The sequence below is a fragment of the Polypterus senegalus genome, chromosome 13 (assembly GCF_016835505.1).
Source record: "Polypterus senegalus isolate Bchr_013 chromosome 13, ASM1683550v1, whole genome shotgun sequence".
NCBI classification, from domain to species: Eukaryota; Metazoa; Chordata; class Cladistia; order Polypteriformes; family Polypteridae; genus Polypterus; species Polypterus senegalus.
This window is the reverse complement of record NC_053166.1, coordinates 144,986,868-145,205,938: the sequence shown is the minus strand read 5'-3', so window position 1 is coordinate 145,205,938 and position 219,071 is coordinate 144,986,868. Positions and strand designations below refer to the sequence as shown.

At 39.6% G+C, this 219,071-nt stretch overlaps 2 protein-coding genes across 4 annotated transcripts; one reads left to right on the top strand and one right to left on the bottom strand.

The window, feature by feature from the left end:
* Positions 1 to 20,320: 20,320 nt before the first annotated feature.
* Positions 20,321 to 72,705, bottom strand: rgs11 (regulator of G protein signaling 11). Its single transcript, XM_039776053.1, has 16 exons — positions 72,609 to 72,705; positions 71,733 to 71,783; positions 69,958 to 70,064; positions 65,376 to 65,427; positions 64,084 to 64,142; positions 60,854 to 60,930; positions 57,901 to 57,982; positions 41,304 to 41,372; positions 37,903 to 37,926; positions 34,424 to 34,485; positions 33,249 to 33,362; positions 32,729 to 32,844; positions 29,001 to 29,088; positions 25,925 to 26,063; positions 20,903 to 20,985; positions 20,321 to 20,782 (listed from the first exon to the last, which is right to left on the bottom strand). Exons 1-16 carry the CDS (start codon positions 72,703 to 72,705, stop codon positions 20,638 to 20,640), a joined length of 1,365 nt encoding a protein of 454 aa, XP_039631987.1. The 3' UTR covers positions 20,321 to 20,637.
* A 29,518-nt stretch (positions 72,706 to 102,223) lies between these two features.
* arhgdig (Rho GDP dissociation inhibitor (GDI) gamma) lies at positions 102,224 to 195,873 on the top strand. Of its 3 annotated transcripts, none has more exons than XM_039774539.1 (6): positions 102,224 to 102,322; positions 176,947 to 177,114; positions 182,654 to 182,737; positions 187,932 to 188,008; positions 192,306 to 192,369; positions 195,065 to 195,873. In XM_039774539.1, exons 2-6 carry the CDS (start codon positions 176,952 to 176,954, stop codon positions 195,262 to 195,264), a joined length of 588 nt encoding a protein of 195 aa, XP_039630473.1. In that variant the 5' UTR covers positions 102,224 to 102,322; positions 176,947 to 176,951; the 3' UTR covers positions 195,265 to 195,873. The 3 variants fall into 3 exon arrangements, with proteins under 3 accessions (XP_039630473.1, XP_039630472.1, XP_039630471.1); XM_039774538.1 differs by lacking the exon at positions 102,224 to 102,322 and adding an exon at positions 102,376 to 102,527; XM_039774537.1 differs by lacking the exon at positions 102,224 to 102,322 and adding an exon at positions 145,054 to 145,450.
* The last annotated feature ends 23,198 nt before the right edge of the window (positions 195,874 to 219,071 follow it).

The following is a 219,071-nucleotide window of genomic DNA, read 5'->3' as shown; positions in this document are numbered from 1 at the left end:
ATTTCAATCAAAGCATTATGGGTCACTCTGAACAACCACAGACATCTTCCCAAATGCAGTCACTGTGGTCAGTCACCACGTTTGACTCACTGCTAATTCCCCAGATCTCCAGGCACGTTCACTCAGCCCGAGCTATGTTAAAGATGTGCTGTATGTTGTATGGTGTGTGTGCGCCATTCTGCATGGTGTTCTTTACAGCATGTCCAGAATTTCTAAGATACATTATGTCAGCTTATGTTTTAACCAAATCCCTTTTGGATAAGGAGGAGTTCAGAGGCCTCAAGATGGAGTCCATGTCTGACTTGTGATGCTCACTGATCATGGGGAGGTGTTGTATGTTAATTAGTCATCAAGTAGAAAATTCACTGTTCTCTGTACGCGTGACAATAGACAAACCTGCAGCGTTGTTTGCTGCTCCTGAATACAATGGTGTGAAGGTGTCTCCTTTTTCATATGACACTGTTAATTGTAACCCCAAGATAAATTCGTAGCAACTGTTACGTTTGAGGTTGAAGATGCTTTTATTTTGTGTACATGTACAGTATAAGACCACCCTGGTTTGTCATCATTAAAATTAAATATCTTACAACAGTGACTTTTGAAGATGTCATAATAAATGAGGTTAACCAAATATCCGGCTCCATGTAGAAAACACATACATTACATATTTATAAAAGTAAGTCTGCAATGGCTCAACGGCTCTTTCTTTCCAAGGTAAATGAATTATTCATGGATTGAAATGCTGGGTATTTCTCATTTCTTCCAGCCCTTCGTATTGACAGAACTAAACCTTAATGCTGCCCCTCTGCACACAGTCCCATCCACCGCTTCCTTGGGTTAGACTTGGCTGTTGCTGTATTAATGTCCTGTCATCCTCCTCGTCTGCCTTCTTCTACCCACAAACCTGCACAGGAGGCCGGCTAACCTGCTAAGATCTCCTTTTTTTTCCCCGTCTCCTCCTAATTCCTATAATACTTATTTTGTGAGATGTGTCTGCTAATCATAGGATAGGAAATTTGTGTGTGTGTGTTTGTGGTGGTGATTATTGGGCAAACTGGGAATGGCAGGGCTTTTCAAAAGCTGCAAGGTGGATTATCTTCATGTATTTTTATACATGGAAGAATAGGTCACTTAAATGGCATTTAACACTAGACTGTGCTTCAGCCAAAATACAGATCAGAGTAACTGGAAAAATGAAAGCCTTTAAAACTAATTGAAAAACAAATCTCTGTGGTACCAAAATGTTTGCTGTAAATAACAACAGCACAGAAGCTGCCAATGCGTCATATTTCAGAAAGACAACAGTATCAAGGTGGCTAGCACTTCTAGGAAACAACCAATGTAAGCAGATTAATAATAAATAACACGGAGAAGCATTTGTACACCCTAATGTAAAGAAATGCTATATGCAGTCAGCCTTCTTCCTCTGAAAGCCAGTTGACGTAGTCAGGGGTTCGTCTCTGTGCCTGCAAGTCCCCCGGGGATCCCGGACTAGTCCCGTCTTGTCTGGTTCAGGTGTACGCTGTGTCTGTCTCATTTTGTGTGCCTTCTTCGGGGTCCTTCAGGTAAATCTGATACTCCAGGGTGACCCTAGGCTTGTTAAGGCTGAAGGAAAGCATTTTAATAGGATTAATAACAGGGCAATCACAAGGGTGTGTGAGTAAATGCTGCTCAGCAAGGTCAGTCCAGAGGAAATGAAAAGAGAAGAGCAGAGGAGAGAATAAGCAGAAGTGACATTCAGCAGCCAGTGAAGGCGTCCTCTTTAAGGTGGAAAGAAGCCAGTTAGAGTCGGAGAGGTCCAAAGGAGGGATTTATTGAAAACAAAAAACGAAAGGCTGCGCAACCAAATAATTATTATCAATATGATTAGTTCTAATAACAGATATTACAGTTAATATTATTACTTTATTAGCTATCATATTCTACATCTTGTTATTATTGTTAGTAGTAGTAGTAGTAGTAGTATTAACTGTAATGTTGCCACTATTATTAGTAGTTGATATAGAGGTGGTAAAGGGGGAGAACTGCTCCCTTGCAACAAGGAAACCAGGGTTCAAGTCCTGGGTCTTCCCTGCATGGAGGTTGCATGTTCTCCCTGTGTCCACGTGGCTTTCCTGCCACAGTCCAAAGACATGCAGGTTAGGTGGATTGGTGTTGTTAAACTGGCCCTATTGTGTGTGTTCATCTTGTGATGGGCTGGTGCCCTGTCTGGGGCTTGTTGCTGCTTTGTATGCTATACCAGCTGGGATACGACACAACTTATTTTTTGTATAGCGTTCTTCACTGAAAGATGGGGAAAAAGAGCTCTGTGAACCAGTTCTCATGTAAAGTGCAAGTATACAGTAAATTAAACTAATTACTACATACAGAATTAGTACATATTAACATACAGATTTGTTAAAACAAAATAGAAACTGATTAACATTAATGAAAGACAATGATATCTGTCAATTAATTCATTGATGAACTATGGCCAGTTGACAGAGGAGGAGATTCAAATTATAAAAGAGAAATCAGACACAATCACAGTCCTAGATAAGCTCCAGCTTCCCTGTGATCCTGCGATCCTGCTCAGGATAAGCGGGTTTGGAAGGTGGATGGATAAAAGGATAGTAGGGATAATGTTATTATGATTATTATATTTACCATCTCTAATACTGTTGCATATATAATTAAGTACTAGCAATGATAATTACAAACTGCACTTGAAATAAAATTTCCATTATTGTAGCTTGCAATAATAATAATAGTCATAAAATATTATTATTATTATTAATAATACAATTAATAATTAGAAGCCATAGTCATACTAGCGGAAGTGATAGTGATATAAGTGACCATCAATACTGATACTACGAGAATATACACCATTACTTCTACTACAACTATTACTAATGTTACTCACTATTACTAATAACAAGTGAGTAAGAATAAATACTAAATACATAACTAATATAGTAGTAATGGTAGCTGCAAAATATTACTACTACTCTATATTTTCTACTACTACTACTACTACTTATTATTATAATAATAATAATTATTATAATAATAATAATAATACTAACAATAATAATAATTAGTATAAATAAATACTAGTTAAAGAAGTAATAGTAGCCGGAAAAATACCATTACATTTTCTATTAATACTACTACTACAACTACTACTAGTAATAATAATAAGAACAAATAGTAGTTATAGAATTAAAAGCTGGAAACATATTACTACTATTACATTTTGTATTACCAAATCTATTACTAATAATAATAATTATGAGTAATAATAAATACTACTTATAGTTGTAAAAGCTTTACAAATATTGCTACTACATCTGCTATTACTACTATCATTACAAGTACTTTTACGACTACTGGTACTACTAGTAATAAAAAGTAAGAGGAAACACTATCAAAGTAGTATAAGTTTGAAAAAATACTGTGACTACTATATTTCCTACTACTAGCACTACTACTACTACTACTACTACTACTACTACTACTAATGAGTAAGAATAAAGACTAGTTATTGAAATAATAGTTGGAAAAATATTACTACTACTACTACATTTCCTATTACTAGCACTACTACTACTACTACCAGTACTACTAATGTGAAAGTACAAATATTACTTATAAAAGTAATAAGTGGAAAAATACTACTACTACTACTACTACTACTAATAATAATAATAATAATGATGGGTAAGAATAAATACTAGTTATATAAGTAACAGTAGTTTGAAAAATATTACTACTACTACCACACTTTCTATTACAACTCTAGTACTATTACTAAGGCAACTACTGCTAAAAATAAGGAATATGAATAAATGCTACTTAGAGAAATGTTTAATAATTTGGAAAATATTACTACTACCACTACTACATTTTCTTTTGCTAGTACTTCTACTACTACTACTGCTAATAATTAGAATAAATACTAGTTATAAAGTAATAGTTAAAAATAGTACTACTACTATATTTTCTATCATTTCTACTACTACTACTACTACTACTACTACTACTAATAATAATAATAATAGTATTATTATTATTATGAGTATAAATAAATACTCATTATAGAAGAATTAGTACTTGTAAAAATATTACTACTATTTTCTCTTACTGCTTACTACTACTACTGCTACTGCTATTACCACTGATAATGATACTAACAGAAAAAAAAGTACTAGTAATATCCTATAAATGCCACATGAGTTGGATGGGCATCCCGACTAGAGAAGGGAATGGTTCCTTACCTGAGAATGCAGATGGGATGGACAGACAGATGGACTGCCGGAGGGGAATGGACGGACAGCCCATCAGAAATGAAGGGCATTACAGGGAACATCCTATTCCCCTAGGACAATAAATGGCAGCAGCCCTCCATATCGGTGCCCAGCAGGGAATGCTGGGAGATGTAGTCCAGCAACACAGCCCTACTGGGGACCATGGGTGCTGCAAAGGGGCACTGCAGGGAGATGTGCTCCCTAATTAGTGAAACTGCTGTATGACCCAGAAGTGTTTCCATCGCCCAGTGGCCCTGGCACCAGAAGTACTCGCGGGTCTTTACAAAAAAAGAACTACACTCCATTGTCCAGGCAAGTCGGAGCTGGGAGGACGTGAAGCAACACTTGACTGGATGAGGGCAGTGCGGTAATGTGAGGAAAGAGTATTGTGGAGAGAAAGGAACTGGAAAGAAGACTTGTGCTTGTGCTATTTTTGGAGGTACTTGGTTAAAATTATTTGAACCCAGGACTCTTTGTGTGTTTGTATTTTGGGGTTTGGGGCTAGCTGACAGCCAGGTTCCATTACAATCCGTAACAGCAGAAATTACTGTTTCAATGTATGCAATGTAGTTTAATTCATGTGAAATATTATTCTGTTTATAATTCATAATAATGATGTTAGAATTGATAGAACTTATGTGACTGACATGAATTAGGAAGACATATGCCATGCATATTTCACGCTGAGAGCCCCAGTGTCACTGCAGTCTGTTATAATTTGTTCGTCATTATAGACCATTATTATTCCTTTACTGTAATGGACATAAATGAGCTATCGGAAGAAAACAAGATCAATATCTCACCACTATGATGGAGCTATTAGTCTGATATTGGAAAGTGTCATATAAAAGTAATCTGTAAAATAGCCTCAGACGCATCACAAAGCGATTGCTATACATATCCAAATGCATATTGAAGTGAAATGCTACTAACTCAGCCCTACTCGGCCTTAATGGGAACTCCCATTTTCTAAGTACACATTTTCCAATATTCACTTAGTTGAGTAGAAATTCAATAATTCACATCTGTTAATGGAAGGTTAAAATATAATAACAGCCATATATAGAAGAGACTAAACTGTTGGCTTTATAGTATACTGTACTACTATTGCATTTCTTTTTGGACTTCTGGGGTTCAAATCATAGCCGTTATGCATGCAGAGTCAGTGTATGGTGTCTTCCCATGACAGGCAGCCCGTATCAATCTGAGCAAGTGTGCCCTGTGATGGACTGGCACCCCACCACACTCTGGCACTTATAAGCCCTGCAACTGCTGGACCCTGGACATGCGGGAGCACAAAATGGTTAGTTTCCATTAGGCTAAGAGACATGCAAAGTCTACATTTTTTGGTTCAGAAAAATACAAAACATTCATAATATTATGATCAGCTGCTCTTTGGCTTTAAATTTCAGTTTAAGATAGAATTTTAAGCCCTAAAGAACTCATATTTATATTTCATTTTGAGTTATTTTTAATATTGTTAAACTGCCTTCCTCAGTTCAATTCGCACATATTAGGGAGAGCTGAGTTTACCTGCGTTTTCTATACTTTGATTTATTGGAGTTCTGGATTTTCTGAACCTTATTGCACTATTTTAACCTCATTTTTGGATCTCTATTAAGACATTTTGTGCATATGACTGTCTTAGTGTTTTAGGGTAATTGCTTTGCTACTTGTGCTCAACAGAGCTTCATTGTATTGAAGAACATTTTTGTTAGCCTCTTTGCGGTTCGGCCGCTCACATATGGAGAAGTGGATGGACAATTTAAACAGATTGTTATTTTCATGGGAATTATTACATATGCATCAACGCAACGTATAACTGCCTGTGATTGAATTTCTTTTCTTTCTCTCTATTAAATCAAACGACTTTTTCGAATGTTTGGCTCTGAGATTTGTTAATTGTCTTTGTTAACATTTTAATACGAATGGCATATCAAGATCTCCTTTGTTGTCTAATGTTATCTTTGGAAGATGTACTACATTACCTTTCTTGGATACATCCTTCTTTCTACAGTAATTCGTGCGGTGGAAGACTGGATGGTGCTAATGGCTGAAGATATTCTTCGTGACATTTTAAGTTGTTGTTTTCATCTTTCACATGATCATCACTAACAGTTTCAGCACAGTCTATTGATACGCATTTAACCAATTTGCCGTGTAACTATTTGACATTTTTGGATGCATTTACCCAATTTGATGTGTAACAGATCGACATTTTTGCTGTTAATTCGTTTGACTTCCTCGTTTCTCTGTGGTAGGATTGCATGTGTACTCATTTTTTATGTTGATAACTCTTTGTGATGAAATTCTTCATTAAGATTTGGACATAATACGTCTCCTTTAATTGGGAACTTAAAGTGAGGAAAAGGTTAAAATGTATAAGAGCTGAGAGCGCAGGAAGTGTGTCTGACAAAAGCATTCACATGAATGAGAGTTGAGGTTGTTGGAGAGGAGGGCGTGACTTGAAAAAAATCTCATGGCAAAAGTCTCGTCTTGCGGGACTTGAAAAAAATCTCTCTTCCAAAAAGTGTTGTCTCCTAAAAGTCTCGTCGCATCGAGGGATTTTTTTTTAAAACATAGAGAGATTTTTCAAGGCCCTTTGTATATCTAGCTGGGAATCTTTGCAAGGACTATGGATATTAACGGAAGTGCTTTTCGGAAATTTGGGACTTACTTGCTTTGGAACTTCACGACACAGCGACCTTGTGTTTCTCCAAATAGGCTGACTGCAATCTGGCATGAATGCAATGAAGAAGGACGGTGAAACATCACAAGTCAGAGCTCCAAATAGTCTGAGACCACGTGAACACAACTTTACTATGCTATTGCTAAGTAGGGTCAACAGGAAGTGTGGGTCACAAGTATACAGGTCAGCAAGTTTCTGGTTTTTCAAGACTGTGAAAACCCTAAATGTTTATCTCATATTTTCTTTGTTGTTTGGCTTTCAAGTTTTAGGCTTTTATTTGGGATCTTCTTGACTACAAATTAGAGTTGTGTTTTCTCTTTGATGCTTTGGCAGACTTTTCTGGTTATGACTTTTGTCTGTTTTTCATATTAGAACATTAGAACATCAGAACACTCTAGACGAGAACAGGCCATTCAGCCCAACAAAGCTCGCCAGTCCTATCCACTTATTTCTTCCAAGAAAACATCAAGTCGGGTTTTGAAAGTCCCTAACGTCTTACTGTCTACCACACTACTTGGTCTCTTATTCCAAGTGTCTATCATTCTTTGTGTAAAGAAAAACTTCCTTATGTTTCTGCGAAATTTACCCTTAACAAGTTTCCAACTGTGTCCCCGTGTTCTTGATGAACTCATTTTGAAATAACAGTCTTGATCCACTGTACTAAGTCCCTTCATAATTTTAAACGCTTCAGTCATGTCACCACTTAAACTTCTTTTGCTTAAACTCTAAAGGCTCAGCTCTTTTAATCTTTCCTCATAATTCAACCCCTGTAGTCCTGGAATCAGCCTCGTTGCTCTTCTCTGGACCTTTTCTAGCGCTGTTATGTCCTTTTTGTAGCCTGGAGACCAAAATTGCACCCAGTACTCCAGATGAGGCCTCACCAGTGCGTTATAAAGCCTAAGCAGAACCTCCTTGGGCTTGTACTCCACACATCAAGGCGCTATATAACCTGACATTCTATTAGCCTTCTTAATGGCTTCTGAACACTGTCGGGAAGTCTATAGCTTAGAGTCCACTATGACTCCTAAATCCTTCACATAAGGTGTGCTCTCGATTTTCCGACCTCCCATTGTGTGTTCAAACCTAACATTTTTACTTCCTAACTTTACATTTACTGACATTAAATTTCATCTGCCACAAATCTGCCCAAGCCTGTATGCTATCCAAGTCCTTCTGTAACGATATAACAGATTCCAAATTATCTGCTAATCCACCTATCTTGGTATCATCTGCAATCTTAACCAGGTTGATAGTTATATTCCTATCTAAATCATTTATGTATATTAAAAATAGCAGTGACCCCTGCTGGTCACCACTCTTCACATCGGCCAGTTCTGATGAGGTTCCTCACACCATCATCCTCTGCTTCCTGTGTCTGAGCCAATTCTGCACCCATCTGAAAACTTCACCCTGAACTCCCACTTTTTTTAGTTCGATGCTCAACCTCTCATGTGGCACCTTATCAAATGCTTTCTGAAAGCCCAGATAAATAACATCATAAGCTCCACTTTGTTCGTATGCTTTTATTGTCAACCTCATAGAATTCCAGCATGTTAGTAAAACACGACCTCCCTCTTCTGAACCCATGCTGACTGTTCCTAATAACTCCTGTCCTTGCCATGTGTTTCTCAATCTTATCCTTAATAATTCCTTCCATTAATTTTCCTGTGATGCATATTAAGCTTACTGGCCAATAGTTGCTTGGATCTGCCCTGTCACCCTTTTTATATAGTAGGAACATATCCAGTGATGGGCTGATGTTTCTCCTGGGATTCCTTCCTACCCATCATTAGAGGTTCCAGAATAGGTACCTGATCCCAACTCTGAAATTAGAATAAACGGATTAGAAACATGAATAACTGAAAGAATATGGACAGTAAAACTCCCATTTGATGAATATGTCAGGGACAAGTGCTTCTTTCCTAGCACAGGCGGCACTGACTCTCAGAGACCATTCCTGTGCTTATCCAGCCATTTGGGAACCTCAAACGCACACAAGAAACATGTATGGCTTTGTAATTCAGCCCAGCTGAAATCACTATGCCTAATGTCACTATGCCAATGAGACAGAGTGTCCATCCATCAATCCATCACATCTATTTTCTGAACCTATTAGAACTTGTCATATATTTATTTTGCTGGTGATTTGTCTCAACAGATCAGTTGTGTGAAGAGTTAGGAGGCTGAGAGAAGGTGGGTAACAGTTTACATTTAACACAAGTCACCCATTTTCTTTGACTGTTACGCCTCTTCACGGATTCACAAGTAACCCTGTAGTGATTAAAACTGAGGACCGGCACTCACAACATGAGCTTACTTGCCTTCGATTGCTTGTATGAGAATGAGTCAGCCTCTTCCCTCACGGGGCCACTTATGAACTGCTCCTCAAGACTCTTATTTCCTCGGCACAGTGTCAGTTTCAGGATGTGTGGTCAGTGACGTTATTTCTGTGTAGCTTCACAAAATGTAAGATTACTGTCCTGTTCCGTAATGCAGCCCGAGACTCTTGTCATAATAACCACATTGCTATTCCTCCAACAAGCCGCAGTGACATTTAGCCTTATTCCCAGTCCATCCAGGTGCCATTTAAATCAGGCTTCACTGTATAGAAAACTGAGATGGTAACACCACAAACATGCATGCTGTGTTCTTTTCCCATCAGATTAGAACGCTTCAGAGGAGCTGATTTAATTGACTAGAGTGAATGCATTTGATTTTGCAAATGAAAAAATAATTTTTAAAATTGCATGATTGAGAGTGGGAGTTTTAGTTTAAAAATATATGTGTTATAATCCTTGTAGAGCTTTAGGAGACAGGTGGATTTGGTAATTTATGGAGAGCACACCTCAAGCTTTATTTTTAATGATGATTAAAAAGATTCTCAACTGCAAACTCCAAAAAGCATTATACTGTGTGTAACACTTTATATATATTGACAGTATGTGCTCTCATATCCGCAGAAACACACACACAAGACAAATACATATACACATCCACAGGCAGCAATATATGCACACATGCAACCCCACATGCACAAACACATATACTGTATACTGTATACCTACAGCGCAAGTAAACATATATACATGTCACTTACAAATCCATATCCACTGATATGCATTATTCACCTACAGCACAAAGAAACATATCTATGTCTCACATACATATACATATCCAGTATTATGCATATACACCAATTTGCATATACAGCACATATACACTAATATACATATACACCACAAAAAAAACATATACAGTACACAGTTTCACATGCATATCCACTTATTTTCATAAATAGTACTACAGCAAAGATAAACATATACACACCTCACATGCATATACACATACAGTAATATGCAAACACACACCAACTGCACAAATAAACATATACTCACTTCACATGCATATACACATCCATTAATACTCATATACACGCTTACAGCACAAAGAAACATATACGCTCTTCATATGCATATACACATCCACTACTATGCATATGCACACGTACAGCACAGATAAACATATACACACCTCACATGCATATATACATTCACCAATATGCATTTACACATCTACAGCATGAAGAAACATATACACACTTCACATACATACATATGCACATCCAGCAATAACAATATGGACACCAACTGCACAAATAAACATATACACACTTCACATGTGAATACATATCCACCAATATGCATATACACACACCTAAAGCACAGATAAACACATACACACTTCACATGCATGTCCACTAATTTTCATACAGTATATACAGCAACAGCAAAGATAAGCATACACACACCTAACATGCGTATACATTTCCAGCATTATGCGCACACATTCCAACTGCACAAATAAACAAATACACTCTTCACATGCATATACACAACTCACATGCTATAATAAAGGAATAAAAACAATCAAAATTTTGTAACTACGGACAATGTACAAAAGATTTGTTAAAAACCTTCTGTAATCTTCTTCAATTACAAGTTTTTGTCCAAATGGACTGCAATGAATTTTAAAGGGCTTTTGAAGACAAGTTACCTAACAATATATCTACATTCATTCTTTCTTGTGACTGATCGTTCACGACAGTAATGCGTTTGTCCCACTTTACTTTCTGGTTTATTTAACTACATCTTTACATTACAATTTTTTTCTTGTTATCACAGTAATTTATGGTACTCTTAGTTTGTAATGATAAATTACTGTAATGATTAAATTAAAAAATTGTTATTTGTTATTTTTTTTTGCACTTTCCTGAGGAATTTTTTTGGGCTATTATGAGGTTTCACTTACGTCCAAATCAACAGCCACTTATGAGGTTTCACAACGTCCATTTTGAATATTGCTGGGTGGCACCATCTTGGCGATTTTTGTGTAGACTGTTCCCGAGGCAACCTCGCAGAGCGTGCTTGTGTGACATCATCAGCATGACCCTCCAAAGGATCATATTATGTGCTGTTTCAAAATCCATGTTTGGATAAAACTGAAAACTTGACTTGCTAATTCTTTTATTTTCATTCTGACCGTTTTGACTTGCTTTCTAGCTTACGATTCTGACTTTTGTTTCTTGTATTTCTGGCTTGGCAAAACATCAGTTTGTCTCACTGATTTTAACAGAGAGAGAGAGGAAGAAGTCATGCAGTCTTGTAGCTAAATTGAAGTTAAATTCAGAGAGGTGGCAGGTTCAAATGGCAGTGTTGGTTTATTACTTAACACTAATAGGTACGGCTTTTGCATAATTCATCTTTTCAAACACCACCCTTTCCTGGCAGACGTCATCTGAAAACAACTTTTACGCCAATATTACAAAGGTATTCCCAGTTGCTGAAGTGCTTTGCTCGGGGACATAAAGTAAAGTAGATGTAGATCCACAACTTGTGCCATTGTGCTTTGCAGTCTCCATTCAAAACTATTTGGCTGTGACCCCTTGGAGTTGTAGGTTTAATATCAAAGACTTCATCATGATCTCATTTTGCTCTATGAGAATAACATCCTTAAGACCATCTACTTCGGCACTGTGTACTACATTAGGGTGCAGATGATGATACACTATATATTTCACATTTGTGGCTTTATTTAGCTCACTCCATTTTCTAATGCACACGTTTAGCTTTTATGTTTGAAGTGGCACCCAAAAATTCACAGAATCGGTAACTAGCATGGGAGCAGATTGTAGAGCTTGAATATGCAACTAGATATCATTTGGCATCTTTGACGTCTTGTTAATCAGTCCGCCAAGTGGCATCATGCTGAGGTCATTGAGTGTGAATCTCTTGCATTTATTCTATAATTGTGTATGTGAATTTTGTGATTGGATTTTTATTTTTACTCCAAGACACCATGACAGATTTTCAAGAGACCATAATGATTGCGTTTTTTGACATTGATAGACTTGTTCATGAAGAGTTTGTTCCCCATGGACAAACTATTAATTATCAACATTACACTAAAGTGCTGAGGTGTCTATAGTAAAGCATCTGGAAACGTCCGGCAGAAGTTGTGCACCTAAAACTGGATTTTACACCATGATAATATACAGTACCTGCACACACCGTGTTGATCAAGAGCAATGTTGTTCTTGTTTTACACCCCCTATATTTGCCATATCTTGCTCCCTATGACTACCTTTTGTTCTTGAAATTAAAATTGAGACTAAAGGGAAAAAGATTTGCTACTATGGAAGACATCTGGAGAAAATATGTGGCAGACTTTAGACATCTGCGGTGGGCTGGTGTCCTGCCCTGGGTTTGTTCCTGCCTTGTGCCCTGTGCTGGCTGGGATTGGCTCCATCAGACCCCCGTGACCCTGTGTTTGGATATAGCAGGTTGGAAAATGACTGACTGACTTTAGACATGATAAAAAAAAGATAGGTACAGGAAACTTTAACAGGAATGTTGGGACAAGTGTATTGCATCTCAAGGTGACTTGGTCATCACAAGGTATTATGAAGGTAACTAAAAGGGAATTGCAGTAAGTTTAATAATCAAGATTTTTTTGAACAGTTCCTTGAATTTTTAGTCCCCACCCCCTTGTAAGTTTGAAAGAAGCACCATGTAGATAAAGCACAGTATTGCTGCATTGTATTTACCTCGGAAGTCGGATATCGGAGCTGGGAATGACGTCACACCAAAGTTGATCGCATTCCAGTAAAACATTCGGAAAACCAATATGGATGTGCCCAGGAAAATCATTGTTATGCTTGCTCCATCAGAATAAATAACAGTTGATAGTTGATAGCACATTACACGAGTGGTTCTCAACCTGTGGGGCGGGCCCCCCTAGGGGGCCGCGAAGTAACAAAAAGAGGGGCACGATGATGTGAAAAAAAAGAAAACAAGAATCAAAAATATGAAAAAAAATATCTGCGGAAACCAAAACAAATTAAATTAAACTACATTCTGATACTAGAACAATAGAGTTAGATAAATGTCGATAAAAGTTAAGTAGGTATAATAAAATATGCATCTACATTTCAAAAAAATTTTAGGGGGGTGCGATTAAAACTGTTATGAAAACTCGGGTCGCAAATACTTAAAGGTTGAGAAACGCTGCATTACACAGTATTTTGCGTATCTAAACACTGTAGCAACATGGCCGAAGTTGGACAGTACTGTATGTATGGCTGATTTAGTGAGACACAAATTAACAGAAGTGCTAATAAACAGTATAATATTACAGCTCTCACTGACGTGTGTGATGAATGTCGCCATTTTGGATTGACGTCATGATCAGACAAATTCTAACTTTAAAGGCCGGCCCTGAGACTTAAGGGGTGGTTCCAATTCAAAATCCGACTGGGAACACGGAAATTCTGATTTCTCACTTCAGTTTGGAATGCAGCATGGCCTAGTCCTGATTGACAATAGTAAATGTGACATTTTTGCTTCTTATTAAGGAGTCATTAAGGTGAAAATGAAAACCTCAAGAAATTCAGAGTAATCACTTAGGTAAGATGGATGTACCACACAGGTATCAAAGAAGATGCACACACAAAGAGAAAACGGCCACAAAGGAGGTGGGAAAAGGCAACTGAAGAACAGACAGAACCTCTTAGAGTCAGCCAGGTTGGGAGAAGGGTGGGTGGAAGTGGGGAGGTCTCCGGAGCACAAAGGCACAGCCCCTGACACGGCCTGGTTCTGCATCTGGATAGGCCGGGCAGCAAGGGTTGGACTGGATAGCACAGCCAACGGGTGGGAAAAGCGACACAGCTGTAGGGATAAAAGAAAAAACAGAGCAGGGAGAAGTCAGTGCAGATCATTTATGAACATTCCTTTCATTAGTTCACAGAATCGATAACACAGGAAATGTTACGGATGGGCTTCGTTTCAGCAGCAAGCACCCTAGTGGTTCACCTGACCAAGAACTTCCAGGCATTATGCTCTGGTCATATCCTGCCATACTGCAGAGACCAGAAATACCTGCTAGACTTATCTGAAGAGGTCCATACAGTTGGGATGTCGTTTGCTCATCAGGGGAAAAATGTGTTATGGAAGCCATTAGCTGCTGGGCATAAAACAGCAACTTAGTCATTTGGAATTGTGTTACTGGTCATCAGGTGTCCTCAAGGTCAATGGCCTTTCTTGCGACAAACACATCATAAAGTAATAAACTGAGTGTCACAGGCTAAGAATAATGAAAAAGAAGTACTAATGGCTTTACACAGACCATGTAACAGTTCTAAAGTCCAAAGATAACCACAATATCTCTATTAATCATAACAAGCACAAAAAACGAGGAGAAAATGTCAAACTCATTTTATTTTCAAGGTTTTATTAAAAGGCATTTATTGAGACAACAGAGTGTTTTCAGAGCAGAGTGGCCTTTATGACTAAAAAGAAGAAAACATTACATCAGGTTTTTGTTTCTAAAAATGGCATATCGTAAGAGGTGGACATGATTTTATAAGAGGATTTCCCCCACATATTCCAGAAAATGAGGATTACCCTGCATAGAGGTGATCAAAAGGAATGGCTTTTACAATAATTTAGGGAGCTTGTTCTGCTTTCCAGTTAATTGCATTACATTGTGTGGTCAGGCAAACATCTGACACTTGGATTCGCTCTGTTTGAGGCTCAAAGGTGCAAATCCGGCTTTCTAGACATAGTGCAAAATGACATCACCATGAATTGATATTGTGCAGCATGGTGGAGCGGTAAGGAGTGCTGCTGCCTCACAGCTTCAAGGTCCTGCCGGTAACCATGTGGAGTTTGTACGTTCTCCCTGCATTAGATTTTCTTCACTTCCTTCAATTTTCCTCTTACATCCTTAAAGATGTGTGTGTTCAGTTAACTGGTGACCCTATATTGGACCCTGTCAACGTGTCTTGTGATGGACTGGAGGCCAATCCAGGGTCACGTCTCTGGCCCTCACAAGTCCAAAGAGCTGGATGGATGGATGAAGTTATTTAATTTCATTATAAGCAACCTTAAGAACAAAAATCTGTGATGGACTGGCACCCTGCAGAGGTGTTGTTTCGGCCTTGTGCCAGATGATTAATGGGAACATGCCCTGGATAAGCTGGTTAGAAAGATGGATGGATGGATGCATGGAAGAACCAAAATAAAATGTACATCTACATGTTGTATATCATACATATATATCGTGTACATCATATTACTTTTAACTGCTTGGTGTTTTGTTGTATATTTGATTATATTAGTGCAATAATACAGAACATTTAGAATGAATGTAAACATGAATTAATAAAATAACTATTGTACTGGAGGGGTATGGATGGGCATTCCCTTACCCAACCTGGAAGCCAATATAATAGGTGTACTTTGGAGACATGGCCTTCTGGGACCATGTGTTCTCTCCCTCTACTGAAGACTGGGACACCCTCAGGCTGCTTGGGAGTGGTAGCTCCAAAGGGCAACCCTGTTGGGATCCTTGTGTGTCACTAGTGGGACCTGCCAGGAGGAGGTTCCTCCATTTTGTGCAGCCAGAAGTGATTCCTGGGTGCAATACTACTATACTGGAAGTACAAGGAGTTCCTCCATCTTAGCCAGGTGAGGTGACATTGAGAGCGTAGGAGGGCATCATTTGCCCAGAGAGGAGAAGGAGTAGGAGGGAGTAGGGGAAAGCTTAATGTTTGTACCAGGTTTAGTGTGTGATGTGAAACCTGAGAAAAGGTAGTATGCCTAATAAAAGACTCTTTCTGGATCAGATCTTGCAAGTCAGGCAGTTGCGTTCTAGGTTTGGGGTGTGGGATGTCCCCTAAGTGTCATACTTTATATGACAGGATACGGCACAGCCTTGGTTACACCTTCTGTATAATGCTTACTTGCCAGAGTCCCCAACCTACCCTATTGATGCAGGCATGCTTAAGACTGCACCATTTCCCATTTTGTGCTTCTCTCATAACTATTTAATTCACTCTTTTAATGTGAATGTGCATCAAAGATGTCAATTCTGGCAATATGAACATTTGTGGAATGTCAGTAGTGATACCAAGAATTACCAGGCCATATAAAAGTGCTACATCACCATTTTACATAACGCGGTTACTAAGTGTTGGCACATTGTAAAATGACACATCTTAACTCTGTCTTAAATGTGACAGGGTCACAGCCTTACGAATCAAATGCTTTCATGTGGCTACAGTATACAGAATATGACAATAGTCTAGAGAAGACAGCATTTACTCATTTAGTAATGAAAGATAATAATTGTTTGTTTACATTTATGTAGCGCTTTTCTCACTACTCAAAGCGCTCAGCAATTGCAGGTTAAGGGCCTTGCTTAAGGGCCCAACAGAGCAGAGTCCCTTTTGGCATTTACGAGATTCGAACCTTCTGATTGCCAGCACAGACCCACCACTCTGCCCCAATTTACTAAAGATTTACTAATAGATGACAATTTTATGGACAAACTATAATTCAGCTCTAAATTTACCTAGCTTTGAAAATGCATCATAACTAACAAAACATATTTGTTGAAACACACAAAGCTGAGGGTTTAATTTATTTATTATAACTAAAATTTTTATAAAATCTATCCATCTATCTTTTAGAAGGCTGTTCTAACTGAAGGGCCAAATGGTGTTTACAGTGGGATCACTGAGACGATGCATTGTGAGAAGCAGACAATCGTCATCTTTTATAGTTATTTGAATTTTTTGTGCATTTATTTTAATAGTTTTGAACAATCTTTTTTTTTTGTTTGTTTTTTGAGTCAAAGAATCCATTTATAACATTTATTTTCCTTTTACCGTTTACTTTCCAGATCCAATTTTTTGGATCATTTTTGATGCCATTTTATATTTTACTGTCACTGGGACAGGAGATTTGCGGAGGAGCAAGAGGACCACGCTGGCAGTAGGAGTAGTCCAGCCTACTTTAGTGTCAGATGCCAGTAGCCACTAGGGGGCACTATGAAGAGAGAGCTTCTGTAAGACCATAGAGCCTAAACAATTTAAATATTTAATCATATTTTTAAGTTAATTTTGTGCATATGTGGAATAAACAAAAGCAAGTAAATGTCATGGTGTGGCTAGGGTTTTGTCTGGCTCATGTACAGTTTCCTTAAATTCAAAATTTTTGTTGTTTATTGTATATTATGTTGTTATCTTTTGTTATTGGATATATGTTTAGTCTTTTGGTGTGTTATATTTTGCATTTTCATTTGTTTATTAATTATTTATTAAGTATATAATGTTTGTGGTAATGCATTTATCTTTAGTTAAGTGCCCTGTCTCCTCAAGACAGAGTGTGTCAGGAGGCAGGGCCACCATGATGATCAGCTGGAGGACCACCCCCTGCTTATTTATTTGATGCAGAGACCCAGACCTTCCAGAATTGAATAATGAGTTGTAGAGTTCATACCATTTGCGATTATTGTTTGATTTTCTGTTTTCTGATTTGTCATAGGTCATTTATGGTAGGTAGAATGCCTAGAGGAGGCTGGGCGGTCACGTGGCCTGGGACCCCTGCAGATTTTATTTTTTTTCTCCAGCCGTCTAGAGTTTTTTTTTTGTTTGTTTTTTCTGTCCTCCCTGGCCATCGGACCTTGCTTTTACACTATGTTAATTAGTGTTCCCTAATTTTAATTATTTATTCTGTCATTTTTCCCTTTCTTCATCATGTAAAGCACTTGAGCTACAATGTTTGTATGAAAATGTGTTATAGAAATAAATGTTGTTGTGCTATGTTTTTCGTGACTTCGGAATTGGATTACAGACTGGATTTGTTTGTTTTGGGGTGCCTTTGTAGACACACCATTTTTAATTATTTGGTCCTACTTTGTAACAGTTTGATACATTTTTGAAAAATAAAGACGGCGAGTATAATTTTTGCCCAGACTGGGGATTCATGGTCATCCCGTCCTCCAAAAGGCACTTTTACATTTTTTACGTTTATAAGCTGTCAGGGATGCCAGGGGCAACGACCCAGCCGGGACGCTTTGAGGGACCGGAGGAGGGTCTATGCGCCCTGGATCACGTGGGGGCTGCCATCCTGGTCACTTTGGGGGAAGCTCCACCCTGTAGGGGCCCGTGGTCGCTGCCAGGGGGTGTTCCCGTGCCTTGGGAGCCCTGGACCTCAGCACTTCTGCCACACCAGGAAGTACTGGGGAAAGAAGAGCAGGGACACCCGGAGTGCTTCCGGGGATGCAGCCGGCACTTCCGCCACACAGGGGCGCGTCGGCGGGTGATTGCCGGAACCCACCTGGAGCACATCCGGGTGATAATAAAAGGGGCCGCCTCCCTTCATTCAAGGCGAGAGTCGGGAGTGGAGAGGACTGAGCTTGCTGGAGGAGGCAAGGAGGCAGCCTGAAGTGGAAGAAAGGCATTGTTGTGGCCAGGACTTTGGGGACCTTTGGAGGTTTTGTGGTGCACTTGTGAACTTATATTTGTAAATAAACGTGATTGTGGGTGAGATGAACGTGTCCGCCTGTCTGTGTCTGTGCCAGTCTCCACAAAGCCTAGACCGATATTGGGGGTTGCATGCTGAAGCCTACTTTTTAAATTCTGGGCTAGGCTAACTGGAGTGAGGCTTATTTTTATATATCAGGTGAGCGCTTGGATATTTAGAGATGTTCACTCGTTTCGCTGTGGTTTGTGTGAAATTTCATGACAGTAGTGTAAGAGCTAAAAAGAAGGTTTTTCTGAAAATGAATGAGTTACAGTGCCCTACATTTAATATCTTGGATATAAATTTTGCTACATGTGATTATCAGAAAACATAACGGCTAGGAAACACTTCTATCTCAAGCAAGCAGAACCTCTCATGTAGCAGGCAGGGAGTATAAACATGTCTTTATGGATAGTCTACATGCAGAGTGTCAGACAGGAAAACCTAACAGAATTTATTGAGAAATATTTGTATGCTGATATAATGCTATTGGATAAGGTGCTCTTAATTAAAAAAATTCAGTTAACAGAATTAAAATAAGTCAACAAAAGTAAAAATGAATGACATATATGAAACCCAGGTTAATATAATATACAGAGGCACAGAGGGCAATATCTGGTAATATGGCTACAGACAGCGAAAGTAAAGTAGTTCCCGCAACCAAGGTGCTCATATTGTAAGAAGTCTGTTGATTAATCGCTGCTGTCCTGCTGACCTTGAACTTCAGCACCACAGAGCTGCTTATGCAGCAGTTTGCCTTGAGGATGGTCAGTCAGTCTCTTTATTCTTTAAACTGACTTCAATGGTGTGCACTTTGTATAATGCATGGCTGAGGAGAGTTTGTGACAATCATAAGGCTGCCGGCGTCCATTTGGGAATCTCAGAAAATCTGCTGATCTGCATTTTGAATAATTTATCATCCTCTTATGTGCCAAGGGGGCAGTGCCGCATCTGGCTGCTTGATATTTCTCTAATGCTGTACAGATGTTAAATAATTTTCCTTCCTCAGTATACACTGTTAATCATGGCTTTTTATAAACTGACAAGTTAAAACTGCCATCTTTTGCAGTCACTTAGAAACAATACTTCACTAAATACCATTTTGTGGCAGCTTGGTCACGGGAATACTGGCTAATGAAAGGTGGCAGAGCAGGCAGGCAACTCCAAGAAGTCTTATAGGTGACCCTTCATAAACACCTCTTTGGTGATACAATTTCAATGCAAGTGGAGCTTCTACACGTTTAAACAAAATGGACTGCCTTTGAGTTGAGAATCTCCTGGGTAGAAGGTTCCTACAATTTCTCATAGATATGACAAGCGGTCTTCCCACTAAAAGGGAAGCTCCCCGCCACTCTTCTGTATGTCGGAGGATCCCAAAAAACAGCTAATCTATTACAAAGCAGCACCTAATTTACTGAGTAGTGGCAAGCTGCAATGAAAACTAGCAGTTATAGTGGGTTACAAGAACCAGGATTTGGAAAAAAACTTGAGATGTGTGCCCCCCCAGGATATAAAAAAAATTGTAAACTAAAAATAATCTTAATGTTAATGACTCCAAAAATTAAGGTCCTTAATCATAAGCACCCCCATTTATTATTTATGGGACTGATGCAAAAATGTTTCCAGGGTCTATGAATAAAGGAACAGCTTATTCGGGGTCACCTACAGCTTATGGACCAGGGGGTGGAGAAGCCTGCTGTATAGAGTTTAGGCTCAGGGCAACAAATAAATACAAAGCAATAGTTTAAAAAAAAAAAAAAAAAGAGTAGAATTCTGCCACGTCACAAGCCAGGGTTTATTCTTCGACCTGAGTGATGGTGGCCGCTACGGCACCCCCTGGCGATCCAGCTGATTTATTCTTCCCATCATCCTCTCCAGAATGTGCCGTCAAAGCAGGACTCGGACTAGAGTGCCGTTGTCTCCTCATAAAGGGAAACACACTGGGTGAGAGGAAGAGAAAAGGGGGAACAGAGAAGCAGGGATGGTGTGTGAGCAATAGACTGTCACTTGGCTCAGATACTCGGCTAGCTCTTCTCACCAGACATATTTGAATTGAGTACCTTTTTTTCGTTTCCTGTGGTACAATTGCTTTGGCGAGCATATTCTTATACAGATCAGATTTGAGGTACCTTGGATAAGAATCCTAAAAAACAAAAAAGCTGTATCACTGACTGCAGGCCAAGAACTGAACATGGCCTAGACGGAGATTTCTAATCCTTTGCAGCTCTAGTTATTTCACCATATGATTTGCAGGCATTCTAGGAAATGTTACACTCACAAGTATGATACATCAGGTAATAAAATGGAGCAAGGTTTAACAGTCAAATCTGACAAACCCATTTAATAAAGCAGACTTGTTCTTGTCAGGTCACTGGTTCAAGTTTCCAAGGATTAAAAACAAACTGTTTAAACACTCCAGATGTCATATCATATTATGTTCATTACATTTTGTATATTTGTACAAAGGTATATTTCATGGCAATGGTGTTGTTTGCCATGTTTTTAATGTGATGTCTTGGTCTTTCAAATGAAAAGAAAATGAATGGCAAACTAAATCTCCCTGTTGGAACAAAAAACTGGAAATGCATTTGAGGTTTAGAGGGCCGTTCCGAGAATCTGTTAACGGATAGGTTCGGCATTTAAGTTGAAATTATTTCTTCACAAACATAGTATATATGTATTTGCTGCACAACATTGTGTTCTAAAATTAAGCATTTCCTATAAATTTGTAAAATCAAGCAAAATGACACATTTTATTGGCTAACTTAAAAGATTACAATATGCAAAGCTTTCGAGGCAACTCAGGCCCCTTCTTCAATCAAGATGTAGTACAGAAACTCTAGTTCCCTTTGTTTATATATACACTAGGTTAAGAAACAACATTAATAAATCTTTAAGTGAGAAATCTTAAGTGTAAAAAAATAATAGATTCCTTCAGGCTAGGGTTCATTTAACAAGAGAGAAAAAAATGTATGGTCAAGATCTTTGGATAAGATAACTGTCGACAAAATTTTTTGAAGTTTCTAATGAGTTTTTCAAAACAATGTGGATTTGTAGACAGGTTGTCTGTGTCAGTTCGAGAGATACAAACAATCCTCATATCTGGCCATAAGACTCATGTCTCTACTTACACCATGTTGTAATGTGTTCAGTTTTAGCATGAGTTTAACTTCCCATTCTTTTCTCTCTTGCTGTATTTTGAAGTTGCCTTTATGTGATGTTCTAGTCAGCAGTGTGGTATAACTATACGGTCTTTTACATCTTTTCTGTAGGCAGGGAGATGTGCCATTTTCTGTTGGTTCACTTAGGGAGCTTCGGACAATTAGTTGCTGAAGGTTTGGTGGTTGTCTGTGTGCCAGGAGGTGAGGTTCAGGAAATATTTTTTTCAGTATTTGGTCATTGCTTAGCATTGGCTGAAGTTGTTTATAATTTTTCGAAGTGCTTCAAGATGTGGGTTGTAGGTGACAACAAGGAGGATGTGGTTCTTGTTATCTTTGTTTTTATATTCCAGAAGGTTGTCTCTGGGTATGGCAGTAGCTCTTCTTATTTGAGTGTCTGTTGTTTTGGGGGTATAACCTTGTCTGATGAAATCTTGTCTGAGTTCCTGCAGTTGTTTATCCTGGTCTGTCAGGTCTGAGCAAATACGGTTGTACCATATTGCTTGGCTGAAAATAATGGAGCGCCTTATATGCTTGGGGTGGAAGCTGTCACTTCTTAGGTAGGTCCATCTGTCTGTTGGTTTGTGAAAAACAGAAATTACAAGGGTGTTGTCTATTAGTTGAACGGTGGTGTCAAGGAAGCGGACTTCTGTTTTTGAGTAATTCAGCTTCAGCTTTATGTTGGGGTGAAAAGAATTATAGTCATTATGAAAATGGAGGAGGTCCTTCTCACTGGCAGTCCAGATTATGAAGATGTCATTTATGTAATGGAGATACAACATTGGTTTTAAGATGCACATTGACATGAACTCTTCCTCCAATTTTGCCATAAATAGGCTTGCATAGTGAGGTGCAAACCGTCAGCCCATTGCAGTCCACATTTGTTGCAAGTAGAAATCTTGTCCAAAAGAGAATAAATTATGTGTCAGAGTGAATTTTATTATATATATTACTGACTTTGTGGATAAATCATGTTGTCTGAGGTACGTTTCACATGCCAATATGCCATCATCATGGGAGACGTTTGTGTAAAGTGCCTCAACATGCATTGTGGCCAGTAAGGTTCCCTCAGGTAAGGGGCCTATAGCAGTTTTTTTAAGAAGTCAGTGGTGTCCTGGATGTAGCTGGTTGTATTGCGGGCGAGGGGTTTAAGGATGTGCTCCTTCAACAACTAATTGTCCGAAGCTCCCTAAGTGAACCAACAGAAAATGGCACATCTCCCCGCTTAAAAGATGTAGAACATGTGCCCACATTTATTATACACTAGCAAAATACCCGCGCTTTGCAGCGGAGAAGTAGTGTGTTAAAAAAGTTATGAAAAAGAAAAGGAAACATTTTAAAAATAATGTAACATGATTGACAATGTAATTGTTTTGTGACTGTTATGAGTGTTGCTGTCATCAAGGATTTGATTATCATTATTTCTTTCAATCAGGTTCGTATTTGGAGGATGTGTTGTGTTCAAGTTCTATTCCGTGTTTGTCAACTGTTGTAAAGATAACAGGTTTCATTCATCGAAGTGTTCACTACCCAAATCTGTAGTCGTGAATCTAAGATGTTTAACAGGCATTCCCGGTATAAAGTTGTGGATTTGCCTGCGAATATTTAGTGGCAGCGTGTCTATGAACTTAATTTAAACTTAAGCTTTACACTTTGCTTTCCTATTGATATGTCTACAAAGGCTTGTTCAGCTTCTATTCTATTGGATTGCTGCTGACAGACGGCCTTATATGGGGAGGCACTCAATTACGTGGGAGGCGTGGGTATGCGGGACGCAATATAGGCAGGCAGCCAACTATGTGGTAGGCGTGGTGATGGGGGACGCAACTCCGCCTCACACGGCAACCGAGCTGCAGGCTATGGCCGTATATATGTACGTAAGTAGGATTCAGTTATGACCGTTACACGTAGAATTTCGAAATGAAACCTGCTTAACTTTTGTAAGTAAGGAATGAGCCTGCCAAATTTCAGCCTTCTACCTACACGGGAAGTTGGAGAATTAGTGATGAGTGAGTCAGTGAGTGAGTGAGTGAGTGAGGGCTTTGCCTTTTATTAGTATAGAAGACCGTATAGTTTTACCACACTGCTGACTAGAACATCACATAAAGGGATCATTTTCCTGCAGATCATCTAATGTGGTCTACCTAATTCTCTGCATGAAATGTCCTGACACTGCACTCTATGTGAGAGAAACTGGACACACACTCCACCAGAGAATGAATTTACACAAGTTCCACATTAAACGTGGCAACACAGACGCTCCTGTAGCGACCTACTTCAACAGCCATGGACACTGTGAGAGAGACTTTAAAGTCACAGTGCTTATGGGCAACTTCAGAACACAGCAAGAGAGAAAAGAATGGGAAGTTAAACTCATGTTAAAATTTAATACATTACAACATGGCTTGAATAGAGACAAGGGTTTTGTGGCCAGAGATTAGGATTGTTTTCATCTCTTGGATTGACACAGACAACCAGTCTACAGATCCACATTGTTTTGAAAAACTCAATAGAAACTTCAAAAGACTTTGTCGGACAGTTGTCTTATCCAAAGATGTTGACCATACATTGTTCTTCTCTCTTGTTAAATGAACCCTAGCCTGAAGGAATCTATTAATTTTTTACATTTAAGATTTCTCACTTAAAGATTTACCAATGTTGTTTCTTGACCTAGTGTGTATATAAACAAAGGGAACTCCAGTTTCTGTATTACATCTCGTCTGAAGAAGGGGCCTGCATTGCCTCAAAAGCTTTGCATATTGTAATCTTTTTAGTTAGCCAATAAAAGGTGTCATACTGCTTGACTTTTCACTACATTCATAATGGCTAACACGGTACAACACCCATGTACAATAAATTAAAAAAAATATTTTGCCTGTATTAGTGCTTTACAATGGAGAATACAGGGCAGTGGGGGGAAAAGCTTAAAAAATTACCAAATATGTCCATTTTCCATGCCAAGACAGTTGTTAAGTATTAATCCGCAATTTTCGGTCATATGACAATTGTAAATTAGTTTATATGTGTTATTTTTCACCAATGAAATCGAACATTATTATGAGATTCGGCCAGCTCTGCACACCACCTTAGCCTTTGTCTTCTTTCTCAATAATCTTTCACCCCAGCCAAAGCCTGGTTTCCTCACGAAAGTTTTCGAGCCACGTGGTTGGTTTTGTTTTGATCCACTTCTGTATTTTTATGAGAACATACACAATTCAATAGAAAATGTATCCTTACAATAAGAAAAAGAGGACCAGGAACATGCAGCAAAATGATTATTTCCAGATCTCCTTTTTTACACAAACATGCATCAGAAATGCAGAAGGCATATTTTCAATTAGCAAAACGTTTGCTCTTTCATCAGTAAGATTTTAAGCATTTGTTTTATATTTCTGTGCCCCATAGCCTCCATTGTAAAATGCCAGTTCAAGCAGAGTATTTTTTAAAATATACAGAAAACACTTAACTTCAGAACACAATTCTGCATGACAAATGCATATATACCATGTTTGTGAAGAAATAACTTCTACTTAAAAATACCAAACTTATCCTTTATGTAATATAATATAAACTAATCAGATATCCTTTTACTGGCAGCACCATCAATGAAGTGTCTCTTATTACAGTGTATTTATACCCTAATTACCCATTTATTTACCTGCCTAACTACACTGCAGGTAAACATTATTATAGTGGGCTCACTTTGGTGATTAAGCATGGAAAATGGATACATAACATATTATTATTCTTATTAGGTTAAATACACAGTTAAATATGGGGGGAAGAATGAGCAATGGGTTTTTAAGTGTAGAAGTTAAAAGGTAAATGCACATTAATATTGGACAGTTGCACAAGGGTTCCACCTACAATTCCAACCATAAAAGATGCAATATTAAAAGTAAAAATTTTTCTTTCTCTCCTTACTTTTTTCATCAGAAAATAAATATGCATTTGAGCATCGTCCATTACATAGCGATGTGGAGCTTTGATTCCTTGCAGAGTACGATCCATGGTTTTACTGTCAATATTCACCCACTTACTTGCTCCTGGGACAAGAAACTGCCTGGAGAAGAAAATTAAATGACACATTTTAGGAGAAATAAGAGGAACAAAGATGGAGGACTGTTGTTGGCTAAACAATCTGGAACTATTGCCAACTTGATATCGCTAAAACAAAGGAATGTCTATTACATGAAAAAAGGAACTTGTTCAGAATGTTTGGCTCAGTTGTTTAATCATGATGTAAATCATGAACCAATCCATATGGGGGAGCAATTGCAGCAAGGGAAAATGAAAATGAAACATCCATCTTAACAAAAGGGCAAGTGTCTGTGTATTTGTCAGTGTATCTGTGTGTCCATCGGTTTGCTATGCCTCATATGCCTGTATGCTATGTTATGTGCAATTCGGTATGAGATTTGTAAAAGCACTGTGAATGTTTGTGATGTGCCATCTACTGGAATGAAAAATGCAATACATTTTATTACCACCTTCATTAAAAAGTACATTCCAATAGAAGGTTTACATCAAACATTAATGCAGAATATGCTGAGGTCCACATTGACTTACTCATCATAGACTGGTAGCACAGCTACTGTATAACTATATCTATAAAAATTGATAAATATAATAATGGATCACATACCACATACACACAGATACATATTTATATATTTATATCATTAACTTAAGGAAATATTCAGAACCTTTCCATTTTTTCATATTTTGTTATTTCGCAGCCTTGTGCAAAAAGTATTTTACTCCTCATCGAGACAACTTTTGCAAATTTATTAAAAACAAAAAACTGAAATCTCACATTAATACAAGTTTTCAAATCCTTTACTTAGCACTTCCTTGAAGCCCCTTTGGCAGCAATTACAGCCTTCACACACCTGGATTTGGGGATTTTCTGCCATTCTTCTTTGCAGATCCTCTCAAGCTCTGTCAGGTTGCATGGGAACTGTTGATGAACAGTTGTTTTCAGGTCTCTCCAGAGATATTCAGTTGTGTTTGAGCTCTGGCTGGGCCAGTCAAAGACATTCACAGAGCTGTCCCTAAGCCACTCCTGTGTTGTCTTTGCTTTGTGCTTAGGGTCACTGTCCTGTTGGAAGGTGATTCTTCAGGCAGTCTGAGATTCACGGTGCCTGGAGCAGGTTTTCAATTGGGATATGGTATTTCTGTACATATATATATATATATATATATATATATATATATATAGTTTTACTGTCAAATAATGCAGAGTACGCGACACGTGTTTCGCCCTGATTCTGGGCTCATCAGGCATACACACTCACTGCACCCCCTTTCGGGACTCGAACCTCGGATGTCAGAGTCACAAGCGTTACCTGGTAGGTAACCACCCATACAATCAGATTGTGATTCAGACTACGAATGCCATGAATGTAATTACCCCGATCTACATACTGTCAAATAAACGAACCACATGCCGTGGTGCAACATAAGAGGCGTCGCCGATGACATCCGAGGTTCGATTCCCGAAAGGGGGTGCAGTGAGTGTGTACGCCTGATGAGCTTGGATAAAATGACCCTCTAGTGGGCTGTATTGCCCAGTTTAGTCTCCGTCCCTATCAAGTAATCTTGAATAAGCCATTTCCATTGCCAGGGCTGTCATACTGAATATAGATGAGAACAATTTTCAGTACACATGTCTCTTTGGGGGCGGCACGGTGGCACAGTGGTAGCACTGCTTCTCACAGTTATGAGATCCGGGTTCACTTCCCGGGTCCTCCCTGCGTGGAGTTTGCATGTTCTCCCCATGTCTGTGTGGGTTTCCTCTGGGTACTCCTGTTTTCTCCCACAGTCCAAAGACATGCAGGTTAGGTGATTCTAAATTGTCCCTGGTCTGTGATTGGTGTGTGGGTGTGTATGTCCTGTGGTGGGTTGGTGGCCTGCCTGGGATTGGTTCCTGCCTGGCACCCTGTGTTGGCTGGGATTGGCTCCAACAGCCCCCCCGTGACCCTGTGTTCGGATTCAACGGGTTGGAAAATGGATGGATGTCTCTTTTGACAAAACATGAACTTTTTAAATAAATGTGATTTATCTGCAAAATGTCTTTTCAACATAAGTAGCTGTTGGGGATGGTTGATGAATCTATAAGTGATGGCAAAGGTGAAACTGGTGGTAAAGCAAAACATGGCAAGTCAAAGATAAAGGGAAAACCGACACTGCCACTTGAACTTTACTTTCAGAAGTCAGTATGGAGAAAAGGCTGCCACCAGCAAGCAGCTAATTTTGGAGTTGCACTGGCTAACCCAGATGTGATTTACGCATGAACACCCATGTTTGAACCATCTTACTATTAATGTGATATTTGTTAAGATGTGAAGTAGGACAATCCTCTTACTTTTCCCCTACCTGACTGCTTCCTGAAAAACAAAACTCTATGCAGCTACAAAAGGTTCAGGGGTGTAAGAAGAACAGGAACCATTGGGCAGAGTGCTAGTGTAGTGTTCATGATGCCAAAGAAAGGCCACCTTAAATATCGGGCTTGCCTGGAAGTGGTCTTGGGATAGTATGAAGCTGCTTCACAGCAGATATCTATTAAGTCTAGATCTGGAAGAAAGAGGGCGACAAAGACTCCTAGGCAGGAGGAAGAAAGGCCAGAGTGGACAGAGTGAGGCAGGAGGTATGTTTTGATTTGGTATGTTTGGTTGTGTGATGGGCGAGTGGACAGTCCACCCCACTTGGAGACAGGTGCTGAAGGCCTAGGGTAGCTGTGTTCAGAGTGACGGCTAAAGCTTTGTGTCATTTTGGAGTTACTGTTGCGTTTATCCCTACCTGCCTGTGCTCAGTTTTTAAATTAACCTGTGCCTCGCGGTCATTCATAGTGTCTATTCAAGTATGAGGTGACATTACTAGAGAGCTCTCCTGTTAAACTGTTTGAAACTAACCAATGGAAGGATCAGCAAGCAACCAAATGTTGTTTAAATGAAAAAAACAACCCTTTGTGAATGATGATCATGTGATCAATACTTACTGGTAGATATTCTCCAGTTTCTCTGGGATTTTTGAATATTCTCCATAGCGGACATCTTCACATGCTTCCCAAAAGCTTAGGTTCTCAGCTAATGAAACAAGAGAAAGATTCATTTCTGCTCATTTTCAAGGTTGATTAACAAACAATGAAATAAAGGTTCAGATTGGAATATCCTATTATATTTTGATACAGTGGGATGCAAACGTTTGGGCAACCTTGTTAATAGTCATTATTTTCCTGTATAAATCGTTGGTTGTTACGATAAAAAATGTCAGTTAAATATATCATATAGGAGACACACACAGTGATATTTGAGAAGTGAAATGAAGTTTATTGGATTTACAGAAAGTGTGCAATAATTGTTCAAACAAAATCAGGCAGGTGCATAAATTTGGGCACCGTTGTCATTTTATTGATTCCAAAACTTTTAGAACTAATTATTGGAACTCAAATTGGCTTGGTAAGCTCAGTGACCCCTGACCTACATACACAGGTGAATCCTATAATGAGAAAGAGTATTTAAGGGGGTCAATTGTAAGTTTCCCTCCTCCTTTAATTTTCTCTGAAGAGTAGCAACATGGGGGTCACAAAACAACTCTCAAATGACCTGAAGACAAAGATTGTTCACCATCATGGTTTAGGGGAAGGATACAGAAAGCTGTCCCTGAGATTTAAACTGTCTGTTTCCACAGTTAGGAACATATTGAGGAAATGGAAGACCACAGGCTCAGTTCAAGTTAAGGCTCGAAGTGGCAGACCAAGAAAGATTTCAGATAGACAGAAGCGACGAATGGTGAGAACAGTCAGAGTCAACCCACAGACCAGCACCAAAGACCTACAACATCATCTTGCAGCAGATGGAGTCACTGTGCATCGTTCAACCATTCGCGCACTTTACACAAGGAGATGCTGTATGCGAGAGTGATGCAGAGGAAGCCTTTTCTCCGCCCACAGCACAAACAGAGCCACTTGAGGTCTGCTCAAGCACATTTGGACAAGCCAGCTTCATTTTGGAATAAGGTGCTGTGGACTGATGAAACTAAAATTGAGTTATTTGGGCATAACAAGGGGCGTTATGCATGGAGGAAAAAGAACACAGCATTCCAAGAAAAACACCTGCTACCTACAGTAAAATATGGTGGTGGTTCCATCATGCTGTGGGGCTGTGTGGCCAGTGCAGGGACTGGGAATCTTGTCAAAGTTGAGGGACGCATGGATTCCACTCAGTATCAGCAGATTCTGGAGACCAATGTCCAGGAATCAGTGACAAAGCTGAAGCTGCGCCGGGGCTGGATCTTTCAACAAGACAACGACCAAACACTGCTCAAAATCCACTAAGGCATTCATGCAGAGGAACAAGTACAACGTTCTGGAATGGCCATCTCAGTCCCCAGACCTGAATAGAATTGAAAATCTGTGGTGTGAGTTAAAGAGAGCTGTCCATGCTCAGAAGCCATCAAACCTGAATGAACTAGAGATGTTTTGTAAAGAGGAATGGTCCAAAATACCTTCAACCACAATCCAGACTCTCATTGGAACCTACAGGAAGCGTTTAGAGGCTGTAATTTCTGCAAAAGGTGGATCTACTAAATATTGATTTCATTTCTTTTTTGTGGTGGCCAAATTTATGCACCTGCCTGATTTTGTTTGAACAATTATTGCACGCTTTCTGTAAATCCAATAAACTTCATTTCACTTCTCAAATATCACTGTGTGTGTCTCCTATCTATATATATAATTCACTAAGGCAAGACAACCATGGAAAGCACGCCTGAAGGGGCGTGGATTCACTAAGCCACTGACAAGTGAGACGCCTATGGCGCTCGCAGGAAGCAGCCATGCCCACCAACTCTAAGACCATTGGATACGACGACAACTTGCAGAACCACGCCCACCAACTCGGACACGACGACACAGGAAAAACGGTGTCATTTATGTTCATCTGTCGTAGAGTCCACATGTAGCTCTGAGCCATGTTGACTGTTCACAGAGGCACGTTTCTCGCGGAAGTGGATCGCTACATGCAGCGTGTAAAACAGTTTGCGACGGGTATCCCATGGGATCCTTAAAACAATCCTTTAAAACTGAGGTTAAAACACAATGAAGGAAGCAGTCTTTAAAAACCAATAAGCCATGTGCCTCTGTTTCATTACCGTTGCACAGAGCAATGAAAAGTCTACGTGAGTCACAGCTGCATCTGGACTGTACAAAGACGACAACGACTCGAGTGACGAGTTGGAGGTGGGCACATGAGCAGGCATTGTATACTGGACGAAAAATCAGCAGACTAGCATGACGGAGGGAGCGAGTGGATGTCCTTCTCCTCTCTTCCCGTTCCACCCTCCGTGCCTGAGCGCCGCACCGGCGATTGTGTGTTGGTTTGTTCCGTACATTGTTACAATGTTGCATTTCCGATTTTTCAAATGTTAATTTTCTCTCTGTGCTTAAAAATCATTAAAAACCGTTTGATTATGCGCGATAGTACGCTGCGGGTTGGCTAGTATGATATATTTAACTGACATTTTTTATCGTAACAAACAACGATTTATACAGGAAAATAATGACTATTAACAAGGTTGCCCAAACTTTTCCATCCCACTGTAGATGTCCTTAGAAATTAAGCAAACCCTTAAGAATATTGTAATTCCCATTTGTTGGATCCAACATTCTGTAGTCGCTCTCCTTTTTTCTAAGCTTGTTTTTTTCATTATGTGGTTGTTGAGGAACACTACGGGCACAAGGGAGGAAAAACTGTAGATGGGACACTGGTGAATCTAAGGGCCTTATCACATTGTATGATTTCCAGTCACAAACTTCATTTATATACTCATAGCAAATTGGTGCAATCCTTTGACCCCCAATTCTATAATTTGACATCCCCGGCTACTCGGTCCAATCAGCCTGCAACTCATCCTGACAAAACTGATTTTTGGCTTAAAAGTGAGATAAGAGATGTTTGTGGCGTTAGGCGGTTTCAATTAAGGAAATCGTTTGGAGTGTGCAGGTTCCATGCAGTCGCAGGTGCACGTGGGAATGTACACACTCTGCTCTGAGGTTTATTGAGGTGCTTGGCTGATTGCACATTCACATGCAAACACAAGCGGATCCATCAAGTCCTTCATTCACACCTTGGAACAGATGGGCGCCAGCATGGGGAATCGGATGAGAAACAAGACAAGATACCGAAAGTATCAGTACTGGTACAGTACTACTTAATTATTACTTTTTGGTTTAGGATTAATTTAGTAAATAGCAGAATAAAGCACTGCGGTGGGCTGATGCCATGCCCGGGGTTTGTCCCTGCCTTGCGCCCTGTGTTGGCTGGGATTGGCTCCAGCAGACCTCCGTGACCCTGTGTTAGGATATAGCAGGTTGGATAATGACTGACTGACTGACTGACAGAATTAAGCAATCCATCCATCCCACCACAGGGCACACTCACACACACACCAAGCACACACTAGAATCACCAGTGCACCCAATCTGCATGTCTTTGGACTGTGGGAGGAAACCCACGCAGACACGGGGAGAACATGCAAACTCCACGCAGGGAGGACCCAGGAAGCGAACCCAGGTCTCCTAACTGTGAGACAGCAGCGCAACTCACTGCGCCACCGTGCCACCCTAAAGCAATTATAAGACTTAACTAATTCCAGGGTAGATTCTCATTTTCAATGTAGTACTAGATATAACAATACAAATAATACTTAAATGTCACAACTACTTACCACTGAATTCTTTTTCCAAGAAATGTACAAACTCTTTGTGTCCAAGCGGGTCCCGAATGAGTTCCATGAAACTGAAGGCCCAGCGCTCTACTCGCTTTTTAGTTGGCGTTGCCACCCTTATCAGATTAAACAGAGAATAAAGTATCGATTCATTTTTAATTTTCAGATGGACAAAAAAAAAATCAATTACATTATCCACCCTTTCGTTTTTTTTTTTAACTTGCTTTTTCAATTACGGCATTCTGGGGAGCCCTTCCCAAGAATACTGAATGTAATATCAGGACTCGCCTTGAATGCAGTGCCAGTTTGTCAACGGGCATGCTCTCACATCTCCACATTTGCTTTTACTGGCTATTAATTATAATATGTCTTGAGGGAGAAAGCCCTCCTGGATATTGGAAGATACGAACTGGACCACAATTTGAACATGGCTCCCTAGAGTTGAGAGTCAAAATACTAATAACAGATGACTTATATATATTAAGAAAGTATAAAATGTGATCAATAAATGATGACTTACAAGTCAGCGTTCATTGTCCAGTACATTGTGTCGTCAGTTATCCAAGGGTTACTGGGCAGGCATCCTGACATGATGGGATCATGCACCTGGTACTGCTCACAATGTTTAAAAAAGCTGCCAGAAAACGCAAAGGTCTCATTGTTAAAAATGTATGAAACTGAGAGCCCCCTCTAAAGCCACCATCTTCTAGCATCCCTCACTGGTGCCATATGCATGGAGTCTGGGTCTTGGTTCAAGATCTATGTTTTTAATTTAAGGCAGTGAATTAAAGGCAGTAAAATGTGCTAGGGGCTTGTCAAGAGTGTAGATGCTTCACGCAGGATGAGGTAATGACAGGGCTAAAGGGGATACTAATCAATTTGTCTCAGTTTTAAAACACTAGTTACTTCCGTCATTACTTAGTAACAGGGCACCAAGTCACAAGCAGAGGGACTTTATAAATCTAAGTTCATTCCTAATGTACTGTAGAGAAGCTACTCTGCTGCTAAGTGGCACAATGCCTACCAATGCATTTTAAGCTGACAAAGACAAAATCAACATGGAAGGCTGTTAAATAAAAAAAATCCACCATTTCTCCTCTGCCAATAAAGAAAGGCAATAAAGGAAACGAGAAATGCTTTTATGCACCAAAGCCTCTTCTGTTGGCTTGGACAGCCTGTGCCAGCCAGTCCATTGGCAAAAAGGCTGAGAATAACAAAGACTATCACAATTTCAATGTAACAGAAGTTCTTTTTTTTTACTGTTATAAAAAAATATGTGGGCTGAAGAGAAAAATTCTTTCAAGCGTAAACTGTTGCATTTGGGAGGAGGCTGTTATTAACAGTATATGTGGAAAGGCTGCTGGGGGGCAGATAAGGGCGAACAGCATGGAAAAGATTAATAAAGCACTCTCTGCCTTAAAGCTAGCTCCTCCAGCATACATTTAAGATGCTTCTTGGAATTCTTAAAGCAGAAGCACTTATCTATAGATGAAGAGCATGTCTAAAAGGAGACCAGTGGTTATAAAAATAAAAAAGACTGTACCCAAACAAAATGACCATTATTAATACTCAAAGAAGTCAAAGAATCTCATCTCTTCCTTATAGGCAGGACCCCTTTGTGTCTCATTATATAAGACCGCTTTGAAAATAATATAAATGATAACATTAGCATTAATGGATGAAATGCTGACTTACCCTTCCAGGCATATCGAAGACTTCACGCGTGATCGCAGCAAGGCTTTCTTCGTTTGTTCAATCTAGTTTACAGACACAAAGAGATGCCTGTTGTATGTATTGTATGACTTTTACAGAGTGAACATATGAATGCATGCGGGCGGCACGGTGGCATAGTGGTATCGCTGCCGCCTCGCAGTAAGGAGACTTGCATTTGCTTCCCAGGTTCTCCCTGTGTGGAGTGCGCATGTCCTCCTCGTGTCTGCATGGGTTTCCTCCCACAGTCCAAAGACATGCAGGTTAGGTGCATTGGTGATCCTAAATTGTCCCTAGTGTGTGCCCTGTGGTGGGCTGGTGCCCTGCCTGGGATTTGTTCCTACCTTGCACCCTGTGCTGGCTGCGATTGACTCCAGCAGGCCCCCGTGACCCTGTGTTAGGATATAGTGGGCTGGATAATGACTGACTGACATATGCATTGTGGCTGGCGGCCAGGACGCCCCTTCTACTTATGTTCCGGGGGAGCAGCCATGGGCTCCTCAGTACCTCCCTCGGAACGCTTGGTGGCAGCCTCCCTGGTTGATGATGGTGCCTCAGTTTCTCGCAGGGTTCCATGGGAGATGAAGTTCTCCCCAACCCTGTGGGGATCTGGGGTGGCCGCCAGGGGGTGCTGCATGGATCCCGGAGCCAACCTGGACACCTCTATAGCACCGCCCGGAAGTGCAATTAGCAACAGCTGATCAAGCACCTGACGCACTTCCGGGTGGGTTATAATTAGGGCCAGCATCCATCACTCAGAAGCCAGAATCGGGAGGAAGAGGACGAGGTTGTCTGGGAGGAGTGGTGGTGCCAAGGTGGAGAGTTGTGTGTTGTCCAAATTAAGTGCTTTTGGGAATGTGTTGTGGCTGGAAGGATTACGGGGAAGATGTGCCCTCCAGCTGAAGAAAAATAAAGTCTGTTTGGATTTTACACGTGCCACTGGGTCAGTCTGTGCCGGGTCAGGCGCAATATAACGCCTATATCACAACATGCAAGCGATAAAGTAATAAATGAGAGGAATGAGTCTCATGACAGTCTTGCTTACTTTCCTCTATTCATGAAACCAGATACAAATACACATCTAGTCATTCTGTCTACCTTTATATTACAATGTAGGTTTGTTGAATGTTGGCTGCCATTGGTGCATGAGTGGTAGTGAAGAAGACGCACTCACTCAAACACCCACACAGGAACATCTCATTGACAGCAACCACCTTGATGTGTTCATCTTTAGGATAAAGCTGGAGTGCCTAGAAAAACCACGCTGAGACAAGGAGAACGTGAAAACTCCACTTCAATTGTCTTCTATTAAAAAATACCAGAATGAATTTGAATTGAAGATCAGGAGATGAAACGTAAAAACAGAAATACAACACGTTCTTAACCAGGTAATCAGACCGATCTTTCGTCAAGTCAAAACAAAATCCTAAATCAGAGCCAAAGAACTGAATGCCAGAATGACTAAAGCTGAAAAACAGAGCAGTAAATGTCAAAGCAAACGAGGAGGAAGTGCGCAGCATGACCTTTATGTTGTCATGCAGTGGACGTCACGAGTCGCTGTCTCTGATCCGATTACCATAGCGGCGCTGTAATTCTGGTAGAAAAATACACGTATGAGTTCTAATCAGGTGAAAAGAAAGTGAAACGGAAAACTAACATCAGAATTGGATTCAGCATCCTAAAAACTATAACGTTTAAATAATCGGTAAGAAATATGCTTCCAAATAAGAGTAAAAAAACTATAAGCTGAACACAATCATAACAACTCAACTCAACTCAACTTTATTTATATAGCACATTTAAAACAACATCGGAATGCTGTGGCTAAAGTGTTTTACAATAATAGAATTTAAGAAAAACATACAATTAACATGAATAACATAATAGAAATAAAATAAATAATAAATAGAAGTAATGTTACATAATCAAAATGAGGAAACCATCAGTATTACTAAAGGTGACAGAATGCAAGTGAATAGAAATGAGTCTTTAATCTCGTTTTGAATTGTAGACGTCTCCTTTATGTGACGAGGTAAAGAGTTTCACAGGCGAGGAGTGGCGGCTGCCAAAGTCCTGTCTGTCCCCCTTAGTTTGACACTCGGTACGAGGGACAACAAGGGACAACTGACCAGAAGATCTAAGCACTCTAGATGGCTGGTGTAAAACACACAATTCAGATAAATAGACGGGAGCAAGGCCATGTAAAGATTTAAAAACTAGCAACAAGATTTTAAAGTCAATTTAAAAACTGACAAGCATAGCGATCAGGTCTAGGATTTGAATCCAGAACCTTGGAGCTGTTAGGCAGCAGTGTCAACCTCTGTGCATTACTAACACAGCATTCTCCAACCCACTTCATCAAGTTCATTATCTTGGGGGCTGAAGCCAATCGTGCCAAACTGATGCAATGAAGGAACCCGTCCCCCAATTGATCACATAACCACCTCATGTAGGGTCAATTAACATAACCTGCCCTTCTTTAGGTATGTAGGTGGAAAATGTATATAGACATGAGGAGAACATGCAAACTCCACAGAGACATCCACCACTGACAGAGTCTCATCAAGGACGCTTGAAATGTGATGCACTGTGCCATCATGTTGCCTGCTCTACATACTGAATTAATCAAACGCAATACTCTTTTACAGTCTGAACATGATATACATGTACTCCACAGAAGAAGCAGCTGGGCCAGGATCCTGGAGCTAACTGACTGTTTTGTTTTTTGGCACAATTGTATCAGAAAGAAGACTTTTTATTGTTTCAAAATACAAATGGGATGAGTAAAGGAAGAACACAGAATGTCAAAATAAACAGAAAGGTAAAACCCCACTGAGCTTTCCTTCTCAAAGCTTTTTTTATCCAGTAAACTTATCTACATTCAAAGATGGCGATTGGTATTTCACTTTTTCTCTCACTATGTGTCTTCAATCCATTGTGTTTTCTGACTCTCTGTCAATAAACCTGTGATTCACCCACTTTTGGGGATTACTCAGCAACTAGTGATGAATGGCCTTAAGAAAACCCAGCAGAGGATACCTACAATACCTGGATACCTTACAAAATCCCAGGATCGCCAGGCTACAGTACCCTCTGTTTAGCCTCTATGTTCATGAACCCTTTTGTTTGAATAAGGGGCAGGTGCCAATAACAATCCCAATCCCAGTAGTCTCCTGTGAGGTTTTACAAGCTGCCATCTTGGAGGGATAATGCTGGCTTCCCTGATGATTCTAAAGATTTCCCTTCTGGAACACCACCTGGCCCCCTCATATTTCCCAGTTTGTGCAGAACCTCTTCAACTGCCAGTGAGAGCTTCTTCTCTATACAGTAAACTCTCAATGGCCTTTCCCACCCCAACAGTGTATTGTATTGTGTCCCCTACTTAACTCGAGTCTGTTTTACTATGTGGTTTTATAAAGGAGTTCCAACTCCAGAAGACATATTTATAAGAATGCAGTGCTTACCTCTTTTTTGTAGTATTCACTGTTCTTTTCTGAGAAAGGAAAAATAAGCATTGTTAAAACTGTTAAAAATCATTTATTGTATTTCTGTTACTATACTTTTGCATACATACTGTAATAGAAAGGTAAAGCAGTACTTACTTGTAGATTAAATGAAGCAAGAAGTAAAAATGCAGAAAGTTAGTAAAAGCTGACAAGAAACATGAAGCACCAAATGTCTTTTATTCTGTTTTAATTTCTTTTTTCTATGCATTTTTCATACAATAACATCTGTTGATTTTTGCATATTTACTACTAGGCTATCACCTTTGTGTCTGTAGTACTAGGTTGTTGTACCGTGTTAGCCATTATGAATGTAGAGAAAAGCCAAGCAAAATGACACCTTTTATTGGCTAACTAAAAAGATTACAATATGCAAGCTTTCGAGGCAACTCAGGCCCCTTCGTCAGGCAAGATGTAATGGGTTAGGGTTAGGGTTGATTACATCTGGCTTGAAGAAGGGGCCTGAGTTGCCTCGAAAGCTTGCATATTGTAATCTTTTTAGTTAGCCAATAAAAGGTGTCATTTTGCTTGGCTTTTCTCTACCTTTGTGTCTTAATGTGTAAATATATTGGATGGCATGGACTATATAAATAAATATATTCAGACTGCTTTGAATACAATTGTGTTATTCAATGCAATAAAGATCTTACAGAGTGAGGAAGGCTCCATTACCAGGGGCCAATTCTGACTATGTCACTAAATGTCACTTATACTCAGGGGCCATTTTGTTATGTCCCCCCATCTAATTAATGCAAATAGCTTGGTCCTTCAAACAGAAAGTCATGTGACCTCTGGACACAGTCAAGAGGTTTAGTTGTTGATTGACCAAATTTTGGAACATGCAAGATGAGTGATTTTAAGTCACTGTTGTATCTTTGTTGGTTCTAGCTTCCCCTCTTTTATTTTCACATGCTGCTATCTCTGTGAAGATTGGTGACATAAATAAAAAGACATCTAGTGAGTTGCGATTCTGGGCAGTAAAACACATTGTTAATGAAGGAGGTGTGAGGAGAATGACCAGATAGAGACAGTCAAGATGACAGAAGGGCCACAAACAGTCAAACAACAGGTCTTTACACCAGTGGCGTACCGAGGGGCATCCCTAAACAAAGGGCATTTGACCGCAAAAATGGGACAACTTAGGACTGGAAGTCTTGCCTGATGAGTCTCAGTTTGTACTACAGCATGCACATGAATTTAAGCATATGCATCATGAATCCATCAATCAACAGATTTATGACAGAGTGACCAGAAAGAGGCCTCTCCTCAGTAAAAGACACATGAATGCCCACTTGGAGTTTGCAAAAAGACACCTAAAGGATTCAGAAAGTGAGAAAGAAAATCCTCTGGTCTGATGAAACCAAGATTAATGTCACTTCAGGTGGTAACCAAGCACTGCTTATTATCTGAGCAATACCATTTCAATTGTGACCACATCATGTTGTAAGGATGTTTAACAGGATCATCTCCAGACAGAGGAGCAGCTTCAGCGACAGACTGCTGTCACCGTCCTGCTCCACTGACAGACTGAGGAGATCGTTCCTCCTCCACACTATGCGACTCTTCAATTCCACCCGGGGGGGGGGGTAAACGTTTACATTATACAAAGTTACTGTCTGTTATACCAGCATTTTTATCACTATTTAATTTAATATTGTTTTTTATCAGTATGGTGCTGCTGGAGTTTGTGAATTTCCCCTTGGGATTAATAAAGTATCTATCTGTCTATCTATCTGTCTATCTATCTATTGGCAGGGACTGGGAGACTAGACAGGGTTGAGGGTAAGCTGAACAGAGCAAAGGATGGAGATATCCTCAATGAAAACCTTCTCCAAAGCAATCTGGACATCGGACTGGGCAGAAGGTTCACCTTCCAACAGGATAGTGACCCTAAGCACCAAGCAAAGACAACACAGGAGTGGCTTAGGGACAACTTTGTGAATGTCCTTGAGTGCCCCAGCCACAGCCCAAACTTAAATGCAGTCAAACATCTCCTCTGGAGTGACCAGAAAACAACTGTTCCCTGTTGGTCTCAATCCAGCTTCATAGAGAACAATGTGAGAAAATCCCCAAATCCAGGTGAGAGAAGCTTGCCGTGTCAGAACCAAGAAGACTCCTGGGAGTGATGTCTGCCAAAAGAGCCACAACTAAGCACCCAGTAAGGGGTTCTCTCATCAAGTGTAATGTCTATACAAAAAATGGTGTATTTATGATAACAAAATACAAATGAGGTATAATCAAAAGGAGATCTTCAAGTAAAAACTAAGCACTTGAGCCTTTTGAGCAAGGCCCTTAACCTGAAAATTGATCCAGAGGTGCTGAACAATGGCCAACCCTGTGTTCTGACCACTAAAGGTCATGTGAAAAGACAATTTCCCCTCAGGGATTAATAAAATACATCAAATCAAAAATCAACATCAAAGATAAAAAGTCCCTGATTTTGGACCCTTCCTACACAAATATTGAATTCACGTCTACCAGGAGGGATTGGTTGTCTGCATGCCATCAACAAGCCCTTTCTTTACCTCCCTGAAATCTCTTCTCACCCTTAGCCTCTTCCTCCTGCTCCTAAGCTGTCACCTCTGCTCACTTTTGGACTCTAGACTTGAAGGAAACTATGAGATGACATACAGGCCAGGCCTCCAAAATAATTCCCCATCTCTAGGGGAGCTCTTTGAACCCTGGTTAGCTATAAAAGGGACACAGCGTGGAAGAAGCTTACCATAGGGGCAAAACACCCGAGCTCCTTCCATGAAGTGGATAGCAATGACTGCATCCTGACATTCCTGATAGACCTGCATATGGACGGTGGTGTCCGGTTTCTTCTGACTTGCCATTATGTACTGCCCACTTTTGATCAGTACATGTTCCACCTGTTATACCAAGTCGCGTGAGGCTGTAATATTGGAACACTTAATTGCTCTCTCCTTGTCGGTCAGTGAGTGTCAAAGCCCATTTGGAGGCCTAGGTGGGGCAGATGGATGTCGCACATTGTTGTCCAATGTAGTGGTTAGTCAGACTTTGATAACCTGTTGGGGACGGTCCCCCTTGGTGTCTGGAGTGAACACCTTTTTGTGTATATAACAAGGACTTTAAGGAACATGTGACCCTTGATGTAGAGACTGTGCTCTGCCATATTAGTGGTGCCCATGCTTCTGGCATCCTCTTGCTAGATGTGTACATCGCCCCATTTAATGTCACTTAATGACCCTCATAGCACCATACTTTAATGTATGGTTTTACAGATTTACATATGCCATTGTAAATTTCTTCACAAGAGGTAGACTGCAGTGCACAAACATTTCAAGTGATCAGTCTAACAACTTTTAAAAATGTAAATCTAATAAGAAGAAAAATCTAACCATCTGCACTCTGGAGTTGAGGCAGTTTCCTCGTTCTGGACCTCGTTCCAAAACATCAAAGGCTCCTGGCTGTAATAAAGAAGAAATAAAGCCATTTTAAATGGAAAAAATAGGCATTGCATTAAACAAAGCTGGACCAGTGGTCCTCAACCGGCACACCCAACAAGGCATCTCCTGCGGACTCCAGCAGAAATACCTTTAATTTTTATTTGTTACTTCCATGTACATGCAAGTTTGGTGATGGGGTCACACATTCGCTACCGATTTCAATTCATCCTTTGATTCTACCATGTTCAAAACATTGAATAAAGCTGACTTTAGCATAATCTCTCTATGTGTGTCTTTGTGTGTGTGTTGTGTGTGTTTGTATGGTCTGTCTATGAAAAATCAAAATTGATTTTCACATCTTAAAATTACAATTTATGTCAGAAAATTATTTGCTTTTTTTGCATTGTGTTGAGCTATTGGATGACTACGTCCTAGCAAAGATGCTAACATTTAGCACAAACCATTTCTGAGATATTTGGCCTGAAGCCTGTGTACATTGATAACTTCCAAAAACTTTAGCCTATCTTCTTCAAAAAAGTCATTGTGTTTGTCTTCTTACACGCTCAAGGTCTATGGTTTTTAGCCCAATTTGTCCAGTAGTTAGCTCCATATGCTTAAAAAACCAGTCTGACCTTTGTCCAATAACAACAATGACATTTATTTCTAATGCATGCTGTAAGGGCCATGGAGGATGGACGGTTATCCTGGCCGAAATGGAGACTGATTTCTTGTCTGGCCAGGAGGCAATAATGGAATAACTATAGGAATGGAGACACAACCTGGCCAGAACACCCTGTAATCTTCATCCCGACTAGGATGGAGTAAGGTATATATAATGATTGAACAGGGTGGACGTGGATACCAGGATAGTTCACACACCCACAGGGTGTTCTCAATCAGGATACCCACAGGGCTTCATGAGAATTGGAGAGAAGAAATGCAGCCCTGCCTGGGAAGGACAACACTGACCAGGAAATGCTCCCAACATACAGGGTAGTGACAATGAAAGCATTCCCAGGTCTTACTTGAAAATGAGCCCACCTCCTCACATCAGGGAGTCAAAGTCAGGAGGAAATGGTTGACATTGAACTGGAGGTGTAGAAGAACAGGAAGATGTTTATTAACTTAAACTGTGGTATTTGTGGCTGTGTGCACTGTAAAAGGAGGTAATGAAAATAAAAATGCATTATTTTAAATGCAGAGTTGTGTTGGGTAATATTTTGTCTGAGGTTTAGGGGTCATTGGTGGCTTCTGGGGTTTTGCTACCACAGGAACACTGCCCTCTAGCATATTGGGGGACATAGTACCTAGTTGCTGGTGTCTTTTCTGGTTCTCCAATCCAGACAGAGAGCTTGTCCTACTTTCTTTTCTTACGGCACCCCATTTGGGCAAGAAATTACCTTATGGGATGCCCATCCATCTCCTGCAGCACGCACAATATATATATTTGTTGTCCCCGTTTACTTCTAAGTCCAAACAAAACAACACTTAATGGTGAAAAAGGAAAAAAACTATTGCCATGAAGATAATGCTGCTGGTATTAATCAGGCTTTCTTGTGTTCTGTCTGAAAGTCACAGAGCTCGTAGGCTCTGGTCGCTTGGGATAGAAGTAAAGCCTCCTTCTGGCCAGTCCAATTTGTACAGCCCAAAGACCAGAAGGAGCGGAGTCAGTTGCCCTCACTAGGCGGTTTCTCTGTAATGTGGAGGAAGAAAAGGACAAGACAGTTAGTGGCAGCACCTTTTCTCTGCCAAGGGTGGTATCACATACCTGGGAAAAACTTAATGGGTGATCACTGATGCACATGCGTGACAAGTGCATATTGGACAGCTAAAGGGAATTCTATGGCTGGCACTGTGTCTTAATGCCTCTCTTTTTTCTCCCTCTACAGACCAATTGATTGACATCTAGAATCTAGACTTCTTGTGCTGCGGTGGGCTGGCGCCCTGGCTGGGGTTTGTTTCCTGCCTTGCACCCTTGGTTGGCTGGGATTGGCTCCAGCAGACCCCCTTGACCCTGTAGTTAGGATATAGCAGGTTGGATAATGGATGGATGGATCACTTCTTGTGTTCGTCCAACTGGACCTGCCTCTTCCTCTCAGAAGGGCACAAAACTTGAAACTCCACCATCTTGGGACAGTTCTGTCATGAACTCATGTCTGTGGAGACGACTCTGTGATATTTGCTTGTTTTTTTTTAATCTTGCTGTCTCCAAATATATGGGGAGGCCATCTTGGCACCCCAATTCTTTATCATTGTCCTCTCTTTTTGTTACTATATATATATATATATATATATATATATATATATATATATATATATATATATATATATATATCTATATATATATATATATAGTGGAAGCCGGCCTGGACACAGACAAGCGGACACGTTGACGTCACCCACAACACGTTTATTATACATATTTCTATTATTTACAAGTCAATAAGTGCACCACAACAACCCCAAATACTCCCCCAAAGTCCTGGCCAACATGAATGCCTTTCTATTCTCTTCAGGCCGCCTCTTTCCCTCTCAACCCGAGCTCTGTCCTTCTCCTCACCCGACTCCAGCTCTGAATGAAGGGAGGCGGCCCCTTTTATAATCACAGGGATGTGCTCCAGGTATTTCCCAGCAATCTTCCACCGACACGCCCCAGTGTGGCGGAAGTGCCAGCTGCATCCCCGGAAGCACTCCGGGTGTCCCTGCTCTTCTTCCCCCCAGCACTTCCGGGAAGTGCTGAGGTCCAGGGTCCCCAAGGCATTGGGGCGCCCCCTGGCGGTGACCACGGGCCCCTACAGGGTTCAGCTTCAAAGCCCTGCACATGTGGCTACCAAAGCAACCAGGGCGGCCGCCCCTCATGGTCTGCGGGAGGCGTAAGCCCTCCTCCGGTCTTCTGAGGCATCCTGGCTGGGTCCCCCGAGCCATCTGCGACAAATATATATATATATATATATATATATATATGTTGCAAGACAGTGTTTTGTGCTTATGTTGTGCTTGATTTTTCCAATTATGTTTGTAGTTTTTGGATATTACACTGAAATCATAAGTGAAGTACACTTAATATGGAAATCCACTGCTTACAGTGGTCTGTGCCTAAAGCACTTTATGTCAGCAGCTCTGCTGATTTTAAAAAGTTTTCATTGCTCTAAACATGGAGTTGATGCATGTGGGGCTTGACTAATCATATTATGAGAGTGCATATTCACCCTCTACAAAGCAATTTGCAAGATATTAAATGGCAGATTTGTCCACGGCAGGCTTAAAATATGCTCTCTTGATCTGGCATTATTGTTAATGTTTTCCTGGGATCAATAAGCGCTTAAGCTTTCAGCCTACAAGCAGCTTACTTGTTGTTTCATCCCAGGAGGCCCCCCACCACCACCACCCCCCCACGCCCTTTCCACAGCAATTTCTCCCCAAAGAATTTTTTTTCCACCTTTGGTACAGTAACTTCCTTGTCTGCCTTTGTGCTAATGGGCTCTCTGACTTTTCTAGCATAAAAGCCTACTGTTATGTAATTTTGGCAAAAGAACTAGATTTGTTTTGGCAGAAGTCCAGGAGGGAACTCAAAGAATTATGGCTGTGTATTGATGAGCATCTAAGCAGACGACAACATGTCTGGTTACTTTGATGCCTGTTACAGATTCATTAGGTCCATGACAATGGGGTAACATGACCTGAAGACAACGTGCCTGAGCAATCTGAGTTACATTTATAGGATCAGGGTAGCTACAGGCAAAGATCACATGACCTAGTGAGAGCATATCTGCGCACTCAGAATTCCTGCTAACACCAGAAGGTTGGCTCCTCAGTTTGTGGGTTTTGGTGCTCCAATTATAATGACTTGTGGTTAGTCATCTGTCTAGGAACTGATGGCCCGGATTCAGAACAGCTTTCAGATTTTCACTCTTGGGACGCAACAGTTCTTGCAGCAGCTAAGGACATACTGCAGTATTGGATACCATAAGACTATAATGCCTTAAGAGGGAAAAGACAGTAATACTTTTTAAATAGAGGCTGATAGATGAAACATAAGTTACAAAATAAGCAACGCCCAAAACCATGAATCTTACTTATCTGCCATTATAGCCAAATCGTGATCTTCAGTTGCTTTTTTATTTTCAGTTATATATTTTTTACAGCATTTTCCTTGGTTTCTAAAAACAATGTAAGTACAATTTTAGGGTTTTTAGAGGTCAAGGAGATTAATGGGCTGCTGTGTTTTTTTGATTTAGGATGTTATCGACAACTTTAAGTTTGAAATACGTGTTCCCAAAGTGCCATTTTGTTGCGTCGCAATCTCTTGCTGTTTATAAGGCAGAGTTTCCAGTCTGTTACTAGGCAAGATGTCTGTGAGTGTGCGACGTTTGATGGGATTACAGTGATGGTATAAAGGTCAGCATTGTACACTTCATCTTTACTGTCTGAGTTTGTGACTACTTCAATACTTCAAACTCTAGCATCATTGTTTGAAAGATATATATGGCTATGGATTGTTGTCCATTGTTCAACTTTGATTTATGTTCTGCGTTTTGGCTTAGGTCATGCGAAATATTCTGGTTTTTGATTCTCTCGCTGTGTCTTTAAAAGAACGACTTTGACTCACATCCTGGGTTTTGTTTACAATTATCATATCTTTCCGACTTTCACCTTGGTTCATCTTTTCTGTCTTTTTCTGTCTTCTGATTTAGTCTTACTTAAAACTGCTGCCAACATAGGCAGGCATTTCAATCACTACACAAAGACGTAATCAAAATACCATTGCACAAATTCTGAATCTAAGATGACTGTAACTAATAAAGACACTCAAAGTTTTTAGGTTTCTATTGTTGGATAATCAAGAAGTTCATGCCCCTGACCTTAACAGGCCGTGACCGCTGTTTGCCCTGCCAAGCAACTGTACACAATCTAATGCTGCGTTCAAAAGTTATCGGACTATGTGGAGCACTAAGTTGTGATGTTTCACTTTCTCACTTCACTGTGTTCATGTGAATTTCTGTTCAGACTATTCAGAGAAACGTGAGGTCGATGTTGATTTACTGCTTGGTCTGCAAAAAAGGCAATTAAAGATAAATTGCATTTTTTCATGACCATAAAGAGCAAACTAAACAAATTAAATGTGTATCACTTCGCTCCAAATGCAATTCAATCATAAAAATGGCATTTCTGACTAACCAACTTTTTATTCTATTCATTTGACAAAGGCGAAAGGTCAGTGTTCCTTCACAAGTTGGAGAATTCGTGTAGCTTTGTTTTCTCTGAATTGTCTGACTTGTAGCTTTGAATTTGTAAAACATTCATATGCAATTTCTGACTAAGAAACTCATATTTACTGCCGGTCTGATAGCATATGAATGCAGGTTCAGTCCAAAATGGTAGCATCCCCAAGAACTAAAATGTTGTTGCAATAAGACATTAAATATTTTCATCAGTTTTAGCAATTGCATTTTGCTCAAATTAAAACCTAAATAAGACTGCCTTATATTCCAAAATCCTCAAAAAGACACAAAGACCATTAAATGAATGCTAAATAAATCCATAAACTATTAAAGACAAGACAAAAATAAAAAAAAAGACTATATTTTTCAATATGATGCTGGATATTTTCTATATACGTAGGTTAATAGGGTGCTTATTGTCACATTCACGTGTCCAGTGAAATTCACCACTCTCTGGGAGCATCATTAGCGAGTAGAACCACCTTATCTTGAAATGTCTGCACGCTTTATTTGAAAAATCACACGTTATTTAATCTCAAGATTGTTTTTCTTGTATTTACATTTAACAGTATGAGTCGTCAGTCAGTCAGTGATTTTCCAGCCCGCTATATCCTGTGGTATCTAAAGTGGGGACACCATTTGAACAGAGCATGGGCCAAGTCCATCTATATAAAAGCAGATGGCCTATATACTATGGCATAGAGTGCAATAAAATTTTACTTCTACTGGCAATCATACTATATTTCTGAAATCTTCTCAATGCATAGATTATTTATTTTCAGTTTATATTAACACTAGCAACCGGAAGCCCAATCGAATCGAGCTACAAACTCTACGTTTGTGAAATCCATACTTTTTCTGCAAAGAATTATTTGCTTTAAGTCCTTGAAATGATTTTGTTATCATGGCACTGATTTGTGCTTAAAATAGACCTTTTTGGCCGATGTAATGAAGAGCTTCCTGTTTAAATTGGGCTGTGAGACGTGAACTCAGCTCATTTGATTTTTTCCGGCAAACAAATTTTCAAAACAAACCGTATTTTACGACTCCAATCAGAGTTGGAGTAGTAATTATGTTGGAATAGTGGATCATGTCCTGCCAGTCCCCAACGGGTGCATGGATGATTAATGTCAACAACACTGTTGACGTTTGGTTCAACGACCGTTTCTATAGAATCACAATCCATATGCACGGATTATCAAAAGGTTCAGTGTCCTCGTCAGTCATGTGACTTCGTTTCCTACGCGTCCTTTCCGTGGCCACTGCTCTTCTGGCTGTGTTGCGATCATCACTCATTTTAGATCTGAGATCGGCTAAAATTTAAACAATGACTGTTGTTAATACCCAGCCGTCATTACTCAGTTTGCCAATAGATGTCAGAAGGATGGATGCCAAAACCGAACTGCCCAAATATAGATTTCAATATACCAAGCAAATGGCGATATGTTCTAAATTACGTACGGTTCCGGAGCTGTTGAAGGGTTTAAGTCATTCGACGATGTTAGTCCTAAAAAGTACGCCCCGCCAAACCAACGTTCCAAAAACCAACCGAACTTACTGTTATCTGCTTGGACCAACACCGACTTACTATACTCGGCCGTCCAGCAGCCTCACTGTAGCATTCGAACATTCTTAGCCAATCATGCAATACTGCGTCCGCGTTTGCCACGTTATGTTCTAACTACAGAGTCCCATTGCATGGTTCTAACTTGTATTGAGTCGAGGTATTGACGCGAACACCATGCATACAGGTATTGATGCGAACATCATACATACGGATAGTATCAAATTATATATAAGGATATTAAAACAGTCTTTAATATAATTTTACATAAATATTATACAGTACTTATAAGAATATTCTTTGTAATTGTAGACTTTGTTTTGTTCAATTGGAAATTGCCTATATGTGGGAATATTTGAGTTTTGGACTAATTTTCAAATTATCTTTCAAATCATCATGATCTAATCCAGGATCAATTGGAGCAGAGTCTATCCCCACTCTACTGGGTCCAAGGAACCAACTTTGGACAGCTTTCCAGTCCATTACAGATCCATTAATGTACACATGGGCAATGGGTCAATTTATAGTCACCACTCAACTTAACCTGCATGTCTTAGGGATGTTGAACGAAACCAGAGTACCTGGAGGAGGAGTCATGCTGGCACAAGGAGAACATGGTTTGAAACCCTTACGATGGAGCCTCAGTGTGTGTATTTTTGTTTATGTGTTAATCCTGTGATGGATTGGCTTCCTGTACAGAGATTGTTCCTGCCTTGCACCCTATGCTTATTGGGTTGAGTTCCAGTTTCCCCATGACCCTGCTCAGGATAAACCACATTTGGAAGATGGATAAGTGGATGGATTAACTTGGAATGAAGAACCATTCAGAAAATGAAAGCAATGCATGAATCAGTGCAATAAGAGAAAAAGCAGTAACTTGCCCAGAATTTCTTGAGAACAATGACCACCCTACAGTATTACAGTAAGCTGTACAGTAAGTCTTGCCTTATACAGATGCAAGAACATTTTGTTATACTGTATTTTGTAGTCAGTACACAATTTTTTATAACTTAATCACAACACTCTGTAATTTAGCCTATTTAAGAAAAAAGCAATAGAAGTGTGAAGAATTTCACAAGGCTTTGGTTGGTCAGCAGTTGCAAGTTGCAGCTAAAGTGAAAAAATGAACCGAATCAAAGAATAATGTTACTGCTTCCTCAAATATTGAATTGATGTTAATTTAATATGGCTTCTTACGAGAACTACAGCAAATTGCCACTTTTGCAATGACCCCCGTGACACTGTAGTTTGGATATAGCGGGTTGGATAATGGATGGATGGATGCAATGTAATGCAGCCAACCCCACCCCACCCCACTGTGTGAGGCCTGCTTTATTCATAAAGCATAACAGATAATAAATACATTTGGAGTAGTCTTTGCCTCGCTTTTCAAATTCCTTCTTATCAGTTTGTCTTGATATCAATTATTAACTACTTTCAGTCATGCAAGAAATACAAGAGGTTCCTTCAAGAATTTTTTAATAATTTATCACCTACAAAGAAGATTAAGGTGTTCCAAATACAGTAAATGTTCTCATTTTTGGGAAAGAAGTCTATTTTGGAGGAGTCTGGGCCACGACGGTGCGACGCCTAGATCATTTTATTAAAAAAAGGAGTAATGTGCAAGTGTCCTATGAATAATTTTCTTTTTCTTTGATGGTATGTATAATGCTTCATGTTAAACATGTATGAGTGGATGTATGTGCATCCTGTTTTACATTTGACATAAAATAAACAGACTTAAGGGATATAAGTCAGCCTTTAATTTTCCAACTCGACTTTTCCCATGGGGTTAAGCAACTCAGCTTTAGCCTGCAGATTCCGGCTGTAATGAGCTCAGGTAATTGACAAATAAACTCTCTTTTGAAAGTTCTGCTATTGTGGGCAAACACAGATAATCTTCAGTCTTGGGCACGCCTGGCACCCTTCCACCTACCATTACTTCTCCCACTTGAACCACTAGGGACTTACTTTGATGGTAAAGCCAAGTGGTCATGTACCATAACTCGCCATCACTTTTTGGATGCTAGTTTTCAAATTGGTAATTTTAAAAATAATAATGATTAATGATCCTGCCTCACACAATTCAAGGCCCATGTGAGATGTAACAATAGGGTCATCAGTAGTGTCCTGAAGTATAAAATCTGTAGTTTGTAAAACTGCAGACTGATTAAATTAAGTTTTAATTTTGCTCAAATGAACCAAGATGAACTGAATTTACAGAATTCTTAAGGCAGTTTAACTACACTGTCAATTTACATTGAAAGTATTGCACCAGTAATTTACAACTTTAATGTATCTGTTACAGTTAGTGTATAACTTAATGGCAGAGGGATCGAAAAAAACAGAGTGGATACCAAAGGACTGCAGCTGTTTCAGTCATTTTATAACTTGGGAATGAAAAACAGGCTCTTTAAGGATCCAGGAATTTAAGCAGAGTCATTCATTACAAGGCTAACCGGTCAAATGTGTGTAAGGTCATATATCCTGGAGGCCCCATGTGGAATTTCAGCATAAATAATGTCCCGTCTGAAGGACTGAAAGGAAGAAACGAAAGAGCAAACTGACATAGGAAGTGACATCAAAGCGAGCAAGACTAAACCATTTTGTTTAGATGTCAGGGAAAGTAAAATTATATATCATGCCAATTGATGAATTAAAAAGCTGCCCAGAACAACATTCACCCTTGACACTGCTGTTTCTCTATACGCATTTCTAAGACTCTAACCAGATTTTTACTATTTTATTTTCTATTATACAACATATTTTCCTCCACTGGTATTATTATCCTTTAATAAAATACTGTGTTACTTTAACATTTCAATACTTTGTCTTTGTATCTTAAGCAATTGAAGTAAATATTAATGCACCTGGCATGGGAAAAGTTCTGCTTTCTTGCCCACAGTGTTATCAAGGCTGGGAAGTCACATCTCAATAGAAGAACAAGTGTGACAGAAGTAAAACCCTGTTGGTTGGTAAGTGGCTTAAAATCACAAGGGTGTTGATCCTTTGTGTGTATCAGGGGCACCTGTATGTTTGTTAGTGCTGGTGGTAGTGAGTCCCTATGTGGGATGTTAAAGAGTGACTGGCAGTAGGCCATTACTCTTGTATAACTGTGTGAGTAGGATTTGTGTGTGTATGTGTGTAATTATGTGTGCGCTAATTGTAAAGTGTAGGAATAGACAAATCTAGTAATGAACTTAGTAAGTCTTACCCAATTAATGATAATACACTGGGATAGCACTCAGTTTCAACTTCGTATTGTGGTGTCCATCAGATCACCAGAAAACAGCTAACTGCCTTGGCTTTTACACCTAAACATTGTGGATATCCCAGTTTGTAGAACAAAAGGGGTCCAGACAGATTGCAAGTACTGTGATGTAGTAGCAATAATTGAACCTCATTTTCAAATACTCGACCACACCATGCAAATAAAGAAATCAGTAAATTAATCTTCATTATATATTTATGTTTAGATCCTTGCACTGTATTTTTGCTCTTAAAAATAACAGTTCTTTAATGGTTCTTAATGGTACTTTAATGGTATTGAGTTATGTGAATCCTCAGAGAATTATTGCTTGAAAAAGAACCTTTCCATTCTGGGAAGGGGTCTTTGCATAGCCATAGTAGGCAGTGTACTGAGAGATCAAGAAAACCAGAACTCAGCCTGTATTATTGTATGAAGCAAGAGTCTACTTAAAGTCAAGAACCCACCGGTATCTCACAAATCTGTTATCACCTATTCATGGTTTTATACGGAACCTGTTACGGACTTAGATAAGTAAAGGATTTTTTTGGAACCTTAGTGTGTACAGTGATTTTCGTAAATAAAAATGGATTTTCAATGGCATTGCTCTGAAGAGTCGCTTTGGCACTTTTATTTTTTAGAGTACTAGGGGGTTTTGCCCCTGCTCGCTTCGCTCGCCAACGCCACCTCCACCCGGCATGCGCCACTTTGCGCGTCTGCCGCTCGCGTTGTGTAGAGGGGGGCTGAACGCACTCCAAAGAGACTCTTAAAACTTATACGGTGATACAATGGGCAACAAATACAGTTTTTTTACCTCCTGCTTGCTCGATCAGATGCTGGCTTGCTGCTGCTGCTGCCATGCTGCGTGATCTTTATCTTGCGCGGCGCACTTCTGTCATATAACCTGTTTCCATATATTTGATCTCTTTTCGCTTTTACCTTTTCATCAATATCACATTGAATTTTGATTCTGTGTTTAGAATTATCTTGACAACGCAACGTATAACTGACGTGAGTGAATATCATTTCTTTCTCTCTACAAGAAATGTGTCTGACAATAGCATTCACACATGATTTCTCTTGTGGGATTTCACTTTCACCAAACAACTTGTGGATACGCCTCTTCATTCGCAACAAACACTACCTTTTTTCCCTGAATGGCAACACGAATTAGACGATCTACAAATCTCCAACTTAAAGTTTAAATCCAAACAATATATTTGATCTCTTTTCACTCTGTTATTTCACAGAGTAATAATTTCTGTTTGTTTACGCTAATGCGATCTTTACTATCCTTTTGTTGAGACTTTCGAATTTTCGTACTTTGATCATCTCTAACCTGCTCTGCATGTGTACTACGCCAATGTTTTAAAATTCTTTACGACGTTCTACTTTGTCATCTACTCTTTGTTTTATTTCCGGCCCCAGGCGTGGTTAAATCTCCTGGCATAAAGACTTGTCTCCTCGAACGTGAAAGTGTCTCTCTGAGAAAATCACGTCTTGTCTCCTTTCAACCATCCAAGATTGTTTTTTTTATAATAGAGAGATACAAAGGTATATATTGTGGTTAGTTTTACTTCCACAAGGATCTGGCTGCTTCTGTTCAAATACTGCTCCAGTTCATTGTCAGAGTGTTTACTGCATATTCCCCACACATCTATGTGTATTTTCTTCATATAAATATTAGTTTTCAAAGTACAGTGGAACCTCTAGATACGATCACCTCTGTATATGAGAAATTCAAGATTAGAGGAAAGTATGAGCGAAAAATTCGGATCAAAATACGAGCATTGGCTCGCGTAACGAGCCACGAGCCAGGCTGTGGTTATGTGTGACGCGTTTCCCGATCCACCTCGACTCAGGGATTCACCCAAGCTGACGCTGCCAGCCCGTCAGCTCACTCACTGTTCCTTGTTCTCCCGTAGCGTGAGGATCTACGCGTTTGTGCGCTTGTGATTTGATTGTTTCGCTGTATAAGAGTATCCAAAAATATCGCGGACATGCAGACGGAGAATAGGAGACGATTGTCCTCAAGAGGAGAGAGAGAGAGAGGCGCGTGTGTGAGCGAGACAGATAAGAAGAGAGAGAGGCGCGTGCGAGCAAGAGAGATAAGCAAAGAGAGAGAGAGAGAGAGAGAGAGACACGCGTGCGCGAGTGAGAGAGATAAGGAGAAAGAGATTCGCATGAGAGAGAAGAACCATCAGCTCAGTTATGCTCACATGACGCTCAGCAGACAAAGTGTATCCATACTACTTGTATTGCAAGACATCGCTCGTTTTATCAAGTCAAAATTAATTAAAAATTTTAGCTCATCTTGCAAAACACTCGTAAACCAAGTTACAGTACTTGCAAACCGAGGTTCCACTTGTATATATTATTTATCAGTGTTATTTGTTAGGAAAATTGATTTTTATGTTGATATTTTTGGGGGTGCGGAACGGATTAAGTGGATTTCCATTATTTTCAATGGGGAAGTTTGTTCTAAATACGAGAAATTCACTATACAAGCTCAGTGCTGGACCGAATTAAACTCGTATCTCGAGGTTCCACTGTATATAAATAGATATTTTAGAACATTAGAAAAACTTTGACGAGAACAGGCCATTCAGCCCAACAAAGCTCAATAGTCCTATTCACTTAATTGTTCTAGAATAACATCAAGGCGAGTTTTGAAGGTCCCTAAAGTCTTACTGTCTACCACACTATTTGATCATTCTGTGATGGTGTCTATTTGTCCCAATGTGAAGGAAAACTTCCTAATGTTTGTGCAAAATTTACCCTTAACAAGTTTATAGCTGTCTCTTTCTGTTCTTTCTGAACTCATTTTAAAGTGGATCCACTGCACCAGTTTCTTTCATAATTTTAAACACTTTAATCTTGTGAACGCTTAATCTCCTTTTGCTTTAAACAGAAAGCAAAACAAGATTAACAGGTGACATGATTGAAGTGTCATTATTTTATTATAGTGAATGAAAATATTCTAAATACAGTATATTTAACACAGAGTAGATATAAAAACTTTGCCCCGATTATGGTTGGTTCCTGCCTAGTGCCATACTCTGATGAATATCAAAAAGCCCCCCACAACCTGGAATTTCTGAGTTGATTTGAAAATGTTATCTTAGGTTAAACACAACTACCATGGAATCCTTCATAGTTTCTAGTTGGTACTTTCTTCACAGCAGTGTGATTTTTCTTATAGTGCTTTCCTAAAATATTCAAACCCCTTTAGTTTTTCACATTTTGTTATGTTGCGGCCTTTTTTTCCTTCACATCAAGCATCACTCAATACCTCAGAATGACAAAATTAAAATAGGATTTTAGGACCTTTTGCTGACTTTTTAAAATTATAAGACTGAAAAATCCAATTGAAACAAATATTCACACCCTTTGCTATGACACTTTAAATTTGTCTCAGGTGCATCCCACTCCATTGATCTTCATCGAGATTTTCTACATGTTATCTGGAGTCCACCAGTGATCAGTTTAATTGAATGGAAATGATTTCGAATGGCACACACCTTTCTATAGGAGGTCTCAAAGTTGAGCAAAAAACAAGCCATGATGTTGAAGGAATTGCTTAGCAGAGCTTGAAGACAAGATTGTGTCGAGGCAAAGGTCTGGCGAAGGCTACAAAAATGTTTTCTGCTTTGAAGGTTCCCAAGAGCCAAGTGGTCTCCATAATTGTTAAATCAAGTAAGTCTGGAACAACAATGAATTTTCCTAGAGCTGGTCCCATAGCCAAACTGAGCAATTGGGGGAAGAGTGACCAAGAACCTGACAGTCATTCTTGCTGAGCTATAGAGAACCTGTGTGGAGAGGGGGCAAACCTCCAGAAGGACAACCTTCACTGCAACTCACCCCTAAACTGTATTTTTTGGCACAGTGGCTAGACAACACATGAAAGCCCACTTTCCAGACACATTCAAAATAACAGAAGGGTGACAGACAGTCAAACAACAGACTTTCACATTCTTCTATCTCTACAAATAATGGTGACGTAAATAAAAAAAACACTAGTGAGCTGCAATTCTGGACGACAACTTCATTAATGAATGACTAGACACATTCAAGATAACAGAAGGGCCACAAACAGTCACACAACAGGTCTTTACACCACTGGTGTGCAGATGGGCTTCTTTGACCATTGACATTTGATTGCCAAAATTGGACAACTGAAGATTGGAAGTCTTGACGGATGAATCTCAGCTTCTACAACAACATGCATATGACAGTGTCAGAATTTAGCATAAGCATCATGAATCTTGGATTCATGTATACATGAGAGAGTGGCCAGACAGATGCCTCTCCTCAGTAAAAGACACATGAAGGCCCACTTGGAGTTTGCAAAAAGCCACCTAAAGGACTCTCAGACTATAAGAAGCAAGATTCTCTGGTCTGATGAAACCAAGACTGAACTGTCTGAACTCAATTCTAAGCTTCACATCTGGAGGAAACCAGGCACTGCTCCTCATCTGCACAATACCGTACCAACATTGAAGCACGGTGGTGGCAGCATTATGCTGTGGGCCTGTTTTTCATCAGAAGGGACTGGGAGACTATTCAGGGTTGAGAGAAAGCTGTATGGAGCAAAGTAAAGAGATGTCTTTGATAAAATCTGATCCCGAGTCCTCAGAAACTAGGCAGAAGGTTCACAGAGATGCTGTTGCCCAGAAGGGACTGGGCAGTCTAATGGTCTGGAATCCCTACAGATTTTATTTTTTTCTCCAGCTGTCTGGAGTTTTTTTTTTTGTTGTTTTCTGTCCACCCTGGCCATTGGACCTTACTCTTATTCGATGTTAATTAATGTTGATTTATTTTATTTTCTTATTGTGTCTTTTATTTTTCTATTCTTTATTATGTAAAGCACTTTGAGCTACTGTTTGTATGAAAATGTGCTATATAAATAAATGTTGTTGTTGTATCCTCATTGAAAACCTGATCCAGAGACTCTGAACCTCAGACTGCCAGAGAATTCACCTTCCAACAGGACAAGGACCCTAAGTGCAAAGCAAAGACAACACAGGAGTGGCTTAGGGCCAACTTTGTGAATGTCTTTAACTGGCCCAGCCAGAGCTCAGACTTGAACATCTCTGGATTCGAACATCTCTGGAGAGACCTGAAAATGTACCTATCACCAACATCAAACTTGACACAGCTTGAGAGATCTGCAGAGAAGAGTGGCAGAAAATCATCAAATCCAGGTGTGTGAAGCTTGTCATGTAAGACCGAAGAAGACTCCAGGCTGGAATCGCTACAAAAGGGGCTTCAACAAAGTACAGAGTAAATGGCCTGGGTATTTGTGTCAGTGCGAAATTTCAGATTTTTATTTTTATTTTTTACAAACTAGAGGGCTCTGTCCCCTGCTCGATTCACTCGCCAGCCTCCAGGGCAGGCGCCCGCTATCTCGTGACTTAGCTGCTTGAAGTGTATCGGGGTGCTCCCCTATAAGAGATGGTAAATAGAAGAGTATGCGAAGTGCAGGGGTAAGATAGTTTGGTCTTTAGTTATTACGGGTATAAAATCAATTACTTGAGTATTAACTGTACAATGAATAATAATCTGTAGTAAAAAGTAAAAAAATAAAAGTAAAAGTAGAAAAGTAAAACATAATAAATGTAATAAAAGTAAATATAAAATTAAATTACATTAATGTCTCCAAAAACAGTATTATTAATTACTTGCTCCTCTAATTTACATTCTATAAACATTGCTTATTTGCATTTCTGTGCGCATTTTGTTCAGGATATTTTCTCTTTTTCATTTATTTGACAATAAGCTCTTTTTTCTTTATTTTCTTTTTTTCGATGTTTATTCTCAGTTCTTGACGCTCCTTTTCTATTGCAATCTAAAATTCGATGTTCTTGAATAAATAATTTGCTTCTCTGCCTTGCTATTAGAATCGACTGCGTTGTAGGGCAAGTTAGCACTAAGAGTGTCATGGGTTGGTACAGACAGAGGATGTGTGCAGTAGGAGTAATGATTGCGCGAGCAGAGTGGAGTGGAGTGGTCAAGGTTGAGTAACGCGGACATGGCGGAAAACCTTTTTAACATAATAGAGAGATATTTCTAAAATCCCGTTTTCTCTTTGTCATTTGGGGCATTGAATGTTGCCTCATATGGGGAAAAATGAATTCAAATGATTTTTACAAAAGGGTGCGACATAAAGTGTGATAAATGTGAAGAGGTTTGAATACTTTTTGAAGGCATATAAGATCCCACACTTTCTTTAAAATACATGTCACCAATGGGCACCATGTCCATGTTCCTCGTGTCTGTTATCCTGTTGTTTGTGCACAACATACAAAACACATGCATTTTTTGATAAAATATTGATTAATGAATGCTGCTGGAAAAGTCAGCTTACATAAAAAGCAGAAAGGGGGACTAACTTTCTGAACTGAAGACAGGACTCTTGAGAGGATTGAGGGGCTTTGAAAACCAACATCCCATTCCCTGTTAAATGGCAAATCTCAGAGTAGCATTCAATCTCCTGCAGCATTGTGATTCACTTACTGGGGGTCTGTTAACAAGCCAGTATGCTTGCTCCTGGCAATCCAGCACAATTCGATCAGCTTTTCTCCTCTGCTTTGATGCCCTGTTTGAGATCAAATACAAGTAAATTAGTGTAACGCTTTGGTGCATCATACAGCACTGGGTTTGGGTTAGGGTTAGGGTTAATTCTGAACAGCACAATTGCTAACCTGGTTCTGAACAAACAAACTCAAAATACAAATAAAAGCATTCAAAAAAATCACTGGCTATTCATATTTCAATAAAAAAAATCATCCACAAGTTCATAACAATGGCGTTTATAAAGATTGGCCCGACTAATTAGAAGCTGAAGGATGAAAGCTCAATCAGAAGCACAACTCCTACAGGCCACATAATTCAGGCCTTTACTTGGCTTGTACCCTTCATTAGAATATTTTCTCTAGAGCAATTGCTCTAATGTATTTTAGTCCCATTCATGTATGACTAAGCAGGACATTTCTTCAGACAGAGATTCATGCATGAAGAAGTGTCTCTGGTGTTGTGCTTGACATACAAAAAAGCAAAAGATGGCAAATGTCAGAAGAGTAATCAGTCTTTAGTTTCTGCTTTCATGGTTATGGTGAACTCCGTGATAAAGCATTAACATGTTCAGCAAATCAAAGGATGACTGTCCAAGGGACTGATACAAACCCCAAATCCCACAGTGGAACAAATAACTCCAGAGATCATGATGGGAATTTTTGGGAAGTGAGTCGAATCTTTTGTGTTTTTGAATTATGTTCATATTGCCCTGTAATGGGACTCCAATGGCACTGCTTGGAACTACAAGAAAGTACTGGTCTAGATTTTAGGTAGCTGTTAAAGCAGAGGTGGTGAACTACAAGACGTTCTGAGGGGCATCAAGGCCAGCATTCTTCCATGGGCAACACTAGCCTAATGATGTTATAGGCTATGACACAGGTGACCAGAGTTTGAATGTTATAAAAGCTGCAGATCAGGCAATGTTGCCAGGTTCTTTGAAAGGTGAAGCCAGAGATGAAGGCTTATAAGCATTCAGAGATCAGCAGGATACAGCAGTCATGACTACCCAGTAGTTTTTTGTCGTGGTTCCTGAACTTGCATGAAACATGGAGAGTAGGCATTAATGGTCACCTGCTGCTAGGGTTCAAAGAAAGTGAAGTAGGAACTTACAGCAAGTATTCTCCTGGCTGGTAGATAAACAGGTAGATGTGAAAATGGTAACTGGCCATAGTTATGATACAAGTAAAAAGTATGCAAAATTACTATTGCAAGTAGTAAATAATAATTAACTAATTAATTACATTTATGAAGTGGTTTTCTAACTACTCAACATGCTTTACACAGACAGTGCGGCAACACTTCAGCACCTATCGATGTGAAGCTTCCATCTCGTTGATGTGATGGGAGCCATTCTTGTGCCAGTACACTCACCACACATCAGCTGTTATGTGGTAAAGGGTCAAGATAGTTAGCCAATGAGAGACAGGAAATGATTTGGGTGCCATAATGGACAACGCAACAGTGGGTAGCTTAGCTAGGACATTGGGATGCTTGCTACTCTTTACAAAAGATGCTCAGAGATTTTTTATGACCACTGAGATCTTGGACCTCAGTTTTAAGTCTCATCCAAAAGATGTCACTATTTTAACACCACAGTGAACCTGTCCTTTCACTGAGGTGTTGGGATCCAAACACAGACCACAGGGTAAGCACCCCATGCTGGCTTCGCCAACACCTCCTCCACCAGCAACCCAAGCTTTCCTGGTTGGTCTCCCATCCAGGTACTGGTTGGCCCCAAACATGCTTAGCTTCAGGTGGATGACCTGTTCTGAATCGCAGGAGCCATAGCCACTGGCTGAGTTGCTGTGAGAGTCAGAAACTTCAACTTATCACATCATTGAATCAGTGCTATTTTAAGACTGGTGGGATTCTTTGTTATATAAAAGGAATATGTGAATGAACACAATATAAAATAAAAGGTAATGTGCCACTTCTGGTTAGCGGAAATATCTCAAAAGTTGATAGAAATCTATGTTTTGTACCTAATACATGTATTCATAATTTTGTTGACCTAAGTGAAAGTGTACTCAAGTTATTCATGTTTACACACACAGACAGACAGACATAATTCCAAAAATGGCATTTTCGGACTTAGGGAGGTCTAAAATGTAGAGATTCATCAAAATCTTGAAACAGATTTTTTGGAGGATTCAAATACTCTCCCTGTAGTTCGTATACGAGAAAGTCAGGGAGGTCTAAAACATCGAGATTCATCAAAATCTTGACATTGAATCTTTGGATGATTACAATACTGTCCCTATACTTTGTATACGAGAAAGTAAAAATTTAAAACAGATATATAAAAAATATACAAAAATAACGTATACATCAGAGTCACATTCTGGACAGCAGCAGGCTTTCTCTCAGGGTAAATTTCTTCATAATAGTTATATTTGATTGTAGTCCACACAGAAGTGGATCTCCTTAATTGAGACAAGTGATAAGTCAAACAGGTAAGTTCATTTCACATGTGATATCATAATCTCAGAATAAAAAAATAAATGCTTTTTTGGGGGGATTTACAAAAGAATTTATAGGAATATTGACAATAGCTTGCACCTCTGTTGGATTTCCCACAAAAAGGGTCCTGATGAAAATAGAGGGAAGGCAGTGTCTTTGACAAATGCAGCATGGCTAGTAAGGTGTTACTATTAGCCAATTTCATGTACTGGAAATTGTTAATAGGGAAAAATCAGGAATGCATGGGGGAGAAGGGAATAAACTATCCGGAAAAAACGTAAGTGCTTAGGATCACCTCTAGATAGGAGTGAAATGCAAACCTTCAAATGTGTAGCCCCATTTCTTGCCCAATGATTTAAAACACAAATGTGACACTAGGTAGCCATGCCACATCACTGTCCCCTCACCACACAAACACCCAATGTCTGTTTACCTGAGCTGCTCTCGGGCTTGCATCACCACAAAGTCCCATGTGTGGTTTATTCGTTTATGAAGGAGGTTATATGCATCCTGTGAGGAAATAAAAAATATTGACATTTTCAAAACATTTTAAAACATTAGACACTTCAAAAATGTAGTCACTTGTTTGCACTGTATCATCAAATGCTCTGGCCTGTAGTGCAGTAGTGTACATACTTTCCCCTTTAGAAGCATTTTCAGGACTTTTGGATTTTGGTTGACTCCTGTGCCTTCATTTTCCCTGTGATTCACCTCTATTTTTGTGTCCAATGAATGCTCTGCAGCTAAACTGTAGTTTGGAATCTAACAGAAATATAATTATAGGGTGTATTGACATGAGGGATGAGACAGAGTATAGGAGTGACATGGAGAACTTTATTTTTTGGTGAATAAAGCACTGTCTGGGGCTTAACTTCAGCAAATCCAAGGAACTGCTTATTGATTTTCACTGCACCAAAGAGCCTTTGTGTCCAGTCACCATTCAGCGAGTGGAAGTAGAGGTGGTGCATCAATACAGTTACTTGGCGGTCCACATCAATGACCGGTTGGACTGGTCTTTAACACAGAGGAACTACAGAAGAAAGGGCAGAGCAGACGGATTTTTCTTAGGAAACTTTGATCCATCAATATGGGTTGTGACATCCTTCACATGTTCTATGACCTGATTTTCTTCACTGTGGTACACTGGGAGGGTAACATCCCTTTGAAGGGAGGTCCATGGAAGCAACTCACTCATGGGACTCACTTTGTGCCCACTGGAAGCACATAGTATAGGAGGAGAGATTGAAGACAAAACAAACAATGCTCCACATCCTCTCTTTGACATATTAACATTGAGGACTTTCAGCCAATGAATTATTCAGGTGAAGTGTGTCAAACAAATTACTGGAGCTCTCTCTTTCATACAACTGGGAATATAACTATATAATAACCTGTCGTGATGCAGGTTAGGGTTCCGTGGCTGTGTGCGAGTGCCCAAGCTCCATGGGTGTGCATGGTCATGTGCTCAAGTGGTGTTTAAAGGGGGCATTGAGATTGTGTTTGGACATGAATACGCAATTAGCTCCAGTTCCTGTGACTCTCTGTAGGTTGCAATTAGAATGCCACACCTACGGGAGTATGAAGTAGCTTTGCTTGGTTAGAAAATGATTCAAAAGAAAAGAACTAAAATAATCCAGGAAGTAATGGGAAGAAAATAAGTGAGAGCAGAAGTGGTTGGGGAACCAGGCCTGCCGCCAGAAATATTTGGGCCCCAGACAACTGGGTACGTGTGGGCCCCTCTGCCTTACCCCGGGTCCCCACATGCCAAAACCTTCAAATACGTATACAAAATGATCAAAATGTAGTTTATTCGACAGCAACAATGCTGCATTTATGAATACCATACTTGATGAGTTAAGCCTTCTCGCACATCAAAGTCTGACTGCGAGAAGGAAAGCCAGTGCTAAGGGAAGCTCGTAGCGGAATTGAAACAATACGTTAATGAGATAGGCCTATGTATTATCTAGCGTGTAATGGTACAATTATACCAATGCAATTAATAGGAGTAACATCTGAACATTTTAATATATACTAACGGTTAGGGTTATCTACATGGTGTACAACCAGTATGGTAACTTGCTGTATCGAACTTCAAAGTTTTCAAAAAATCCGGGTGATCCAGAATCTTTAGTGATACACACAAAACCAACGCACACTCGTCACTGCTTTAAAAGCAACAATAAACACCCAAGCGAATGAATTATCAAACTACGGAGACGCACTTCTGCTACACCATACACGTCAACATCCACGATAGTGCACAACAATATCGCTGTTGTCTGAGACAGAACAGCGCCTGTGTGTGTGAAACGGAAGTATTCAATTACAGCGGCGAAGTCAATCCATTATCCACGTACCGTGTACAACAAACATACTAGTCAACGTCAAGCTCAAGGACGTCAGCGTCAGCTCTTCTTTGTCTTTGAGAAGCATGCCGCTGCCGGTCCCCTTTGACAAGAGTGCTTCACACGACACGAGCACGATATCTACTTGCGTGGAGCGTGCGGCTATTAAAACACTCACTTGTATTGTTGTAAGCTAAATGATTTAACTTTTCTATTATATGTAACTTGAATAATTGTCCGAATATATATCTACGCGCACAACATCAGCATAAAAAAAATCAAGTGTGAAAGGGCCCCGGACCAGAGTCCCGTTTGTGCCCCCCGGCGGCTGGCCTGGGGGAACCACAGCTGACAGAGAGTGGCAAAGTACTCAGGAGAAACCCTGTGGTGGGACAGTATGAGGGGATGCACGCTGAGTAAGGCAGAAGTGATCAGGGCTCCTAGGGATCCCTCAGACACCAAGATGGGTGTAAGGAAGACAAAACCAGGCTCAGTGCACCATGGTGGATGCTGATGGATGGTGACCAGGATGGGAGTTGAGGAGGATGAAATTGGATGAAAGGGAAAATGGAGTCATGCGCAGTACATCCTGGTAGACGCTGAGGGATGGTGGTTTGAATGAGAGACGGGAAACAGCTTTCACCAGGGTCTCAGCTCTATTGAACAGACCTGGAAGAAGGCTGAGCAAGGTTTGATGAGAGTGACAAAGAGCACTGGATAAAGATTTTAAAGGCTCTTCTAACTTGTGATTTTACCCTTGGTTTTTAATGGATCATTTATTGATTTATTTATTGCATATTTTAACTTCCTTACTGGACACTGTTTTTTATTATGAATTATTTATGTGTTTATTTATTTCATGAAGAGAAGCACTACACTTCATTTATTTTGGACATTACCTTGTTTATTGTTAATAAAAGCATTAAGGTTTTTTGCATCATCCCTTGCTGTGTTGTGTCCTCATCACCCAGACCATCTCAGTTTCATGACTATTGATGACCTGGGTTTAAGGTTTTAATGCAGCTGTGGGAATCACAATGTCTCACTGGGATTTATTTCTAGTGGCCTCTGGGATGTGCTCCATACCTGTATCTATGTACTACAAAATATTAATTAGATTTAATGTCCTTTCCCTACCTTCCAATTTCTATGCTAACATAAAACAGGCCCATGTGCATTTACCACTTTGGAAAGGCTACAACTGTGCTAAAGGTGCACATTGGCAGGTAGTGATCATGTGGTTTGTTAAACAGAATAGGAGCCCCCCCACCCCACAAAACACACACACTTCAGGAAAATATTCATGAACATTACTCACCCTTTCATAGTCAATCAAGTCACCTTGCTTCCGAATGTTTTTCTTGGCCAGATAAATTGCTGAAAGTTACAAGAGATCCAATGCATTAAGTTCTGGATTTTTAGGACATCTAATGCTCCCAACCTAAAAGCAGCATGAAAACACTTTGGTTGTCAAAGAAACTGCAAAGGAAGGGCGTTTGCAGAAGGTTTGGTTCATTCTAAGTAAGGACTTGTGTTGTAGGCAGGGTAAAGTAGGGTAGGCTCATGGTGGACAACAACAGCAAAGACGTCATGTCACATGGTAAACCACCAGTCATCATAATGTTGTAATCATTATAAAATAGAAGGCTGACTTTAATTGCTTATGTGTGTATTTTGTTATTAAGGAGGTGATTAGTGTCCACTGTGGAAGCTAAAATATATAATACAATGCTACAATATATGTATTATTAATGTACTAATATTAATATAAGCAATTTACTAATATAAGTGTGTGTGTAAGCAAGAATATTTAATGCAGGGTGACAACAACTGTTAACAAAAGAATGTTTTGTAATTTCCTAAAAGCAGCCATTAGCAAAAGACTGTTCTATGTCTAGACTAAATTCCTTCCTAATGAAATAAATTCTAATGGAATATTGTAGATGGCAGGATATAAAGCTTTTAATTTCAGAGGTGTAGGCTTGGGCCCTACTTTTGGCACCACTGCAGTTTGATTTGTGAGAACCTGCCACATTTGAGAAACATTACGATAGCTAAAAACAGTAGAGCCTAACGGGTCTATGACATCACTGCACCAACTGCTTGAGTCCAATCTCACTGAGTGTAATGAGTAACAATAATGTGAAAGGGGCAGACTGAGTGGAAGACAAAGAAGATATTTTCTTGCTGTACCCACATAAGGCATATCAAAATGTGCAATTGTTCAGTTATGCCATAATGGTTGTACTATAGTTTACATAATTCATAAATAACTAACTGAACACATAATTATTTGGTTTCTGGGTGTTTGGACAGCTTCTGACATACAGTAATTTACTTTAACAGACGTCTCTGCAATAATTAAAGGGATACAGGTGGAAAGAAAAAGGTTATGATTTCTCAAGTGGCTTCTCCTAAGGAAAGCTAAACAATTCCTCTGTGCGCCCTAGTAATGGAAAATGCATACTTTTCATTCAAGTTATCACACTGGGATTAATGTTCCAGGGGAAGCAAGAGTGCATCAATTGATTGGCCTGAGTCACGTCTAAGAAAAGTCAACGCTATCAGTAGACGGAAATTGTTACTAAAAAGAAATGGGAGTTTCCTTACCATAGTCAAGTTCCACAGCTGGCCATTTATTTGTAGTCCAAAAGTATGGTGTCTGAAAAATACAGGGACAGAAGGAACCACATAAATGTTATAGCAAGGATGTCTGGTGCTGCCCAAGGTGGAGTACAAGTGTAGTCACTAAGGAAATGCCCCAACAGGATACATTTTGCTCCTAACTGTCTAAGTAAACCCAACTTTGCATACCTGTGCCAAGCCCCAAACATGACATTTATGGGCACTTCCCTAATAAAGTGCAGGTGTGGTGACTAAATAAAGTTCTCTGGAAGAAGAATTTCGGAATGAAACACAGATTGTTATCTTGCCCTGTACCAATGGTTAATCTGTGCAAACTTTGGCAGAGAAGGGTTCAAAGGTGTAAAATTGCATGTTGGACAAACACATAAACACACAAACACACCTTCAGCTTTATATCTCTTATATATATTTCTCTTCTGGTTCGTCCTGCTTCCACTTCAAAACTGGTCCCGCCCACACGCAGCCAACACAGCATTTCTTGATTCCTATTCGTCCTCTTCCAAACCCTTCCCCACGCTGCCTGCGGCTCCTCTTCAAAACCGGTCCTGCCCACACACAGCCGACACGGCATTTCTCGATTCCTATTCGTCCTCTTCCACAGATAACTCAAACTCCTGGCCACAGACCATACTGTTTTAAAATGCACGGGCAAATTTATCACCAAATCTCTCCACTATACACTAACACTTCTACCTCTCCAGGATATGGACAGTTATATGTTTTTGACACAGTATAAGCTACTGAAGTACACTTACAAAATAAAGCAAACTCTGCATGCAGCAAAAATTTACTTCTCCAGCTAGATTCCATGCTCAGAACCATCAACCCCTTCACTAAATCACAAAAACACAAACACATGCATGAAATCGTGCAGTCCAGTCCAACAACATCTGTTCAAATGGTTTTCAAGGAAAACCCTGGGCAGGATTTATGACGATACAATGCCCCGACATGTCACAGCGATGTTGCAGTGATTTTTGTCGGAGAAGATGGTGAACCCCGTGCCAAAAGGGACATTTGAATCTATCCCAGCGGCAACTCCTGTAAACAGATTTCCACGCTCCCATTACTCTGGTTTTCCAACCACATCCCCAAACACAGGTCGGTTAAGTTGACTGACAATTCTAAAATGGCCGTGCGTGAGTGTGGGATTGTGCAAAAATGGACTCTGAGGTGGACTGGCACTCGGTCCTGAGTTGGTTTGCACAGTGCTACCAAGATAAGCTCTGGCCTCCCCATGCCCCTAATACTGTATGGGATTAGAATGAAAAACAAAATGTTAAAGGAACCATCTTTAAGATGCTCTCTCAAAATTCTTAGCTGAAGATTTTACAGTTAAAAAATCTTGAACATAAGATAATTGAAGAAAATGGCTTTATTTTAGTCAATACAATATGTTAGGTAATTGCAGCATTGTGCATTTTCATTTCCCTGCCAATTTTTGTATCAGCTTGACTTAAAGGAAAGCTCCTCCCAAAATTTAAAATTTTATCTCTATATTTAATCTTCATTTGGATGTTGATCTTTGTTTGTCCGCGAATGAATTAGAAGAAGAAGCACTAGATGGCAGTAGAGAGACGGCTAAAACATAGGCATTGCATTAAGAATCTCCTCCAGGCTTAAACTACTGAAGACTGTAGTACGCCAGTCACACCTCAAAACACAGACATTCAAACTAAACAAATTGTTGTGCTTTCAATTAACTAAAGAGATCTTCATTTAGATCTTGATCTTTCTTTGTCCATGAATTCCATGCATGCGTAGACCACCTACCAGTTTAGTACGTTGTTGTTACTCACGGATGTCAACAATGTGCTGGAATAACGAAAGGGGTGGTGGACAGTGTTACGCTGGTTAGCTCCTGAGGCCTGGTTAGAAAATGAGATTGCCGAAGATAAAAGGTACGTGCCTACGTAACATTTGAATGAAAGAAAGACAGTGGGTAAAATGAATGACAACGTAACAGCACGTTCCGGAAATTATTATTGTTACATTGTAGCCGGCGAGTGCTGCGCGTCTCATAGTTGTATCGTGGCTTACTCACATCTCAGTGAAGTGATCCCTATTTATGCTTTAAAGAGCCTGGATACCTATGTGTCCCCCTTTTATAACCATTGCTCCGTGTATATTGCCTTACTCTTTGGATTGCCACAAAGCAACCTGCGAGATTGAAGAAAGGTTGAGAAGACATTGTGAGAGGAAATGATAGCGTAGTGAAAACGAGACAGACTGTGAACGGACAGAAGCAGAAATGCTCCTACACCACCACATAATTACTATTCGGACAGTGATTCCGAGTAGGCCGTTCCTATCGAATCAATGTCCAAGGTTTTCTTTTGTAATTTTGTTTCCCTTATAAAAAATCATAATGCTGTGCGACAAAGGGCCCAATTCACGACTGGCAGCCGCGTTTAAACAGGGAGCCCTTCACAGATAACTTTAACACGTGCAACGTAGTTGGGCGCACATGGCTAGTATGTTATATTTAGCTTGTAGTAACAAAAAATAAAGATTTTTAATCTCATATTCTCATGCAGAAAGGATATAAAACCGTTTCAGGAAGAATAGGTGTCTATGATGACCAAAGCTGCACAACAGCCAATAATTTCAAAAAGTCCATAAGAAAAATCTCATATTACTCGGATTGTATAATCTACATATCAAGTCACCCAGTTTTAAACTCACAACATCCCAAACAACCACTTTTGGAAAATTGTCTTTGAGCAAAAATGGAATGTGCCAGCCATCACAAAGAAAAGTTTCCTTGAGTGTATGAAAGGCGCTACATAAATAAAACTTATTATTATTATTATTAAGACAAATTGTGATCATACATGTGTCTTTGTGATGGCTGCCATTTCTTTCTAGATAACTCCTCATCATGCTAACTTTAAGCCTGGGACAGCACGAAACAATTCTTGTTCACCTAATATCTCTTAAAATTGTTTAAAGTTCCCCTTGGTACCACTTTCAAATACATTGACAGATAAGGTTGTTGTATGAACAGTCCTCTGAATGAAGAAATATTTACTAACAGTTCTGCAAAATGATCTCTTAGGTAGATCCCACCAGAACTTCCATATTCTCCTTAATTTGATGAAGACCACTTTTATTATAACATCTGGAATCAGCTCTCTAAACGCGGTGAGCAGTTAGCTCATCCAGAGCACTGATTTTAACTATGTGGACTGGAAAATAACACCATAAAAGTAGCAAGGCAAACATCAAAAACAAAAAAGATTAATGATTACCAAGAACACCAAAACCAAAATCGAAGTCATTGGATTCATGCAAAGCCTCAACTCCCTAGTAAGAATTTTCACTAACTAAACACACACAAGAACTTTCCACAACTAACTAAACACGCACAAGAACTTTACACGATATCCAGAAACTTTGACACGGAGAGTAACGCATCGCCAACTTCTATAGGCAGGGAGTGACGATGTAATAGCCACTAGACAAACAGTGCTAAAGCAACCATAAACAATACAATCAAAGCCATGCAATACTGAACGAAACAGTGGTGCCCAAGAGAATAACCCAATAATAAAGCATAAAAGAGTAATGATGATAATTAATGATTCAATACAAAATGAATGCGGAAATCTAAAAAGTTTAAAATCATATTATTTCTTTTCACCATAAGTTTTAAAGAGTTCTCAAAGTATTCACTTTGAAGATGCATTAATCCAAAGCAACTTACAAAGAGGTCACTTGAAACAATTGTTACCACAAAAGGTTATAAAACTGACCATCACAAGTGAAAAGCTCTAAATAAAACAGAACATACTGTAAGACTAGTCGCTCTTTTCTAATAACTTCACATCAGAACCAATATCAATTAGAAAGATATTCACTGAACAAGTGAATCTTCAACACCGGGATGGTGTCAGTAATTCAGATGAAGGTGGGCAGCTTGTTCCACCAGCTAGGAATAACACATGAAAAATGTTTGGATTGAGATCTGATGCCACATAGTGGTGATATCACAAGGTAATTTAGACTTACCGAATCTGAGAGAACCGCATGGAGATACCAAAAACATGCAAACTCCACACAAAGAGTGACCAACCCAACATTTGAAGCCAAGAGCTTTGTAGATAGATAGAGAGATAGATAGATAAATACTTTATTAATCCCAAGGGGAAATTCACATAATCCAGCAGCAGTATACTGATACAAAGAAACAATATTAAATTAAATAGTAATAAAAATGAAAAGAATTAAAATAAAATTAATGTTCGCATTTACTCTCCCGGGTGGTATTGAAGAGTCAATTGTAGAGGCAATGCTCATCACCACATCACATAGTGCTACTTACACTGACTATTTTATTATCTTGTTTTTTTTTTTACAGTGAATCCTCTGTAGATAATTGTGATTCAGGTAAAAAAAATTCACGATCGCACATACATTACATGTCACATGCAGCATCATGCACTTTTCTCTACAAACCTGGAAATGAACAGATAAGCAACATTTTGTTAATATAATTTTTTTTTATGCCTGATATCAAGCTAGAAATAGATGGAGACTACATTACCTGGAAACGGTATGGTGATTCGTCTGCCTTAAGAATAAGGGTCTTGGCATCTTTCAGTGGATAGATATAGCCATATTTAACAATGAGATTTCCCAAATGCAGGGCCTCTGGGAGATATGAAAGCAGAAAAATGAACAAAGTCTATTGCACAGCCATCAGTTTTTGCAAATTTGTGAAGTAGTTTCATCCACACAATCTGGCAAAGTGATTGAAACCCTTGCATTCTCAGAGGAGGCTGTATAAACAAGGAGCCAAATCTGGGTGGAGGGCTGAGACCACCAGTTAACTATAAAAAATTGTGGGTAGGTGATTGAAAACAAATTTTATAGACATGTTAAAGTGTTTTAAATCACTCAGTTCACATTACTGGGTTGGAGATATATTATTATAATAGAGTGCTGACAGTTCTTAATAGGCTATGTAGGAAGGCAACTATCCATGAGGATGTCACAGGCTGAGCCTGGCTGGATGCTTGAATGACAGTAGGCCTTCTAGTAGGGTCGGGAAGAGTGTCCTTTAATAAGCCTTGGAGGATCTTATAAAGAGGGTGATTGTCTATACTGGGCCTGTAGCAAGAAAACAGCATGAGCCTAGCACATTAAATTATATTAACAGGCTTTAGGTCTCTCCTCTGCTCAGTGACAAAGGGAAAATGAAGTAGTCAGTCTTTTTAGCACAGTGACAAGACGTTTTTAATGATAAAACCAGAAGATGCACGTAAAACTTAAAGTAGGTCAAAATCGGGAGATCAGAAATACAGGAACAAATAGGCCAAAGCATGAGAGAAATATTAAAAATTAAAAAAGATGAATCAAAGGTCAGGACTGAAAAAGACAAACCAAAGTAATTTTAACAAAAATTTAGTAAGATTTTGAATTTGCAGTTCGGATGAGCAAGTGAACTTTCAGCCGACCTTTTAACCTGCTGTGTTGAGTATCCATGGGTCGCAACCTGTGAGGACACGCCCCTGACAAGGTGGGACGCCGTCCTAACAATAGGCGAGTAATCAGATGTCATAGTTATGCCTGACATTATCGTGCCCAAGTCTTTGAAGATTGTAATGTGATTTGGATAACAAAAGTCTTTAATGATCGTTCACTGTGAAAGGCTATTTTAATTATGACCTCAGTAACAACTTATAATTGATTATTGATTTTCATTATGGCTTTGATCACTGGCTTGTTCTGCATTTTTGCCTCTGACGCCCAATATTTTTTTGACCATTTTTTTGCTTAACCCTTCGACTCGTTATTTCCCAGTCATGAATAAAACCAATTACATGGCAGAACGGCTAGTCACTGTGTGTCCCAGTCTTTCTGTATACTGTATATGCTCACTATAACATGCACAAGTATGAATAAAGAAAATAGTAATTATTATCATGTTTCCTTTCATTTTAGCCATCTTTGGTCTTGAAATGGTGAGCTTCTGTTTCCCATGTTCTTAACTAACTAGCGCTTCAGCGCCGGTACCAATTTGGCACACAGTTACCTTATTCCACATGGCAAAATAGCCTGCCATGTTTCAGCCAGTGTACTGAAACAAACTCCAAATTCAAATTCCTGTTTTATGCCTTTTGTGCTCATTTTTGATTTTTGCTTTGTGCTCTCCCTCACCATAACCTGTCATCTATGGGGTAGGAGTGAAAGCTTTAGATTCAACACAAATCAAAAATGCCTGTATATCAGCCCCCAATAGGAAAAATAAGCAATTATGACTTTCTGAAACTTATCAGGACACACCTATAGTAATAGGTGTCCTGCCTCTCCACGTACCTTCTTCAGTGATGGAAAACCTCTGAATGAGCCACTCCACTATGTCATTCCCTAGGACCAAAATGAATGAGAATTTCATCAACATAATCAAAGTAATTGTGGATCAATAAACAGGGAACAAGGAACAACTAAAGTAGGATCCACAAGACAACATGCTTTAAACATTTTTTCAGTTGTCCAGAAATGCAACTACTGTACATTATCATAGCCATATAAACCTGAAACTGCTCAGTAGCTCCCAGGAATCTCAATGCCAAGGGAACATGAGAGAGTATTACCTGACGCAGCTCTTTGGGTGGAACCTTGGTCAACAGATTGAATGGAAAAAAAGTTTGACTTTATTGGGGTTAGGAAGGTTTGGGGTAAAATCTCACCACTGACTTACTGTCATCTAACCAAATAAATTATAAAATAATGCAGTGGTCTGGGCAGGGTTTTCCATTATGGCATTATTCACTGTCTGCCCATCAAAATAATGCACAAAATGGTCTTCATTCACACCGTATTATTGAGTGTCTGGAGGCTGCCTGATGAATTTTTCTAGTCTTTCTGAGGCCCAACATCATAAATGTAATTTTTAAGTTAGACACTAATGGGGTTTATGATCTTGCCCACTTACTTGCCATGCAGCATTATCTTTCACACAACCATTGCAAGAAAGATGTCTACTTCATTTAAGGGAAATGAATAAGAATTGTGCCCCCATGTCTCTCAATTATACAATAAAAGATGTTGACTAAGCATGGCTTTGGGGACATAATCTAAGGACTTCCTAAAATGGCACTTTGATATTTACTATAAATTGGCTTCCCAGGTAATTGAGGTCTGTACAGTCATAAAAGTCACTGGGCTAATTAATGCTCAATATGTTCTTACCTGTCATTGCATGTGGGATTACTGTAATTAGGAGCCTCTGGTTTCTCATTTTTATCCCAACATTAGGGTCCTGCATGGCTAAAATAACCCGCTCCATCTAGAAAAAAAATACAATTGGCATTTGATATATCAAAAAATGTATATTCGCTATTACAGTATATGGGGTATACAGTATGTGTCTGTACCTCAAATTTAACCCTTTCGTCCCTGACATCCTATTGCTAGTACATAAATATGCAGCCATTTTTGTAAAGCACAGGTATGTTTGCAGCCCTTGGAACCGGGCATGCTACTATTAGGACAGACCGGAGAGACTGGCATACAGTCCGCGGAACACAGAAGTGAAACAAATAGTACTGAAGTATTTGGTAGCTATTGTATAATAATAGTGATCATTTTATTGTTTTTTTCATTTATGAGCTTTCTAGATTCCCTAAAGGGAGAATATCTCACAAAATAATTTTTCCCATAAAAACAGGAAATCCAGGGCCAAAAGGGTTAATGGATAACACTGGGCAAACCCTTATTAAAAATTTCAGTTTTTCATGATTTAAAGACTGCAATCAGGTTAAATGATGTCAGATTTTTTTCAGTTCTATTAAGATCGTTATCCAATATGTTTCAAGTGAAAACGAATTAATTATTAAAATAAATTATTATTATTTATATATTATTTTAAGACAAAATTAACACATTTCAGTATTGTGAAGGCATACATGTGCACCATGTTGAACTGCAGCATGTTTAGCTTTTGTTCCAGCAGTAACTCTCTCAGGATGTGTCTCATCTTAGCGCTCCTGCATTTTTTTAATTAGATTTTTGAATTTCATCCTTCTAGGTGGGAAGGGGTTCCCCTATGCACAGCACCCTCTTTGGGCGACTCCATAGATTTTCTATAGGACTGAGCTTTGGACTATGACAGAGTCATTTCAGGACATTATTCTTCTATAGTTACTCTATTTTTTGCCTGTGTTTTTCTGTTTGTCATATGAAAAGGTGACATTTTGTGTAGAGATCAGAAGGTGTCAGGATTCACATTGAAATATTTGGATGTTTGCAGCTATTTGTTTCCTCCTTCTCTGTCCTTCTCTTATTTCCGGCACCGCATCTGAGTGGCAGCCTTTCCAGCAGCTCCGTATACGACTTTATCTTTTTACCTTTTTATCTCTATTTTTCTCTATTTCACTGATCACTTCTACCACTTTCTTTTATGTGGAATTGCTCCCTGGACACTTTTTACTATTTTACTATTTGACATGGATTTTTACACTCCGAGAATCGCCTATTCAAGTAGTCAGCTTAAAGCACTGAGAAGAAATGCTTATGCCGGTGTGGTTCCTTATTTACCTGACGAGGTAAGAAGACGATATCGGGGCAGCCGAGCCGGCGCAAAGATAAAAAATAAGAATAAATCGAGACAACTTGAGAGAAAATGGCGTTATAAACCGTCGGTGCCTTCTGTGATCCTGGGAAATGTAAACTCACTACCAAATAAGATCGACGAACTGGCTGTGCTGGTGAAAAATGTCAGAACTTTTTTTTGTGAATTTCCCCTTGGGATTAATAAAGTATCTATCTATCTGACTGGGCCCTCTGTCTTTGCTGAAGAGAAGAAGCAGCCCCATGCCATGATGCTGACACTGCCATGCTACATGGTAACTACTGTATTCTTTTAGGTGATTTGCTATGTTGACTTTGCACCAAATGTATGCTGTGAAATTAAGCCCAAAAAGCTCTTCCCTATTTTCGTCAGAAACATAAGACTTTGTTCCACACGGTTTTGTGAGATTGAATGTTAGTTCTTCAAAAATTTATATGAGTATGGAGGTTCTTTGTGTGAAACGGCTTCCATTTGCTAGACCTGGTTTTAATATTCAGGGATTGGCCAATTACTGCCATAAATTCCTGCAGCTCCTCCAAAGTTGCAACTGGTAGATTCTCAAGTCAGCTTTTAGTTCTGGGAGAGCGTGTTACGATCCTATATTTCCTCTGTATCTTAGTCATATTTTATTCGTAGTAGCAGCAGATCTTTTTTGAAGTTAATCACAATCTCTTTAATTGATTTTAAGTTCGGTCCAATGATGTTTGGAATATGACTGCATGTGTCCAGCAGAGAATGATTAACTCCAGGAACGGACCAGGTTCACTATTGGGAAAGGCACAGTGGAAAGGGAAATCCACTTAAAGTGCTACATCAAAGCCACAGATACAAGATGGCAACAAGAAAAAACAATAAGGACATAAATAATGATTTTATACTTAGATTGTATAAAATTATTATTTATTTTACAATACACATTAGGCTCTGCCAAGAAACCCCATTGAATTTTAGCAGGAGGAAGGCAGCTGCAGCAGTTAGGATGTCCTTCTTGCCACTTCTTGTCGGTCTCTTTCTCTTTAGAGGAAGCACTCTCAGTGTTCAGGCCATGATCTTCTTTAGGTGCTGCCAGAGAATGGAAGGTTATGAAGGGACACAATTGAAATGTCCCAGGTGGAGCAGGTCAGCAGTCATGGCGCTACAGTGTGTCTGGGGTCCAAGGTGTGGGAATGCTTTTTATATCTTTAAGAAAATATGGTACATAAAAGCTTTCAGTTTTTGTCCCTTTTGCTAGACATCTCCAGAAACAAAGAATTTTCTTCTCCTGTCTAGGGACAGTTCTACCATCAGGGCATTCCAGGTCTGTCCAAGGGACTATGACTGCAAGAGGTCTTTTTTCTACTCCCTTGCTCGATGGAATGATGGAATATCCATGGGCCAGATTTATCATGGGGATCCCCATCAGCTTGATTAAATGATCAAGCATCCCAATACTGCCAAATTGACCAAAGCAGTCCCTGTACCTACTTGAAGAAATGATTGAACATCCATGTGCCACCAAAATGACCAAGGGGGATACCCAACCGAACCCTCAAACCCCCAAGCTTGATGAGGCAATCAAGTCTTGTGCTGTTCTGATAAAAGTATATTCAACTCTTAAGGAGCTAAGTCACCCAGGGGCTTGCGGGGGTCTTAATCGTGTCTTGCTCCTGTCAGATGTTAAGAAATACTTTTCTTAAAGAATGATACAAATAATAGTGAAAGAAAAAAACAGTAAATTAGATTAGATTATACTTCATTTATTCCCAAGGAGAAATTTGAACTTTACAGACACTCCCAAAATAAATACATATAATAAAAACAAACAATAACCTCACCACCTCCAACCAAATACACAAAAAGACTTCTGGTTTGGGTAATAGAGAAGTGCTGCTATCAATAATAGGCTTGCAGCAGCAGTAACATGAGGTCAAACCTGCCCAGATTGTACCACAGATTTATATTTAAAGTCATAAATATTTGGATAGAGCAGGTCCAGCTTGTAGTGTCCATGAATGGAATTTGCAAAATAGACACTTATATGTAACACATAGTATAATATGGTACAAAGTACATAAAAGGAAAGAGCAAGTAATATCAGTTAGCAATGATAATAAGTGAAAATACATAAAAGCATATTTTATAAGCAAATTTTATATATATATATATATATATATATATATATATATATATATATATATATATATATATATATATATATATATATATATATAAGGTTGAATAGTTTACTTTCAAATAATGCAAAGAGTACACGACACGTGTTTTGCCCTAATTCTGGGCTCATCAAGTGTACACACTCACTGCACCCCCTCTCGGGGATCAAATCTCGGACATCAGCGCTAGTGGCAAAGCCTCTTTACGTTGCGACACGGCGCGTGGTTCGTTTATTTGACAGCATGTAGATCGGGGTAATTACATTCATGGCATTCGTAGTCTGAATCACAATCTGATTGTTTGGGTTGTTACCTACCAGGCAACGCTTGTGGTTGGTCTGCAAATCGGCAAACATCCACCACGGCGCTCTCTTTCAGTTGCGAGAAGCAGATCATAGAATGGTTGAATAGTTTACTGTCAAATATTGCAAAAGAGTACATGTGTGACATGTGTTTTATATATAATATATATATATATATATATATATTTATATATATGTTGTGGAGGACTGCCGGCTTCTCATGCCGGTCCTCACCCCAGGCCCAGGAGGAGCCCTCCCGACAGCAGGATAGTGCCCGAGGTCCAGCAGGGCTTCATGGACTTTGTAGTATTTATATGCAGCCCTGCTGGATACCTTGGGTGCCACCAGGAGTCACTGTGGGGGCTTATGGGCTCTGGTTTCTCATTTTTATCCCAACATTAGGGTCCTGCATGGCTAAAATAACCCGCTCCATCTAGAAAAAAAATACAATTGGCATTTGATATATCAAAAAATGTATATTCGCTATTACAGTATATGGGGTATACAGTATGTGTCTGTACCTCAAATTTAACCCTTTCGTCCCTGACATCCTATTGCTAGTACATAAATATGCAGCCATTTTTGTAAAGCACAGGTATGTTTGCAGCCGTTGGAACCGGTCGTGCTACTATTATGATAAACCGGAGAGACTGGCATACAGTCCGTGAACACAGAAGTGAAACAAATAGTACTGAAGTATTTGGTAGCTATTGTATAATAATAGTGATCATTTTATTGTTTTTTTCATTTATGAGCTTTCTAGATTCCCTAAAGGGAGAATATCTCACAAAATAATTTTTCCCATAAAAACAGGAAATCCAGGGCCAAAAGGGTTAATGGATAACACTGGGCAAACCCTTATTAAAAATTTCAGTTTTTCATGATTTAAAGACTGCAATCAGGTTAAATGATGTCAGATTTTTTTCAGTTCTATTAAGATCGTTATCCAATATGTTTCAAGTGAAAACGAATTAATTATTAAAATAAATTATTATTATTTATATATTATTTTAAGACAAAATTAACACATTTCAGTATTGTGAAGGCATACATGTGCACCATGTTGAACTGCAGCATGTTTAGCTTTTGTTCCAGCAGTAACTCTCTCAGGATGTGTCTCATCTTAGCGCTCCTGCATTTTTTTAATTAGATTTTTGAATTTCATCCTTCTAGGTGGGAAGGGGTTCCCCTATGCACAGCACCCTCTTTGGGCGACTCCATAGATTTTCTATAGGACTGAGCTTTGGACTATGACAGAGTCATTTCAGGACATTATTCTTCTATAGTTACTCTATTTTTTGCCTGTGTTTTTCTGTTTGTCATATGAAAAGGTGACATTTTGTGTAGAGATCAGAAGGTGTCAGGATTCACATTGAAATATTTGGATGTTTGCAGCTATTTGTTTCCTCCTTCTCTGTCCTTCTCTTATTTCCGGCACCGCATCTGAGTGGCAGCCTTTCCAGCAGCTCCGTATACGACTTTATCTTTTTACCTTTTTATCTCTATTTTTCTCTATTTCACTGATCACTTCTACCACTTTCTTTTATGTGGAATTGCTCCTGGACACTTTTACTATTTTACTATTTGACATGGATTTTACACTCCGAGAATCGCCTATTCAAGTAGTCAGCTTAAAGCACTGAGAAGAAATGCTTATGCCGGTGTGGTTCCTTATTTACCTGACGAGGTAAGAAGACGATATCGGGCAGCCGAGCGGCAAAGATAAAAAATAAGAATAAATCGAGACAACTTGAGAGAAAATGGCGTTATAAACCGTCGGTGCCTTCTGTGATCCTGGGAAATGTAAACTCACTACCAAATAAGATCGACGAACTGGCTGTGCTGGTGAAAAATGTCAGAACTTTTTTTTGTGAATTTCCCCTTGGGATTAATAAAGTATCTATCTATCTGACTGGGCCCTCTGTCTTTGCTGAAGAGAAGAAGCAGCCCCATGCCATGATGCTGACACTGCCATGCTACATGGTAACTACTGTATTCTTTTAGGTGATTTGCTATGTTGACTTTGCACCAAATGTATGCTGTGAAATTAAGCCCAAAAAGCTCTTCCCTATTTTCGTCAGAAACATAAGACTTTGTTCCACACGGTTTTGTGAGATTGAATGTTAGTTCTTCAAAAATTTATATGAGTATGGAGGTTCTTTGTGTGAAACGGCTTCCATTTGCTAGACCTGGTTTTAATATTCAGGGATTGGCCAATTACTGCCATAAATTCCTGCAGCTCCTCCAAAGTTGCAACTGGTAGATTCTCAAGTCAGCTTTTAGTTCTGGGAGAGCGTGTTACGATCCTATATTTCCTCTGTATCTTAGTCATATTTTATTCGTAGTAGCAGCAGATCTTTTTTGAAGTTAATCACAATCTCTTTAATTGATTTTAAGTTCGGTCCAATGATGTTTGGAATATGACTGCATGTGTCCAGCAGAGAATGATTAACTCCAGGAACGGACCAGGTTCACTATTGGGAAAGGCACAGTGGAAAGGGAAATCCACTTAAAGTGCTACATCAAAGCCACAGATACAAGATGGCAACAAGAAAAAACAATAAGGACATAAATAATGATTTTATACTTAGATTGTATAAAATTATTATTTATTTTACAATACACATTAGGCTCTGCCAAGAAACCCCATTGAATTTTAGCAGGAGGAAGGCAGCTGCAGCAGTTAGGATGTCCTTCTTGCCACTTCTTGTCGGTCTCTTTCTCTTTTAGAGGAAGCACTCTCAGTGTTCAGGCCATGATCTTCTTTAGGTGCTGCCAGAGAATGGAAGGTTATGAAGGGACACAATTGAAATGTCCCAGGTGGAGCAGGTCAGCAGTCATGGCGCTACAGTGTGTCTGGGGTCCAAGGTGTGGGAATGCTTTTATATCTTTAAGAAAATATGGTACATAAAAGCTTTCAGTTTTGTCCCTTTTGCTAGACATCTCCAGAAACAAAGAATTTTCTTCTCCTGTCTAGGGACAGTTCTACCATCAGGGCATTCCAGGTCTGTCCAAGGGACTATGACTGCAAGAGGTCTTTTTTCTACTCCCTTGCTCGATGGAATGATGGAATATCCATGGGCCAGATTTATCATGGGGATCCCCATCAGCTTGATTAAATGATCAAGCATCCCAATACTGCCAAATTGACCAAAGCAGTCCCCTGTACCTACTTGAAGAAATGATTGAACATCCATGTGCCACCAAAATGACCAAGGGGGATACCCAACCGAACCCTCAAACCCCCAAGCTTGATGAGGCAATCAAGTCTTGTGCTGTTCTGATAAAAGTATATTCAACTCTTAAGGAGCTAAGTCACCCAGGGGCTTGCGGGGGTCTTAATCGTGTCTTGCTCCTGTCAGATGTTAAGAAATACTTTTCTTAAAGAATGATACAAATAATAGTGAAAGAAAAAAACAGTAAATTAGATTAGATTATACTTCATTTATTCCCAAGGAGAAATTTGAACTTTACAGACACTCCCAAAATAAATACATATAATAAAAACAAACAATAACCTCACCACCTCCAACCAAATACACAAAAAGACTTCTGGTTTGGGTAATAGAGAAGTGCTGCTATCAATAATAGGCTTGCAGCAGCAGTAACATGAGGTCAAACCTGCCCAGATTGTACCACAGATTTATATTTAAAGTCATAAATATTTGGATAGAGCAGGTCCAGCTTGTAGTGTCCATGAATGGAATTTGCAAAATAGACACTTATATGTAACACATAGTATAATATGGTACAAAGTACATAAAAGGAAAGAGCAAGTAATATCAGTTAGCAATGATAATAAGTGAAAATACATAAAAGCATATTTTATAAGCAAATTTTATATATATATATATATATATATATATATATATATATATATATATATATATATATATATATATATATAAGGTTGAATAGTTTACTTTCAAATAATGCAAAGAGTACACGACACGTGTTTTGCCCTAATTCTGGGCTCATCAAGTGTACACACTCACTGCACCCCCTCTCGGGGATCAAATCTCGGACATCAGCGCTAGTGGCAAAGCCTCTTTACGTTGCGACACGGCGCGTGGTTCGTTTATTTGACAGCATGTAGATCGGGGTAATTACATTCATGGCATTCGTAGTCTGAATCACAATCTGATTGTTTGGGTTGTTACCTACCAGGCAACGCTTGTGGTTGGTCTGCAAATCGGCAAACATCCACCACGGCGCTCTCTTTCAGTTGCGAGAAGCAGATCATAGAATGGTTGAATAGTTTACTGTCAAATATTGCAAAAAGAGTACGTGACATGTGTTTCGCCCTAATATATATATATATATATATATATATATATATATATATATATATATATATATATATATATATATATATTGTGGAGGACTGCCGGCTTCTCATGCCGGTCCTCACCCCCAGGCCGCCAGGAGGAGCCCTCCCGACAGCAGGATAGTGCCCCGAGGTCCAGCAGGGCTTCATGGACTTTGTAGTATTTATATGCAGCCCTGCTGGATACCTTGGGTGCCACCAGGAGTTACTGTGGGGGGGCTTATGGGCTCTTTTGTGCCTTATGACCCGGGGGTACGTCATGGTCATGTAATGGGAAGGAGCGACGTGCTCCCGGGTTGAAGTAAAAGACTGATTGCCCTGACCCGGAAGGAATAAGGAACTGTGGACTGCTGGGACTGGAAAACCTCTGGGTCAGGAGCTATAAAAGGACGATGCCTCAGTCCAGACACTGAGCTGAGCTGGGAGGTAGAGGAGCAAGTGTCTGGGCGAGGAGGAGAGAAAATATAGTGTTGTGTTGGATTTGGTTTACTTTATGAATAGTGTGGAGGGTGCTTGGTGCACTGTAAAATATAATAAAGAGTCTTGGACTTTTACCCGGTGTCTGGAGTTGTACCTGAGGGTTCAAGGGAGGACTAGCGCCCCCAACTGCCACAATGTGTGTATGTGGGTGCAAAGCTTACTACATACAAAGATTACTTTGGCATAATGAATATAATTTATTGAACTTCATTGATGCCTACACTGGTTAAATATGAACAAAGTTACCATCAAAAGGGTTTGTCATTTGGTGGGAGTGGCAACGCGCTGTATCAGTGCACACTCCCCACCGTCTCTACCGTCACCATTAGAAAGGGTCAATGTAGAAGACAGAAAGATTTTTGTTTTTCAATTTTTTTATTATTTCTCCTGAAAACAATTGATTTATTTTTTTACATTTAAGTACTTTCGGCTATGAAAGCTAATAAAAGTTTAAAAAATAAATAAATAAAGAAAGCCTCCCATGAATTCCTGTGAACAAAGGCCTGTGTTTCAAATGGGCACTCTCTCCGTTTTCTCAATGTCTGTACAGCTTGCATGTTTGAGAACTACAGGATTCCTCCCACATCCCAATGACATGCATGTTAAGTTAACCCTAAATGGAGCCTAAATGAGAAAGAGTGTGTGTGTGTGTGTGTGTGTATGTGTGAGCGAGCAAGCCCTGTGATTTACTGGTATCCCATTTAGGGCTGATACAAATCAGATGATGTTTCAGTTTTATATTTTTAAGACATTTAAAAAATTTCCTAAAACACAGTTTTTGCTTTGTCATTCTGTGAGTTGCTTAATGAGGAGGAAAATGTAACTATTTTAGCACAAGACTGCAACATAATAAAATGTGAAGAAAGTTAAGGGGTCTGAATATTTTCTGAAGGCAATGTTTATAATATAGAAATCCACAAAAGGAGAAAATGAATCACATATATCAATTCAACCGAGTACACATTTAACTAGGACACAGATCAAGTAAGATTCAGGGCAAATACTAAGAGTGCCAGAGAGCTGGCGGAATCATGACTATCAAGTTAAAACGCATTAACAGACACTTGGCTTGGACATGAACCCAGCATATGTAGGCTTAAACAGAAGAACATTCAAATAGCAAAAAAAAAAAGACTTAATGACCAACACCCTCTGAACTCCACTTACTAATCCACCCCTCTTACACCCACTACACACCCCCCTCATTTGCAACATGCGAACTGTATTACAGACCTTTACTTTAATTTATATATATATATATATATATATATATATATATATATATATATATATTATATATATATATATATATATATATATATATATATATATATATATATATATATATATATATATATATATATATATATATATATATATATATATATATATATATATATATATATATATATATATATATATATATATATATATATTGTGGACTTGGGGGAATCAGTGCAAGAGGCACTGGGGTTTGTGAGTGCACGAGACTTTTATATTATTGTACATAGTGTAAATAAAAGTGTGTTGGGTGCAAATATGTCATCCGTCTGTCTGTGCTGGGGCCAGCGTTCACAATATATATATATATAGTATACTGTATATATACTGTAGATATATATATACACAATATATACACACACAGTACATACATACATACACACACTGGGGCCCTAAGCAATACCTTCTTCTTTGGCCCTCCCAAACTTCCCGACACTTCTCTTCCTGAAACTTCTAGTTTAGTATTTCTTATAACAACTTTAATTAGAAAAATCAATGTATAAATAAATAATAAATAAACATAGAAGCACACGTCACAGACTTAGCTATAAGTTTTTGATTTGTTTTCTTTATAAATGAAGTCCTAATTAGTAATAAATAATAATAATAATGGTCTAAGGGAGTGGTTCTCAAACTGTGGGGCGGGCCCCCCTAGGGGTGCACGAAGTAACAAAAAGGGGGGCGCGAAGATGTGAACAAAAGAAGACAAGAATCAAAAATATGAAAAATACATCTATTGAAACCAAAAGAAATTAACTGAAACTACATTCTGATACTAGAAAAACTAAATATAGAGTTAGATAAAGGTCGATAAAAGTTAAGTAGGTATAATAAAATATGCATCTATGATATATCATTAATTAAAAAAGAACAAATTGGTATTAGTGGGCTCCTTTCAAAAAAATGTTAGGGGGGTACGATTACAAACTGTTATGAAAACTCGGGTCGCAAATACTTAATGGTTGAGAAACGCTGGTCTAAGGCAGGGGTCCTCAATCACGGTGGTCCTGGAGAGCCGCAGTGGCTGCAGGTTTTTGCTCCAACCCAGTTGCTTAATAAAAAGCACTTATTGCTAAAGTAACACTTCTGCTTCACTTTAGTGATTTTGAGCCCTTATTGCTTAATTTTGTCTTAAACAGCTATTTTAATTGCTCCTTATTATCAATAACATGCAAATGACAAGAGAGAGCAGCATTTCTCCATTTAGCTTATTTACATTTACACCTGTGTGTATTTATCTGCACTATTAGGTTTAATTAAATACTTGGAAGAAAAATGAAGAGAAAAAAGTGTAGGACTGAGAATTACTCGTCCATTTTAGCCTTCAAATCATTTGCATGATAGAAAGGGAAAGAAAATCTAGGATATGCGAATGACCTGACATAGCAGAGTTAATTTAATTTCATAGCTTGTTAGTGCTTTATTGGCAAGAATTGCTTTCTAATTAAGCAACCAGGTCAGAACAAAAACCTGCAGCCACTGCGGCTCTCCAGGACTGGGATTGAGGACCCCTGGTAAGGTATCAGTGTGCTGTTACTCTGTTCCTTGATATAGCCAACATGTGATACAACCACAACAAAAACAACAACCATAATACTACTACAATAACTACTACTACTAATAATATATAAAATGCTACAACAACCACTACTAATAATAGTAGAATAATATGATAATGAAAGAATAATAAAATAATTAAATAATAAGAAGAGAATTAAAACAAAACTAAGTGCCATTATAAACCGAACCGCACATCCTCTCCCTGACACACTAACACTGAGGGCTTTCTTTCAGCCAATGAATTACTCAACAGAAGTGTGTCAGGAAACATGACTGGGGGTCCTTTATACCAACAGCAATATGTCTGCATTATGTCTCACTGGGACTGGGACTGCCAAGTCAGAAGGTTATCTTTGTTTTTAGTTTTCTTGCTTTGTATTCATTATGATGTGTGTTCAGCACAAAGTATGGGTGTATATTTATTTTTTTATTTGTTTAAAGAGCTTCTGTAAAAAGCCAAATTTCCCCCTGCAGACAAATAAAGTTCTATATAATAATATCTACCTAATCTCATAATACTGCAACATTAATATAAAATAGAACAACTACTAATAATTACAATAATAACATATAATACAAAAACTACTAGTACTACTACTACTAATAATAATAAAATAAAAACTACTGATACTACAACTGAATACACTTAATATACTTACTTAAAACAGTTTCAAAAATGAAAATGTGAATATATCACCTACACTTAAGAATTTATTTAAACTTCATTTTGTCCTTCCAATGACAGCAGGTATCAATAAGGCACTAAGTAAACCAGTAATGTTAGCTGCCAATAAAATTAATCAACAATTGAATTTAATCCAGGCCATTTTCTCTTTTTGAATGTCAAAGTTGCTTGTGTGGTGCTCTCTCACAATTCAGCCAATAACTAACTAGTGAGCCAGAGAGCCATCTGTGTGTCAGTAAAATTTACAAAAATGTCCCCAGTGCAGCAACACTTCGAGCACTTCATATGTCAACTAATGTTAGTAGCCTTCAACAATGTGAGTCGGTCCTGAGGTCTATATGGCTATAATAAATAAACCACTGGGTAATGTAACATAAGATAATATCTATTAAACACTGGATATCGAAACTATTGCACATAATGCTATTGTTACTCTAGTTTTACTTCAGTAAACTGTGAGCTTTAGTGTAGTGGTAACTGATGTAAAGTTAGCTAACTTAATGGAAACTGGACAAATTTAGCTTTCTAAACCTGCCAAGTGCAGCATGAGCTGCTCCTTCATGCTTTCATTTTTTTCTCTTTTGTGCTTCTGACTGGCACTAACTTGAAGCCATCTTTCTGCTTGGTAACGGAAAATTATCACAACAGGTGACTGTCAATGACGTTAATTTGATGATTCAGGAAACAGAAATAACTCACTAGGCGTACCGCTCCCCCATTGGTCTGTCAATCACGGGCCCCTATACACACTGCACAATGTGTGATCGTATATATTATATTATATTATATTATATTATATTATATTATATTATATATATATTCTACAAAGTGAATGAGTGTATTAAAGCAGATAAGCTGGCAGGATTACCATGTCAGCGAAAGCAAGAAAAACTGGCAGCACATTCATTTGTTTTGATTAACACAGAAAGTTTTGATGAAAAGCTTTGCTTGATTTTTCATTTTTTCATTTTTGTATACCAGCCAACTTCCGAGTCAATTGTTATTCAAAAGCAAATGATTAAAAGACAATCTAAACCACAAGATATGCCCATTGATTTAGCCATATAATTTGCATGTTGAGCCTCTGCTATTGCAGTATTCAGGAACAGAAAGCACAGAATCAGCAATCAGAAAGCTTCACAATAGGAGGCTGACTTCAGTAGAATGATCCATCATTTAATCAATATTCCCAATTGACTTGAGGATGGATGAAGGAGGGACCCTAGAAAAATCTGTGGAATATTACTGAGTAACAAAGAAACAGTTTTTGTAAGGCAAACACCTTAAAACTCCACCTCTGGCCGTTTGAAGTGTTTGATCGTATTTTTTGGGGATGAGCAAATGGACTGAGCTGCTGTAAGTTGCAATATTTGTGAATCAAATAAATGGAAGAATTTCTACAAACAAAATGGATTAAAAAAACTTCTGATAACGTAGCTCAAAATAAAAATAAAAATAAAGGTTTTGTATAAAATGTCCAAGCTAATAAACCAGTATTTAATCCCCTCAATTGGCCCCAAACCTTATTGATCATATTAATTCAGAATCGATGAACAATTTAAGATTTTAATGTCGAGGTCCTTCAAGTAATTTATAATTATGCTTTAAATGTCTTGCCTGTGTGTTTCTGGGAATTCTTTCTGGTCGTGTTAAAATAGTAATTTCCAGTGCTGACATTCCGAAATATTAGTGTTTATCGATTATTATAAAAAGTTGCACAATGTATACAACTACAGCATATATTGCAAAGAAATAATAAAAAGTGTTGTTTCCTTTTACTTTAGCCTTCCATTCCCTTGATTCCATTCATATACTTTGGAATCACAAAGGGCTAAGGGATTTCCCAGCAAAATGAGAGCCAATGCAGAAGAAAAGCCTGGATGGGGCACCAGTCCATCCCAGGGCACTCGGACCCACCCTTACTCTTGGAGTGCCCATGTGCAGTCACTTTCGTAACCGCAAACGTCTAAGGGATGCCAGAGGAAGTAACTTCTTGTTGTTATAATTAGATGCAAGTACCAAAATATGTAAGAATATTACTTTTTAAGGAAGCTGCACAATGCCAAGCAATGGATGGTGTTTCCTTCTGTGCTGGTTCATGTCCTGCACTTGACATTGCTAGGATAGACTCTGGCTCCGCTGACCCTGAATGAGACTAAGTTCTACATTTGTTCTTTGCAGTTTGTAAAGGTTCCTAATACACTGACAAAACAGAAATCTTGAATGTTAAGCAGGCGACCTATTAGGATACAACAGAGAACCTGAATTCAGCTTGTATTACTGTATGCAGCAAGAGTCCTTTTAAAATCAAGAACCACTGGTGTTTCATAAATCTGTTATCATCTGCTCATGGTCATTTATGGAGCCTGTCACAGGTCTAAATAAATAAAGATTTGCTCTGGAACTTTCCTCTGGAATGTTCTTTTGGGAAACAAAAATGATTTCCTTATGGCATTGATCTGAAAAAACACTCTGCCTGTTTAATTTTAACAGTTTAAAGTCTATTATTGAGAAGTAATTTTCTTATCTGTATTTTATTTGTTTTATCAATTTACCTTGTAATTTGCAAATCATTATATTTAATCACTGTATAACACAGAATGTCTAAGTAATAATTTACTTCTGTTCTCATACTAAACCTTCTACATCTTTTTTTCCCCATTGTTTTTAAAATGACCATACCAGATCAGAGTTTTCTTCAAGTAGCCACACAGTGCAACGCCGAGACTATGTGGTGCCAGTTTAGCACAGGGCCCACTTTTAAGCACACATTCATGTGGAGCCAGTTTAAATGCTGTGGGAAACCCAGTGTGGTGTAATGGTTAAAGCCTTGGACTTCAAACTCTGAGGTTGTGGGTTCAAATCCCACTCCTGACCATGAGCAAGTCAGTTCAGCTATAGTACTCCAACTGGAAAAACCAACAGAAATGTAACCTTTAATGTTGTGAAGGTGTCAGTCATATAAAAAGTAATAATCATAAACTTAATACAAATATGGGAGAAATGAGCAAACTCCACCTGAATACGGAGCAGTTCTGGGATTTGATCTAATGTGCTGTGCCATTACTGACATGCAATATGCATTATTTCACATCTTTGCAAAAATGTTTTACAAAAGTAAAAATAAATGACTTTTTATTCTAAATAACGTTCTATCTTGTGGACAGTTTTATATAAATGTAAAGGCATTCTTTAAAAAATTGTTGGCATCAGTACAATACTGCTTGGTTAATATTTGCTACCATTAATTTAGGAGTCACCGTTTTGCGTTTCATACTTTCACTATTTTAGCTGAAGTTTTATACAGCCGTTAGATCGGTTTATAGCTGTCCATGGAGAGACTTAAACGGCGTTTCTTAGTCTGATGAGCCAGCCTGCCAGCCAGACCTCTGAGCCCACCAGACTATTGTCAGCGATTTAACAAATGAGCACGATGACCATGAGCGTTTACGTTACGAGCTCCAATTATCGCAATAGGCGCCTGTTGAATAGCTAGCTGTCAGAAATAAAAATTATTAAATAAAAATCCATAGCCTGATTCTGACATCCACATCTAATGCATCGCTGCCCCAAAGTGTTTAAGGTTAGGGCTGGCTTAGGTAAACTAAATTAACAATAAGCAAACTCGACTACTGAAACGCTCTTGCTCGCTCTTAAAGCTCATGAACGTTGTTACCATTCATTAAATTGTTGACCACTATCAGATCTACTAAAAGGCTCCTTCCGTTCATTATCGCAGTGGATTTTGGACGTTATTTTCTGTGCTTGTGCTTCCTTCAAGTGTATCATTTTCCTTACATAATTGCAGAGACGTGAATATCACACTAATTAAGTCCTATAAATCGGCCCAGTAAATCTATGGAGAACTCAACAGGACTGAGTATGGATGCTCGTTGCAATGCGCTGTCCCGCAACAACACTATAGCGACAGTTCTGTCAATGCGTTGAATAGCCCCGATAGCAGTCCTCTGCTCCCCTCGTTCCGAAGTAATATAATATAATATAATATAATATAATATAATATAATATAATATAATATAATATAATATAATATAATATATGGGTAAGAAAAACGTGTGGATGGATATATTAATGACGCCACACCTAATCTTACGCAAGACGAATGAAAAGCATTAAAATATTATACAATGCAATAATATAAATAAGTGTTTATATACACGATGTACACGTCGGGAACAAAAACCAGGGAAACAAGAGGTATCATTAGCAATAATAGTTCATTAATGAGTGAAAGAGAACGCTTAATATTTTCTCATCAGCTCATGACGTCAAAATCCAATAATAAACGAGACGAGAATGGATTCGCATCATCATTTAGTTAATAAGTCAAAATCAGCATCGATTATATAGATGGCTTACATATTTACAATGTTAGTGAATATGTAAACTCTCAGCTCTTCCCTACAGTGAGGCGTCCGCGTTTCCATTTCTATTACATTAAACAGTGCAACAAAAGATTTTTTATTGGCGGCATATTATATTATTAACTGGAATTAACACTAAAGTGAGTTGTTTCCGTCCTTCTGTGATAACGTAGCTTTTCAACAATGAGCAATGGATAAACGTACCAAAAGTTTTTAAACATTCATAACTAAACATTTCGTATTCTCTAATTGACGATTCTCCGCCACCCTATGCTTCAAAAGAATGTTTGCAAAAATGTACTTTTGGATGACAAATCACAACAATGTCCTAACAAAAAATTAGAACCCCGTAGCAACAAATTTGTAATAATAAGAAGTTATGTTTCTAATTTTCATTTCAGTTCTGTCCTAGAATAGTGAAACCGTTCTGAATGCCATTGGTATTGTTGTTTTATAACATATATTAATAATAACATATGTGTCTCATTAAATTTAACAAAAAATAATAATAGCAACATTAAGGCACCAGGCTTCGTATTGTATCGACCAATGTGGTAACTGAATGTAACATCGCGTCATCATTTTGCATTTATACACAGCATATTTGGCTAGCGTCAGTGATTTATGGCGAAGAAAAGAAATCTCAGCGAGGATGGTGCGTCTGTCACACTGGAACAAATGTCCGTTGAAAACATCCGTCACATCAATGAATATGAGAAAGAGACAGAGATTCATCACTTCTGTGAATCTTCACTAGTGCGGACTCGAATAACGCTGCACATCTTCTGCAGCTCCTAACCCATTAGTTTTATCTCCGGTCTCCGATAACACTGTCATCTAAAGAACATCGGTGCCTCAGCTTAGATCCCAAAAAGCTGCGGCGGTCCCTAAGTGAACTCCCTTCATCAGGGGAAACCCTCCGCACCGCGTAAAAGTCCTCTGCACGAGCTCATTTGTGCTTTTCCAAGGCGCGCGTTTAAAATCTTCCCGCAGCCGCCCAAGTCGGGGTGTGAGTGATACGCTAAGGTGAATATTTGTAAACCCTTCACGACCCTTGGCCAGCTACTACAGAGTCGAGTAGATTGAATGATAAAACAATCAGCAAACCAAAAGACAGAACTACACAGATTAAACACTTCAAATAGTCGCGCATCAATTTTCTAAACACGCCTTTTCCATTACAGGATAGCCAAGAGCCGGAATAAGCAGGAACGGGCTGGACCCAATTACAAGCCAAACTCCAGACAGGGAATAAGTAAGTTTAGCATCTTGCGCACACTTAGAGGACTAAATGTGTTGAGCTTTTGAATTTGGCATTTAAAAGTACTTGTTCAGAATTCTTGCGATGTTTTCTAATTGTTAGGTACTATTTCTTGTAATTAAAACGCACATTATGATGATGGATGATAACACGAATATTAATATCTAGTTAATATATCAATAACATATTTTGATCTAAACCCACTTCTGGCAGACTAATACGAATTAAATAACTTATTTAAGGTAACTTTCAACAATGAAAAGTTTTAGGCTTCTTTATAAGTTTATTTTTCATAATTTATAAAATCTTTTTCTTATATTTAGAAGCGCTCCAAACTTGTATATTATAATTACATTTTTACTTTAAATTTACCACCAAAACAAGTCGTCCTTTTAAAGCCGTTAAGTATTTTCAGTATACAAATTACAAGAAAAATGAAAAAACTGACCTTAGTTAAACATGGCATTTGCATTGTTCGATTGCTTGCTTGGCTTAATGTGTTGATGGTCATCCTTGTAGAGCTGAGGCTACCTGCTCTCGCTTTTAGAGGTTGGACGCGATAGGCTTACTAAACAATAGGGTCAATCTACCGTTGCATTTAACTCACAATAGCACCGCCCTCTATTGGTGGCCCAGAGCTGATATGATCCACTCCGTTCGAGGGACTATCCCGCAATTCACGTGTCTATGTAAAAACGGTGCAGTGAAAGGGACTGCAGTTTCACAGTTAACTAGTTCAGAAAACGTTCGAGTCTGAATTTGATAGATAGATAGATAGATAGATAGATAGATAGATAGATAGATAGATAGATAGATAGATAGATATGCATTATCTAGGAAAAATGTAATTGATCTGTGGTACGACATTTAATGTATTTTAGGATTCTCACAAGAACTGCTACATTTAAGTAATAATGATGACTGAATATATTCATCAAAACGGAAAAATAAAACGTTACAAACCCGATCGTTTCGGTTGTTGCGCCTTTGGAATGGATTTCCGTACATGATTCTGCACGTTGCTTGATTTTTTTGCTGGCATATTGCGACATTCACTTTTGCATTTCAGAGTTTTTGTTTGAGAATGTCGAAACATTTTTAAATGCATTTAGTAATAATAACAGAAGCGGCTGAAATAGTTAACACAAATCATGGATGGTACTAATCCAGTATTAAAAACGTATACAACTATATTATATTATTATGTGCTGTATATTGTCACGATGGCGCAGCAGATAGTTTTCCTGTAGCGGCTTTCGAGACCCGAATTCGACATTTCCAGCCAGATGTACCTCGGTGTGTATGGAGTCGGCACACTGTCAAAACGTTAGCTTATATTCCAGTTGCGACCAGATGTGACCCTTCACAGCAATGGAATCATTTTTGGCAACCCAAAGAAGTATCCATTCGAAGGTTCCAGAAAAAAAAAAGTTTAATTAATTTACAACCGTAACATGTTTCATAAATTGCCATAAACAGGTGATATTAGACTTGTAAAAACACAATGGGTTTATGATTTTGGAAGGACCCTTGCTGCGTACGTTAGTATCGATTTTATTGATCTGCAGTTTCCTAGCCTTTAATATCCATTAAAGATTTCCATTCTATCGAACCTTTTCAGAAGTCAAAGAACCAATGTCATTTACAAAATAACCCTTCGCAGATTGAAATGAGCCTTTGTCACGCAGTGGGTCTGAGGGACCACACAACCCAGTAAAGAAATCTTGGTACTTTTCTATTATCGTGACGCAATAGGCACCCAAAGGGGACATTAACATTAGGGACCTATAGGTAACTATGCTCCACCACCACTAACTTTAAAGTTAGCATTTGTGGTTGGGGTAGGCCAGTCTAATCATTTAAAGTCCAAATATTAACTAACTGGGGCGACGGCCTCACCAAGATTTTTCCTTCCATCTCAAAATAAAATAAAATTAAATAATAAAATAACGTATGCGATAGTTCGTGTTAAGGACTATTAAAGAATTGATTTTTTTCTCCGTATACTTCAGTTTCTTTTTACATCTTAAATATATGCAGATAAAGAACACGAGAGCTCGTAAACATATATTTCATGGAGTGGGGTCCCTTCCAGGTGTTGATTCTCATAAGCTGGACATCTATTTATTTCTGATCATCTTCCTAGAAATTAAAACAAAGACATGGAACTGTTCATAATTTAACTCAATTGATCTCTAATATGACCATCTGTTAATTTGTTTATGAAATTGTTAATATAATTTGTTTGCTTTGCTCTGTATTTTTTGATTTTTGCTTTAATTATTAATATTAAGCTCATCTTCTCTCTTTTGCATCTTTTTTATAGTTTTTGGTAGGATTTTTTAAATAAGAGAAGGTTTTTTCACATAATAAACAGCCCACTTGTATAGTAGCCCTTTACTGCTTTAATGTCTTTATTAATTGAAGTGTACAAATCATTAGTGCAAGAAATTCAGAGAGGGCAACTGGCCCACTGCCTAAAATGATTTCCATGTAACGGGTACTGCTATTTCTATTTTCTTACTATTTCCTCCTGCTCATCATCTTGGTGTGGTGAAAAACTAGACCATACCTTACACTTAAACATAATGGTTCTTTAATGGCATTTTATAGTTCTATACTGTAGGCTTGTGTGGTTTCTCATACACATATTGCTTCACAAAGCACCATGTACTTCGGGGAAGGGTTCTTTGCATATGAAGTTGGTTCTTTGTGCTTTGAAACATGCCCTAATACAGTATGTATTATCTTTCATGTATGGGAGGCTACCTAGCAGGACACTAACAGACTGAGAAAACCTGAAATTAGCCTGTGTTCTTGTATACAGCAAGAGTCCTTTTAAAAGCAAGAACCCATTCTGATTTCACAAATCTGTTACCATCTACTCATGGTTATTTACTGTATGGAGTTTGTTACTGATCGAATTAAATAAAGTGTCTTTCTGAAGCCTTTTTTTGGATAGTTGGTTCCCCTGTGGCATCGCTCTGAAGAACGACTACACATGCACTCCTAAAATAAATGTTCCAAAGTGGGTCTTCAGAGCATTTCCATAGGACAGGGGTCCCTATTCCAGTCCTGGAGGGTCGCACTGGCTGCAGGTTTTCATTCTAACCTTTTTCTTAATTGACTTGCTCTTGAAGACTCCATCCATCCACTTTCCAACCCGCTGAATCTGAACACAGGGTCACGGGGGTCTGCTGGAGCCAATCCCAGCCAACACAGGGCACAAGGCAGGGACCAATCCCGGGCAAGGTGCCAACCCACCGTAGGACACACACAAATACACCCACACACTAGGGCCAATTTAGAACCACCAATCCACCTAACTTGCATGTCGTTGGACTATGGGAGGAAACCGGAGCCCCCGGATGAAACCCACGCAGACACGGGGAGAACATGCAAACTCCACGCAGGGAGGACCTGGGAAGTGAATCCGGGTCTCCTAACTGTGAGGCAGCAGCACTACCACTGCACCACTGTGCTGCCCTCTTGAAGACTCAGACCCCTTAATTTTTTTTTTTTTAATTAGCAGCCAAATAATAATGGGGGCGGCATGGTGGCGCAGTGGTAGCACTGCTGCCTCGCAGTTAGGAGACCCGGGTTTGCTTCCCGGGTCCTCCCTGTGTGGAGTTTGCATGTTCTCCCCATGTCTGCGTGTGTTTCCTCTGGGCACTCCGGTTTCATTCCTCCCACAGTCCAAAGACATGCTGGTTAGGTGGATTGGCGATTGTAAATTGGCCCTAATGTGTGCTTGGTGTGTGGGTGTGTTTGTGTGTGGCCTGCGGTGAGTTGGCACCCTGTCTGGGATTGGTTCCCTGTCCCTGTCCCCCTTGTGCCCTGTGTTGGCTGGGATTGGCTCCAGCAGACCCCCGTGACCCTGTGTTCGGATTCAGCGGGTTGGAAAATGGATGGATGGATGGATAATAATGAGATACAAAACACAACAAGCAAACTGTTTCCATCATACAATACCTGAAAATAAGGAACGACAAAGATCTCAGGAATGTTGATCTGCTCAGGCCCCCAAAACACAGAAAAGAGAAAATCAACAATTTCAGAAATGTCTTTCAATTCCACATTGAGAGCAGCAACAAGCCATGGAATTAAAGAACGAGTTTTATTAACAGTACGAATCGTCTCCTAATTGAGCAACTAGTTAGAGTGAAATTGGTTGGAGTTTGAGGCCCTGACTTAGTTGGTCTTCTGTTGGCTCATTCATTTCACATTTCATTTCTGTTTGGGTGCCACTTAAGGAAAGAAATGAAGCAATTCAGAGAAACGATGAAGAAATTCACGGGAACAAATCTTAAAAAAATAAGTCACTTCAAATTAATTTAAAATAAGTTACTCAGCAGCAAAAACAGGTTAATTAATTAAGAAAATGACTAGAATGAAAACCTGCAGCTACTGTGACCCTCTAAAACTGGAGTTGGAGACCCCGGCCATAGGGGGGCAATTTTTGGTTCTCAATAGAATTATCCAAATGAAGTCTTGAGAAAGAACCTTTATCTATTTGTATCCAAAACAGGTTTCATAACAATCCACAAAGAGATAAAAGATTTGGAAAATACCAGTGGATTCTTGAGTTATGTACAACGACACATGCGAAGTTTAGGATTACTTGATATGTTTGTATCCTGCTACGTACCCTTCTATGCATTAAAGATTTTCTAAGTATTAGGAACCTTTTCAAAGCCGAAAGAACCAGTTTCATATACAGAGACCTCTTTCAAGAATGGCATGGTTCTTTGCCAAGCAATTGCAAGGAACCACACAACCCATTAAAGTTCCATTTTAGAGCCATTATTTTTTAGAGTGTTAGGGCAGTCAAACTCAGGGTACGCTCATCCAAATGCCTACTCACACTCACACCGACACATTTTAGATGAGAAAATTAAAAAAGAAAAAAAAAATCAACTACATCATAAATATCAAGTGGATTTATTTCTTGAGCTTGTGTAACAATAGAACTTTCACAAATATCACTTAGTACAATTTCTTTTTCAACAGCCACACAAGTTTCATGGATCAGTAATCAGTGTGGTATATTGATTATAAACCATTTCGGGAGAAAGAGAGATGTCCGCCAATCCATTATTAAACCTATTTAATCCTTACCAGGGTCTTGGTGAACCCATCATTGCACTCAGCTAGCACCATCATATAGCCATAGGTGAAGGTGTGAGTTCATCCAGGTCCACTAACATAAACTGGGCAGTTTAACAAGGCAGACACCTTGAGCTATGGGAAAGGCGCTATATAAATTAAATATATTATTATTATAACAATTTCCATCTAATTTAAATCGATTCAGAATTACAAGGGCCCAGAGGACTAGGCTGGTAGTAGGTCCGGACGAGTCTCTAGCCCATCACAGAGCCCCTGTACCCATCATTACTATGACTTGATTGGTGCCCTGCAACAGCTAAGAAAAAACTAGTTACATTTCTTTTGTTTTCCAATCGGAGCACAGACAAATGAAGTGACTTGATCATGGTCACACAGTGTCAGCAGCAGGATTGGAGCCCATAACCGCAACGTTTGAAGCCCAAAGCGTTAAAGTCCAAAACCTTACATTCATATTCACAATTGAGAACTGACGCTTCAACCGACAGGTTAATTGTGACATTCCACAACTTAATTTTCAGACCAATAGATGGCAGCACTGCATTTGTCATAGACGGTTTGAAATTCGCTTAATGGATCTCACGGGAGCGCCTGAATTGTAAGATGAGAGCCACAATGTCGACTATTGGGTGATATTTGAGTCTAAAAACGTGTGTGCGCTCTGGATGAAATGAACAAACTCGGACACTAATAGTGATCGACACAAAAGACAAAACTTTTTAAATGACGGTACTGGAGTAATAAACACTAAAATGTTAAACATGAATTTATGGTGTCTAATACAATCTCTGATCCAGCATCTTTTTGTCGACTTTTAAGTCGGAATCGTTAGTATCAGGTTCAGTTCCATGCTTACTCGAGAAAAGTGCAGATACCACACAAAGTATTAGTGGTTTCACCTTAACAGATTTATGTAGCCTATTACTTAAAAGTAAGAACAACTCTTTTGGATATTAGTATGTTTTATTTTTTATCAGTTGCTTAGGCCCATTTCTTGAAACACTGCTATGATTCTCATAGCTCCAAATACATGTCCAAATAATATACAGGGTACTACACAATACCATGCTCCACATGCAGAAGCAAATTTTTCACCTAAAACTATTAACTTCAGAATGGAATTGTTGTGTCAATGCCACCAAAAATGAGAAGTTTCTTTCACATTGTGTGGGTGCATGGCAGTCAAAATATTTAGATGGTTTGTCAGTATGACAGTGGATTGTTCTAGCCATTGTGTATTAAACTGAGTATTGTTCAGGCATCTGGGCACTGATTTCAATAGCAGAAGGGGTTGTCCTCCAAAATTTCACTTTAGATACTTCAAAGGCTGACAACATTATTTTCTATAAACATGTTCAGGGGCGGATCTGCTATGAAACTAATGAACCTTAAGCTTCAGGGCCCCCAATCCTGGAGTGGTCTGCAACATTTAAAAAATAATAATAATATAGTTTCATTAAATACAAAATAATACTTAAAATGAAAATTATATGTTATTCAAGTATCATTTAGGATAGCTAAAAAAAACACTCAAATCAAGGATGTTTCATTCTAAATGGTGCAGCGATGGACAGCACTGACGTCCCAGGAGGCTCTGTGGCGCTGCACCTAAAATTAGACTATTAACCATGATTTCCTTCATGTTGGATTTTAAACAGATGTGTTTAATGTTGCTTTGTAGCTTTTGGCAATGGGAGCATTTTATTGACGTTTTGGGGGGGTTACATGAGGGCTTTGAGTTTGCCAACCACCACTAACTGATGCTGCCTGGTGCCTGGTGTATGCATCCCAGTATTGGGACTAAAAGTTGAAAGTTGAACTTGAATATTATCGTTTGTGGCGACTGTGTGTATTACTTGAATGTACAACACTACCAGTATTAAGAAAATATTAATGAAAGACTGTGTCTGTGTGTCACAATATCCATCGATCCATTATCCAACCTGCTATATCCTAACTACAGGGTCACAGGGGTCTGCTGGAGCCAATCCCAGCCAACAGAGGGCGCAAGGCAGGAAACAAACCCCGGGCAGGGCGCCAGCCCACCGCAGTGTCACAATATCTCAGGGTTGTTGTACTAATTATATTTAAATAAGAATGTTTACCCACAATTCGTATTTACCGCTCATTTATGCAAATATTGCAAGCTACCGATCCAAAAAATAAAACGCACAACTGCTTTAGCTTGCCCAGAGCGAATGTCACAAATGGTGGTGACCAACAGAAGACGATATTTGCTAAGTTTTCAGACAATTTTTAATGTATTTCCATTTGGGAGACGATCATAGTTTGGGTTAAATTAGCTTTTAGCAATTCACTTAAGATCTGTAGTACTGTTGCCGTTTTTATTGTTTAATTTTATTTCTCCATGTCTGTCTCTTCTATGCTATAGTTTAAAAATTATTATTATTGGCATAATCATCATTTGTGTTGTTGTTCGTTATTGTTGTACTGCGTAGGTCGTCAGACGTTAAAACGGAACATCGCTAGTATGCAAAAATAATCTAAAACAATATAACTGGACATTCGCTTTGAGCCCGGGTGTTCGTAGGTCTGTATTGTTTAAAAAAATGTCGCATCACCCAGGGGCGTTTCTGGGCAACAGATTACATCTCGCCTGAAGAAGGGGCCTGAGTTGCCTCGAAAGCTTGCATACTGTAATCATTTTAGTTAGACAATAAAAGGAGAAATTTTGCTTGACTTTTCTCTACATTCTAAACAAAATAAAGTTTAGGCATCGCTACGTCTGGATGCGGTAACGCACCTTGACCACTAGAAGACGCCCGAAACGCTTGTCTCGACCGCCTATGTCCAGAAACGGCCCTGATCGTTAGTGTTAAATCGACTCTTTAAATGTGGTTGCATTTCCCAGTGTTGTTTTTACTCCTCTTTGTGTTAGACTCTAACGCTACACTACACCAACTGGTGAAAATAAATAACACACTGACACTATCCAGCCCCTTGAATGTTAAATTATTCTGACACTACTTTAACTCCCTGAAGTGTAAACAGTACAAATGTACTTCGAGGTTCAAATGTCGGGTGTTATGTATTATTCTACAAGTTACGGTTAAACTTAACTTTACTCACTGTGATATGTCAGGTACTACACTACAATGTTAAGTTGACAGTTTCTATATTCTGTATTGTTACCCATTACACCAGTCACACACTAGGGACAATTTAGAATCGCCAATGCACCTAACCTGCATGTCTTTGGACTGTGGGAGGAAACCCGCGCGTGCACAGGGAGAACATGCAAACTCCACGCAAGGATGACCCGGGAAGCGAACCCGGGTCTAAGTTAACATTGTGATTTTTTAATACAAATATTTTACTGTGGGCTACATAGCAGAATACTGACATATCATAAAAAAACTAAACTTAGATTGTGTTATTGTATGCAGAAAGAGCCCTGTTCAAATCAGAAACCCATTAGGATTTCAGAAATATGTTCTTATCTCTTCATGGCTTTTTGTGAAGCTGTTGTTGATCCCACTTACAGTTTTTCTCAAATGCTAAAACACAAAAGCCAATCCTCTAAACCAAATGACCAGTTGTCGAAACACATTTACTAAATCTAGCCATCATTTTCCAATATCATAAACACATTTCACATGAAGACACAATTCACAAAACACAATCCTCCGTTCTCATAAATCTAAACACATTTTTCCTTGCTAAAACACAAGTTGCAAAAGAACTGCTCATATTCTCAAATGAAAGCTCATGTGATGCAAAATGCTTGCCACAGTCAACAATATTTAAACACAATGAACACACCTGGCGTCATTCATTACACACAACGACTCAAAATTGAAGACACTTGTTGCTAATGCTGTGACCACATGTATAAAGGCAAGTTCAGAGTGCGCAGTTTGCTGAAGATTCCAAACAAACACAATGGATGAAGGCAGAGTCAGGGGAAGAGGAATTTGAGTCAGAGGAGGGAGAAGAGCTGGCCATGGAAGAAGAGGAGCAGGCCAACGAGGAAGAGGAGTTCAAATCAGAGGAGGAAGAGGAGCAGGCCAATGAGGAAGAGGAGGAGGTCTAGGAGGGAGAGGAGCAGGCCAATGAGGAAGAGGAGAAGGTCCAGGAGGGAGAGCAAGACAACCTCGCACCATCATTACGGACGAGATGCGAGCAACAGTCATTGACCATGTCATTGTCCATGGCATGACAATGGCTGAAGCAGGACTAAGGGTCCATCCAAACCTGAGTAGGTTCACCGTGGCCACCATTATCAGGGCATTCAGAGAACACAACAGGTATTGTACTCTTTCTTTGTCACAATACAGTTTTACAAGCCTGTGAAAGTAGTCTATTGGTTTCAAATCAGTTGTTATTGTAAAACATGTCAATTGACAACACGTTTCTTTCTTTAGAGTTGAAAGAATGCTACATAGAGGTGGGAGGGTTGCCATATTTATAGCGGCACAAGAAACCCTCATTGTGGATATGGTTTGTGAGAACAACCTCATCAGACTCCGGGAGATCAGAGACAAAGTCATTGCCGATAATGTCAACTTTCAGAGCATCGATGATGTCAGCTTGGCCACAATAGACCGAGTTCTCTGGCGCCAAAAGATGTGGATGAAACAGGTCTATAGGGTTCCCTTTGAGCGCAACTCTGCACAACACAAACACCTACGTTACGAGTATGTGCAAGTAAGTATACATCCATGTTCACAGTACAGTTAGTGGACATACTGTGTTGCTCAGTGGCCTACATTACTTCTGGACAATACTGTGCTACCTGATTGACTGTTGTTCTGAACACCTGTGCACTTTCACATTTTCACAGAGGATATTACAGTTGGAGGCAATGGCCAGACCTCATGAGTACCTCTTCCTGGATGAGGCTGGCTTCAACCTGCAGAAACGAAGGCAAAGAGGTCGTAACATCATTGGCCAAAGAGCCATCACTGAGGTTCCTGGCCAACGGGGGGGTAATATTACTCTTTGTGCGGCCATGGGTTCGGAGGGGCTTGTCCACCGGCATGCTGTCCTTGGGTCTTACAACACCCAACATCTCCTCTCCTTCCTAGAGGAGCTAAAAGACATCCTCCTGGACCGCCAACAACACCATCCATTTATGTGATCATTTGGGACAATGTCCGCTTCCACAGAACAATCCAAATCAGAGAGTGGTTCACCACCAACAGTAACCACTTTTTAAACGTCTGTCTGCCACCCTACTCACCTTTCCTGAATCCTATAGAGGAGTTCTTCTCATCAGACAACCATACACTAGAGAGAACCTCCTAAGGGCAATGGAGCTGGCCTGTGTTGACATCCCAGTGGAGGCCTTCCAAGGATGGATTCGCCATTCCAGGGCGTTTTTCCCGCGGTGCCTGGCAAGAGACAATATAGCCTGCGATGTGGATGAGGTGATGTGGCCCGATGCAGCTCAGCGACATGATGCCGCACAGTGATTGTGGTGTGTGTGGTGGTGTGAATAAAGTAAATAAAAACTTCACACCCTGATCATGTTTTCAAGAGTACTGTTGTGTGCAATAGATTCTGTTTTTGCATTGAGTTGTGTTACAGTAGTGTACATGCAGAATTTTCTATAGATTTATACTCTTCATATGAAACTCACAAATCTAAATGCCTAATCCTCTGCAGAGATCTAAGAAGATCCATTACTGTAAAGTTTCTAAAAATATGCATTGGCAGTTATGAAACAAAGAACCTTCTCACAAATTGAGCATTGTGTTTTCAATTGTTTTGCTGTAGTGTGTAATGATGTGTATAGTGTTTACATTTTTGAAAGCTTTGAGCTGCTCTCTTGGTGTGAAAGTTTGAGTTTTGAAGTGAGAAGGTGTGGTTGTGTTTATGTAGCTTTAGAAAAGGGTGTTGTGTTTAGACATTGGAGAACATGGAGGAAACGTTTGTGAAATGTGTTTTAGCATTTGAGAAAAACTGTTATAAAAGGACAATTGTATATGTGCGTCCTGTTATATCTCTGCTATCCAACAGATGGCGCCTCACAACCATTAGCACTACAGTACTACCTTTACGGATCTTGTTCTGGTATTGGGATGGGACGCCTATGTCTGCACCAAAGGGTATAATAGAGACTTAGCTATCCAACAGATTGTGCATCACAAACGCTGGTACTGCTTTTAACGGATCCTATACTGATATAGTGAAGGGGCGGCTATACCTGTACCAAATGTTGTGCAATAGAGCCCATCTTAAACGAATGGCACTATTAGTCTTAAATAAAAGGTTACTTCTGGAACCTGCATGTATGTCGATTCACTTGGGAACCGAAAAAGGTTCCCCCTATGGAGTCGCCCTGCCTATAGTGGGTTAGTATGGTGAGGGGGCCAGGGGCACGCGTGGGGTGTTAATCCGGCTTTGCTTTACACCCAGTTTTAGATTGATTCGGTGTAACTGTTTGTAGGTGGGCGTGACTGAGCCCTGGGGGAAAGCTAAGGTGCCTTTCATGGTGATTTACGTCGTACACACGACTGGCTCGGCTTCTGATGAAACTTGTTTTATGAAAAATGAAAGTATGGATTATTTAAAGTGACAGATTTAGTTGATGTCATAATGCTCAACAGATAAACTAAAGCACGGTTCTAAATTTTACACGGCATTTTAAATGACAGCGCATCATTTGTTTGTGATATATAAGCAGGGGACGTTTACATGCTTTACCCTCGTTTCTGATTGGCTGATTTCCTAGTTCCTGATTTTGCTTCCCTAGCGGCTGTTGATTTTAGAGAAAAGAATTCTGAAGTGAAGCAAGTTGCGACAAGCACAGGTAAATGAAAATATGCACCGCATTTCCTTTTGAAAACTATTTGATTGATTATATGGTGGGTGGGGGGGATAAGGCAGGAAGCGATTTTAGTACGACGTACAAACAGGCTGTTGATCATTATTGCCTCGCTGTTTGAAAGCTGAAGGAGAAAGGGGAGGGGATCGGCAGACATTGGGCTACGGTGGGACAAGAGCTACTTTGTACGGTGAGTACATTGCAGAAAAATCTTTTCAACTCCGTGTGAGTCGCCTGGGGACAAAGACGAGATAGAGCGGAGAGCTTTGAACCCGTTCTTGTCTGCAAAGTGCAAACTGGCGCGGTTTAAACTTGACGAAGAATTTGGGGCAAGAAACAAAAATCTGAAAAAAGTTACCAGGGACTCGAAAGACGACTGCGGTACATTCAATCGGGTTGGGTGGTGTTAATCACTTCAGTGTTGAATCTGGTTCTAATTTCAGGAAACAGCGTTGTAAAAATATTTAATCCAGCTCGGGATCGCGGGGTCTTCAGGCGCAGGGCGCAAGTCTTTTTTTGTACGTGAGTGATACAAAGTGCGGAGGTTTGTGTTGTAGTTTGTGGCTGGTCGAGCTGTCTAATGAGGTTCATGTTATTTTGAAATGAGTTGCTTCGTTATGGTTTTCTACACCGACTGACTAATCATTTCTTTTACCTCTTGGATCAAATAGATGGACTGGTTGCGACTTGTAAATGCAGAGTATATCATTTTGCCTGAGGAAGTGACTAAATTCTTTTGACAAACTTCCTGAAGTGATGGCGCAACGGTGTGCGCTGTCTTACAGCGACTCTTGCTTCGATACCTTGACATTATCAGAAAAATGAATGTGCTAAAGTGTTTTTTTTTTTCTTTTTATATCATTTTTTTCGATGCCAAAGGGGAACCATTATTGGCACCTAAAAGAACCATCCACCCTTTATTTAGATCTGTAGCAGGTTCCAAAAATAGCCATGATTAGGTTAATAACAGCTTTTTGTGTGTATGCATGCATTACATATAAATAGTGTGTGTGTGTGTGTATGTATATATATATATATATATATATATATATATATATATATATATATATATATATATATATATATATATATATATATATATATATATATATATATATATATATATAGTTAATTTTAAAAGGGGTCTGGCTGAATACAAGTTACAGGTTAAATTCATATCTTCTTGATCTGTTAGTATCCCATTGGGTACCGTCCTGCACTTTAAAGATTTCAGTGTTCAGCACATATCAGGACCCTTGCAAAGTCTAAAGAACCCTTTTCAGAATAAAGTGGTTCTTTGTCAAGCAGTGGATACAGGAAGAACCACACATCCTGGTAAAGTGCCATTAAAGAGCCTTTATTTGTAAGAGTGTCATTTGGATGGAGTTTGCATGTTTTTCTCTGATTAACTCTTGAAGTGCCACAACCCATTGTTGGGTTATTGGGGTTGTGTTGGAATGTGTGTGTGTGTGAACGCATTGATTAAGTCCATTGAAAAGGCACCATGCCTTCAACTCATACTGGAAGGTATATAAGCAATTAATTAAGTTTTAGGACCTGTGCGCCAGCAGCCACTCCTTCTAATGCTTGCTTACCTTTCTCAAAATGTGGTGTAGCATTAAAAGGATTTGCTGTAATGTTCTACTTCCAGCGTTTGGTTCCTTTGCATCTTCTGTTTTTGCTTCTACAATGCTTGATATTTATTGATTTATTTAATTATGAAATTATTTACCCTCTCTCTGTGCTAAATGCTTCTGTTCAGTACTGTTGGGGGGCTAATCAAAGGTGTCTTTCGGTTTCTTTGCTTCTCCATTTCTCTTTGCTCTGTTCACACTCGCAGTCAAGCTTCAGTGCAGCAGGATATGAAACCACCACTTCTCCATTTCGTTTGCTTCCTTTCTTTGTACTCCAGTTGTATATTTTTAGCAGTACATTTTGCTGTGGTTTGCATGAATGGCCCACTGTGGCATTCATTATCTTTATGAGCCTCAATAAAATAAAGAACTTTTTTTTTTTTTTTTTTTCGTGAAGCTGTGGAATAATGGCCTGCAGCAGTGTGCAATCCTGACTGTGCAGTCACAGTGCCCTAACTGGACTTCAGTAGAATGTGTAAGTTTATAAGTCCATTCACCATTACTGGCGTTTGATGGGACCCTGAGCAAACCAATGAACCCACCCAGTCTTAAAGCTGAAATATGGAAGATAATTCTCCTGAACTTGTAAAATGAGAATAGACTTTAATGGAACCTGCACCCTCAACAACGAGAGGAGCTGATAAACTTGGTACAAAGGGGTCATTGGAGCTTTTGAGTGTTGATGACTTGCAAGTTTATTTTGGCTAAAATCAATAGGGATAAAAGTTGTTGTTTGTGAAGAAGTGCTGCACAAAAGGTGGGTTCTGCTCAGAGTTGTGAGGCCCAACAAGCATCAATAGTGTGTGCTTGTAACCTGCAGGGGGCATCTCAGATTCTCAAACCCCAGACGCTACCGTAAAGGCCCCCTTCAGAGTTCAAACGATATTTTTTTTTTTTTTTTTTTTGGAACCAAAAGCTTTGCAACTTTTCTTCCAATACATAATATACAATTCGGTTTCCTCCTCTCCTGACTCCAACTCTCTGAGTGAGGTGGCTCCTTTTATCACAGACCTAGGAGTGCTTCAGGTGCCATGACATTATACTGAGGGAACACTTCTGGGTCAGGTGGAACCCCTCTGAATAGAGAAACCCACTTTAAGCATCTCCCCCTGGTGGCACACTGTCCAATGGAACTACAGTTCCCAGGTCGCCTTGCAGGTATGTGTGCACATGGGTGATCCAGACAAAGGATGGCGCCACCTAACCGCTTGGGGTGGTATATAGTCCTGATAGCAATTTTCCCTCTGTCCTTTCCTTTCCCGGACAGGACTGTGTAATGGAAGACAAAGCAATCCTGGTCAAGTTATCCATCCATCTTTGTCTTTTAGTTAATTATATGGCTCCTTCAGGTAGATAAGGAATCATCTAACCCAGTTGCAAAGCTAGTCCATCTGTTTTTAATAATGTGTATGTGGGGTTATGCATTTATGTACACCAACCAGCCATAACATTAAGTCCACCTACTTAATATTGTGTCAGTCCCTGCAAAATGGCTCTGACCTGTTGAAGCTTGGACTGCACAAGACCTCTGAAGTTGTTCTGTAGTAGTTGGCACCAAGAAGCAACTTCAGGACTTAAAGGATCTACAGCTACGAGGTGGGACCTCCAAGGACTAGAGTTCTTTGTTCAGCATATCTCACAGATGCTCAACTGGATTGGGATCTGAGGAATTTTGAAAGCCAAGTCAACACCTTGAACTCTTTATGCTCCTCAAACCATTGCTAAACATTTTTTTTTTTTTAGTGTGGCAGGGTGCATTATCAGGTTGAAAGAGGCCACTGCCTCAGTGAATACCATTGTCATGCAACAATCATTCTGATTTGTGGTACATGCCACATCAATGCCAGGACCCAAGGTTTCCCAGCAGAACATTGCCCAAGGCATCAGACTGCCTCTGCCAGTTTGCTTTTTTCCCAGAATGTATCCTGCTGCCATCTCTTCACCAGGTAAACGATGGACATGCACCCGTTGCACTACATCAGTGGTTCTTAAACTGTGGGGCGGGCCCCCATGGAGGGGTGCAAAGATGTGAAAAAAAGAAAACAAGAATCGAAAATATGAAAAATACATCTATTGAAACTAAAACAAATTAACTTAACCTACATTCTGATGCTAGAAAAATAGTGAGTTAGATAAATGTCGATAAAAGTTAAGTAGGTATAATATGTATCTATGATATATCATTTAATTAAAAAAGAACAAATTGGTATTAGTGGGCTCCTTTCAAAAAAAAGTTAGGGGGGTACGATTACAAACTGTTATGAAAACTCGGGTAGCAGATACGTAAAGGTAGAGAAACGCTGATCCACATAATCAAAAAGAAAGCGTGATTCATTTAACCAGGCCACGTTCCTCCTTTGCTCCATGTTCTGTTGGTGACATGCCCATTGTAGGTGCTTTCTGTAGTGGACAGGAGTCGGTATGGGCACTCTGACCGGTTTACAGCTACGTAGCAAGCTGTGATGCGCTGTGTGTTCTGACACCTTTCTCTCATGACAAGGATAACATTTTTCAGCAATTTGTGCTACAGCAGCTCTTCTGTGGGATCAGAGTAGATGGGCTAGCCTTCAATCCCCTCTTGTATCAATGATCCCTAGGGGCCTGTGACCCTGTTGCCAGTTCACCGGTCATCTTTTCCTGGACAGGTCTTGGTAGGTACTAACCAGTCCATACTGAGAACACCCCATAAGACCTACTGGTTTGGAGATGCTTTGATCTAGTCATCTAGCCATCATAATGTAGTCCTCGTCAAAGTTGCTCACATCCTTAGGCTTGTTCATTTTTGTTACTTTCCACACATCACCTTCAAAAACTGGCTGTTCACCTGCTGCTTAATATTTCAGGTGCTATTGGAATGAGATAATCGATATTGTCCACTTCACCTGCCAGTGCGCTTAATGTTTTGGCTGATTTGGTGTATATAATTTGTGAAAAAGAAATTGCATCCTCACATGGCACCACATAACATCCTTCAAAATAAAAGCTCCAAAGTGGCTCTTCAGAGTGATGCCATAGGCCACAGGTGTCAAACTCTGGTCCTGGTAGGGCACCGTGGCTGCAGGTTTTCATTCTAACCATCTTCTTAATTAGTGACCAGTTTTGGCTGCTAATTAACTTCTTTTTGCTTTAGTTTTAATTAACTTGACTCCGGCCCCTTAGTTGTCTCTTTATCTTTAACTAGCAGCCAAACAATAACGGGACACAAAACAAGCTGCCACATGACCAGCTCACCTGTGCCCATCACACACTATCAGAACATAAAGAAAGGTGAAGGACTCGGTAAGGTTGATTTCCAAGGTCACCAAAACATTTTGATGGTGTTCTGAAAAAAACAGAAAATCAACAGTTTTGAAAATGTCTGCTGTGGCAGAATGAGAGCAGCAACAGGCCATGAAATTAAATAACGGGTTTAATTAACATCAAGAATCGGCTTCTCATTAAGAACCTGCTTGGAGTGAAACTGGTTGGAGTTTGAAGCCCCCAATTTAGCTGGTCATCTGTCAGCTCATTTCATTTCTCACTTCTGTTTGGCTTTCATTTAACGATCAATTCAGAGGACTGAATCCTTAAAAAAACAGATTTTTTTAAACGGAAGGGAAAAGTTAATTCGCAGTGAAAACTGGTCACTGATTAGGAAAAGGGTCAGAATGAAAACCTGCAGCCACTGCGGTCCTCCAAGCCTGGTGTTTGACATTCGTGCCATAAGGTAACAATTTTTTGGTTTCCAAAACAATTATCCATATGAAGGTTCCAGAAAGATCCTTGATTTGTTTAGATCCATAACAGGCTGTGTAAATAACCATGACCACAATATATCGGATCTGGGAAGAGCAAATGGGATCCTGATTTTAAAAGGAGTCTTGTTGTTTCTAATAACACTGCACCAGAGTTTATTCGTATCCCTGTAATGGGCAGATATCTCCATTTTGTTTGAGAAACTGTACTCTGAATCAAATTTGGGTCAATCTATGTCCATTTATCTTATCACAGAGTAGAAGAGGTGACCATCTGGTGAGGATGTTTCCTGAGCACTTTCCCCTGGAGGTTTACAGGGCATGGCCCTGTGAGTGGAAAACAAGGCAACTCTAAATAGAGTATATCTTGCAGCGTGCTTGGGAATGCCTCAGTATCTCCCACAAATAGATACAACTATGTATGTTGCTGGAAAAAGGGAAATTCCTTCTACCCTGGGTCTGAGTGCCTACTTCTTAATCTTCACCAGCCCAACTAGTCTAAGAAATAGATGGATAGGCGTGTAGTTGTGAACAACAAACAATTCTAACACGCTAAGTGACCAGAAATGAACAATTTGGCTGGTCAGTAAAAAAAAAAAAAACAGATGTTGATTTTATGCTGTTTGCTTACTGCTACATTTTGTTAACAGTTTTTAATTTGTCAGGATATGTAGTGGATTCAGAAAGCGTTTAGACCCCTTCACTTTCTGCATACTTTGTGTTGTAGATTTCATTTAGATGGATACATTTGCCATTTTCCCATCAATCTACACACAATATCCCATGATGACAAAGTGAAAACATGTTTAAAAAAGGTTTGCCAGCTTATTAAAAATGAAAAACTGAATTGTCTTGTTCATATAAATATTCAGACCATTAAGTCAACACTTTTTAAAAGCTTCTTTGGCAACAGTTTATATCTTTGAGTCTTTCTGGGAAAGTCTCTACAAGCTTTGAACACCTGGATTTCAGGAGTGTATCCATTTATTATTTTTTTTTTTTTCTGGCAGATCCTCAAGATCCATTAAATTGGATTGGGAAGTGTCCATAAACTGCCCCCTTCAGGGGTCTCCACAGATGTTCTATGTGGTTTAAGTCTGGGTTTTGGCTGGACTCCTCCATTGTTGTCTTGGCAGTATGCTTCAGGTCATTGTCATGCTAAAAGGTGAACTAATATCTCGGTCTGAGGTGACGTGCACTCGGGAGCATGGCAATTCTCAAGGACCTCTCTCTATTTGCGGCTCCTTATCCCTGCTGCCGAGAAGCACCAGCATAGCATGATGCCACCACCACCATACTTTATCATAGGGGTGGTATTAGACAGGTGATGATCAGTACATGGTCTCAACCAGACACAATGCTTGGTGTTCTGCTCAAAGAGTTAACTTTTGCATCATCAGACAAGAAAATCTTTTCTCCTCGTGCTCTGGGTCCTTTAAATGCTGTTTTGCGAAAGTGTTTTGTCGAGTCACTCTGCTACAAATACTTAATTGGTGAGGTGCTGTTGAGATGGTCTTCCTTCTCACAGATTCTCCCATCTCCGCAGAGGACTTCAGAAGCTCTGTAAGAGTGACTGTTGGGCTATTGGTCACCTTCTTGCCTGGTTACTCAAATAGCCAACTCTACGAAGAGTCCTGGTAGTTCCAAACTTCTTCCATTTCTCGATCATTGAGGTCAGTGTGCTCTTGGGTATGCTCACAGCTTTAAAAATGGTTGTATTGCCTTGCCTCACCACAATTTGATCATGGAGTGCTGCAGAGATTTCTTTTGGCTCGACAGTTTGGTTTGCAGTGTGAACTGTTGGACTTTATGTGTTCAGGTCTGTGCTTTAAATGATGTCCAATCAATTCAGTTCATCACTGGTGGATTCCAGTTGAGTTCTGGTAACATCTCACGGAGGATTAAAGCAAATTAGATTGTGCCTCACTGTCTGTGTGACCACAATAGTGAGTCTGAATCCTTACTGTTTATAGATGAGAGATTTCAGTTATTCTTAAATGTTTGGTGAGGGTTCACATCCTGGATACTCCCTGTGTGGCATTTACATGTTCTCCCTATGTCTATGTGGATTTTCTCCCATAGTCAAATGATGTGCAGGTTAGGTGTATTGGCAATGTTAAACTGGCCCAAATGTACAGTGTGTGTGTGTGTGTGTGTTCACCTCCGTGAACTGGCATCCTGCCCAGGGATTGTTCTTACCTTACACCCTATGCTTGCTCAGATAGCCTCCATCTTTCCTGTAGCACTACTGGTTTTTGAAAATGGATAGATAAATTTGCAACCCTTTCTGAAAACCTGTTTCCACATTGTCATGGGTTATTAAGTGTGGATTGATGGGCAAAAATGAGATATCTATTTAAAATTCTACAACACAATGTTCAGAATGTGAATGCCTCTGAGTACTTTAGGAATTCACTGTATGTACAGTTTCAAACTGTACTGAAGCTCTCTGCCATGATCTTTAAGTCAAACATTTATGTAATTTATCATTTAGCACAAAAATAATCTACCTAGGGCAGAATTTGAGCTACAACCAAAACGCACCCACCTAGTGTGATGGTAAATTAACATAGAATGGGTTTTGTGAAAGCTGTGTGAGAGAAAGAATTGGTGCCCGCTGCCAGTGTCACTAAAAGAGCTTGTTTTCCCCCAAGTGCCGGCGAATACGCATTCGATGAAGTTTAAAGTGGGCAGTGCCAGTCCGCGCCAGGGCCGGTCTACATCTTTGGGGGGAATCCTTAGGAGACGCTCTTGGCAGTTGTGTATTATGGTTCACAATAGTGTTATCTGCGGACGGTGCCATTACACTTGAGGTCATGGGGCGCCGCATTGGCTCGATTACTGATCAAAAGTAAATCTCGAGCTCCTATCGGTGCTCAAGCCCCCGCCAAAAATAGTTCATGTGTAACTGGACCAGTAAGTGTGCACTTCAGTAATCTCTAAACCGGCGTTTGTTCTTACATATACCTTCCAAAGCTTAGCAGTTCTTGCATTCCGAACACGCACACATGCAGATTTCTTCCCGTCTACTCTCGTTAAGACTTTTTGCTGTAAACTGCAGAGCAGTAACGCAGGGTCGCTTCCATCTCTGCAGTCAGCCTTTAAACTCGAGCTCTTATTAAAAATGCACTGAAGGAGTACCGTCTGTTCAAAGTGCGCATTCCTCTGCTGAGATTCTTCTTTTTCTCAGGTGTTTCAGCCTGAAGTCAAGTGCACACAAGTCTCGGCAGTCTCAGGAATCGCTGTGGTGGGCGGCGCGAGACTGGGTTCTTTCATGTTAGAATTTGCACTGCATGCCAATTGCGACTTCACTGTCGGCTGTTACTGTTATCGGAAGAGAGATTGTGCTGCGCTGTCAGATGTTTTATATTGCAAAATATATATTTTTTTCTTCTTCTCATTTCTTGTTTTACGAGCAATTTTCCGCCCATGTTTGTAGCCGAATTTATTAACCCGTTGATGATGATGATTATTTGTATCTTCTCGTCGTCTTTTCAATTCACCAAACCGGGGGAAATGGGGGTTGCTATTGTGACAGAGCGTCAGGTTAAATCAATTTTAACACCCAGCCCTATTTGATCTGATCTACTCGTTAGGACATGCTTCGAACGATCTTATGAGAGAGCCAGACCATGTAAGATCGGTGGACATTTGCAATGCATTTCAAGATTTTTTTCGAGACTTCTCAGATTCACTACAAAATATATTAATATAGACAGAGGTCCCATTGAAAACATACCCAATTTTGCAGGAGGTCATTTTGAGATCTCTTGATTTGCATATTTTTAAATATCTAATTCATATCTCGTTAATGGGGCTTTCCATAACCAGGGCAACTCTCATATCTACCTCTGCAGAGGCGGATTTAGATGTGGGTGACATGGGCGCCCTCCCACAGCTACATTTTGCCGATGGCTGCACGTAGCGCCCCCACCATATTATATTTCGTTGTGTTGATTACAGCATGAGCAGGTCAATGCTTAGGGGCGGAGTTTATGAAAGTTAAGGGGCACTTATAGGGAGCGCGCCAAGGGAAACCCTTCGCTCATCAAGTTTACTGTTTGCGCGCAGTAACGCGTCACGTTTATGAAACGTACGGGGCGCGCGCCCTGTAAATCCCGCGGTAAGTGCGCAGGTGGACGCTGTTTGGGGTGCTTGCAATCAGGACACCGAGGGGGAAGGACATCGAAGTCTAACGGCACCGAGGGTGAGGTTTCCTCACAGTGCACTGCCACTGTGTTTTCTTTCTGCCTCTCCAGAAGTGCCCACATTCATAAAAATAAACCGTCATGGATTGACCAACTCGGCGTTTCGAATTTTTTTGCCGTAGAGGGGCCCCATGTCGCACACAATAACATACCTAAATCTACCTGTATTCTCTTAATAATAAAGATGCCAGAGTGGTTGTTCAGAGTGTCCATAGACAGGGCCTTTGCCACCATTAAGGTGAATTACGCATTTGCCTAGGGACGCAGATCATAAGGGGTGGGGCAGCTGCATAGCTTAGCTACCAGTCAGTTGGCACACTAATAAACTTGACCTAGTGCACAAAATAACCTGGCACTGGCACCTGGCCATAAGGAAACTATTTTTGGTTCCATAAAGGCCCATCTACATGAAGGTTCCAGATAGAACCTTTATTTAGATCTCTAACTGGATCTTTACGGTAAAGAGCCCTGGTAAATAGCCATGAATAGATGGTCAAGTCCAGGCTAAGTCCATTAAGGATTACTGTTCTCCAACACACACACACACATATTAGAAAGTTTTCCAATAGAAAGAACCAGCTTCATAAGCAAAGAACCTGTCCCATCATGAAATGGTGCTTTGTCAAGCAATAGTTCTACAAAGAACCTCAAAGCCTAGTAAAGAACCATAAAGTGCCATTAAAGAGCCATTATTTTTAAGGGTACACACTCTTAAAAATAAAGGTGTCAGAGTGGTTTTTCAGAGCAATGCCATAGGGGAACCAATTTTGGTTCCCAAAAGACCCATCTACATGAAGGTTTCAGAAAGAATCTTTTATTGAGATCTCCATGCAGTAAATAACCATGAGTAGATGGTAACAGAAATGTGAAATACCAGTGCGTTCTGATTTTAAAAAGACTCCTGCTGCATACTTACAGTTACACAGGTTACCTCCAGGTTTTCTTAGTCTGTTAGTGTCCTGCTAAGTAGCCTACCATAAAGTACATTTGAAGATTTTGGTTTTTATTTTTGCACATTAGGAAGTTTTTCAAAGCACAAAGAACAGGCTGCACATGCAAAGAACCCTTCCCAGAATGGAAAGGTTCTTTATCAGGCAATCGCTCTATGAGGAACCACACAATCCAGTAAAGAACGTTATAGTGCCATTCAAGAACCAGCATTTTTAAGAGTGCAGGTGTCATGGTTTGGTGGGGAGTCCAGAGAGTGGATGGCTTAATGACTTCCAACAAGGCATCACTTGGACGTTAAACATGGAAGATAAATAGCAGCAGAATTAGACTGGGGGATCATTTAGCCAGACTAAAAATGCTATGGGGTACATTATTGCTTGTTGGAATTTTTTGGACTTCATCACACCTTGCCCACCTAGTATTTCAGATGCCCCTTTACTATATGTGTCTAGAGAGCTAGGGCCCTGCTCCTTTTTATCACCATAGTGAAGTATAATGTGTGACTTTTGCCCAATAAATTATACAATTATGTCCCTTTTTCCTGCTCCTCTTTCCTTCTGTAATCAGAGGACTGAGCAACTTTCAGGCCTTCCGTTCTGATCTTCTGTTTTTTCTGTGAATGTTTTTCCATTTTTAAATGAACTTTGTTCCTCTTGTGTTTCATATTCCCGGTATAGACAAGAATAAATGTGTCTGTGTTTAGAATACTGTATGCTGTCTAAATCCATGTGTTAAATCTGAAATTACTGCCAAAAAATCATATTTGCATAACAAATGTAGGAATAAATCACAGTGACATACTAATTCTTAATTAACGTTGCTGCAAACTACTGCCTAGCATTCTGTGCGTTGTGAATGACTGAAAGATAGACTAAAATCCAATGAGAGATATCAATTTACAGACGCATAGTTTGTTACATCTGGAGAGGATCTGTCTGCTGGCCCCAATGTGCTGGATTCTTATAAATATAAAGATGGATAAGAATACACAGCAGCCTTCTTTTAGCCCTATCACAGATGTAAAATTTAAATAAATGAGAGTGAGGAAGTGGCGCAGGCTCCTATTGTCAGTCGTGCTGCCTGCTCATTCAAAGGGGTCATTTACTTGCTGCATTGCCAGCCAGAGATGAATTCTTTGCTGATTGTTTTGATTTTTTTAAAAAAAAATTTCTAATTTCTTTTTTCTGTAATTTTATGAGCAGTGAGCAGTTACACTCCTCCGCTCCAGCTGCACTGCTACATAAAGCAAAATGCAAAGACTGTTGGTAGGGCAGATGGCATCCCAAGTGTTAAAAGGAAGGAAACCTGAAAGATGGCAATTTAGCATGTGCCATTCACATTTCTTTACTTGGTGTCTGTGCGACACTTTCTTTATCTTGAGGATCAACTGAGTTTGTTTTGTTAGGTCCAAGATATGGAGAAATAGGGTAACCAAATTTAGATTTTGAAATTTGTTCCAATGAATCATCCATCCATCCTCTTCCGCTTATCTGGGGTCGGGTCGCGGGGGCAGCAGCTTAAGCAGAGAGGCTCAGACTTCCCTCTCCCCAGCCACTTGTTCCAGCTCTTCCGGGAGAATCCCAAGGTGTTCCCAGGCCAGCCAGGAGACATAGTCCCTCCAGCGTGTCCTGGGTCTTCCCCAGGGCCTCCTCCCGGTTGGACGTGCCCGGAACTCCTCATCAGATGCCCGAGCCACCTCATCTGACTCCTCTCGATGCCCCTTTTAATTTGCTTTTTCGGCTTTCAGACCTCCTCAGTCCTTCCTTTGAACAATGACAGACCACGTAAACCAATTGTTGATGTTCCAAAAATAATAATAAGAATCATAATAAAATAAGATGATAAATGTGCCCACAAATATTAAAAAGAGACAGTAGTGCAGAAAAATTTTCACATGTGTCTTAGTTGACCTAACATCAGGCTACTTTAGGACCCCAAGGAAGTGCCAGTTGTCTGTGCAAACATTTTCCCCAAATGCCAACCTGTGTTACATGGTGTACAAGTTTGGTCCATGCCAGGCTTTAGGAGACTTCTGGTTCCTTCAAACAGACAAAGTGATTCCTGGTCCAAAAATAGCTCATTTCAAGTCAAGGAACATGAAAACCGATTTTTAGCTGAGATGCAAAGAAACATGTCCTCCCTGCATGGAGTTTTCATGTTCTCCCCGTGTCTGCGTGGGTTTCCTCCGGGTACTCTGGTTTCCTCCCACAGTTCAAAGACATGCAGGTTAGGTGCATTGGTGATCCTAAATTGTCCCACGTGTGTGCTTGGTGTGTGCCCTGCAGTGGGCTGGTGCCCTGCCTGGGGTTTGTTCTTGCCTTGTGCCCTGTGTTGGCTGGGATTGACTCCAGCAGACCCCCGTGACCCTGTTTTAGGATATAGCGGGTTGGACAATGGATGGATTGATGGACAGAGAACATTGTCTGAGAGGGAAATGTTGGTGTTATGAAAGTTATATTATTTTTGCCTTCGTCGTTTGACTGGCAACACTGCTGCTTAAGAGGACATGGCTCACTCTTCTGCTTGTCTGAACATTCTTGGTTCAGTGCGTTGTGGCTCCTCTAATGCTGCAAGTTGATTTTGAAGTCGCAGGATGTAATGCAGTGCTCGGGATAAGAACATCTGATTTACAGACAATTTGTACTTAAGAACATACTGCCTGTTATGTTAAAAATTTGAGCTAAATACAATGGTTCGAAAAAACGAATGCGTGCATTGCAGTACTTTGTGACGCTCATGCAAACATTGGGCGTATTCTGGCTTCAGTCTGATCACATTGCCATTAACACTGTGCTAAGTGTGTAACTTTGTGTTTGTCTTAGATGTTTTTCTTATTTACCCTTGTAACCGTGCCTCCAAAGTGTAAATCCAATGCAAGTGCTGGTGATGCATCAAAGAAAAGTAGAAACGATTGATCGAAAAAAGGTGAAATGCCATCGGTGACTGGAAAAGTGTTAGGCTACAGTCGGTCAGGAATCAGAACAACTTTAAAGGATAAAGATTCTCTGTCTCTACAGTATAGTACCGTACGCAGTTGCTTTCCGTGCATTGTTATTATATGCTGTATTATGTTTTAGTGTATTTTGGTAGTGCTTTATATGGATAGAAATATAAAATGTATACTATTAAGCACAGCACCTGTTCAAGATCAGTAAGAGAATAATTTAATGATACAGTATTTGCTATCTTTTGCCGTACATGTACTTTCAGAGCATTACCTCCGTATTCTGTATGAACGTGTTCCCATAAAGCCTGCTGCTCAGGCACCTTCCTTGCATCCTGTCCAATTTTTTTACTTTCCATCTTTGAAGCTGTCTCTCTACATGTGCCTTTACTCCTCTTCATGTGTCTCACACTTCCTGCTTCTTCACATCACCACAGCCAAACTGACCAATCACACCACAGCCAAACTGACCAATCACACCACAGCCAAACTGACCAATCACACCACAGCCAAACTGACCAATCACACCACAGCCAAACTGACCAATCACACCACAGCCAAACTGACCAATCCAATTCCTCTGAGGGACTGGATACACAGACCTTAGTGTTTTATTGTATAGCAAATATAAGACAAACATTTGACTAGCTGACGCTACAGAAGAGCCATATCTACCTGCTTAGACCGTCAGACAAATTTGACTTAATCTTTTTTTTTTTTTTTTTGTAACTCCGGGATTGCCTGTATTTGTTCACTATGCCATGGATGTGTGAATACTGTTAACGGTTTTTGTAATGTTTGTGGTGAGGTAACATTTATCTCACAAAAGCTCTCGGTAGATCTATTAATACAAAAAAGCGTATTTATATTTTGGGTGTAAAGACAACGGGTGCCTTATATCTGTTTTAATACTTGAATAACAATTTGCTAAATTGAAAAGGATGGTCTATGCTGTGTGTAGTGCCAATGATTTGGGGAGAACCCTTAAATCACACAACAAACTGTTATTTTTGTATGGTGTCGCCTATATCAAGCTACTTAGGTTATGTCAGAAGGGCCTAAAAGAAAGCCTCTTGAACCAGGTGTCAAAAGTGTGTAGTATGGTCCTCTTGTAGATCCCAAACAGATCCTGCTTCCCCCTTTGCATATAACGTTAGGGTTGATGAAGAATTTTTTTTTTTTTTTTTAAAGTATTTGAATCAAAAATGTGTTGCTAACTTTAAGTAAAGTTTTCGGGGCTGAGTGAAATAAAAATAAAGACGTGGATTTTCATTGGACCACAGGTGCGAGAACTTCTCAGGGGTGATCACTTTGGTGAACTTTTCCAAGTGGTGAGGAAGGGTGTGCTTTGGACTCTTAAACAAGTTTGTGCCATTTACCTGGGAGTCAAGATAGCTGAAAACCACAAGGACATTGTTGTGATGCCACTTTCATTGTAGCCCGCTTGCAGCCCGCTTTTACAAATTCTCTTTCCTCATTCCGATTTGGAGTTTCTTCCTGAAACCTGTGGGGCAGTAAGCGATGAAGAATGTTTCAACCAAAAAAATCTCAGAAATGACACATAGACACCAAGGGAAATGGAGAACTGCAATGTTTTGTAGACCACTGCTGGACTGTGACCAGAGATGCCCCTGGTGTTGGCTACAAACGCCAAATGAAGAGAAGAGGACGTTGTAGGCCTGGCTGAGGACCCTGTTACAGTTTTGAAGCTATTCATTCTTATCCTAGTTTAGCCAAAATACTTCACATACATACCATACATTTAATGTAATGATTCCTTGAATTTGTGTTTAACGTGTAGATAAAAATAAAAGGAAGTTTTGTTTTCACTTAATTTATATAAAACCATTAACACCTTAGTTAAGTATGGATGAGCAGCAGCTCCTAGGTCAGCTGAGAAAGTCCTCACTCAAGATTTCACCATCAAAGCCTATTCTAATTGTATTTCTGTCCTTCAAGGTTCCTTTGAGTTATGCACAATATGTATCCATTTATTGGTTCCATATCAGTGCACTTGTGCCATAACAGCGCACCCTTGGCATTTGGCTATAAATTCTATGCCGCAGGTCATCCCTGCTTGGAAACATCTGCTTATTTTACGTGCAACACACATGTCTTCTAAGAAGTGCTGAGCGTACCATTTTAAAATACATAAATGTCAGAGTGCCAGCCTAGTATTTTTGGCAGTGTCATGTAGGACACCCTGGATTACTGGTCCATGATTCTGGTGATGGAAGTGTGTCATACAGAAAACTTTAGGAGTTTCAGCCAACCACACTGTATGTAAAAAGAAGCTGGCAAGAACCAGTGTGCTGTATAAAAGCCTTATGGAGGGCCATCCCAAAGTATTAGGATTGGGAGCTGTCTGTATAGGAATTTGGGAAAAGCTAGTCTGCAGCAGGGAAGCCTAGAGATGTGCTGGTCTATAGCACTGGAAGAGAGGCGTGCTAGCCTACTTCAGAGGAACTTGTAGGCGTACCAGCCTAAACATTAGTGAGTGCCTGCCAGCAACACTTGAAGCGTGGGTGTATTGTGTGGGAACATTGGGTGTGATAGCTTTTTGAAATGGTAGAGCATGCCTGTTGTAAATAAAGTCGACTTGGAGAGTGCCATTCTGCAATGCTGGAATTGAAAGCATAACATATGCGGACTGTGTGGGTTCAACCCTTCTGTGGAGAAGTAATATCAAATATCTGGAGTATAGCCTTGTGTATTGGCAGTGGGTGTCTATGATATGGTAACCTAGGAAGTGACAGGTTGTTAACAGCGCACATCTCCGGGCAACCAAGATTTCCTTGAAGTTGAAGCTATACTTGGAAGTAATCTGTCAAAAGGGAAGCCTTTGAGAATGTTAACGGATCATTCTGGGTGTGTGGTTCCGTATTGGAATTGTTTTTTTGTAGCTAAGGACTTAAGCTAAGAAGGTCACAAGGCAGGATGCTGGCCTCTTTTCCACTCTTTCCAAGTTTATGGCATGAAAAGCATTCGCTTGCAATCAGCCCATCACATCTTCAGCTGAAGTTTAGCATTTTTCAATTTGTTGCTGTTTTCCCACGGTAGAAAATTCTTAGGGGAATATCCGGTTCAAGAGTCCAGAAGGCAGTGGTTTTACAGAAGAATTTTTAGAAGGATGTTGAAGTGACTTGTAATCGTATTGTAACTAACTCATGTTGTGATTTGTTAAAAATACCGTGGGTTCAGAAAGTATTCCGACCCCTTCACTTTCTGCACAATTTGCCCTGCTGTAGATTTAATTTTAAATGGATACATTTGCTGTTTGTACCCAGCAATTTACAATTAATTACCCATAATTACAAAGTGAAAAGATGTGTTCAGAAAGGTTTTCAAATGAATTAAAAAAAAAAAATCACAAACTCTCTCATTCATAAAAGTTTTCCGTGTTTGAGTGTTTGTGGGCAAGTCTCTACAAGTTTTTCACACCTGAATTTGGGCAGTTTATCCCATTCTTCCCCTCAAACTCCATTAGACAGGATGGGAAGTGTCCATCTTCAGGTCTCTCCATGGATGTTCTCTGGGTTTTGACTCCTTGGCTTTAGGTGGGCCACTCACTAACAGTCACATCCTTTTCCCAAAGCCCCTCCAGCATTGTCTTGGCCGTATGCTTCAGGTCATTCTTATGGTGATAGTGGAATTGTCACCCAGTCTGAGTTTGTGTGTACTCTGGAGCAGGTTTTCTTTAAGGAACTCTTTGTATTTGGCTGCATTGATCCTTCCCTTAATTCTGACCAATTTCCCTATTCCTGCTGCTGAGAAGAACCTCCCGAAAGCCCGATGTGGTTACCACCATGCTTCACTGTATCGATCATGTTCAGGTGATGATGAGATGTGCCTCTTCTTTAGATATAGTTCTTGAAGTTTTGCCTAAAGAGGTAATTTTTTGTCTCCTTGGATTAGAAAATCTTTTTCCACATGTTCTCAGAGTCCTTAAAAACTATCATATGCCTTTTCCTCAAGTGTGACTTCCATCTAGTTTCTAAACCGTAAACACCTGATTGATAGACTGCTGCTGGGATGGCCCTCTTTCCAACAGGTCCTCCTATCACAGCAGAGGGCTTGTTCAAGCTCTGTTTGTGATCATTGGGTTCTTTGTCACTTCCCTAACCAAGACTCTTCTTGTCCAGTTACTCCATGTGGCCAGACCAACTCCTGGTGGAGTTCCAAACATTTTCCATTTCACAACGATTAATGGCCACTTTGCCTCACCCAAAGCTCAAAACTTTAGAAACGGTTTTATCCTCTTGCCCAGATCTATGCCTCACCATAGTTTTATCACAGAGGTCTTCAGTTCCTTGGACATCATAGCTTTTCTTTCCTATGGAAATGTATTGTAAATTGTTGGATTTTGCGTTCACAGGTATGCTCCTTTGTAAATGACATTCAGTCAGTTGAATTTACCAGTCAAGTTCTATAGAAACCTCTAAAGGAGAACTAAAGAAAACAAGGAGGCACCCAAGCACAATTTGGAGTGACACATAACAAGGAGTCTGAATACTTAGATAAACGGGAGATTTCAGTTGGTGATTTTTAATTAATTTGTAAACCTTTCTAAAAACATTTCCACCTTTTGTCATTATGTGTTACTGTGTGTAGACTGATGGGCAAAAATGGCAGATTTATCCATTTACATTTTAAACTAGCAAGACAATCAAGTGTGCAGAAAGTGAAGGGGAGCAAATACTTTCGAAATCCAGTGTATGCATTCATTTATTTTTGTTGTGGATTTCGACATAGTATGTCAAGGAATGTTTCAGTCCAAATAAATACCAGTACTTTGAAATGTGACAAAACAGAAAGAAAAAGAGCAAGAAATGTAATTGTAAATAAATAAATGTGTCACGAAATACGGTTGACTGATTTTATTTATTTATTATTTATTTTGTCCTTAATGTTCCTCCAAACACTTGCATTTAAAACTGTCCCTTCGCACTTGTCAAGGCTAAGAGGGTGGGCTCCAGCAAGTGCTGCATTTTGATTGGTGAATCGTTGTTACACGGACTAAAACCTTCGGCCATCAAATGCCACATTTACAGCAGACGCAGGCTCCTACTGATGAATTTAGAGTTAAAGTGGCTGATTTGCACAGGAAACATTGGGCAACGTTTTCCTTGCACGTGTAGTCGATGTGCACAATCAGAACTTTAAACCAGCTCAGACATGATCATGAATCTTGACAAGATTCTCAAGTCGAGCAGAGCACGAACATCCACCCTGCGGACGATTCACCAATCAATAAACGGCACTCGTCAGAGCCCGCCCTCTCAGCGTTGACCAGTCAAACTGACAGTTTTAAATTCAAGCTCTATTTCGTGTTCCGAAAAAAAAAAAAATCTGACACATTTATTTATTCACACTTAGCTTTCATTTCCTTTATTTTGGATGGTCACTTTTCACAGTACTTTTATTTACAGTATGTTCGTATTTATTTCATTTTGTTTTGTTTTATATATATATATATATATAAAAATAATTCACTAAGGCAAGACGACCATGGAAAGTCGTATTATATATAAAGTCGTATATATATAATATATATAATTCACTAAGGCAAGACGACCATGGAAAGTACACCGGAAGGGGCGTGGATTCACTAAGCCGCCAACAAGTTAGACACCTATGGCGCACGCAGGAAGGAGCCACGCCCACCAACTCCAAGACCATTGGATACGACGACAACTCGCAGAGCCACGCCCACCAACTCAGACGCGACGACACAGGAAAAAATGGCGTCATTTGTATTCGTCTGTCGTAGAGGCAACATGCAGCTCCGACCCACGCTGACTGTTAATAGAGGCATGTTTCTCGCGGAGGTGAATCGCCATATGCAGCATGTAAAACGGTTTGCGAGAGGTATCCCATGGGATCCTTAAAACATTCCTTTACAACTGAGGTTAAAACACAATAAAGTAAGTAGTCTTTCGGTTACGACGCACAACCGCGTGCACCCTGGCAAACTGTTTTACACGCTACATACAGCAATTCACACCCGCGACAAACATGCGTCGTCTTAGATGCTCCTGCACTTTGTACACACTGCCCTCCCACCTCGCTACTACCGTGGTCGGGTGTCTTGGTGGATTATATATAGAAAGGCAGCCAAAACCGCACAGAGCAATGAAAAGTCTACGTGAGTCACAAGTGCATCTGGACTGTACAAAGACGACAACGACTCGAGTGACAAGTTGAAGGTGGGCACATGAGCAGGCAGGGCATACTGAACGAGAAATCCGCAGACTAGCATGACGGAGGGAGCAGAGTGGATGTCCTTCTCCTCTCCTCCCGTTCCACCCTCCGCGCCACATGGGCGATTGTGTGTTGGTTCATTCCGTGCATTGGTTAAAACCCAATGAAGGAAGCAGTCTTTAAAAACCAATAAGCCCTACGCCTCTGTTTAATTACCATCTCACCTGCTTCACCAATGCAGGCCCCGCAACAGGGCAGCCAACCGGGTAACCAAAGTCTTTGGGTTCAGGGAGGAGTATGGGTACAAAGCTGAAACTTAAAGGAATTGACGGAAGGGCACCACCAGGTGTGAAGTCTTTCGCTTCATTTGACTCCACACAGGAAACCTCACCCGGCCCGGACACGGAGAGGATTGATAGCTCTTTCTCGATTCTGTGGGTGGTGGTGCATGGCAGTTCTTAGTTGGTGGAGCGATTTGGCTGGTTATTTCCGAAAACGAACGAGATTCCCACCTGCCAAATAGTTACACGACCCAACAGCGGTCGGCGTCCAAATTCTTAGATGGACAAGTGGCTTTCAGCCACGTAAGATTGAGCATTAACAGGTCTGTGATGCACTTGTATGTCCGGTACTGCACGCGCGCTACACTGAATGGATCAACGTGTGTCTACCCGGCGCGGGGAGCCGTGTGTAAGCCGTTGAACCCCATTCGTGATGGAGACCGTGGCTTGCAATTGTTCCCCACGAACGAGAAATTCCCAGTACGTGCGGGTCATACGCTCACACTGATTACGTCCCTACCCTTTGTAAACCCCCCGGGTAGTTGGGGGCGGCACATAAGCGGGCAGTGCGTACTTAACGAGTGCCGTTCAACCCCGTCCTTCACTTGGGAAGGAGAAGGCGCGACGGCGCTCCTCCGGTTTTCAGTCACGGACAATTGTATGTTGGTTTGTAGTGTGCATTGTTGCAATGTTACTTTTCTTGGTGGTTTATTAAATTATGGATTTTTCAAATGTTTATTTTTTCCTCTGTGCTTAAAAATCATTTAAACAGCGGCCTGATTATGTGGCATATGCTACGCCGCGGGTTGGCTAGTTACTCCATAATAGTATGTAGTGGTCTTTATTTTTTTTCCTCCAAAGTGTATTGTCTTTTGTATTTCCACCTTCACTTTTTCTTTGGATTGGGCAGTGGACTCGATCAAAAGCAGTCGGTGACCATACTGGTCACACCTCACGGTGAAACATATCAGCTATAAGAGTCGTTTCTCTTGGCATGTCTATGTACCTTGGCTGGTATTACCACAGTCCAAAGTCCCACATTCCATAGGCAGTCCTTCAGAGTATGATTTATTTGCCATTGATTGTGTTTGGCAGATTAATAAATGGAGGGGAATACATGAGAGTGAAAGTTTGTTCCTCTTTTTCGCCGGTGAGCTTGGGTGTGCGCGCTTGTGAGCACCTTGGCACCTACGGACGGTTGTCTTTCTGGTATCAAAGTCCCAATGCTGTTCAGTTTTGTCCGTTAGGCTTAGCGCCAGAGATCTTTGCATTGCAAGTCTTAACGAGCTGTGGCCCTTATCAGGAATGTGCTAATCTTCAATCGAAGCTGTCTGCCAGGAGAGGAAAGCAGGAGGCCCAATGTCCGAAGTGACATCATGGAGGCATGTAAAGTGAATCATTGCTGTGTCCGTGTGCTTTAGGGTTTACTGTACTTACCCAAGTCACAGACCATGTTATGCCAACACCACTCATTGTCAGTAGCAGGCAGACGAGGTTGGGACAGAAATCTGCTTACATTTTATTTAGCTGTTTGAGTGGGCTACCCTCACTGGTCAGGTATTACAGTTAGCTGCTGAAATTATTGAGATATTGTCTGTCGGCAGTTAAGTTAATAGTGGCCATTTTAAGTGAATTTTGAGGGACAATGAGAAGCAGTTGACCCTACCATCCTTACAAGAGATTTAGGAAAGACTCCATATTACAGATTTGATGGTAACTTTCTAGAGGAGCTTCCTAATGCAAAGATATTTGCTGTTACCATGTTAAACAGTCTTAGTAATGACCTGTTGTTGAAGATAATTTTTTGGTATTTTTTTATGCTTAAATTACTGAGATATTTGTCAAAAGTACAAATCATCTGTCTGCCTGTCTATCAAGAATTAAACAAGTTATACACATTCATATACACTTATCTATGACTTTGTATGACATCAACATCTAATTGGCTATATAAAGCTCATAATAGATAGTGAAACCACATTCATATTTCACCATAGGAATGATGTTATGCAGGTTTTTTTTTTTTTTGTCTCATCAGACCAGAGAATCTTGTTTCCTCAGAGTCCTTTAAATGCTGTTTGGCACCCTCCAAAGTGAAGTTGGCTCCTCAGCCATAAACGTGTGATAGATGGAGTGCTGTTGAGATGGTCATCCTTCCATCTCGGCAGAGGACTTCTAAAGCTCTGTTAGAGTAACCATTGGGCTCATGGTCCTCTCTCTGACCAGGGCTATCCTCTCCCTTTGACTCACTTTGCCCAAATTGCCAAGGAACCAACTCCTGATGGTTGCATGCTTTCCAAAACCAAGGAGCTGATCATTGACTTTAGGAGGAAGAAAATGGATATTCAGCCCCTTTTCATCGGCGGGGACTGTGTGGAGAGGGTCTCAGACTCCCGGTTCCTGGATGTGCACATAAAGGAAGCCCTGATGTGGAGCATTAACACCACAAAGCAGGTAAAGAAGTCACAGCAGAGACTTCATTTCCAAGAATAATTTTACCTAAAAACTGCGTATGTCCTTTTGTTGTTGTTCTGTGGAGAGCATGTTGACTTACTGCAACTGTGTGTGGTTTGCCAGGTTCACAGTATCAGAGAGGAAACGACTCCAGGGGGTCGTCCGCACCGCCCACAAGATTATTGGATGCCTTCTCCTATCCTTGGAAGATTTTTATTGTTCCCATTGCCTTAAAAAGGCCCAAAGCAAACTTAAAGATCCATTCTATCCTGGTCACTCTCTATTTGTACTGCTGCCCTCAGGCAGACAATAAAAACATGAACAAACAGATTTAAATTATTTTTTTAATTCAAAGGCCATAACTATGCTAAATGCTGCTCATATTGCAAAACCTTAAATTATGGAATGAATGAATATCGGCACAATTTGATGTGTGGCATGTTCTTGTAGTTTTTATAATAATTTTTAGCTTTGCACTGATAGGTTTGCATCCAATTTCATTGTACATGAGAAGTTATAAAAAAGATTTATGACTTATTGTGGCCCCTGTACTCCTGAGTACAATTAAAACTTTAAAAACGGTTTTATCCCCTTACTCTGATCTCTGCCTCACCAGGGCATCATGGAGTTCCTTGGACTTCATGTCTTGTCCTGACATACATTGTGAATGGTGGGACCTTACAAACAATGTCAATTTATTTCTATAGCACATTTAAAACAACATAGGAATGCTGTGGCCAAAGTGCTTTACAATAATAGAATTTAAGAAAAACATACAATTAACATGAATAACATAAATAGAAATAAAATAAATGAACATAAATAAAATAAATAATAAATAGAAGTAATGTAACATAATCACAATGAAGAAACCATCAGTATTACTGAAGGTCACAGAAAGCAAGTGAATAGAAATGAGTCTTTAATCTCGTTTTGAACAGTTCAGTTGTAGACGACTCCTTTATGTGACAAAGTAAAGAGTTTCACAGGCGAGGAGCAGCGGCTGCCAAAGTCCTGTCTGTCCCCCTTAGTTTGACACTCGGTACGAGGGACAACAAGGGACAACTGACCAGAAGATCCAAGCACTCTGGATGGCTGGTGTAAAACACACAATTCAGATAAATAGGCAGGAGCAAGTCCATGTAAAAATTTAAAAACCAGCAACAAGGTTTTAAAATCAATTCGAAAACTGACAGGCAGCCAGTGTAAAGAAGTTAAAATAGGAGAAACAGAGTCGTACAAACGTGTGTGCCTTTCAAAACTGCCCAGTCAATTCAGTTTGCCACAGGTGGTCTCCGGGGTCAGGCTCTCGACACACCTCAAGGAGAATTAAAGCAAACAGGATGCACCTGAGCAAAGCAAAGGGTCTGAATAATTCATTTTTTGATGTTTTTAATAAATTTTGAAACCTTTTTGCTTTTACATTGTCATTATGGGTTTTTGAGCGTACATTAATGGGCAAAAGTGTTAAACTTACCCACTTAAAATTAAATCTACAACACTATGCGTGCAGAAAGTAAAGGGGTCTGAATATTGTCTTAACCCATTGTATTTATCAAAGCTTGAAAGACCAAAAACACAAACTCGGAGACGGGGATGGGAATCAATCTGCCTACCGTCCAAATCTATGGCTTGTCAGAGCCAACTACAGGCATTGGCCTCTCTGTTTAGACGGTTTTGTGAAACTTTCGTACTTTGTTCTGTCCAACTGTGCATGATGCCTTATATGTAATCCAGTTGAGTTCTCCATAGAGAACTCTCTCAAAGGTTTGATGTGTGGACGCCTTGAATGTCAGAATATGTGAAGGCAATGGGTTCTACATTGAGATCTTCCCTCTGGACACCGGCACAAGGTATCTGGGTGGGTGAGGCCCACCACCAGAACAATCTGTGTTCACAACATCTTTTGGGTTATGGTGACCTGTTCAAACTCGGTTTAGAATTTCTGAAAAATATCCTGCATAACAGCTAAGGACCCATTTTTTTTCAGTTTATTTAACCCCGAGACCTGATATTATTTTACATTTATTCTGAATATTTCTGAGCTTTGAATAACTCCAGCAAGTGCCTACTTGTGCTATTTCTGGATTTATTTTTTATTTTTGTGTAATTTATTTTTATTGCACATAACAGATGATCTATATACGTACAGTTAAATAAAACTCGCTTGCATGCATATCTGTATTTGCCTTCAGTGGTCTTTTGAAGTCATTTTTCATTAAAGCATTTTCTTCCCTGGTAAAGGATCCTAAAACATTAAAAACAAATCAGTCTTCTATAGATTTGAAAAAATAAAAGCAATGCCAAATCTGACATCTCTAACGTCTAATCGTCAGCATTGCTAAACTTAAGGATACATTTTTTTTTTCTTATTATCCAAACATTTTTCACAATTATGCAAAAAAGTCTTAAGAAATAAAACATCACGTTAATATGCATGAGAGTCTGTTGTGTTATTTTAAATACCAGGATCAACTGAATACGATGTGGGAATCTCTGCACCTTGAAAAAACATGAAGTCATCCTCTTGACAACTCCTAGGCAAGAGAAAAAGGGAAAAAAACTGAATATTTAACAGCAAGAAAATAGGAGAAAAACGCTGCTTTGTGGTCGGCTGCTCCTCATAAAGGGAATTGGGCCCTCGGATGAGAAAGCGTACAGTTGTGTTCCTCTTCTGCTGTTTTTTATTACAAAATAAATTAGAGGGGATTCAAGCTATTAAAGAGCTTCAGTTCATATAATAAAATTAAGTTTGTTTCTATGGAAGCTAACAGCTTTTTTTTTTTTCTTCAAATTATGATAAGAAGACTTGGCCCAAGTGATTTACAGTTAATTGAACCATGGGTCATTCTGCTTTGGAATCCAGGCTGTATGGTGACATTTTCAAATTATGAAGTCCTGTGAGTGGTCTTTTCCATCATGTGTGATTGGTGGGTTATTTATTACTCATTCTTGTAACCGTCTGTCTCCTGAACACACTTACAGTAAGTCTGATCAGTGGTGTAAGAAGCCAAAGTCGCTTACCTGTAATGTTAACCACACCACTGCTTAGCACTGTGGGTTTTCTATTTTGTATTCAGATAGACAGATACGTTGGTGATGTTGAAGACTCTGTGATTGAAAGATATGCACCTTTCATTTTTATATGTCTGCATGTCTGTCTGGCTGCCAATCCTCAGTCTGTCTGTTTTACATAATGCATATCTCATAGCACTTTTTCATATCTTAGGGCAGTGTTTCCCAAACTCGATCCTGGGGACCCCCCTGTGACTGCCGGTTTTTGTTCCAACCAGATTCACAATCGGTGATAATAATCGATAACAACTGATCTCATTTAATTAGCTGATCTTTTTTACGCTTCTCTTATTCTGCATTCAGAAAAACACAACAGTATGGTTTTTACATTTTTAAGATATTTAGATTTTTTTTCTAAAGATATAAATACTTAACTCTCTCTTGTTTTTTTCCTATGTAGTTTGCTCCCTTAACACTAATAGTGACAATTAACAACCAGCACAGCGGGCACCCGGGACAATGAAAGCAGCAACGACTTCAGTGTCAGACTCTCCATCCATCCATTATCCACCCCGCTATATCCTAACTACACGGTCACAGGGGTCTCCTGGAGCCAATTGCAGCCAACATAGGGTGCAAGACAGGAAACAAACCCTGGGCGGGGCGTCGGCCCACTGCAGGGTGCACACACACACCAAGCACACCTAGGGACAAGTTAGGATCACCAATGCACCTAACCTGCATGTTTTCGGACTGTGGGAGGAAACCAGAGTACCCGGAGGAAACCCCTGCAGACACGAGGAGAACATGCAAACTCCATGCAGGGAGGACCCGGGAAGCAAACTCAGGAAGTAGTAAATAATCAATTTAAATAACCAGAACACCTGGAAAAGTAGAATGAAAATTAGGTTGCAAATGCTGTTTTAAAAAAAAACTACATATTCCCCTATATAACTGCTTATTACATTTTAATAAAAATCTACCAAACTTAGTATGTAATTTCTACATTGACTCCAAAACACAGAAACTGGGAAATAACGACTCACTTAATTAGGCCAAGAGTCAAATTAAAAACGGAAGTTGGTTGGAACAAAAACTGCAGCCACAGTGGGTCCCCAGGATCGAGTTTGGGAACCACAGTCTTGGGGGATATGAAAGGTACAACCAACCTAAGATGGACCGTTTCAGAGTTTCTCAGTCTTTAAGTATTTGCGCCCAGAGTTTTCATAACAGTTTTAATCGCGTCCCCCCTAATGTTTTTTTGAAAGGAGCCCAGTAATACCAATTTGTTCTTGTTTAATTAATGATATATCATAGATGCACATTTTATTATACCTACTTAACTTTTATCGACATTTATCTAACTCTCTTTTTCTAGTATCAGAATGTAGTTTAAGTTAATTTGTTCTGGATTCATAGATATATTTTTGAGTCATGTTTTCTTTTTTTCACATCTTCACGCCCTCCTTTTGTTACTTCGTGCCCCCCTTGGGGGGCCCGCCCCACAGTTTGAGAACCACTGGTCTGTTTTATGTCACAGTGTGTCTCTTTTATATCCTAGGTGTACGTGAAAAGCATATTCTATGTATCCATCTTTTTTTGTTATGGAATCACACCGCGATCCATTCAAGGTCACACAGTTTAGCACTGCAGTAATTGCCAGTGGTCAGCTTGTGATGCCTTCATTACAAGGGGCCCTCCGAAGCAGTTTCTTCACAGCAAGAGTAATAAAAGATCATTTATGTATGCGAGCACAGGGACCTGTAAACACTGCAAGCAGCCAAGCTGTTTCTCTCTCTCTCTCTCTCTCTCTCTCTCGGTCACCTTCTTCCGTTCAGTACCCCCACTACACTCCCAACCATACACAGTGCAAATCCTGCCAACTACGCCATCTGAGTGTAGTGGTGGTGCTGCACAGACAGTGGGGGCAGAATGAGAGAGAAAAAGTGCTCTGCTGAGATAGTCAGAGAGCACTCTAAAATGGCAGTGCTTACAAGACGTCCCTGTGTGCCTGAGCATAAGACTTCCTCTAAAGCAGGGCCGGACTGGCATTAGGGCATTTGGGCAATGCCCGGTGGGCCACAGACTCTGGTGTGGTAATGGGCCGTCCGCTTCATTAAATAAATTGTATGTACTGGTTACTGTTTGAGATTAAAATTAATTTTCTAAACGACTAAACATTATCTGTCTGGTACTGCGATTTATATAGTCCTATATAATATACCATATTATGTTATCAAGTTGTTTTAGTTGTCAGTGTACAACATTGCAGCAAAAAATTTGGTCAAAACTGCCTTTTGCTGATTTCTGTTTTAATACCGCTACATTTCGGTTAGCAATTTATATTATCTCATATCTAGTATTTAAATTCTTCAATACTAATAATTAGTTTACATTATGTATTATGCACTTTATTGTTCTCTGGTCATCGGCGTGAGTGATAATTAGTAGTTTTCAGCTGCAGTTATTTAGTATGATGAAATAAAGTTATAAAGCACAGAATAGGAATTTTATAGTTTTTATCGTTAAGTTAATGGAACATTTCAATCATGTAAGGTTTTCATTATAACCTTGAATAATATCATAGGCTCATAGCAAGTAGCGAGCCGCATACTCGTCACAAATTTTTAAAAAATGACAATGAATAATGGGCCGAGTGGGTCGACCTCATCATCTCACTTGTTGAAGGATACCCAGGCCAGTTTTGAGACTCAGTCCGCTCCTGCTCTAAAGGAACTGTTTCTGAGGGTCTTTGCAATCCAGATGTCGTATTTTTGCAGCTGACCACTGGAAGTTGTTATCGTGAAAAATGTGCAACATTGTGATTCAATGACAAAACGCTATCTACACCAGATATAAGTGGTGCCAAATAACTACATTTCCTATCAATCTATATGTGTTTTAATTCCCCTCATACCCTGCCTTTCATATCTGTTTAATATATGAAATGCCCTACATAAATCAGATTGATTTTGTCTTTCACATCCATCTTTTTATCTAGGATATGAAAGGCACTAATACAATATGACAAGCATATGCCTTTTTTAAACTGTATGTGTCTTGTAATGCTTTTTATTTAATGCTGTTAAGGTATGAAATGTATTGTTTAAGACAAGCTGACTGTGCCTTTCATATCGTTTTCTATGAATTACTTTGAAATCACAACAGATATTTATTTGTCTACCCCATTCAGGTGGTTTGTTGTGTGGTGAGTGCAGCAACGACACGCTATCATTGCAGGCTCCCAGCCTCTCTCTCTCTCTCTCTCTCTCTCTCTCTCTCTCTCTCCTCCTGATTCACCACTAAGAGAGAAACATAATGATATGCCATTCAATATAGTTATGCAAGATAATGCGCTTTCTCTGTTTTTGTCCTTGACCCCAAAACAGCTCCTTTTGTGTCCATTTCTGGACTATATTTTGTGCAGGAAATTACACTTTTATGATAAAGAGCAAACTAGTAGGTGTCTTCAGCAAAAATGCTTAGAAGGATTTTAAGTTGTGCATGCCACATCAAAAAGACGGCCAGGAGTTCACCCCCAAATGGGATAAGAAGGGTCAAAGTTACACAAGTTTAGGCATGTGCTGTGTCATTTTATGCTGTTTTGAGGTTGCTGATTATGGATATATATTTTATTTGACATTTGATTCTTTACCAGTAGTCCAAGTTCACTAAGAGCCACTCTCGGAAGGCTAAAATGACAAATGTCTACTACAAATGAGAATATTTGGACTTTAAATTGAAACACACATTTTAATATTTCAAATATCTGCTGTAGCAGTTCTTGCTTATTATGTACTTCTGCCTCATGAAGTCAATAATTATATTTCTTATTGGCACCCTGAATAAGGGCAGCTTATGCCATTTCAAGTCAAGTGAAGTGGCTTTATTGCCATACCACCCATACTCCATATTGCAGTTTACAGTGGCAGGTAATAAAGGTTCCCCAGGACCGCGGTGCAACATATACAGAAACACAGGACAAGTAGAGAGAGGTAAAGAACTGCACACTACTATTAGCAGACTAATAAATAATGGACAGTAGATAGAAATAATTTGAAATGGATAGTAATACATATTAACATCTACTACAAATGAAATAACAAAAGTAGTAACAAATGTACTGCCTATAAGTAAGCTACTAGTAGCACATCCAAGGGCAGGTGGGTAGCACAGAGTTGAGAGTCCAGAGCAGTGTTGCCAGGTCAGAGGTTTTCTCACCTAATTAGGATATTTTTAATTGTTGTACATGGGGGAACATTTGCAGGTGGCAGTTCTTTGGACTTCTTTTTTTTAAACATTATATTTTGGAATATTTTCCACCCTCTCTCCACTGCGAGCAGAGTGGTGGCTCTGAGGCTAGGAATTTGCACTGGTAATTCGAAGGTTGCCAGTTCGAATCTCGTAAACACCAAAAGTGACTCTACTTTATTGGGTCCTTAACTTGCAATTGCTCCGTCCTGGGTATGACGTTAACCTGCATCCAGCCCTACATGTAGGCCCTCCAAACTGCAGGGAAAAACCTGGGGGTTGGTGGCAGAATTGGCACTTCAGCCACCATAAGAAAAACTCACACTGATTCCGTTCCATCTGAACTAGAGTGGTGCTGAGGTGTCACCCGTTGTTTGGCTGCACTCGGGTCCAAATCTGCGATCCTGAGGTGGTTCTTCATGTGGTGGGTGCAGCAATGTACTGTATCAGCGCGTGCTCCTAATCTCTCTCTCTCTCTCCACTGCATTTTTACTATGTTTTTCATCCATCTGGCGCCCCTTCCCCTGCTATTTGCCCTTGTATATGTTCTTTACCATTATAAAATCAACAAGGGTACCCCCAAATCCCCCGTTATGTGATTTGTATGTATTGATTCTGTCATTCTCAAAAACTGAAGGTACAACTCCTACTTTGATGGCATTTACCTAACCCTTTAACTGTCCCCTGCCTTCTGGTGTGTCATTTTGTCTACCTCGGGTATTGGGGTATTTTTTTTTTGTGTAGGGGGTCATATTTGCTATTGTTAAGCTGTCCTTGGGCTATAAATATTTTCAGGACCTGGCGACCCTGGCCTAGATAGCCAAGGGGCAGAAGTTGTTGCAGAACAATTTTGGAAGCTACAGTACCTTCTGCTTGATAAAAGTGAGAAGAAGAGACTGTGGAAGGGGTGGGAGTGGACCTTCACAATGCTTTCATCTTTCTTTGTTTCTCATTCTGACTAAATGTATGTACCCCATTGCTCTACATAAGCAACACTAAAATGCTTTCATATTTTCCATGCTTCTCTGCCTTTTGCTCTTGGTGATGTTTCCTGTCCTTGCAGACACAAAGCCCCCAGCCTGCCATATGTAGCTTGCAATTCTAGCTTTAGGTGTTTTATACTACACTCCGTGTCGGTACTAGTTTATTTTGTGCCCTAGGCCAATCTTATTAGTGCGCCAACCAACTGTTCGGTAGCTAACCCATGTGGCTGGGTTTTTCCCCCACCTTATGATCTGCGCCCTAAGCAAATGCCCAATTCAATACACCTCAATGGTGACACAAGTCCTGACTAGACTCTGTCATAAAAATAGAAATTCCAGGTTGGTCGTTGATGATTTTGTAACTTCTGTCCTTGCTCTTATCATGAGAGTATTGGTTTTTAACTTTTTGCTCTTGTTGTGTATTTTTTAATGTGCTTATTTTTGTGTGTTATTTCTATGCTTTCCACCTTTTTGTGTAATGTCCTGGTCTGTAGCCTAAAGGTTTATTTATCATTTTATTTAGAGTTGTGATCTCTTTGTAAGATTTGGCAGGTGATGACATGTCCTTTCAAAGACGCTGTATAAAAATGTGTAGAAGGAGTGCTTCTTTTAATCAAACTCTGACTTCATGCTTCCCCTTTTTATTTCATTGCCCTTGTCTGAGATGATTGAGTGTTAACAAAGCAAGAAGGCAAATGGTTTACTTGCATTTTGTTGCTCTTACTCCTCTTGATCTTTGACACAAACCTGCAGCTTTGTTTACTGAAATGTGAAAACGTCAGTTCAGCATGAACCTTTAATGGTGGCGAGAATCCAGAAATGTCATTTTTCATGTGCCTTTGCATAATGGAGTGCATTCATTCAGACTTAACATTCTGCGTAACGGCCCTGTTTGTTAACGACGTTTTATTTCAGTTAGTCATTGCCAAGGAGTTGAAGGTAGTGGAGTTTTCCTTTCTTTCTTTATCCATCTATTATCCAACCTGCTATATCTGAACTACAGGGTCACAGGGATCTGCTCGAGCCAATCCCAGCCATCACAGTGTGCAAGGCAGGAACAAATCCTGGGCAGGGAACCAGCCCACCGCAGGGAGATATGAGTCAAGAGTTTCAAAATGAACATTAGCATGAACGAATGGCTAGACAGTACATACATATTGTAGTAGCTAGCATTGTCACACTATAGATTGGCGGGGCTGGACCGGTGGTTGACAGCAGGATGGTCATAAGTGTGCTGAGCTCTTCATTCTAGGAACCCCTGGAACTTTCTCTTTACTCCTTAAAAGTCAAGATGCCGTTGTCTAGCCTGTAAATATCTGGGCCACCCATCCGTGGATATGCCTTCCCAGACCATCGCTGACCCACCACCAAACCGGTAATGCTGAACGATGTTACAGGCAGCAAAACATTCTCCACGGCTTCTCCAGACCCTTTCATGTCTGTCACATGTGCTCAGGGTGAACCTGCTCTCATCTGTGAGAAGCATAGGGCACCAGTGGTGACCTGCCAATTCTGGTATTCTATGGCAAATGCCAATCAAGCTCCATGGTGCTGGGCAGTGAGTGCAGGGCCCACTAGAGAATGTCGGGCCCTCAGGCTGTCCTCATGAAGTCTGTTTCTGATGGTTTTGGTCAGAGACATTCACACCAGTGGCCTGCTGGAGTTCATTTTGCAGGGCTCTGGCAGTGTTCATCCTGTTCCTCCTTGCCCAAAGGAGCAGATACCGGTCCTGCTGATGAGTTAAGGACCTTTTACAGCCCTGTACAGCTCTCCTAGAAGTCTCCTGGAATCTCCTCCATCACCTTGAGACTGTGCTGGGAGGCACAGCAAACCTTCTGGCAATGGCACATATTGATGTGCCTGCCATCCTGGAGAAGTTGGACTACCTGTGCCACCTCTGTAGTGTCCAGGTATCGCCTCATGCTACCAGTAGTGACACTTACCATAGCCAAATACAAAACTAGTGAAAAAACAGATCATGTCAGTGGCCTCCACCTGTTAAACCATTCCTGTTTTAGGGATGGTCTCATGCACTTGTTGTTCACCAAGGCAACTGAAACTGATTAATGAGCCCCTCTGCTGCTTAACTGACCAGATCAATAGCACACAAGTTTCATTCACTTGATGCTATACTCGGATTAAAAAGTGTTTCTTTAATTTTTTGAGCAGTATACATACTGTATATGGTTTGCCTACATTGGGCATGTGCGTGTCAGCAGAAACAGGAAGTGGAAGTGTCCTCCACGCTAGTTGACCATTTGCAGCTTTCATTGACACCCATAGAATAACAAAGAATAAAACAACATTTTGCTTGGACTGACTTGTTATTGAGAATAACACACAAATATAAGGTGAGCAAAGAGGCAGAGAAAATGTAATGAGCAGGGAAAAGAACACACAATAAGCAAACCAATCCGAATGTGATTAGAGTCTGCAATTTCAAAGCTTTCTGTTTTGACTCGCCCACAATGCAACACTAAGCTGGCATTTTAAGAACTATACGGCTCTGGAGAGCATTTACCTAAATGTCCATGTTTGACCATTGTGGGTGAATGGTGAAAGCGGAGAATAATTTTTAAACAAAACATAGTAGTGTAGACATAGCCTAAGAGAGACCAGAATCCATTTTCAGAAGGAGATGCTGATACTCCGGTCAGAGTGCTTTGGGATCGGCTTACATGGGATGATGTATTTAAAAGCCACAGCAAAATCGATAAATATCATCTTAACAAGGCAGTTAATATTTTTATGCAAATATATCTGCCTAGATTTAATTCTCTTATTTTTCATTCCAGTCCTTACTAGTGGTAAAGTGCCTTTAGTTTAGTGCTTAGTTTTCAATGCACATGGACCTGACTCGGTTCTCATCTTTTAATTTGGCATTGTCATCCTGTTACATAACCACAGAGCTTTATGAAAGGCCTGCAGTGTACAGGTGCTATATAACATTTATTGACAGTAGCCATCCCAGTAAAGATGCCAAATTCTAATGAGAACTGCCAGTAAAGCCCCCAATGCCTGTAGTCCGTGTAAATATGTAGAATTAAAATGTAAGCAGGGCTGCCAGTACAGTGCAGTAGTTGCTATAGAGACCAGTGCTGTATATTTCATTTCTCATCGCTGGTGAATTGTTGGAGGCTAATACAAGAGTTTGAGAGGTAGGAGGAATTATTAGTGTTTGAATGCCAAATTGCTGTTGTAATGTGTCTTAAAATTACGCAAAAGGGAGATCCCACCATTGTGAGTGGATACGACTGAAAATGACTGAATGGAAATCTGGACAATGTTGTCTCAGGTATGTTTTGCATGACTCATGGCAGACATGAGGAGTAAACAGCCTACTTAGACTGCCAGCTGTGACTTGGCAGTCTTGCATCAATCGATATACCATCTAGACTTGTCTTAAAAAGCGTTGCAATTATGTAGTGATGATAAGTGCTGATAATCATAAGCTTATTTGGTGCTGGATGCTGCATTGCCTTTTTAAGGGAGAATGCCCTTCATTCATTTTGGACCGTTTATGGTGTTGGCTGTCTGAGACGAGGCAGGAGGAGCCAGCATTTGGGCTGGTGGGGGTTAATTTTCAAATAACACCCCCAACTCCTCCATCCCCAATCTGTCATTGTCCTTCTAATTGCGGCATGCTGATTATTGGGCAAGATGTGCTTTCCAGTTACTGACCTGTCTGTCTGAGGTGCCAGCGTTGGCAGGATGTGACACACACACACACACAGATGCAGAGGTCATCAATATGTTGATATTATTCTGCCCATCTTCCATCTTTGTTTACTTGTTTGTTTACTTGACCACTTCTTGTTTGTTCTGCATCTGAGACAACTGACTCCTCCAGGGTGGGTTCCTGCATGGTATCCATTGCTGCTGGTTTAAGCTTTGAAAATAAGAGGATGTAGAAGATGATGATGGATTAGGTATCCATGAACATGATACAATGTGTCAAACCAGAGCCATTGGTTTTTCTCTGTAGATTTTGTATTTTTATAGCTACTGTGCTTTTTAAATTCCATCCATTCTTCCATCATCCAGCTATCCTAACTCCTGTCCAGAGCTGCAGGATGTGAGAAGCCTATCCCGAAAGCATCACTTGTAATACAGGAACCAGTATTGATCAGTGCTACTCTATCACAGGGCACACTTGTATTCAGTTACACTGCATCAATTACCCTAAACTGCACGTTTTAGGAGGTGTGAGGAACTTCGAAAAAAGCACAGATACACATAGATAATGCAGAAGCTCTAAAGGGTGTGCCACCATGCCGCCTATTTTACACTTCAGCTTAATTTTTTTTTTCTTGTTATATGACCTTTTAATATGGTCACCTTGGAGTAACCGCTGAAACTATTAAACACCGTTTGGCAGATATTTTTACTAACCCTTAACACCGATGAGGCACTTCCATCCTTGGTCTGAAATGCTTTTGAACTCCTCTCAGAGTTTCACTTGTCTCTCTTTTTTTCTTTTTGGCGCATTGATCAGACAAGCCCAAATTCAATATTCACACTTTCTAAGAGCTCATTTTTAATGCCTTTAAAAGGAAATATTGGAGTGTAGCCTGCTGGAACAAAAAGCAATATTGCAATAAAAACAAAGGCTGCTTTAACATCTGCCGCTCTTAAAAACTTGGCGCAATAGAGCAAGTAAAAAAAAAAAAAAAAAAATAAGAAACCTGAATCAGAAGTCGGTAACACCCCACATGCCAGGTAAGGAGCCCAGAGCTCAAACTCCGATGTGCTGTGGTTGCTTCTGTCCACCAGGAAGAGGCAATCTGGGCAACAGATTCTGCATCTCACAAGAAGTTATTACTAAAATTTAATCTTTTTAAGAAAAAGTATGTTATCTCTGCATGTACTATTAATGTATCTGTAACTTCTGCTTAGCACTGTTTCTGAAGGAAAGGGGAGAGAAGAGCAAGTTTGGTTTTCTTTGAGACATGATGGTTAATTCAATGGGCTAATTGGTCAGTATGGGTGTGCCAGGCGATGACCTGGTGTTCTAAAGGACTGGGTCCTTTATTGCACTCCGTGCTTCTGGGATACATACACACACACTGCTCAAAAGAATTAAAGGAACACCTTTTAATCCGAGTATAGCATAAAGTCAATGAAACCTATGGGATATTAATCTGGTCAGTTAAGTAGCAGAGGGGGTTGTTAATCAGTTTCAGCTGCTGTGGTGTTAATGAAATTAACAACAGATGCACTAGAGGGGCAACAATGAGATGACCCCCAAAACAGGAATGGTTTAACAGGTGGAGGCCACTGACATTTTTCCCTCCTCATCTTTTCTGACTGTTTCTTCACTAGTTTTGCATTTGGCTACAGTCAGTGTCACTACTGGTAGCATGAGGCGATACCTGGACCCTACAGAGGTTGCACAGGTAGTCCAACTTCTCCAGGATGGCACATCAATACGTGTCATTGCCAGAAGGTTTGCTGTGTCTCCCTGCACAGTCTCAAGGGCATGGAGGAGATTCTAGGAGACAAGCAGTTACTCTAGGAGAGCTGGAGAGGGCCATAGAAGGTCCATAACCCATCAGCAGGACCAGTATCTGCTCCTTTGGGCAAGGAGGAACAGGATGAGCACTGCCAGAGCCCTACAAAATGACCTCCAGCAGGCCACTGGTGTGAATGTCTCTGACCAAACAACCAGAAAGACTTCATGAGGGTGACCCAAGGGCCCCATGTCCTCTAATGGGCCCTGAGCTCACTGCCCAGCAGCATGCAGCTCGATTGGCATTCGCCATAGAATACCAGAATTGGCAGATGCACAACTGGTGCCCTGTGCTGAGCACGTGACAGAAGTGAAAGGGTCTGGAGAAGCCATGGAGAACATTATGCTGCCTGTAACATCATTCAGCATGAGCAGTTTGGTGGTGGGTTAATGATTGTCTGGGGAGGCATATCCATGGAGGGTCACACAGACCTGTACAGGCTTGACAAAGGCACCTTGGCTGCCATTAGGTATCAGGATGAAATCCTTGGACCCATTGTCAGACCCTATGCTGGTACAGTGGCTCCTGGTGCACGACAATTCCTGGCCTCATGTGGTGAGATTATGCAGGCAGTTCCTGGAGGATGAAGGAATTGATACCATTGACTGGCCACCACACTTTCCTGACCTAAATCCAATAGAACACCTCTGGGACATTATGTTTTGGTCCATCCAATGCCACTAGGTTGCACCTCAGACTGTCCAGGAGCTCAGTGATGCGCTGGTCCAGATCTGGGAGGAGATCCCCCACAACACCATCTGTCATCTCATTAGAAGCATGCACCGATGTTGTCAGGCATGTATACAAGAACACAGGGGCCATACAAAGTGCTGCGTACAATTTTGAGTTGCTGCAATTAAATTTTGGCAAAATGGACTAGCCTGCCACATTTTTTCACTCTGATTTTTGGGGCGTCTTTGAATTCAGGGCTCTGTAGGTTGATCATTTTCATTTCCATCAAACGATGTGGCATCCTTTCGTTCCTAACACATTACCCAGTCTATATCAGTATAGATATCCAGGAGGATTTCTTTTTCCCATTGAGATCTGATGTGTTTTCAAAGTGTTCCTTTAATTTTTTGAGATATATATATATATATATATATATATATATATATATATATATATATATATATATATATATATATATTTATTTATTATTATTTATTTATTTATTTATTTATTTATTTTTTGTTCTTACCTTTTGGAGATATTCTAACTTCCTAGAACTAACAGTTCTGTTTTTTTTACACTTTTTGTCAAATGAACCTGAATAATGTGATCACAGCATGCACTCCCCTGTATGAGCATTACTAGGATCTGCAAAGTAAGGTAGAATGGAGTTATTTCTTTCTTTTGTATGTTGAAAGGATTATTTAAATTTTTTTTTGAGACCTAACCACAAGACTGTGTAGAGATTTAAGATAGATAGATAGATACTTTATTAATCCCCAAGGGGAAATTCACAAGAACCAGAGTTACACAGTTAGACTTGCAAATTTGAGAGCTGACGTAATGGAAATGCAACGATTTTAAACGTCCAACAGTAAAGTAATGCAATACTCCTCTGAACAATTTATAGAAAAGTCCCAGAGCAGAACCACAGTTAAATTTTATAGGATATTTGAATATTATTGCTGATTAAGCAGGTTCTTCCATGGCAGTAGCCTTTTCTTTCTGTCAGTGGGCTTTTTCAACCGGTTAATACTCAAAGCTACAAAGTCCTGAAATAATTCAAGAAGGTAGGGCAGTGTGTTTTATTGCAAAGCAGTGCCCTCTCAGACATCTAGATCTTAAATCTAGTCAAGCATTTGTGGAAACTAAAGCCAAATAATAGACATGTAGTACTGTACGTACTTATAATGCTACAAGTATGGCATGTAAACGTTAACATTCAAAGTTATTCTCTGTTATACCTGCATTTTTATCACTCTTTAACATTGTTTTGTATCAGTATGCTGCTGCTGGATTATGTGAATTTCCCCTTGGGATTAATAAAGTATCTATCTGTCTGTCTGTACTGGAATGGCAACCTCTTTTTCACCTTGTTTAATCCAAATTCTAAAGGCAAAAAGGGCAAACCAATTCACAAGTAGGTCAGTGAACCAAATACATTGGTCACTGATTGGATTTCCATAACATACTGTGACATTCTCAAACCAGCTTAATTGCAACAGCAGTGAACACAAGATAGGAACCAAACCTGTCCAGGGATCCAAGTTATCACTGGCCCCACTTGTAAAGGGTATCAACAGTACATGAGGTCAACTTAAAACCCACCGCAATAAAAGGATAAGTGTGTCCATCTACTTTGTAGTTGCTATGCCTCTGTCATTCCAAATGATGGAGCGTCACAGACATTTGTAGCAATAAAATGCTTTGTGTTTGACATTCCAACAGATGGCACATCACAAACTAACACTGTTTTTACGAATCCCATACCAAATTGCATATAATAAAGACCTATGCATTGCATGTTACTTCTGCAGACGTTATTGCTGAGGTCTACATTGAGTACTTAGGAGGGTAGCACAACAAGTTACTAATTAACCGGATACCCACATCACTGGCATGTGAAGGGGAAAAATATTGGGAGAAAACACCATTCAGGTGCAGGGAACTTGACCAAGGATTAAAATCTAGGATGCTAAATCCATTAGCCAGTCAAGCAGCACTGCGTATATTTTATAGTTACAAGCAGTTTTTTTTTTTTTTTTATATAAAGTTAATTTCTTTATCAAACATTGGATCAAAATAATTGGTTCTAATTTCCAGTGTATTTCCACAGAATTTCTTAATTGTCAGTTTGTTTGCGAACATTTTTGAAAGTGAATGTCTGGGACAATGTCTTGGAAATTGAGATTGATGTTAAAGTGAGTGAATTACAATTACAGGGAAGTTTGAAATCACTCAAAATAACAGCTTTTGGGTGAAATTGGAGGAACTCCACAGTTTACAGCGGTTCGACCTTTTGAGGCTTTTGCTTCAGTAGGTCATTGATGGCCTAATGGAGGAGTCTGGGCAGTTTACCAGTTTGAGTCTAATTTTCAAATTTTGTCCACTAGAAAATGGGGTGTGTTGGTTGCTGCTTATTTCATCAACCCTTTTCCGAGCTGTTTTGTGGGGTATTGTTCAAAGTAAAATGATTGATTAGCACAAGGGAGGGACAATTTTAATACAACAACTTTGCCCCCTTCCCCACCCCCAAGGCTTGCGCTATGTGCCAGCCACTTTGCGTCTCTGCCGCTCACGTTGTGAAGAGGTGGGCTGAACGCACATTAACGAGATGCGGTTGCTCCTCTGAAACCCCCTCTTAAACTGTGATACAAGGGGAAACAAATCCTCTTTTTTTTTTTTTTTTACCTCTTCTTTGCTCAATCAGCTGCTGCTGTCTCACTGCCTTGTCTCGCAGGACATTAAAGTGTCTCAGAGAAATCGCGTCTCGTCTCCTTCCAAGATTTTTTTTTTTTATATAATTGAGAGAAGTTAATGTAAAAGATTGAGTCTTTTGCCTGCAAGAACTCCTGATTGTGTAGCACAAAGAAGTAATCATTTTCATGCACCTTCACAGAGACAAGGAAAGGATTTCTAGTAGATTTTGTCAACCCCGATTTTCAACTTTGCTGCTTTGGAGACCACTGGACCCCTTGCATGTTGCTCCTCATTATACACAAATAGAGAAATTAGAGCCCTCTTCAGTTGGAGCAGCTGTTTGTCCTTCATGTATTAATCGGTATGACTTGATGTATACAGTGGATTCAGAATGTATTCAGACCCCTTCACTTTCTGCAGCACTCCTTATTGTGCTAAGATTTAATGGATACATTTGCCATTTTTTCCCATCAATCTACACCCAATGATAAACTGAAACACGTTTTCAAAAAAGGTAGGCAAACGTATTAAGAATCAAAAACTGAAATCTCGCATTTATTTCAGTATTCAGACTCTTTGCTTAATCCTTGACGTGTCTGGAACTTGATGAATCCACCTGTGGTAAACTGAATTGTTTGGGCATCATTTGGAATCTATTTATATAAGGTGCACAATTCACACTGTATGTTAATACAAAAACCAACCTGTGAAGTCCAAGTCCAAGGAACTCTGTGTAGACCTTCATGATGAAGCTATGGTGAGACACAGATCACGGCAAGGGGATAAAACCATTTCTAAAGCTGTGATTGCTCCTCAGAGAGGTCTTGGTAATTGTGAAATGGAGGAAGTTTGGAATCACCAGGACAATTTCTAGACTTGGCCATCCTGTCATACTGAGTAACTGAGCTTGGAGGGCTGGATCAAGGAGGAGACCAAGAATCCAATGGTCACTTTAATAGAGCTTTAGAAGTCCTCTGCTGAGATGGGAGAACTTGTCGAAAGGATGACCATCTCTGAAGCACTCCATTAATCAGGAGTGCATGTTACAGTGGTAGACAGAAGCCACTCTTGAGAAAATGTTTGTCTAATGGCATTTTAAAGCATGGGGAAAAATCATCTGATCCAAAGGGGGGAAAAATAAAACTTCTCTGAGCAAAGTGTCTAGAAAGGACCAGGCACTGCTCATTACCTTCCTATTGTGATGTATGGCCAATACCCCAAGCCGCCAGGTGGAGCCCTCCCTACAGCATGGAGGTTCCCCGAAGACCAGCAGGGCATCCTGGACATTTATACGGCGCCCTGCTGGATACCATGGGGGCCACTAGGAGACGCTGCAGGGAGGAACAATGGTTATTTGCCTTACGACCCGGAAGTATGTCCGAGTCGCAAGAATAAGGGGAATGACGTGCTTCCGGGGTGAAGAAAAGGACTTATCTGACCCAGAAGTGATAGGAGATCACATGGACTGGGGATTGGAACACTTCCGGGTCAGAGAATATAAAAGGATTGTGGGAGCTCCCAGACGGCGAGCTGAGCTGGGTGGTAGGAGGGCAACACGTCTGGGAATGGTGGAGAGTTATTGTTATTGTGATTGATTATTTGAATGAGTATTGTGGAGGAGAGGGTGCCTTGTGCACTGTGCTGTGAAAATAGTCAACTTTTGGAAGTCTTGGACAGGGGTTCAAGGGAGCGATAGCGGCCCCTATCTGTCACACTATTAACATCCCAATGGCGAAGCATGGTGATGGCAGCATTATGCCATGGCCCATGCTTCTCTGCAGCAGGGAGAAGGGGATGAATGCAACCAAATGCAGAGAGGTTCTTGAAGAAAAACCTACTTCAGACTGGGACAAGAGTTCACATTTCATCATGATATTGACCTGAAGCGTATACAGCCAAGACAATGCTGCCGTCTCTAACTGTCCTTGAGTGACCCAAGTAAAGTCCAGACTTAATCCTATAAAACATCTGTGGAAAGACCTGAAGATGGCAGTTTACAGATAACTTTCCATCCAGCCTAACAGAGCTTGAGAGGATTTGCCAGGGAGGATGGGACGTACCCAAAGTCCCATTCCTGCCTTCCCAAATCCAGGTGTGCAAAGCTTGCAGTGACTTACCCAAGAAGACCCGAAACTGAACTGAGGGTCTGAATACTTCTATGAAATGAAAGATTTCAACCTTTTTTTTTTTCTTTTTTTTTTTTAAATAAATTTGCAAACCTTTCTGAAAACATGTTTTCACTTTGTCATTATGGATTATTCAGTGCAGACTGGGGGTGAATTTATCCATTTCAAATTATACAACATAATAGTGTGTAAAGAGTAAAGGGGTCTGAATATTTTCCAGATTCACTGTATATCCTGACAAGTTAAAACTGTGAACAAATGCGGCAGTAAGCAAACCTTGCATAAAGCGTAACAGCACAGTTAAACTTTCCATTTTGTGGTCACTTAATGCCTTTTTTTTGTTCTCTTCAAATACCCTCATGCCTAACCATTCATTTCTTAGTCTGACTGGGCTGGTGAGGAGAAGCAGGCATTCAGATCCAGGGTTTTCATTTTGTCAGTACGGATTACAGACTGTAGATTGTTGGGGCGAAAAAAAATATGTTGAAGATGCATATTCAACATGATAAAGTAGAAAGTTCTGGGGTCTGAATAGTTAAATCAGCCGTAATAACACATTAATTAGGCCATTCATCACCGGGAAATAATTAGTCGATATCATAGTTTTAGGGGCTGCAGTAAGAACGAAAATTTTCAGATACAAAATGAGTATTGTGATGATGTGGTTTAATTTATTTCGCATCTTCTGTCCCCGTGGATTACACAAATTCAGAGCCCCTTCGTGAAAAGCCACCTCTTTGATCCTCACCTGGCAGGAAGCTCCTCTCTTGCGAACCTTTTGTCTCCCGCGGGTTTCGTTCATGGGCTCTGGAAGCCCGGGGTGGAGCCGCGGCGAGGGAGCGTGTTGTAAAGCATTACGTATTCCACCTGCATAGGCAGGGAAGGGATGCTCTCCTTTCTTTCTTTCTTTCTCTTTTTTTTTTTTTTTTTTGTATTGCACAGCACGTTTGTGCCTGAGAAGGGATGAGATCATCGCAGCCTCCCAGCTAATGAATGATGGAGCTGAGGGCTGCACCGCGCTGAGGCGGGGGGTTTGTTTCTCGCTGGCAAATCAATATCGTCTGCAGACAGAAATACAATTTTCCCATTACAGCATCTCATTGCAGAGGCTGCTTAAGACGGAGCGCTTGTCCGGCGCGGATTACCGAGAGATCATTGGCTTTACAACATCCACCTTTCCTGACCTCCGCCTCAGGATTTCATGTTACCAGAACGATTACATACATGATTTTGTTTTCTCACCCCCGAGGAAAACACCTTTTTATACAATTTTAAAATATTTTTCATTTTATTGTTGGGGTGACACTTTTTTTTTCCCTGTGAGATTTTTGTGTTTCGCTTTCTGGATTTGGAGACTCCATCCAAGACAAGGCGCTATGCTGGGCTTGGACATGTGCGAGTTTGGTGGACAGCTGTTTGAGCTGATGTGGCTCATGTTGTGTTACAGAGGTGAGAGAAATGCCAGCGGCGCTTTCAATGCAGCGTGTTCAAATGTTTTCTTGACCAAAAAAAAAAACAAAAAACAAATAATTAAAATAAAATGAGGGAAAGTGAAACATTTTTAGGTGAAGTTTCCCTTCATATTCATGAAGATGTGGAAAAGCTGGTGATGGATGGTGAGACGCTTCTGGTCTAGTTCACTGTATACGAATGGTCGGCTAAATAAAAAAAAAAAAGTGTTAATCTTCATCGTCTACTTTAGCTTCAGTGTTGTCTTAATAACTTTTCAGATCATTCTTTAGATTTTAGGTAGATTTTAATTTGTTGAAGTTTTGCTGCCATTTGTTGTTTGATGCTCACAGTTCAGCCACCATTACATCATTCTTTATGTGGGAAGTCTCAGTGAATAACTTACTAGTGCGGCCACCCATTATTGTGTCATAAGAGAGGCAAGGATTAGATATCTGTACACGCTTGTGCACACATGTAATCTCTTGTGTGTGTTTACATGTAAATATGAAATTGTGAATGTGTGTACATGTTCTTTTTGGAGTATTGTGTCCATGTACATTTTATTTCTGTGTACATGTTGGTGCGCTCTGTGTGTGCATAATAAGTATGCATGTATTGTGGGTGTGTTTTTACATATTAAATCTCATGTAGGTGTTGGCCCCTTAAGTGTCTAAAGATGAATTTTGACTTGTATCTGATGCTGCCGAGACACGCATTTAGCTCCACTCAGGCTTTATTGTGTGTGTGTGTGTGTGTGTGTGTGTGTGTGTGTGTGTTTACTAAATACATATAAATGTAAAAATTGTAAATGCATGGTCTGTCTTTGAGTGCCTATAAACACATGGTTATGTTTTCATGCATATATACTCATTTGATGTACAGAGATGTGCACACCGGTGGCACGGTGGGTAGCACTGCTGCCTCACAGTAAGGAGACCCGGGTTCACTTCCTTGGGTCCTCCCTGCGTGGAGTTTCCATGTTCTCCCCGTGTCTGCGTAGGTTTCCTCCCACAGTCCTAAAACATGCAGGTTAGGTGCATTGGTGATTCTAAATTGTCCATAGTGGGTGCTTGGTGTGTGTGTGTGCCCTGTGGTGGGCTGGCACCCTGCCCAGGGTTTGTTTCCTGCCTTGTGCCCTGTGTTGACTGGGATTGACTCCAGCAGACCCCTGTGATCCTGTCATTCGGATATAGCAGGTTGGATAATGGATGGATGCACACACTGGCAGAATGAGAAATTAAGAATATGCAGACACACTTTTTATATGTGTTTGTACACTTGCCGGGTATATACTGACATAACATTTTACATTTATTTTTTCTGTATTAGTACACAGTATTTTGTACGTGTACATGCACTAGCATTATAGTATAAGAAACTTGTTAAGTCCAGTCCAGGGTCACAGGAGGCTGGAGAGTGAGCAGCATGAGGGTGCCAGTCCTTTAGGATGCCCGCTGACTCTTACACAGGCCAAATTTGGAACTGCCAATTAACCTGACCTGCATCTTTTAGGGCAAAGGAGGAAAATCCTTGCAGACATGGCATAAACGAATGAACAAAGTGCACACTTTCAACAATGGAGTAAACCCGGGATGATGTATCTGTGAGGCAACAGCACCAACCAATGTACCACATAACACATAATGGGGGTGGCACAGTAGTGTAGCACGGGTAGCATGTGTGGCTTTCACATTCTCCCGGCATTTTTCCCCAGATACTTCAGTTTTCCTCCCCCACCCCCAGAGACTGAATGGGCTCTGTGAAGGACTGGTGCCATATCCAGAGCTAGTCGCCTGCTTTGTGCCCATCGCTGCCAGGATAGCCCCACGGACCTCATGAGCCTGATTTGAATAATATATTATTAATTCATCAGTTTTATGCCCCAGAGGTTTTCTCATTTTCTAATACTCTTTCTATCCAAGTTTTTTGAAGTCTGTAGATACTGCTAATCATAATTTTCAGTTTGCTGCCTACTACATTTATTTGTTCCCAAGATACACCTCTTTAAAAGAAGGGATTGCAAATTCTGGTACACTCTGAGTGTGAATGTTTACCCTCGATCTATTCAATGAAATGTATGCTGAAATGCAACATGCTAGGCAGTGGTCAGTGCTGCTGGCTCTTCGCTCACATCCTCACTGATACATCAGAAATTTGACAAATGAGAGGAAACCTTTTAGTCCATCAAGCTCGCTTGTTTAGCTAATAGCTAAGATGTCCTAATATCTCCTCCAGATCTTTATAGGTTCTGAAGGTTTTTGCTTCAACTCCAAGTCTTAGTATATTCGTTACAGATGTCCACAATTCTTGGCATAAAGAAGTGCTTCCTGGCTTCAGTCCTAAATGCACTTCCTGTTAATTTCCTCTGGTGCCCCCACATATGTGATTCACCGTTAAGCTGAACAAATTCTGCTGGATTCACTTTATCAATGCCTTCGAGGATTTTGAAGGCCTGGATTAGGTTCCCACGCAGTCTCCTCTGCTTGAGACTAAACAGGTTTTCGTACGCCATGTCCTTAATCCCTGAGATGCAGTGGTTAGTGGGAGTGCTGCTGACTCGCAGCTCTAGGACACTGGATTCCCATTCTGGCCTGGTCACTCACTGCACCTTTGCTCCATGCCGGCTGGGGCTTCGGCACATTGGCCTCATCCAAGTGAATGTGCTCTGTGATGGACTTCCTGCTTTTGTACCTGATGGTGTTCGGACAGACTGCAGGTCCCCACAACCCTCAACTGGAAGAGTAGGCTCAAATAATTTGTGGATTATTTCTTACGTGAATGTGTATGAAAGAATAAGGGGGATGAATTTGTTTGTAGGCTTGTGATCAAGTTTGTTAGTGTGGCATGTTATGTGTATTTAGGGATGAATGTACATATACAAGTTTGTTGCATATCATTATTTTTAATGAGCATTGTGGCATTTAATGTAGACTCCTCAAATTTCTTAAGTTTCTGCTTTTTTTGTTCGTTTTGTTTTTGCAAGTGAATGCGAGAGTGAGTGTGCCCAGTGATGGAGTTCGGTGCCTTTACCTGCTCGGTTCAACTGCGGGTCCCCCACAACTGAATAAGAAAACTCCAATAATTTGTGGATACTTCATGTTATAGGAATGTGTATGAAAGAGTAAGAGGATATGTGAATTTGGTTGGTTTGTCCGCAGATTTATTAGTATGGCTCTATGTAATACATATAGAGTCGAACCTCAGTTCACGACCATAATTCATTCCAAAACTCGGTCGTAAACCGATTTGGTCGTGGACCGAAGTAATTTTCCCCCATAGGATTGTATGTAAATACAATTAATCCGTTCCAGACCATACAAACTCTATGTAAATATATTTGTTTTTAAAGATTAAGCACAAATATAGTTAATTATACCATAGAATGCACAGCGTAATAGTAAACTAAATGTAAAAACATTGAATAACACTGAGAAAACCTTGAACAACTGAGAAAACTAACACTGCAAGAGTTCGCACTGCAGTGCTACGAACCGCTCGCTAAAAATACTTTTTTTTTTAATGAGTTTTAAGCACATGGACAAAAATGAACATTTGAAAAATACGTAATTTAATAAATCACCAAGAAAAGTAACATTGCAACAATGCACGCTATGAGCCAGAACAGAAGTGAAGTGGAGGTTAAAATCCAATAGAAAAAAGTCTTCATTAAATACAACGAGGTTAAAACAATGCTCGAATCAGTCTCTTTTAAAACAAGCCTGCTGCATCTTTAACTGCCTTCTTCGCCTTATGCGTCCAGCAGTCTCTCTCTTGCTCGCCGTGTGTGTGTGTCTCGCTCTCTCGCTCGCTGCACAGGGAGAGACTGAACACGTGCAGAAATCGTCGGCGTGCACAACCAAAAGGGAAACTCGCTTGTTCATATACTGAGTCTGTGGTCGTGAACAGATGTAAAAGTTTGGTAAACTTTTTGGTCGTAAACCGATTTGTACGTGTTCCAAGATGTTTGTGAACTGAGATTCCACTGTACATGTAAGAGTGGGTGTTGAGAGTCCGCTACTCTCCTTACCAGAATTCGGTGTCGGTTCTTCTTGGCTTGCAGGCGACCTCCGTAGCGGAGTGTGGACGCTGAAGTCGAAAACAACGGGAAACAAACACCAATTTCTAGTAAAAAAAAAGCAATTCTTTCTTCTTGGCGAGTCAAAGAGACTAACCCAACACCAGCTCAGTCCACTGACTGGTCAGATCAGACGGCCTGCCTTCCTGAAAAGAAAAAAATCCTTTTTATTACCCAGCTTATTCATTAGCCAAAGAGAAAAAACCTGGCAGTTCATTTTGAGGTCATACATAGATTGCTGTAAGTTACGGTTTCATCCTGATTTATTACATACAGGAGTGCACAGCGTTTCTTACCAAAATAAAGAGTTATCGGGCCTACTGGCAGTCCTAAAGATACTCCCTTATCCGCTCACACACACACGACCAGTTTAAAGCAGCTTCTTATAGTTCGGTACATTAGTTATAAAAAAAATTACATTCTCATAGCTTTAATATCTTCATTAGATTTTGTCTGGTAAGATTAATAAATCCTTATTTATTCATTAAGAGACATGTTTCTTATAGTTTTAAAAATTCATAAACTATCACAACTGGTTTATAATATCACAGGGTGTTCTGTTAGTATCGAGGTCAGCATTTTCTCATAAAAGAATGCAAGTTACTCTCATAATTTTGTGCACAAGCTTAATTCTTTTTCTACCTAAATGAAGAACAAATCATATAGAAGTAAACATCATATAGCTCTCTGCAGCATGATTAACACAAAATGCAGTCCTTGGTATTTGCGAGTTAAACACTTCTAATCATTACAGTTAATGTTCTTTTCTTTCTCGGTAGCAGACGGAGTCTTCGATGTGTGGAAAGGCACACAGAGCTGACCACCCCAGTTTGTGGACTATTTGCCAATTAAATTTTATTTCTTTTATAATACAACGGTGGAGATACAGCACTGAGCTACCCAAGAACACTACTCTTTATTTTTTTTTTTCTCTCTACTCCATCCACCAAATTTCTCCTCCCTTAAATAATCCAACAATTAACTTTATTACAACTTCCTGACATGAACTCTTGCTTACATATTTACAATATTTAAAGATAAATCGGCATACGTACAAGTTCACTGCATACTATTACTGTTGCCGAGTAATGTGGCGTTTAGTGCAGCCTCTTCATATTTCTTCCTTTGTTTTGTTTTTTGCAAGCCCTGATTTAGTTTGTGTCTAAAATTTGGTATCTACAGTACGTTCCCAACCTCATTGTGACATTTGACAAACTTGTCTCCCGTCCAGTGTTAAAAATGTATGACTTATTTCTCTGTTGTTCAAGATAAGCAGATAGTTTGCACTGAGTGTAATTAAACACATTCAAGTTTAGTGTCTGTATTTCTAATATGTGTACACAAAAGGAGCCATGTGCAGGTGAATATGTGATACATGTGCAGAGCATCTCCAATAGGTGCATTGATACTTTCAATAAAGGCAGTCCCTGTCTGGTATAAAGCAATGGGATCTGCTCCTTCCAGATGTTACTAAGCTGTAACCACTTGCTTTTATGCCCAGACAATAAGATGGAATGGAAGCCCACAGATTTAGGTTATGTGATGCAGAATGATGGTTTTGATTTTATGAAATATGGCATGCATGCATTGATTAATTCAAATGCTCATACTGGCAGTATTTTATATTCAGAGATTGTCTAGAATATACATAATTGTGTTTTCTATTAACCTTTTTTTATGTTAATTTCAGTAATATTAGAATAATGGGAAATGTGTATATATTGTTATGTATAAAATATACAGCGACATGTGCATGTGTGTTATGTATGTGCCTATAGTATGTGCTTAAATGTATATGTCGATTATAAAAGGATCAACTCATGTATACACAAATTAGTGCTTGAAGTGGGCTGGTAATCACTGTTACTTTTCCATTCTTGCCTAATAAACACCGGTAGTTAATTTAGGAGTACTGGTGAGTACCGGCACTTCGCCCCATGTTAACATCCCATATTTTGAAGGGGCAGCCATACACCAGTGTAGGTCTCTACGTCAGTGTACTTCATACCTCCAAGGGGGAACTTCACAGCTATACTGTACTTATTTCATATCCATCCATCCATCCATTATCCAACCCGCTATATCCTAACTACAGGGTCACAGGGGGTCTGCTGGAGCCAGTCCCAGCCAACACAGGGCACAAGGCAGTAACCAATCCTGGGCAGGGTGCCAACCCACCGCAGGACACACACAAACACACCCACACACCAAGCACACACTAGGGCCAATTTAGAATCACCAATCCACCTAACCGGCATGTCTTTGGATTGTGGGAGGAAACCGGAGCACCGGAGGAAACCCACGCAGACACGGGGAGAACATGCAAACTCCACGCAGGGAGGACCCGGGAAGTGAACCCAGGTCTCCTAACTGCGAGGCAGCAGCGCTACCACTGCGCCACCGTGCCGCCCGCCTAATACACACCGGTAGTTAATTTAGGAGTACTGGTGAGTACCGGCACTTCGCCCCATGTTAACATCCCATATTTGGAAGGGGCAGCCATACACCAGTGTAGGTCTCTACGTCAGTGTACTTCATACCTCCAAGGGGGAACTTCACAGCTATACTGTACTTATTTCATATCCATCCATCCATCCATCCATTATCCAACCTGCTATATCCTAACTACAGGGTCATGGGGGGTCTGCTGGAGCCAATCCTAGCCAACACAGGGGGCAATGCAGGAAACAAACCTGCCACAGGGCACACACACCAGGGACAAATTAGAAACGCCAATGCACCTAACCTGAATGTCTATGGACTGTGGGAGGAAACCCTTGCAGACACGGGGAGACATGCAAACTCCACACAGGGAGGACCTGGGAAGCAAACCCGGGTCTTCTAACTGCGAGGCATCAGCACTACCCACTGCGCCACTGCGCCACTGCGCCACTTATTTCATATCAATGTGTAAAAAAGGAGCTCCACTTGTTCGTTTTTTTTATCCATGTCAACTACTAAAATAAATAAATAACTACTTGCCCTGTTATGTTTGACAATGGCATCCACGGTATTCACTTTTATAAAGCTGACAAAGTATTTTTCACACAGCAGGATAAAGAATAAAACTAAGATTCAAAGACTATGCACAGGGAAGATGTAAAAATTCAGAATATCTGTAGGAAAAAAAAGATTTGAGAATAGTACTATTTCAATTTGCATAGTTTCACAAAACTTGCACTCAAATTTGTCTCATCAGGGATTTTTTCAATTGTGTGCAGCTCGCTTTTTTATTGAGGTGGGTTTAAAAATTTTTTTTTTTTTGGGCTACCTAAAGCCTCATTCATACTTAAGTTTACTTGTGTAATTTTCTGGGGCTCCTCCGGTTAATTTAATTGTATTTATGCATCTCATACACTTCATGAAGGAGATGCGTAGCCCGTTTCTTTATTAATATGACACTGAGGATATTTTTCAAATGGAGACGCACTAAAAAGCACCATCATGCACATTCCTATATTTTCTCTTCAGGAAAACGGCGTACACAGAAAGGTGGTGCTGCCAAGATTCACCATGTTACTTAGCAAGCAACGTATCCTAATTTTTTTTTTTTTTGTACCAGATATTTATTTATTTTTTTTTATTTAAATACTAAATAACAGCCAGACACATGCAGAATACACACATGTAAATGCTTCCAGACAAATAATAAACACGTTCTGCTTATCAGAACGGCATCAATTTTGCTGGATGCAAAACACAAATTTACTGTGGTAGGCTGGCGTCCTGCCCGGGATTTGTTCCTGCCTTGTGCCCTGTGCTGCCTGGGATTGGCTCCAGCAGACCCCCCCATGACCCTGTGTTAGGATATAGCAGGCTGGAAAATGACTGGTTGGCTGACTGACAAAATACAAATTTATTTTGCAAATTGTTTGGGTTGCGCTGCATATTTGATTTTGTGCGAATCGTTTCTTTCAGTGTTTGAGAGTAGTGCTTTGACTTTATGGTGAAGCTCATTATTCCCTTTTTGGGAGACGGGACTGGTTTTTGCATCCATGTTTTAAAGTGATAGTGTGAGTCACGGCAAACTACTGTGGCATGTGCCACAATTTCCTGGTTGATCTTTGGTATCTGAGGTAGACCTGCTGCCCCCATTGCCGCTTGTTTTTGAAAATGAAGCCCAATGCTGCTCATTCATTTTATATTTGCAGGTCTTGTTTAGCCACATTTTCAAGTTAAATGGCTGTACATTCCCACCATGTCTGTGTAGGTTTTCCACTGGTTATTCAGTCAGTCAGTCATTTTTCAACTCGCTATATCCTAACACAGGGTCACGGGGGGGGTCTGCTGGAGCCAGTCCCAGCCAGCACAGGGTGCAAGGCAGGAAGAAATCCTGGGCAGGGTGCCAGCCCACTGCTGGGCACACACCAATGCATTATCACCAATGCACCTAACCTGCATGTCTTTGGACTGTGGGAGGAAACCCACGCAGACACGGAGAGAACATGCAAACTCCACTCAGGGAGGACCAAGAAGCAAACCCGGGTCTCCTAACTGTGAGGCAGCAGCGCTAGCACTGCGCCACCATACCGCCCACTGGGTATTTAGTTTTCCTTTATACATCCGGAAAAACGTGCCAGTTAGGGCCAATATGGAACGGGCTACTAAACTGTGTTAATGTGGCTTTCTTGAGCTAGTGATGGTCTGTCTCTCAGCTTATTTCTGCCTTTTTGGGTGTACGCTGAAGATGGGGCTTTTTAGAATTTTAAATGATAAACAGAAAGATCTAAAGGAAAATAAATATTAAGGAACTGTACCCAGATGATTTAAATACTGCAAAAAACATGGGCATTCATTTTCAGTAAACTTTTTGCTTAATATACAAGTTTCGTGTGTTTCAAAGTGAACATAGCTGTGCACAGAGAATTGCCTTGAGCTGGGCTGCAATGCAGTAAGGAAGGTCCACATCAGTATGCTTTTGCTTTAATTTCTTTCTGATATTCAATTTGATGAGACTAGAGGTGGGAGAAATAAAAAATTCTCTCAAGCAAAACTCTTGTTTTATGTACAATTAATATACCAAACAAGATTTCCAAAGTTGCTGAGCTCATTTCACTGTCACATTATGTACAAGAGGCTATCGGGTGTGTCCAGGCCATCACAGGGTGACATTTAATACATTTTGGGGGAAAATGTAAGAGAGACTAGAGCTTAAACAGAAGAATCTGTGCTATGCGGACACTACATTTTCTTATAAACTGTTATTGTTTGCAGTGCTGGTAGGATGGGCACTCCATGAACTCGAACTGGATAAGTGAGCATGAAAATGGATTTTTGCTTATTGTGGTCGATTACAGAGTCAGATGATATCCCAGCGCAGGACAGGTTCTAGCCCCCCAGGGACCCAGAATTGGACTGATGGAGTGCGACAATGTTATTTTCATTCTTTCCAAATAGATTTACAGTTATTCTTTTGTCCATTGTTGTACAAAAGATTTAACTTAATTGTTGATTTTGATAAAGTCAATGATTCATTTTTCAACAATTCAGGTAGTCACCACTTTTATTAATGGAAAATCTACCTATATTTATAACCTGTACACTGATTTTGTGAATTTTAATAAAATTAGGAAATTGAAGGTAGCATTTAGAAAGTTGTAGCTTGTACAGTGAAAGGGGTTTAAAAGGCCTCCCTACACTCTTAAAGGTGCCAGGATGGCTCTTTAGAAAAGAAACATTCCCATGAAGGTTTCAGAAAGAACCTTTATTTAGACGCATGTCTCGTGACATTAGTTACCATGAATAGACAATGACAGATTTGTGAAATGCTACTAGGGTCCTGATTTTAAAAAGACTCTTGCTGCATACATTAACACAGACTGAGTTCGGGTTTTCCTGATCTGTTAGCTCCCTGCTAGGTAGCTTACTACACATTGACGATTTCAGTTTAGTCCACACATTAGGAAAGATTACAAAGTCCAAAGAACTAATTTCATATATACAAAGAACCGGAACTCCCAGAATTAAATGCTTCTTTGGCAAGCTGTTTTTTTTTTTTTTTTTTTTTTAAATTAAGAACCACTTCCATTTTTGAAGCATTATTTTTAAGAGTCTTTAGTGATCTCTGCAATCTCCTACTCCTCCCTCTATGATATACCATCACCATTGTGAGTTTTGACTTCACTGAAATGTTCCTAAAGAAAATGTGCACAACAGACAGGAAAAACAAGGATTAACTCTTGCTCAATATAATGAGCACCTCATCCTGTAAAAACTCACATTATTAGTTCTTGTCTCATCAGTTGGTGTGAGGGGCAAGCATAATATCTATCATCTTGATTGCTTCTGTTGCCATATTTTGAATTACATTCTAGCATTTTTATTACTATATAATTGATAAGGTCATTAGGACAATTTCATTGCTACACCCAAGTTTGCAATCAGTTGCTTTTGTCTGGAAGTTTAACAATAATACTACAACATCTGAAAGAACTATAAAAAAAAAAAAAATTAAACGTTACGTTATTTTAGCATTGATGCACACCTGATACTAGCAATTTTTTACTTTTTATTTCAGAAGTCCCCAAAAAGAAAATAGTGTACTTTACATTTAAGCTAGCATCATATATGCTGTAAATTTGTTGAATCATGTTGTAATGAACTGGCATCTTCTCCTGTAAATGTTTACATACTCCTAATGTTTATTGCTAGGATTTGATTTCCACTCTTTACCACCGTGATTAGGAAAGCGCAGATTTGGGAATGGAACTGATTTAAATGAGAAGGGAGAGTAATCAGGTTTATAATTAAGAAAATAATGTTAATGAAAATGATGCTTATCTTGAGACTAGCAAGTATTCACAGAAATCATTGTTCTCAACCAGAACTCTCGATACTTTCCAATACATTTCCAGGTATTGTTGCAACATCATAAATAATTGTGGGTGGGTGTGTATGTATATGTATATTTTTTATATATATATAAAATAATATAGTGAGAGCTGGTCTGAGCACCGTCAGACAAACACCAGTTCCTTATAAAACGCACGTTTTATTCTCCACAAAAGTTGCACACGGTGCTCCCACACCAAACACCTCTCAGCATGGGCTTCTTCAATGTCCGTAGGCCGCCTTTCTTCCCCCTGTCGCTGGAGCTTCGTCCACCTGCAGCTTCCGACTCTATCTCCTGGACTGTTGGAAGGCAGCCCCTTTTATATTCACCTGGATGTGCTCCAGGTGCTTGCTGACGACCTTCCGGCAGCACTTCCTGGTGTGGTGGAAGTGCCACACTAGCACCTGGAAGCACTCTGGGCATCCCTGGAAGGTTCTTCCTTCACCTGCCCAGGTGTGTCGGGAGTGCAGGTTTCCCAGGCTCCACGACGCTCAGGGCGCCCCCTAGTGGTGGCCACGGGCCCCAATGGGTTTGAGCCTCCTGTCTCTGTCCCCATGGTCACGTCCATATCCAGTGCAGTTGCCCTCTTGTGGCCTGGGGGACGTATAAACCGCCTCCCGGTCCTTCAAGGTGTCCCAGCTGGGTCTGCCCTGCAGCCTCCTGCCACAGTATACATACATATACGTGTGTGTGTATGTATGTATGTATATATGTATGTGTGTATATGTATATGTATGTATATATATGTATGTATATGTATGTATGTATGTATATAAGTGTGTGTGTGTGCATACTATTAGTACCTGCCAAATAATGCAAAGAGTACTCATCAGGTGTACGCACCATTTGCTTCCTCTTACAGGGATCGAACCTCGGGCATTAGTGCCTGAGACGAAGCCTGTGATGTTGCTTCATGGCAGCTGATTCATTCACTTGACAGGGTGACTATTGGATATATTATATTATTCTAGGGGGCTTCACTCGACAACTTCCCAGTCTGTACTATGCGCCAGCCTCTCTGCTGCTCGCGTATATGGATTTCACTTTCACCAAACAACAAATCTTTTAATTCTCGCGGATAGGCATCTTCATTGGGAAGAAACACTACTTTTCCCTGATTGCAACACGAATAGACAATCTACAAGTCTCCGACTTAAAGTTTAAATCCGAACAATATATTTGATCTCTTTTCTCTGTTCTGTTATTTCACCAAGTAATAATTTCCATTTGTTTGTACTAATGTGATCTTTACTATCATTTTTTTGAGACTTTCAAATTTTAGTACTTTCGTTTTCTCTAACCTGCTCTGCATGTGTATCGCACCAATGTTTTTAAACCTCTTTACGACTTTCTACTTTGTCATCTACTCTTTGTCTTTTTATTTCTGGCCCCGGGTGCAGTTAAATCTCTTAGGACAAAGTCTCCTCTCACGGGACTTGAAAGCATCTCTCTGAAAAAGTCATGTCTCGTCCCAGGATTTTTTATTATAATAGAGATCTATATTATATGTTATAAAATATAGACGGAGTGTGGTGTGTCTTTCAGTTTGGTAGGTTATGTTACTTACAATGCCATGCTTATACTTGATAGCCTGAATGAATTGGTATCATTTGTTCTGGAAGGAGCTGCACCATGAATCTGTACAGAATTGTGGTAGATTTAAGAGGTACGTGCACCTGTTAGGAAAACTGTTTGATTAAAAGGACAAGCTCTCTTATTAAAATCAATATATTGCATCTGAATGTCTTGCTCTTTCTGTGTTGTATTCTAAAACTCTGTGTATCAGTTCCCTTTCTATAAGAAAAGTCCAAATAACTAAAGGATGTTTTTATATTAGACTATTAGAACAATTGTGACAAGAACAAACCATTTAACTCAAACCAAATTTCTTCGACATCACATCAAGTCGAGTTCTGAAGGTCCCTAAAGTCCTACTGTCTGCTGCACTACTTGGCCGCTTATTCCAAGTGTCTGTGGTTCTTTGTGTGCAGAAAAACTTTCTAACGTTTGTGTGAAATGTAGGCTTAACAAGTTTTCAACCATGTCCCTGTGTTCTTGTTGAATTTATTTTAAAGTAACAACTGGGATCTGTACAACTGTACTAATTCCTTTCATATTATTTTAAAAAAAATCAATCATCGCCTCTTTGAATCTCCATTTGCATAAACTGAAAAGGTTCAACTCCTTAAATCTCTTCTCATAGCTCATGCCTTTGGGTATGGAATCAGCCTAGTTGCTCACCTCTAGATGTTTTTTTTTTTTTTTGTTTTCTAGCGCCCCATATCATTTTTGTAGCAACGAGAACACAGAATTCCAAGTGAATTTTGAAGCTTAAGCATAACCTCTGACATGTTGTCAAGGCATCGCGCTATCTTAGTGGTGCTAACCTTCATAATGTGGGTGGCACAGACCGTGCAGAGGGTAGTGCTGCTGGCTTGCAGAAAGTAGACCAGTAATTGCATCCTGGGTCTTCCCTTTTGAAAATGTATCGTTCCATTAAATATTTTGGAACTGCTTAGTTTCTCTTCAACCTGATAGGGCCAATTGCTGAGGGCTGAAGAGGGTTCTTAGCCAGAGCTGTACTTTGGTTACATGTAATTAATATAAAATTACAGTATACTTAGAGACTAATCCCTATGTGAGTGTACTAAAATCATTCATTCATTCATTAATTTAGTCTTCCTGAAATGCGGTCTAAATGGCTGGAGCCTATCCCAATGGCTTTTGACGTGATCAGCAACCAGCCCCAGACTTGGTGTCAGTCTATCACTGATACTGAAGTTAGGGAAATGAATTAAAATGTCACAATTTTTCTACTCTCTTGCTTTTGATTGCTTTTGTACAGTTCATGTTCCTCTTTCCCACGTATGCTGAATTTGCCTCTCTAGATAAATGGATAGACAGACAGGCAGAACTTCCCCTCGGGAGGAAATTTTGGCTTTTTATAGAATAAGTAAATACAAGTTGTTATACTACAACAAACAACAAACCTCCTCTCAAATATACACCAGAATTACGAGCACAACTCGGGCAGATAGGAAAACGAAAGTACTCAATTATGTTTAAGGCATCTCTTTTAAATTTCACAATTTTTAAAATTCTCAATATTATGTATGTTTATTTTTAATGCATAATTAATCTATCATTTTAGTTTAGTGCATTTGTAATTTGGTTAACGTTGGCCCCACATCTGTGATTTGCTGACAGTTGGGGTATTGGTTCTGATTGCATTTTCAGTTCTGTAGAGACATTATTCATATTTTCACCTGTGTTGTTGTGTGAGCCATGATGACCTTTGTGGTCAGATATGCAGCATTATGGAGGACTGTATTAGTTGCCCATACACTACCAGTCAAAAGTTTTAGAGCACATCACGGTTTCCAGTTTTTCTTCATATTTAATCCGGTGAAATTCAATGAATGTCTTAAAAGGTGAAAAGGTAAGCAATAAACTGCCAGAGGTTTACATTTAAAGTTTATGTTGAGGGGAAAAAAAAACTAAAAAAAGGAAATTTCATAATAATATTACAAATGGGCTGCCTTCAGGGAACAACTAATAGGTTACAAACTGCAGGTGTTCTGCAGCAGTTAAAGTAAATGAAGCCTAACAAGTTGAAGCAAACAATTTGCACAGGTGTCCCAAGTTCTGCTGATTACTTAAAAGGCCTCTGTCTGTCTTAAAGCAGAGTTGGAACAGATTGTGTTCCCACACCTTCTGAAGTACTGCTTAGACAATATTCCAGTGATAATGGCAAAATATCAGCAAATATTAAATGAAATGAGACAGAGCATCATTACCCTTAGAGGTGTAGGCCTTTGATGATTTTGTTTTTTTACAATTTCTCCAAATGAAAGTGTCAGTGAGTACAGTAGTGTCCTACACCATCCAAAGGCAATTGAAAACTGGAAGAAACTCTGATAGAAAGAGATCTGGCAGACCCAAAGTCGCAACCCAATCAGAATTCAAGTTTTTGAGGGTCACCAGCTTGCATGAGAGGTGCCTCACAGCACATCAGCTTCTAGCACTGCTTAACAGTGGTTAAAAAAAAAAAAAAAGCAAATTTCTACTGTAAAGAAGAGACTTTTTGTGCTGCAGGTTTGACAGGGTGAGTTGCCATTCCTTAAAGGACAATATACACTCACCTAAAGGATTATTAGGAACACCATACTAATACGGTGTTTGACCCCCTTTCGCCTTCAGAACTGCCTGAATTCTACGTGGCATTGATTCAACAAGGTGCTGAAAGCATTCTTTAGAAATGTTGGCTCATATTGATAGGATAGCATCTTGCAGTTGATGGAGATTTGTGGGATGCACCTCTAGGGCACGAAGCTCCCGTTCCACCACATCCCAAAGATGCTCTATTGGGTTGAGATCTGGTGACTGTGGGGGCCATTTTAGTACAGTGAACTCATTGTCATGTTCAAGAAACCAATTTGAAATGATTCGAGCTTTGTGACATGGTGCATTATCCTGCTGGAAGTAGCCATCAGAGGATGGGTACATGGTGGTCATGAAGGGATGGACATGGTCAGAAACAATGCTCAGGTAGCCTGTGGCATTTAAAAGATGCCCAATTGGCACTAAGGGGCCTAAAGTGTGCCAAGAAAACATCCCCCACACCATTACACCACCACCACCAGCCTGCACTGTGGTAACAAGGCATGATGGATCCATGTTCTCATTCTGTTTACGCCAAATTCTGACTCTACCATTTGAATGTCTCAACAGAAATCGAGACTCATCAGACCAGGCAACATTTTTTCCAGTTCTTTAACTGTCCAATTTTGGTGAGCTTGTGCAAATTGTAGCCTCTTTTTTTCCTATTTGTAGTGGAGATGAGTGGTACCTGGTGGGGTCTTCTGCTGTTGTAGCCCATCCGCCTCAAGGTTGTGCGTGTTGTGGCTTCACAAATGCTTTGCTGCATACCTCGGTTGTAACGAGTGGTTATTTCAGTCAAAGTTGCTCTTCTATCAGCTTGAATCAGTCGGCCCATTCTCCTCTGACCTCTAGCATCAACAAGGCATTTTCGCCCACAGGACTGCCGCATACTGGATGTTTTTCCCTTTTCACACCATTCTTTGTAAACCCTAGAAATGGTTGTGCGTGAAAATCCCAGTAACTGAGCAGATAGTGAAATACTCAGACCGCCCGTCTGGCACCAACAACCATGCCACGCTCAAAATTGCTTAAATCACCTTTCTTTCCCATTATGACATTCAGTTTGGAGTTCAGGAGATTGTCTTGACCAGGACCACGCCCCTAAATGCATTGAAGCAACTGCCATGTGATTGGTTGATTAGATAATTGCATTAATGAGAAATTGAACAGGTGTTCCTAATAATCCTTTAGGTGAGTGTAAGTAAGCAAGTCTTGCCTGGGCCTTGAAATAGCAGCTATGAACTACTGCAGACTGGAAGAAAACCTTATGAAAGTCTTGGAAGAAAGTCTTATGGACAAATGAATCAAAAATTTAAATCTTTGGTTCATCACGCAGGGTGTTTGTACGCCGTTGTGTCAGTGAAAGGATGGTTCCTCAGTGTATGACACCAACTGTCAAACCTGGAGAAGGAAGTGTGATGGAGGAAGAGTTGTTGACTTGCACAGAGTGACGACCTTCTGAATCAACTCCTGGTCTGCGTATAGCAGCTTTATGGTTGTCATCCTACAGCAAGACAATGACCCAAAACATACCGCCAGGCTATGTCAGCACTACGTTAAAAAAAAAAAGAACAAGGAGGCACTGGCCAGCTCGGTCTGCAGACTTGAACCCCATTGAGTTAGTTTGAAATGAACTGGACAGAAGGGTGAAAGGAAAGCAATCTGCAAGTGCAACACATTTGTGGGAACTTCTGCAATAGTGTTGGGAAGATCTTTCTGAACAATGTTTGATTTCCCTTATAGAAAGAATGCCATTTGTGCGCTTGACTGTGATATTAGCAGAAGGTGGCAACTTTTGAATCAAAAATTTGAATAACATTTTGTACACTTAATGATTCCTTGACTTATTTTTTATTTGGCATTGTTCATTTCTTCTATGCCTTGATTTCATGAAACAATTAAGACATTAAACTGCGTGCATTTCCATAAAAACTGGAAAAACTGAGATATTCTAAAACTTTTTACCAGTAGTGTATGTAATTTAAGGTGTTTCTAAATAAAGCATACATTACATTTTTTTTAATTGCCTAATGCTTATTATCCATTTTTCATAATTTCTATAACCCTTTTAAGGTTCTGAGCAATGATTAACTGATTGCAAACATATATTGTGAATATAATCTAAAAACAGTTAAGCAGGACAGACATCCTTACAATACGAGGGCAGATGTGTTTCTGAGTGGCTATGAATGTGCTCTCCAATTTGTCTTGCCATACAAGTACATTAAGAAGTATTCTTCCTGAAGGAAATTTGATTTAAAAAGTACATTTATTAACACACTGAGAGCTGTATAATGGACATCTCTGCCTTGCAGGATCGGCTTTTACTCATGATGACTCTGAATTGGATTAAGTTCAAGAACAGATGGGTTGGCGTAGAAGGGTTTTATTTTATTATGAAAGCGCTATTTCTGGTTGTGGAAAGCTGGAGAATGCTGTAGTAGCACTGGACATAAAGGAACATGCAGGCCAGGGTTAATTGAAACCCTTTCAATTCTTGATTTGCTTTTTCTGTTACATACATGGATGGAGTCATTGCTTATGGCAGTAATGGACAACCGTCTAGCAGATCTGCCAACACCTCTTTATGCTTCATTTTTGCTTGCAAAGCGGTGGAATGATCTCCCATCAGTCATTTTTGCTGCACTCCGTTTATACACGTTTTAAATGTCTTTCGATAACTCATCTTTTCGTTAAATATTTTGGATCTGCTTAGTTTCTTATCTACCGGATAGCTGTTGTTGTACTAATAGAATTTAGGATACTTATTTTTTTTTTGTGTTTGTCTAGCTGCAGATATTATTATATAGTAGTAATACAACTCCCTCCTGCTTGTGGTTTTTTTTTTTTTTATCTTGTTATCTGTTGCATTTGATGCTTGCACTTTCTAATCATTTTTGAATATTTTATAACTTTGTAAGTCGCCTTGGATAAAAGTGTCTGGTAAATAGTCTCTCTATTGTAAAACAAAATCTTGGAAGGTGACAAGACGTGACTTTTTCATAGAGACACTTTCTTGTCCCGAGAGACGAGACTTTGTGCTAAGAGATTTAACCACGCATGGAGCCGGAAATAAAAGACAAAGTGTAGGTGACAAAGTAGAACGTCGTAAAGTAGTCAAAAACGCTGGAGCAGTACACATGCAGAGCAGGTAAGAGATAATGGAAGTACGAAGATTTGAAAGTCTCAAAAAAAAATTGATAGTAAAGAGCACATTAGCGCAAATTATTACTCGGTGAAATAACGAAACAGCGAAAAGAGATTGAATATATTGTTCGGATTTAAACTTTAAGTCGGAGACTTGTAGATCGTCTAATTCATGTTGCCATCTGGGAAAAGTAGTTTCTTCCCAATGAAGAGGCCTATCCGCGAGAATGAAAAGATTTGTTGTTTGGTGAAAGTGAAATCCCGCGAGAGGAAATTGCAAGCCCCGCCAGACAAAAGCTTATACAAACAGATTTGGAAAAGTCCTGCCCACATAACCATGCACACGGTTCAATCATTTCTCAGTTGTGTGAATGCTATTGTCAGACACACTTCTTGTAGAGAAAAAGAAACGATATTCACTCGTGGGCAGTTATACGTTGTGTTGTCATGATGTAATTCCAAACATGGAATCAAAATTCAATGCAATATTGATGAGAGAGATCAAATATATGGACATCGGTGATGTGACAGAAATATGTAGATATTGTTTGGCTTTAAACTTGAACTCGGAGACTTGTAGATCGTCTAATTCATGTTGCCACAGGGAGAAGTAGTGTTTCTTCCCAATGAAGAGGCCTATCCGGGAGAATTAAAAGTTTTGTTTGGTGAAAGTGAAATTCACATACACGAGTGGCAGAGACATGAAGTTGCTGGCACGTATCGCAGGCGGGGGTTGGCGAGCAAAGCGAGCAGGGGGCGAAGCCCCCTAGTAATATATAAATAACATATAAACTATCCACCTAACTCAATACATGGTCAAGAGGAGTTGGAGCTTCTCCCAATCACATGGAGAACAAGGCATTAGGAAACTCAGAATCTAGTGAATCAATGATGCAAATATGCATCCCGTAAAATATAAAACATGAAAGCTAAAATCTGCTATATAATAAACCACGAAGGTACATGAGTCCAGTCTCTCACAGATCAATCTGATTGGTCAGTTTGGCTTTGGTGATGTAAAGAAAGGGGAAGTGCGAGTCTGAGACGCACAAGCAAAGGAATAAGGGTGCATGCTGAGAGAGTCCCCTTCACAGACATAAACTATAAAAGTGGACAGGAGATGAAAAATGATGACAGAGTGTGATAACCAGGCTTTACGAGAACACGCTTGACAGATGGAGTGCCAGTGAAGCAACATTCAGACACACGTGAATACAGAGTAGCTGAAAGTACATGTAGGGAAAGAGACAGAAGAAAAGAAGTTAAAGCAATTGTAGTGCAAATTCATGACATTTCCTATAATAATAATTATGTATAAAAATAGAGCTTAATAATGCAGTTAACACTTGAAAGTTTTGCTCATGTCACCTGGACTTAGTGCACAGAGAATCAATCAATCCATAGTATTGTTTTATATTTTGAAACTGGATTAACTTTCATCTCACATATATGGTAACCATGATCAGATTCCAGTGTAATGTCTCCTCAGTGTCATTATCATCTCAGAGTGAACCCTGGTCTTCATGCTGACCGGATGTACAAATGACCTACCAGTCTGAGGCAAAGAAGATGTTTGCCACTCATCACTTTATATTCATGACCTTCCATACATAAATACAAATGTGCTTGAATACATTTAAACACATTATATAAGTAATAAAAAAAGCACAAGACAAGGGTTTGGGTACAACTAGGACAAACCCCATGCAATGCGGTGAAACAAAAATAAGACAAGTCAAGAAAATATAGAAAAGAACTAATGACCGATCCGGTTATTCACAAACTGTTACATATACAAAGAGATGCAACTGGTGTTGAGATGAGACACGCTGTCAGACACAGGCTCCACCAATGAATGCTAACCTGGGGCGTCAAACTTGAGTTGAGACTTTCAGTCCAATAGTAGAGGACATGACGTCAGTGCTCAGGAGGCTGCTTTGCCTTGAAGACCAAACAGGAGAGGGGATTACCAACAGCGCCCTCTCACGCTTGGTGGTGGTATTGTATTTATTATCAGTGCCTTGCAGGTGTCCCCTACTCACGCATGTCTGACCCTACATACAGTACACTTCTCAAAGCCACACTGTCACACACATTGGGCCTAAATGATATATTCAACAGAAATCGTGCATTATTTGCTTGTGATGATATAAATGTAGACTTAGGGTTGTTTTATATTTTGCTTTTTCTATCCCACTCTGCCTATACCCTGCTTTCTCATTTGTACCTTCCTCTCATGCTGAAGATGGAAGAAATGAGTCATGGTTCCTTTTGTTTAAAAGAAGGAAGTTGGGTTAGGTATTGAAGCCTGGACATGCGTTTATGACTAACGTGTTTTATAAAATGTGGCAGGGTCATTTTGTGCCATAAATCTTAAATAGAATTATAGTGTAACATTTTGTTTGCACACTCCCATACTTGACAATCTATTACATGCTGCAGGCGTAGCTCTGCTGTGAATTTTTGCTTTTAGCCACTCTGCCTAATATTGTCAGTTAAGCATGTGTAAAATAAGAAGCAGAACCTAAACAAGTTTGACTTCTTCATTGTGCTGTTTTTCTAAACGTTATTTTTAGAGCCCTGTGCATAATAATCAGCATGTCAGACGCCTCTTCTAGACACTCTTTTTTTTCTCTCTCTCTCTATTTAAAATTTTTCTTTTTAACTATCATATTTCTATTTTGCCTATTAAATTGAAATTCTTTCATCTGTTTGAGTACAGTTTGTAATTATTTTCTTTTTTGTTCAGGTTGCTTAGCCCAAAGTCAGAAAATCATTTAATATTTTTGAATGCAATTTTTCCTACAGTTTTATTTATCTATTTTTTTTTTTTTTGTTTGAACATTAAAACAATCTATTGTAGATAAGAACAGGTCATTCAGCCAATCAAAGGTCGCCGGTCTTAACCACTTAATTCTTCCAAAAAAAGGATTAGCAGCTAAGCAAGTGTTGTTGTTTTTTTTTTTTTTTATTCTATTATTGTAAAGCACTTTGGCCGCAGCATTACTATGTTGTTTTAAATGTGCTATATAAATAAATTGACATTGACATCTTAAGTTTGAGGGTCCCTAAAGTCTACCACACTATGTGGTAACTAATTTTAGGTTTCTATGGTTCTCTGTGTGAAGAAAATCAACCCAATATTTGTGTTCTTGATGAATAAAAGTCTCGATCCACTGGACTAATTCCCTTCATAATTTCAAACCCTTCAGTTATGTCTATTCTTAATCTTCTTTTGCTTGAACTGTAAAGGCTCGGCTCTTTTCATCTTTCCTCATAACTCATCCCTTGTAGCCCTGAATCATCCTAGTTGCTCTTCTGTGGACCTTTTCTAGTGCTGCTATGTCGTTTTTGGTAAACCAAAACCTGCACACAGGACTCAAGATTAGACCTGACAAGTGAATTATAAAGGTTGAACAGAACCTCCTGTGACTTGTGCTCCACACATCAAGGCGCTATATAACCTGACATTCTGTTCGCCTTCTTAATGGCTTCTGAACGCTGTCTGGAAGCACTGTGTGATGAAAAATATGCTGAGGACATAACAAAATTTAAATGCATGCATCTATACTCATTAGTATCTTTTAAACTTCCAAAATACTAACAAATACATGACCGTTAGAATATGTTAAGCAAAAGCAACTGAGCTTGAGGAAGAAACCTAAATCCAGTCTGTACAGATTTTAGCATTCCCAGTACACTAAAGTGAAAACAAATGTTGATTATTGGCAGAAATCAAATAATAATATGATAAGACATGCATGCAGTATGTAATACAGTACATGCATTAAATAGGTTAGTTTCAGCCCCAAGTCCAACAGGCTCCAGCCCTCCATGACTCCATGCAGAAATAAGTTTGTTCAGAATGCAACTTAATAAATGAATGAGTAACTAATCAGAGTTCAGTGTTTCTGCTTGGCACCCAGTATTGCGAGGACAGACCTTTTTTTAGAAAAAGTATATTCTGAAAATGAATGAATGGTAAATGTTTGACACTGGAGACAGAGAGAAAAAAATGGCACTGGTCACCAGGTGGTTATTTAAATAATAGCTGTGTAAGCCCGTGCTGTAAAAAGCCCAGGGTCCTAGAAACTATTCAAATCGTCAGAAAAAAATTGAAACATAGGAACGTCGGGTAATTGAAAGGAACTGCTCTGGGCTCGTCTCTCCCAGGAGGATTCATTTTGCCGACGTGCTCCCATCGCTTGTGCATTAGTGGTGGGAGGAAAAGTGAAAAAGAGGAGCAGCTTCAGCGACAGACTGCTGTCACCGTCCTGCTCCACTGACAGACTGCGGAGATCGTTCCTCCCCCATATTATTACTCTTCAATTCTACCCTTGGGGTAAACGTTAACATTATGCTAAGTTATTGTCTGTTTTACCTGCATTTTTATCACTCTTTAATATTGTTTTTTTATCAGTATGCTGCTGTTGAAGTATGTGAATTTCCCCTTCGGATTAATTGTCTGTCTATCTGTCTATCTGTCTATCTATCTATCTATCTATCTATCTATCTATCTATCTATCTATCTATCTATCTAGGCTAAGCAGCTTTGTCATTCCTTTGAGGTTTCGTGTTGCTGACGTGCTGGCCTCGCTTGTGTTATTAGCGGCTAAGCGAGTTTTCTTTTTCCTCGGAGGCGGAGCCCTCACTCCGACTCCACCTCTTGCTTCCAGGCCAGACAGACAGACACACACACTTCCACACATAGACATTTATATATAAGATACTTTGGGGTTTCAACCTGTCGGTGTATGTTTGCAGTTTGTACATTCTGTCTGTGTCTAGGTAGGGTTTGCTCTTTGTGCTATAAATTTTATTTCCATATCTCCAAGATGTTTAATTCGTGACTCTGAATGAACTCTTTTTATGCACGAATATGCCATGCAGCAGATTGGCAATACAAGCATGTTTGGCTAATGCCTATCTCCCATTGGTAGTGCTGCTGCTTGGCAGTAAGGAGATTGTGGGTTTGCTTCCCGAGTTCTCCATGTATGGAGAGTGCTTTGAGTAGTGAGAAAAGTGCTATATAAATGTAGAGAATTATTGTTACGGTATTATTTCTACCAAGGCAGGCTCTGGCATCCATGACCTTCATGACCCTGAGCTAGATCAAGAAGGACTGACGGCTGATTAGATATTTTGGGGTTACTGGAAGGCGACATCCATAATAAAGCCCCCCACACACAGACATATGGACACATTGCAGTAGTGAGAGCTCAGTACTTGGATACTGGGTGTTATAACATTGAGACAAACAAGTGAAGTCAAACAAATGACCTTCTTATGGTATGTAGATCAGGTTTTTCAGGTCATTTTTGTTCTTTTGCTTTCTTAGCATTTTCCCTGAAAACACTCGATTGACTGTGGCTGGCAAGGCACTTTTTAAAGATCTTGAGTTTCAAGAAGTCCTTTTCCTCAGAGAAGTGTCTTTCTTTCTTTCTTTCTCTTTCTTTCTCTTTCTTTCTTTCTCTTTCTTTCTCTTTCTTTCTTTCTTTCTTTCTTTCTCTTTCTTTCTTTCCTTCCTGATCGGCAGATGCTATCAGTGCACTTTGTGATGTTCAGTGGCATTGATAACAATCTTGGTCCTTGGCAGATGCTCTGCCTGTCTACGTCTAATGGGCTTTTTTGAAATAATGGCCTTTGAAAAATTGTATTGATCAAATCTGGCTTGCTTTTAAAAGCACAATCATCCTCTTATGGAATTACATTTTCGTCCACTTTAAAGGCGAAAGTAGTCCTCAGAAGCTGAGAACAAATATTTTGTTTTTTTGGTGGAATTCTTGCATGTGCTATGATGTAGCTTGGTGAAGTGCCTTTTGAATTGATTCAATTTTAATTAGGCATATGTTGTTGCAAAATGGGAAAAAATGAGGAAAAAACAAGTCAGTTGTGCTTTTCTGTATAGTGCCTTCCACAGTGTCTTAAAGTGCTTTCCAAATGATCCTTTTATGTACATAAATAAGAGTTGAATGTTAAAAGCAACAAGACACGGTGACCTCAAGACAAATTTTAAATATTCACATTTTGGTTTTTATTCTTTTCATTTGATTTTTATTTCTGAAATTCTTTCATCTGTTTGAGTACAGTTTTTTTTTGTTCAGGTTGCTTAGACAAAATGAAGAAAATCTTTTCATATTTTTTAATGTAATTTGTCCTGAAGTTTTTATTTTTTGAACATTAAAGCAGTCTAGATGAGAACAGGCCATTCAGCCCAACAAAGGTAGCTGGTCTTATCCATTAATTCTTTCAAAAAATCATCAAGCTAAGTTTGAGGGTCCCTAAAGTCTACCACACTACTTGGTAATTTATTCTAGGTGTTTATGGTTCTCTGTATGAAGAAAATGATCCCAATATTTGTGTCTCCAGCTGTGTCCCCGTGTTCTTGATGAATTCATTTTAAAATTAAACCATTTAGTTATGTCATCTATTAATCTTCTTTTGCTTTAACTCGGCTCTTTTAATCTTTCATTATAACTCATCTCTTGTAGCCCTGGAATCAGCCTTGTTGCTCTTCTCTGGACTTTTTCTAGCGCTGTTATGTCTTTTTTGAAACATGGAGACCAAACCTGCACACAGAACCCCAGATGAAGCCTCACCAGTGTGTTATAAAGATTGATCATAACCTCCTTAGTCTTGTACTCTTCACATCAGGGCGCTATATAACCTGACATTCTGTTAGCCTTCTTAATGGCTTCTGAACACTGCCTAATTTTAATTAGGCATACTGTATGTTATGGCACGGTGGCGCTGTGGGTAGTAGTGCTGCTGCCTCGCAGTAAGGAGACCCGAGTTCACTTCCCAGGTTCTTCCTGCGTGGAGTTTGCATGTTGTCCCCGTGTCTGTGTGGGTTTCCTCCGGGCACTCCGATTTCCTCCCACAATCCAAAGACATGCAGGTTAGGTGCATTGGCGATTCTAAATTGTCCTTAGTGTGTGCTTGGTGTGTGTGTGCCCTGAGGTGGGCTTGCACCATGTCCGAGGCTTGTTTCCTGCCTTGCACCCTGTGTTGGCTGGGACTGGCTCCAGCAGACCCCCGTGACCCTATGTTAGGATATAGAGGGTTGGATAATGGATGGATATATTGTTGCAAAATTGGGGGAAAAAAAGAGGAAAAACAGATCAGTTGTGCTTTTATATATAGTGCCTTTCACAGTGTCTTAAAGTGGCTTTCCAAATTATCCTTTTATGTACATAAGAGTTGAATGTTAAAAGCAACAAGACAGGGTGACATCAAGACAAATTTTAAATATTTACATTTTGTTATTTTTACAGTGTAAAATGAAACCACATACAAGTATTTATTACAGCTTTATTTTCTCAAGTCAAAGATATAATAGCAAAATTAGACATATGTAAATGAAAGACCTGTGTGTGTGTGTGTGTGTGTGTGTGTGTGTGTGTGTGTGTGTGTGTATGGAACAGTCTGCTCTGCTCACACACAACCACAGCCACTAGATGGCGCTTGCTTGCACCTCACTTCTCACTATGAAAGACCTGTGTGCAGTAAACACCATCGCACAACAACAACGTCGTGCTAATGACACAGATGAAGAAACACAATGTTGAAATGAAGCAAATGCCGCGACTCAACAACATGCAAGTGAAACGCCTTAGCAACAGGGCAAGGCTTATTTTTCACTATACACATTGTCTATGTGGTGGTATTTTTCTCGACACAGATATTAATAGGACTCCTATGGCAGTAATACGGCTAAGATATGGTATTGCCAGTGTCTTCTTATGAAAGCTAGCGGGCCAACAAGCATAGGTGGGTCCTCATCCTCTGCCCTGGGTAATTCTTAAGAGTTACCTGATGCCTCTCTAAGTGTACAAATATAGTAAAACTACTAGGGAGTCTTCAGGTTGTTTTATGTCCTGAAGACTGCATGCAGTTAGTAATAAATTAAAAATCAAGAATCACTGAGATTGATAAAGAGATCACCAAAGCAATCCCTTTAAACTCAGTCAGATGTAACTAATCACCTTCTCCATTGCACACAGCTAATCGGCCTCCACCTATGATCCATTGTAATCATTTTGATTCATTCGGCCATTCCTGGAGAATTCCATTGCTTGGTAGTACGACTGAAAGCACGCAATTGACTGTGGCTGGCAAAGCATTTTCTAAAGATCTTGGGCATAAAGATGTGGACAGGCACAAGTCAGGAGATAGATATAAAAAGATTTCAGAAGCTTTATCAGTCCCTAGGAGCACAGTACAAATCCCTAGTTAAGAAGTAAAGTGTTTGGTGCTACTGGGACCCTCCCCAGATCTGACCATCCCTCCAAACTGGATAGATGAAACTGGTCAGACAAGCTACCAAGAGGCCAACAGCAACTTTGAAGGAGTTACAGGACTTCTACAGGATTTATGGCGAAGAGTGGTCATTGTGTGCATGTGACGACAATATCAGAAGTGCTCCACAAATGAGGCTTGTATGGGAGGGCTGCAAGAAAAAAGCCACTCCACAGAAAAGGCCGCATCAAGTCTCGTTTGAGCTTCACCAAAGTGCACCTTGAAGATTGAGGCCAAGTGGAAAAAGGTTATGATGGTCAAACGAGACCAAAATCAAACTATTTGGCCTCCACACCCAATGATACACCTGGCAGAGAGCTAATACAGGTCACCATCCAAGACACACCATAGCTACGGGAAAGCATGGAGGTGATAGCATTGTATTGTGGGGGTCTTTCTCTGCAGCAGGGACTGGGACAATTGTCAGGGTAGAAGCAAAAATGGATGAGATAGTATACCATCAAATTTCTGAAGAAAACATGTTGCCTTGTGCCAAAAAGTTGAAGAAGGTTCGCCTTTCATCATGACAATGACCTCAAGTGCACAGCAAAGTTGTCCATAAAGTGGCTGGAGGAGAAAAAGGTGAATTTCATTGCATGGCCTTGTCAGAGCCCAGACTTAAACCCTATTGAAAATCTCTGGAATTTGTGGAAGTTTTCAGTCTGCCAATGGTTACCATCCAATTTGACTGAGCTTGAACAGTTGTGTGAAGATGAGTGGGCAAATATCGTACAGTCTAGATGTGCAAAGCTGGTCCAGGAGAATCCCAACAGACTCACGACTGTGATTAAAGAGAAAGGTGGTTCCACAAAGTACTGGCACAGAGGGGTGATCCTTTATCAATTCAAACTTTATCCGTTATTACTTTTTCTTATACTAAGTATAGGGAAATATAGGAATCGTGAAAAAAATTTGATGAATCTTGATGTGTTAGACCTTCCCGAGTCGGAAAATACCATTTTTGAAATTGTGAGCCTGTGTGTAAACACTATAACTCAAAAGTGCTTTGACGTAGGTCAGTGAGAGTTTGTACACCTGCTTTATATCAAAAATAAGAAATCCTCAACTATTAGGCCACATCTGGCAACCAGAAGTTGTACTTTAACTGGATACTTTCACAAATTTTCAAGCAAACCATGGTTATAATTACAGATAGATGATTCACATTTTGTATAGATATTTACAATGATAAAAAGCAAACGATATTTACATTTGAGAAAAATTACTCAACCGGAAGTAGTATTTTATTTAAACAACCATTTGAATTTTTTCTATCATGGATATTAAAAACCTTATTGAATATAATACAAATTCTTTCAATAACTATTATTACATTTATTTTAATTTATACATCATCAGTTTAAAAATTACGTGTAAACATTGAACATGCCATGTAAATATAAAAATGTAATGGGAACGATAAGCTGCTACGTCCCTGTCGTGTTATAATACATTTAATTTTATGATATATATTTTTATCATTTCTGCCATCATTATTATAATTAAATGTAGCTAAAATGTAGTTTTACCTATTGCAACAAATATTATATAATACTAACACTTTTTCTATGTTTTTAGGTGACTGTAACTCTTTTTACTTTGCACGTAATCGAAGTAATGCATATGTAATCATGAAAATAGTCCACCACCATTTTCAACCTCCCTAAGTGCAAAAATATTATTTTTATATAAAGTTTGATTATAAATAGAGATAAATAATTGTGTATCAATACCATTAGTTAGTTATGATGTGAAACAGAGATATGATATTTGAGAAATATTGTGCAACTGGAAGCGGTTCTGATGACACTTTCTCAGTATACGAGAAAGTCGAGGGGAGCACACTCCAGAAGTTTTATGTATTTATTATTTTTCAAAATTGTTGCTGTTATATTTTTGACTTGAATGTTTTAAGGTTGCATTGAGTAAAGTTGAAAAAAATATTTTTGTGTGTGTTTTCATTTTAGGCTGTAAAGCAACAAAACGTGAATATTTTCAAAGGGGGTGATTCTTTGTTTTTCTATACCCACTGTGCTAAATGTTTAAATTCTATGTTAATTCAGCAGGCAGTAGCTGGTTGCTGTGTTTTTGCCACAGATAAATTGCATGAAGGTCCTTTATAATTTGGTGTTTCTCTCCTTGTGTTCATTTACCTGAAGTATATATTTTGTTGTGCTTCATTCTTCATGAGGAATTGCATAGGCTGCATAAACACTACTACATTTTTATTAAATAAAAAAAGAAAAGCTACATTTTGAAACCAAAGAAATTTCTGTCCATACTAGCGTTACCACAATGTTTACAAAAGTATTTCTTTCCACACTAAAACGACCAAAAACGCATATGACGTCGCCATTTACCAACACACTTTACAGAAAAATCCTTTAAGAGACAGCAATATCACCAGCCATGGGATTTATTGTATAAAACTTAGTGACCGATAAAGAAGTTGTACTTTAACTGGATACTTTCACAAATTTTCAAGCAAACCATGGTTATAATTACAGATAGATGATTCACATTTTGTATAGATATTTACAATGATAAAAAGCAAACGATATTTACATTTGAGAAAAATTACTCAACCGGAAGTAGTATTTTATTTAAACAACCATTTGAATTTTTTCTATCATGGATATTAAAAACCTTATTGAATATAATACAAATTCTTTCAATAACTATTATTACATTTATTTTAATTTATACATCATCAGTTTAAAAATTACGTGTAAACATTGAACATGCCATGTAAATATAAAAATGTAATGGGAACGATAAGCTGCTACGTCCCTGTCGTGTTATAATACATTTAATTTTATGATATATATTTTTATCATTTCTGCCATCATTATTATAATTAAATGTAGCTAAAATGTAGTTTTACCTATTGCAACAAATATTATATAATACTAACACTTTTTCTATGTTTTTAGGTGACTGTAACTCTTTTTACTTTTGCACGTAATCGAAGTAATGCATATGTAATCATGAAAATAGTCCACCACCATTTTCAACCTCCCTAAGTGCAAAAATATTATTTTTATATAAAGTTTGATTATAAATAGAGATAAATAATTGTGTATCAATACCATTAGTTAGTTATGATGTGAAACAGAGATATGATATTTGAGAAATATTGTGCAACTGGAAGCGGTTCTGATGACACTTTCTCAGTATACGAGAAAGTCGAGGGGAGCACACTCCAGAAGTTTTATGTATTTATTATTTTTCAAAATTGTTGCTGTTATATTTTTGACTTGAATGTTTTAAGGTTGCATTGAGTAAAGTTGAAAAAAATATTTTTGTGTGTGTTTTCATTTTAGGCTGTAAAGCAACAAAACGTGAATATTTTCAAAGGGGGTGATTCTTTGTTTTTCTATACCCACTGTGCTAAATGTTTAAATTCTATGTTAATTCGCAGGCAGTAGCTGGTTGCTGTGTTTTTGCCACAGATAAATTGCATGAAGGTCCTTTATAATTTGGTGTTTCTCTCCTTGTGTTCATTTACCTGAAGTATATATTTTGTTGTGCTTCATTCTTCATGAGGAATTGCATAGGCTGCATAAACACTACTACATTTTTATTAAATAAAAAAAGAAAAGCTACATTTTGAAACCAAAGAAATTTCTGTCCATACTAGCGTTACCACAATGTTTACAAAAGTATTTCTTTCCACACTAAAACGACCAAAAACGCATATGACGTCGCCATTTACCAACACACTTTACAGAAAAATCCTTTAAGAGACAGCAATATCACCAGCCATGGGATTTATTGTATAAAACTTAGTGACCGATAAATTATTTGCCATTTGTACACATACAGTATGTAGTATTCAAACTGTACAAAACACAGTTAAGCTGTATACAGGTAAAGAACACAAGTGACATGGAAAGCAGCTCCTTTACATTTTTCTTCCATTAAGGGTTGACCAGTCAGGGAATTAGATGTTGAAATTTACAGGATCCTTTCGGGAAGGGCTGCTTAATAAGCATGAAGAAATCGGATGAAGTCATTTGTAAAACTGTCCATGCTGCAACACTGAGGCTGATTTTTCCGAAGTATATGACTCTGGAGGGCGTTTTTAAATATCCTGTGTTTTCAGGGGTTGAAAATGCCAAGGTAGTGTGGACAAAAGGCAACAACAGAGACTTATTTTCCCCAGGGGACAAATGAAGTTCTATCTGTCTATCGATGGATCGTCTGTGACTTTAAACAAAGATGTAGTAGTGTGGATGGGGCCGTAGACCACCTTCTACCTGGGCTTCATTCTCTATGATGAATTGCATGAATTACTCTAATCTTTCTATTTTGTTATTGCAATTAATCACATCAATGACCTACTTGTGATCAATCCTAGATAGTGAAATACTTCAACTACCTTATACCTCTTTTCTATTCCCTGTGTTTTGAAGTCTATAAGCTGCTTATACTTGTGGTTATTTGCCTGTGATAAAACACACAAAGGTTCTTCAGCTGGAGCTTGAGTGAGTAATATGAAGTGCTATACTGTATATTTGTTCTTTATTGTTTACAGTAAAACCAAACCATATCTTTGCCTTTTATGACTATACTGGTGCTTTATTGCCTGAGATGAATAATGCAATGTATCTTATACTTAATTTATTATAAGCAATGAAATATGTGGGAGGCAGCTTGCACTCATGTTTCATTCTCTGTTATAGAGTAAATGAAGCACCATACACAGTACTTGATCTAAATTCTCTTTGATGGAAAATATTAACTTCCTTCTGCCTGTACTTCACTTCCTATGACAATGGATTAGCTTATGTTACATTCCATGAGATGAATTACATTAAGTACCTTATTTAAGTGTTTCATTACCTATGATACATTATATGATCTTCCCTATATTTCTGCTATACTGACTATGATGAATTACACAATGTATATAATACTGCATTATGCAAAAAAAATGAGTTTTGGTCATAGTTTAGTGACCCACACCTTCTCTTCCAGACTTCATGGCAGACAAAGAAGCAGACGTGCACGAAATTGACGAAGCTGACGTCAACTACCAGCCTCCAGCCCAGAAGTCCCTGCAGGAAATCCAAGAACTAGATAAAGATGACGAAAGCCTGAATAAGTATAAGAAGGCATTGCTTGGCTCAGGACCTGTGGAGATAGGTAAGGGAAAAATGAAAAGAAAACAAGAAAAGGTGTAGATAGATAGATACTTTATTAGCATTTGCCAGTACTCCCAGGAGACATGCGAGACGAGACGTGAACAACAAAGGGAGCAATTACAAGGGCAAGATCTTGAGCCGCCGAGGGAGGATGACTGCATGTCTGCAGGAGGACAGCCTCACCTCACTGTACCAAGCTTGTTTACAAGCCTGTATTTCCTGTGATTTATTATTTGTTCCAATTTTCTTAGTTTTTACATTTTTAGTTCCAAGTGCAATTTTTCACTATTTTAATATTTTTCTCTTTTGTAGGTTATTTTTGCTTTGCTTGTGTGTGTCTGTGTGTTTTGTATGTATGTATGCATGTATATAAAGTATGTGTATGTATGTAATGTATGTGTGTATATATAATATAATATAATAAACAAGACTTCACACCCAGTAAAACCCCCCCCCCATAATTTTTATATATATATATATATATATATATATATATATATATATATATATATATATATATATATATATATATATATATATATATATATATATATATATATATATATATATATATATATATATATATATATATATATATATATATATATATATATATATATATATATATATATATATATATATATATATATATATATATATATACAGTGTTAATGCTAGAGGTGCACCATCTGTTGGAATGACAAATGCAGTGCATATGTCTCTGTTATGTGCCGATTAGATTAAATTAGACCAGAACTGTGTTTGTCCTTGGGGGAAATTTGGCTTTTTACAGAAGCTCTTTAAATAAATAAATACATAAATAGGTAGCTAAATATATATACACACACACTATGGTCTGAACACACACCAGGATTTGTAAAAGCAGTGTTAATATTTGTGATATGCCATCTGCTGAAATGATGAAGGAAATGCATTTTATTACTAAAGTATTTGATGTGCCATCTTTTGGACTGGCAGAGACATAGCAACCGAACGGCCAAACACAGACTGACACACAAACTGTTATATCCCTACTTTAATGAAATTATATAATAAAATATAACCTATATATATATATATATATCTCCATCCATCCATTATCCAACCTGCTATATCCTAACTACAGGGTCACTGGGGTCTGGTGGAGCCAATCCCAGCCAACACAGGACTCAAGGCAGGAAACAAACCCCAAGCAGGGCATCAGCCCACTGCAGGGCACACACACATACACACACAAGCACCCACTAGGGACAATTTAGAATCGCCAATGCACCTAACCTGCATGTCTTTGGACTGTGGGAGGAAACTGGAGCACCCGGAGGAAACCCACGCAGACACGGAGAGATCTCACGCAGTATATATATATATACACACACATACATACTAGGGGGATTTACCCCTTGCTCACTTCGCTCGCCAACCCCCCTACCTGCGCTACTCGCCAGCAACTTCACGTCTCTGCCGCTCACGTATGTGGATTTCACTTTCACCAAACAACAAATCTTTTGATTCTCGTGGATACGCCTCTTCATTGTGAAGAAACACTACTTTTCCCTGATGGCAACATGAATTAGATGCTCTACAAGTCTCCGACTTAAAGTTTAAATCCAAGCAATATATTCGATCTCTTTTTGCTGTTCTGTTATTTAACCAAGTAATAATTTCCATTTGTTTGTGCTAATGCGATCTTTACTATCATTTTTTTTGAGACTTTCAAATTTTAGTACTTTCATTATCTCTGACCTGCTCTGTATGTGTATCGCGCCAATGGTTCTGAAGTCTTTACAACGTTCTACTTTGTCACCTACTCTTTGTGCTTTATTTCCGGTCCCGGGTGTGGTTAAATCTCTTGGCACAAAGCCTCGTCTCACGGGACATGAAAGTGTCTCTCTGAGAAAGTCACGTCTCGTCTCTCTTCCCAAGATTTTTTCACTTTTATATAATATATATAAAGTCAACATAACTGATTAAACATCAGCCTAGGGGCTGTTTAGGAACAAGTGCTACAGGACAAGGTTAAAAAATTGATCGGAACAAAATACAAGAAAGTTGTAATTCTTAAGTTACGAACATCTAAGAGTTAGAGATTTACCACACAAGAAACACTTCAGTCACTTCTTAAGCACATTGAAGGAGCCAGAATTTCAAATGGAAGTGGGTGGCTCATTCCACCAGCCAGGAGCTACATATGACAAGAGTATGGACCATGATCTGATATGTGACAATGCCTACATAATAAATGCAATGACAGAAATGTATCCGTGTGTGACATTTCAGAGGACAGATGTGTTCGCATTACAGTTAGATATAAGTCACTTGTAGTTATGAATGTGAACTGTCAAGATCATTAAAATTGATTTGAGCAATGAGACTTGTAATGTAAACATAGCACAATATTTTCTCCAAAATAGTTAATCTCTTATATTCTTGAATTTAAAATTAGTTTAATGACAGCATGGCAATATCTTGGATAATATTAGATGGGATTAAAAGAGTGTAATGATGATGATGATAATATTAAAAAATCTTTATATTTATTTAACACTTTTCTTGCTACTCAAAGCACTTTAGTAAGTAGGGAGCCACATCAACCACCACTAATGTGTAGCATCCACCTGGTTGTTGTGACGAAAGCCATTTTTGCACTAGTACACTTGCCACACATGAGCTGTTATGTGGTGAAGTTGAGATTGAGAGAGAGCCAATTAGAGAAGGGGATGATTAGGGGTCCAGAATAAAAAGACCTTGGTGGGCAATTTAGCTAGGGCATTCGGATGCATCCTCCTCTTTACAAAGAATGCCCAGGGATCTTTAATGACCACAGAGAGTCAGGACCTCGATTTTACGTCTCATCTAAAGGTTGGCACCTTTTACACAGCGTGGTGGCCCTGTCATTACACTGGGGTATTGGGATCCACATTCAGAGCACAGGGTAAGCAAACATGCTTAGCTTTAGGTGGATTACCTGTTCTGAAGTTCACGTAGTATGGCTGCAAATGAATCAGATGTAATATCCTATATCACACGAGTTGCTAGAAGAATTATTTTGCTCAGCTAGAAGAATCCTAACCCACCCTCTGCATCAATCAATGGCAAAGCAATATTCTTTATTAGTTCAAATCATAAAAATCAAATTCTCTGTTTTCGAGGAACAGAACTTGGCAAGAACTCATTAATGTAATTCTAAAGTAAACCTACCAAACCTGGGCTCCACCTTTTTTCCTTTTACTTGCTGCATTATCCTGCACAAAAAGCCATTTGAGACGGTGCTCTCTAGTCGTGTGTAGCTGGTGGGGTTTAAATGCAGCATTCCATGGATTGTTTCCAAAAACACACTATTGTACTTGCTATGTTATTCATTTGTTTTGAATTGTGTTCTTTTTTTTTTTTTGTTTCCAAATAAAGGGATTAAAAAAGAGAAAGAGAAATAAAACACAAATGCATTTTTCTGAATTGGGGTCAAGGCCTTCTCTCCATGACTGACTGCTTCAGGTTAGCAAGTGATGAGCCATTAATGCGTAACTGGGCAAACTCAACACCACTTGGGGATAGAAAGAAATGAAAACCTTCAAGAAACTAGTGTCAACCAGTCAATCTTTGTAAAGTTTAAAGTCGTTTTTATTTGTTGTTTGTGACAAGTGCCTCGGAATTCTTATTCAAGCTTGTTTTCTCAGTAATGGATTAAAAAGCGTACTGTACCTGTGAAATTGTGATAGATTGCCTGGGGCACAGGAGGCCACTATAGGAACAAGGACAGTGGCTTGTTAATTGACTGGAGACTGGAGAACCCCCAATGTTATGGCCATTAGGAGGGAGTATCTGCCATGATTGTAGAGGATGCCTCAGAAGGAGATTATCCAGACTAACAATCTTAGTGAAGTACCATGGAGGTTCTAGCAAGACCTTTTATGGATTCATTAAGGCCAAAAAGTGGCATCTGAAGTGTCCCACATGGGGCAACATTTAAAAATAAAAGATTGTGATGGACCTCTTGTTTGTCAAATTTCCTTTAACTAGTAGCTAATCTGTCCTAAAATCTTATCCAGATACTTCTTAACTATTCAAGGTTTCTGCTTCAACTATGTTCCTCAATATTTGTTCCTGAGCCCCACGAATCTTTGCATAAAGAAGTGCTTCCTAACTTCAGTCCTAGATGTGCTTCCCCTTAATTTCCACTGATGTCCTTGAGCATGTGAAGAATTCTGCAGAATCTACTTTATTAATGCCTTTGAGAATTTCAAAGGCCTAGATTAGGACCCCTAGCAGTCTCCTCTGCTTAGGAGTAAACATGTTTAATTCTCCAAGTCTGTCAGAGGTAGGACATGTCCTTAGTACTGGGATGGTCCTGGTTGCTCTCCTCTGGACAGCTTCAAGTGCTGCTATGTCTTTATTGTAATGTGGTGACCAGAACTGCACACAGTACTCCACTGACATCTGGTTTATGAGCATCTGCAGATATGAGTGTGGTGGTTCTTCACATTTCAACCTCAAAATTGGCTTAGTCCTATACATATGTGTATGCACATGGCCAATACTACATTCACCAGGACTCAATTGTCATCTCCTCTACACTTGTGAACTTTGGAATAAAGATTTTAAATAGCAGCGCAGGGTGAGTCCCAAGCAATGGTCGGCAGCCATCATCCAGTGTTTTTTGCCAGTGTGGACTTAAAATTGGGAAATAAACTCAGTTTTGATTTAGTTACTGACAATTCTTTTTTCCTCTGAACATTTTGTGAAAATATATTGTTCTATTTGAAGTACTGTCCCTGCATATTTTTCAACATTGTTATCAACTTTTGACAGAGACAGCGGCCAACTGATATTTATTTTTCTTGCCCTTAAGCCATTCCAAATGAATGGTGATTTGGTGAGAATAGGAAATATCTGTTTTACAATCTAGCTGGTGTATCCTGAATCCTTGCTTTTTCTTTTTCTATTATGCAGATGTGGTCTCAGTCATGCATTATATTGTCTGAGCATAAAATCCCTAGATTTATATTCAATAGTTTGTACAATATAACCTAACATTTTATTTGCCTGCACATTGCTCAGATGATGAAAATGTTGTGTCAACATCAACCCCTAAATCCTTTTTAGAGATCGCTTTGTTCAGAACAGTGTCTCTCATCTTGTATTTGTAATTGATGTTCCTTTTGCCAATGTGTAGCACTTTATGCTTTTCTTTGTTAAAATACATTTTCCAAATAATCTCACAGCTCCATCCAAGTCTTTTTGAATTGTTTTTGCTGCCTCCTCAGTGTCTGTCATTCCTCCAAGTCTAGCTTCACCTGTGAATTTCACAAGTTTTTATTAACTTTACCGGAATGTCATTAATATAAATCAGAAAAAGTAGCTGACCTAGGGCAGACCCCCTGAGGGACTCCACTGATGACCAGCACATAGGTATTTAGCTCAAACATATTGAAGGGATTCTGTCCTTTTTATGGTTAATTTGAACAAGTAGCCTTACTGGAGGGCCTGCTGGGAGTTCAACATTCATCAGAACTGTTTCTTTTTTCTCCATGTTTCTTATGCAGATCCTTCTGCCCCAAATGTTCAGGTGACACGTCTGACTTTGGTGTGTAATGCGGCCCCTGGACCTATTACGATGGATCTAACAGGTAAAATGTGATACATGTGATTCCCAGTTCATCTCACATTAAGCATCATTAGATTGTCAGCTTTGCTTATTTTGTTTTTTTTTTTTTATTTGGGACATCAAAGATGGCACCCAGAGGCACAGTGGCCAGCTCCAAGTTCTGAGTGCTTAAATCCTGTCCATGTCCCAATTTTTTCTATGTATGTGCTGTTTTATTACGTTTGGGTACTCAAGTTTTGTTTTGTTGCCATATCCCGAAGATCTGCACGCCAAGATAATTGGCCGTTCTGTTTTACTGCACTCCATCAAAGGCTTATTCCTAATTCCCCGGTTTGTGTTTCAAGCCATGAGCCAAAACCATCCTTGTAATGAGGATAGGCTGCGAGGATTCACACGTCATTGATTATGTTGAACGTCTGGACCCGATACAAGCACCGATACAAAATTCATTGAATGTTTCCTGAATTATTTGAAGAATGTTTCAAATCCTTGATGTTCCACATGATGGCACTTGATTTCACTTTTGGCATCTCTATTTGGTCATGTTTGCTTAGAATTGCCTTTTAGGCAACTTTTTTGCCTATTTCTGTTCTTTTGAGTATTTTGCTTGTATTTTTCTATTCTATCAATAAATGGTTCATTAGAAAAGATTCTGCAGCCTTTTCTGTGTACAAAGATCAATGGTCATCCATTTTTTGTGGAGCTTTAGGGCAGATTTTGGGACATTTTAAGTTTGTTCTTGAGGATAAAATCCCTTTTGAGGCTGCAAAGCATGAGGAAGGCCACTGGAATTGGGATTAAGACTCATTGGGGTAAAGCCTTTTTTAGGTAGGGCAAGTGAGGCCTGACCTAGCCGGTAAAGATTTTTTTGAAGCTAATGGAGGCCTTGCGTCTTTTTGCTGTGTCTCGGATTCCCATCCACAAGAGATGCCATCAAGCTGCTAAAAGCAATGGCACAAAAATTAAAAAAGGGAACCGAAGAAGGCAACATTGGAGGGAATGGCCAATGCTGTGCCAAGGCGCTAGAAGTGCATGTTACCCAACAGATGCCATGGGTGTTAGGAGAAGGTTGGGAGACTGCAGCACATGTGCCCAGTTTAAGAGAGCAGGACCTTGTAATTGGGAAAGACTTGGCCAGAAATGGCCTTGGGATGAGGTTTAAGTTCACTTTGAGCCCATAAACTCCCAAAGTCTATTGATGGAGAGGTGAATTTAGACAGAGATTGAAGAAGGTAGAGACAGGTGGCAGCTTTGGGAATACTTTGTACTACATTAGTGGGCAAGTGAAAAAACCCCACCATGTAGAGCATAATAGACTGGGGTCAATAGCCAGTATAGTTAGGCCCACAGGGATTACATTGTTTGTTGCATTCTACTCTATTTGTCATTTTGCGTTCCACTCGTTGTATCTCCCTTATGTCATTTGTGGGGAAAAAAACAAATATATGTTGGCCGCCTTCTTCACATCATTCAGGGTTAATAGATTAATATAATACAGGAGTGCCATACCTGGAAAGTACTGCACATATGGCCCTTCAAGCACTGGATTCTGTTTTTTGTTTTTGTTGCTTTTTAGATGTTCTGTGGCTTCCCTTGACTCGGCATTTAAAAAGTTGGTTTTCAAAACAAACAAGTGGCTAGAAGACATGTAATTCATTCTGTATACATTGGCTGAAGCATTTTTAGACCAACAAATCTACATACAGTATACCTAAACATGCCCTTCCAACTGATGGTTTTTCTCTTCACATTTTGCTTCCATGATGCTAACTCTCAGCCCATCTGACCAGTCTGGGTGCAACAATACTTTCTAAATAGCTGACTTTGGCCACTGTGCCTCAGGGCCAGCTCTAACAGAGTTATCACACTAGATCTCCAGCAATAAGCTGTCTGGTGACATTGGGTTTAAGAGCATCTGCAGATATGGGTGGGGTGGTTCTTCACATTTCAAACTCATAATTGGCTTAGTCCTATACATATGTGTATGCATGTGGCCAATACTACATTCACCAGGACTCGGTTGTCATCTCCTCTACACTTGTGAACTTTGGAATGAAGATTTTAAATAGCAGCGCAGGGTGAGTCCCAAGAAATGGTTGGCAGCCATCATCCGGAGCTTTTTGCCAGTGTGGACTTGAAATTGTGAAATAGACTCAATTTTGATTTAGTTACTGACAATTCTTTTCTTTTTTTTCTCTAAACATTTGGTGAGAATATATTAAGTTCACTTTGAAGTACACTGTCCCTGCATATTTTTCAACATTGTTATCAACTTGTGACAGAGACAGCGGCCAACTGTTATTTATTCTTCTTGCCCTGAAGCCATTCCAAACAAATGCATTTGGTGAGAATAGGAAATACCTGTTTTCCCTTCTAGCTGGTGTATCCTGAATCGTCGCTTTTTCTTTTTCTATTATGCATCCAATTATCCTGTATCAAACTGTCAGGAGATAAAGGCTGATCAAAGAGTGAAGAGCAATTCATGAAATCTCCCACGGGTTCGTTCTTTTTTCATCTATCTTTTCAAACATGATAGCTTGACAGCTTTTTGCATTTTTTCCTTCACTTCAAAGTCTCACATGTTGGTTTTGTGCACACTCATGTACTCAGATGTGTGGCTATTGTCTTGATTTTTTTCGAGTTTGCTCACATTTCTTGGGAGCTGTAATGTGTAAGTTATGCAAAAATTCATAAACAAAAATTATGGTGCAGAATAAAACAATGGAATAGTGATGTATATTAGCCAGTCTTCCCTTACTATATTTAAGACTTGATGGCAACCCTCCAAATTGTCCAAGCAGATTCCTCAGAAGGACTGAATACACAGATCTCAGTTTTTGGATTTTGTAATTTCTACTATATCTACTATATAATAAAACACCTTTTTTTACAGTTACTAAAGATGAATGTAGAACAACTTGTGTGCAATACTGTAATGCCAACCAGTATTGAAATATCACTTAAGTAATTGATGGAGGGAGAGTTGCAATTTGTGCAAATCATTTTGCATATTATGAACCTATTTTGCCATTTTTGTTTCTCTTGTTTTAATGCATAATGTCCTTAGAACTAATGGCAATGGTTCTTAAACTAAGTCGAGGATATGTTTGTTAGGATTGCCACATGATTGTGTAGTAAAATTAGTCAAGTTTGTCCAGGCGTGAATTTTGTGCCAATTAGCATACCACCCTCTATTTACCGTTTTATTTTTGCAGTAGTATGTAGTTTAAGATGTAGCCTATAAACAACACTGCTGACACCTCACAAAATGCTTTCATTTCAGTCTGTCATTTTATAACCCATCCAGTCCTCAACAGGGCCACAGGGAATGCTGGAGTGTTTTTCAGAAAACATATGGAGCAAGATGGGAACAAACCCTGAACAGGCACACACACACAACCTACCCACACACTAAGGCCAGTTTAACATGGCCAATCCATCTAACTTGCACGAGTTTGGATTGTAGGAGGAAACTGAAGCACCCAGAGGAAACCCATGCAGACATGGAGAGAACATCAACCACCACACAGGGAGGACCCGGGACATGAACCCAGGCCTCCTTACTGTGAGGCGGCAGCGCTACCACTATGCCTCCATGCTGCCCACTTTCATTTCAGTAGTACAAAAATATAATTAATATTTCTCACGACACCAGCCTGAGAAACAGTCAAACTGCGATGACTGACAAGCAAAGGCACTTATAAGAGAGGGGAACAGGCAAGCTTGTGAAGTGAAGGGACTGCAGTGCTACTTGGAAATGTTGTTAGTAAAATAATGGATTAGGCACAAAGATGTGACAATCTTTAAGGTGTTGTGTGGTAGAAAATATGGTGGAGATACAGTATACAGCATATAGAAGTGGGACTGTTTTATTCAAAATTAAGTTTCAGTGGTCATACACCACTGATTGGGGCCTCATCAATTGTTTGCTGTTATCAAACATCGAAAACAGCAAATACATCAAATCTCCAGTTAATCTGTAATTGAAGTGCAAAGAAAATGTATTATGCCTCGGTGAGGACAAATTCCTTCTCATGGCAATTGATCATCCATTCATCCATCCATCATCCAACCCGCTATATCCTAACTACATAGTCTTGGGGGGTCTGCTGTCCCCAATCCCCATCAACACAGGGCGCAAGGCAGGAAACAAACCCCGGGCAGGGTGCCAGCCCACTTCAGGGCACACACCCACACATCGCCAATGCACCTAACCTGCATGTATTTGGAGTGTGGGAGGAAACCCACGCAGACATGGGGAGAACATGCAAACTCCATGCAGGGAGGACCCGGGAAGTGAACCCAGGCCTCCTTACTGCGAGGCAGCAGCGCTACCCACTGCGCCACTGTGCCGTCCAGCAATTGACTAAAATTTTTATAACCTATAACCAATTGATAGTGTAAATAATGTGTTTGTTGGACCGTAGAGAATTGTAAGAACAGCATAAAATATGATAAAGGTGTGACAAGCAGTAGAGCGGACTTCAGCATTGAGCATGACGCCAACTGGCAACCGAACATTTCAAACTGGACTGTTCTCCAGGTTGTTCATCAAATTTCTCCAGTGTAAAATACAAATAGCTCATTAATATTTTAGGAATAATTTAGCTACATGATTCAATTGTTTTTACTCAGTTTATCGAATTGTTAATTGAAGACTGGGATAGGCTGAACAATTTGCAAACTCACTTAGAAGAATGAATGAATAGATGCCATTTACTTACAAATAAATACTTTTGTAAATACTTTTTTGTAGTACTGCATTTAATATTAATTTTTCACCTACTTTATTCCTTATCTTGTGCCATAAGTTAAGTATCTAAGTTAAGTGACCATCCTTTCAGAAATAGTCACATCCTCATCCTGCACTCGTTATAAAGAAATAATTGATTTCTCTCAGCTTTACTAAATATTACACTAAGCATTTGCACCAGCAGTGATATACCTCGTGAACTTATTTCCTGTTTTTAATAATAATTACATTTTTATAAACGGTATGTTTGTTTTCCACTTTTCTCTTTTAATAATATTCATGTGAGATGTATGCATTATTTTATTTGTCTATGCATAGGTTAGATGTCATTACAGTAACAATCCTATCCTTAGCTCCCAGTTTGGTATCAGTTTTCACATTTGGGTCCTGAGACTAAAAAGTTGAAGAACCCTGACTTATGATACCATGATGGCACCAGTCAATGTTTTTTCTCTCCCTGCAGGAGACCTTGAAGCTTTGAAGAAGGAGAACTTTGTGTTAAAGGAGGGGGTTGAGTACAGAGTGAAAATCCACTTCAAGGTTAGTGCTGCTGCTTGATGTTCATCCATTATTCAGTTATGCTGATATGCTAGAAGTTACCAATGATATTATGAAAATTTGAATTTTGATGGGAATCTCCAGAGCACTAAGAAGGAATTATGAGGGGAAAAAAAAACAAAACTTGTGAAAAATGGAAAGCAGTTCTTTATATCCACCGTATCCATCGCTCTATCTTTTATTTGTACTTTCTTTATTCATTTAATGGCTGCTAGTAGAGCCCTTCTCAGAAGTATCAGGTACAATGCAAGAAAAAAAAAAACAAGCTTTGGATAAGATGTCACTCCATATAATGCCTGAAAAATCCAGGGCTATTCAAAATGAAAGAGCAGATTTCAAAAATTTATTTCAAACAAATTGTATAAGACAGAAACACATTCCACACATCAAGGAAAGTTCAAAGTTTGGTCCTTGAGGCTGAATGCCCTCAACACGACCAGCACGTGTAGTGTGACAAATATCAAAACGCTACACCATTTCTTGCCACACATTAGTCAACTGGTCCCTAGTTACTGAATTCACAGCTTCCTCAATTCGATGCCGCAAATCTTGAAGATTAGCGGGCATAGGTGGGACAAACACTCTTTCTTTAATGTACCCCCACAGATAAAAATTGCAAGGGGTAAGGTCTGGAGACATGGGAGTCCATAGACGATGAGCAAGATCTTGTTGTCCACCTCTTCCAATCCATCATCCTGGAATGGTGTCGTTCAGGTAACTCCGGACCTCCAAGTGGAAATGCTACTATACTATAAATGAGAAATAGCGCTTGGATGGCATTCACTTGTACCTTTTAGGTGGGCTTTTAAACTTTGAACTTTCCTCTATCCGGTGATGTGCGGAATGTGTTTCTGTCTTATACAGTTTGTTTGAATACATTTTTGAAATCTGCTCTTTCATTTTGAATAGCCCTCTATATTGATGGGGAATGTTTGGTTGGCAGAGAGGAAAGAAGGACGTGAGGTAGGTGGCATGGCTGGAACAAAGCCAAATTTGAAAAAGGCATCAGTATTAACATTATGTGATCCTCTCTCTTTTATGCCACAAAGAGCTCCATAAGGAATTTGAGTAGTTTCTGTTTGGCACCCAAGTTTTTTCTTTTTTTTTTTAAAAAGTATTTCCTAGGTGGTGTTGTAGTGCCAGCTGAGACCACTAGGTGGGAGCATCCTAAGGCAAATTCAAATGCTTTAATGTGACCACAACCTGCCAGGCTGCATGAATTGCCTATAATTAATCAGTAAGATTGAATAAAAAAATAACATAAAATATAGACAATTGACCTTAAACTTGGAAGTCTAGTTGGAACAGATTCACAGGAAATTTGGAAATATACTGGAAGCTGTGGTTACAAATGCATACCTGCTATAGCATGGGGCCTGTCTTCGAAAAACTGACTGACTCAGTGGTGTGCTTTGAGTGTTGCCATCCAATTTTAGGTGCTTTTGGCATGAAATGTTTCACCGCAATTTTACTTTATATTGATTGACCATCTTAACTTTAACTTAACCGATAAATCTTATGTTTAAGCCAGATGACATTTAGGCTGTTTCTAGGGGTTGTGAACAAACAAAGCACCTTAAATCCAGAGGAACATCTATTAAAGAAGTCTTTCTCAATGTTTCTGCCCCTCTTCCCATGTAAATGATCTAAATGTCTTTTGTGACCTGTCAATGTGTCAATCCCACTCCCTACCCATAATGGAGAACTGAGCACAAACATCAGAGCGAAGTGGGGATTTCCACCTCGGTTAATGCCTCAGGTTGCAGTGGTCCACCTTGGTGGATTGAATGTGATTGTCAGAGCAGGGCTGGGAAATCAAGTGCTATCATTGGAGCAGAGACCTTCCACAGCCCACTACCATTGTAGCTGTAGCAACTCGCAACTCGGGTGGCAACCTGTGACCCAAAAGTGGGTTGTGACCCAGTGTTTGAGAAACACTGCAATACAGTCAATAGTGGGTCAAAACTGACTTGAAGGACATGGCAGTGTCCAAAAATGTGTAGCAGTTGTACAAAATTGCAACATTTGGAAAATGCTTTTCTGTTTGTAACTTTAGGTCTCTTTACAAAGACCCTTCATATTTCTGAGCTGTAATGGTGCCTTCTATGATGGTTGTATGAGTTGTGAGCAAACATCCATCCATTACCCAACCCACTATGTCCCAACTGCAGGGCCATGGGGGTCTGCTGGAGCCAGTCCCAGCCAACATAAGGAGCAAGGCAGGAAACAAACCCTGGGCAGGGCGCCAACCCACCGCAGGGCACACACACACACACACCAAGCACACACTAGGGGCAATTTAGGATCACCAATGTACCTAACCTGCATGTCTTTGCACTGTGGGAGGAAACCCACGCAGGCACGGGGAGAACATGCAAACTCCATGCAGGGAGGACCCAGGAAGCGAACCCAGGCCTCCTTACTGCGAGGCAGCAGTGCTACCCACTGCGCCACCGTGCCGACCTGTGAGCAAACAAACCGTCCTAAATAAAGAATAAAACTAAAGCATATGATGGGTCAAAATTGACCCAAAGGACACGGTAATATTCAATGTATGTAGCAATTATACGAAAATATAACAGTTTGAAACATTTTTGCTTTTTGTAAAGTTAAGGCTCTTTTTCTTAAAGCCTACACATTTCTGAGCTAAAAAGATTCATTCCTGAATGTTATTATCCAGTATATGGTAAACTAACAAAATGAGATCCAATAATGCCAATGATGGGTTGAAAATGACCCAGAGGACATTGTATCCTCCTATATAATCTGTGTTTTGAGCTGTAACAATGGCAAAGCACATGCCAACTTTTGTGACAATCTGTTTAGCCATTTTCATGTGAGCTGACGATTTTAGAGTTTGAACTCACAGCAAAATTCATGAAACAAACTGTATTTTGCTTCCAGTGAAATTTGTACCATTGACACAAGAAAGGTGTTTAGTTCTTGTCTGGAAGTATTTCACTGCATTAATTCTGTGTGTCTCTACGTGTCATTTAGATAAAGATCACCATTGAGACAAACAAAAGTCACAGGTGTCCTTTCCAGTCGTGTGTAGGTGTTTTGTTGAGTCCCATGACCTGCTCTGTTAGTATGATCTCCACTTTCAAGACTGAAGTGTTTTATTCGTCACACACATAGTTATGAAGGTACAACATGCAGTGAAATTAAAATCTCTGTGGGATTGTAGTCCTAAAGATGCATCAGAGACAGAAAAGACACTTGAAGCTCCTGGGCACTTACAGAGATTGCGTATCGTCAACCTCTTCTATGGAAACCAAGAAACAGCAAAGGGTGGCTGCTGTCTAAGGGCACTTGGAAGCGGTGGAGGAGCAGGCTCCATTCCTCTGGTGTATTTGGTGTGTCTTTTGTATGGAAAATATTCAGCATGTCATGTTTTTAAAAAAAAAAAACGCACCATGGTTCATTGCAATATTGTGAACCAGAGGCATAAATAGAACTGATTTTACCAATGTAGAACAGATTACATGTATTACAAAGCTGCAGAAAAGAACACACGAAATCACAGAACTGTAGATGTGGCTTTTGGGAGCGATATTCAGTGTCTTCTATGCCAATCTGAAATCATCTAAATCAACTCTCTTTAGTGACCCTCACGTTTCACAATATTGAAATTAAATGCAAAATCATTTTTGGTGTCAATTTCAAAAAAACTGTATGAAATCAAAACTTACCCATTTCACTCATCACTATGGAAAATTGCAAACAAAATGAAGAAACAAAAGATTTTTTTGTTATGTTTGTTCTTAGCATGAGGGACCTTGAGCTCTGGATTCAGTAGGATATTCTACTGCAGGAAACTTGTATGCTGTTTCTGTCCGTCTGTCCGGTTGCTGTATTGTCATAGCAGGCATTGTGCATGGTTTTAAGACCCCTTTCCTAAGCTTCAACTTTTGAATGTGAAACTTGCCTTTTTTGTGACTTGCAATTTGTTTTTAAGCAAACATCAACCCCTTGCTGCTGACTGAAAAGCTAGGATTTTTGTTTTGTTTTTTTTTTTTTTCCAAGATTTTGTTTTTCTACATCACAGGAATTTGGATATTTATGAAAATGGAATACATACATCTGCGGTGGGCTGGCGCCCTGCCCGGGGTTTGTTTCCTGCCTTGCGCCCTGTGTTGCCTGGGAGTGGCTCCAGCAGACCCCCGTGACACCTGTAGTTGGGATATAGCGGGTTGGATAATTGATGGATGGAATGCATACATAATATAGCCCAAATCTCTAATTTTACTTCTAATTTTTGTATTTATTCCCAAATCAGGTTAACAAGGAGATTGTTTCTGGGTTGAAATATGTTCATCACACATATAGGAAAGGAATTAGAGGTAAGAAATATTGTGACATTATTCTAACAAACAAACGAATTTGATGTCTTCAATGTCTATATAGTAAATTGGTAAAACTAGCTGAGTTTTTATGATGGCCTTTTACATGACAGAAAAGGATTTGGTATTACTTGCCAACATATTTACAGAGGAATTGGAAAAGATTCAGGCCCCTTTACTTTATGCACACTGTGTTGTAGATTTATTTTAAAATAAAAAGTTTTATTAGTTTTGTCCACCAGTCTACACTAAATAACCCATAATGACAAAGTGAAAACATGTTTTCAGAAACATTTTATTAACAATGTATGTATGTGTATATATATATATATATATATATATATATATATATATTATATATATATATTTATATATATATATACACACACATATATATATATATATATATATATATATATATATATATATATATATATATATATATATATATATATATATATATATATATATATATATATATATATATATATATATATATATATATATATATGTATAATGTGTGTATATATGTATGTATATATAAAGTTAAATGGTTTTTAAAGTATTTATTTTATATTATTTTTAACTTTATAGTCTTGGGTTTGTTTTAGTACAATTTTGTAATCGATATTTTAACACTTCCTTTAATATTTCTATCCGTTACTAGCGCCATCGATTGGTGAGATCTTTAACTATTCTTCATATGAAAATTTCATTTCTTAATTAACATGGATTAATTAGTGAAACTGATTATTGATTCACGTATTGTCATTGGAAGTGAGTAAGTGTGCAACATTTCAAGTCATTTGGACAATAGGAAGTGGGTTAAATATCGATTACAAGATTTGTACCAGACAACAAAGAGGTGAAGTTAAAAAATAAAAGTATGGTAAAACCTGAATAAAAATTAAAAACTGAAATCTCTTATTCATATAAGTATTCAGACCCTTTGCCATAGCTCTTTTTAATTGTCCTTGAGATGTGTCCAGAACTTACCTGAAGCAAATTGAAATGATTGGATGTCTTTTAGAAAGGCACACACACATATCTGTATATGGAAGGTACTACACTTCACACTGCATGTCAGGATGAAAACCAAACTATGAAGTCCAAGGACTCTCTGTAGACCTCCACGACTAAATTGTGGTGAGGTATAGATCAGGGCAAGGGGATAAAACCACTTCTAAAACTTTGAGTGTTCCTGGGAGCACAGTGACTTCAATAATTGTGAAATGGAAGACATCTGGAATTACTAGCACTAGAGCTGCCCATCTGACCAGACCTGAGTAATTGGCCATGAGTGACTGTTGCTAGAAAGGTGACCAAGGACCCTATGATTACTCTAACAGAGCTCCAGGGGTCCTCTGCTCTGATGAGAGAACCTGTCAGAAGGACAGCCATTTCAGTAGCAATCCATCAATCTGGCGTTTTATGGTGGAGTGACTTGACAGAAGCCACTATTGCCAAGCAGCGTTTAAGGAACTCTGACAGCAAGAGGAACGATCCCCTGGTCTGATGAGACTAAAGTTGAACTCTTTAGGTAGAACTGCAAGCACTGCATCTGGAGTAGATCAGGCACTGCTTATCGCCTACCTAATCCGAGCCCAGTTGTGAAACATGGTGGTGATAGCATCTTTCTTTTGGGGTACTTTTTAGTGGCAGAGACGGGGAAGACTGGTCAGAGTTTAGGGAAGGATGAAGACATTCAAATACAGACAGGACAATAAAAAACGTGACTGTAGAATGGGGCAACAGTTCTTCTTTAAGCACAGCAATAACCCGAAGCACACAGCCAAAACAACACTGAAGTGGCTCGGGGGTATGTTCATGACTGCCCGTGAGTTGCCTAGCCAAAGCCCAGACTTCCCCAATATGACACATGCAGAGAGACCTGAAGAATGTAGTTTACAGACATTTTCCATTCAGTCTAACGGAGCTTGAGAGGATCAGCCAGGAAGAAAGGGATAAACTGCTCAAAAGCAGTTCTGCAGAGCTTGTAGAAACTTACCCAAGAATACTTAAAAACCCCCCCACAGACCCCATTCCCTTACCTGGAAGGGAGCCCAGGATGGTGGACAGCCTCCAAAGTGTGCATGTGTCCCCTGACATGGTGGGTGCCATCATTCCTGGACCAGTATACCCATTCAAGTGTATGTAGGGCATGCTGGGAGTTGCAGTCCTGGAGCAGTGCAGCGTTGTGGGAACCAATAGGTGGAGCTGCAGGAGAGGGCGGTGCCTACTTTCCGACGCTTCCACCTGACTTGGCATAAAATGGGCCACCTCTGTCCACCAGAGAGTCTGAATTGAGGAAAAAGATGGGCAAAGCTCACCTCGAAAAGAAAATTGTGCTCTAGTTGTGGATTGCTGAAATAAAGAGGCCTGTGTAAGGTATTTGTAAAATAAAAATATTTGTTTGCACTGGAACTGAGCTTGTAAAGTTGTGTCAAGGGTTTGGGGGCTGTGAGACAACACTTACAGGTCACATATGTCATGTCATAAAGCAGACATCACTTCAAATTGGAAACTCTGTCAGCTTCTTTGGTTAGCTAGTAGTTAAGTTGTTCAAAGCAGAGCTCATCCACAGTAGCACCTTCATTTAGATAACGATCTCCTCTATAGGGTAAGGTGCTCTGTACTGGTCTCACTTGCTGTGTCAACTAACACATTATTTATTTTCATTTTTTTTTCTCCACAGTGGATAAGGATGTGTACATGGTGGGCAGCTATGGACCTCGTCCAGAGGAGCATGAGTTTTTGACCCCTGTAGAAGAAGCACCAAAAGGCATGCTGGTGAGGGGCTGCTACCACATCAAGTCCTACTTCACAGATGATGACAAAACCGACCACCTGTCTTGGGAGTGGAACTTAAATATAAAGAAGGAGTGGAATGAGTAGTCCCAACGATGTCCATGTTGGGATGGGAGAAATGTAAAAAAAAAAAATAGAAAATTAACAGAAAGAAAAAACACAAAATGAGCAAAAAGTGTAAATTCTATAGCAAATTGGAGTCCTTAAATAACTCCCTTTTCATTTGGCTTTACCATGACTGAGGAAAGTGCAATCAATCAGCCCAAAAAACAAAAAAAAACAACACAAGTTGAGCCTTCTTCAGTGTGTCCTCATATTTTGAAGGCAAGTGTCCAAATGTTCAAGTAAAAAATTGACAGATTCACTTTCCCAAGCAGAGTCCAGAATTTGGATCAGTTTGCTATATTGTCATGTTAAGGGATTCTGCTACTTTGTTTGACGGGATGAGCACCCTTTGGGTTGGGAAAACGGAGAGAGATGTTAATCACGAAATGTGGGGTGGGATATAAAAGAGAAATGGGGATCAAGCCTGGTGGGTTGTTACTATGAAAAATTGGACAGATAGTCGTCACCTGTATTTTAAAAAATAATTTACTGAGAAAATGCCTAATCTTTTACTTGAACATCTCTGTTAGTGTATCTTGCCTTGCTGCTTATTTTAAAGTCCAATAGCTTGAATAAACATTGCTTTTTTGATGTTGTTTCCTCTTTCTGAATCTACATGTTAAACCCTTACTTAGCAACATTTCTGATCGAGTTTCATTTTCTGTATGAGGTTCAGGGGAGAAGTCATAATTCTGTTCTTTGTACAGAAGTTTGAGTCATTTTAATCTCTTCAAATGAGAATACACAACTGAGGACAACTCAATAAAAAGTGTGTAGTGAAGTGCGTAGCGACTAAATCCTGAACCTTAAAGACTAAACCCATAGGGGGCTTCTTCCTAAAACATCTGCCCCCAATTTCTCCAGTCCATGCATTTTAAACCACCGCAGTGGTGTCAGGAAGAGACTAAAACATGAAGACTTGACACTGAGAGAAAATAAAAAGCTGAAATTGCAGTTATCCATTCAGGAGCTCAGTAGCACAAGGTAAGCGACACTTAATAATTAATTTGCTTGTTTTAATGAGTGGAGACGGACAAACAGACACACAAGCAGACCACTGCAGCTAATGGACTCCAGACATTTGAGATATGCCTCTGTCCGCTACGATATGTTTCTGCCATTTTAACTATTGCATCACTATATAACACAGCATTTCTCAACCTTTAAGTATTTGCGACCCGAGTTTTCATAACCGTTTTAATCGCGCCGCCCTAACATTTTTTTGAAAGGAGCCCACTAATACAAATTTGTTCTTTTTCAATTAATGATATATCATAGATGCATATTTTATTATACCTACCTAACTTTTATCGACCTTTATCTAACTCTATATTTATTGTTCTAGTATCAGAATGTAGTTTAAGTTAATTTTTTTTGGTTGCAATAGATGTATTTTTCATATTTTCGATTCTTGTTTTCGTTTTTTTTTTTCCACATCTTCGCACCCCCCTAGGGGTCCCGCCCCACAGTTTGAGAACCACTGATATAATAATAGCAAATTGAGTTTATGGATATACAATGTGTTATAAAACTGTGGCTATTTTGTTATGGCATGCATACATTTCCAATTAGACAGTAATGTTAAATTTCTTTAGTTAAATGTTATGATGGCAGTTAGAAAGCCTTCGTCCTGATTTTACTGGTGTCGTCGGACAGATTTGTTGATTTGGGTGTTTCGAGTCCTGATGCCTGCATCTCCTGAGTCTCTTTATTATCCACTTTCTTAACAGCCATCATTTTAATGGAGAGTGACACACCGGATACTTCAAAAGCATATTTTGTAATTCGTATTTTCATAAATATAGCAGCTAATTTATTCAAGCTTATTTCAACTCCTACTGTATCATCATAATGCTGAACAACAGAGAGCACACACAGCACCGGCGACAATGTACCATTCATGTTTACCACTCGCCCATTGATGTCCTTGAATGCCAATGTACAATCTGATGATACAGAAAGGTTTTTCCCTCGCATCAGGTTACGTTTATTTTTAATATGTTCTCTGCACACATCACACATTTGCATGTTTAGTAGGATTATTTTAGGAGACTTTTCGACTGTAGATGGTTCATTGTAATCTGAAGCTTACTGTCTATCGAGCCAGGTTAACAAGAGCACCGGTGATCTTTGCAGTTTGATATCCCTGCCCCTTCTTCGAGCACCAGCCGTCTTCATGAGGCATTGGATTGGTTTAGAAATATGACACTCGATGAGCCGTCTAATTGTGTCCACCCAGTTTTCAGCAAAATTTACTCCTGGTTGTCTGCGTGGGTTTCCTCCCACAGTCCAAAGACCTGCAGATTAGGTGCATTTGCGATTCTAAATTGGCCCTAGTGTGTGCTTGGTGTGTGTGTGTGTGTGTGTATGCACCCTGAGATGCGCTGGCACCCTGCCCGGGGTTTGTTTCCTGCCTTGTGTCCTCTGTTGGCTGGGATTGGCTCCAGCAGACCCCCATGACCCTGTAGTTAGGATATAGCGGGTTGGATAATGGATGGATGTCTCCAGACTTACATATTTATACGTCTGGCTTCAACAAGACTAATGAGGAAGCCCAAAAAGCAGTGGGGAAAACAAGATGTACACGTTATTTATTTCATGTAACATCAAGGAAACCAAAATGGTGTAGATCGGATTCGGTAGAATTTATAATTTCTGCCATCCTGGTGTAATCATTGCTTTACCGTGTAAACTGTTCATGGAAAAAGCAAGGTGATTCCAGTATGAAAAAATAGACTTAAGCTGTTTCAACTTAATTAGCCTTTCCTGTTAGAAAAATAAAATGGGCAGTTAGAAGCCATGCCAGACATACTGGCCAGTCATTAGTGCCAACAGTGTTAATTATTTGCATTAGTTAGGTTCCCCTTACTTTTTTTTTTTTTTGCTCCCTGTTTTTTTTTTCTACCAATTGCAATTCTTAAAAAGAGCCGTTGAGGGATTTGGTTTCTCACAACAGAGTCAAATTATTAAGAAACATTCAACCATCATAATGGCTGAAGCTGACTTTTGTGTGTGTGTGTGTGTCTTTCTGGTCTTGGATTTGTCATTATTTTGTACAGAAGTAAATTATTCAGAGTTACTTCTACTTTTATACTGGGCCACAATTTTTAATTGTTTTTTTTAATAACACATCGGGTACAAATTTCCTCAACCTGTCTTCACCACCATTGAAACTTTAAAATATTCCTTATTGTGAAGTCTTCTTTAACATGACTGTAATGTACATTCGGTTCCATTTTCCAGTCTTGAACAATTTAAGATAATTCATAGCCAATAAAATTTTACAGCTGCCTGGTGAGCATTGCCTTTGGCTTTTGTTTTGCTAGCACAGTGCTGGGTATCGTCAACACCCTGCTTGAAAATGTCTTTTTCAGTTTGCCATTTGATATCCATTTCTTAGTGAAATAAACATAACTTAACATTCATATGTGTAGCTAGGTTGAAATGGTGATAACCTGGTGCTAAAAGCAGGACGTCATCACAATCAGAAATGTAGTTGGTCAATGGAGAGAGAAGTTCTCCTTCTGTTCAACTGGTGAAGACAACTGAAGTCTCCACTCTGAATCTGGAAGAACAAATTCATTTCCAGTAGCTCTGAGTGAGGATTAGGAAATGAGACGGGTCTGCCAGAGTTAATTCTCTCTAGTGACATTTGGGGGCTTGTCTAGGAGGGGTGAATGCAGCAAAGCTGAGATGGTGACAGCAGACGTTCTTGCAGTCAGAAGCTCAACTGTTCACTAAAGAGGTGGGCGATCTCCTGACTGAGGACTAGCAAATGAGATGGATGATCCATGAGTTAATTCTGTTTGGTTACATTTGGGGACTCATCTGGGAGGGATGAGTATGGCAAGGCTGAGATGGAGAGAGCGTGGTGCTCAAAGCAGACATCCTCCAAGAAGGTCAAATGGTCACTAGAAAAGAGTTCTCCTTCAGTTCATCTGCCTAAGAGGGCCATACTCTGCACGCTGAAGCTAGTGACCCAAATTCATGTTCAGTAGCTCACAGTGATGGCTAGCAATTGACATGGGCACTGCCTAAGTTAATTCCACTCTAGGGGGCCTGTCTGTGATTTGCTCCTGTATGGAGGAGCAAGTGTAGCAAGACCAAGATGGAGAACACTCACTGTGAAAAGACGATGGCCTTGCAGTCAGAAGCTGCCTATAGACAGAGGAGAGATTTCCTTGCATTCAAACAGCTAAAATGGCTAAACTTGGTACTGTGCATGCAACAACCCAAATTCACATCTAGCAGCTCCAAGTGAGGACGTGCAGCCAAGAGGACAGTCTTCTCCCTGATGACTCACAATATGAAAATGGTCGGAATATATAAAATCTGTCGATTATATCACAAGGTAAAATTGCAACTGTGTGAATGTGGGTTTTATGGTTGCATTTGTCCCTCGTTTCCCTGAATCGGATAATAGAGTTTTGAGAAGGGAGTTAGATGAGTCCCTTTGGTTTCCTTTTTTGTTTGCCGTTTCTTTAACCAGTGGTGTGGATAGATTAGAGATTTTTCTCCATGTGACAAGCAGCTAACTCATCCAGTCTGACTCATCTAACTAATTAAAAAATCTGGAAATGATAGTCTTGCTTGATCGGTTACCCTTTAGATTTGAGGGGAAAAAAGGAATTGAAATGGAAAACTTCTACAGTTGGCTATAGAACAAATTGGAATACACATATTGGCATTACCTACAAATGACTGAGGCCTTTTGCATACATAAAGCAACAAGGTACGATAATCCCCCTCAAACCCTGCCTTCTAACCTGTAACAGATGTACAAGTGTGGGGAAATAGAATAATTTTAGATATTTAAGAGCTATCTTTAAAAATGGCCACTGAAGAGTGGCACTGCTACTGATTCAGTTTGACAGATAATATCGATTAGTTCTATGCTTGAATCATCTCATTAAAAAGTTACACACATCGACACGTTGACAGAAGTCCCCAGGGAGTAATCGAAAATCAACTATTAGTTCCTCGTGATCTCTCAATAAATGTCTTCAGCAATGGAATGGCATTACTCGGACACATCCGCACTACTGTGTTTTGATTTAAAAATGTAAGCATTAACATTATTCACCTTTTGTCCACACTATCCCAGCAGATAGTGGAAAACAAAGAATTTGGAAAGCCCTTTTCAGAGCCGCATACTTCTGAAAATGCTGGCTTAGCATTTTAGTATGATTGGTTGAAAACGAAGAGTTTTGAAAACACAGACTTTAATCGAGCTCTGATTGGTTCGCGCTTACTAAGTGACCCTTTGCTAATTGGTTCTGTAGAAGGAAAATTTTTATATTAAGTTAGATAATAGCAAATTAACATATAGAGCCATAAAAAGTAATTAAAAGCTTCTAAAATATTAAGATTAAGCATAAATTAGAATGTTAAGCAAATAAGATAGGTCTAGCAAATAGTTAACTAAAAAATCAGTTATATTGCATTTAGGCTTACAGTAAAATTTCCAGAGTAAGAAAAGAACAGCAGATTGATGCACCGAAACCAGTTTTGGACAGGATAAGAGTTTGAGAACACCTGTGATTCAAGGCTAGGAAGCGATAACACAGAGAAGATAAGAAGATGCCTCTGAAAGGCTCGTATGAAAAAGCAGCTGGGCTGATGACTCAGCAGAAAGGCAACAAAAGGCTTTTGCTGTAAGCAGGGTCACGCTGACATAATGCATGAAGAGAAAATCTTAGTAAATTCAGGCATTAGCAAAAATACTAGAAGAATATATTAGAAATTAACTCTATTGTAGAAATTAAGACAAATCAAGCATGCCAAGCAATGATTAAATGAAAGCACATACTATATTTCTTTTTAATTAAAACTTAAGCTTCAGGTCACTATTATAAAAAGTTTGGAAGGTTTAAGAGAGCAAATGATGAGAGGAAACCCATATATGGAATTGAGGCTTTGGCCAGTTAGAGAAAATGGGAATAGCATAGAAAAATAACAAATTCCACGAGGGGGCCAGTGATAGGAAAAGTAAGGAGATAATATGGGTTCCCATGGAATCTCAAGGTTCGGCCGGACAGGAGTAGAAGGGAGTCAGAGAAGATGGGCAAGAGAGCTCATTGGAGCGAGGTCAGAAAAGATAGGAAATGACATAAGAAAAGCCCAAAGATGGTAAGAGGAAGCCATCCACCCAGTCTTCGACCAATCAAAATAAGCCGAACAGACACCAAGAGGAATAATGGACAGTAAAACCAGGTGCAGAATGAGTTAATCGAACGAGGCCAAAACGATAAGAAATTGTTATAAAAACTTCAATTGCTGTAATGTTCGGGGCTCAGCTCAATTTGGCCGTATTGGGTTGAGTCCTTGTTATTTTTGTGTTGATTTATTGCAATCAGCTCAATTTGGCCGCATTGGGTTGAGTCCTTGTTATTTTTGTGTTGATTTATTGCAATAAAGCCATAAAACTCCGACTTACAAGGATGTACGCCAGACACCCATTCACACTCCCCACACACACCCTACCTAACTCTGGTCCCGGTGCTGCCGCATCTGAGGTCCTGTCTATCTCGAGTCCTAATAGCCTTTATTTTTAGGTAAAAAGCCTTCTGATGATGAATTTTTCGCCACAACAGTTCCTGCTCAATGCAATGTCTCATTTTCTGATTGGTCACCCTTCATTGAAGAAAATCCTATTTCAACATAGCAGACAAAGAGAAGTTGATTTCCATCAGGCTTGTTATGTCGCTTATCTGTATGCACCAAAACTGCGTTTTGCACAGTTTGAACGCTGCATACATGCACAAAAAGCAAGTCACTTTCTGATCACTACAGTCTTTTGATTAAATCTTATGACCTGTGGTTCAACCATCCTTTGAAGGACAACATTTCCCCTTCTTGTTTCCTTCATTGTGCACATGCCATGTGTCAGTGTACGGCTACATCATATGTGATTTTAGTTGTTTCAGTGCGGGTGGAGATACTTTCATAAATCAAATGAAAATGCTAGTGCGGACAACAATCTTTAAACTTAAAAACAGTTTTAAAATGAAGTAGTGTGGATGGAGCCTCAGATGTTACACTTGTTTTGTCATGAGGTTTGGAAACACAATGGTGCAAAACTTACATTTCTCCATAGTTCTTATCCATTTCATTGTTGTTACTGTTTTCCTTTTCCCAGAGCAAATTTTAATGAGCAGCTCTATGTAGTAATATAGCAGTGATGGCGAACCATTTAGAAACCAAGTGCCCAAACTGCAATCCAAAACCCACTTATTTATCGCAAAGTGCCAACATGGCAATTTTACCTGAATACCACCTAAAACTGAACACCAGCATAACCAAGGAGCTGGTGGTGGATTTTAGGAGGCCCAGGCCCCTCATGGACCCCGTGATCATCAGAGGTGAGTGTGCAGAGGGTACAGACCTATAAATACTTGGGAGTGCAGCTGGATGATAAATTGGACTGAACTGCCAATACTGATGCTCTGTCTGTCTATCTACTGAGCTTTTAGTTTAGAAAAGCCACTCATACATTAACATCTTTTGTCTTAAAAGAAAAACATAATAGCGGAGCTTTCAATGATACAAACAACTTTTTGTTGAAAGGCAAAAGTTTGCATTCGGTATGCTTTTGAACAATTAATGTGCTTTTTGCTGTTGTATGCATGCTGATAATTTGTCTAACCTTGGCACATACTTTGTATTTTTGAGAGCAACACATGCAGCACTCAGGTCATCTGTTAGTCTGTTTCTGGTGTCAGATTTGATTTAATTCAAAGCTGAAAACAGCTGCGCACAAGCATAAGATGTTCCAAACAAAGTAAGGAAAGCAATCTCAAGTGCCTTCATTGACTTAAGATTTGGCAGAGAATTCCACACTTTAAGGATTTCATTTTCATAACTAACTGTGCTGTCCTTTGTCATCCCTTCGATCCTCTCAAGTGTTTCATGCTGGTCTTCCCTATTAAGCTCCGCCCCCAAAGCTTCCATTATATATTACGGGGTCGTGGATCAGGTGTGGCGATTAGCAACTCCCGGCAATAATTACAGATGCGGACGACTCCTCACCTGTGCGCTTAAGCGAGGACTGCCCGCATCACAAAGCTCCCGAAACCGCCCGCCACTCTACCATAACCCTTTGCCGCTGAAAGTGCAATTATCTGTTAAAACTGGCATTTTGAATTTTGAGCTGTGGACCCGCTATACCACATCCCCTCCAACCCCACCACGGGAATCACAGACTCAAAAGGCTGCAGTCCGTGCCGCACCCTCAAGCAGCATGTGTGCCGCTCGCCTTACCCCAGACAGGAGAGGAAGGACGCGCTCCCATTGGGCTGCTGGGCAGCGGGGCGGATGATGTGAGAAAAGTCCTCTGGCGCGCGTGAAGAAGGGGAGCGGTGAGGGGAGCAGCCCGGCCCCGCATTCCTCTGGCTTTATAGTAACGAACTCTGTGCTCGGGCGACGGCGCGCGTGCCCACTGAGAGGGCTTTGAGTGCCCCCTTTGGCATGCGTGCCATAGGTTCGCCACCACTGTAATATAGCAATCCACAGTAACACAAACATAAATTTAAAATGAGCATCACACAAATTTACATAATGTTCAGAAAAGCTACCTCACAAGTCGACCTCGCTGTGTAAACCAAGGTTTTTAATCCCAGTCCTTGGAATTCGAGTAAGAAAAGAGAGCTGAAAATGTGAAGCTAGTCATTCAGTGTAATTATTCTTCTACTTGATTTTATTCTGGCTTTACTGCATGTCTTTAGTCAAACTTTATCTGAATATTATTTTGATTGCAAAAGGATAAGGGTGAAAAGGTAATTAGAATACATCTGTGGGAGACGTCTGGCCTGTTAACAGTGCTGCTTATGTAAAAGTAAACCTCTCTCCTGCCAAGCTGCCTTATAAACACTCTGTGTATTTTCAATTCTGTGTGTGTTGAACATCTGCAAACTGTTTGATTCCTTCTGATTAGAGTAAATAAGGGCCAAGATATGGCATTTGTGTTTAAATGGCTTGATCAGGCCGCTAGCATTATGATGGGCCACCATGAATGCCAAACACAAAGGCCAACACAACTATTTTTGTGTCAAAATATAAACTGTAAAAACTGATGGTCAATTGAGATACAAAAGAGATGCATGGACCAAACAGTATAAGAACACCTGAGAGAAGGAGCGAAAAGGAAGACAATCTCTCACCAGTGGAGATGCTGTGGAAGGCCAAAATGTAACTAAGCTTCAGCGTCAGGTTGGGATTATCAGGTACATAAACTCAAGCCTTCTTGGCCCAGTGTCCATGATTTGTGGGAGCAAATACTTTGCATCCCACTTATAGTGATTCCTTAATATAGCAGACGTTTCTCTCTTAATTGAATAGTGAATTTCCTGAAGAACAGACAAGGTCAGATATTCTTGTTCTTCACTCCATCACCATTGGGGATATTTCAGACATTTCAGAAATGCCAACTATTTGCTCATTCTGTGTATTTGTTAAGGACACACAGAATGCCTGAGGGTTATTGCAAGTGAGAGATGAAAGAAAGGCGTGCAATCATAGTCAAAAGTAATAGCAAAGGTCAGACATACCAAAATGAGAAATAAGGGATGAAACTTTTATGAGATGGAGACTGAAACATGACGAAAAGTGGGATGAGGCTGTCAAGGAGATGATCACTGACCAGGCCCAGATGAAGCTCACTCAGTCTAGCTTACTACCAACCACCATTAGGAAGCTTCAGCCTGACTAGGCCCCAAAAATGGGAAAACTGGATCAGTTCAAAAAATATTTTTTTTCTATGATTACATTTTTATTAACATTTAAATATCTAATATGGAAATAGGTTAAACCAGTGGTTCTCAACTTGTTGCCATCCCCACTTTTCTAATCACATTTGCTGCACTAAGGAGGTCAACTCTCTTCAATTGTTCTCCATAGGTCACCAGTGAACTTAAAAAGGTAGAACTATGCTCTGTGACAATAATGGTTGGGAAAAACTGGGTTAAATAACATTATTTTGAGAAAAAAACAAGCAAAAATGTAAATACTCCTCCCATCCGTATTACCTCAACACTGTGAAGAAATAAATCAGGTAGGCTGAGACTGAGAGGAACACTTCCACCCATGAACAGTCTCTGTAGGGAAGAAAGAGAAGGGACAGACTGAAAATGGAAACATCAGATATTAATGGTAAGGTCGGTGGAACTGGGTACCGGTCACCTGATCTTGAACCAGCTACAACTCTGACTCCCACCTTTCGATATCGGGACCAGATGACCCATTGATCTGTGCTTTGGAGAGTTTGAGTAGGAGTAAATTGTTGAAAGATTTCCAAAATGTAAAGCAGACAAAGTCAGGGAATTCCTTAGGAGAGTAACCTTGTAGCAGTGCTACCGTGGGGAGAAGTCAATTTCCCAGCAGGTCAAGGGGGAATTACCCTCATAAGATGACTGGAACGGAAGTAGGGGACAAAAGAGGCCACCGGGAAAATTGAAAAGGAGGACCTGACGGAACAACAGGAGATCTGTGTTTTTGTGTATCCTGTCCAACGTGTCATCTAAATAGTCAAGTGCGCCCTGAATAATTTCTCGTTAGGATGAATGAACTGTCTCATGCCTGCCTTTCGTGTGTATAGTGGTGGATTTGTCGTCAAGCGTCTTCAAAAGGAAATCTCACCCCTCGCCAATCCTGGACTAACTGTAGGACTGTTTCATTCATTTTTTACAGAAGCTGTTCTCGGGATTCTCATCTTCACACCATACCATTTCACTTGCTTTTGCTGTATTGGACTGTATAAGGACGTTGTTGTTGTGAGTGCTTATTGTTGTTGTTCACTGTATCACCGTAGGGGAAAGGGGAGATTTGTCTGATTGTTGTTATTTTGTATTGGGTTTTCATTTAATATATTATTTATTCATTCATTGATTTTGTGTCTCTACTTGTAAGTGTGTGCGGATCGGGCCAAGGCTGAGTGCGCCCCTGGAACTTCCACCAAAAAAAAATAAATAAATCACCATCTCTTTAATGGTGTGAATCTTAGCAGCACCAGACCACTAAAACCTCTACCTTAATTACAATAAAAGGAAGAGAAGAAAGATCTAGCCTATTGAAGATTTGAGGTACTAGAGGAATTTTAGTAGAAAGAATGATGGATGAAAAGTTGGAAACAACAAGCCTAAAAGCAGGAACAGGCGAGCAATCCCTGAACAAATTCAAAAAAGTACTGGGAGCTTTCATTGTATAAAACTGGTCATTAGGATCCACAGTCAGACCCACAGCATAGCACTTACAGGGGAAAAATATAAATGAGTATGCTGATAGTTTGGGTTCTTAGCAGAAAACGTAATTAAAAAAAAATTTCATGAGGGGGCACAGGAAGCGCCACAACTATTATTGTAACGCTAGACTGAAGTCACAGGTAAGGGCCTGTAGATTGCCTTACAAGGAACTGCATATGGGACAGCCACCGGCCTGGTGGTGGAGGAAAGAGTTCTAGAGTAGTTGGGAAAGAAGTGGAGAGGATAGTGATACACCAGTCACCTTATGGGCAGATCTGAGTTGTACACAGAAGAAAAAATAGGAAGAGGAAATATTAAAAATGGACCTCAGTGAGTGGAAGGTCCATAGCCCAATATCATCATAAATATTCCTTAAATATTCCAAACTGCTTCACTAGAAAGAGAGACTGAGGAAAACTCCAGCATGTGATCAAAAAGACAACAAGGATTCTTTATTACTGAAAAACGTCATTTTATAAACAAAGAAATAGCAAGAAAACCTCACAAGAGCAAAAAAAGCAGTAGCCTACACGTGCAATCCTAAAGCAAACAAGTCCTACAAACACTAATCAAGAAGACACAAAGATTCAGGAACAGTAGCACAAAAACAAAAAAGACCACCAAAAACAAAGAAAAAGCAATACTCACAAAACGGCTCTAAAATAAATATCAATGAGAGTTGGTCTCGTCCGATGCGGGAGATGGACGTCTGAAGTGGAGCTCCGCTAGCAGTGGTGCTATTTTTCATATTATTTGCTCATTATTCTGAGATATCCTGTATTTATTCGACCCGAGAGGGACCGCTACAGTATATGTAAACACATATAAACATGGCCAACAAGAAGGAAAGAACGAAAGAATCGAAGACTAAAGCTACATCCAAGCTGCGATCAGCAAGCCCTAGCTCGAGATACGGCCTGTCAGAGACAGACCTGGATCAGATGGGCGAAAGTACAGACTCCTCGGGACCACGGTCCGCTACATCGTCGCCGGCTGAGAGCGAAAAGGGGAGCGAAGGTGCGATCGTGAGTGCAGATGTGGATAGCTCGCCGATTGGAGAGGATTACCTGAAACTGGAAAAGGCCGGGAGGTCCGCGGCTTCAGTTACGCAATTACGCGGGACTGGAGCAGCGGGGACACCGGCTTCAGCAGAGTCTGCTGCTTCATCTACGGCACAAGAAGGCACATTTGAGCTATCTGAACTGAAAGTGTTGCTCGCTGAGCTCACGCAAGATATAAAGGAAAGCGAGAAGGCTAATGAGAAAGCAACGGCAAAGGCACTTGAGAGACTGAAACAGGAATTAAAACAGGAGATGAAACAGGCCAATGAATGTCTGCGACAGGAAATCCAACAGGCAAATGAAAGGCTGCGACAGGAATTCCAACAGGCAAATGAAAGGCTGCGTCAAGAGGTCCAACTTGAACTTCGACAGGTGCTGGGCAAAATTGAAGAGCGCATTGAGAAAAACTCGGCTAAACTGAGCACGCTTGCTGATCAATTGGAGCATCTTAGTGAGACATTCACGAATCGGATCGAAATAGCCGAACATCTAGCTTCCAGTGCCGAGGAAAGAGCAGTAAATGCCAGTTCGGAATGTAAAAAACTCGGAGAAAAACTTGGAGACAGACTGGCTGCTTTAGAAGATGGCAGTAGAAGGTATAATGTCAGAATTGAAGGCCTGCGGAGAATCGAGAAAGTTTAAACCCTGTGAAATTCGCAACTGAACTTTTTTCTAAAATAATCGGGGGCGACTTTAAAGCAGAATCTGAGATAGCAGCGGCTTACCGCGTCGCTGATCAAACACCGTCAGACCCGACGAAGATCTTTTCATAGTTCGTTTTGAGCGATTATCATTTAAGTTAGAGGTGATGGAACTCCTCAGAAAAAAGGAAAATATTATATATGAAAATTGCCACATTCGCGTCTTCCCTGACTTCTCTCCAGCAACAGCTATTAAACGCGCAGCCTTCTATAATATTAAACATGTATCCGGCAAAACTGAAAGTGGAAGGGCAGGGTCATTTCTATGTTTTCGCTAGCAAGGAGGAGGCAGAAAATGAGTTAAGAAAGCTGATCCCGGGACTATTCTGATACATAATTGTGAGTCATGGCGGTAAATGATAAAGCTAGGATTAATAATCTACTGTCTGATCTATTTGTTTTAAAATACGGGTTTTTTTATCAGCATATATTCTCATATTCTTATTATTACTTATTATTATTATTACTTATTACTTATTATTACTTAGTATTACTAGGGCTAAATGTTTATGTTTTATTGTGCTTAATTACGTTTTCCTCCTCTTTTTTCTTTTCTAATTATTTCATGTGTACCCTAAATGAGACTGTTCAATATCATACCCTTGGTTTGCTGTTATTGCTATTACTGCATTAAGACTTGTTATGCTTGTTTTGGACACATCTTTAACACCATCACCTGGGTTTATTATCTGGGGATATCATCTTAATGCACTAAAATTGCTGAAGATTATATGTATGTATGTATGTATGTATGTATGTATGTGTGTATATATATATATATATATATATATATGTATATATGTATATATATATATATATATGTATATATTAAGTGCAAAATTCTTTTCTTTTTTTCTTTTTCCTCTTTTAAAGACTATATTGGTAACAGATATCTCTATCTTTTAACCTTAAAGCGCCACTGCATGGGGGCTTGATGTGCTTTGGACGTGCTCTGTCTCTGGGTATGTCAGAGGACTGGGACTGCATGAAGTGGGTTTTAGCCTCACCTGGGGAGGCAAAAAGGGAGGGTGGGGGGTTAAGGGGAAGAGAAAGAGAGCAGGCTTGATCTATATCTAATCTATCATCTCAATCTTTATAATTATAACTATCAACGTAATAATAAGCTGCATGGCAACAACTCTTGGGGAATAGGAAATTAAGACCTAAACTATTTCACTTCCAGTTAAGACTATAAATGACACAAAAACTCAGAATCAGTGTCTCCATGATGGGACAGTTAACTTCGTAAGCTGGAATGTTAAAGGCCTGAATCACGAATTAAAGAGAAAGAAAGTACTTTCTCACCTAACAGGTCTAAATGCTAAAATAGTATTTTTACAGGAAACCCACTTACTAAGTAAGGATCAGTTCCGGCTGCAAAAAGACTGGACTGGCCAAATGTTCCATTCTAGTTTTACAAAGAAAACTAGAGGGGTGGGAATTCTCATACATAGAACAGTACCATTTGTAGCATCAGATGTAGTATTGGATCCTGAAGGGAGATATGTGATGGTCATGGGAGACTTATCTAACTGTAAAATGATTTTGATAAATGTTTATGCACCTAATGTTGATGATAAGGAATTTATACAAAATTTATTTGCATCCATTCCCAATCTGAACACTCATAAACTTATAATGGCTGGGGACTTTAATTGTGTTCTAAATCCACTTTTAGATAAGACTTCCTCCACAGGGGAACGCAACTAACACCGCAAAGATAATTACAAAGTTTATAACTGATCACAACTTATCAGATCCCTGGAGGTTTTTAAACCCAAATTCAAGAACATATTCTTTCTACTCACCAGTACATCATTGCTACTCAAGGATTGATTACTTCTTTATAGATAATAACTTCTTGCCTAAGATTAAATCTTGTAAATACGATGCTATTGTTATTTCAGACCATGCTCCGATGATCTTGGAGCTGAAATTACTAAGCCCCATACACTCACCCGCAGATGGCGCTCAATCCGCTTCTATTAGCTGACGAGAATTGTACTGAATTTATATCCAAACAAATTGAATTCTTTCTAGAGACAAATACATCCCCTGAGATCTCTGCAGGAATACTCTGGGAAACTCTTAAGGCCTTCTTAAGAGGACAGATTATCTCATATCTTTCCCACAGAAATAAATCCGAAGCGAAGAAAGTAGCAGAGATAAAAGCGAAATTACTAAAATAGATGAAGAACATGCCAGACTACCAAGCGAGACTCTACATAAGAGGAGGCAGGCTCTACATTCAGAATTAAACCTCTTGACAACTAAAGAAACCGAACAACTAATTTACAAATCCAGACATCATTATTATGAACATGGAGAAAGCTAATAAGCTTTTAGCGCAACAAATTCACAAGCAAGATGTACGCAACGCAATCTCGGTAATTACTAACACGAATGGAGATAAAATCATCGAACACAAAAATATAATGTACACTTTTAGAGACTACTATAAATCCCTATATACTACTGAGTTTAAAGAAGACAATATACAATCTAATGCATTTCTGGATAAATTACAGATACCACAAATTGGCGCTTTTAGTGTGGAGGAACTCGATAAACCTCTGTCATTATCAGAATTACTGGATGCTATAAAGTCACTCCAAGGTGGAAAAGCAGCAGGCCCTGACGGCTACCCTGCAGAGTTTTACAAGAAATTCTCCGCTCAGCTAGCTCCCTCCTATTAGCAACATTTACAGAAGCCAGAGATAACCAATCTCTTCCACAAACCTTTCCCAAGCACTAATCACTGTCTTTCCAAAACAAAATAAGGACTTATTACAATGTGCATCATACAGACCAATTTCACTTCTGAATAACGACGTTAAAATACTCTCTAAAATCATAGCTAGAAGGATGGAGAAAGTGCTCCCCTCAGTAATATCACAAGACCAAACTGGATTTATTAGGGGCCGACACTTATCTTCAAATCTTGACGCCTGTTTAATGTAATATACTCACCAACTAAATCAAACACCCCAGAAATATTATTATCATTGGATGCAGAAAAAGCATTCGACATGATTGAATGGAAATACCTTTTTACTATTTTGGAGAAGTTTGGGTTTGGCCCGAACATTTGTGCATGGATTAAATTACTGTATACTAACCCAGAAGCTTCAGTTTGCATCAATAACATTTGCTCAGACTACTTTAAACTAGAGCGTGGCACAAGACAAGGATGCCCTTTGTCACCACTGCTGTTTGCAATTGCCATTGAACCACTGGCAATACATTGTCGAAATACTGATCAGATAAAGGGGATTAGCAGAGAAGGACTGGAACAGAAAATCTCATTATATGCAGATGACATGGTACTGTATATATCGGACCCAGAAAATTCTGTGCCTGCAGTCTTAGCAGCACTCACAGAATTTCAAAAGCTCTCTGGTCTCAGAATTAATCTGAATAAAAGTGTACTCTTTCCGGTGAATTCGCAAGCATATAATATTAGATTAGACACCCTTCCTTTTATCATTGCAGAACAGTTTAAATACCTCGGGGTAAACATCACAAGTAAACATAAAGCTCTTTATCAACAAAATTTCGTGTCTGCATGGAAAAAATTAAACAAGACTTGCATAGATGGTCAACCCTTCATCTCACACTAGCTGGAAGAATTAACACTGTTAAGATGAATATTCTTCCTAAGCTCCTTTTTATTTCAAAACATACCAATATACATTAATAAATCGTTCTTTAAGCAATTAGATTCAACAATAACCTCATTTATTTGGAATTCTAAACATCCACGCATCAAAAGAGCGACCCTACAAAGACAAAAGGCAGAAGGTGGCATGGCTCTACCTAACTTCCAGTTTTATTACTGGGCAAATATACAGTCGATAAGAACCTGGACACAAATAGAAGAACATACACAGGCATGGACCGCAATAGAAGTAAAATCCTGCAGTACTTCTTTGTTTCCTTGCTTTGTGCTCCAATAAACACACGTTATCGGCAATACACTAATAACCCAATTGTGCTCCACTCACTTAGAATCTGGAACCAATGTAGAAAGCATTTTAAGACGGAGAAGCTTCTTTCTGTGGCACCTGCAAAAGAACCACCTCTTTCAACCCTCACAAACATATGCAGTTTTAATATCTGGAAAAATTTGGAATTAACTTGCTTAGAGATCTTTATATAGACAACGTCTTTGCATCCTATGAACAATTACATTCCAAATTTAACATTCCAGCTACAAATTTCTTTCACTATCTTCAAATCAGGAACTTTGTTAAACAGAACCTTCCAGATTTTCCTCATCTTGCACCCTCATCCACGCTGGAAAAATTATTGCTCAATTTCAAGGAGTTAGACTCCATCTCTACAATATATAAAATCCTTTTACAATCCCTTCCTTTCAAAGATCCAAGAGGACACTGGGAAAATGACCTCTCAATTAATATATCAGAAAAGGAGTGGAAAGTAGCAATGCAGAGAATTCACTCAAGCTCCATATGCGCAAAGCATACAATTATACAACTCAAAATTATATATCGAGCACATCTGTCTCGACTAAAACTCTCAAAATGTTTCCAGGGCATGATCCAACCTGCGAACGTTGCAACCAAGCCCCAGCCTCACTAGGTCACATGTTCTGGGCCTGCACCAAATTAACATTATTCTGGACAAAAATTTTTAATTACCTCTCAGACAGTCTTGGACTCACAATCCCTCCTAACCCATTAACAGCTGTGTTTGGGGTTCTTCCAGAGGGTCTTAAAGTGGAGAAAGACAAACAAATTGTGATTGCATTCACTACACTGTTGGCACGCAGACTTATTCTGATAAACTGGAAGAACCCAAACTCTCCTCTTTAAGTCAGTGGGAAACTGATGTGTTATATTATTTAAAATTGGAAAAATCAAATACTCAGTTAGAGGATCTGTGCAGACTTTTTCAAAACATGGCAGGATCTAATCAGTAATATTTTGAAATGATTTATAAAGCACAGAGAATTTGTTGATTTAGGTATTTTTAAAGCCTTAAATTTTACACCATTTGGCTTGCTCTCTCTCTCAAGGGTGGGGATCGATCTGTTCTTAGCATAATTCTTTTTTTTTTGTAAAAACTTGATTACTATGTATTGATTATAATAAAATTAATAAATAAAAAATAAAAATAAATAAATAAATAAATATCAATGAAACTCTACTTGAGCTTCTTTCCTGTGGGCTTAAATACGCAAAAGGAAGGCGGAGGAGCAATGATGTCAGGGTGGCCCTGCCCCTTGAGGAACCACTCACAAAGTACATGGAATGGAGGCATGTTTAGAAAAGATTTTACAAAGACAGTACATAATTACAAACATCACTGAAAAAATATGAAACATAACAATTAAAAATAGCAATAAATTGCATGACTCAAGTTGATACATAACAGAAATAAAGTCGCAAAATGAAGTCAGAGTAACATATCTAGAGCTAGGGCCCTGTTGAATTAGAAACCCTAACTAACTAACTAACTACATAATAATGATAACTCACTTTATTTGCCGTGTGCAATTTCTTGCGTTAGGAATTTATTTTATTATTTTTTTACATACCCCAACTTGCTTTCCAGATACACACACAGAGAGGAAGAGAGAAGCTTGGGGTCAAATTTCAGGGTCAGTTATTTGTGCAGCACCTCAGAGGCAACTGCAGGTTAAGGGCCTTGCATGGGAGTAGTATTCCCTCTGGCACTGCCAGGACTGGAACCAGCAACCTTCCCGTTAGTACACTCTATCAGTTAGATAGCAACTTTAAATTTCTTTAGTCATTTGTTTAGCCATGCAGTCAGAAAGTGGATGCCATGCAGTTTCGTCTGTGCATCTACTGGTATCGTTAGGCACATTTGTTGATTTGAGTACTGAATTCTGCATCTCCTGAGGCTCTTCGTTATCCACTCTCTTAACAGTTGTCCTTTTGACAGAGTGTGACACACCGTTTACTTCAAATACATATTTTGCAGTTCATATTTTCATGAATATAGCTGCCAATTTGTTCAAGCTCACATCAACTCCTAAACTATTGTTGTAACGCTGAACAACAGAGAGCACACACAGCACCGGCGACAACGTATCATTCATGTTAAACACTTGTCCATTGATGCTGTCGAATGCATCTCTCTATTATAAAGAAAAATCTTGGGACGAGGTGAGAATTTTTTCCTGAGACGAGACGTGATCTTTTGAAGAGAGACAGAGAGACACTTTCACATCCCGTGAGACGGTCAAGTCACGTCATATTTACAACCTTTGGAAGCAAGTCCCGTGATACACATGAAGAGCAGATTAGAGATAATGGAAGTAGGAAAATTCGAAAGACTCAAAAAAATTAGAGTAAAGATCAAATTAGCGCAAACAAACAGAAAATATTACTTGGTGAAATAATGGAACAGCGAAAAAGAGATGAAATAGTGTTTGAGGATGTCTGGGGGAGAAGGCAGTGAGACAAATGGCCAGGTGCTGTACAGGCTTTTAAATGTTTGAAGCACCGCACGAAATGCAGATCATGCAGAATGGCAGCAGCAGCAAGACAGCAGCTAATCGAGCAAAGAGGAGGTAAAAGAAACAACTGTTATTTGTTTCCCATTGTATTACCATTTAGGAGGGTTTCGGAGGAGCGACCGCATCTCCTTGGGGTGCATTTTGCCCCCATCTTCACAACGCCGCGTATTGCTGGTGGAGGGGGAAAGGGGTCGGTGAGCGATGCGAGCAGGGGGCGAAGCTCCCTAGTAATAAAATAGTATAATCTGATGTTACAGAAAGGTCTTTCCGTTTCAGTAGGTAAAGTTTATTTTGAAAACGTTCAATATGCTCTCTGCACTTGTGACACACATTTATATGTCAAAAAGGTCTTTTTGAGGAGACTGTTCAACTGTAGATAATTCATCATAAATGGAATCTGGGTGTCTTAAGCTTCTCTTTTTATTTCAAAATATTCCAATATACATCAATAAATAATTTTTTAACCAATTAGATTCAACAATAAGCTAATTTATTTGGAACTTAAAGCATCCACATATCCAAAACGTGACCCTACAAAGACCTAAGGCAGAAGGTGGCATGGCTCTACCCAACTTTCAGTTTTATTACTGGGCAGAAAACATACAAGCTATAAAAACCTGGGCATGGACACAAATACTGTAGATGAACATACACAGGCTTGGTCTGCAATAGAAATAAAATCCTGCAGTACTTCTTTATGTTCCCTGCTTTGTGCCCCAATAAATGCAAGTTATCGCCAATATACTAATAACCCAATTGTGCTTCACTCATTCAGAATATGGAACCAATGTAGAAAGAATTTTACTTTTATCTGTGGCACCTCTGCATGAGAACCATCTCTTTCAACCCTCGCAAACATATGCAGTTTTTAATATCTGGAAGAAATACGGGATTAAATTGCTTAGAAATCTTTATATAGACAACATCTTTGCATCCTATGAACAATTACACTCCAAACTTTAACTTTCCAGCATCACATTTCTTTCACTATCTTCAAATTAGGAGCTTTGTTAAACAGAACCTGCCCGATTTCCCTCATCTCGTACCTTCCTCTATGATGGAAAAAATATTGCTAAGTTTGGAGGACTCAGACAGCATTTCTGCAACATATAAAATTATTTTACAGTCCCTCCATCTCAAAGATCCAAGAGGACAATGGGAAAAGGATCTCTCAATTAATATATCAGAAAATGGAGTGGGAGGTAGCAATGCAGAGACTTCACTCGAGCTCCATATGCGCAAAGCATACAATTATACAACTCAAAATTATATATCGAGAGCCAACCTGCGAACGCTGCAATCGAGTTCCAGCCTAACTGGGTCACATGTTCTGGACCTGCACCAAATTAACATCATTTTGGATCAAAATGTTTAAGTGCCTTTCAGGCAGCCTGAGTGCCACAATCCCTCCTAACCCATTAACAGCTGTGTTTGGTGTTCTTCCAGATGGGCTTAAAGTGGAGAAGCACAAATAAACTGTGATTGCATTCACTACACTTCTGGCAGGCAGACTTATTTTGCTAAACTGGAAGAACCCTAACTCTCCTCTTTTAAGTCAGTGGGTAACTGATGATTTATAGATAGATAGATAGATAGATAGATAGATAGATAGATAGATAGATAGATAGATAGATAGATAGATAGATAGATAGATAGATAGATAGATACTTTATTAATCCCAAGGGGAAATTACTATTTGAAATTGGAAAAAATTAAATTCTCCGTTAGAGGATCTGTGCAGACCTTTTTCAAAACCCGGCAGAATCTAATCAATAATATTTTAGAATAAGCTCTTAAAGCACTGAGGAAATAATTCTCTTCACATTTCTTTTTTTTTCTGATTTTTTTTTTTTTATCTGCCTATCAAACTTATCAATTTATGTATTTTGACCTGCTTTAAGTTTTACTCCGTTGGCCACGCTCTCTTTGTCAGGGGTGGGGGTTGGGTTGATTTGTTTTCAATCCTATTTTTTGTAAAAATGTATCTGTCTGTATGGAATGATTACAATAAAATCAATACAATTTAAAAAAAAAAAAAAAAGAATCTGGCTGTCTGTCGGACCAGGTTAACAAGAGCACCTCTGACTTTTCCAGTTCAAAATCACCGCCATTGCTTTGAGTGCCAGCCGCTTTCATGACGCATTGGGTTGGTTTAGAAATGTGACCCTCAGGTGTTCTTACCCAGTTTTAAGCAAAATTCAGTCCTTGTTGTCTCCACATGTTTACATTATACGTCTGGCTTCAGCGAGGCCATTGCTGATGAGACCCCTGCGACTGTGCCATTAGCAGACTTGGTAATGCTGTTGGAGCCACACGTCACAGTTTTCATTTACTGTTTTTTTGTTTTTCTGTATGGTGAGCCAAACCCTGCAGCCTATCTGTGAGCTCAGGCTGTTTATGGAAGGTCTGACCCCCCCACCCCCGTAGGCTGTTCCCTACAAACAGTCATCTGGCAGTGCTGCCCTCAGCTTGCTTGTGCCAGTATTGATGACTTCCTTAATTTAGAATTTTTGAAGCACCGAATGCTCCTCATTTCTTTCATAACAAACATGTAAGGAGCTCGACTCACTATAAGCTGAACGCTTGTCTGTATTATCACACCCTGCAGTTACTTTTATGGTAGTGCACCTTCTAAACTGCACTCTTTATTTGATGCTCTCATTATTGTCACGTGTGCAGAGTACAGTGACACTGCCAAACGATTCGGAGCATGTAAAAAAGCCACTTCCTCCAAGTCAGAACTGCAACAACTGTAACATCATGTAACACTGCCACCTTGTGGTTCTTTTTCAAATAACTTACACTATTTCCTGTTTGTTTAGTAAACGTTAGACCTGCATAAACTATCTCTCTATTATAAAAAAGAAATACTGGAAAGCAAAAGCAAGGCGACGATACGTGATCTTCTCGGAAGTTTTTGAAAGACATTTAAAAGACCCGCGAGACAAAAGATACTTGCCACGGAGCGTCAGGCGGGGACCGTAAACATGAGACTTGGTGCCAAGAGACTGTCCCAGGGCCGTCTCGCGGGGACGTGGAACATGAGATTCTTGCGAGATACACCCTACTTACAACAGATATATAACAGCACATCCATCAAAAAACAGTCAGTCGTGTAAAAGCATGTAGTGCACACAGATCCTGTGCTCTCAACACATATAAAGCGTATAAGAAAAATACGGAGAATAGACACCCAAAGGCGTTGGAGAGAAAAAAAGGCAAATAAGAGATTATGAAACCAGTAAAATTCGAAAGAATTGCAGCGTCCCAGCCAGGTTGCGGCCTTTCTGGTTTTAAGTGACTGTTCGGTTCGATTGTGGGAGGGCGGAGTACAGCACGAAAGACTGATAGCGGGGTATTGATTGATGCGGTAAGGGGAGGGGGGGCGAGACGCGGGGGATGAGGGATTGGAGAAGGTGCTAGAAAGTTGTGTAATTATGAGGGGCCAAACAGGCCAAAAATCATATATTTCTGTGTGTTATCTATTGGTTAACGTGTGAACACTATTGGTTTATGAATATTTACTATCGGTTTGCGTGCATACTTAATTGGTTTGCATGCGAACAATACTGGTTTCATTCATATGAACTATATTGGTTGGTGTCCGTATATTATCGGGTTGTGCGTGAACTATATCCGTTTGTACGTGCATACCACTGGTTTGCATATGAACTATATCGATTTGCGTGTGTATTTCACTGGTTCCAGTACGTTTGTTGTTGGTTTGTGTGTCGACTGCATTGGTTTACGCTTGTATGTTATCGGTTTGAGTATGAACAATACTGGCTTGCGTTCTGTGCCGGTCTATAATATACGGACACGAACCAATATAGTTCATATTAATGAAACCAGTATTGTACGCATGCAAACCAGTTAAGTATGCACGCAAACCGATAGTAAATATTCTTAAACCAATAGTGTTCACACGTAAACCAGTAGATTGCACATAGTAATATATGATTTTTGGCCTGTTTGGCCCCTAATATGTTTGGAGTTACGAAGTCAGCGATTGTTCAAGTAAAACGTTTGTGCCACTTTATCATGTCAGTCGCTACAGCATCAAAGAAAAGACAGAAAAGATCGCATTACTGCAAAACAAAAGGTGATTAATCATCAGAACCAAGTGTAATTGAAAAAAGAGAAGGACAAATCGAGGTCAGAAATAAAAGACAAGGAGTAGACAACAAAGTCTTTTCGCATTCACATAATTCTTATGCCCAAAACGTGGATTTACACAATAACAGACCATACGCTATGAGAATCTGTGGTCCCGCAACAGTTAAAGCAA

Coding starts and splice junctions, on each gene's coding strand:
- rgs11 (XM_039776053.1), bottom strand. CDS start 72,705: ATGGAGCGGGTTATTTTAGCCATGCAGGACCCTAATGTTGGGATAAAA. Junction 57,983..60,853: donor CAAGCCCGAGAGCAGCTCAG/GTAAACAGACAT, acceptor GATCTCAAACAG/GGCATCAAAGCAGAGGAGAA. Junction 20,986..25,924: donor TTTATTTTCTGATGAAAAAA/GTAAGGAGAGAA, acceptor TTTGTTTTTTAG/GATTCTTATCCAAGGTACCT.
- arhgdig (XM_039774537.1), top strand. CDS start 145,378: ATGCTGGGCTTGGACATGTGCGAGTTTGGTGGACAGCTGTTTGAGCTG. Junction 145,451..176,946: donor GCTCATGTTGTGTTACAGAG/GTGAGAGAAATG, acceptor CTTCTCTTCCAG/ACTTCATGGCAGACAAAGAA. Junction 192,370..195,064: donor ATATAGGAAAGGAATTAGAG/GTAAGAAATATT, acceptor TTTTCTCCACAG/TGGATAAGGATGTGTACATG.